This window comes from Mastigoproctus giganteus, chromosome 8, assembly GCF_048544385.1.
Source record: "Mastigoproctus giganteus isolate SK-2022 chromosome 8, ASM4854438v1, whole genome shotgun sequence".
In the NCBI taxonomy this organism is placed as follows: domain Eukaryota; kingdom Metazoa; phylum Arthropoda; class Arachnida; order Uropygi; family Thelyphonidae; genus Mastigoproctus; species Mastigoproctus giganteus.
The window spans coordinates 23,402,356-23,649,644 of NC_143582.1; the positions used below are offsets into that span (position 1 = coordinate 23,402,356).

The 247,289-nt window shown below is 36.1% G+C and overlaps 1 protein-coding gene across 1 annotated transcript; it reads left to right on the plus strand.

The window, feature by feature from the left end:
* Positions 1–2,715: 2,715 nt before the first annotated feature.
* On the plus strand, positions 2,716–238,383 carry LOC150081364 (brefeldin A-inhibited guanine nucleotide-exchange protein 3). The gene is made up of 35 exons (XM_090380184.1): positions 2,716–2,835; positions 23,294–23,422; positions 33,300–33,351; positions 33,672–33,753; positions 37,972–38,106; positions 49,110–49,298; positions 55,303–55,333; positions 58,154–58,238; positions 65,664–65,771; positions 67,328–67,498; positions 75,667–75,799; positions 78,247–78,356; positions 89,175–89,359; positions 92,686–93,338; positions 102,754–103,039; positions 108,773–108,960; positions 121,668–121,830; positions 124,486–124,593; positions 141,407–141,625; positions 148,288–148,534; positions 165,608–165,772; positions 168,260–168,424; positions 174,419–174,665; positions 181,054–181,233; positions 181,672–181,939; positions 183,955–184,123; positions 184,341–184,485; positions 185,408–185,600; positions 190,131–190,301; positions 204,843–204,966; positions 211,746–211,974; positions 216,120–216,256; positions 222,704–222,867; positions 231,218–232,113; positions 238,150–238,383. Exons 2-35 carry the CDS (start codon positions 23,338–23,340, stop codon positions 238,381–238,383), a joined length of 6,717 nt encoding a protein of 2,238 aa, XP_090236310.1. The 5' UTR covers positions 2,716–2,835; positions 23,294–23,337.
* Positions 238,384–247,289: the final 8,906 nt, after the last annotated feature.

The following is a 247,289-nucleotide window of genomic DNA, read 5'->3' on the forward strand; positions in this document are numbered from 1 at the left end:
ATTTTTAAACAAATTAATATTTGATTGGTTTAAAGGGGCTTTTATATTAATTTTAAGAACATCACTGATATCTCTATAATTCGAAGTAAACTGAAACATGGTCAACTGGGTCTATACAAAATGACAAATGATTTGTTCAGTAATTATATTTTTGAAAATTAATAAATACAAATTTCACTAGTATTTTGGTTCAATGGCAACTTATGCAATAAACAATGTATTTCAAAATATTTCATTTTATATATTTATTATTTTATTTCATATTGTATATTTGAACAGTTTTTAGTTATTATATATATTTTTGTCGGTCTTTAATCGAAGTTAAAAAATAGCATCACCAGAATGTTAATCTGTCATTCAAAACATGCTACTATTGTCAGTACCGTTTCCAAAAATATATGTAAAGAAATGCCGAAAGCACTCTAAACTCCAAAAAATAAATGAATGAATAAATAAATAAAGTCGTACAAACATGTCTCTGAAAACATTTCGTTTGGGTACGCTCGCAAGGGATTAGTAATTATAGGGTTTTTGTCAGATCAGCAACTTAGACCACATTCCACCATATATAATACATGTATATTTTGTCCAGCTGTTTACTGGACAAAGTACTCGAGTTTCCAGAAGAAAAAACCATGCTGCCCTCGCCTGAGACCGACTAACTCAGCGATGCTGTGAAAAAGGCCCATAAAAATTCCATGCTTCATTGACGGGATTCGAACTGTGGATTTTTCCACCTGGAGTGGGATGACAGTGATACTACCTGTGCTACCCACGAGGTATCCTGGCAAGAACCATAGCCATTTCAATCACCGTCTTCTCACACCGGGTGGAAAAGGCCTGAGTTTGAATTCCGTCAATGACAAGAAGAATTTTTATGGGCTTTGCACAGTGTGGCTGAGTTAGTTGCTTCCAAGCACGAGAGTTTCATGGTTTTTCTCTGGAGAAACCATGTAACCCCCCCCCCCGGTGCAAAACAACACAGCTACTGCAGAACACATACAGTTATAGATACAATATACTGATTCTTGGTAGCCTTAGTTATTGCTTAACAAACACCTAACTTCAATTCGAAGTTATAGCAATAAACTTTCAAAAAGGCGTACAAACATATTTCGGATAATTCTGTTCTGTTCTCCGTGACAGTATAGTGATTTGGCAAATTGTCATCAGTGAGAGAGGTCTGGGTCCGATTCCCGTGGCGAATGGAAGAATTTCAAAAATCCTCTACAATGATGGTTATAGTTAGGAGAAGGAGTAGGGTTTTACTCTTGAGTTATTCCATTCTAAAACGGCACAACATTCAAATCGGCCTGGTAGCATACATTTCTACAGACATAAACCTTTTATATTGTTACGCTTGGAAGCCGTTAACATAATTTAATTTTTATACTTCTGTTCTGTGGAAATGGGTATTACTGCTAACATCAGTACCAGATTACGAATTTAGGCTTGTGGGCTGTTTTGGTTTTATAAAGGCATTTTTGGAATGACTGAAGTTTTGATTTGAATCTGCTACTGATCTTTTGCTCAGTTCCTTCATAGTAATCGACAGTTCTAGTATCAAAGGGAGATCATCCTTTGGATGCTCTGAATTTGCAAGATCGGGGAATGGCTAAAGTTAATAATTGCTTTAAAGGAATAATAAAATAACATCAGGATGCCTACTACTACTATAAATTTATCGAATTAAAATTAAGTTAAAGTTAAGAAATGCGCACTACATCAGGGCTGGACCAAGATATTTTGCACGACAGGCAGAAAGAGTTTTCGGAGCCCCTTTACTAAGGGTATGTATTTTTTGCCTCATTGTTCTTCTGTTTTTGAAGCCCCTTAAAGGATGGCGTCCCGGGCAAGAGCCCTGCTAGCCCTTACCTTAATCCGGCACTGACTACACTCTACTGATTCCCTCCCCGAAATTTGAATACGAATGGTATGGAAATATTTGAGATAAATTATATCTTCAAATTATAATACAGACACCCTACATACAAGAATTCTAAAACTCGCATTTCAGAGCTCAGGTATTCCAGTGATTTCTAATGACAGAAAGTTCTTCAAGGTAGTGTAACAAAAATTAAACTAACATAGTATTTTTTCCTTCCGCTAACAAAAGAATTGCCCAAAGTAAAGGCGCTATAACACCACTTGTCCACTTTGCCACCGCTACAGCTGGTTGCAGCAATTTTCCTCCACCATTGATCACCATCATCCAGTCAAATCATCGGTGGTACAATAAATATAATCACCGTCCTTCTCACACGGGTTCGAAAAAGTCCGGTTCAACTCCCGTCAACGATGCGAGGAATTTTTATGTGCTTTTTTTTTTTTTTTTTTTTTTTTTCCACAGTGTGGCTGATTTCGTAGATCACAGGAACTACGAACTCAGCTATTCACAGACTAGCAATTTACAGACTCAATATACTGACCCCTCATAGCCTTAGTCACTTTGACCCTTAACGCACGCTTGGTCGTCTCCCATTCAAACTATCAAAACTAATTAGAATAAATTTTATTAATTACTTGGTAGACAAACGCAGACGATTCCATACTCATTACAAATAATTAGTTCACCATATTGTCGGTAGAGGGAATGACATCGTTTATGTTATGCTTTCGATAGTGGTGTATGTTTTCCCACCTGTTAATAACTTGTAGTTGTTGGTATGTGTATAGATTAGTTTCCTGAAAATGCTTTCGTTGGAAATATCAGCTCTTGTATATTTTTTAAATTTGGAATTGCAGTTAGAAAGAATAATTCAAAGAAATCGAATATGAAAGCTATTTTGTACTGTCAGTTTGGACAGCTTTAATATCCGCAAGAGTAAACATATGGTAAGTAATTTTAAATAGCAATAAAAATGGATAAAATAAGTGAAGACATTGATTTTGATAATGTTTTTCAATTGTTTTCTTTTGTGTATTTTTGGAGCAGTGAGATTTTTAAATATGAAGATGTCATCCCGCAGCCGACAGTGTATATATATTGTATACACAGTATATTGTGTGGAATTAAATTTTTTTTCATGTGCATAAGAAAGTTGCTGCCAATGGAAAAGATAACCATATACAGTGTGCGCCATGTGATGATTTCCTTGAGTGATTTTGAGCAAAACCTTTATTTCAACATGCATCTGATTCTGAATGGTTGCAGAGGTATGGAAGAGTTATTGTGAAAGTTTGAATGTTAAAAAGTAATAAAAAAAAAAATAATAATCAGACACATATTTAAGAATAAGCATGCCTGCTTGCATCCCCCCCCCTCCAGATACACAAGTGCAAGCAATTCGTGCTCATGGGCAAGCACTAGATTGCTTTCTTAACATTTATGGAGAGATTTTAAAATCAATCCAGGTAGAATTATTATTTTAAAAAAAAAAGCCACATTTTGAAGAATTCTGGATTCTAAATTACAAGATTTTATAGAATTCCTGTTTATTATAAATTTGTATCATGTATATAAAATACCAAAAGCAAATATTTGTTTTTAATTATAAATAAAAGTAAATATTATTTTTATTCTGCAGTTCATAAATTAGTTATTCAGATTTCTTCTGTAGTCTTCTTATTCTTATGAATGACATGTTATTTATGCTCATATTTCCTTTAAATTGGTGATGCACTTCATCTTCCTCCCGTTATTCACTTCTTTAGGGTGCTGTCATTTACAATGTTTTAAAAAAAAAACCATTGTAAATAGTAGTGGGAGAACTGAGGGGGATGGTTGCCCTCTGAATTGCAGCCCCACAAAATTTACTGCTTATTTGATGTTTGTGGACTGTCTGGAACAAGACATGATACAGCCATATACAAAGACATATGATGTCTTTGTATATGTGTTTGATCTAAAGATTATGAGGATATTAGGTGTCAGCTCAACGTTTGATAGACATTTATGAGAGCTTGAAGAACAGAGTGGGTGCCCTCATAGGAATTAAGTTGGGGGAGCCCATTAAGCTTTCAGTTGCCCACCTCAATGCCAGAGCTTGCACTTGCACATCAGGCAATCCCCAAGGCAGAATGCACTGAGCCCACAGGAGGTAACTATTGTCAGGGAAATGAGAAATATATTGTACAAAATAGATAGGTGGAATAGGACCAGGGTATGTTTGCCAGGGGCAAATGTTGGTGACATAGAACAGATGTTATCATTTAAGTGCACAAAAGGTGACATTGTTGGACACATTGGCACTAATGACATTGAGTAGATCTGAGGACTTACTTAACAAGTACAGAGCAGGGTAATGTTGAGAAAAAATCATGAGTTATGGTTAAATTTATTTTGAGGGATACAAAGACCAATAGATTAACAATAGCTGCAGGCAGAAGTGAAAGTGATTCTTGCACTGCTGCTATTAGAACATGCTGCCACCTGGAAGGCAAGGTACCAGCGATTTCAAGGTCTGTTGTAGGTCATCATGGAAGAAGAAATACATGGGATCTGTTAGTGTAACTAAGAGCAAGAACAGGTGCATATGTACTACTTGCTTGTACACCAGTACTAGAAGCACAGTAAATAAAATTTAATGAATTGCTGGTCAAGTCATCAAATGCAGACATTTTTGGGATATTAGAGATGTGGCGGCACCCAGATATAAGGGATGCAGAATTTAAATATGGGAAGTACAATGTACACAGAAAGGACATTGTTTTTGTTAAGTGGCAGTGGGGGGGGGGCTTCCCTAAAACCACAAGATACAGAAAGGATGGGGGCGATATGGTTTTTGTTAAGAAGCACATAAAATCTAAGGCAGTGCATCCAGTTAACGTTGGTAGCCAGTGCAATTTTGGTCGGTTTGGTGTGAAATAAGCACTAGGGAATTAAAAATGAGAATAGGAGTGCCTTATTGGCCGAATAAACGTGATCGGTACAACAAACAACTGTACAAAGAAATAGAGTGGTCCAGTAAATCAGAATGTCTAATAATGGGGGATTTTAACTTTCCAATATTAACTGAACTTATGGGTTGGTTACTCACACACTAGCAAGATTTTTGTGGATTTATTGGATGACTGTTTTCTATACCAGGATTTTAGAGAGGCAACAGGAGAGAGCAATACTCTTTACCTGATTATCAGCAGTGATTCTTCATGCATTAAGAATCTGCAGATAAAAAAGCCACTAGGTGATAGTGATCACAGTGTATTGATATGGGATTTACCTAAAGGTGTAACTACCATCAAGGTTAAGTGGAAGGGTTTTTGCTTTTGTAAAAGTGACTACAGTGGTTGCAGACTGTTAGTAAATTCTATACATTGGTATTAATTAACGTTGTTCCCGACAACAAATTCTCAATTGGAAACATTCAGGGAAATAATCATAGACGTTACTAGGCTTTTCATTCCAACTAAAAAGTACAGTTCAAGTACTAGACCTAAATGTGGCGTCTCCGTAGCCAGGTGGGCAGGAGCAGCAGTGCGTAGCACACGCTTCTTGATTAGACCGTGGTTCAAGCCCGTGACCACCAAATACGGAGGATACAGAAAGGTCAGGGAATGACCACCGCATATCCCCGGAGCAATATGGCCTTAGTTGCTAATGCTCCTAAAAAAAACCAAATAACAATAACAACAGATCTAAATGTATGTGAGACGAAATATTGAAACATGTGGCATAGAAGAAAAATGCACAGGATGTACTTAAATTATCAGGTGATATGTATGGTAGATATAAATTAGTCTGTAATCAAGTCATTAGCATTAGTAGAGGCACATGATGCAAGAAAGCAAGCTTATATAGCATCAGCCAAAAAAAAAAAACCTTCCCATTTCATTGATCTCTTCATTCCAAATGTTTGTCTAGTTCTACCTTGAATTTATTTAAGCTATCAACTTCCACAACAACAGATGGAAGTTTGTTCTGGCAATCAACTACCCGTTGGCTAAAGGCAAACTTCCGCACATCTATTCTACAACTGTCTTTTCTCAGTTTGAATCTATGCCCCCTCAGATTTGTAATCTGATTAAGAGGAAGAATCCCATCAGCATTGAGCCTGCTCAATCCATTCAAGGCCTTATACACCTCAATCAGATCGCCTCACAGATGCTTAGTCTCCAGAAGTTGCAATTTGTAGAACATAAGCCTTTCTTCATTAGAGCGTCCCTTTGTTCCCTTCACCAGTCTTGTTGCCCTTCTCTCTGCACATTCTAGCAACTCTACACCCTTCCTAAAATGAGGCTTCTAGACCTGTATGCAGTACTCAAGTTGTGACCTCGCCACTGCCTTATACAAGGGGATAATCACCTCCTTATCCTTGCTCACAAAATTCCTATATATCATTGACAAGACCCCATGCCTACTCTGGCAGCCTGTCTGCACTGCTCAGAAAACTTCATATCTTACTGCACAATTACCTCTAGATCTCTTTCATTCTCCACTACCTTGAGTGTAACAGTACATAGTTGGTACATTTCTCTGTGGTTACTGCTACCCATATGCAGTAATTTGCATTTGTCGATGTTAAACTTCAGTTGCCACTTCTCAGCCGATCTACCCAACTTTTCCAGATCCTGTTGCAGCAGCATACTGTCATTACTGTTATTAACAACCCTGCCAACCTTTGTATCATCTGCAAACTTTGACATTAAACTTGATATACCTTCATGAATATCATTGATAACTATATAAAACAACAATGGGCCGAACACCGAGCCCTGAAGGACACCACTAATAACATTAGTCCATGTAGAGCAGTGCTCATTGATCACCACGCTCTGTCTTCTCCCACTCAACCAACCTTTTCTTCATTGTAGCAACTTGCCCTTAATGCCATACTGCTCCGATTGTATAGTAGTCTTCCCTGTGCAACAGTATCAAAGCTTTTCTGAAATCCAAGTATATGATATCAAAATTATTTTTTGCATCCAGTTCCTTTGTGGCCATATCATAGTATCCAATCAGATTGGTCAGACAAGATTTCCCCTTTTTCAAACCCATGCTGGCTGAATTATTACTGTTGGCTTGTCTAGGTGATCCTGCAATGCTTCTTTAACCAGTGACTGCATTATTTTCCTTGAACAGAAGTCAAATTGATAGGTCTGTAATTACTTGTGTCACCCTTTGTTCCCCCTTTGTGAATTGGAGATACATTTGCACATCTCCAGTCCATGAGTACTTCCCCCGAGTAGAAGGATGTTCTCATAACTATGGCTAAGGGTTTGGTTACTTCCTTTGCTGCCTCCTTTAATATGACTGGACAGATCCAATCCACACCAGGTGCCTTTCTTATGTTTAACTTCAACAATTTCTCGTCCTCTTTGTTCTCACTTATTACAAAATCATTTAGCTCACTGCCAGAGTTAAATAAACCTCTGGTATTCCCCTCCCTGAATAACCCTCATGTGTGAATATAGATGCAAAATACTCATTGTTTGTCAGCTACTTGAGCAGGATCATCAACAGTTGAACCATCGATATCAAGTAAATCAATATCTTATGTAAATCGAACCATCGATTTACATAAGTAAAGAACTCTTTGCTGTTTTTCTTTGCATCCTTTGACAAAGATTTCTCGTAATCTGCCTTTGCCTGCCTAACCTCCTTTGTGACTTGATTACAGATCAGCTTATATTTACCATTAGGTTTCTGTGTCACCTGATAATTTATATGTATCCCATGCATTTTTACCCCTTCCCTTTACCCCTGATGGTAGTTACATCTTTAAGTGGCGCCTGCGTAGCCAGGTGGGAAGGAGCAGCAGTGCGTAGCACACGCTTCTTGATTAGACTGGGGGTCGAGCCCGTCACCACCAAATACGGAGGATGCGGAAAGGTCAGGGAATGACCACCGCATATCCTGGAGCAATATGGCCTTAGTTGCTAATGCTCTTAAAAAAAAACCAAATAACATCTTTAAGTAAATCCCACATCAGTACACTGTGATCACTGCCACCCAGGGTTCCTTTATCTGCAAATTCTTAATGCATGAATAATCAGTGCTGATAATCAAATCAAGAGTATTACTCCCTCTAGTTGCCTCCCGAACATGCTGCTGCTGTAGAAAACATTTTGCTAGTGTGTAAGTGACCAACCCACAAGTTCCAGTCTATATCTGGGAAGTTAAAATCCCCCATTATAAGACACTCTGATTTATTGGCCCACTCTATTTCTCTGTATAATTGTTCATTGTTCTCATCAGAGTCATTAGGCCTATAACAAACTCCTAACATCATTTTTGCTTTCCCGGTGCTTATGTCACACCAAACTGACTGAACATTGCACTGTCCATCTATGTCAACTGATGCACCTTCTTAGATTTTTTTCTTAACTAACAGCATTACTCCTCTTCCCTTCCTATCCTGTCTATCCTTTCCATACACATTGTACTCCCCAAATTCCAATTCTGCATCCCTTATATCTGAGTGGCACCACGTCTCTGATATCCCAACAATATCTGCCTTGGATGTCTTAACTTGCACTTAAAATTCATCAAATTTATTTACTATACTATTAGCATTGTTGTACATGCAAGTATACATGCACCTGTTCTTACTCCTAGTTACTGTAACCCAGCCCATGTATTTACTTGTTTCATGACCCCCAGCAGTTCCTGAAACCCGCAGCAACTGGCTTTCCGGGCTGCTGCTCATTCCAATAGAAGCAGTGCAAGAATCATTTCCACCTCTGCCTGCGGCTACTGTTAATCTATTAGTCTGCGAATCCCCTCGAGCTAGCAGTTTTCCAACCCACCTAGCATTGCCTTGATAGCATCAGCAAATATTCTTGCACACCCTTATATTTAAGTGTATCCCATCTCTGTAGAAGCGATCTCTCCTGTTAACAAGCACAGACCACACTGAGAAAAATTCTACCCCACGAGCCCTGCACAATCTCTCTAGAGCCGAATTGATTGACAAGGCTCTCATTATATACTCCCTCCTATCATGTTTGGGCAAGATTACAGACACTTTCAAATTTAACCCTAACTTGCGACTTTTTTTCAGCATTCACCTGTACTTAGTAAATCCGCAGATCTCCTACACTTAATGTCATTAGTGCCAACATGTACAATGATATCACTTTTTGTGCCCTTAAAAGATATGAGTATTGCCTTCGATGTCTTTACAACTTCTTCTGATGACTGAAACATTTTTCTCACAGTTCCTTTAATTTTAGAAATAAAAAAAAGTGCAAGGTTAGGGCTGTAGGACAGATGAGGAACACATTTGATATCAATGCTGGCTAAGTACTTGATGACAGTGTGAACAATGTGAGGTCTTGCATTGTCATGATACAGCATCCACCCACCTGCATGGAGTTGTGGTTGTTTGCGATGAATACGATCCTGCAAAATTTGCAGTACAATTCTATAGTAAGGTCCTGTAACAGCCATATGATGTGGCACATCATGCTGGTAAACCATTCCTTGAATACAAAAAAAAGAGATGACCATTACCTTTCCTTCAGAAGTCACTGCTTTTTTCAGTGTTGACGATGATGTAGAATTCCAAATAGAGCTTTATTGCTTACTCTCGGGGTCAGAATGATGAAGGCACGTCTCATCTACTGTTATCACCTTGTGCAGAACCTCGCCACCTTCTGTAACCATCTGTTTCAGTTCCTGACAAATCTCCATACGAACTTGCTGTTGCTCAGGTGTGAGAGTACCCTTGGAACCTACTGTGCTCAAACACGTGTCATATGCAGATGGTCACGGAGAACACCATGCATGCTTCCTACTGATATTCTCAACATCTGTGCCAGTTGCCTTACTGTTATACTATGATCTTCACTCACGGTTACAGAAGCAGTGTTTATGGTTTCTGTGGTTGACAGCAGTGGTTGGAGCTCCAGGACCGCTGATTTTTGTGATTGAATCATGTCCATCTTTGAACATTCTAAACCACCTGCAAGCTGTGCTATATGGAAGTGTAGATTCACCATAAGCTTCTTTTAACATTTCATATGCTTCAGCTGATGTTTTCGTAAGACAGAAACAATATTTGAAAGCAGCATATTGTTTCTCACAAGTCACATCCATTGTTGCATAGACAAAACTGAACAGGCATAAACTTGGCTGACTGTCAAGGTCATACTGTTTGTATGAGTCAATTGCACAGTTGCTATGTGATGCAGCTTGGTTTGGTCTTAAATTCTGCAGATCGGCTAGAAATAGCGAGCAGTGTGATTGTTTGTGAAAAATTATGGTCATTCTTTATTGAATAACCCTCATAGTTTAGAGTTGCTACTCTTACATTTGCATTTAGGTCTAGGTTTTAGATACCCAAGCTTATTTTGATGTTTAAAACTTGGAATTGAGAAATTGTTTAAAATTTAAGTTAAAAGTTTTAGATTTCAAGCATTATAAAATATTTTCTGTAATATTTCTATAGAAATTCTCATGTACTCAGAGCTGACAGAACAACATGGCAAATGGGGCCATTCTATCACCTTATGTGATCTCATGCTAAAGTGATAGCACATACATTGTTAAATAATAGTGAATGAATAAGTACTTAGATTGTTGTTATTATTTGTCACTTTGCAAATGTTTGTGCCCTTGGCCTTTCCAAAGTTCATACTGATCTTTCGCACACCCACAGGAGTCAGTTGACCCAAAATTAAGGAACACTGCCCCAGTACTCTTGTTAAGGTTTAAGTAATTTTTAAAAATTTGTTTTTACCTATACATACATATCAGTAACTGATTTAATCCCCAACCTGTCATATTGGATCAGTGAGACCCCCAGACAATATTTCAGCAATTTGTGCCTGAAACTCCTAATAGCTATGTTTGAAAATGCCTTTTTTTTTTTTTTTTCTCCACCAAAAATTCCAGAAATCTCTATTAATTTTCTCAATTAGATAAAATTCAGGAATAAATTAAACCCAATTACGTGCACATGAGTGGCATCCGTTACATACAATTATTGATAGTGAGTTGGCTTTTTTGAAGTTCACTTTCATCCAATCAGTAACACACTCTGGCTTCATGATATTGAAATATCATATGGAATCAATGTTGACACATGCTTCATCTTTCATGCAACAAGTGCTCCTATTGATGATAGACTGGTGTCCAATTGCAAGTTATTCATTTTTCTCGCTGAAAATTCTAAAGGAAGTTTTAATATCAAAAATTAATTTAAAAAATAGATTTTTTCATAGTTGTGCGCAGAAAAGATTGGAAATAAAGGCAGCAGCAGAAAAATGAACAATTTTGAATTATTTTTTCTGATTTTTTTTCAAATGCACTTGGGCAGGGTCAAAGTGACCTTGCACACATAGAGGAAGAACAATCCTTTGTGCTATCAGTGATGGGCTAAAGTTATTATGTAGCATCCATTTAACTTGGTACTGTTCGTGTTCTTTTTATTTTCTTTAATTAAACTGTTTAATTATGGCATCAATCGGTAAATGGTTTTACCGACTTTTATGAAATTTTATATTTAATTCTTATGTCATATAATTTTTGTTTTGTTGTCACAATAAAATTAAATTTAAAATGTTCTTTATTAGTTTTTTCTTTAGATGGGGCCCCAAAATTTTATTTTGCCCTGGCCCCATGAAGGTATAATGTGCCACTGTTGTGATTATGGGAGGTTGCATAAGATTTATGAAAAAAGAAACACTAAACCACATTACAAATACAGAGGACCCCTACTGATTTTTTAAGACTAACTTGTTAAGATTCATTGTTGTTCCTATGTACCAAGCGACTTAAGATAAAATGAAATAAAATTAAATGAAATAAAGACAAAAAAGCACACCTGTCTCTAGCATCAGAAATAAATGATCCCTGTCCAAAGGAGATGCACATCCACCAATGAATGAGCACCACTTTTTTGTAAGTGAATCATAAGTAGAAAGAATGGGGAACTCGTAAGTATTACCTCTTGAACAGAACATCAGCACTTGTGAACTCCAAAAAGGATCTTATTTCAGTCATTGATTGCTATCCAGCAAAATATCAATAGATGTCCCTATTCACTCTGACCAAATAGTAAATAATGAATAAACTCAAACTTAAGAATTAAAAATCATGTCATAGCTGTTGTCCTTCTATTGGTTAAATGAGCAAACATAACAAAACTAAAATGCAAATTTAAATATGTTTGTTATTTGGCTTTTAGGAACATTAGCAACTAAGGCCATATTGCTCCGCGGATATGCAGTTGTCATTCCCTGACCTTTCCGTATTTGGTGGTCACGGGCTCGAACCCCGCTCTAATCAAGAAGCTTGTGCTATGCACTGCCTCTCCTGCCCACCCGGCTATGCAGGCGCCAACAAATTTAAACATTGACACAGTCAATCGACAGGTCTAAATCAAAGGAAAATTAACATTGAAGTATATCATAATAAACAGATTTAATGTGCTTTTTATTTAAGTTTGAGTTCTGTTTATATAAGTTAAAGACAGCAGGGATTTGTTGTATTTGTAACAGGATTTAGTGTTTACTTTTTTTTTTTTTTTTTTTCCTTTTCATAAATTTTAATGTTGCCAAATTGGTCCCTGCAGTAAAGTGCACTGATTTTAGATATGGGTGTAACACAGTCCATTATATTTGTTCTCCCCTTTGATTTAAGTTTTATTTGGTTTAACCTTACTTATCTTCTATTTTATTTGAGTATTCAAGACCACCACTGGATTTCTTCATTATTTAATGTATAAATGTAGTCTATCATTTGGTTTGTTACTTAATTAACATAAACCAAATGATGATTAATTATTACTTGGTTTTTAATTTTGTTAAATTGTTTTATTATGATTTAGTTCAATATTAATTTATATATTTGCATTTGGTTTAGACCTGTTGATTGGCCAGTTGACATTTAAATTTGCATTTTGGTTTTATGTTTGTTTATTTAACCTGTGATGGGGGCTAGTTATGACATGCTTTTTACTTAAGTTTGAGTTATATTTGTTATTTGGCCAGATTGCATAGGGACATTATTTTGCTGGATAGCAAGTCAGCGACTGAAATACTATCCTTTTTGGAGTTCATAAGCATTGATGTCTCTTTGAAGAGGTAGTGCTTGTGAGTTCCTAGTTTTCTACTTATTTCTTATTCATTTACAAAAAAGTAGTGCCCTTTTGTTGGTGGGTTTGGTGGTCATGCATTCATGCTGTTGGAAGTGTTGTTTTTTGTTTCAACTTCCTTATTTTATTTTATTTTGAGGTGGCTTGGTATATTAGTGGCAGAATTGAATCTTACCAAGTTTGCCTTAAAAAGATGGCAGGGATTTGCTGTATTTGTAATGCTTTTTTATGTTTCTTTTTTTTTTTTCTTTTTCATAATGCGTAGTAATATTACCACACTGGTTCTTATAGTAAAGTATATACAGTATTTGGCATATCCTTTCTCCTGTACACATTTTATTGATGTATGTGACATAAAAGTGGAAAATAATTTTCTGAAAACGATTGTGGCTGATAATGAAATGAGTTGAATTACCTTGAGCTACAGTGGAAAAAAACAATTCAAGGCCAGCCATTTGCTGTCTTGAATTATCAAGGACCTTCTTTTTGATTTTAGGATATATCTAGTTTCTGCCAGTGCCCGATGCTATGAAAAACACTGCAGTGCCTGAATTTATCCATTAAGAACAGGCATTCATGTAAGCTTACACAGAATAACACTTGCCTTTGTGACGGTGCTTATCCACATGCCTCTAAGCCACTCAAGTCTATTTTGGTGGAATCTTGTTAATACAAACTTGATTTTTTTCAAAATTTTCATTTATTTAAAATATATTAGTCCCCTGTGAAACAATGGGATTTTGTACATAAACAATGATTATTTATTACAATATTTTGCAATTTGATTACTATGTATTACAAGTTCAATGAGAGGTGGCAACTGAAGTTTTAATATTGATAAAAGCAAAGTACTGCATATGGATAGCAGTAACCCAGAGTAACATACCAACTGCGTAAAATTACACCCATTGTGGTGGACAATGAAAAGACCTGGGGTAATTGTGCAGTCAGATATGAAGTTTTCTGAGCAGTGCAGACAGGTGTAAAAGTCACTCATGGGGTCTTACCAATGATGTATAGGAATTTTGTTAGCAGGGCTAAGGAGGTGATTATCTCCTTGTATAAGGCAGTGGTCAGACCACACCTTGAGTACTGCATACAGGTCTAGAGGCCTCATTTTAGGAAAGATGTAGAGCTGCTAGAATGAGTACAGAGAAGGGCAACAAGATTGGTATGTGGAACAAAGGGTTGTTCTTACCAAGAAAGGCTTAAGTTCTGTAAATGGCAGTGCCTGGAGACTAGGCACCTGTGGGGGATCTGATTAAGGTGTATAAGACCTTGAATGGTTTGAGCAAGCTCAGTGCTGATGAGATTCTTCCTCTTGTTCAGATACTGCATCTGAGGGGCATAAATTCAAATTGAGGAAAGACAGTTGTAGTATAGATGTGCAGAAATTTGCCTTTAGTCAGTGGATGGTTGATTGCTGGAACAAACTTCCAGTGCTGTTGTGGAAGTTGACAGCTTAAATAAATTCAAAGCTGAACTAGACAATTTATTGGAGTGAATGGATGGTTGAAACGGGAAAGGTTTTTTTTTTTTTTTGACTGATGTTGTATAAACTTGCTTTCTCGCATTGTTTACCTCTGCTAATGCTAATTATGGCAACTAAACAGAGAAAATTAAGCCTAGAAATTAAACTAAAAATTATACAAGAGGCTGACAAGATGGAACAAAGTAAAATGGACAATGTGAAGGAATATAATGTCCCTTTACCTGTGAGTTTTGTAGTGGTGGAAGAGTATCTACAATATCGAAAAATTGAAAAAAACTTGTCTGTGATACTGGTGCAGTAATTTAAAAAAAAAAAAATTATTTCATCATGCAAAACGTAAGGAGCTTCTTGAAACAAAGCTTTGAGTGGTACAACATATTTGTGGATTTGACTTGCCAATATCAGGATCAATTTTCCAAGAAAAGGCTAATTATGTAGCTCTGCATGGAATTAGTAATTTCAAATGCAGCAGGGCAGACCGCAAAGATTTAAGGACAGGAATAATTTAGTTTTATGAAATATTTGTGGCCAGTCTGTATCAATTGACAAGAAAAAGTTAGACTGGTTTTGTTCTATATTGTGGGTTGGTCACTCACACATTAGCAAGACTTTTGTGGATTTATTGGATGACTGTTTTCTTCTTCAGCACCATGTCCGAGAGGGAGTAATACTGTTGATCTGATTATCAGCAGTGATTCTTCATGCATTAAGAATCTGCAGGTAAAGGAACCATTAGGTGGCAGTGATCACAGTGTACTAATGTGGGATTTACTTAAAGATGTAACTATCATCAGGGGTAAGGGTTTTTGTTTTTGTCAAGATGACTACAGTGGTCTCAGAGTTTTTAAATTCTATAGAGTGGGATCAACTGATGATGTTACCAACTGTGAATTCTAAATGGAGGGCTTTCAGATAATTAATCTTGGAGGGTACTAGTCTTTTTATACCAACTGAGAAATACTGGTCAAGGTTTAGGCCTAAATGGATATCAGATGAATTAATGTGGCTCCTGGCAGAAAAGAAAAAGCATGTGATGCATATAAATTATCAGGTGACGCTGAAGCCTATGGCAGATATAAGCTAGTCTTGTAATCAAGTCATAAAGGAGATTAGGCAAGTGAAGGCACATTACGAGAAATATTTGCCAAAAGATGCAAAGAGAAACAGCAGTTCTTTACTTATGTAAACTCTAGAAGAAAAGGAATGAATGAGATTGGTCCACTTAACATAAGCGGTTTGACTATTGATGATCATGCTTAGGTAGCTGATAAACTGAATGAGTATTTTGCATTTACATTCACATGTGAGGAGTTATTCAAGGAGGGGAATGCCAGAGGTTTTCAAACTCTAACAGGGAGCTACACGATTTTGTAATAACTGAGAGCAAAGTGGAGGAGAAATTGTTGAAGTTGAACATAAGGAATGCACCTGGGGTGGATGGGATCTATCCAGTTATATTAAAGGAGGCAGCAAAGGAAGTAAGCAAACCTTTAGCCATAATTATGAAGGCATCCTTGGACTCAGGGGAGCTCCCCATGGACTGACTGGAGATGTGCAAAGGTATCCCCTTCTCACAAAGGGGATCAAAAGGTGACACGAGTAATTACAGACCTGTCAGTTTAACTTCTGTTTTGGGGAAAATAATGAAGTCACTAGTTAAAGCAGCACTGCAGGATCATATAGACAAGACTGCAGTTATAGTTCTGACAACGCATGAGTTTGTTAAGGGGAAATCTTGTCTGACCAATTTAATTGGATACTATGATGTAGTCACAAAGGAACTGGATGCAAAACATAATTTTTTTATCATATACTTGGATTTTAGGAAAGCTTTTGATACTGTTTCACATGGAAGACTACTGTACAAGTTGGAGCAGTAATACATTAAGGGCAAGTTGCTGCTATGGATAAAAGGATGGTTGAGTGGGAGAAGACAGAGTGGTAATCAATGGACACTGCTCTTTGTGGATTAATGTTATTAGTGGAGTCCCCCACGGTTTGGTGTTGGGCCCATTGTTGTTTTCAGTATTTATCAGTGATATTGATGAAGGTATATCAGGGTTAATGCCGAAGTATGTAGATGATACAGAGTTTGGCTGGGTTGTTAATGACAGTAATGATAGTACGCTATTGCAAAAGGATCTGGAAAAGTTGAACAGATGGGCTGAGAGGTGGCAATTGAAGTTTTAATGTTGACAAGTGTAAAGTACTGCATATGGGCAGCAGTAACCGCAGAGTACCGTATCAACTGGGTGGTACTACACTCAGAGTAGTGAAGGATGAAAATGATCTGGGGGCAATTGTGCAGTCAAATATGCAGTTTTTGGAACAGTGTATAAAGGCTCCAAGAGCAGCTCATGTGTCTTGTCAATGATATACAGGAATTTTGTTAGCAGGGATAAGGAGGTGATTGTGCCCTTGTATAAGGCAATGGTCTGGCCTTTTGTACTGTATACAGGTCTGGAGGCCTCATTTTTGGAAGGATGTAGAGCTGTTGGAATGAGTACAGAGGACAACGAAATTGGTGAGTGGAACAAAAGGTTGGTGTTATGAAGAAAGGCTTAAGTTCTGCAAATTGCAGCTTCTGGAGACTAGGCACCTGCGAGGTGATGTAATTGAGATCTATAAGGCCTTGAATTGAATTGAGCAAGCTCAATGCTAATGGGATTCTTCCTCTTGCTCGGACTGCTCATCTGAGGAGGCATAAATTCAAATTGAGGAAAGACAATTGTAGAATAGATGGCGGAAATTTGCCTTACCCAGCAGACAGTTGATAGTTAGAACAAATTTCTATCTGTCATAGTGGAGGTCAGCAACTTGAATAAGTTCGAGGCAGAATTAGACAAACATTTGGAGTGAATGGATGTGTGAAATGAGAAGGGTGTTTTTTTTTTTTTCTAGCTGATGCTTTATAAGCTTGCTTTCTTACATCATATGCTATACTAATGCTATATGTCCCATTCTTGAAAAATATGTGGAAAGAGATATTTTTAATCTTTATGAGATGGGTATATTTTATAATTTGCTCCCATTCAAAACATTTGATGTTCAAGGTGAGTTTTTAGTGGTGGAAGAGTAAGTAAATGGAGAATCAGTATTCTGTTATGCTGCAATGTAGGTGGGAGTACCAAACTGTGTCTATCAATATCATAAAAAAAGTACAATAGTTAATTTCTGTGCAATTATGAGGCCAATAGAAGTGGTTGGCTTATGTTCAAAAATTTCCAGTCTTGGTGATTAAGAATAGACAGAAGGTTGGTTTCATAATAAATATGTATATTATTATTTGTAATGGCAAATGATGATGCAAGAAAGTAAGTTCATATAGCATCAGCCAAAAAAAAAAAAAAAAAAACACCTGTTCAACAACAGTTATTCAAACTGCCCACCACTATAACACCAGGTGGCAGTTTGTTCCAATAATCAACTGCCTTCCCATTTAGAATTCACCATTGGTAACATCATCAGTTGAACCCACTGTATAGAATTTAAAAACTGTCTGAGACCACTGTAGTCACCTTTATGAAAACAGAAACCCTTCCCTTTACCCTTAATAGTAGTTACATCAGTACATTGTGATCACTGCCACCTAGTGGTTCCTTTATCTGCAAATTCTTAATGCATGAATAATCACTGCTGATAATCAGATCAAGGTTATTACTCCCTCTGGTTGCCCCTCGAACATGTTGCTGTAGAAAACATTCCTCCAATAAATTCACAAAAGTCTTGCTAGCGTGCGAGTGACCAAACCACAAGTTCCAGTTAATATCTGGAAAGTTAAAATCCCCCATTACAAGACATTCTGATTTATGGCCCATTCTATTTCTCTGCACAACTGTTCATTGTACTTATCAGAGTCAATAGGCCTATAACATAATCCTACTCTCATTTTCCCCTTCCCAGTGTTTGTCACACCAAACAGACTCAACATTGCACTGTCTACCCATTTCAACTGGATGCACTTCCTTAGATTTTGTTTCTTAACTAACAGCATAACCCCTCTTCCCTTCCTACACTGTCTGTCCTTTCTGTACACATTACTCCCCAAATTCCAATTCTGCACTGCTTATATCTGTGTGACACCATGTCTCTGATATCCCAACAATATCTGCCTTTGATGTCTTGATCAGCACTTCAAATTCATCAATTTTGGTAGGAAGTATAGAGGCCTGTGCACTCTGGATTCATTCTGTATAATCTATTATATAGCATAGAGTGAAATGGAAAGTAAAATAAAATAAATGACAAGTTTAATGTTAAATAGTAAAACAGAATATGTTAAATACATACATTACAAAAAGATTTTGGTTATTATGATAACCTTCATCAGTTGAACTGAAAGTTTAGTAACGTAGAACTTAAGAGCATGTAGTGCCAGTCATGCACAGTGAACTGTGATGTAAGAACTAACTGTTTGAAGTTGAAGCCTGTGGTTATGACATATGTGAACGTTGCCATTTGTCAGTCATAAATTTTATTTACTAATGTTAACAACTTATGATGATAATGACAAAGTGGGGTTTATAAATTTTATTAAAAACCCAGGTGTTGTGATCCTGTTACTATTAATTTATAATGTTATTGGAAAAGATGCCGCTAAGGCGGAGATGGATAGATGAAATTCATGAGTTTGTGAGTAGTAAATGGATGGCCAGTGCTGAAAACAGAAGGAACTGGAAAGTTGCTGGAGAGGCCTTCATCCTGCAGTGGATTGAAAATGGCTGATGATGATGGCCCTGGCTCTTCCAAGCATAGAAGTTGTGATCACTGTTCTTTCACAACATGCCAAAAAGGCCTAGATTTGAGTCTCATAGAGAGAGGAGAAAGTTTTATTGGCTTTTTCACACAGGGGTGAGGGTTGTATTTTTTCACAAAGGTATCTATATATGTAGCAAACCAAATTATCAAAATTTCTGTGACTTTCCAGATGGTTGTTTTGATGCTAAGTGGCATCCCATCAGTGGAAGGTGAGGCATTGGGATTAAAAAATGACGAAAATCAATGAACATCTGAAAGCACCCACATTGATCTGCCCATATGATCTGGGCAAAACCATTTCAAAACTCAGATTGAACCGCCAACTTTAGTGAAGGCACCATATTCTTGACATGGATATGCAACTCCTGTAGGTTGCCAGTGTCATTGTTGTCAAAGTTGTAGTATGCAGTTGTTATCATGACATTATAGCATAGTGATTTCACTACTTGTCACTCATTTGGTGGGTCTAAGTTTGAGTTGCACGCACGCACGCACACACACACACACACACACACACACACACACACACACACACACACACACACACACACACACACACACACACACACACGTATGTATGTAATACACACGATGCAATATAGTCTAAGTTGCTGATGTGGTATGCAGCTGTGCATTGTCATGTAGTAGAATGATCTGCTTTAATAACTTGCGAATACAGTGGGTACCACTTATTCACTTTGAGACTCAGCTAAAGTAATAACAGTAACCGATGGAACAAGAATGCAGATGTTCAGCATTATTTACTGATCCAGAATAGAGATGTGTAATAAAAAGGTGGAAGTGGACAGAAAGAAAACATGAAAGTCAAGCAACATAAAATACCTTAATTTGACTGTCCACTGTTTATTCGAGAAAGCCCTCAATAAAATGAAACTGTCATAATGTTTCTGGAAATCTATATAAACTATTAAAAATGAATTAAAAAATACTTAAGTCAAGAATTAGAAAAGGATTAATGCTCTACTATAAAACAGTCAGATTGATAGTAGAGATACAGTACTTTCATTCATGGAATAATGACTCTGACAACCATATGAACTGTACAAAGCAAAATCAATAGCTGCATGTATTGGAGTTCAAGAATAAATTGGGATGTTATGTAATCACTTCCACTGCACATGCGTAAACTGCAATAAGACAAAAACACAGTAACATAAACAAAAGACTGATTACAATAAACTGTTTTTCTTTTCTTCTATGTATTTATATATGTTCAATCGGGACTTCATAAAAGTGATACATTATCTGTGATTAAAATAGTGGCATTCACTGTATCTTAAAGTTTTGGTGGCATGGAGTATGTTTGTGGTGGCATTCCATACTGAACTGCTTTGACTTAGGAGAAAGTTGGTTTGCCCATATGTCATCATAAGTCAGTATTTGCTACAAGAAATGTGCCTGCCTCTCAAGGACAGATTTACATATAAGGTAAACAAGCTACAGCTTAGGGCCTTGCATTACAAGGGGCCTCGCTCTATCTTAAAAAATCTTTTTTTAATATTGTTACAGGTAAATGGTAAGAGAGAGAGGGGCCTCATACATGTTATAGCTTAGGGCCACAACAAGTTTAAATCCGGCCCTGTTGCCTCTGATTCAGATGTTTTGTAGATGGATATTATATAGGATTCCTCTAGTCTAATGATAACATCCTTGCACCCATTGTACACACACACACACACACACACACACACACACACACACACACACACACACACACACACACACACACACACACACACACACACACACACACACACTTTTTTGAATAACAAGTTGCAGTGAATAGTTAACGTACTTGTATGTGTGGCCAGAAGTGGGAGTGCAGTAGCACACACTCTTTGAGTAGACCGGAGTTCAAGCCCTTGCTGCTAAATATGGTCGACCTTCCGACCCACGCGGGACCAGCATGGCAGATTATGGTCCGTTCTCCTCAACATGAACTGTTGAGGAGGCTTCCATCCTGCAATGGATTGATAATGGCTGCTGCTTACTTGTATGTGATACCTTTCACTAAACTGTTTGTAATAATCTGTATAGAAATCCAGTGATTTTTGCATTCTCTTTCACCAGAAAATTGATAACATAGTAGTGCTTTTCCAAACTTAGAGTGACAAGATCCTGCACACACGATGATGATGTTGCTGCAGGCTGTCACAAAAATGGTTTGTGGCATATTAAATGGTTTGTTATCATACACGTGTTGTACAAAAAAAAAAAAAATTCTACATCAACTTAAGACATCTTCGTAATCACTCTCTAACACATCTTATAAATAAAGATGCCATGTACAGCAAGAATTTAAAATAGTGCCAAAATAAATGTTTTATAATATACTGAAGTAGTTTTTTGCATGATAATGTTTAAATAAAAATAAACCTCATACCTTTCATACTTCTGTCAGTTTCATATACATTTGTAATATGATTTAAAAAAGCTTGATAAGTGATGTAATTGTAAGGTATGAAATTCATTTTATTATGCTTTCAACATAATTATATAATGAGGTGTTATAATTTTTGTTGTTTATTTTTTTTATGCATGTTTCAAACAGTTTTTTAAGCCTCTCAGTTATGATAATTTATAGATTTTTAATAATGTATGTTTATATTTATGGTCATTAAAGAATGGCCTTAATAAATTTATACACTGCTTGACAAAATGAACAGAACAAAATGTTTTTCACGAATATTTTATTGTGAACAGTGTCGCTGAAGGCAAATATTTGATATAATAAGTATCCTGGCATGCAAATTCTTAGTATCCAATAGAAATCAATCTACCACCTTGCAGAGCCACGCATTATGGGAATTATTTATGCCTATAAAAACACTGGTTGCAATCACATCACTTCATTCCTGTTTTTTGGCTTGCTCAGTGGGATAGCCACATCTCCAGTACTCAAGATGGCAAGTTATTATTGTTAAATGATTCTTTGAGATGGCAGGATACTGGATGACTTAAAGCCAAGTAGTTGCAGGTGGAGGTGGCATGTTGGCTTAATGTGTCACACAGTTGTCTCGGCATTATGGAAGCAATTTCAGGAGCCAGGAACCATTACAAGAAGAGCTGGCCAAAGTTGCCTGAATGCTGTGTCAACCAGAACAGACTACTATCTGGCTCTAACAGCAAGACAGAATCTTACGATGTCCTTGAGGTTGCTGCTACCATATTTGAAAACATTTCCAACCGAACTGCATTAAGAAGGCCCAGTTCAAATAGACTGACTCCATGCAAGGAAACCAGTGGTTTGTATCCCATTAACACTAAACCACTGCAGAGCTCGTTGAAAGTGATGTCATGAACATGTGACTTGAAGCCCTGACAAATAGGGTACAGATTTGTTCTCTTATGAGTCCTGTTTTAGCCTACAGACAGATTCTAAATGTTATTTCATATCGAGACATCGAGGAATGCGTTACCATCCTTCCAACATCAGAGAAAGGAACGATTATTGTGGTGGCAGTGTTCTCACGTGGGGCAGAATAATGATCAATGGCCGCATCCCCTCCATGTTTTTGCTAGGGGTATCATAACTGTGCAGCGGTACCAAGAACAGATCCTCGAGCCATATGTGCGACTTTATAGGGGTGTGGTTGGACCAGATTTTCTTTTTATGCATGGCAATGCCACTGCAAGTGGTGGAGAAATATCTTGAAACTGAAGATATCTAACGACTGCTGTGGTCAGCACAATCACCAGTACTCTAGTACTGACACTGTACTAATGTCATGTGACTATATTTTGAGCGTTTTTTATCAACTTCTGTAATGTGATAATTTCGGTAATTCTTATACAACCCCTATAAATGTTTTTACCTGTCCGAAGTTTCTTACTTGTCTTCTCATTTCATTGTTATTCTATGGTACACCACCATACCATATTTTATTCCGCTTCATTGCAAGCTGCACAAGTTACACCATGTTTTCTATGTGTTCTGTTAATTTTGTTGAGCAATGTAGTTTAGGATTGTACTATCACTATAAATTTTTTTTAAAAAAAGCATTTTTCATAGTTGTCATCTAAATCTTTTTAACTACTGCAGGATGAAGATTTGTAGGGGTAAAGATTTATGCACCCAAACAAACAATGGAGGACATACTAGCAAAAATAATGAAAGATGCATCATCAAATAAATATCCAGCTCTTTGGCAGTCTTGTTGGGAAACACAAGGTAAGAGATATAAAAATAAACTTTTAATCATAATAGCTTAATATAATGTAGTAAGCCACACATGCGGTAGAATTTTTTTCAGCATGGTCTGTGCTTGTTAACAGGAGAGACTGCTTCTATAGAGATGGGATACACTTAAATAGAAAGGGTGCAAGAGTGTTTCCTTATGCTATCAAGGCAGCATTAGGTGGGTCGGAAAACTACTAGTTTGGGGGGGGGGAATTCACAGACTAAAAGGTTAAAAGTAGCCACAGGCAGAGGTGAAAGTGATACTTGCACTGCTTCTGTTAGAATGTGCAGCGGCCTGGAGGGCAGGATGCTGGGGATTTCAGGGACTGGTGGGAGTCATTGTGAAACAAATAAATACATGGGTTGTGTTAGGGTAACTAAGGATAAGAATATGTGCATGTATACTTGCATGTTACTATACTCTATCATTGGTGCACATGCAAGTATATATGCACATATTCTTATCCTTAGGTACCCTACCACAACCCATGTATTTATTTGTTTCACGATGACTCCCACCATTCTCTGAAATCCCCAGCACCCTGCCCTCCAGGCCGCTGCTCATTCTAACTTATGCCTTGTGCATTTCGTTTTCTAATACATTATTACCAACACCATTTGGCATCTCTCATATTGTGGAAATAACTTCGAAACTGTGATGGTATGTTGCATTACCAGGGTACTTGCTTGCCCACTGATGATGAAGCACACTAGCTTCAAAATGATCGTCTGGGTGGTGGTATCCTCTGAAAATAAATAACAGTAGCCTTCTCTACTAGAGAAGCGTTATTTATTTGAAGTAGTGCAATACCAACTATCTCATTGTGAAGGCACCCACAATATGAGATACAATTAAAACGATGCCTTTTACACTACATACGTAGTTCAAATTTATGGGTAAACTATGGTGTATCTACACCGATATTATATAGTTAATTACCTAAACCCATAAGGAATTATGCCTTGTGCATTTCATCTTCTAATAAATTTGATGAATTTGAAGTGCTGGTCAAGACATCAAAGGCAGATATTGTTGGGATATCAGAGACATGACGTCACACAGATATTACGATTGCAGAATTGAAATTTGGAGAGTACAGTGTGTACAGAAAGGATAGACAGGATAGGAAGGGAGGAGGGGTTATGCTGTTAATTAAGAAAAACAAAAACTAAGGAAGTGCATCCAGTTAACATAGATGGACAGTGCAATGTTGAGTCAGTTTTGTGGGACATACACGGGGAAAGCAAAAATGAGAGTAGGAGTGTTACAGGCTGAATAACTCTAATGAGTGCAACAAACAATTGTACAGAGAAATAGAATGGGCGGCGAAGGTAAAGAAAGCCTTCACGAGATTGGCGAGAAACGTCGGATAACTTACGCGGAAAATTAGTTTCCCGATACGGCACTCCAGCGCTGCTCACTCGGTAAACAGACAGTAGGTGTTATCGGCCTGGAGCAAAGTCGAGAACGATATATTGATTGACAGGTAGGTGTGGCAAACGATGTGCTGATTGGTGCGCGAACACAACACACGATAACATCGGTTTAGTATCACTTTAGCAGCATTAACGGTAACTTGTCCTAATCGCACATGCCCTAACCTTTTTCACCATTACAGTATTTCGTAATGGTGAAAAAAGGTCAGGTTACCTCGACTTGAATCCCATGATAGCTTGAACCCCTCCTGAAGTGGAGGGGGTAACCTAACCTTTTTTCTTTAGAATCAGTCATATTTAGAAATACATTCATAAAAAAATAAATTTTTTTATGACTGTATTTTTATTTTCTTGTTCAATAATATTCCCTAATGGTGGAAAAGGTCAGGTTACCTCCACTTGAATCCCATGAGAGCTTGAAACCCTCCCGAAATGGAGGGAGTAACCTAACCTTTTTTCTTTAGAATCATGGGTGGACTAGCACATAAATTGTTTATTAACAAAATACTAATTTTTTATTACTGTACTTTTATTTTTAAAGACACTCATGCGGATACACATGTATCATAACATCAATCAGCACCTTAATAGCTATTCAGTATATATATGTAAAGAATCTTTCTTTCTTTTTCTATTATTTCCCAACCTAACGTTTAAGTTTAGGTCGTAAAATACAAGGAAACCTTTTATTTTATTTCCTAACCTACCATTTAAGCTCAGGTTATGAAATACAACGAAAAACGAAAAAACCTTTTCCTTTTTTCATAAGCTAGACTCGTCAGCGCTAGACTCATCAACTCCAAAAATCTGCTTTTAATAATGAGAAAAAAAAAACACAATGAAGAACATAAAAAATGAACGGAACGAAACTTTCTCAGAAAAAAAAATTCATGAGTACAAATCATACAGTTGGATCTGAATAGCTATTCGCAATTTGAGTAACAATATTGTGAAAAGTATCTTCATGATTTTTCCCATAAATTTGACGCGACATATATTCATTGATGTGACCCATCAACATATGTTTACAGCTGCCATTTACTCTTTTAGTTACACTTTTTATTTTCTTCCACTGGGCTTCGATATTATTCGCATGTGCTCCTGTATGTGGATCTACAAAATGTTCCTTGTGTTTCACTGTTAAATGCTTGTAATTTTTTTTTTTCTAAGACCATAATACAGCTATATGCATGCCATTCATCTGTTATTGATGGTAGTATTTTTCGTCACTACTTTTCTAATAATGTGCAAAAGAGTTTTTGCTTTCTGATTTTTTTATCAATTTCATGAAGACGAATTTAGATTCTCTTTCGAACACACCAAACACCCATTTCTTCTTAGCAGTTAAATTTCGTCCTCTGCGATGTTTTGGTTTTACCAATACAGTTTCGTCTGCTTCTACAGGACCAGGGTATATCTGCCAGGGACAAAAGTTGATGACGTTGTAAAGCATATGTCATCTTTTAAGGGCACAAAAGGTGATATTGTTGTTCACGTTGGCACCAATGACATTAAGAGTAGGAGATCTGCAGATTTACTTAAGAAGTACAGGTCAATGTTGCAAAAAGTCGTGAATTAGGGTTAAATTTGAAAGTGTCTGCAATTCTGCCCAGACACGATAGGAGGGAGTACGCGATGAGAGCCTTGTCAATCAATTCGGCCCTGGAGGAAATGTGCAAGGCTCAAGAGGTAAATTTTTTTTCAGCCTGGTCTGTGCATGTTAACAGGAGAGACTGCTTCTACAGGGATGGGATACACTTAAATAGAAAGGGTGCAAGAATATTTGCTGATGCTATCGAGGCAGTGTTAGGTGGGTCGGAAAACTGCTAGCTTGGGAGGATTCACAGACTAAAAGGTTAAAAGTAGCCGCAGGCAGAGGTGAAGGTGATTCTTGCACAACTTCTATTAGAATAAGTAACGACCTGGAGCAAGGGGTGCTGGGGGTTTCAGGGACTGATGGCAATCATCGTGAAACAGGTGGGTATATGAGATGCTCCCATAGCCGAGTGGTCAGGAGCGGGAGTGCAGTAGCACACGCTCTTTGAGTAGACCAGGGTTCAAGCCCCTGACTGCCGAATACGGTTGATCTGCCAACCCGCACTGGACAAGCGTGGCAGATTATGGTCCATTTCCCTCAGCATGAATTGTTGAGGAGGCTTCCATCCTGCAGTGGGTTGATAATGGCTACACTTTTTATATATGCGTTAGGGTAACTAATAATAAGAATAGGAACATGTATACTTGCATGTATACCAATGCTAGAAGTATAGTAAATAAATTTTATGAATTTGAAGTGTTGGTCAAGACATCAAAGGCGGATATTGTTGGGATAGCAGAGACGTGGTGTCACACAGATATAAGCAATGCAGAAATGGAATTTGGGGAATACAATGTGTACAGAAAGGATAGACAGGATAGGAAGGTTAAGAAAAACATAAAATCAAAAGGAGTGCATCCAGTTGATATAGATGAACAGTGCACTGTTGAGTCAGTTTGGTGTGACATAAGCACTGCGAAAGCAAAAATAAGGGTAGGAGTGTGTTATAGGCCTAATGACTCGAATGAGTACAATGAACAATTGTACAGAGAAATAGAGTGGGCTAGTAAATCAGAATGTCTTATAATGGCGGATTTTCACTTCCCAGATATTGACTGGAACTTGTCGGTTGGTCACTCACACACTAGTAAGACTTTTGTGGATTTATTGGATGATTGTTTTCTGCAGCAGCATGTTCGAGAGGCAACCTGAGAGAGAGTAATACTCTTGATCTGGTTATCAGCAGTGATCATTCTTGTATTAAGAATTTGCAGATAAAGGAACCACTAGGTGGCAGTGATCACAATGTACTGATGTGGGATTTACTTAAAGATATAATTACCATCAGTGGTAAAGGAAAGGGTTTTTGCTTTCGTAAAGGTGAGTACAGTGGTCTCAGACAGTTTTTAAATTCTGTACAGTGGGATCAACTGACGATGTTACCAACAGTAAATTCTAAGTGGGAAGCATTCAAGGAATTAATAGTGGATGCTACTAAAGGTTTCATACCTATTAAGAAATATTGTTCAAGGTTTAGGCCTAAATGGTTATCAAATGAACTAATCAGACTCGTGACAGAGAAGAAAAATGCATGGGATGCATATAAATTATCAAGAACTCAGACGCCTATGGCAGATATAAGCTAGTCTGTAATCAGGTCACGAAGAAGATTAGGCAGGCGAAGCCAGATTACAAGAAATCTTTGGCAAAAGATGCTAAGAAAAACAGCAAGGATTTCTTTACTTATATAAACTCTAAAAGGAAGGCAATGAATCTGATTGGTCCACTGGATATCGATGGTTCGGCCGTTGATGATCCCACTCAGATAGCAAAAAAACTGAATGAGTATTTTGCATCTACATACACACATGAGGAGTTATCAAGGTTTGAAAATGGCAGAAGGTTATCAAATTGTAGCAGAGTACTTAATGATTTTGTAATAATTGAGAGTAAAGTGAAGGAGAAATTGTTGAAGTTAAACATAAGAAAGGCATCCGAGGTGGATGGGATCTATCCAGTTATATTAAAGGAGGCGGCAAAGCAACTAAGCAAACCCTTAGCCATAATTATGAGAGCATCCTTGGACTCAGGGGAGGTCCCCACGGACTGGAGACATGCAAATGTATCCCCGATTCACAAAGGGGGATATGAGTAATTACAGACCAGTTAGTATAACTTCTGTTCTGGGTAAAATAATGGAGTCACTGGTTAAAAATGCATTGCAGGATCATCTAGACAAGACTGCAGCAATAATTCAGACACAGCATGGGAAAGTCTTTATTAAGGGAGAGTCTTGTATGACAAATTTGATAGGATATTATGATGTGGTTACAAAGGAACTGGATGCAAAAAATAATTTTGATATCATATATTTGGATTTCAGGAAAGCTTTTGACACTGTTGTGCATGAAAGACTGTTGTGCAGATTGGTATTAAAGGTAAGTTGCTACAATGGATAAAAGGATGGTTGAGTGGAAGAAGACAGAGAGTGGTAATCAATGGACGACTAATGCCGACTAATGTGTTGGGCCCACTGTTTATAAATATACAAAACATTGTATATAAATATACAATGTTTTGTATATTTATCAATGATATTGATGAAGGTATATCATGCTTAATGTCGAAATTTGCAGATGATACAAAGGTTGGCAGGGTTGTTAATGATAGTAATGGCAGTGTGCTACTGCAACAGGATCTAGAAAATTTTTTTCTGAGAAGTGGCGACTGAAGTTTAACATTGACAAATGCAAAGTACTGCATATGGGTAGAAATAACCCCAGAGAAACGGACCAGCTGTGTGGTACTACACTTAGGTTGTAGAAAATGAAAAAGACCTGGGAGTAATTGTACATTCAAATAGGAGGTTTTCTGAGCAATGCAGACAGGCTGCCAGAGCAGGTCATGGGGTGGTGTCAGTGATATACAGGAATTTTGCTGGTAGGGCAAAGGTGATTATCCCTTTGTATAAGGCAGTGGTGTGGCTACACCTTGAGTACTGCATATAGGGCTGGAGGCCTCATTTTAGGAAGGATGTTGAGTTACTTGAGTGTGTATAGAGAAGGGCAACAAGATTGGTGAGGGGAACAAAGGGGTCCTCTTACCAAGAAAGTCTTAAGTTCTGCCAATTGCAGCGGCTGGAGACTCGGCACCTGCGAGGTGATCTGATTGAGGTGTATAAGGCCTTGAATGGATTAAGTACACTGAATTCTGATGGAATTCTTCTGCTTGGTCAGACTACAAACCTTGAGGGGTCATAGATTGAAATTGTGGAAAGTCAGTTGTAGAATAGATGTGCCGAAATTTGTCTTTAGCCAGTGGGTGGTTAATTGCCGGATCAAACTTCCATCTGTTGTTGTGGAAGTTGATAGTTTAAATAAATTCAAGGAGGAACTGGATAAATATTTAGAGGGAATCGATGTGTGAAAAAAAAAATTTTTTTTCTTCTTTTTGGCTGATACTACATAAGCTCATAAGCTTCTTTGCATCACATGTCTTCATTACTATCTGTTTGGGCTTTTTTTTTTTTTTTTTTTTAACTAATAACATGAAGTAAAAACAATGACAATTTCAAAAATTTTTCCTCTGATCATTTATTATCATTATGATACAAGAAAGCAAGCTTATGCAGCATCAGCCAAAAAAAAAAAAAAAAACTTCCACTTCACCCCTCTGTTCATTCAAAATACCTGTCCAGCTGAGCCTTAAATTTATTTAGGCTCTCAACTTCTACAACAAGGGATGGAAGTCTGTTCCACCAACCAACTACCCGCTGACTAAAGGCAAATTTCCGCACATCTAGCCTACATCTGTCTTTCCTCAATTTGAATTTATGCCCTCTCAGGTGATTATTCTGAGCAAGAGGTAGAATCCCATCGGCATTGAGCATGCTCAAACCATTCAAGGCTTTATACACCTCTATCAGATCACCTTGCCGGTGTCTGGTCTCCAGACACTGTAATTTCAAAACTTAAGCCTTTCTTCGTAAGAGCAACCCTTTGTTCCATTCACTAATCTTGTTGCCCTTCTCTGTACTCGTTCCAGCAGCTCTACATCCTTCTTGAAATGAGGCCTCCAGACCTGTATACAGTACTCAAGGTGTGGCCTGACCATTGCCTTATACAAGGGAATAATCACCTCCTTATCCCTGCTAGAAAAATTTCTGTATATCATTGATAAGACACAATGAGCTACTTTTGCAGCCCATCTGCACTGCTCAGAGAACTTCATATCTGCCTGCACAATTACTCCCAGGTCCTTTTCATTCTCTACCACTGTCAGTGTAGTACCACAGAGTTGATATGTTGCTCTGGGGTTGCTGTTTCCCATATGTAGTACTTTACATTTGTCAATGTTAAACTTCATTTGCCACCTCTCAGCCCATCTGCTCAACCTTTCCAGATCCTGTTGCAGCAGCATAGCGTCAGTACTGTCCTTAACAACCCTGCCAACCTTTGTATCGTCTGCAAACTTGGACATTAAGCTTGATATTCCATCATCAATATTATTTATAAATACAGAAAACAATAATGGACCCAACACTGAACCCTGAGGGACACCACTAATAACATTAGTCCACGATGAGCAGTGTCCATTGATTATCACTCTCTGTCTTCTCCCCCTCAACTACCCCTTTATCCATAGCAGCAATTTGCCTCCAATGGCACACTGCTCCAATTTGTGCAGCAGTCTTCCATGTGCAACAGTATCAAAAGCCTTTCTAAGATCCAAGTATATAATATCAAAGTTATTCCCTGCATACAGTTCTTTTGTGACTGTATCCAATCAAATTGGTCAGGCAAGACTTCCCCTTAACAAAACCATGCTGTGTCGAGCTATAACTGAAGTCTTGTCTAGATGATCCTGCAGTACTACTTTAACCAGTGCCTCCATTAATTTTCCTGGAACAGAAATTAAACTCACAGGTCTATAATTACTTGTGTCAGCCTTTGATCCTCCTTTGTGAATGGGGTCACATTTGCACATCTCCAGTCTATGGGTACCTCCCCTGAGTCCAAGGAAGCTCTCATAATTATGGCTAAGGGTTTGCTTACTTCCTTTGCTGCCTCCTTTAATATAACTGGATAGATCCCATCCACCCCAGGTGCCTTTCTTGTGTTTATCTTCAACAGTTTCTCCTCCACTTTACTCTCAGTTATTACAAAATCATCTAGCTCACTGCCAGAGTTGAATACACCTCTGGCATTCCCCTCGCTGAATAACTCCTCGTGTGTGAATGTCGATGCAAAATATTCATTTAGTTTGTTAGCTACCTGACAGGATCATCAACAGTTGAACCACAAATATCAAGTGGACCAATCTGATTCATCCCCTTCCTTCTAGAGTTTACATAAGTAAAGAACTCTTTTCTGTTTTTCTTTGCATCCCTTGCCAAAGATTTCTCGTAATCTGCTTTCGCCTGCCTAACCGCCTTTTTAACTTGGCTACAGACCAGCTTATATCTGTCATAGGCTTCTGTGTCACGTATTAATTTATATGTATCCCAAGCATTTTTCTTCTCTGCCATATGTCTCATTAGTTCATTTGACATCCATTTAGGCCTAAACCTTGATCAATATTTCTTAGTTGGTATGTAAAGCCTAGTAGCTTCCAAGATAAATTCTTTGAATGCTTCCCGTTTTGAATTTGCTGTTGGTAACATCATCAGTTGGTCCCACTGTATAGAATTTAAATACTGTCTCAGACCATCATAGTCACCTTTACGAAAGCAATAACACTTCCCTTTACCCCTGATGGTAGTTACCTCTTTGAGTAAATCCCACTTCAGCACACTGTGATCACTGCCACCTAGTGGTTCCTCTATCTGCAGATTCTTAATGCATGAAGAATTCCTATTGATAATCAAATCAAGAGTATTACTCCCTCTAGTTGCCTCCCGAACATGCTGATATAGAAAACAATCATCGAATAAATCCACAAAAGCCTTGCTGGTGTGTGAGGGACCAACCAACAAATTCCAGTCTATATCTGGAAAATTAAAATCCCCCATTATAAGACTGTGATTTACTGGCCCACTCTATTTCCCTGTACAGTTCCTTATTATACTCATCAGAGTCATTAGGCCTATAGCACACTCCTACTCTCAATTTTGATCTCCCAGTGCTTATGTCACACCAAACTGACTCGACACTGCACTGTCCAGCGATGTCAACTGGCTTCACTTCCTTGGATTTTGTGTTTCTTAACTAATAGCATAACCCCTCCTTCCTTCCTATCCTGTCTATCCTTTCTGTAGACGTTGTACTCCCCAAATTCCAGTTCTGCATTCCTTATATCTGTGACACCACGTCTCTGATATCCCAACAATATCCGCCTTTGATGCTTTGAGCAATACCTCAAATTCATCAAATTTATTACCAAACTCCTAGCATTGGTGTACATGCAAGTATACATGCACCTGTTCTTTTTCTTAGCTACCCTAACACAACCCATGTGTTTACTTGTACCGCAATGACTCCCAGCAGTCTCTGAAATATTCTGCATCTTGTTTTCCAGGCTTCTGCTCACTCCAATAGAAGCAGTGCAAGAATCACTTTCACCTCTGCCAGTGGCTACTGTTAATCTATTAGTCCTTGTATCCCCCCAAGCTAGCAGTTCTCCGACCCACCTAGCACTGCCTCGATAGCATCAGTAAATATTCTTGCACCCTTTCTATTTAAGTGTATCCCATCCCTGTAGAAGCAGTCCTTTCTGTTAACAAGTTTTTTTTTTACTTGTACATTGATTAATTTTGTTTTGTTCCTTTTTTTTTTTTCAAAATTGAAATATTTGCCTTAAATATTTTTTGCGAAAACTTTTTATGTAAATGAATTTGCTAATATTTGCATTGTTATAGCATAATATTCATTGTTTACATTGTTTTGTCTGTCCTAGATTTTTTAGTAAATCAGCATGGACTAATGAGGGCACCGCCTTATGAACTCAGGTATGAATTAAGTAACATTAATATATTAGTGTTGATTAATTGCTCACTTTAATGTTACATGAATAAAATTTTTGCTATGATATCTAATCTATTTTTTAGGATTAGATTCATTCATAGCTAGACATCACTCATGGCTAATTTCTGAAATCTAATGTGTAGAACAAATGCCATTTAGTCAGATGTTTTGAAACAGATTATATTATTTAAAATTGTGGTCTTTCATAATAATACATTTTTAGTAAAATTTTTTTTTTTTTTTTGTACACTAGTGTGATAAAAATTAAGTTTCTAATACATGCATACATGGTTTAATACTGTAGGCAGAAGTGCTTAGAAACTCTTCAGTTGGCTATTGAATCAAAAAATAATAAACTTATAAGTCATGCTGTTAATGGATTACAGGTGAGTTATATTTAATAGCATTTAGTTTACAAAAATGTGAATTATGACTATCTTTATAAATTTTAAAATATTGTTAGATGGCATCTTATTTTCTTGTTTTTCTTTACTATTAGTACAGGTAGCCCTCAATTTACATCGGCTTAGGTTCCTGGGGGGGGACAGGCACAAATGGAACCCTTTATATAAAGGAGTCAATCTGAAATCACAGGGTTAGGTTCTGGGCACCAAAAATTTTACCTACCACTTTGCATCAATTGTTTTATTTTATTAGCATTCTTCATAGTTGTAGTAATAGTCGATGGAAGTATATTCATAGCCCTACACACATTAGGGCAGCTTTCACCAGATTCTATCCTCCGAATTTTGCACTAGGATTCAATTAACTACTTTTACCAGACATGGCGTGTCTTTATTCTATTAAATTAAAAACTTTATAACACGAATGGCAAAACTGCACATGACTATCACTATTATTAATAGCACAATTAATAAAAAAATGTTAGCATAATAAATTTCCAACACGTGTAAATAGCGTAAATAACAACCAACTGAATGCTTCACCGCATGGACCTTTACTACCCACATCCATGAATGGTTACTTTGAGGGCAGGAATCTTTCTCATCTCTGATACGAATGCACTAATTACTGATTGGCTCAGATTGTCCTAAATCATGTGAACAGTGCACAGTATGATGCCGATAAATTTTGTCTGACGATTCGAAACTTTCAATTTATAAAAAAATTGCAAAAATAAATAAATAAAAATAAAAATGGCGTTGTGGTTAGTGATCGGTGCGATTGCGAATCAACGCAAATCGTACCAGTGCAAAATGAGGGCTACCTGTATATGTATTCATGCAGTTTGGAGACATGTTCTGGATAGTCATAATAAATCACGAAAAGTCTACCCATTGTAGGTACATTTTAATATAAAATAAACACACATACACTTTTATATACAGGTTGGTTATAATTAAAGTGCATCACTTTGATAAAATTTGGAATAGACAGTGTCTAAACCATGAAGAAATGAAAAGTGCAAAAAAAAAAAAAAAAAAAAAAATTGTTCCAAAAGTGACCCAAATACACTAAGCTATATTCATTCAGTATGCAAAGTATTGACGAATTTCGTGGCATTATCCGGGTGACATGTCTTTGTTATGATAAAAGCAGAAGCAACCGTAGTAGCAAGCAATGGTCAACATGATAATGCAAATGAAAAATTATGCTTTTTTGGGAAATCTCTTTTACCAAAATAACAGCGTTGCTTGGCTGTACGTTTGGGGATATCACCATTTAAAATAACTTAACAAGCAGATCCCTTTTCCAAAATGGATTTTGCTTGTGCAAAATGATGAAGAAATTCAAAGGAGCAGGTATTTTTGTCTTTAGCTTCCAGTAGAGGACTCCACATCTTTGTGACAACTGTTGCTGTGGCTGATGGTGTCACAGGAATTGTCACACTCAACTGCAGAGCAGTGTTTCAATAACTAGAAATTTTATGGGAAACTATCTACAAAAGTGCTCTAAACCCTTCTGGAGTGATTTCCCTACATGATCAATGTGCTGCACCAGTTAATTCCACAATGCATCAACTTTGCTGTGCTGTTTTTGTTTAGGATAGAGGTGGACGGTATGTTGGAATATCTTATGGTCAGATGAGGCTCATTTCCAATTAAACAGTTGTTTATGGAATCTTCACCCTTGATTTTGAACTCAGGCTTGGACAAAATGCAATTCCTATGGTAGCAGAAACCAAATTTTTGGGACCTATCTTTGATCAAAAGCTGACTTTCCTCCACCATATTTGTCAGTTCAGGGCAAAAAACTCAGTTTTTCACTGAGCATATTTAGAGAGGTCTAAACATGCTCAGTGCTGTCTCCTCCAGTTACTGGGGAGCAGATAGAAGCACATTATTATGCCTTGATCAAGCACATGTCTGGTTAAAACTTGACAATGGTTCCAAAGTCTGTTCTTCTGCTAGAAATTCTGTTCTCAGATGGCTTGATCCAATCCACCACAGAGCCATCCAGACTGCCACAGGAACATTTTTTACGTTGCCTGTCCAAAGTCTTTACGTGGAAGCCGTGAACCATCATTGATGTTTCAATGTCAGCAGTTGCCATATTCAAGCAGCAGATATACAGTAGAGTGTTGATAATCCAAACTAATTGGGACCAGGGGTAGGTTCAGACTTACGATTTGTTCAGATTTTTGAACTTATCAAAAATACTGTTCTGTGGAGACTATATAATATATTTATTATATTATATAGTCACAACTACATAACTATATTATATAATAAATAATAACTATATTATTTATTATATAATATAGTTACAACTATATTATATATTTTATAATATATTAAAAAAAAAAAAAGCAGCTTAGTAAGTTTATAAATAAAATCACTAAGTTGTATTTACGTATTTTTATTCATAGGTAACAAAACAAAAAGAATTTTCAACCATAATAACACATGTACAAGCTTTAATGAAAATAATTACTTAATTTTTGCTGCACCATTTTTGAACTTCATTTCTTTGCTCTCTCACTCTTTTCAGTTGAGTTGGACAGCATTCAGTTTGTTGCTCGTACCAAGCCATTGCAACCTCCAGCATGGTGAATGCCTCAGTATGCATAGGCCCAGTGTTGATGTAATTTTCTTCGTCTTTAACTTTATCATTTTCAAGAGCTCCCATTTCTTTTACATTCACAATTTTGTTTTCATTTAAAACAGGAAACCCTGTAGCATCAGTATCATTTTCCATCCATGCCCTTGCATCGCCTTCATTGCAGTCTTCAAACCCAAGAATTGACTGAAACAAGTTGACCATCTCATTCAGTATTTGTCCCTCGCCTCCTTCACTTTGATTCTGCTCATCTTCTATGGTTTCTTCTGCAATAGGCCACAGTTTTTTCCAACCATATTTTAAATTCTATGCAGTTAAATTCCCGCACATCAGCTAACATGTAACTGGGCTTTTTCGAAAAAGCTATGATGCTTTGTTCTAAAAGTAAATGATGCAAGACTTGTTTTTTATAGATTCTCTTCAACTTTTCTATGGCTCCCTGGTTCATCGGTTGGAGGAGTGTGGTAATATTTGATGGAAGAAACATGACCTCGAATCTGTCGTCTATTTTGTTTAACATTTTCAATGAAGGATGTGATATGGCATGTTGCTTAGGATAAGCAAGACCTTGCCCATTTTGCCTTCTTGTTCATGATACTGCTTGACATTCGGAATAAAATCATTGATAAACCATATCAGATTACAAAGTGTTGAATAACAGATTACAACGTGTTATGTTTATTAGTTAGTACTTATGTATATTAATTAAACTATGTACGTAAGCATAAATTTATTTTTATTTTGCTAATCTGTGGATAATATTCTTCCGATTTTCGCGTATCATTTAATTTTGTTAATTGGTAAGGTAATAAAAGTGTAAGTTTGTTTTTTGTCTTTATTTTTATGGCCTGTGGATAATATTCCTCTGATTTTTGCTTATTAGAATTGCCATTTAATTGAATCAAAATTCAATTTGCAAATATGATCACAGTAACCGGCGCTTACTGTAATTATTTTATGGCACCAGCATAATAAAATAAAATAATAAATAATTGCTGGCTTGTTCGGATTATTGACATCACAAATTATTGACATTCAGATTTTCAATGCTCTACTGTATTCAAGTTTTTACAACTTATTAATTTATATAATTTTATTTAGAGTTCATTATTGTTTAATATGTTACAACTATATTATATATTTTATAATATATTAATTAATTATACTGTTTTATGTTATGCATTTTATACCTTTTGATTTGGTGCACTGTAGCCTCAGATGCTGATACACCATAAAACCTCTAAACAACCAACCAATCATCAGTCATCGTGCTTATGGACTACTTTAGATGTGACCAGGCAATATTTGGTTTGACTAAATGCAAATGGAAAATTCTAGATATGACTATGAATTTTGTGATAAGCCATTTTGAATATAAATATTTATTTTTGTGATTTGTCTGGGTTATTGTGATTTCTCTAATTTGTGATGACCCCATGTTGTTATACTTAGAAGATCTACAACTGTCAAGCATAATTTCTAAAACTTCACTACTTAACTATTTCAATGAGTACATAACAATTTAAATTACTTAGGTGAATCTAAAAAGATGGAGTGTCAGTTAAAATACTTTGTTTTTGTAGAGGATTATTTGGGACAAAAATTTCCAATCGGTATTTGAGATGGATGAAGAGGAAAAATGGCTTCCATGTCAACTTTTGCAGGCCACTTCTTCTATATCTATCCAACCAGAAGATGTACAAGTTGAAATTCTTAAGGTAACTATTTTGTTGATTTATTATAATTTTAGTAAATTTATTGTACTATTATTTCTGAGGCTGAGATGCATTTTGTTGGAATACTTTTAAATTGCTTGTAATGGATCTGTTTGAGAACTTTTTTTTGGTAGTTGTTGCCGCATCAGCTTCTGTGGCCATAGTGCACCTCCCAAGGTTTTGCAGTACTTTGATCCAAGCCCGAGCAGGATTCAAACCCGCGACCTTTGGGTTGCTAGGCAGGCACTTTACCCACCCGGCTAGCCCGGTCAGCGTTTGAGAACTGGTTAAATGATTGTTTCATTTTTGCCTTGTAATGTAGGAAGTATTTTCAAGTGGATTTGATCACTAATGTAAAATTTTTGAATATTAATTCAAATTGGAATACAATTCATTAATTTTTCATTTCTGTGGATACTGAATTAAATTTTATTGATTTAAATGATATAGGATCAGTTTCCCCTCAGACTTATGACCAAAATTAATTTTAATCTTGTACATCATACTCAGTTGTATCAAAACTAATTTGACATCGTGGTTTGATAACAAACATTTATTAACAAACATATGATAATAAATATTTCATAACAAACATTTAAAATATTATTAACAGGCCTTTTCACTCTTGATATTACATCTTCATTACTTCCTCTTTCTTTCTTTCTGTACAGTTCATTTAGACAGTTTGTGTTAATGAGATATAGCTTTTCTGTGTTATTATCAATACAGTACATTGTGGCATAGCATGTTTTCTTGTTGAAATATGAAGTACAGCTATAGCAGACGAGACAAAATTTATGGTTTTTTGGCCTTGCAAAATGAAATAGTTATGGATACTCTTAATTCCTGTAATGCTATTTTCTTTTTATATCACTTTTGGTTGTCATTAGATGAGTGAATAGAATTTTTCAAAATGACCTGACGGTTTGACATCAAATTTCATCAAATTCCTTAAGAAATTTATTTATTTAATAACAGCTCCTGTTACAAAAGTACTTGTACAGAGCAAGAAAGAAAAACCATCTTTCTTTATTTTTCGTATTTCTATTACTAACACTTACTACTTTACACTTGGTCACACCAGCACTGCTCCTGCCTCCCTGTGGCAGGGCCGGAAACCTTGGCAGAACAGTTAATCTGCCAAGGGCCAAAAGGAGCAAATATGGATCCTAATGTGTTTCTGCCTTTAGAGCCGACAAGCTCTCGGCCAGACACGGAAACTGTACATGACATGTTGCAACCCAAGAGGTTTAAAACCAATTCCTTAGCAAAGCGACAGAGTTTCCTGCATTTCTCATAATGCACTCTCTTGCAGACCAGCCTCTCACTAAGCTATCTTCGTTCCTCATCCAGAAACACCTGGAAAGTCTGGCAGGATCTCCTAAGACAGTCAAGAGACTGCAATCAGGGAACCTACTAGTGGAAACAATGAACCGCAGACATTCGGAGAAACTGCTAAATCTTACAAACTTTGCTGGAATTCCAGTAAAAGTTTCTCCCCATACAACCCTAAATACATCTAAGGGTGTTATATCCAGCTGGGATCTATTGAATGTCACGGAGGAGGAGATAACTCAAGAGCTTCAAGATCAAAATGTCATTGCTCTGAAAAGAATTGTGGTTAGGAGAGAAAATACACTCCCACCTACAAGGAATAATCTAACCTTTAAATTCTAAAGGTTAGAATATTCTAACCGATAAAAGCAGGCTATCTACTTTGCCGCATTAGACCCTACATTCCTAATCCATTGAGATGTTTTAACTGCCAAAAGTGTGACCACTCTCAAATGGCAGGCAGAGGAAACCAATTGTGGGTCCTCTGACCACACTCAAAGTGATTGATCGGCAAAAAAAATGACCTGCCCCCAACTGTAAAGGAAACCATCCTGCTTATTCAAGGACATGCAACAGATGGAAAACTGAAAAGAAAATTGTGAAATATAAGATTGAAAATAAAGTAAGTTTTCAAGAAACAAGGAAAGTAATTGCTCCCAGTATGACTAAACATACCATATGCCAGTATTGCGCAAAACTATCAATCAGTGGCCACCCAAACTGAAGTTACAGTCCCTTCGAACACTTCAATCTCTGACTGGGCTTGGACTGTTCTCTCTCAGCAACAATCCAATATCCCTAAGCAGTTGAACCAGGCAAGCAATACTGAACTCACAGTACCAGCTACATCATCTTCTCCTCCCCCAGTGATTGCTTCTACATCGAATAGTCGAAGCTCAAATTTAAAAAAGAATATCCAAGAAACATCTGTGGATACAATTGACTCATTCAGACATGAAGAACTGATCTTAGAAATATATGCAGAAGAAGAAGAAGAAGATATGGATACCGGTTGGCCATTCTTATCAAAAAAAGACAGACAAAGCCTGAATGCCACAAGCCAGTCACATTAAAAAAACAGCAGGTACAACTTCTACTACTAAACACCAGTAATGCCTTATATTCTACAATGGAATTGTAGAGGATTTCATAGCAACCTTAATGATATTCAAGTCTTAATTAACTACTATTCTCCAGTTGGTTTCTGTCTATAGGAAACCTATCTAACTCCTCAATTTCCCACCAACATAACTATGCCATCTATTGACAAGATTGTAATACTTCAAATGCTGCCCATGGGGGTGTGGCCATCTTGGTCAGCTCAAAGATCCCAACCAAGCAAATTGTTTTTCAAACTGAAATTGAAGTAGTTGCCTTATGTTTAATAATCCAGATTGCGTTAACACTAGTATCAGTCTATCTCCCAACAAGTCATACCTTCGCTTACCAAGATCTTTAGCGGGCGCCTCCGTAGCCAGGTGGGAAGGAGCAGCAGTGCGTAGCACACGCTTCTTGATTAGACCGGGGTTCAAGCCTGTCGCCACCAAATACGGAGGGTGCGGAAAGGTCAGGGAATGACCACCGCATATCCCAGAACAATATGGCCTTAGTTGCTAATGCTCCTAAAAAAAAACCAAAAAACCAAACCAAGATCTTTAAAACCTGCTAATTCAGTTACCTTCCCCTGTCTGTCTCTTGGGGGATTTCAATGGCCACCACCCCTTATGGGGATCGACTAAATTAGATAGACATGATCGATTAATTGAAACCTTTCTGGACCAACTGGACAAACTTCTGCAATCGATCTATCAGTATGCTCCCCGATTCTGTTTCCAATCATAAAATGGTCTATTATGGACAATCCCATAGGCAGTGACCATTTTCCGATTATTTGTGATCTGCTCACTGCACAACTACCATTAGGAAATGCCCAACCATGCAAGAAATGGAAGTTCTCTCAAGCCAATTGGGTCAAATTTCAGTCAGCTATCACCCTGGATGAGCAATTGATACAAACACATTCAATAGATGAAGCCACAGATTATATCACTTCACACCTACTATCTGCAGCTAAATGTTCAATTCCATTGTCGAATCCCGAGCCCTAACGGCACCTTAACTATTGGTGGAATGAAGCAAAAGCAAAGAAGTTAAAAAAAATAAAGCATGGAATTTATTTCGTAGATCCTCAACCACAGCTAATCTTATCAATTACAAGAAGCTAAGGGCAAAAGCACGTATCATTCAAAGGCAAGCCAAGAAGAACTCTTGGATTCGGTGTGCATCTTCCATAAACAGAAACACTAAACTCCAGGTTAATATGAAAGAAAATTAGACAGATTTCCGGCAAGTTTCCAACCACCCCTTCACCAGTTCTTTCGTGGAATGGGCAAGAACTCTCTGCTCCTAAGGACATAGCAAATGCCTTGGGCAAAACCTTTGCCCAAGTTTCAGTGGCATCAACTTATTCTCTGGATTTCCAGAAAATAAAGACCAAGACTGAACAGCGAACCATCAACTTTTGAAACTCAGTTTTCCTCTTCAATATTCTGAACTTTTACACGCTATTAAAACAACACGCAACAGTGCTACTGGGCCAGATGGAATGTGTTATGTCATGTTACGAAACCTTGCCGACAAAAATTTACAAATACTGCTGGTCTACTATAACTGAATATTTCTAGAAAACATTTATCCCAGCTCTTGGCATCATACCACAGTTCTTGCCTTTTTGAAGCCTGGAAAAGATCCTACTAGTCATAACAGTTACAGACCTGTTTCCCTATCCATTTGCCTGAGTAAATTACTTGAAAAAATGGTCCACAATCATCTTGTTTGGATCATCGAAATGCAACAACTAATTAGTAATAATCAGCATGGCTTTTGCCAGAATGGGTCCTCCTTAGATCTTATGATCAAAGCTGAGTCTGCAATTCGTAATGCCTTTGTAAAAAATGAACATCTTGTTATGGTTTCCATAGACATAGAGAAAACATATGACACTACCTGGCATCACAGCATTCTCATTGACCTCCATGCTCTTGGTCTACAAGGCAACTTTCCTATATTCATCAGGAACTTTCTCCAGAATCGTTCTTTCCAAGTTCGATACCACAACTCGCTTTCTATGACATTTTTACAGGAAGGAGTGCCACAAGGGTCTGTACTGAGTGCAACCCTTTTTGCCCTTAGAATCGATTTCAGCACAAAAGAACTTACAAATACTGTTCAGACGTACCTTTATGCCGATCTCTCTATTTCTTGCCATTCTCAGAACATGAGATCCATTGAATGCCAACTGCAGATATCCCTGAATAATAAAGTCCAAAGGTGGGCAGGGTTTAATGGCTGTCGTCTATCACAGCAGAAAACTGTTGCAATCCACTTTTGTAATCAATGGAAATGCATACAGATTCTGAACTTCAGATGTCAAACTTTACCATTCCAGTGACTAACAATGTCAGATTCTTGGGATTAATCCTTGACAAGGAAATTAAATTTCCTTGAGCACATTAAATTTGTGCGTACTTCCTGCCTCAAAAAGCTGAACTTACTAAGAGCTTTATCTGCCTTGTCTTGGGGAGCAGAAAGTACATCTTTGTTGCTCTTATATAGATCATTGATCAGATCCCGTTTGGATTATGGTGCTCCACTCTGATTCTGCCCATAAGAGTACACTACGATGGCTGGATCCTATACAACATATATGGATTGCACTTGGCGCTTTCAGGACATCTCCTACACAGTTTATATATTGAAGCTAATGAGCCCCCTCTTTACCTCTGCAGAAAAATGCTGCTTCTTAAGTATGCAGCCCAAATACAAAGTTGTTGGCAGCATCCTATTGAGCCATACCTCTTCAATCCACCACTGCAAAATCTCTATAGAAACAAACCCACTAAAATAAGACCAGCAGGCTTATGCCTTATTGAATTAACACAGAGTTGGAATGTTCCTATTGTCAACAGGCAACAAGTAATGAATTACTCTCAACCACTGTGGACTGCCCCTCCACAACTAACCTGTGATACTTATCTTCACAGGTGGGGAAAGGATCACTTACTGATAATCAATGTGAAACAATTCCATGCAAGCCATATTCAAATATATGCGGATTTTTTGCCAATATATACTGATGACTCCATATCACATTCAACAGTTGGAGCAGCAGCAGTATTTCCCCTCTACAATCATTTCTTCTGCTCTTCCACCTGAGTATAGCAGCTTCTCTGCAGAACTCCATGCAATAAAATTAGCCTTAGAAAACCTGAATCACTACCCTTCTGTAAAATATGTAGCATACATGGACTCACTCAGATCAATTACAGCAATAGTAGTTGTTGGTGACTATTGTCAGGGAAATGGGGAACAAGGTATGTAAAAAGGATAGGTGGAACAGGACCAGGGTATGTCTGCCAGGGGCACAGGTTGATGACGTTGTAGAGCGGATATCATCTTTTAAGGACACAAAAGGTGATATTGTTGTATACTTTGGCACTAATGATATTAAGAGTAGGAGACTGGCGGAATTACTTAACAAGTACAGGTCACTGTTGAAAAAAAGCCATGAATTAGGGTTGAATTTGAAAGTGTCTGCAATTCTGCCCAGACACGATAGGAGGGAGTATATGAAGAGAGCCTTGTCGATCAATTCGGCCCTGAAAAGATTGTGCAAGGCTCAAGGGGTAGAATTTTTTTCAGCCTGGTCTGTACTTGTTAACAGGAGAGACTGCTTTTACAGGGATGGAATAAACTTAAATAGAGAGGGCGCAAGAATATTTGCTGATGCTATCGAGGCAGTGTTAGGTGGGTCGGAAAACTGCTAGCTTGGGGGGATACAAGGACTAATGGATTAACAGTAGCCACTGGTAGAGGTGAAAGTGATTCTTACACTGCTTCTATTGAAATGAGCAGAAGTCTGGAAAACAAGGTGCAGGAGATTCCAAAAATTGCTGGGAGTCATTGCAGAACAAGTAAATCCATGGACTGTGTTAGGGTAGCTAAGAATAGGAACAGGTGCATGTATACTTGCATATACACCAATGCTAGGAGTTTGGTAAATAAATTTGATGAATTTGAGGTATTGCTCAAAACATCAAAGGCAGATATTGTTGGGATATCAGAGATGTGGTGTCACACAGATATAAGGAATGCAAATCTGGAATTTGGGGGAGTACAATGTGTATAGGAAGGATAGGAAGGGAGGAGGGGTTATGCTATTAGTTAAGAAACACATAAAATCCAAGGAGGTGAGGCCTGTCGAAATCGCTGGACAGTGCAGTGTCGAGTCAGTTTGGTGTGACATAAGCGTTGGGAGATCAAAATTGAGAGTAGGAGTGTGCTATAAGCCTAATGACTCTGATGAGTATAATGAGGAACTGTACAGGGAAATAGAGTGGGCCAGTAAATCACAGAGTCTTATAATGGGGGATTTTAATTTTCCAGATATAAACTGGAATTTGTGGGTTGGTCCCTCACACACTAGCAAGGCTTTTGTGGATTTATTCGATGATTGTTTTCTATATCAGCATGTTCGGGAGGCAACTAGAGGGAGTAATACTCTTGATTTGATTATCAATAGGAATTCTTCATGCATTAAGAATCTGCAGATAAAGGAACTACTAGGTGACAGTCATCACAGTGTGCTGAAGTGGGATTTACTCAAAGAGGTAACTACCATCATGGGTAAAGGTAAGGGTTTTGCTTTCGTAAAGGTGACTACAGTGGTCTGAGACAGTATTTAAATTCTATACAGTGGGACCAACTGATGATGTTACCAACAGCAAATTCAAAATGGGAAGCATTCAAAGAATTTATCTTGGAAGCTACTAGGCTTTACATACCAACTAAGAAATATTGATCAAGGTTTAGGCCTAAATGGATGTCAAATGAACTAATGAGACATATGGCAGAGAAGAAAAATGCTTGGGATACATATAAATTAATACGTGACACAGAAGCCTATGACAGATATAAGCTGGTCTGTAGCCAAGTTAAAAAGGCGGTTAGGCAGGCGGAGGCAGATTACGAGAAATCTTTGGCAAGGGATGCAAAGAAAAACAGAAAAGAGTTCTTTACTTATGTAAACTCTAGAAGGAAGGGGATGAATCAGATTGGTCCACTTGATATTTGTGGTTCAACTGTTGATGATCCTGTCAGGTAGCTAACAAACTAAATGAATATTTTGCATCGACATTCACACACGAGGAGTTATTCAGCGAGGGATATGCCAGAGGTGTATTCAACTCTGGCAGTGAGCTAGATGATTTTGTAATAAATGAGAGGAAAGTAGAGTAGAAATTGTTGAAGATAAACATGAAAAAGGCACCTGGGGTGGATGAGATGTATCCAGTTATATTAAAGGAGGCAGCAAAGGAAGTAAGCAAACCCTTAGCCATAATTATGAGAGCTTCCTTGGACTCATGGGAGGTACCCATGGACTGGAGATGTGCAAATGTGACCCCAATTCACAAAGGGGGATCAAAGGGCAACACAAGTAATTATAGACCTGTTAGTTTAACTTCTGTTCCAGGAAAATTAAAGAAGTCACTGGTTAAAGAAGCACTGCAGGATCATCTAGACAAGACTTCAGTTATAGCTCAGACACAGCATGGTTTTGTTAAGGGAAAGTCTTGTCTGACCAATTTGATTGGATACTATGATGTGGTCACAAAGAAACTGGATGCAGGGAATAACTTTTATATCATATATTTGGATCTTAGAAAGGCTTTCGATACTGTTGCACATGGAAGACTGCTGCACAAGTTGGAGCAGTGTGGCATTAGAGGCAAATTGCTGCTATTTCTGAGTGGGAGAAGACAGAGAGTGGTAATCAACGGACACTGCTCATCGTATCGTGGACTAATGTTATTAGTGGAGTCCCTCAGGGTTCAGTGTTGGGTCCATTTTTGTTTTCTGTATTTATAAATGATATTGATGATGGTATATCAAGCTTAATGTCCAGGTTTGCAGACGATACGAAGGTTGGCGGGGTTGTCAAGGACACTACTGACACTATGCTGCTGCAACAGGATCTGGAAAAGTTGAACAGATTGGCTGAGAGGTGGCAAATGAAGTTTAACATTGACAAATATAAAGTACAACTAAAAATGGAAGCAGTAACCCCAGAGTAATGTATCAACTCTGTGATACTACACTGACAGTGGTAGAGAATGAAAAGGATCTGGGGGTAAATGTGCAGGCAGATATGAAGTTCTCTGAGCAGTGCAGACGGGCTGCAAGAGTAGCTCATGGTGTCTTGTCAATGATATACAGGAATTTATTCTAGCAGGGATAAGCAGGTGATTATCCTGTTGTATAAGGCGATGGTCAGGCCACACCTTGAGTATTGTATACAGGTCTGGAGGCCTCATTTTAAGAAGTATGTAGAGCTGTTGGAACGAGCACAGAGAAGGGCAACAACATTAGTGAATGGAACAAAGGGTTGCTGTTATGAAGAAAGGCTTACGTTTTGCAAATTACAGTGTGTGGAGACTAGGCACCGGCGAGGTGATCTGATAGAGGTGTATAAAGCCTTGAATGGTTTGAGCATGCTCAATGCTGATGGGATTCTTCCTCTTGCTCAGAATAATCACTTGAGAGGGCATAAATTCAAATTGAGGAAAGACAGTTGTAAGATAGATGTGCGGAAGTTTGCCTTTAGCCAGCAGGTAGTTAGTTGGTGGAACAGACTTCCATCCTTTGTTGTAGAAGTTGATAGCTTAAATAAATTTAAGGCTGAGCTGGACAGGTATTTGGAACGAATGGAGGGGTGAAATGGGAGCGGGGTGTTTTTTTTTTTTTTTTTTGGCTGATGCTGCATAAGCTTGCTTTCTTGAATCATATGCCTCTACTAATGCTAATGCAAAATTCCTCCTACAAGGTTCACCTTGTGTTAAATAAAATCAGAAGTCTCCTATTGCAAATTGAAGAACATCATCAATCAGTGACCTTTTGGTGGATCCCAGCACATTCGGAGATAAAGGGGAACGAACTTGCTGACAAAACTGCTAAAAATCCATCAACTTTTGATTTAACCTTCATCCATGTTCCAGCCTCTGAGTACAATCACATCATACAAATGGCATGTGTCGTGCAGTGGAAAGGTCTATGGCACACCCAAACCAATAATAAACTATCAGTTAAAACCAGACCCAAAGCATTGCCACTCTATCACCAAAACAGTGAGAAGAGAAGTTGTACTGGCATGGGCATGAATAGGACATATGTATCTGACTCACCTCCATCTATTCATAGGAGAGGATCCTCCTCAGTGTCCACACTGTTCAGCACATTTTTCATGATATCAACAGGACAGGACAGAACATCCGTTCTGTCTTCCCAGACAGTTGTTGGATAGATGTGCGGAAGTTTGCCTTTAGCTAGCGGGTAGTTGATTGGTGGAACAGACTTCCATCTTTTGTTCTGGAAGTTGATAACCTAAATAAATTTAAGGCTGAGTTGGACAGGTATTTGGAACGAATGGAGGGGTAAAATGGGAGTGGTTATTTTTTTTTTTTTTGGTTGATGCTGTGTAAGCTTGCGTTCTTGCATCGTATACCTCTACTAATGCTAATGCTAAATCTGCAAGAACCGATGACATCAAAGCATATTATTGGTAATGAAGCAAATATCAATGAAGTTTTCTCTTTTCTGAAAAAAATTGGAACGTATCAGGAATTTTGAAAGATCTCCATAATAAAAATGAAGTCATTACAACTGAATTTTGTTTTTTAACATTTCACTATGAATAGGTGCACTTAGCCCCAGAAGCTTATGCGCCATTAAACCTCCATAACACACCCACCCACCCACACACACACACACACACAACCACCAACCCACCCACCCACCAAATTTCATTTTTTTGTTGTGTGCAAACAATGTCACAAACCAGCCAAAAATTGTGGTGCAGACCGCAATTTTTGGCTAGTTTGTGAGAATACTTGTTTGGAGGCAAACTCTTGTGGTTATGCACAGCACTCAGATTGCATCTGTACCTTAATGCATGACTGCAAGGGTACTGCCATGTTGAAAATTGACTGTTTCCAAATAATGCTAGCAGATAGTTCTATGTTGGGACCCAGCATTGCCAACAGACTTCAATGAATAATCTAACACAAGATTATCATCGATTTTTTTTTTTTTTGCATAATATTCATTTTGTGTTTGTTTTTCAGTTTTCATTTTGAATGGCCTTTGTATAATTTTTAAGAAATTGAGAAAACTACTTGTTTATTGTAATATTGTTCTGCTATTGAAAACTATGGAGTTCCACCGAAATTATAAAATTTTTTAAATTTATTCTCAATATGGCTGAATCCAGAAGAGTTTACATATTTGTTGTGACTTCATACCTTTACAATTTGAATGAAATATTAAGGGCAGCCAGATTTTTGCCGCCACAGTTCACAAAGGACTGTGTACTTTTCATGGAAGGGTACTGGCTTGAGTGCATCAGGGGTAATTAATTTTCTTATAATAGCAATGTATGTTAATATTTAATGATATTTATGTTTCTGCAGTGGTGAGTCACAAAGTTTGCATTATTTATTTGTCATTGTAATTTTACTCTAAACAGTTTCCATTTTCTGAGGCATTATGTAATGCTGCTTTGTGGAGGAATAATATAAAAATAAATAAAATAACTTATGTCAACTTCTTTTTGTTAGGTACTATTACAGATGGCTTGTACCAGTGGCTGGAATTTGAGTACTGAGGCTGTAATCAGATTAATTTCTCTTTGTGTTGATGTTTATACTACAGGATCTACTGCTATTCGGACAGCTGCTCAAGCTACAGCTAGTCAAACTATACAGTCATTTTGCACTTCTGTGCAGGAGGGAGAAACTGGAGATGAGGTTAGTTTTGTTACTAATTGGCTTTACATTACACTGGGATATAATTAATTTAAAATGGCAAAGAACATTGCTTTTAATTCATTCTGAATGAACAGAACGCCCGACTACCAAATGGTAGTCGGGCATTCTGGTCTCTTGTCAAAGCTGTTGTCATAATTTTGCCCATCTCTGTTCCCACCTCTGTCAAAATCAGATGGTTCTATTGCCACTTCAGCTAAAGATAAAGCTGACCTGCTAGCATCGTACTTTTGTTTTAACTCGTGTATTGATGATTTTGGTAAACCTACCATTATGAGTACACTCCATTCAATGCCTCCTGTGGTCTTCTGTCAAAATGGATGTCCGAAGAATTTTAAGCATTCTGATGCCAACAAAGCACCAGGTTCTGATGGTATTTCTCCACTTGTTCTCAAAACCTGTGCTCCTGAGTTTACTCCTGTTCCGTGTCACCTTTTTCGACTTTCTTATTCTACAGGTGTTTCCTTTCTGCTTGGAAATATGCTCGTATCCAGCCAGTTCCTAAAAGAGGTAACAAACTCCTCCCATCCAATTATCGTCCCACTGCACTTACTTTTTCTCTTTCTAAAGTAATGGAGAAATCTATTAACTACCAACTCCTATACTATCTAAAAGCCTTCCATCTGATCAATGATCGCCAGTATGGATTTCATCAGTGTTGATCCACTGGTGGTATATTGGCTTATCCATCTATGGACAAATTCAATGGAAAAGTTAGTTGAAACTTAAGCAGTTGATATTAACATTTCAAAGGCTTTTGATTATGTTTGGCCTTCTAAATAAGCTTCCATCTTATGGTTTGCCAATTGTTTTTTGTAATTGGTATCCAGTTTTCTCTCTGGGATTGCTCGCTGTGGGTGATGATGAATGGCCCTCTGTCTTCTAACTTCGCCACTAATGCAGGTGTTACCTAAGGTTCAGTTCTTTCTTCCACTCTTTTCCTCTTGTACATTAATGACCTTCTTCCATTGACTGGAAATCCTATCCACAGTTTTGCTGATGATAGCACTTTGCATTCCACGTTCCAGTTTGAGAAACCTTGCCCTGCACAAAAAGCTTCAACTTCTTGAATATTCACTACCAATTCCCTAAATGCTGATCTCCAGGTAATTCTCTAGTGGGGTGAAGATAACTTAGTTGATTTCATTCCTTCTAAAACTCAGTCCTATCACTCCTAAAACTCAGTGTTTTATATCTTGCAAAGAGGATTCTTGTGCTTCTGTGCTTGTCTTCGATGATACTCTGATTTCTAGACAAGAACATGTTTCTCTATTGGAGATTATCCTGACTTCTAATCTTGCTTGGCATAAGTACATCACAAATATTGCTTCCTCTGCATCTAAAAAACTGAGTTTTCTCTTTTGCTCTTGGCATTACTTTTCTTCCAAACAGCTACTCACTCTGTACAAATCTCAAATCCCTATAATGGAATATTGTTCCCATATATGGAGTGGTGCTCCCAAAACTTCTCACAGGCTTCTAGATTCCATTCATAAGAGGGCAGTTAGGTTAATTAATGACTCATCTCTAACAAAGTCTCTCCACTCTGTTTCAGACTTTTTGTGTCTGCTGTATGCCTTTCTATAGATACTTCCATGGGTACTGTTCTTCTAAATTGACTTCTATAATTCTCTCTCTCTCTGTTCCAAACTAGTCCGAATTCATGCCACAACCAGTCAGCATACTTCAAACTCACAGAACCAACTTTTCTTCTTCCTCATTTATTCCTTCAGCTTACTTTTTTTGGAACAACCTCCCTTCATATGTATTTCCTGAAAATTACAATCTACAGAAATTCAGTCTAATGTCAACTGGTATCTTCTTTCACCTTCTGAACCTTCAACCCATGCACAGCAACTAAGTACTATAGGTTCTAATACCTCTCGTCCTTGGGGTTTTCATTAAAAAAAAAAAAAAAAGCCCAGAGAAAACTATCTGCCAGACCATTTTGTCCCAACATTGAAGTTTTGCAGAAGCAGCATGATGGTCCAGGGCTGATTTTCACAGCTTCTTGGCCTGGAACGATCGGTTGTTTTGGGCAAAACCACGAATGCTCAGGTTTATCCTGGCTGGTGCAGCAAAAGCCTCATTCTTCTTTGCACCGTATGGTTAATAATAATAATAATAATGCGTTACTTTGAGGGAGCATGTTGAGGCAGACTTGTGTCAGCAGTACAGCACCCCATATCATACTGCTTGCATTGTGACAGACTGGTTTGAGGACACGAGCATTGAAAAGTAGGACTTAACAGCTTGGAGCCCTGAACTCAATTCTGTAGAGAAATTCTATGATGAATTGGATCATTGGATGCATGTGAGGAGAGACTACCCAAAAAACAGCTGATCTGGTTGCTGCTTTGAAGGCCAAATGGCAGAAAATATCAGAGGACATTTATAAAAAAATTGGTGGAGAGTGTTTCGTGGAGACTATGAACTGTTATAAAGACTATAGGTTTCAGCACACTTTATTAATTTTCTTGCAAATAAAGGTTATTTGTAGATATATAGGATATTAATGTAGGGTAATGTATACAACTTTTCATAATTTTTAAAATATCAGTAGTGTATAATTTATCTTATGTATTATATTGACAGTTATAATATATACACACACACACAAAATATTATGGTATTTCTGAACTGTAAGATGGATTCTTTTTTTTTAATTATCAGTAAAGTAAAAAAAAAAAAAAAGTCATAGTTTAGAGATGTCCTCAATAAAAAAAAGTACAGAAGTTTTTCAGGAGGCTTTCTTGGCAGTGGAATAATCCCTTTCAATTTTGCCTAGATGGGCACTGAAAAGCATTTGCAGTCGTATTTCCAGAAGGAAAAGTTTTCATTGGTGGGTTTGACACTAGTTTCTTGTGCTTTTCTAGTACAAGTATTATAGCCAACAGTGATGTTGACAGAAGATGATAATTTCTGCAACTAGTGGTGCTTCCAGTTTTGTTAAATGTTCTTTGAAACTTTTTTAATTTTGTTTAATACTCTAGGCAGATCATGATGAAAAACTATGGCCATAAAAAATAAGTCATGCAAAGGTTTTCTTGACCTCTTGTGATGAAAGGTTCAAATTGAAGAAAGACAGTTGTAGAATAGATGTGCGGAAGTTTGCCTTTAGCCAACAGGTAGTTGAATCCTGGAACAGACTTCCATCTGTTGTTTTGGAAGTTGATAGCTTAAATAAATTTAAGGCTGAATTAGACAAACATTTGGAGTGACCGGATGGGTGAAATGGGAAAGTTTTTTTTTTTTTTTTTTTTTTTTTGGCTGATGCTGTATAAGCTTGCTTTCTTGCATCATATGCCTCAACTAACTCCAATGCTAAATACACAAAGGAGCACAGAAATAGAGCAGCCATTTTAAATTTCTATTTAAATGGCTCTACAGTTTACAGTTGTGTTCTGTAAACTACAAATAATACCTTAGGTGTACTTAAATTTTTTTTCTCTCTAAGTACTGGACTAAAAAAGTATTTTTTTCTACATTATACAATAGGCTCTTAATTTTCCGGGATAGATGGTAAAAAAAAATTCCCAGATAATCAATTTTATTATTATTATTATTATTATTAGCTATATGGTGTAAGAAAGCCTGAGGCTTATGCTGCACCAGCCAAAAAAAAATTCCCGAGTTACCCTGAGAGAGAGAGAGAGAGAGAGAGAGAGAGAGAGAGAGAGAGAGAGAGAGAGAGAGAGAGAGAGAGAGAGAGAGAGAGAGAGTCAAAAGGGAATCACCAAGAAAGAGAAGAATGATGATATCCAGCTCAGGACCCTGGGTGTGCCAAGCCCATACTCACCAGATGTGAGCCCCTGGATTTTCCGGTTAATCCATAAATACATTGTCCCCGACATATGTAAGAGCTACGTTCCAGGATTTCTTACGTAAATCGAGTTTTACGTAACTCAGGAATGACTAATAAAATATTGCTACTATATCCCTGATATGCCAAAATTACAAAAACCACATAATATCCTCAGAAGAATGAAGAAAAATTATATGAAGAAAAGTTATATATTTTTAATTAGTTCAATTAAAAACTATATATTTTTAATTAGTTCAATTAAAAACTATCTGGGGACAGTGGTTGAAGTAGCCAGAGTGGCACATAAGAAAAGAAAACATAAAAGGAAGAAAAAATGCATGTTATTGTACTGTAAAAACTGATATGTATTTTGTAGACTTGGTTATTATAGTTGACCTTCATTGGTGCCAATCGCTTCACCGCTTCTCGTATTTTGTCTTTCTCCTTCATCGTGTTCACCGTTGCTACTGGCGCCTCCGTAGCCAGGTGGGAAGGAGCAGCAGTGCGTAGCACACGCTTCTTGATTAGACCGGGGTTCGAGCCCGTCACCACCAAATTCGGAGGATGCGGAAAGGTCAGGGAATGACCACCGCATATTACCGGAGCAATATGGCCTTAGTTGCTAATGCTCCTAAAAACCAAACAACAACAACCGTTGCTACTGACAAATCTGAATTTTGTGCGATACTTGTTAATTAATGTTTGGCCATTTTCATACATCCTTATTATTTTAATTTTCTGATTCAACTCAAATTGCTTTCCTTTTCTTGATGGATTTACTAGTACCGCTGTCACTTATTCTCTTAGTCGGCACCATGATAACAGTCAAAATTAAATTTTCTGAAAAGAACTTCACAGGGTTAAGGCAAACCCTGTGAACTCACTATTATCACTCCACACAAGCTCATATTTTATTAAAGCACATTTCTGGAGGTCACTGCCATAAAACAATAAAAACAATTTACACTTTCCGGGTTATTGGGAGCTTTTCTGTTAGTGCATCTAATTATAAACTCTCTTTTATTGCATTTGCGATAATACCAATAGCTGGAATTCTATGGGTTTTTATGTTATTATAGTGAAATGTGTGTCCTCTTCACTGAAATCTTCAATCATATAAATAAAAAAATATAAATAACGTAAGTCAGGGACTTACTGTATCGAAAAATGTTCAGCAACCTACATAAAAAGTATGGCGATAGATAAAAAATGAAAAAACTTACAACGCACTACTTACATGTCCCATACAATGCTTCCCTTTATTTTTTATGATGTTGCGTATAGTTTGGTCACCAACATTATAATGGTTCATTAGAGATTTAACGGATGCACCGTTTTCAAACTTTCAAATAATTTCAAATTTTTGTTTAATTGAAAGTGCAACTCTTGCTTTTGCCCATCATTTCGCGATTTCTAAACAAAAAAAAAAAAAAAAAAAAGTTACTATAAAAACATTCCAACATTTCTAACATAAATAACGAAACAAAATTTGTCCTTTTGCGGTGCGACAGAAAACAACATTCGACACAACGCACTAAAACAAACTAAACATTTGGTCTCTTTTTTTTTTTTTATATATATTTTTAGCCGCAGGTGTGAAGGCAGTGGGGGTTGCAAGATAATAATAGGTACACTAATCTCCCAGTGGCGACTTATAACATCACTTCTTATTGCTTATTTACGACTTGCAAAACATCTGTTTATACCTATTCCAGTTATTACTTGAATTTTATGATTTCTGGTTGTTGTTTTTTTTTTTTTTTAATTTGGAGTCTTGAGGTATCCTGGTTAATCCAGTGCCAGTAAATCGAGAGTCTGCTGTATTTGTAATTAATATGCACAGTTTTTTTTCACATTTTATGGTATCATGGTATATTATAGCCAAAACATTTTTCTCCCAGTTAACTCAGACTGCTGTTCAGAATTTTGATATTTTTGGAGCATGGACTGTAAGATCTAATGATAAAACATGTTTTCCTCTCCTTTTTTTTTAGACAATTTTTATATTTGTTAATTGCATGAAGTTGATTTTGAAACTGTAGAATACATATTTGGTACACGGGTAACAACAGAGCCAAAACTAATTTTTTCTTTTATTATATCTGTTTAAGTCAGATATAGTTTTTTGAAATCTCTGTTGGGCATATTGTAATTTGCTTACTTTCTGTTTTTTATGCACAGAATTGTGGGCAAGGTGAAGTTAATGAACCAGGTAAGTATTTTATAATTTAACAGTTTATTGTTCTAGTTGGTAATTTTCCATACAAGAATAAGGAAATGGAAATTTTTCATATTTTATGTAATTATAATTTTTAATTAATAATAATTACTAATAATAATAATTTTTAATAATTTTTACATTTGAAAGATCTTGGATTGCAAGTTCTTTATTTTTTGAAGAGCATGTTATTACACACTCTTTATTTTGTTTATATTTCACTAGATAACAAAATTTAAAGAAAAATTAAATTATTATTACTTGAACAAAATGCTTCTATAACAAATTCTGCTGATTTCCAAAAGCACTTAGAAGTGCTTTCTGAAGTGTTAGATCATTTGAGGGTGAGAAATGTGTTCTTACTATCCTTTTTCTTTCTTTTAACCGAAGTCTTTATTCAGTATTACTATTTAGTTCCCTTGCTTATTGACCCACCCTTGTATATATGGGACTAACAAGCAAAGATTATTGAGTGTCATTGCTGATTTGGATCAGGAGAAATGATTTCACTGTGATATCAGCCAGATAATTTCTCCTGATCCCATTGTGGCTGGGGATCCAGCAGAAGCAAATATGGAAATCTGATTCCAGAAGATTGATGTAGCCTCTGTTGTATCCAGGACAGGACTGGATGAGAATTACACCTCATTGATGATAAGGTCAGTAACAAACTGATAGAATCATTATATATAATTCATTTTTGGTGGTAGTATGTTTACATGCAATTCAATCCAAAGATAAGATGTTTTTATTTTTTATTTTTTTTTGTCTTAATTCATTTTAAGAAGCCTGTGTGAATTTCTGCCTTTACTAAGTTATATTCAAATGTTAAAACTCTTATTCTGTCATCCAGAACTATTGTCTGAGTAAATAGTCAGTCTCATTTTGTCACAGAAACTTGGGATATAGCTGATCAGGTTGATATACTTGTTTCTACAAACGTGGAAGCACACTGTCTTCCACGTTTTCTTCCACTGTCTTCAAACAATAGGCAATGATGAAATAGCATTTTCCTGTTTAATATTAAGATATTAAATTTAGTGATTCCATATGAATTTGTCAACTCATTGCCATAATGAAAATAAGAGGAACACATCACTGTTTTTTACGTATTGTATACCACTTGTTTTTATTAATAGCTAATGGCTGCTGCTTTCATTATGTGAAGATTTATCATTAAAAAAAGTTTGCATTTTAAATGTAAATTTATTTGCATATGACAAGAATGCAAAAAACATTCTTTATGTATTAAATTTCTGATTTTTGAGGTAAAACATGGCTGACTAACACATTAATATGCTTCCACCATTCTTTTGACATATGTAAGATCATCAAACTTAAATTTAATTTTTTAAGTAAGAAATACTCTTTTAAATAAGGTATTTCTTACCCTATCTTAAATTAAATTTAAGATAGGGTGAGAGATGAGGAGATAGCAGCTAAGTATTAAATTTTGATATGGTTTCAATCACATATGCTTATTTTATACCAAAGTAGGTTTGTGTACTGATTTGTTTCTTTAGTATTACTTGCCAGTAATCTATACAGGGTGTTTCAGTTAAACGTTTCAGAACTTCTAAGAGGGGTAGGGTACATCCTGACAACTCGAAATCATATAGCAATGTGGGGTCGGAAATGCTTTCCTGAAGCGGTGTTGTACATAGAAGCACCATAAAAAGAAAAGAGACCGTAAGTGAGAAATCGTTTTAATAATACATGAAAAGAAGCAAAAGGTACATGGATTAAAGTAAGTGTTCGAAGTTTCTTCAACCTCGTATTGCTTTCGCACAGTGGTACCTTGGAAAATGTGCTACAAATCCCCTTTTTCCTACTGAAGTGTTGTTTTCCGATGAGGCATCCTTCACAAGGGAAGGAATTTTCAACACGCATAACGACCATATCTGGACGGTCGAGAACCCGCATGCAATACGACGTTGTGCAGCACAGATTCGATTTTCGGTCAATGTATGGGCCGGTATTATGGGAGATCACCTCATCGGACCTTACCTGTTACCGTGTCGTCTAACCGGACCTATCTACTTGATCTTTCTGCAGCAAGTATTGCCACAACTTTTGAGAGATGAACAGATTTCTGCATCGACGCAACAGACAATGTGGTTCCAACACGATGGAGCCCCTGCCCATTATAGCGGAGATGTTCGTAACTACCTGGATGTCACATTTGGTCAACAGTGAATCGGACGTGGTGGTCCCGTGCGTTGGCCTGCTCGGTCACCCGACCTATCATGTCTTGATTTTTATTTCTGGGGTCATATGAAATCGCTAGTTTATGACACCCCTGTTGACAATGCTGAGGAGCTGGTTGCAAGAATCGCAGTAGCTGCCGAAGAAATTCGAAATTCGCCTGGAGTATTCCAGAATGTTCGGATGTCCATGCGTCGGAGATGTGAGGCGTGCATTGTAGCCCGTGGAAGAAACTTCGAACACTTACTTTAATCCATGTACCTTTTGCTTCTTTTCATGTATTATTAAAACGATTTCTCACTTACGGTCTCTTTTCTTTTTATGGTGCTTCTGTGTACAACACCGCTTCAGGAAAGCATTTCCGACCCCACATTGCTATATGATTTCGAGTTGTCAGGATGTACCCTACCCCTCTTAGAAGTTCTGAAACGTTTAACTGAAACACCCTGTATTGATGGTCATTGCTGATTTGGACCAGAGGAAATGATTCCAATCAGCATTGAAGGGTTTTACAACTGATTGCATAGATTTAAGTAGGAATTACTCTCCCAAATTAATCTACTTAAGCAAAGTACAAGACTTTCTAGTTATTTTTCAACTGTTTTGTAGATTTCAATATCCTTGATGGAATTGTTGAAGAAATTATGCCAGTATTGTTATGCATATGGGAAAAGCTAAAGAATTGTGATGACAAGTGAGTCTTTTCTGTATATTAGAGAGATATTTATTAGACTGATTGATAAATGTTTAAAATACAAATAAAATAAATTATATTTTTCTAGTTCATACTTAAGTCCTTAGCTACATTACATTTGAGATTTTTATCTTTGTTTTGAATAAAGAGGTCTGCAGTTTCTGTTTTTTGCTTATATTTGAATAATAAGAAAGCTTTTCTGAAATAAATAGTGCTGCCTGTAGTCCTTTGTTAATGCATGTGATCACCGTGATATACTTTCTGCAGTCAAATTCATGTGTTACCACAAAAAATGCACACCTGTTATTAACTGACAGTGGCTTTGTTAACAGCCCACTGTCCAACTAAATCAAATGGTGATATATGCATTTTTTATGGCAGCATATGGATTTGTGATAACAGTGAAGTTATAAGCTGTGACCAGAGGATATCAGAATATAAAAATATAAAAAAAGTAGATTATAAAATTTATTTTGGATTAAGTAAGACTGAATTTCATATGATGAGTCTTCCATGACAGTATAGTGGGTTTGTTACTTGCCATTTGAAGAATTTGTTTCCAAATCCTGTAGCTAGCCAGTCTCAGGTAGAGAGAAAGTGGGGGGTTTATCTCTAAGTAATTCTGAGTCTTTCAGCCTGCATCACAACAATTTAAAAAAAACAAAAGAGAGTAGACTGGCTGGTCTTCATTTGCTGTCAGTCACAAACTTTTACATTTCTGTATCTAAAAGGCCAGTTTAATGTAGTGTGTATTATTAAGAATAAAGCATAGTTTTTGTTTCAAGGGTGAAGATAGTGAATATGAAAATTAGCTTTGTGTGTGTGTGTAGAAATATATGTATGTATGCATGCATATGTGTGCGTGCGCACGCACGCACGCACGCGCACACACACACACACACACACACACACACACACACACACACACAGTATAGTCTGTCCTCGTATAGCACGATAGTTGTGTTTCTAGAAACACTCATGCAATATAAACAACAGGCCCTATGGGAAAAATAGGGTTAGGTGCCGACCACCCAAGATTGAACACACATTTGTAACCAAAACATTACCAAACACAATAAATAATCGTAATAAAATATGTAAGTATTTTAGTATACAATAAAAACAATTTCCAGTTACGTTTCTGCTAGTGGAATCTGTTATATACTGGTAGCAAACTCGATCTAATTGCGTTTGCGATAATACCGATAGCTGGAATTTTGTGGGTTTTTACGTTATTATGGTGAAATGTGTTTCCCCCTTCACTGATATAAAAAACATAAATACATTTTCAGAATCTTCTCTTCATTCCTATCGTGTTGCGTTCAGTTGGAGTGATTTCGCATTCGACTGCCATTTCTTGTAAACACCAAGGCAAATCGTGCATGAGCGAATTCGGTTCGTGTTATATATGATATCTTTCCCCTATTTATAAATCATGTATGATCGAATTCGTGTAGTGTAAACACGTGTTATATGAGGACTGACTGTATTGCCAAAAAGTATATGGACACCTTTGGGATCTGTGAAAAGTGAACCATACTTGCTATCTATGTGACTGGAATAAGTATAAAAGCAACTTTTGTTTATACTAGAGATTAACTAATCAACAAAATACAGTAGATGGGTTCAGTCTTAATGACTTCCAGTGGGGATGCATCAGAGGATGTCATGTTAGCAGTCCATCTGTTCTTGTTGATGCAGTAAACCTGCAACATCCTAGATCAATGTTAGCTGACTTAATCACCAAATGGAAATGGCATGATACTTTTACAGCCAGGAACCATTTGAGTAGACTGCAAAACCTGATGGAAAGAGACCAGAGGGCACTCAGAAGAGTGATACATAGGGCTCTTTAGTCTCATTGAATAATAACCAGGAGTTAAGGTGTTGCTATAGTAACTGATATTAGTACAAGGACAATACATAGGGAGTTACAGCACATGAACCAGGCAAGCAGTATGCAGTGCACAGTATCTACTTGCCTGGATCATAATTACCATAATTGATCTGTGGAATGTTGGAAAGTTGTGTTATGGAGTGATGAATCATTGTACAAAGGGTACTAGGAAAGTTCTGCAATATGACGCAACAATGAATCACAGGAAGCTGCTTGTTGCTGCATGTTGGGACATGTTCATATGTGCATAGTAGCCGCCGCGCCAAGTCGATGGGCTCAGTTATTCATTAGTAGTGAGAGTGTAAAGTGCTTGCGATGGCATCGTGGTCACGAAATGAGATAAGGACAGTTTTGCGGTATAATTTCGTGCGTGGTTTAACCATAGACCAGTGCTTAGAAGAAATGACTCTTGCACTAGATGATGATTGTCCACATCGTACAACGATATTCAGGTGGTATAGAGAATTCCAAAGGGGAAATTTCACTCTGGAGGATTCTGAGAGGCCGGGAAGGCCACGAATGTCAGTTACGGAGGAAAACATTACTGCCGTGAGGAAAATGCTTGACGAAAATAGGCGAGTGACCTACCAACAGATAGAGGATACTTTGGGCCTAAATGCACCAGCAATTCGTTCGATTCTGCAAGATCATTTGCACGTGAAGAAACTTTGTTCTCTCTGGGTGCCGCATCAACTGACTGAAGAGCAGATGACACGACGTGTGACTTGGTGCCGGGAGATGTTAAAAAAGTTTGATAAGGGACAATCTCGGTATGTGAACAACATCGTGACAGGTGACGAGACTTGGCTGTACTATTACGATCTGCCGACCAAGGCTCAAAACAAAGTTTGGGTCTTTGATGATGACGACACACCCGTAATTGTCAGAAAATCCCGATCTGTAAAGAAGAAAATGATAGCTGTATTTTTCAAATCGAGTGGAATTGTGGAACGTGTCGTTTTGGACATGCAGAAGACAGTCACAGCTAAGTGGTATACTGAACAATGCCTGCCTAAAGTCATTGGATCTATGAAGAACCTGCGGCCAAAGTCAGGAATGGACACCTGGTACTTCCATCACGATAATGCTGCAGCTCACCGCGCCAAAGCCTGCACCGAATATTTGACCACGACAGGACTGAAACTTCTCGAGCACCCTCCCTACAGTCCAGACCTTGCTCCCTGCGACTTTGCACTGTTCCCGCATGTGAAAATGAAGCTAAAAGGGAGGCGGTTTTCCAGTGATGAGGACTTTCTACGGGCTTGGGACAACGAGTGTGCTTTACTCCCTAGTGAAACTTGGCAGAACTGGTTTAAAGATTGGTTTCGGAGGATGGAAAGGTGTATTGAATGTAGAGGAAATTACTTTGAAAAAATTAAATAAACAAAGCTGTATTGCAAAACTTTCCTAGTACCCTTTGTATGGCTGTGTTTGGGTCTGGAAGATGCCCAGAGAATATTATTTACCAGAGTGTGTTGTCCAAAATGTGATATTTGGCAGAGGTGCTATTACTGTCTAGAGTTGTTTCTTATAGTTTGGGCTTGAACCATTGGTTTTCATTCCTTGAACAATGCATGCCATGCATTCTGGACAATTCTTCTCTTCCTAGACAGCAACAGCCACATTGGGGAAATTCCTCTTCTGTTCAGCATGCCGGGTATACCTTACTATTACAGCCAATTTTAGACTTTATTTGAAGGCATGGGTGTAAAGCTTCATTAGCATGCCCATTAGGAACTAAGCAAACCCTTAGCCATAATTATGAGAGCATTTGACTCAGGGGAAGTCTCCACAGACTGGAGATTTGCAAATGTATCCCCAATTCACAAAGGGAGATCTAAGGGTGACATGAGCAATTACAGACCAGTTTGTTTAATTTCTGTTCCGGGTAAAATAATGGAGTCATTGGTTAAAGATGCATTGTAGGATCATCTAGACAAGACTGTAGTAATAATTCAGACACAGCATGGGTTTGTTAAGGGAAAGTTTTGTCTGACCAATTTGATTGGATACTATGATGTGGTTACAAAGGAACTGGGTGTAAAAAATAATTTTGATATATACTTGGATTTCAGAAAAACTTTTGACACTGTTATCGATGGAAGGCTACTGCATAAATTGGAGCAGTGTGGTATTAAGGGTAAGTTGCTACAATGGATAAAAGGGTGGTTGAGTGGGAGAAGACAAAGTGGTAATCAATGGACACTGCTCTTTGTGGACTAATGTTATTAGTGGTGTCTTCCAGGGTTTGGTGTTGGGCCCACTGTTTTGTATATTTATAATTGATATTGATGAAAGTATATCAGGCTTAATATTGAAGTTTGCAGGTGATACAAAGGTTGACAGGGTTGGTAATGACAGTAATGGCAGTGTGCTACTGCAACAGGATCTAGATAATTTGGGCAGATGGGCAGAGAAGTGGCAACTGATGTTTAACATTGACAAATGCAAAGTACTGCATATGGGTAGAAGTAACCCCAAAGAAATGTATCAACTGTGTGGTACTACACTTATGGTGGTAGAAAATGAAAAAGATCTGGGAGTAATTGTGCAGTTAGATATGAAGTTTTCTGAGAAATGCAGACAGGCTGCCAGAGCAGGTCATGGGGTATTGTCAATGATATACAGTAATTTTGCTAGTAGGGAAAAGGAGATGATTATCCCTTTGTATAAGGCAATGGTCAGGTCACATCTTGAGTACTGCATACAGGTCTGCAGGCTTCATTTTAGCAGTTATGTAGAGTTGCTTGAGTGTGTACAGAGAAGGGCAACAAGATTAGTAGTCGCATGTGATGCAAGAAAACAAGTGTATGAGCTTATGCAGCATCAGCCAAAAAAAAAATCACACCATTCGTTCCAAATGCCTGTCCAGTTCCTCCTTAAATTTATTCAACCTATCAACTTCCACAACGGTAGATGGAAGTTTGTTCCAGCAATTAACCACCCGCTGGCTAAAGGCAAATTTCTGCACATCTATTCTACATCTGTCCTTTCTTAATTTGAATTTATGCCCCCTTAGGTTCGTAATCTGAACAAGTGGAAGGATCCCATCAGAATTCAGCGTGCTCAACCCATTCAAGGCCCTATACACCTCAATCAGATCACCGCGCAGGTGCCTAGTCTCCAGCCACTGAAATTTGCAGAACTTAAGCCTCTCTTGGTAAGAGGATCCTTTCATTCCCCTCACCAATCTTGTTGCCCTTCTCTGTACACACTCAAGTAAATCTACATCCTTCCTAAAATGAGGCCTCCAGACCTGTACGCAGTACTCAAGGCATGGCCTGACCATTGCCTTATACAGAGGGACAATCACCTCCTTTTCCCTGCTAGCAAAATTCCTATATATCATTGACAAAACCCCATGACCTGCCCTGGCAGCCTGTCTGCATTGCTCAGAAAACTTCATATCTGACTGCACAATTACTTCCAGGTCTTTTTCATTTTCTACCACCTTAAGTGTAGTACCACACAGTTGGTACGTTTCTCTGGGGTTACTTCTACCCATATGCAGTACTTTGCATTTGTCAAGGTTAAACTTCAGTTGCCAGTTCTTAGCCCATCTGCCCAAATTATCTAAATCCTGTTGCAGTAGCACACTGCCATTACTGTCATTAACAACCCTGCCAACCTTTGTATCATCTGCAAACTTCGACATTAAGCTTGATATACCTTCATCAATATCATTGATAAATATACAAAACAACAGTGGACCCAAAACCGAACCCTGTGGGACTCCACTAATAACATTAGTCCACGAAGAGCAGCACCCATTGATTACCACCCTCTGTCTTCTCTCACTTAACCATCCTTTTATCCATTGTAGCAACTTACCCTTAATACCATTGTGCTCCAATTTGTACAATAGTCTTTCATGCACAACAGTGTCAAAAGCTTTCCTGAAATCCAAATATATGATATCAAAATTATTTTTTGCATCCAGTTCCTTTGTAACCACATCATAATATCCTATCAAATTTGTCAGACAAGACTTTTCCTTAACAAAGACTTTCCCATGCTGTGTCTGAATTATTGCTGCAGTCTTGTCTAGATGATCCTGCAATGCATCTTTAACCAGTGAGTCCATTATTTTACCCGGAACAGAAGTTAAACTAACTGGTCTGTAATTACTCGTGTCACCCTTCGATCCCATTTTGTGAATTGGGGATACATTTGCACATCTCCAGTCCATGAGAACCTCCCCTGAGTCCAAGGATGCTCTCATAATTATGGCTAAGGGTTTGCTTAGTTGCTTTGCCGCCTCCTTTAATATAACTGGATAGATCCCATCCAACCCAGGTGCTTTTCTTATGTTTAACTTCAACAATTTCTCCTCCACTTTGCTCTCAGTTATTACAAAATCATTAAGTATCCTGCTACAATTTGTTAACCTTCTGCCATTTTCAAACCTTAATAATTCCTCATGTGTGAATGTAGATGCAAAATACTCATTCAGTTTGTTTGTTATCTGAGCAGGATCATCAACAGTCGAACCATTGATGTCAAGTGGACCAATCAGATTCATCCCCTTCCTTTTAGAGTTTATATAAGTAAAGAAATCCTTGCTGTTTTTCTTAGCATCTTTTGCCAAGGATTTCTTGTAATCTGCCTTCGCCTGCCTAACCTTCTTTGTGACCTGATTACAGACTAGCTTATAACTGCCATAGGCTTCTGAGTCACTTGATAATTTATATGCATCCCATGCATTTTTCTTCCCTGTTACGAGTCTCATTAGTTCATTCCACATGGTGAGGAATGAAGGGTTCCTCTTACCAAGAAAGGCTTAAGTTCTGTAAATTGCAGCGGCTGGAGACTAGGCACTTGTGAAGTGATCTGATTTAGGTGTATAAGCCCTTGAATGGGTTGAGCATGCTGAATTCTGATGAGATTCTTCTGCTTTCTTAGATTATCAACATGAGAAGATATAAATTCAAATTGAAGAAAGACAGTTGTAGAATAGATATGAGGAAATATGCCTTTAGCCAGCGGGTGGTTAATTGCTGCAACAAACTTCCATGTGTTGTTGTGGAAGTTGATAGCTTAAATAAATTCAAGGAGTCACTGGACAAACTTTTAGAGGGAATGAATGTATGAAATTGTTTTTTTTTTGGCTGATGTTACATAAGCTCATGCACTTGCTTTCTTGGATCACATGCCTCCATTACTACTACTATTACAAAGCACACCACATTAGCACCTTTGGGATGAGCTGAAATTTCAGCTTCATATCAGGCCAATTTACTAGATTTGACCACTGTGTTGAAGAAGGAATGAACCAGTACATCTTCCTGGCATCAAAGTGTGTGTGTGTGTGTGTGTGGTTAAGGCCAAAGGCAAGCCTACATTAGTAGGTATTTATCAATAAAAGGTTGTTTGAAAAATGCAGGCATATGGTTACTTTTGGCAATATAGTACATGTTATTTTTTTATTTCAGTATTTTAGAGTAATAACGTCTTATATTAACAGTGTATCATTTACTATTTATTTAAACATACAATTTTGAGATGTTTATACATATTTTTCTGTGTAGTTCTCAAGGAAAGGTTGCTATTCCCCTTCTCCTTCAGTGCCTACTTTCTCTACTGAGAAATGTAAAAGCTGTAGTTCATCAGCTACCAGCCTTTCTTGATTTTACATGGTGGGTATTCTTGAAATTAATCCCTTCAGTAAAGTATTCCTGATGTATGTGCTTATTAATGAGAACAGTAATTTTTTATAAGTAAAGTAATTTTTATTTTAAAGGTTTTAGAAAAGGAAGCCTTAAGTAAAAATACTCTGATTTTTTGTTATTTTTTGTGTTATATTCTGGACCATGAAATAAATGTATCCATTTATTTAATACTATATAGGGAATCTGTTAAGTAATTTTCCATTTGTACTTTTATTTTGATATAGCTCCTGAAATGAGAGAGAGAGAGAGAGAGAGCACACCCTCAAATAAATTATGGCTAACTGCCTGAATGCTTAGCAGCTGCATTAATTACAGCAAGCGCTTTGTTACTGAAGGTCAAAGATGATAGTGAGCCCCACAGATCTGCAGTATTGGGTCCCAAAGCAGTTCAGAATTGTCATGGATACTGATTGACATAGTCAAAGATGGAAAGAAATGTGGGAAGCCTTTAGCATCTCAGACAGCTGTTCAAATCGTTTCTCCATAGCTCAAAAAAAAAAAAAAAAAAAAAAAAATTCATATAACAGGCAAGAGAAAGGGGAATGAAACTTTACACTATCCTTACTGTCTTGAAAACGAACTTCAATACCAAGCTTGAAAACCTCATTGTTGCCCAGAATTCTTGATGAAGACTGTGAGAGATTCTTGGAATTTGCCGAATACATTATTGTGGAAACAGGATTACCCTGATCTGTCCAACCCAACTGCATTCTCTAATCAGATGAAACACCGTTCTGTGATTGAGGATTCATCATTTGCCAAAACTTCTCATTATTGGACAGATTATGGACCAGGTGAAATATATCTGGGCCAAAAGTCACTGTTTTGTTATTGCTGCAACACTTTCAGGGAAGACTTCTCTCTCATTGTTATTTTCAATACATGCAGCTGAAAAATCCATATGATTATTTCAAAAGCTCCTGTAACAGGGTAAAGTGATTGTATGATGTCATAACAGAACAGTCAAAGGATAAATCTCTCTTCATCAAAAGATTTATCCGGCCCTTTGAAAGATACAAAACGAGGCACTGTCTCATGTCATGAAAAGGGTCGATGGATATGATATGATTCTTTAATGGTATAATGTAGTCAGGTATCAGTAGTTCAGAAAACTTCACAATGCACATGTGTAAGGGAAAGTTTCTCTAACATAGTGTGCATCAGCAGAAGTTATTTTTAGCTTTTGAGGGTGACGTTCTGCAAAATATGCCCAGGACACAGTCTTGCTCTGGAAACTTCCTGATGGAGTGATTTCTAAGTGTAAATTATCTTACGTTTATAATAATATTAGAATTATAATAATCTTAAAATAATGTTGGTACTGCAATATTCTCTGTGGGGGGGGGGGGGGAGTGTTAAGATGTATGGTCTGCACCCAAAGCTAGACACAACTAAGCAAAAAAAAAAGTAATTACATTTATTGAATATAAAATTTCTTTTTTTTTTTTAGGCTATGTGATCTTGTTCCCTAAAGATTTAAAAATGATTGATGTAACTGATTAATTTCTGCCTCTTTGTTACAGGCAAAAGTTATGTCCTCTGCTCATAGCACTCTTAGGTTCCCCACGAACAGACAAAAACATTATTTCTTCTCAAAAATCTGGAACACTTGATGGAAGTGAAATGGGAAGAGGGTCAGGTTGTTTGGCTACAGCACCTTCGTGCCACAGTTCAGAAGCAAAGACAGTTTATAAGTAATTGTACTATAACTAATTATAAGCAATTGTACTATAACTAATTATAAGCAATTGTACTATACTATAACTGTAATAATCTTATTATAGTGGTTAAATTTCTTTAAAATTGTTAATATTCTGTATGATTATATCATTCAGATACATAATATTGACTGTGTATTAATAAAGTTCTTACTGTTTATATAAAGTAATTTTGTATTTGCTATAATTGTATTCATGTCAATAAAAATATCTTTGTGGAAGAAATTTTTACTCTGTATTGGAAAGGAAAATTTTATTCTTGATTGATTGCATATAGAATAAAGCACGTGTATCAGACTAATTACTGCAGAATACAGATACAACCATAAGTCAGTGTTAGCTTAATCAAAGTTAATACTAACAATGACTAATGGTTGTATCTGTATTCTGTAGTACTTTGCATCCAGGTAGAATGAGACATCTTAATTTGGCTTTATAAATTAACACTGGCTGTTAGTGTCTGCTGTTTCAACACTGGGTTTCCAGATGTCTTGCTAGGGTGCTGCAACCTTATTGTATTGTGCACGCAGCTTCATGGCAGAAAGTTACAATCAGTTATTTGTAAGATAAAATTGATTATTAACTTGTTACATGATGGAGGTGGATCTGTTTATTGGATAGCATGCCCTGATTGTGGGGCACACTATACAGAATCAAAACTCTCCAAAGATTATGTGATTAATCCATGTTCTTATATTGAGATCTTGGACTACACTCATAACTGTCATCTTCCTTCCAGGTCAGAGCATTCTATTTGTATGTATGTGTGGGAGAGCGGTCCAAATGTCAATCACAACAGTGATCTCACATACACTGTTATTTGCATGTGTTTTTTTTTTTTTTTTATAGTCTCATGCATGGTTGTCAAAGCTTGTATCTGTTGTGTTTTCCGATCATGTGTTGTCAGGGGCGGCACTAGATTAGCCGCCAGCAACTGGCACCCTAGGCAAATCATGAAGTCAGCGCCCCCAAAACTCCAAAGGAAATATAGGCTGAGGTCAGTACTGTGCCCTAGGAGACTGCCTAGTTGGCCTAATGATAGCACCGGCCCTGTGTGTTGTCCTGTTATATAGCTATTATTTGCTTCATTATTCTACAAGTGAATAACTGAAGATAAAGTTTTCTTTCCAAAGTGAAATAAATTTGATTCTCCCCTCCCCAAAGTTGATATAAGTCCATATCATGCTCACTGTGGGTCTCACTGGCTGGCTGTATTCTGGAAGTAGCATGTATGATCACTGGTATGTGTTAGATCAGTGCTTCTCAAATTATCTGTGGTGAAGGACCAGTTTCTTTTATTTCAAATCTGCTGCGGACCGATACTTTTGTAAAATACAGATCGTTGCGGACTGGTAAACTTCTGTGACGAAATTCCAATTCTTTGCAGATCCACGACACTGGTCCGTGGACCACACTTTGAGTAGCACTGTGTTAGATGTTTGAAACTGTATTATGCTTCCAAAGAAACAATTTCATGGCCCATTGTTAACTGCTTAGTAGGCATCATGAACAGCACATAATTTTCAGCAGAAAATATTAAAAATTAAAATATCTGTTACAGCAACACAATGTGAGTTTTACAAGGTTTGATCAAAATGGTCAGTGGATGATCTTATAATTCTTAAATGCACAGCAGTAACTAAATTAATGCATGTCTTTTGCAATTGAATGGCACACAAAGTGCACATTCCTGTATAAATATTTTAGCATAGCTGCATTTTTTGGTCAATATATACCAAAAAAAATTATGGGAACAAATGTCTACCAGAGAAATGACGATATAAGCTCTAGCATTCCTTTAGTTTTGGTATCACTTTCTCTTTGTCTCATTGGTTATGTTTGGAGTAGGGTAAGAATGTTGTCACTGTTGGGATATTGTTGCAATTAAAAAATATCAAAATAGGAATGGTTGTGGAGTGGGATTATATTTCAACATAGGCATTGAAATAAGTTAAGAATTATATAAGAATTGTGTATATCCTCACAGCTTTTACTATGTTACTGTTTAGTGGAAATGCAGCCCTGTGTTTAGAGATTAAAGATACTTATAACCTTTAAGTGCTTAATTGGAATTTTTTTATTCATCTTCCACATAAGTTTGCCAGTGGAAGCCATCCTTTGTCTGGCCAAGAGACCAATAAGTAAGTTTAGAACATTTGTCATCCTGGTGGCCTAAGTTTTAGACAAATAGTGGATTTGCCGTTTTTGGTGGTGCTTTTGCAAAAAAGAATATTAGAAATTTAGGTCAACTCATGTATTAAAGTTGCCATCTCTAATGTGAATAGAAACCGAAGTCTTCACTAGGAGAGAGAGAGAGAGAGAAAGGGGTAGCTTCTCATTGGAAAGACTAAACCAGAAATTGAATGCAGAAATATGATGTAATTAATAGCATTATGATACTATTAATTATAGTGAATTGTTACTGTTAAATATTTGACTTTTTCAATGATACAGGTTAGAAATTAGTAATTACAGTGAAATTATTACCATCTTCTTATTACCAGCTTGAATTATTAGGTTAACCATCTTAGATTTCTTGATACTTTCAAACTGCTTTCTAATAGTAAGCAAATTGACATCTGCTTCCTAGAAATTACCACATAAAAGTTGTGCCATGACACATTTTTGGCCAGATTTAGTTATTATAAAATTGAATCTGAGAAATCTAAACTATTACTTAGACAATCCATCTTCAAGAATGAATAGTTGTGCATGCCTGGTTTAGACCCTCAAGCAGTAACAAAAAAAGAAAGGAAATCATATGAAAGTAGATTTATTGAAAATAAGTTCCTGGCAGTATATATTCAGGATTGATGAAAATGGTTGCCCATGAACCTTGTTCTTGTAAAAATTTGCCTTTTGTTCTTTCTTAATTCTCTCCTGCCTTTGCAAATTTAACTGCTGTTATAATTGAGACAAATTAGGTGTTTAAGACTTTGATGGATTGAGCAAGCTCAGTGCTGATGGGATCCTTCCTCTTGCTCAGATGACACACAAGGGGACACAAATTCAAATCCAGGAAGGTCGGTTGCAGAATAGATCTGGAGAGGTTTGCCTTTAACTAGTGGGTGGTTGATTGCTGGAACAAACTTCCATCTGTTGTGGAAGTTGATAGCTTAAATAAATTCAAAGAACAACTAGGCAAACTATCAGTGGGAATGAATAGGTGAAATGGGAGGCAGTTTTTTTTTTTTTTTTTGGCTGATGTTGTTATAAGCTTGCTTTCTTGCATCATTTGCCACTGCTAATGCTAAGTTGTAGTAATAGTGGAAAATGATGAGAGAAAGCAAGCTTATATAGCATCAACAAAAAAAAAAAAAAAAAACCCCCGTTTACAAGTTCACCCATCCGTACCCTCCAAGATTTTGTCTAGTTCATCCTTGAATTTATTCAACCCATCCTCTTCCACAACAACAGGTGGAAGCCTGTTCCAACAATAAACCACCCACTGGGTGAAGGCAAACTTCCACACATCTGTCCTGCAACCATCCTTCCTCAACTTGAGTTTATGCCCCCTCACGTGTATAGTCTCAGCAAGTGGAAGAATGCCATTACCATTCAGATTACTCCATCCATCCACAGCTTTAAACACCTTAATCAGATCTCCCCACAGTTATTGCAGTCTCAAGACACTGCAATAACTGAAGCCTTTCTAGGTAAGAGCACCCTTTTGTTCTCTTCACTGGTCTAATTGCCTTACTCTGCACCCATTCCAGCAGATCTATATCCTTCCTAAAGTGAGGCCTCCAGACCTGTATACAGTACCCAAGATGCAGCTCCATACAAAGGGATAATTTCCTCCTTATCCCTGCTTGCAAAGTTTTGTATATGATTGACAAAACTCCATGAGTTGTCCTGGCAATGTATCTGCACTACTCAGAGAATTTCATGTCTGCCTGCACAATTACCCCAGGTCTTTTTCATTCGCCACCAGAGCTGGCCACAGTCATTTTCAACTGGTTTTGCAAAGGTTTGCAATGGTATTATTTATACCATTTGAGCCCCTCGCTCAAATGGTATAAATAATAATATCATCCACATTTCTGTCAAAAGCCTGCCTATTGGTTACTGGTCTATTATATTATTTATTCATATTCCTATTTTTATGAGATGACTGCAATTGTTAAACAGTATTGTTGATTAATGTACTAAATATTATTTGTAATTAAAATTTGTGTTAAGTATAATATAAAATTAATTATTTCTTAGTTACTGTAAAATTTGAAAAAATAAATTAAAAAATCACTATTACAAAAACACCGCATATAAGTTTTGGACAGGACTCCAGGGACCGCAAGTAATTTTTGAACAAGGTCCTGCAAAATTTGGGGCCACCCCTATTCTTCACTACTCTGAGTGTAGTACCACACAGTTGATAAGTTATTCTGGGGTTACTGCTACCCATATGCAGCACCTTACATTTTTCAATGTTAAACCTCAACTGCCATTTCTCAGCCCATTGACCAAATTTTCCTAGATCGTGTTGCCACAGCTCACCCTGATGACTGTTATTCACCACCCTGCCAACCTTTGTATCATCTGCAACTTAGACATTAAACCCGATATACCTTCATCAGTATCATTGATAAATATTGAAAACAACAATGGTCCCAGCACTGAACCCTGGGGAACTCCACCAATAACATTAGTCTACAAAGAGCAGTACCCATTGATAACTACACTTGTCTTCTTCCAATTAACCATCCCTTCATGGCGCCTCCGTAGCCAGGTGGGAAGGAGCAGCAGTGCGTAGCACACGCTTCTTGATTAGGCCGGGGTTCGAGCCCGTCACCACCAAATACGGAGGATGCGGAAAGGTCAGGGAATGACCACCGCATATCCCGGAGCAATATGGCCTTAGTTGCTAATGCTCCTAAAAATCAAATAACTAACTAACTAACCATCCCTTCATCCATAGCAGTAACTTGCCCTTAATGCCACATTTCTTCAGTTTGTACAGCGCTCTTTTTTTGCATCCGGTTTCTTGGTCACCACATCATAGTAACCTATCAGATTGATTAGACAAGACTACCCCTTAACAAATCCATGATATGATTGCAGTATAATTGCATGCATATCCAGATGGTCCTGCAGTACTTCTTTAACCAGTGATTCCATTATTTTCCCTGGAACATACATTAAGCTAACAGGTCTATAATGCGTTTAGGGCTGAAGCCTCAAGCTATGGAAAAAGTCTAGACTATGTATAAGTATAGTGCTATACTTATACATACGTCTAGACTATGTATAAGTAAGTTTATAGTCTAAACACATCATACACCGTCAGGCATCTCTCATATTGTGGAGTTATACTTCATAACTGTTTTGCATCATTGCATCGCTCGGGTACCTACCTACCCACCCACCGAAGAAGGGCCAAATAGCCCTGAAACGGTGCTGTCTGGGTGGTGGTATCCATCTGGGAATAAGTAACATTAGTCTTCTCCTCAGGTGAAGCATTACTTATTCGAAGTAGGGCAATATCATGGCAACTTGTTGTGAAGGTATTCACAATATGAGATATAACTTAAAACGATGCCGTTTTGCTAACATTCTGTTAATTCAGATTTGGCTATGTATTATTGATGCTTTTGCACTGTACATAGGCTAACAGGTCTGTAATTACCATTGTTGCCTTTTGATCCCCCTTTATGAATTGGGGATACATTTGTACATCTCCAGTCTATAGGGACCTCCCCTGAATCCAAGGATGCTCTCATAATTATGGCTAAGGATTTGCTTATTTCCTTTGCTGCCTCCCATAATATAATTGGATAGATTCCATCCACCCTAGGTGCCTTTTTTATGTCTATATTCAACAATTTCTCTTCCATTTTCCTTTCAGTTATCACAAAGTGGTTTAGTTCCTCATTAGAATTTGATAAACTTCTGGCATTCCCTTCTCTAAAGAATTCCTCGTGTGTGAATGTAGATGCAAAATACCTATTCAGTTTGTCCGCAATCTAAGCAGGATCATCAACAGTTAACCCATTGACATCAAGTGGTCCAATGTGATTCAACCCCTTCCTTCTACTGTTAATATAAGTAAAGAAGTCTTTGCTGTTTTTCTTTACATTTTTCGCCAGAGACTTCTCATAATCTGCCTTCGCTTACCTAACCTTTTTGACTGGATTAAAGACTAATTTATATCTGCCATAGGCTTCTTTCTATATCACCTGATAATTTATATGCATCCCATGCACTTTGCTTCTCTTCCAGTCTCAGTAGTTCATCTGATCTCCATTTAGGTCTAAGCCTTAAGCAGTATTTCTTTGTTTGTATGAAAAGCTTAGTAGCTTCTTTGATTACTTCCCTGAATAGTTTCCATTTAGAATTTGCTGTTGGTAACAGTGTTAGTTGGGCCCACTGCATAGAATCTAAAAATTCTCTGAGACCACTGTAGTCACCTTTATGAAAGCAAAAACTCTTCCCTTTACATCTTTAAGTAAATTCCACATTGCACATCAGTACATTGTGATCACTGCCACCTAGTGGTTCCTTTATCTTTAAATTCTTAATGCATGAATAATCACTGCTGATAGCCAGATCAAGAGTATTACTCCTTCTGGTTGCCTCTTGAACATGCTGCTATAGAAAACAGTCATCCAGTAAATCTATAAAAGTCTTGCTAGTGTGTGAGTGACCAATCCACAAATTCTAGTCAACATCAGTGGAAAGTTAAAATTCTCCATTATGAATCATTCTGATTTGCTGGCCCACTCTGTTTCTCTGTATGGCTGTTTGGTATACTCATCACAGTTATTAGGCCTATAAAACACTCCTCTCATGCCAGACTGACTCAGCATTGCACTGCCTTAGATTTAATATGCTTCTTAATTAAGATCATAACCCCTCTACCATTCCTGCTCTGTCTGTCCTCCCTATATGCATTGTACTTCCCATATTCAAATTCAGCATCGCTGATGTCTGAGTGACACCATGTTTCCGCTCTGCCTACAATTTCTGCATTTGAAGACTTAATCAGTACTTCAGATTCATAAAATTTATTTACAGTGCTCCTAACATTAGTGTACATGCACATGGTCTTACTCTTAGTTACCCTAACACAGCCCATGTATTCATTTGCTCCATGATGACCCACAGCAGGGCCTGAATCCTAGATACTTTTCTTTTCAGGCTGCTGTAGGTACCCCAATAGTAGCAGTGCAAGAATTACTTTGGTCTCCTCCCGTGGCTCTAATTAAGCTGTTAGTCTGTGTATCCACAAACTAAGTTTTCCAACCTACCCATCATTGCCTCAATAGCATCAGCAAATATTCTTGCACCCCTTCTATTCAAGTGTATTCCATTCCTGTAAATAGTCTCTCCTGTTAACAAGCACAGACCATGTTGTGAAAAATTCTACCCCACGAGCCTTGCACAATCTCTCCAGCACTGAATTGATTGACAAGGCTCTCAACATATACTGCTTCCTATCGTGTCTGAGCAGAATTGTTGACACTGTCAAATTCAATCATAATAATAATAATAGCAATAAGAGCTTAATTCACTCATAATGCAACTTTTTCCCCAACATTTCCCTGTACTTGTTAAGTCCTCAGATCTCCTACTCTTAGCATCATTAGTGCCAACATGTACAACAATATCACTTCTTAAAAAGATGATATTTGCTCTAAAACATCATCTACTTTTCCCCCTGGCAGACATATCATGGTCCTATTCCACCTGTCCTTCTTGAACATCATATTTCTCATTTCTCTGACAGTACAGTCACCGAATTAGAGGAATGTGGCAGTCATTTGCCCCATTGTAATAGTCTTTACATGTCATGTTCTTTATTTGGGTCTGCAAATTTGTGCATTGTTCATATGCTTTTGGAAAATAATCATAATGTGAACAGTGTTTCCCCATTGTTTGTGAAACACTGTTCACATTACTTTTTGATTACTCTGTGATTATTTTCCAATTCATGCAGGAACCTAAAAATGCATTCATAGATCCTTAGTACCCACGTGAATATGGTTGGGGAACCTTTGGATAATTAAAAGTTAAAAGATTACATGATGTGAAGACTTTTAGTAAATTTAAATTTCAATCAATTTGTATATAGCAAATATCTGAATAGAAATTTGGATATTATAAAATATATATATTTTTTAATAAAAGTTTATTTTCTTTTCTAGTATTGCCAATGAATTGGTGCGCCTCATTACTGGAGTAAGCTCTCTTCGTCCAGTTTTAGCCTCATTATTCCATCGAATGCTGTTGTATCCTGCACCACAACATCGATTAGAAGCTTTAAAGTCTGTTAAGGAGGTTTGTATGCCTATGTGAAAAGAGATAATTTAGACTTTACCTTGCAGCCAGTTTCTAATTTGAATAAAAGCTCAAAGTTTGAATAAAATTTAACAACCTGAGTAACTTAGGATTTCATTGTTGGCACTTTTCTGTTGGTTTTCATTTAACTTAAAAAAAAAAAAAATAATCACTCATCACTCTAGAATGGTAATGATAACCATATCAGCATTAATGGTATTGATAAATAAGTTTTACTCGTATTAATATTAATTTACTGAACTACGTAGTATGCGCATTCAAATTCAAAATAATTTGTGTTTACATGTATGTAAACACAATTATTGTGTTTACATACATGCACAACTTGCTTTTTTCTTTGCCTTCTAATCAGATTTCTCATATTCGGCCTTTGCCAACCTATTAACTATTACAGACTAGTTTATAGCTATTTTATATGATTTGTTTTGGTTCTTTTAATCTCTATAATGACTTTTTTTTTTTTTTTTTTGCTTTATCAAAATTATCCAGTTTCTTAATACATCTTGTACCACCATCCCATGTTGAAAGTCTAAGTCAAATCTACAATTCAGTTTAATATATTGCTGCTACATAGGCAAACAAAAGAACTATTTTCTTTCCTAAATCGTATAGGAATATATCATAAAATATAGTTATTACAATAAAGGTAATATTTCATATTCACCATTAGAAAGACACAATATGGCCCTAGCATTCTATGTGTTGTTAAACTCAACAACAACATAGGCAAACAAATGATGTTTATGCTATTGCTGGGCCAATATACATTTGCGGGTGACTTCTGCACAATACACAATATTCCTGGCAGGGCATTCAAATACTGGCCTTACAATGTACAGTAAGGTTCACTGTATGATCAAATCACTTTATATCTTCAAACAGGCCTATGGGGCTGGGAAATTCCATACTGCAATAATTAAAGACAAACACCAGCCAAGAAATTAAAAATTTTTACTATAAAAATAAAATATACAGAGATAAAATATAATGAAATACTGTGATACACTATCCGATAGTGTATCACAGTATTTCATTATATTTAATCTCTGTATATTTTATTTTTATAGTAAAAATTTTTTATTTCTTGGCTGGTTTAAGACCAAGAAATTTTTTATTTCTTGGTCTTTAATTATTGCAGAAAATCACTTTATGATGAACTCTCCATAATAAAAACCATTCGTTTTGAATTATTTTTTTTCGTTAAATTCTTTTAATTAATTTTCTTATTTTTAATTGTGTTAATTTGAGTTTTATTGTGTTAAATTGATGTTTATTTTTTAAAATTATTTGTTACTCTAATGTAAGTTTTTCGATTTTTTCATTTTAATTTCTGGAGAGTATTATATGGAAGTGTTCTACATACTATATTGAGGTAAACTTCTCTTATTATTTTACAAATACTAACTAATTAATATTTCTGTTCACTGACCTTTTTTTTTTTTTTTTTGGGGTTGTAAGATTTAAAACAGTAAAAAAGATTAGCAATCAAAAGCAAAGAACACGACATACGCAAATTGCAACTAACACAATACACGCAAGTGAGATATGGAGTAACAAGTTTACAAAGCTTAAAAAATAGAAATGAAGAGAAGATTCTGAAGTTTTATTTATGTTTTTTATATGATTGAAGCTTTTATGGAAGGGGAAACACATTTCACCATAATAACGTAAAAACCTACAGAATTCCAACTATCCGTATTATTGCAAATGCAATAAGATTGAGTTTACTACCTGTTTATAATAGTTGCACTAACAGAAAAGCCCAATAAACTGGAAACTGCAATTTTTATTGTTTTATGGTAGTGACCTCCAGAAATGTGCTTTAGAAAAATATCATAAAGCATTCAAAAATGATACTTATAATCAAACATACGATAATGATTCAGCGCTTACTTATTTCACTTTATGATGAGCTTATGATTGTCTCCGACCAGGCCACATGGTCCTTCCTCAGCCAATAGCAGCATTTGTAAATGTGTTGGCCGTGTATTTTGTTTTTGAATCCTTTAGTAGAAGTGATTTTTTGTGTTGTGCTTATTTGAAAATATAGTATTCAGTATTCTATATAAAACTAATACAATTTCCATCATAAAAATCACCTTTTAGAGAGATAAATAACTTAATTATATAGCTAATTTTTCTACTTCCAAGATCTTGGAATGAATTACTAAAAAACAATGTACCATTCAGTTCAAATTGCGATATTTTCACAATACGATGGTCTCTCTGGATTGGATTAATATTGTAAGTGGGGGTCCACTGTATATATCTATAGTGGTTCTTAACTTTTTATTACAGTATGTTACTGGTAAACATTTTATTGTATAGCTAGTTAATCATCATTATTTTAATATCATCAGAGTCCTTATCTAGTTTTAAAACACGTTGAATATACAATTTGAACAATAAAATAAATTTTTCTGTAGCTACTTAAGAAGCCCGAGTTGTTGCTGCAGTTTGCTGGCCCACCTCTACATATCAGTGATGGTAACAGCAACAAGAATCCACGATCAAGTGATCTTGATTTAATGAAAATGTAAGTCTCTAATAGATTATTAATATTCATTAATATTTAAATGAAATAGTAATAGTATTGGCCAAATAGTGCAAGGAAGCCATAGGCTTTTGCTGCCCTAGCAAAAAAAAAACAAACAAGCCAAGTAGATAAGAAAATACAAATTATATGCTTCCCTTCCAACACAGGTAACTATCCAGTTGACCTTTGAATTTATTCAAACTGTCATCCTGTGAAGGCAATCTGTTTTAGCGATCAGTGACTCACTGGCTAAAAGAAAACTTTCTACAGTCTAGTCTAAACCTCTTCCCCTGTAATTCGAATTTATGCTCACGAGTTCTGGAATTTTCTATAGTGAAAATTCTGTCTTCATTCATTTTACTAACCCCTCTCAGAGCCTTGGAAACCTCAATCAGGTCACCTCTGAGGTGCCTGGTTGCCAAGCTCCATAGCCCACATATTCAGTCTTTTCTCATATGGTTGCCCATTTGCCAATCTCACGATGCACATTGCCCATCTTTGGACCCTTTAAAAGAAGTTCAATGTCTTTTTTCAGATGTCTCTCTACTTGAACACAGTATTCCAAATGTGGTCTTACAATTGCCTTATACAGTGGGATTATGACCTCCCTATCTCTGCAGGATAATGTTCGATAAATCATCGATAGGACATCATGGTATTTCCTGGCTGCCTGTTTACACTATTAAATTCTATAGGGGGGGGAGGAAGGGGACTTTTATTCCTTTGCCCACCCTTTACCAAATTGAAAGTATAGTTTATTCACGTATGATGTAATTTTATTTTCTGTAAAAATTTGATCTACAAACTACAAATGTTCAATCTCATTATTGATATCTTTTTTATCTACCAAACTTTCAACTCATTAGCAGTGTACCTGTTCAGTAAATTTATACATCTGTCATAAAAAAATGTGGTATAGTACATGCAACACAAAAAGAAGGATCACTCTGAAACATTATAGAAAAATAAACAGAAAATAGTTTAATAGAATTGTAGTAGAAAACTGTCATTCAGTTATTCAAATTTGCATTGAAAATATGAGAGAATAGCAGCACTGCTCTAAATGATTACAATAGGCCATTATTGAAAACATTATGAAGATCTGTATTTAAGACCACTGTGATCATTGTTTCTATCAAGAATAACATTTGAAATGAGAGGAAATGTTTAGACTTGTAATAGTGGTAGATGACAGCCAGATATTGCACATTTCAGTTTATCTTCTGGTAGTAGCAGAAATACTAGGAACACCTTTGAATGACAAAGGTTGCAGACAAAGAACCCCATAGGCAAGCTAACTCCATTGCTTTGAATGCGCATTGTCAACCTACTTCTGTATCATGACATTGCATATACATCTGCAGGGAGCTCATAGTGTAGTACACTGAAAGGACAGAATTTGTGGGATACCTGGTTCCTGGGTAACGCGATGCTGTCACCACTCTCGCTAGTGGATGAACAGGTATATGGGTACACTGCATTCACATAGACAGTAATTCGATGTCAGTACGATAAACGTCGTGAGTTAACCAACTTTGAAAGAGGGTTGATAGTGGGTGCCCGACACATGGGTCACTCTATTGCGGGGTTGTACAGAAATTGTCCTATCTCCATTCGACAGTATCAAGAGTGTATCGGGAATATGCAATTTCTGGAATAACATCTCGTCGTGGTCAGAGCTGTGGGAGGAGAAAGGTGGTGGATGAATGTGGCTGTCGATGTCTGTTTCACATTGTTTCAGCCAACTGGAGAGTGACAGTGGCACAAATCACCATCGAATTCAACGAGGGAGGTACCAGAAACGTCTCCACCAAGACCATCAGGCGATCATTGGCCGCAATAGGTTATGGGAACCGCTGACCCACGAGTCCCATTGCTAACACCATGACACAGGACTATGCCTCAACTGAGCAAAAGAACATCGGCACTGGACCTTGGATGATTGGAGACAGGTCTCCTAGTCCAATGAATCCTGTTTCCAGTTATTTTGAGCAGGTGGGAGGGTGCGTATCTGGCGGAAACCACATGAAGCTATGCACCCATCATGTCAATAAGGAACTGTTCAGGCAGGTGGACAGTCGGTAATGGTTCGGGACGTGTTCAACTGGCACACGTTGGGACCTCTGGTACGTCTAGATGCATCTCCGAATGGACCAGGTTATGTGTCCATCCTTGCAGACCATCTGCATCCCTTCATGGTCATTGTGCACCCATAGAGCTGTGGTGACCAGAACATGGTTCGAAGAGCATTCCACAGATTTTACCACTATGGAATGGCCTTCCCGTTCATCAGACATGAACCCTGTGGAGCATCTTTTGTGATTCTGTAGAAAGGTCTGTTCGAGCTGTGGATCATCCACCCAGGAACACAGTGGAATTTTGGACAGCAGTGCATCAATCATGGATGGAAATACCTGTGGAACGCTTTTGTGAACTAGTGGACTCAGTGCCTCGCCATGTGACTGCCCTTATCCAGGCAAAAGGTGGGCCTACCCGTTACTAGGTAGGTATCCCATGATTTCTGTCCACTCAGTGTAATCAGCACCCAAACCATCTGAAACATTTCCATAAATAAAGCTTTATGTGCATTGATCACTGAGTTTAATTTAGCACACTAATCTAAACTGGTTGTGGAAATCACACCATCTATAATTTTCTGTTGAGAATTTCCAGTAAGCTGTTGCTAGTCTGAAGACTCATTCTGTCCTCACATGAGAGTGGTGCTGTGCTCTCTCTCCTGTCAGTCCCCTATACAGACAATAGGCAAATAATACACCCAAAGATACACTCCCAGTGGTAGGATTCATGGAATAGACAGACTACAAATAAATTACATCATATAAAGCCTGAAATTGAGCCATGGCAGTCTAGTCTGTACAGGAATCATAAAGAAGTTGTTCTTGCTAGGACTCACGTAGGACTCAATCATCTGACACATTCGTATTTGCTGAGAGCTGATGACCCTCCTATATGTGAGTCCTGTGAGACAGTTTTATCTCTGAGACGTATTTTAATTGAGTGTCCAGATTTTAAGGATACACATTTTACCACTTTTAACCATCTGACTGAGCTTATACACTCAGTCAGATTTTATCTGACAATGACAAGGTATGAACTGTTTTTACTCTTTTACAAATTATTAATTTACATACATAAAAATAAAATAAAGCATACATTTTTAGAATATATAATATCTGTGTAGATGCACCATAAACCCATAAAATTAAACTATGTATGTAGCATAAAGACATCATTTTAATTATATCTCGTATTGTGGCTACCTTCACAATGAGATACCAGGTATTGCACTACTTTGGGCGCCTCCGTAGCCAGGTGGGCAGGAGCAGCAGTGCGTAGCACATGCTTCTTGATTAGACTGGGGTTTGAGCCCATGACCACCAAATACGGAGGATGTGGAAAGGTCAGGGAATGACCATCGCATGTCCCTGGAGCAATATGGCCTTAGTTGCTAATGCTCCTAAAAACTAAATAACATAACAGCACTACTTCGAATAAGTAACACTTCTCTAGTAGACTACTGTTACTTATTCTCATTGGGCACCACTACCACCCAGACAGCACCGTTTCAAAGCTTGTTGGCCTTTCATCAGTGAGTGGGCAGGTACCCTAGTAATGCAGACAGGCCATCACAGTTGCAAAGTTAATTCTACAATATGAGAGATGCCAAATGGTGAACAGAATGGTACTGTATTTAAAGACTAAATGTACATGACATAATTCCATATGAGTTTAAATTAACTATATAATATCAGTGTAGATACACTGATATTATATAGTTATTATATACACTGATATTATATGATATTACATAGTTAACCCATATGGTATATCTACACCATTATTATATAGCTAATTTAAATGCATATGGAATTATGCCTGGTGAATTTAGTCTTTAAATTTTTAGAATATATACCACCTTTTAAACATATACTTAACCTCCTTTAAAGTTACCAGAATCTATTTTTTAGCTTGTCTTGGCGGATAATAGACATAGCTTCTAATATGCCAATAAATCGTATACAAAACTTCTTCTCCCACCAATTGAAAATGAAATATTTCTCACTGTGATGGGATGAATCAAAGGCTAACTGTAGTCCAATGGAAATTCCACTAGAGAACAGTCAAGCCCATATGCTGCTATGAAAAATGCATATCCATCTGTGAACTGTGGTGCCAGAAAATAAAGAAAAATGCAATTTGACTGCCCTTAATTTAATATATGTTTACAGTCACAATGAATATGTAAACTTCCTCTAGCTTTGGCCATCTCAAGAATGAACTGAATTTATTTTATTTTTAGTTGGTTGTAGGTGAAAGCTGTATGTTTTTTCCTCCTGGTAACTCAGGTTTTTCATCTTGACATACAGCCAGACTAACCAATAAATATATGCAATTTACAGACATGGCATCAATATTTTGTGTCCATAAGGAACAAGTTGCCAGGAACAAGCAAGGAACCAGTTCAATGGGTTGGTGCAGGGGAGATGTTCCTTCCCTGTTTCTGGCAGCAGTTTCTCAATTCTTTAAGCAGGACAGCATGCCTCTGTGCTTGCCTGGGTAAATATAGGTTTCTGCTTATCTATCCTGTACTTTAATCTTGTTTTACATTAATTTTTTGTAATTTGATTTTTAATTTTTTCTGGCATGAAGGCGCCAGTTCGTACTTCTTCAGTATTACTGTTGAAGTTTGCAACAATTCTTTTAATATGATATAATAATTTTCAAATTTGTAAAACTGTACTATTTTTTTTTTAAGCAGCAGTACCTTCTACATTATTTTTGTATCACATCATTTGATTTCATCAACTTAGATCTGAATTACAGAAAATTTCAGGTTTTTAAACCAAAATTGGACAAGAATGACTGACAAGTGCAATGTTCTCATCCAATTTTCAAAGCCATTTTTGTGCTGCCATCTGTTAAAACTGTGTCTACTATTAGAAACACAGATAAGAGATGGCAGTGTGTACTGCCATCTCTTACTTCTCTTACTTACATCTCTTACTTATAATAAACTTCAAGACAGTTTATTATAAATTAATGCTTTATTTAAAATGTACTTGAAATAACCTTCAGAATTGTAGATCTGTGTATATAGATCCAGATCCACTTGTGTAAAATGTGGATCAACATTTTCGCTCCTGAAAGTCCTATTGAAAATCCATTGGCTGTAGTCTGAGATATGTTTATATAAATAAATGCCCCAGTGTATGCATTAAAAAAATTATAAGCTTTCTGTTTGTTCAATTTTAAGAAAATCTGAAATTGCTTGGCAAATGTTTCTTAAAGAGTCATAAAATTTCATAAAAAAAATCCATTCACTGGATTCAGATTATTACACATAAGAATGGATGGACAGATATGCATAAAACTAATTTATCATTTACAAGCATATATAGAAAGTTAATTTACTTAAAATATACTTCTTCAGATTATGGTTCCCTGATAGAAATTCTGAAAATACATTCCATCTAAAAGAAATTAGAATTAACCATCATAGATATTAAAAAAAAGTGCATATGAATTTAAAAAAATCATATTTGAAATGATTTTTTATCCTGCAGTTTAAAAATGAAATTTAATCCTGCAGTTGGCATTCTGGTGTGAAGTATACTAAAAAATTTAAACTAAAAAATTAAAATATTCATTTAAGTGAAGTCAATATGAATTTTAATGTTCCTTCATTGTTTTGGCTTTCAATCTGCATCATTATTTATGTTCAAATTTGGACACAGTATGGCTATAATTAAAAAAAAAAAAAAAAATTGATTTTTTTTTCTGCTAGCCCATTCATGTGAATTTTATGGAAATTATATGATTATAGTTATATGAATTATGTGTTTTATTCATGTGAAATATGCTAGCCCATTCTGTTTTTTTTTTTTTGGAATAGCCCAGTGGCGCGCAAACTTATTTCGCTCACGACCCCCTTTATTATATATAAAATTGATGTAAATCCCGAGGGAGGATGACAAGATTTTTAGAGAAGAAAAATGGCATTTTATAAATTATGTACTAGAAAATTTTATTTGAGTACTGAGAAAGGAATAAAGAAAATTGTTTCCTTTTTAATTTACACATTAAAATAATTGTTTAATTTTTGGACACTTAGAAGTTATAGCCCTTGCTATTTTTTGAATTTTGTTTAATTTTTTTATTGAATACAGCAAAAACAACAAATCAAATTCTTATTCTTCAATTAAGATTACAAAACAATAAAAAATGAACAATTACAAAACAATTAATGAGAAGGATGAGCCTGGATAACCGATAATATTTGGATGCAATATTTGAAAATGCTAATCTCATGTCATCGTCTGTATCAGGTCTGGAATGCTGTTTTGTTTTTATGGCTGTTAATTTTGAGAAACGAACGTCACATAAATATGTAGACTCAAAAGTTATCTTTGTATCGCCATTTCTGATAATTTTGGATACTCATCTCGAAGAGAAAGCCAAAATTTTTCACAAGTAGGCTTGAAACAAGCACGTCAGATGACAAGTCGATGAGATCTTCCTTTTTGCTCAATGGTAATTTTGGGACATGAAATTTCAAAAGTAAAGGGATCATGAATCCAATACAACTTTTTTTGTGGAAATATATTAAATCGTTTGGAAAAATTCTTAATTAGCATTGTTAGGTGGGTGGCAATGACATCCCTAAATTGTAAAATGTCAATATTATTGCTATTAACAAAATCAGAAAAAATGGGAACATTTCAGTATTATTTCGCTCAAATTCAGTTTTCGAAAGGTTAAGTTTATTTTTGAAAGCTTCTGAGTATTAATATATTTGTTAAGAAAGAAATACAGTATAACCCAGTGAATGTATTTAATAACACAAATATACAGCAGATACCATCTAAACCTACAGTCATACAGCTCGCTATGGGTATAGAAGCCAGTATTACCAACCTTCCCGAAGAAACTGCCAACGAGATCCATTTCAGGACTGCCGCAATCCTCCGCAGCACTCGGAAAGCTTACTCAAACCTTAACCATCGTCAACATGCCGCCCTATCATCTATAGGAAAAGACAACACCATTGTCGTACTTCCTGCTGATAAAGGGTGCCGGACCATTGTATTAGACTGGTCAGCCTACCGAGAGAAAGCCCTGGCCCTACTACTAGACCTTAATGGGTGGATCAGACAGAGGTTCATATATATTTGGGTCTGAAACGTCTAGAGACACATGTCAATAAACTCGTCAACACATGGTTTAAAGAGAAGAAAATCTCGACTACAACTCAGCATCTTCTACATGCCACCGGCTGCCAATTTCCACAATTCTATGGATTGCCAAAGATCCACAAACCGGGTATTCCCCTCAGACCTATAGTATCGTGCTGCAATGCCCCAACATATGAACTATGCAAGCATATTGCACGCCTCCTCTCACCTCTTGTAGGAAATACCACACACACACACACACACACTGTTAAAAATAACAGCGGATTCATCCACGTTTAATTCATCCACATTAAAGACCTTTCAATTCCTGACAGCTCCGTCATGGCATCATTTGATGTGGTCTCATTATTCACTTCAATTCCTGTCCAACGGGCTGTACTCTGTGCCAGGAGGCTCCTCGAGAACGACTTAAGCCTTCCAACCAGAACATCACTATCCACTGATGACATCTGTACCGCTCTCAACCTATGCTTATCAAGCAGCATCTTCACCTTTGAGGATTCAGTCTACCAACAAGTACATGGCACTGCCATGGGTGCCCCTGTCAGCTCCGTAGTAGCCAACATCGCCATGGAAGATTTAGAGGAGCAGATACACCTGAACTCGCCTGTACCTATTACAACATGGTGCAGATACGTTGATGATATTTTCACTGTAATACCACATGGCTCTGAAACAGCATTACTAGAATACCTTAATTCCCTGTCTAATTTCATACAGTTTACTCTAGAGTTAGAAATCAACGAGGCGCTTCCGTTCCTAGATGTCTTAGTGCAGCGTGTAGGCCCACGTCTAGAGACTTCGGTATACCGTAAACCTATGTGGTGCGGACAGTTTACAAACTACAGATCTGGCCATACACCCAGTCATCTCAACAGCACTGCCCGCACCCTATTCTCCAGAGCTTGGAGCCATTCCAGCACTGATGTAATCAGACGCAACGAGATTTCCCGTGTGAGGACAGACTTGACCAAATGTGGATATCCATCTCATGTGCTAGACAGATGCCTATTACAAGCACAAGAACTCGCATCCCACCCAAGACCCCCGAATCAAGACAGTATACAATCCGCCTACATTCCCTACTATCCAGGCGTGTCAGGTCGGATCTCAAAAATCCTTAGAAATTACAACATCAAATGCATACAGTTACCCTGCAGAAACCTACGTTCGCTTGTCTCCAGTGTGAAGACCCCTGTCACACCTCTCTTACGCAGCAATGTAACATACCGCATCACCTGCAGAGACTGTGACAGCTGCTACATAGGTGAGACATCAAGACGTTTTCAAGATCACCTTACAGAGCATGACAGAGCAATCCGGCTTGCCGAAACTGACTAGTCTGCAGTGGCGGAACATTTTTGGGCCACCAACCACGATCTTGATCCCAAACGTGACTTCGAAATAGTGGACCACTCGTGACACTTTTGCCACCGCGCATGGCTAGAGTCACTTAATACATTAAACAATCCGAAGACCATAAACCGCTGCAAAGGTATGAGAATGCACCCCATCCTGGAGACAACCATTCTACACCTCAACAAACACTGGAGTAAAACAGCGCATGTCCGTGCGACAACAATAGGAAACCAGCTTGAATAACATGACTTCACTCTCAGCTCACTGCACGCATAACTGTATTAGTTGTATTCAAATATATTTGTTCCCTGTCCTTGTTCAGGCTTAAATTAAACCCATTAAGTTTTTCAAATATATCAACAAGATTTCCAAGCCATTTTTTTAATTGTAAACAATTGAGCAAGGTTCTGATCTGTATTTGATAAAAACAATAAAACTTCATGTTGGAGGCCAAAAAGACGTCGCAACACTTTACCACTGGACAACCACCTCACTTTTGTATATAAAAGCGTTTCATAAGCGGATCCCATTTCATTACAAAGTATAGTGAAAAGTCTGCTATTTAAGCTTCTACTTTCAATAAAGTTGGTCACATGTACTGCATCATTCAAAACTTCGTGCAAATCAGTTTACATTTCCTTGGCTACTAATACTTCCCTATGTATAATGCAATGATTTAAAACAATATTTGGAGCAATTTCCTTTACTTTGCCTTTTAAACCTTTATTTTCTCCTGTTAATGCAGCCATCAGTACAAATTGCAACACCCTTGTTCCACGTTAGATTATTTGTTTGAAAGAAAATATTTATAACATCAAAAATCTTCTGGCCCATCGTTCTTCCTTCCAAACTTTGGAAAATAGAAAATTCACCAAAATATCTTCCTCGTAGCAGTATCCAACATATACAATAAGTTGAGCAAGGTTTGAAATATCTGTGGATTCATCTATTGTATTGCAAAAATTGGGCTTTCTCTCAGTCGATTAAATAAATTGAATTTTATGTTGTCCGATGACTGTAAGACACCTCGAAACTGTCTCTGGACAGAGGAATGGTTTTTAAATCATTGCTGTATTTTTCTCCATGCATTATTGAAATAATTTTTATTGCAGCAAGGAGAATGTACTGAATTACGAAGCAGAATAAAGCTTGCATGCAACCAGAGCCGACGGAACACGGTAAGCCGGGCATAGGGGCACCAACATCTGGGGGCGCCGAAATTCAAAATTTTTATTATAATAATATTTAATAAAAGTATCTCAAGGGCACCAAATACATTTCTGTCTAGGGGCGCCAAAAACCCTAGCACCGCGCTTGCATGCGACACACTTGCTATGTATATTTACTGCTCCCGCACATTCGCACCTCTGACTTTTAGGCAATACAGTACAGGCAATTTGAAAATTTGTCCTGTAGGAAGCACAAATTAACAGCTAAAGGGATTACCATGAGGGATTAATTGAGCAGAAGTAGCAATACATACTGAGAAGTCGCACTAGTCAGCTGCTTTTTGTTTCCATAGCCAGTGAACAAATTAAGGCATGGTGGTTCAGTAGGGTTCATTCGTATCTCAGACTTAGTTCAAATAGCAAGGTCTCTACACCTACAGTATTAAAAAAGTAATTTTAACAACAGGTTTTTAGCTTTTATGTACACAAAAATAAATTTATTTAAAAATTTCCACGGCCCCTTTAATTTATCCCGCGACCCCTCTGGGGGTCGCGCCCCACAGTTTGCGCACCACTGGAATAGCCGACTAATTTTTTAAAATTAGAAATGAAAATGAATAATAAATAATTACCTTATTTCAAATTGCTTTAAACTTATTTTCTTTCCAAATAAATGCATTGTGATAGAAATCATCACGTTATTTGAGTATTGTTGGCACACTTTATGCTACAACGGTAATAGTCAAAAAAATCTTCGCTTGTAAGTACAATGTTGCAATTTAAGAGATATATGTTATTTGTAATTGTATCCCTTATTTGCATTAAAATAATGGGTGGCACTTCAAAATGCACAATTTTAAGTTATTTCTAGCCTTTATTCCAAAAATATTAAATAGTTTACAAAATATACTGCATGCCTGCTTGAATGATTTTTTTTTTTTTTATTTAATAACACCCAGCCAAGGGTTGCCAAATTCATATTTTAAATTTGAATCTTAAAGAGCAAATTAATGCATTTTATTGCCTCGGTTTTTTCTATTAAAATCTATATATTCTCTGAAATGTTTTTTTTACAGTGTAATGGATTCGTTGGTAGAATGCTGTCACAGCAATGAAAGTAATGTTTGTTACATCGGTGTGTCATGTGTTGCAACATTGCTGGTAAGTCTAGAACAGATCTGTGAAGGCAAGAATATACCAGAAGAATTGGTAAATCACATTAATATGCAACAGAAAATGTTGGATGAAGTTAATTATAAAAGTAAGCAATATATTTATTAGAATAACTGATAATTTCAGTTGATAGTAATTCTTTTTGCTGTAGGTTTACATATTCCATTTAGATATTTTATTATTTTAAACATTTATCTTAATTGTTCAGCCTTTTTTGGATTAGTATTAATATAATAGGGAGATTGAGTCTTTTTGTTTTCTAAACATAAATTAATAACATTAAAACAGAGAGGCAGTTTTAAGTTTTGAATTTCATTTAAAAATTTGACCTCTTATTTGTGTATTAATTTCTAGTATGTGATATTAAATGATTTTCTGCAAACGAAAAAACAGATATTTTTTGTTCTTTCATTTTATTTTGTTTGACTATACCCATATGTCCTTCAAGTCTCACATTAGTTTTGATATTTCGTTTTATCACAGTTTAGGTTACTAAAGAGTCTACTATCATTGACAGCAGATTACTGTTATTTGTTCAGCCAAGATTTTAGCCATGTGTAACTTAGAGAATGGGCATATGTTAACATGCCCCTCCTCCAGGTGACATAATTTCCTTTGTGTTTTGGCTGCCTTATCAAATATTAGCTAATCTATCATGATGCAAGCTGTTCGGAAAATGTGGAAAATTTAGTTATTAATGTAATAATATAGTTAATAAGAAAAAGTTTATACTGCCTCATATAACATCAGTATTATGGGTTGAGGCATTAACTGACATGTGTGTTACAAATTAATTTTACATTTAATGTCAGATATCTTAATAATAATATATACTTTATTACCAACCCCTTCCTCCAGAAACAGTTATAGTTAAATGGCACATCTTGGCACAGAAAACTAGAGGAATTTACAATGAACTAATAAATAAGAACTTTATAATGAGATGAAGAAAAAGAAAAGAGGAAAAAAAGCATCTACTTAAAATAAATATAAGTTCTGTGTTCAACAACAAAAATGCATGGATGGATGCAGCATGCAATTGAAAGCTAAGGTGGGCAATAAGCAAAACTCCAAGATACTTTCCAGGGCTGAAGACAATGGAATATCATTATCCTCAAATCTGAACGTAAAGGTTGGTGAACCAAAGGAAAAATATGATACTTCATTTTGGGTGGCTTAATCTTGAGGAGCAAAGCCAAATGCATAGTCCAGGTGTTGGTAGACTTTGTGATACTTTGATTCTCTAAAATGATAAATGAATTTATGCAACCTTCTCCCAATAAATAAAGGTTTCATTTGGGATAAAGTTTTGCAAAAAATAAATATACCACTCACTCGGAAAAATTAAATTTTTAATCTTTATATATAAAATAAAACAATGATAGAATTTTAACTAAATTAAAGGTTTAATTTAGTTAAAATTAAAGGTTTTCAACCCAACCTGACCCACAGTTTGAGAACCCTTGACATTGTTTACAAAGGCTTGAATTAAAGCCTATACAGAAAGAGAAACATCCTTATCAATTAGCACTAATGAAACAATGTCATCAGCATAAGGAATGAAATTAGTGTAAATTCTTGAAGAAGAAGAATGAAAAATAAAAATGGCCACAAAGGCCTGAAACTGAAATTGTCCCAACAAACTCAACCTTCATTTATTTGATTAAAGTTCAGCCTATATTGAAGTTGTAAAAATCTATAACTCAAAATAGTTCCTGAAAAACCAAGAATGATATTATCTATTGCAAAAAAAAAAAAAAAAAAAAAAATTAATAACCAAAAAATAGTGGAATTTGAAGGAATTAAAACACTAGCATAAGATCAAAAACCTAATTTGTGGGAAGTTAGGTACTCATTAGTGCAAAACCTGACACCCAGTTAAAAGTTAAATTAATTTAACTTGTATAAATTGCTTCCCACCTATGAGGATGCCCAAAAGCACTTGAATGGTCATCTGGAACATGCCATTGCTAAAAGTACCAATACACTTCTTGGGAAAAGTGTTACTGATGGTAGAGTATTGAGGCAGTTCATGCTGTATCTCTATTTTATGTACAGTTTATTCTGAGATAGACATGAGGCTTTTCGCCGAATTATTGTTTTCAGGTATATCGTTACTTATTAACTGAATCGTTAGATATAATAATTCACAAAAAAATGACTACCAAAATTAATATATATTATACTATAATATGTGATATTATCAGAATATGTATTTTCTTTTTGATTCACCCTTCCCTTAAAAATTGCAAAAAAAAAAAAAAAAAAAAAAAAAAAACCAACCAGTGTTCAGCAATTAAATAACCCTAATAGTTATATTATTGAAAACAGCAATTTCTAAATAATAACTATTACTGTTTAAGAGTTTTTCAAATTCTGGAGTGTAGCATGCTAAAACAAATGATAAGACAAATTGAGAAATTGTGGTGTCTAGGCACGGACAGGCTTGCACGTGGTATCTACTCTCATATGGCCCACCAATGAAACTTGTAGGGGAAATCTTGCATTTTAGGGAGGACACTTTTTCTCTTGGTGGAGATATGTAGTTATTGGAAATGTTTGTAGTTAAATTACTTTAAATTAAGCATAGTCACATTATAAATGAAAATGTTTGATTAGCTAACATAATCATGTCACCACTGATAATAAAAGAAAAATTCTTCCCCTTTGCCTTTTCCAAATAAAATTTAATTCTAAAATAATGAACCAGATATTCATCCAGCAAAATTAAGAAGCCAAATTAGAGTCTATGACATTTAGAAATTGAATGCAGGACTCCTGCCACAGAACTGACTCCAGTCAATTTTATGACATGATTAAAATGAATGTTTAATCAGTTGGTTCAGATATAAATGATCAAGTGGTGGGAATGTACTTAATGTTATGCTGTTCTGTTGATGTGTAATAACTTTTTTAATTTGAATAAAATTTTGTGATGCAAGTGCGAGTACACCAAACTTAAATCACATAGAATTTTGCACAAGATGTCAGAATCTTTAATACAAAATTATATCTAGTGGTGATAATGCATTTACAAAGTTTAATTTATTTCACTCTTTTGAAATTGTAGTATTCTTTAGGGACTCACTGAAAATAAGAATTTATTATGACCGTTAGGAAAAAAAATTAATTTTACTTATGGTGCAATATTATGAATGAGTTTGAATGATAAAGACTTAATTAGTGTTAAGCAATATAAACTAATTTTTGCATTGCTGGATACTGTCTAATTGCTAGATGGTACAAATTGTTTTATGGTAAAACAATTAAAGTATTATTTTAATTTTTCTTATTTCAAAATATCTTGCTCTTTAAACACAAATGTTTTATTGATTTCTCTTAAAGTTCTTTTTGTTATATATACCTTATGTAAAACAAATACTTTACAAATACAAATATGTTTAATTTTTTCAGATACCCAGTGTAAACAAAATAATTCACATTTTCATCATGCGAATAGAAACTGCACTTCGCCGTACATACAAGAACCTTGTAGTAAATGTGATAATGAACCAAATAATATAATCTCAGCAGATCAGAATCCTGATCGGTGTATTGATAATTTGGAAAGTGAACATTCCAAATACTCCAGTGAGGAAAGTAATGAAAATGTTGAAAGAGAAATTGTAAAAAATAATGAAGAAACAAATAATTATATTTCAGAATTCAGTAATTCACTGAGTGTTATACATAAAAATGAATCTATAAGGGATTCTGATGATGTAATTTGTGAAAATATTGAGTTGGAATATATAATTGAAGATGAACAAGTTAATGAAACTGTTTCTGAAACAAAGGAGCACGTAGAGGAACAGAGCAAAGTACAAACCATTACAGATGAATTGAGATTTAAAGATGAAGAGACTGACATATCAAAAGAGGCTGAGATACAGATATGTGAACCATTAAATATTGCTGATGATAAATCTGAAGAATATTGTGAGGCTAACAGTGTAGACTTTGTGGAAACAAATTCCGACGTTGAAAATATTTATATTGAAAAAGAAGGAAATACTGATTCTTCATCCACTACCACAGAAGGTCCCGAGGATAGTCTTGATGAAGAGGTAGATTTTATTAAATTATTTTCTTATTACTTTTGCAGGGATACTGTTACTATGCTAAACTCCAAAATATGTGTATCTTTAACTCCTACAACTGGGTTGTGTTTTGTCCTCCACCAGTACATTGTTGCAGGGTAGCAGGGGGTTATTTCATCACAGTTGTTGAAAATCACATAATTTGGTCACAATATTTATACACTTCTTCAGTGGGTATAGAATGATCCTGTGAAAAATTTAATGCAATAAAGTATATGAATTCTATATTTTAACTACAGCAGGATTAGCTTTATTATGCTTTATTCTTATTCTTGATTTTTTTTTATTTCTCTTAAAATTCTTTTTGTTATATATTCTTCATGTAAAACAAATACATGTTAATATTTGTTTAATTTTTGCAGATGTTCAGTGTAAACAAATTAATAATTCACAAAATAATTCATCTACTGCATTGAAATATCCCCCTGTCATCCTAAAGTATAGAAAAATCAGAAAATTTTAAGTCCTACAGTTAGAAATATGGTATATAAAATCAGAAAATTAAGTTATTTCTAGCTTTTATTCCAAAAATATTGAATGGTGTACAAAATATACTGCTTGCAATAAAAATGATTTGCCCTTAACACTCCATCCACATGCTGTATTATTGGCCAAGTATTTATTTTGCAATTGCAAACAAGTATCAGCACCTTCTGCTATGTTTTGAGTTTTTTTTGTACACTGCTTTCCTTTTCTTTTTTTATGCTTGTTATTTCTCCTGTTTTCTCTATTAAATTTGTCAAAAAGATAGATTTAATACAGAAAACAGGAGAAACACATTAAAACAAAAGTAATTAATATGATTATAGAACATTACCAGGAGTTTCTTTACTGGTCATAACCAGTTTTAACACAAAGTTACCAAATAAATACATGTTTCATTCCATATAAATATATAATTCTTGACATGGAATACAGTTGTCAGAATTTCTAACGGTATTGGGTAAATACACTGGTGTGCAAAATTTAAGGACCAGTCAGGTTTTCACCTGTAGCTTCTCATAGGAGTGGCCTGGATATGGGAAAAGCATGCCAAAGGAACCTAGTGAGGTACAGAAATGATGAAGGAAACAACACCGTCACAACAATGGAAACAAAATGGTACAGAGGGACTTTATTCAAAAATGGCAACATAGCACTGGCTGCCATGATACAGATGCATCATGCCAAAGATGGAACAAAGGGAAGAGGTGGTCCTCAGTAGGAGATATGGCCACTCCTAATGTCGATGCAGACTTTGCACCGCCTGTCCATACTTAGAACAATGTTGTTGATAAGTTCTTGCGATAACATCATCCATTCCTCTGTCAGTGCCATCTTCAGCTGGTGGGTATAGATGTGCCGCTAGGCATCTCCCCAGAGCATCCCATACGTGTTCAATGGGATTTAGATCGGTGGAACGGGCGGGCCAATCCATACGAACAATGTCCTCACTTTCCAAAAGCATATCAACAGCTGCAGTGCGATGAGGTGTGGCATTATCATCCATAAACATGAACTCTGAGCCAATGGCACCTCGGAACAGATGCACATGGAGAAGGATTATCTCAGTACTATAGCATGCACCAGTTGCAGTACCACCTTCCAGTATCTGGAGTTGTGTATGTCCATCCAGGATAATGCCTCCCCAGACGAGAACACCTCAACCGCCATATCGATCCCTTTCAATGATGTTTGCGGGGTGATACCGTGGGCCAACGCCAGATTAGCTGACGTCCAGAATAGCTGCTGAGACTGAATCTACTCTCATCAATAAACAGTACCTTAAGTAAAGATTTTGTAGTTGTAACTTTTAGAAATAGTGTTGGTCCTTAAGTTTTGCACACCAGTGTACTATTACCTGAAAATTTTAGCAGAACCAGGCAGAAACAAACATCTTGCTTCTTTAAAGCATAAAAATTATGTGAAGATATTTTAATGCTGGTTTTTCAGATAATACACGAGCCAGTTCTGACTGAGATGCATGTAAAGAAAAAGGGGAGAAAAATTGCAAATACAAGATTTTGTTGTGTTGCTATGCAGGGGAAAGTAGCAAAGTAGTTAGACTGCCAGCCATGAATATTTTGGCATATTTCAGTGCATAAGTATTGCCTTAAGTTTAGAGAAAGTAATGGGAAAATTTATGAAAAAATTATCAGATATTTTTTGCATAGTAAGAGTTAGTGCTAAATACATGAATGCAATGGTTTCAAAAATTCATATACAGAAATATCACCATGCCTTCTGCATGTTATTGATGTCCCATGTAATTAGTTGGCAGTCATGGAGAGCAGATCTAGCAGCCCTGTCAGATTATATATCACAAAATGGTTACAGATCAATCAAAAGTACTGAAGCTTGTAACAGCTACAAGTTGATCTGTAATGGTACCACAAAAAGGTTAGGTGGCAAAGGCTGAGTGTGAGAAATCTGTGGCTAAGACAGCAAAGAATGGCAACAAGAAGTATTTTCATACATGTGTATACAAAAAGGAAAACAAATCAGGTGAGACCCTTGTATATTGGCTATGTAAAAGTCTTAGATAATCTAGCTAATATTGTTGATGAATCGAAGAGAAGAGGTACTTCACCTCAACCTTTACAGACAAAAGGTCCTTTATATAGGTGAGAACAGGCTATGTAAGTGAGGTTGAGTAGTATGATATTAGTGACATTGAAATTACCGAAGACTATATATTTGAAAAAGTTTCAAGTCTAAAAGCAAGTAAGGCATCCTAGAGTTGATGACATATACCTAATAATGTTGAGGTAGGCAGCAAGATAGCACATTGAACATTTAAAGTTAATTATGAGAACATTGTTGGACTCAAGAGATTTCTTTGAATTGGAGAACTGCTAGTATATCTCCAACATACTAGCAGTTCTCCAACATACAGAGGTGGCTCTGAGAGCAAAGTGACTACAGACTAATCAGTCTGGCTTCAATAATAGTGTAAATCATTGAGGCAATAGTGAGCATAATATAGGAAACAGAAATGGAATTCTGAAGGATACAACAATATTTTGTTAAGGATAAAACAGTCACTCGTGCGCTAGATGTACGAAATAATTTTGACCTTTTTTTATTTGGATTTTAGTAAAGCATTTTTTACTCGGTTCCTTATGAGAGGTTATTGTATAAGTCAGAATGTGTTAAAACCATGGGAAAGATTTTAAGCTGGGATCACTGCAAGATTGTGAATACCGTTGAGGCTAACATTAGAAGTGGAGTCTTTTCCAAGGATTGGATCTGGCACTACTGTTTATTTCCAATTTTCTTAATGACATCAACAACAGAATAGAGCACACAACATCAAAATTTGCAGATGGTGTAAATATTAGTGGTTAGTCATCAGTGCCAATTAGTGTTCCTTCAGGACACTAGGATAAACTTCAAGGATCGTGGCAGCTATTTTTTAATGTAGCAAAATGCATTATGTTACGCCTGGGGAATAGCAATCCCAAAATAATTTTTACATTTGGTGGGATTGAATTAAATACAGTGCAGGGAGGCAGGTATTTGGAAATTTTAATACGAGCAAACATGAATTTCTCCGAGTATCGTAGACAGGCAAGTGTTTGTGGTGTCCTATTGATGATTTATCGAACTTTTACTTGTAGTGATCGGGAGGTCATAATCCCACTATATAAGGCAATTAGCAATAGTAGAGGCATATGATGCAAGAAAGCAAGCTTATACAGCATCAGCCAAAAAAAAAAAAAAAAAAACCCTTCCCATTTCACCCATCCATTCATTCCAAATGTTTGTCTAGTTCTGCCTGATTTTATTTAAGCTGTCCACGTCTACAACAACAGATGGAAGTTTGTTCCAGCAATCAACCACACTCTGGCTAAAGGCATATTTCTACACATCTGTTCCACAAATGCCTTTCCTCAATTTGAATTTGTCCCCTCAGGTGATTAAGAATCCCATCAGCATTGAGCTTGCTCAAACCATTCAAGAACACCTCAATCAGATCACCTCACAGGTGCCTAGTCTCCAGACACTATAATTTGCAGAACTTAAGCCTTTCTTTGTAAGAGCAACCGTTTATTCCATTCACTAATCTTGTTGCCCTTCTCTGCACTCGTTTCAGCAGCTCTACATCCTTCCTAAAATGAGGCCTCCATACCTGTATGCAGTACTCAAGGTGTGGCCTGACCATTGCCTTATACAAGGGGATAATCACCTCCTTATCCCTGCTAGAAATTTTTCTGCATATCATTGACAAGACACCATGAGCTATTCTTGCTGACTGTCTGCACTGCTCAGAAAACTTCATATCTGACTACACAATTACCCCCACATCCTTTTCATTCTCTACCACCCTGAGTGTAGTACCACACAGTTGATACATTACTCTGGGGTTACTACTACCCATATGCAGTACTTTACATTTGTCTGTGTTAAACTTCAGTTGCCACCTCTCAGCCCATCTGCTCAACTTTTCTAGATCCTGTTGCAGTAGTGTATTGTCATTAGTGTCATTAACAACCCTGCCAACCTTTGTATTATCTGCAACCTATACCTTCATCAATATCACTAATAAATACAGAAAACAACAGTGGACCCAACACTGAACCCTGGGGGACTCCACTAATAACATTAGTCCATGAAGAGCAGTGTCCATTGATCACCACTCTGTCTTCTCCCACTCAACCATCCCTCTTTCCCTAGCAGCAATTTGTCCTTAATGCCATATTGCTGCAATTTGTATAGCAGTCTTCTATGTGCAAAAGTATCAAAAGCTTTCCTAAAATTCAAGTATATGATATCAAAATTATTTTTTGCATCCAGTTCCATTGTGACCACATCATAGTATCCAATCAAATTGCTCAGACAAGACTTCCCCATAACAAACTCATGCTATGTCTGAATTATAACTGATGTCTTGTCTAGGTGATCCTGCTATGCTTCTTTCACCAGTGCCTCCATTAATTTCACCGGAACAGAAGCTAAACTAACTGGTCTGTAATTATTTGTCAGTCTTTGATCCTCCTTTGGATTGGGGTCACATTTGCACATCTCCAGTCCATGGGGACCTCCCCTGAGTCCAAGGAAGCTCTCATAATTATGGCAAATGGGTTTGCTTACTTCCTTTGCTGCCTCCTTTAATATAACTGGATAGATCCCATCCACTCCATCTGCCTTTCTTATGCTTAACTTCAACAGTTTCTCCTCCACTTCGCTCTGAGTTATTACAAAATCATTTAGCTCACTGCCAGTATTTAATAAACCTTTAGCATTCCTCTCCCTGAATAACCCTCATGTGTGAATGTAGATGCAAAATACTCATTCAGATCATCAACAGTCAAACCATCGATATCCGGTGGACCAATCTGATTCGTCCCCTTCCTTCTAGAGTTTACATAAGTAAAGAACTCTTTGCTGAATTTATATGTATCCCGTGTATTTTTCTTCTCCGCCACATGTCTATTTAGTTCATCTGACATCCATTTAGGCCTAAACCTTGAACAAAAATACTTAGTTGGTATGAAAGGCCTAGTAGCTTCTAAGATTAATTTTTTGAATGCTTCCCATTTAAGATTTGCTGTTGGTAATATCATCAGTTGGTCCCACTGTTTAGAATTTAAAAACTGTCTCAGACCACCGTAGTCACCTTTACAATAGCAAAAACCCTTCTCTTTATCCCTAATTGTTGTTACATCTGAGTAAATTCCACACGAGCACACTGTGATCACTGTCACCTAGTGGTTCCTTTATCTGCAGATTCTTAATGCATGAAGAATCACTACTGTTAATCAGATCAAGAGTATTACTCCCTCTTATTGCCTCTCCAACATGCTGCTTATTAGCATTAGCATTAGTAGAGGCATTTGATGCAAGAAAGCAAGCTTATGCAGCATCAGCCAAAAAAAAAAAAAAACCCACTTCCACTTCACCCCTCTGTTCGTTCAAAATACCTGTCCAGCTGAGCCTTAAACTTATTTAGGCTATCAACCTCCACCACAAGGGATGGAAGTCTGTTCCACCAACCAACCACCCGCTGGCTAAAGGCAAATTTCCGCACGTCTATCCTACATCTGTCTTTCCTCAGTTTGAATTTATGCTGTCTCAGGTGATTTTTCTGAGCTAGAGGAAGAATCCCATCAGCATTGAGCATGCTTAAACCATTCAAGGCTTTATACACCTCTATCAGATCAAGAGTATTACTCCCTCTTATTGCCTCTCCAACATGCTGCTTATTAGCATTAGCATTAGTAGAGGCATTTGATGCAAGAAAGATTCTTAATGCATGAAGAATCACTACTGTTAATCAGATCAAGAGTATTACTCCCTCTTATTGCCTCTCCAACATGCTGCTTATAGAAAGCAATCATCCAATAAATCCACAAAAGTCTTGCTAGTGTGCAATTGACCCATCCACAAGTTCCATTCAATATCTGGGAAGTTAAAATCCCCCATTATAAGACAGTATGATTCACTGGCCCACTATTTCTCTGTACAGTTGTTCATTGTACTCATCAAAGTCATTGGGCATATAACACTTCTATTCTCAATTTTTCTTTCCCGGTGTTTATGTCACACCAAACTGACTCAACATTGCACTGTCCACCCATGTGAACTGGAGGCACTTCCTTAGATTTTGTGTTTCTTAATTAATAGCGTAACCCCTTCTCCCTTCCTATACTGTCTATCTTTTCTGTACACATTGTACTCTCCAAATTCCAATTCTGCATTCCTTATACCTGTGTGATACCACATTTCTGATATCCCAACAGTATCTGCCTTTGATGTTTCGACAAGCACCTGAAATTCATCAAATTTATTTACTAAGGTTGTAGCATTGGTGTACATGCAAGTATACATGCACCTGTTCTTATTCTTAGCTACCCTAACACAGCCCATGTATTTACTTGTTCCACGATGACTACCAGCAGTCTCTGAAATCCCTAGTACCTTTTTTTTCCATGCTGCTGCTCATTTTATTGTTTTCCAGGCTGCTGCTCATCAATTGTAAGACTGCGCTTGAAATACTGTTCAAGAATGAAGACCATGCCTGAAAAAATTACATTGAACTTCTTGAAAGGGTCCAAAGATGGACAGCCTGCTCAGTGAGATCTGAAAAAGAATGTCTGTCTGAGGAAAGACTAACAAATATGTGGACTACCTTGGCAACCAGCCACCATTGTGTGCTTTAAGAGAGGGGATAGTAAAATGAATGCAAGCAAAATTTTCACTGGTATAAATGATTACAGGACTAAGGGGCTGCCATAAATTAAAATTATTGGGAAAGAGTTTTAGACCAGATTGTAGGAAGTTTTCTTTGAGCCAGTGAGTTGCTAATCACTGAAATAAGTTACTCCATTAATAGTTGAGGCTTGGAGAAATTCAGAAGTTAATTGGATAGTTAGTTACCTATATCAGTAGGAAAGCACAAGCCAGTTAATTTTCTTTTTTTTTTTTATTATGTTTTATTTTATTATTTTTTTGGCTGGCATAGCAAAAGCCTTTATTGCACCAGCAAAAAAAATAAAAATTAAAAAATAGGCCTCATTACACTGTATAATACTAATACATGTTGCTGTTGACAATGCCATATCTATAGGCAAATCTTTGATTGTGCTGGTTCACTAGGTTACTTTTTATGAAAATTTCAAAATAAAACTATCAAAATGTGCGATGTAAATTTGTTTACATCAGGCACTGATATAAAAAAAAAAAAAAAAAATACACTATGAGAAATTGTTCAGTCATTTGGCCAGCTTTAACTTGGCATCCTACTGTTATACTGTAGAACTTATTTACTGTATGATGTGATTGGAGAACATACATTGCGTGGTCAGTTTTTTAGGCACATCTACGTAATAGCAAGTGCCCCCCCCCTTTAGACCTCAAAGCAGCTTGGATTTGTTGCGGCATGGACTCTAAGGTTTCAAAAGCATGCCATACAGATGTAGTTCCATACCTACTCAGCTGCTTCCCACGTTTGTTTGATGGCGCATTACGGCCTTAGCTGCCACTGTGCCATTAAAAACCAAATCAAAATCAAACGTTTGTTTGAAATTGAATTGTTGCAGATCTTTACTCTGAAGATTTTGTTTCACCTCATTCCAAAGGTCCTAAGTCAGATTTAGATCTGAAGACTGGGGAAGACCACTGTAATAGGCTGAATTCACTCATGTTCCTTGAACCAGTTCTTTACAGTTCTGGCCTTGTGGCTTGGCACATAATTGATACACTGCAGCCATGAAGGGATGAGCCTGGTTGGAAACAATTTCCAGGTAAGCTGTGGCATCCAAATGTTACTCCACTGTTATCAAGGGGTTTTCAGTGTGTGCCACAAAGACTCCCCACACCATTATACCTCTACCACCAGCTTGAATTGTTTATACTTGGATGGGTCTGTGTTCTTGTGCTATTTTTGCCATATTCCGGTCCTGTCATCAGTATGAAACAGCAGGAACTGGAATTTGGAGACCAGAAAATATATTTCTAATCCTCCAGTGTTAATGTTGCTGGGCCGACTGTAACTTTTTTTTTTTTTTTTTTTTAGCTGACAGGAGTAGCACTCAGTTCAGTCATTAGCCATTATACCCTATCCATGACAAGGGAAGATGAGTTATGCATTCTGAAATGCATCTTTGGTTACTACTGTTGTTTTGGGTTGTTATTTAACTGACTAACCTAACTTTTCTGTTACTCAGCACAAGTCTTGTTAGCCTCTGTTGGCCTTTCACAGAACAAGCTGTTTCCAACCACGGGATCATCATTGGCTGGATGTTATTTGGTTATTGGACCAATCTCAATACATCTAAGACAGTTGTGCATGAAAAAACCCCAGCAGGGTTGCAGTTTCTGAGATACTCATACTGGCTTGTCTGATGCTGACTACCATGCCACATTCACCACATTCACAGTCACTTAAATCTTTCTTCTTGCCAATTCTCACACTGAATTGCACACACAGCATTCCTATGTATCTGCCCACCTGCTTTATATCACGTGGTATGAACATGTGGTGCTATTACTGAAAGAGCTCTCCATTTCATATAAAAAGTAGGCATATCTAATAAAGTGGCACACTCATTGTGCACAATTGTTAAAAGTTTTATATTTAATTAATCTTGTTTTAATCTGAAATTTTAAATGCAGTTTTTAAATGCTATTTTGACATAATTTGTTTAAAACATTTAAAAGCCCAATAAAGCCCTATGTGAATTTTATTTTATTTTTAACTTGAAAAATCAGTGCTATATTTGTCTTATCCATCGATGAATAGTGAAACAAACAATTAAAAAAATAATAAAAAGTAATGGTAATATATCTATATGCAATAAATCTCAAATTTCTTTATTGTTTATATGTGTATAATTATAAGGATATTGCTGTTTAGAAAGGAAAGGATAGTAATATATTGTATATATATTTTATTTGGTAGTTATATAAAGAATTTGAGGAAAGTGAGCAGTTACGTGCTGAAGAAGAAGCTGCAAGAAGACAGAAAGTTCCACGCACCCTTTTAGGTCAAGAAGATGATGGAAAAGCAGAAAGAGAAAGGGTGGAAAGGTTATGTGAAGCTCGCTTAGAATTTGCACAACAGGAACGTAAAAATGCACGAAATTTCGTTAAACTACTACAACTGTTATTACCCAAGTTGTTAGCAATCCGAAGTTCAATTGAAGCTGATCAAGCTCTTCAAGAATTTGCATCAAACTGTTGTGAAAGTGAGTTATACTTTCGGTTTTGTTGGTGGTACTTATTAACTTGAAATATATGTGAGTTGTGGGGTGGTTTATAAGTTTATTGTCTAAGTGTGAAATAGCATTAGCAGTGGCAAATGATGCAAGAAAGCAAGCTTATACAGCATCAGCAAAAAAAAAAAAAAAAAAAAAACACCTCCCATTTCACCTATTCATTCCCTCCAGTAGTTTGTCTAGTTTTTCCTTGAATTTATTTAAGCTATCAACTTCCACAACAGATGGAAGTTTGTTTCAGCAACCATCCACTCATTGGCTAAAGGCAAACTTACACACATCTATTCTGCAGCCATCCTTCTTCAATTTGAATTTGTGCCCTCTCATGTGTGGTCTGAGCAAGAGGAAGAATCCCATCAGCAATAAGCTTTCACAATCTATTCAAAGCCTTAAACACCTCAATCAGATCACCTCATAGGTGTCTGGTCACCAGATGCTGCAATTTGCAGAACTGAAGCCTTTCTTGATAAGAGCACCCCTTTGTATTGCTCACCAATAGGGTTCTTCTGTATATTATATGGTTATTATAATTAAGTGAGACATAAGACATACTTTGTTTTGTCGTTACAAAGTACCACACTCCTGATAGACTAAAACTTAATATGCAACTAAAATAATCAGGAAAAATAAAATATATGTCACTGAATTCTACATTAGCATTAGTAGAGGCATATGACGCAAGAAAGCAAGCTTATGCAGCATGAGCCAAAAAAAATAAAAATGCTCCCATTTCACCCCTCTGTTCATTCCAAATACCTGTCCAGCTCAGCCTTAAATTTATTTACGCTATCAACTTCCACAACAAAGGATGGAAGTTTGTTCCAACTACCGCTGGCTAAAGGCAAACTTCCGCACATCTATCCTACAACTGCTCAGCCTTAAATTTATTTAAGCTATCAACTTCCACAACAAAGGATGGAAGTTTGTTCCAACTACCGCTGGCTAAAGGCAAACTTCCGCACATCTATCCTACAACTGCTCAGCCTTAAATTTATTTAAGCTATCAACTTCCATAACAAAGGATGGAAGTTTGTTCCAACTACCGCTGGCTAAAGGCAAACTTCCGCACATCTATCCTACAACTGCTCAGCCTTAAATTTATTTAAGCTATCAACTTCCATAACAAAGGATGGAAGTTTGTTCCACCGACCAACTACCTGCTGGCTAAAGGCAAACTTCCGCACATCTATCCTACAACTGTCTTTCCTCAATTTGAATTTATGCTCTCTCAGGTGATTATTCTTAGCAAGAGGAAGAATCTCATCAGCATTGAGCATGCTCAAACCATTCAAGGCTTTATACATCTCAATCAGATCACCTCATAGGTGCCTATTCTCCAGACACTGTAATCTGCAAAACTTAAGCCTTTCTTCGTAAGAGCAACCCTTTGTTCCAATCACTACACTTGTTGCCCTTCTCTGTGTAGGCGCCTCCGTAGCCAGGTGGGAAGGAGCAGCAGTGCGTAGCACACGCTTCTTGATTAAACCGGGGTTCGAGCCCGTCACCACCAAATACGGAGGATGCAGAAAGGTCAGGGAATGACCACCGCATATCCTGGAGCAATATGGCCGTAGTTGCTAATGCTCCTAAAAACCAAATAACAAACAAACAAACCCTTCTCTGTACTCGTTCCAACAGCTCTACATCCTTCTTAAAATGAGGCCTCCAGACCTGTGGTGCCTCCGTAGCCAGGTGGGCAGGAGCAGCAGTGTGTAGCATATGCTTCTTGATTAGACCGGGATTCGAGCCCGTGACCACCGAATACGGAGGATGCGGAAAGGTCAGAGAACGACCACCTCATATCCCCGGAGCAATGTGGCTTTAGTTGCTAATGCTCCTAAAAACCAAAAAACAAACAAACAAACAATCCAGACCTGTATACAGTACTCAAGGTGTGGCCTGACCATTGCCTTGTACAAGGGGATAATCACCTCCTTATCCCTGCTAGAAAAATTCCTGTATATCATTGACAAGACACCATGAGCTATTCTTGCAGACCGTCTGCACTGCTCAGAAAACTTCATATCTGCCTGCACAATTACCCCCAGGTCCTTTTCATTCTCTACCACTGTCAGTGTAGTACCACAGAGTTGATACGTTACTCAGGAGTTACTGCTTCCCATATGTAGTACTTTACATTTGTCAATGTTAAACTTCATTTGCCACCTCTCAGCCCATTTGCTCAACTTTTCTAGATCCTGTTGCAGCAGCGTACTTTCATTAGTGTCCTTAACAACCCTGCCAACCTTCGTATCATCTGCAAACTTGGACATTAAGCTTGATATACCATCATCAATATCATTTATAAATACAGAAAACAAAAATGGACCCAACACTGAACCCTGAGGGACTCCACTAATAACATTAGCCCACGATGAGCAGTGTCCGTTGATTATCACTCTCTGTCTTCTCTCACTCAACCATCCCTTTATCCATAGCAGCAATTTGCCTCCAATGCCACCCTTCTCCAACTTGTGCAGCAGTCTTCCATGTGCAATAGTATCAAAAGCCTTTCTAAGATCCAAATATATGATATAAAAGTTATTCCCTGCATCCAGTTCCTTTGTGACCACATCATAGTATCCAATCAAATTGGTCAGGCAAGATTTTCCCTTAACAAAACCCTGTGTCTGAGCTATAATTGAAGTCTTGTCTAGATGATCCTGCAGTGCTTCTTTAACCAATGCCTCCTTTAATTTTCCTGGAATAGAAGTTAAACTAACAAGTCTATAATTACTTGTGTCACCCTTTGATCCTCCTTTGTGAATTGGGGTCACAGTTGCACATTTCCAGGCCATGGGTACCTCCCCTGAGTCCAAGGACAAAGGTAGACAAGTGTTGTGAAAATCCTACCACCAATAACAATAATCATTATTGCTACGGAACAAAGAAAAGTAAATTTATTTTTATTTTTAATTCCTCTGTTTTATTAAGAGTAATTCTTATTTTTTAAATTTTGTTTTAAGATGTTTAATTTTTTAAAACATTAAAAAATTACTTTAAGTCTAAAGACAGGATATTATTTGAATAGCAGTTTAATTTGCACCTCACATGTCCATTATTTATATAATTTCAGTTTCCCATCTGAAAAGGGTTCTTTATAACAATAAAAATGTGTCTCCTTTATGTTTTGCCTGTCAGTATTAGTATTAGAAAATGATGCAAGGAAGCAAGCTTATACAGCATCAGCCCAGCCAAAAAAAAAAAAAAAAAAAACTGCAGCATTTGTTCATCTCTGATAATTTCCTTAATCATTTCTTAAATTTATTCAAACTACCCACTTCATTAGTACCGCCGTAGCCTAGTGGTCAGGCACGCGGGTGCATAAGTACACGTGCCTTGAGTGACCGGGGTTCAAGCCCTTGACTGCTGAATATGGTGCTGTTTCTTGTATTCTGGCTATCTTGTGAACTCCTCTGACCGTTTGGTTGTCCCGGAGTATAAACAGATAATTTAATTTATTTATTATGATAATTCTACTTCCATGAGCCTGTTGGATTTCATTTTGGTTGCTTCCTCGATGGATGACCTGTGATGTTATTGTGGTTTCAGGGACTGTGCTGATTGAGATATTCCCCTTTACTGTTAACTGCTGTACTGTTAACCGTTCAGGTTTGAGGAAAAATTGACTTCTTCATTGTGATCACAATTCCTGATTTAGACTTCTACTTCCTGAAATGGACTTCTACTCATTTTGATTCTTCGTGGAGGACCTACAAGTATCAGTTGGATCCTTGGAGAGCATCATAACTTTACGTTGGAACTTTATAATGTCAGATACCTTCATGGTTATTGCATTGTGATATGGACATTACATTGAGAATGAATTTGACCCTCTATGAGGGAATCTGAGATAACTGTGCGTCAACATTGTTCGGTGGTACAGCATTGTAAATAGGTTGTGGAGTTGCCGGGAAAACTGACTGGGACCGTATAGTACAAATAAATAAAAAATAAAATAAAATGATATCTACTTCCACAACACTAGATGGAAGTGTGTTCCAATAATCAATTATACTCTTGTTGAAATCTATCCTATGGCCATCCATTTTTCAGTTTGAATTTAGTGCTCCCTTATGTGCATCATCTGAGAAAGATTATTTAATGCATTTAGTTTACGCAGTCCATTTAAAGCCTTAAACATTTCAATCAAGTCTCCTTGCTGCAAATTGCAGAACTGAAGTCTTTCTTGGTAAGAGTACCCTTTTGTGCCCTTGACTAAGAGTACCCTTTTGTGCCCTTGACTAAGAGTACCCTTTTGTGCCCTTGACTAATCTTGTTGCTCTTCTTTGCACTCATTCCAACAAATCTATCTCCTTTCTAAATGTGGCTTTCAGACTTATGCAGTACTCAAGATGCACCCTAACCATTACCTTATACAACAGGTTAATCATCTCGTCTCTGTTAATAGGCAAAATTCCTGTATGCCAGTTGCAGAACCCCCATGAACTGTCTTAGCAACTTGTCTACACTGCTCAGATAACTTCTTGTTGGATTGTATAATTACTTCTAGATCTTTTTTGTTCTCCACCACCTTGAGTGTAGTACAACCCATTTGGTATGTTATTGTGGGATTACAGCTACCCAAGTGCGTGCAGTACCTTGCATTTAAACTTCATATGCCTTCATCAATATGGTGCCTCCGTAGCCAGGTCGTAAGGAGCAGCAGTGCGTAGCACACGCTTCTTGATTAGACTGGGGTTTGAACCCGTCACCACCAAATACGGAGGATGCGGAAAGGTCAGGGAATGACCACCGCATATTCCCAGAGCAATATGGCCTTAGTTGCTAATGCTCCTAAAAACCAAATAACAATAACCTTCATCAATATTGTTAATAAATATTGAGAACTATAATGGGCCTGGCACTGAACTCTGAGGAGGGCTACACTAATAACATTAATGCATGAAGAGCAGTGACCATTAATAATCACACTGTTTTCTTGTCTTTATTCATAACAGTAACCTGCCCTTAAGCTACACTGTTCCAATTTGTAGAGCAGCCTTTAATGTGGAACAGTAGCAACATTCCCATATAATAGCAAATATTAATTTTTATTTTATTTACTTCCATGTTTTTCGTGGTAGGCCTGAAAACTTAATCAGTTATCTCGTGTGTGTGTGTGTGTTGAGAGAAAGATTGAAAATTTTATGGAAATTCTTGATAAAAGGTCTTTGTATCTTATATATTCGAATGATCTGTTAAAAAATAGGCATGCCTCATAATTGGTTTTCACCTTTTTATACATTTTTTATATATTTTATACATTTTTCACATTTTTATACATTTGTTAAGAAATGTATAGTGTTCTGATTTGTAGAAATTAATTTTTTAAAGGACTTACATTGATATAACAAAAGAGAACTTTGGTTAGTTGTGTGTGTGGGGGGGGGGGATTGAAGCACTGAAGTGGACAAAGTTATGAAAAACCATGAAAACTTAAAAAAGTAAATGAAACAAACTGTGTAAACATAGTGATATATGCTGAATTAAAAGAAATAAAAAATTCACAGAATTAAATTTGATTCTGAAGATGATGTTATTGAAATATAAGATGTAAATGATATTGTGGATTCCCCATAACTTATTGTATTACATGTAGTTTATTTAAAAGTTATCTGACCTGATTACCTAACATAAGTTAGGTAGTCATACCTGTCCTTTCTGCTCTAAACGTTACTGTTATTTTACTCTTTATTACAGAACTCTGGCATGAACAGCAAAATCTGAGTGCTGAAACTAAAAACTTAGATACAGATGCAGTTCCTCATATTACTATTCTGAATGCAGATGGTATATATCTGGCTACCTATTCTGCTCTTCTATTAAATCTAAAACTGATCCGTAACAGCTATTATAAGAGCCCATCCCAAATAATTCCTCTAACAGAAGTAAGTTTACTAACTCCTACAGTATATGAATGGGATTTCTTTAAAATAAACTAATATGCTGTTATCAGGCGTCCAGCTGAAAATGATGTTAGTTTAATCCATGAGCAGACTCTTTTTTTTTTTTTTTTTTTCACTCTAGAACCACCAGTTGGCCTTAGCCAAATCTCAAGTATTTTTCAAGGATACTACAAGAAATGATTTATATTATTAAAAATATAATCGATTTATTAGTAGATATCATTGAATCTATAATTCAGGTGTTTGGGGTTAACCCCCTGTGAACCCTGGCAACAATAGCTTTTGATCCAGCTCACGAGAGCCGTTGGTTACATACTTTACTAATATACTTAATTTAACAGTCTTCCCATATCCTCTGTCAACAATGAGTTATCAATATTTTTTTCAGTAATTTAAGGCTTTATTGTTGACCTCTGTATCAATCCTGCTGGTATTAACCATAGTAGTGTTTCATTATTCTTCTAGTTTTCAATTAATTTATTTTATATATTTATATTTTTCATCCTGAAATTGTATCTTTCAGAAAAATAACAATAAATAGTGAGTATATTGTTTCAGTATAGTAAACACTGTGCCTCAAAATAAAGCACATTAGTGACTTTTGGTGTTGTATTTTGTTGGGTATACTTTAGTAATAAAACCTTAATTTTCAATTTTTATTATTCAATTATTAATATTATTTAACTTTTAATATATATATATATTATTTGATAGGGATAGCTCAGAGCTCCAGTTTGTACTGTAGGTACCTTCCAAAAATTCAGTGTGACCCTAAGTTATAGAATGGTATGGACATTTCACAATATGTATAAAAAATTGTCTCTGACTGTATTCATATAATGGCATGACTTTTTCTGAGTAAAATGTTTTGTATCTTTAATTCATGAATGTGACTTATAAGTGTTGTCTGTGTATTCATGAAAATGAATATTGGACATCATTTGAAGTCGCTTATATTCTGTAATATTTGCACACATTGTTTCTTATAAAGCTATGAATCAAGAAGCAATTGAAAATCAACAATGAAATGAAAATCAATGGGAGGGGATTCTCTGCAAGACTGAGCCAGACTTTAAAATGTTTATTAATTATTTAATAAATATTTTAAAATATTTATTAAATAATTTTGGACTCCTAAAGGTAAGAACATGCATTTTACTCAGCTCAGTTTTACAAGGGCCACTCCTCCTGATCAGCTCTGCAGGGGATGCACCCTTTATTTTCAGTTGCTCCTTGATTCATAGTATACTTAAGAAACAATGTGTGTAAATTTGACAGAATGTAAATGGCTTTAAATGATTCTGGTATCCATTTTCATGAACACCAGGACAACACATGCAGTCACAATTCATTTAACTGAATATACAAAATATTCAGACAGAGTATATGCCATAATATGCATAGTCAGAGAGAATTTTTTATAAATATGAAACATGTTCATATATCCTAATTCAAGAGCAACCTTTCTATAACTGAGAGTCACTGAATGGTGAGATTTCTACAGGCTGGTTCCTTGAGCCATCGCTATTAATACATATTATAAAAGTTAAAAATTTAAGATTTTATTACCAAAGTATACCCAACAAAATACAGCAACAAAAATCACTAGTCTACTGTTTGAAACATTATATTCACTATCTGTTTTTCTTTTTCTGAAATACATGTATGCAATTTCAGGATTATAATATACAAAATAAATTAATTGAAAACTAGTAGAATAATGAAACGCTACCATGGTTAGTACTAGCAAGGTTTGATGCAGGCCTGAAAAATATAGACCTAATTTCTAAAATTGCCCCCCCCCCACACACACACAGTGTGGAGTCTACTGAGCCTTCTGCAATAGCACTAATTATGTACTATACTGTGTATATAAAATTTCCTAACTTTTAAGTTTGCTGTTTGTTTATATTGAATTTATTTCCTATATAGCCATTTATAAACTTTAAGTTGTTGGAATGCATGGTTTTGGCCACTTTATAAAGTACGAACTGCTGCTCATGGGTTAAAAAAACACATTAGTATTGAATAGTGTGATGTTTAAACTTTGCATCATTCTGATGTTAGTTTTTCTTTCTTCTTACTACTTTTACTAATTATACTTAATTTAACCCATTATCTTTCCATATCCTTCTTTTTTTTTTCTGTAATTTCTTAAATTAATCATTTCGCTTAACTTTTTTGTACAGATTACACAGTCAGCCCATAATCTGTAATTTCTTATGGTACTCTGGACATTTTTGATGGTAATAGTAGTAACTTATCATGCAGGTACTTTGCCTAAATTCAGAATTTTTTTTATAAAAATTGCTAAGTAATTTAGAAAATTACTTAGTTTTTCAAACATTTAAATATATTCAAATTTTAGTATGTGATTTTAAATTTAAATAATAAAAAAAATAAATACAGCAAGTCATTGATTGATTGATTATCCACTATTTTTGGGTGAAAATGTTAACAGATAAGCACTTTTGGGATATTCAGTCTTCCTATAATAGATAAAGATTATCAGGCATTGGTCAATAAGGAGAGGGAGTTTCAGGAAAGTTTGTATAGTGTGGATAGGCATTGTTAGTGAACTCCTGTGAAATATGGGTTTGTACACACATAATAAACAATAAATCAAATGAACTGGCTCACTGTAATAACTGATGTGTGATAACTAAAGTAATCAGCATATCAAAAAATCCATAATACAGCTGCATAACTGTAATGCTCATCAGATTTGTCGTGCTTGCAGCCAGAGTTGCGAGGTCCAGTGTTCACCTTTAGTTTGGTGCTTTAGTCATATCACATTACATAAATGTCATCGGAAAATGTAGATACAGTAATTAAAAGTATATGTATATACATACAGTATTTTTTTTTTTTTTTTTTTTTTTTTTACATTAAAATACAGCGACATCTGTTTAAGAGGACCATGCTTAAGTGTTTTCTTCCTTAGAAGTTGAAAGTGTGTAGTTTCAAAAAGAAATGCCCCATAAGCTTATACATTTTAGCCATTCAAGATTTCCCCTATTTAAAGCAATTATCCAACAAAGAATTCCATTTTAGTCATTTTAAACCAACATTTTATCCTCAGTGTCTTTATGGGTTCATATATCAAAAACATTGCCATGTGTTCTTGCATTTTTATGCATGATAACTGAATCTGTCTTTTCTGTTCTACACTTAAATTCAAAGTGTTATATGGGGGGTGTCTGCTGTAATGGTAGAGATAAATTATACAAAACCCTAGTTTTCTTCATAGTGAGTTTCTTCTGTATTGTGCTCTTTCAGTAGAACACTGAGAGTTACCATACTGTTTATTTGAGTATTGAGAAGTACCTTATTAAGAAGTATTGTTAACTTCTTAATAAGGTGCATAAACAGCATTTTCCTACTGAGACAGGGAAATGTTGTTTGAAGTAGTGCAATACCAAAGCAAATCTGGTAAGTAGTAGCTCCAATTGAGATGTGAGGAAATAAATAAAAATAAAGTTTTAATTCATATTTCAAGAAAACCACATAGGATATGAGAGGTTTACAAAACAGAGTACAAGATTATTACTGTATTTTCTGTTAATGCACAGATCTGAACTGCACTTTTACACTCAACTACAGTTACATTAAAGAAAAAAACTATTGTTTTCAACTTGTGCCTTGATGTTGTCATTTGCAGAAAACAGGTTTTCTTTTTCCTAATTAAAACTTTGGTCTGTATTAGAATATCCTATGCCTGAACTAGGAAAAGAACATGCGCACTTCATTTATAAAATTATACTATATAATATCGGAGTAGATACACCATTGGCTTCATCATCAGTGAGTGGGTAGGTACCCTGGTAATATAACATACCATCACAGTTGTGAAGTTATTTCCACAATATGAGAGATGTAAAACGACTTGAAAAAAACACTTCAGACACTAGACACAACAAACATCACTTGAAAATCAAGTGAAAGTCAAGTAATATCAGTGTAGATACACCATAGTTTACCCATAAATTTAAACTACGTATGTAGTGTAAAGGCATTGTATCTCATATTGTGGGTGCCTTCACAACGAGATAGCTGGTATTGCACTAATTCAAATAAATAACGCTTCTCTAGTAATAATTCAGTAGAGAAGACTACTGAAAACAGTAGTCTTCTCTACTGGATTATTTATATTATTTATTAGATTATTTATACTATATTATTTATTTTCAGTGGATACCACCACCCAGATGATTGTTTTGAAGCTAGTTGGCTTCATCATCAGTGAGTGGGTAGGTACCCTGGTAATGTAGCATGCCATCACAGTTGCGAAATTATTTCCACAATATGAGAGATGCCAAATGGTGTATAAATAATAATGTATTAGAAGATGAAATGCACAAGGCATAATTTCTTATGGGTTTAGGTAATTAACTATATAATATCGGTGTAAATGCACCATAGTTTACCCATAAATTTGAACTACGTAGTAGCATAAAGGCATTGTTTTAATTGTGTCTCATATTGTGTATAACTTTGCAACTGTGGTGGCATGTTACATTACCAGGGTACCTATCCGCTCACTGATGATGAAGCCAACTAGCTTCGAAACGATCGTCTGGGTGGTGGTATACACTGAAAATAAATAATATAGTATAAATAATCTAATAAATAATATAAATAATCTAGTAGAGAAGACTACTGAAAACAGTAGTCTTCTCTACTAGAGAAGCGTTATTTATTTGAAGTAGTGCAATACCAGCTATCTCGTTATGAAGGCACCCATGATATGAGATACAATTAAAGTGATGCCTTTACACTACATATGTAGTTCAAATTTATGGGTAAAGTATGGTGTATCTACACTGATATTATATAGTTAATTACCTAAACCCATAAGAAATTATGCCTTTTGAATTTTGTCTTCTAATATAAGATTATACTTTATCAAGGATTGAGCTTTTTAAGCACTCTCATTTTCACATTTATCCCACCTACTTTTCTTGTGTTCACAGTCAGCTGTTTAGAATTTTTAATTTGTGAACTGTGGTCATACAGAACTTAAAGACACATACAAGAACTTTTTGACTAATTTTATTACAGATTTTAGAGTATTAATGTCTGTAATAAAATGTCTCAAACAGCCCAGGTGACTCAAAGAAATGTAGAGAGGAAAAAATTCATTGTGTTGTAGGTTTTTGTGGGAAATAATTTTATAAACTGTAATGGCACTAAAAGAAAAGTTTAGATCAGTACTTACTATTCACTGTTGTATTATAACTTTCTAAAAATGGAATGCAGTTAATTTTTAAAGATTAAAAAATTTTAAATTAAAACTAATAGTTTTTAAATCTGTATAAGTTTAAAGCTATTAATTTAAATTTTAAATATTAATTAGCTATTAATATTGAAAGCCATTAATTTAAATTATGGAGGTACAGTGTATAACTGTCATACTGCAAATGCCATCATTCTGTGCACAACAATAAACAGCCACAACCAAAGTTTGCACATAACTAATTGTTTTTGTAATAAGAGATTTTATTTTTATGGAACTTAGATTATCTGACTGGAAAATTTTGATAAAACTGTTTGCTGTCATGTTATAATTTTCTAAATGGAATGCAGTGATCACTAAAAATTAACTTGCTGGTTTAAAAAATTTAAACAACAACAAAAAAAACCAATTATTTTTATAATAAATTCTCTTTTTATAGTGCTTAGAGTGGATTAGATTAGAAAAAATCAAAATTGATAAAAATTCTCTAGTCACTACTGCACTATCAGTTTCTAAAAATGCAGTACAGCAATTACCACTAACATCAGTTAGAATGCAAAATAACAATATGCAAATCCATTATCAGTATGAAATATCGTAGATATAGCTTAGCTTAATTTTCAGCACTCACCTCATAGTAATCCGCTTAGTTGGTTGAAATTTTTCCACGTACATAGTGGTTATGAGATTCTAATAACTTAAAGGAATTATAAATTTAAAAATTACTAAGTTAAGAGCTTTAAAAATTTTTCTAAGAAAGGAAAGTGCACCTTCCATTCTATGGTTGTCTAATTAAAATAAATTAAAGTGAGATAAAAGCTAACAGCTGCGCACGAGTGACTTTTGAAATTGTCTTCAGTTAGCTATAGTGGGAAGGGAAGAGCGAGCGAGTGTGTTATGTACAGGTTGAGTTCCTGAAATGCATTTCAGTGCATGTGGAAACTTTATACGTGCTAAATTCCAAATAGGGGAGAAGTTGGTGGGAATCTTTTTGTTTAATATGTTGAACGATGTGTGCTGTTTAAACCACTTAATGACGAGGGCTTCATTTTGAAGGATTTTATAACTGGAGTTTAGTTTAACTACTGTAATCACTGAATCGATGAGTGGGTTGTGATTATAAGATTGAACATGTTATGTTAGTTCTGTACTTGATAAATCAGATTTGAAGTTATTAAAGTGGTAGTATGCATGCGTGTTAGAAATTTTTGATGTCCCAAATTTTCCTGTTGTACTGCCTATCTAACATGCTTGACAATCTGATTGACATCTAATCAAATATATAATGTTATTATAATCCTGTGTCCCATATTCATATGTTGTCTTGTATGAATTGAATTTAGAACTTAATTTATTATAATATTTAAATATTAATTTGATATCTGTATTCTTAAAAACCTGTTGAAGTCATCTAGCATATTGTTGATGGTATGGGAGGGCGATTTGTGTATCTTATTCGGGTGGTTATTAATTTTGCTTTTAGGGTTATTAGTACTATTATGCACTTTAGTGATGGTTTCTTTTATTAGTTGTGATGGGTATTTCCTGTCGAAATTTATGGTGAGGTATTGCAATTCTATGGATAGGTCTGTTTGTGTGTGACTATATTTGATAGTCACACACAAACTTTTTTGATGTATAGAGGATGGTGTGAGTGGTAATGTAAGACCTTAGCTGTATGTGTGTTCTTTCTGTATATTTTGGTGCCTAAAGATGTACCTATTTTGTATACAGGGTGATTCACTACCAGTGCGACAAACTTGCAGGAGGTGTAGGGGCACAAAGACGAATCGGAATCGCATAGCATTGCAGCAGGGTCCAAAATGCCTTCGTCATGCAGTAGAGTACGTTGAACAGGTCACGTGAACAGCGATCCCGCTGGGTCAGAATTTGTGAACCGGTTCCCAAGGCAGTAGGATGGACGAGTATTCAAACGTTGAACTGGCCAACATGCACCTCGCGTATGGCGCTGCGGACTGTAACTGGCGTGCCGCTCTGCGCTTGTACCAGGAATGTTTCCCGCAGAGGCGTGCTCCTCATCATACGATTTTCGCATGTGTGCACAGAAGGTTACGTGAGACTGGTTGTTTCACGAGAGATACCATGAATCGAGAGCAAACGACGAGGATGCCAGACAATGAGGAGAATGTCCTACGTCTTGCAGAAGGCAATCCGAGTACGAGTACTCGAGCGATAGGCCAACGATTGGGTATTTCCCAATCTACTGTATGGAGGAGGATACTGTCAACAAACCAAATGAGTTCATACCATCTGCAACGCGTCCAATCATTGGAGCCTGCAGATTATCCACTCTGGAGGACTTTTGCTACTTGGTTTCTTCAACAGAAACGGTTCGCAAATGCTGACTTCCAGCAGGATCGCTGTTCACGCGACCTCCCGTTCAACGTCCTCTACCGAATGACGAAGGCATTTTGGACCCTGCAATGCTATGTGATTCCGATTTGTCTTTGTGCCCCCTACACCTCCTGCAAGTTTGTTGCACTGGTAGTGAATCACCCTGTATAGTAAGGTTTAGAAAATTAATTTTATTATCGGTTTCTACTTTGAGGGTAAATTTGAGTCTCTCATCGTGTTGTTAAATGTGTTAAATAAAGTATCGATAGTGGTTTTGTTGCCCATTAAAAGGACGTCGTCCGCATATCTCATACAATTTAATCCCTGGGGGAAAGGTTTGAAGTATTTTTTCTTCAATAGAAGTGAGGGAGATTTCGGATAAAGGGACAGAGATACTGAGGCCCATGGGAAGGCCGAAAATTTGTTCATAGATGTTATTTTGAAATTTAAATTGTTTGACATTAAATAACAGTGACATGAGCTCTAAAATGTCATTAATGTTTAAGTCACCATGTTTTGTCAAAGTGTCGTCTTTAATTAATAGTTCTTTAAGAGCTAGTAGCATGGTTTCGATGTGCACGTTTGTATATAGGGAGACGACGTCGAAGGACGCGAGAATATCGTTTTCAGATATGGTCATGGAAGTTATCCGTTCATGTGCCTGTTTAGTATTGTAGACTCTGAACCGAGAAAATCTTATTAAAGGTGAAATAATTTTGACGAGGAATATGGATAGATTAGGATAGGCGGACTGTTTATAGGAAACAATAGGTCTTAAAGGATAATCCTGTTTATGGAGTTTGACTATTCCAAAAATGTGTGGAAGAATATTACTGCGTATGCCTATTTGCTGGAGGGTGTGTAGATTAATTTGTTTGTTGGCTCTGAGTCTTCTTAGGATCCCGTCAAGTTTATTTTTAAGTTTGTTAATGTTAAACGTGTTGTAAACTCTGTATGTCGTTCAATCTGACAGGATGTGTAACATTTTCTCTATATATGTATTTTTGTCCATGATTGTGATGGTGTCGCCTTTGTCTGCCTTTTGTATTATAATGTTCGGAATTTTCACAAAGTCTCGTATGTGGGTTAATTGTTGATGAATATTAGGTTTACTAGTTAATTGGGAGTTAAAAACAGCATTGGTTTCATGTATGGTACGATATTTATCCGAGTGGTTATCAAGTTTAGTTTGTATTTCAATCATGGCTTCTTTAACTGGGTAGTGATTGCTGTTAATGGCGAAATTGAATCCATATTCTAGACTAGAAAGTTCATTAGGGGAAAATGTTTGTGTAGAGATGTTAACAACCGAGTTGGGGATTTTTTTTTGTTGTTGTTATTTGGTTTTTAGGAGCATTAGCAACTAAGGCCATATTGCTCCAGGGATATGCGGTGGTCAGTTCCTGACCTTTCCACATCCTCCATATTTGGTGGTCACAGGCTCGAACCCTAGTCTAATCAAGAAGCGTGTGCTATGCACTGCTGCTCCTGTCCACCTGGCTATGAAGGCACCTCGGGATTTTTTTTTTTTGTGTCTTCTGGTAAGTGTATCCCATTTCTTGGTGTGCTTTTGTGTAATGTGACTTAAAGTTGCCTGAATTCGTGTGTTGTTCTGTTGCACATAATTGTACCAAGTCGTGGGGATTAGTTCTCTTTTAAGCTTGAATTTGAGGGTATGTATTTGATCTAAAAGGAGATATTTTTCTCTGTATCTTTTTCGTAATTCGGCTTTAATTATGGCAATATAGGCTTGGTGTATAATAAAAGGGTATTTCTTAACAGTATTTTTGGTACAGATACAAGCGAAATTGGGTGTTATGTGATACGTGAGACATTTCTTTAAGAATGTAATATGGTGTTTGTTGGAAAAGTATTTAACTAATAGTTTTGTGAAATGAAGTTTTCTATTGTGCAGATCTGAATGCATTGGGGAAAAAGTGGAAATGATAGACATGCGGAAGAGGTGTAATAAATAGTTAAAGGATTTTTGTTAAATTGACTGATGATATTTTAAGGAGTCCTTATGTGCTGTGATGTAATGACTAGATCGTAGATATAGCTTAGCTTAATTTTCAGCACTTACCTCATAGTAATCCACTTAGTTGATTGAAAGTTTTTCCACATACATAGTGGTTATGAGATTCTAATAACTTAAAGGAATTATAAATTTAAAAATTACTAAGTTATGAGCTTTAAAAATTTTTCTAAGAAAGGAAAGTGCACCTACCATTCGACGGTTGTCTAATTAAAATAAATTAAAGTGAGATAAAAGCTAATAGCCGTGCACAAGCGACTTTTGAAATTGTCTTCAATTAGCTATAGTGGGAAGGGAAGAGCGTGAGAGTGTGTTATATACAGGTTTTAATGGGCAACAAAACCACTATGATACTTTATTTAACACATTTAATACAACACATGAGAGACTTAAATTTACCCTCGAAGTAGAAACCGATAATAAAATTAATTTTCTAAACTTTACTATATACAAAATAGGTACATCTTTAGGCACCAAAATATACAGAAAGAACACACATACAGCTAAGTTCTTACATTACCACTCACACCATCCTCTATACATCAAAAAAGCAGTTCTATACAATCAGATATACAATACTATCAAATATAGTCACACACAAACAGACCTATCCATAGAATTGCAATACCTCACCAAAATATTTATCGACAGGAAATACCCATTACAACTAATAAAATAAACCATCACTAAAGTCCATAATGGTACTAATAACCCTAGCAAAATTAATAACCACCTGAATAAGATACACAAATCCCTTATCGCCCTCCCATACCATCAACAATATGCTAAACGACTTCAACAGGTTTTTAAGAATACAGATATCAAATTAATATTTACATCTTATAATAAATTAAGTTCTAAATTCAATTCATACACGACAACATATGAATATGGGACACAGGATTATAATAACATTATATATTTGATTAGATGTCAATCAGATTGTCAAGCATGTTAGATAGGCAGTACAACAGGAAAATTTGGGACATCAAAAATTTCTAACACGCATGCATACTACCACTTTAATAACTTCAAATCTGATTTATCAAGTACAGAACTAACACAACATGTTCAATCTTATAATCACAACCCACTCATCGATTCAGCGATTACAGTAGTTAAACTAAACTCCAGTTATAAAATCCTTCAAAATGAAGCCCTCGTCATTGAGTGGTTTAAGTGCCACACATTGTTCAACAAATTAAACAAAACGATTCCCACCAACTTCTCCCCTATTTGGAATTTAGCACGTTTAAATTTCCACGTGCACTGAAATGCATTTCGGGAAATCAACCTGTATATAACACACTCGCGTGCCCTTCCCTTCCCTTCCCACTATAGCTAACTGAAGACAATTTCAAAAGTCCCTCGTATGCGGCTATAAGCTTTTATCTCACTTTAATTTATTTTAATTAGACAACCATAGAATGGAAGGTGCACTTTTCTTTCTTAAAAAAATTTTTAAAGCTCATAACTTAGTAATTTTTAAATTTATAATTCCTTTAAGTTATTAGAATCTCATAGCCACTATGTACGTGGAAAAACTTTCAACCAACTAAGTGGATTACTATGAGGTGAGTGCTGAAAATTAAGCTAAGCTATATCTACGATCTAGTCATTACATCACAGCACATAAGGACTCCTTAAAATATCATCAGTATGAAATATATATTTTATTTTAGAGTGCACATTGTGCTGTTACCATTAGTAGAGACATATGATGCAAGAAAGCAAGCTTATACAGCATCAGCCAAAAAAACCCTTCCCATTTCACTCAGCCATTCTGTTAACCTCGGAAAAAAATATAGGAATGAAAAATTTTCATGTGTGTCTAGATTTATAAGCTTTTAAAATGAAATGCATAGAGAAATGAATACTAATAATGCTTTTTGTTTTTCCTTTGAAATTTAACTACTAAATTGTTCATATTTGACTACAGTGTGTCTGTACTGATGAGAATAAAAAAAAATTCATTGATCAATATTCATATATGACTACATCATAAATGTCAGGGTTCAAAAATGAACCTGTGTGACCAACTTAGCAACAAAAAAATAAAGGTTTGACTGTGAAGGTGATATTTCAGAAAAGCATAAAAAATTAATAAAAAAATATTCACATGTGGTATGTTATAAACTTAAAACTGGGTTGTATTACAGTATCCGACATACTCATGTAAAATTAAACACATGCACTTTGAAGGAGGGTTATGTAGGTCTCGCTGTTTAAAGAAATGTCAACATGCCCGAAGTTTGGTACATCTCGTGGTCAATTAGCAGAAAATCGAGTTAGATCTTCAGTCACCAGATAATCAATGATTTGCTGTATTACCCCCCCCCCCAATTTAGTGTATTTCATCTTTCATCTCAAATATACCATTTATTCAGTTTTTTTTTTTTTTTTACCGATTATTCAGCATATCATTTAGAAATGAAATTGGTACAATGAAAAAAAAAAAAAAAAAAAGAAATTTTCAGTTAAAATCAGTTTGATTTTATTTTAAAAACTTGATCTTAACAAGTCCAGTTATAATAATGTGGGTAGGGGGAGAAATCAGAGCTGTGTTACAAAACTGTAATATGTGAACATGGGGGAGAGAACATTCACATATTTGTCACTTTTATATGTAGATTTGTGTATTTATATATCTTTCCATCATCTGTTGATTTCTCCTACCATGGTTTGATGGATTTTGTTTTTTTTTTTTTTTTTTGTTATTCACCTGAATTTCATCTACATTTTACTATATTTTTTCATTCTATTCTAACCACTGATATTTTACTTTACCATCCTTTAAAAGTAGGCTCCAATTATTTCAAGGAAACAATTCAACATAAAGCTTTCATATATTTTTTTAATATGTTCTGTTTAATTTATTGAAATTATATTATTCGTTTTACTTTTAATATGAAGCTCTGTGTGTTAGGTTATTTTTTATTTAATAAAAATGCATAAGTAGATTTTTTGCATTAGAACAATTGTGTTAATAACAAAATTTGCCTTATGTTAAAGTTTACCTGTCTTCAAGTGATTAAAAAGCTTTCTGATCTTATATTTTTGCAGCAACAATTTGTTGAGGAGGTACATGGCAGCGGTGTGTTGGTATACTTATCTGCCACATGGTTAGCAGAACTTTATCAGCAAGTTTTATGCATCAATTTATTAGAAGTAGGAGGGTATGATCCCACATCTATAGACAATTCAGCTTTAATTAATTTGCTGACTGGTAAGACACTTCCTATGATATATTTCATTATAAATTTATAACACATGATTTTTTAAGTTTAAAATGATAAATGTCATTTAAAGTTCTGGTACCAACGATTTAATTCAGTTTTTTTTTTTTTTTTTTTATTGGGATAATGAAGAGTGATTGAGTGACAGGGTTGGACTTAGAGATATCTGTCAAATTCAGTTCCAATTATTTAGGCACACCCAGTATTATTCACAGTAGTGCTGCTGGCAAAAAAGCTCCCAAATTCAAAAAGACCTTTAGAATTTGTGAGTGCCATAGTGATTTGGTTTTACAGTGCATCAGTATCTTAGGCCATATGGTGCCAAACTAGTGACATGTGGTAAAATGGCTGTACTCTCACAGAGGATAATTGTTTTGGTGCTCTGGTAGTAAGGAGACATGTACACTGAGTGGACAGAAATCGTGGGATACTTATCTAGTAATGGTTAGCCCCACCTTTCACCTGGATAAGGGCAGTCACATGGTGAGGCATTGAGTCCACTAGTTCATAAAAGTGTTCCACAGGTATTTCCATCCATATTTACTGTACCGCTGTTCACAATTCTGTCGCATTCCTGGGTGGAAGATCCAAAGCTCGAATGAACCTTTCCACAGCATCCCAAAGATACTCCACAGGGTTCATGTCTGGTGAATGGGGAGGCCATTCCATGGTGGTAAAATCTGTGGAATGTTCTTCGAACTAGGCACCATGGCTCTGTAGGGAGGTGCATTGTCCTGCTGGAAAAATCTATTGCCCTGTGGGTGCACGATGACCATGAAGGGATGCAGATGGTCTGCAAGGATGGACACGTAACCTGGACAGTTCAGATATGTGTCTTGACGTACCAGAGGTCCCAACGTGTGCCACTTGAACACTCCCCAGATGATTACCGACCATCCACCTGCCTGAACAGTTCCTTCTTGACATGACAGGTGCATAGCTTTATGTGGTTTCTGCCAAATACGCACCCTCCCATCCACTCGAAATACTGGAAACGGAACTCATCAGACCAAGAGACCCTTCCCCAATGATCCAAGGTCCAGTGCCGATGTTCTTTCGCTCAGTTTGTAGAGTCTTGTGTCATGGTGTTAGCAATGGACTCTGGTGGGTTGGCGGCTCCAATAACCTATTGCAGCTAATGATTGGCTGATGGTCTTGTTGGAGACATTTCTGGCACTGTTGGCGATGATTTTGTGTCACTGTCACTCTCCGGTTGGCTGAAACAATACAATACAATACAAGACAGACGTCGACGGCCACGTTCATCCACCACCTTTCTCCTTCCACGATGAGATGTTACTCCGGAAATGACGTTTTCCTGATATACTGTTGCTACTGTCGAACAGGGATAGTGAAATTTCTGTACCACCACCGCGATAGAGTGACCCATGCGTCAGGAACCCAGTATCATTCCTCTTTCGAAGTCGGTTAACTCACAACGTTTATCCATACTCACAACGGATTACCGTCTACGTGAATGCAGTGTACCTATATACCTGCCAAGCAGTGGGTTTGTCCACTAGTGAGAGGGGTGACAGCGTCACGTTGCCCAGGAACCAAGTATCCCATGAATTCTGTCCTTTCAGTGTACTGAGGTATGTTGAGCACTGGAAAAGATCTTCATACTTATTAGCAGAAATAAGAAATGTTTTCATTTCATGGTTTCTGGAAAACAATCCTATTTTTTTTTATTATATTTTTTGCATACTATTCTCTTCAGTTGCATCAAATTAACCTTAATTCTTTTAATGTGAAGTTCAATGTAATAAGAATTTTGCCACATTCACTACAAAATGTGACTAGTCCACGGCTGCAAAAAATTATAACTTCACTGTAGTGTTTGATATTGTTCTTACCCAATCAACTGCAATAAGTGATTGGTATACCCTCCAGTCAATGTGTAGTGTAAAAATTAATATGCCAAAAAAAAATTTAAATCAATTTTAGTGATGACTTGCATTTTGCCAGTATTATTCATTCAACCTTCATTCTGCATTGTTAATTGTTTTAGAATTGGAGAACTGTGGATCTAAGAACAAACAGATAAGAAACATTCCTTCATTGTGGCATTACTCTAAACACTTGCACACCTTCTATTGAAAAATTTTTCCTATTGAATTCACTCAATAAGTGGACCTTCTGGTACATTTTGAGTCATACTACAAATTAATGATGACGACCTGAAAAGAAGAATAATTTTTAACAAAGAGAAACTGTAAACTTGATGAATTTTTCTCCATTATTGTATCTTTTGTTTTTCTTTAATGTGAAAATAATTTGTGTGTATATTTGATTGTGTGATAGTGTTAACTGTTTTTGACAGCTTTAATTTCTGAAGGCATTGCATACTATGGTGTTTTAAAATAATGACATTTGAAGTGTATCAGTCTATTATGTTTTATCGATAGACTACAAGAAAAATCTGAATTTTTAAAGAAAACCTGCATAATTTTTTATAAATTTCTTTATTTTTTCATACTTTTTTTGTTCTTTTTATTTTATTTTCCTTTACTTTCTTTCTTCCTCTTTTTTTTTTTTTGTCTTTCTTTATTTTTATTTTTCTTTCTGTTTGTTTCCATTCCTTTCATTTTTTTGTTCAGGCTTGGCACTTGGTGTTGACAGTAGACAGATTATAACTATTTCAGATGTAGATGGACTTGGAAGTTCTATTCCTGGTTCTCAACAACTTGCTGACTACCGGCGACTTGAAAAGGCAGTGACCAATGTATATTTCACCCCTTCTATGGAGGCAGGTAAGTTGAATGGTTAAACATGCAGTATATGTATACTTGAGTGGCCACTTTATTGGGTAGGTGTATCCTTTTCATGAAATAAAGCCCTCCTTCAGCGACAGCATCGTGTTTGTACCATGCAATATAAAGTAGTTGGGAAGATAATGTATGTGCACAATTCAGCATGAGAATGGCAAGATTAAAGATTTAGTGACTTTGACCGATGTATAGTAGCCAGCCCCAGACATGCTGGTGTAAGTATCTCAAACACTGCAACCCTGCTGGGGTTTTCACATACAACTATTTCTGAAGTATATTGAGATTGGTTGTATAACCAAATAGCATCCAGCCATTGGTGATCCCTGGTCAGAAACAACTCGTTGGTGTGACAGGCTGGTAGAAGCTGACAAGACTTGTTCAGGGTAACTGAAAGGTTACAGCCAGTCAAAAGCAACTGTACAACAGTGATAACCGAAGTGGCATTTGAGAATGCACAAGTCACTGTACCTTGTTACAAATGGGGTATCACAGCTGATGAAAGAACTGGTTTCTGCTCCTATCAGCAGAAAACAAAAAGCTATGGTTACATTTGGCTCAGGAACACTAACACTGGACAATGGAGGATCAGAAAATCATTGCTTGTCGATGGACCCATCTTATCAAGTGTCAGTAATGCAGGCTGGTGGCTGTGGTGTAATGGTATATACCATGTTTTTGCACTACACATTGGCTCCTTGATATCAGTGCAGCAATATATGTATGTCAAAGGTTATTTGTAAATTGTTTCATCCCTTCATGGCTACAGTGTATTCATCTGTGAATGAGTTCTTTTAATGGAATAATACACTGTGACAAAGCCAGAATTGTAAAGAACTGGTTTCAGTAACAGGTGAGCAAATTTAGCCTATTGTGGTGGCCTTCCCCAGTCACCGATCTCAGTCCATTTGAGTTCTTTTGGGATGAGGTGGAATGAGTTCTTCAGAGTAGGTTTCCACAACCATCCCACTTACAACAACTGTCAGAAGCAATTGAGTCAACATGAGCATCATACCTGTGGCACACTTTCAACATCTCATTGAATCCATATCCCACAGTGAATCCAGTCTCTGTGGATTTCTTAAGGGGGATCCATTTGCTGTTAGGTAATTGTACCTAATAAATTGGCTCACTGTATATAATTTAGAGACTAAGCTGCTTTTGCATCAGTTGCATTTACGTATATAGTCTGTTACACTTACAAGTGATAATCTATAACCTCTACATAAGTACCTGTCGACTTTTTCAATTTAATTTGAAGTTTTCCAGTAATTAGATGTCTTTTCATTTTCCAATAAGTTTAGTTTACTTCTGGCTTTCAGTCAGGTTTTATTTTTTAAATTAATACAGGTCAACCATCATTAATCCGGTTCCACTGCTAATTCGGACATAATTTCTGCAAACATAATTTCAAATTTGCCGGGTCGGCGCACCGACCTGCCACTACTGTTTTGGTGGCATTGGTTGCAGCATCAGCTGTCGGTATAGGTATAGGTATGTTGAGGGTCTGACGGCTCCGGGGATTTCTCCCATCTCCACGTATGTTCTATGTATCGAGTGACAGTACCCTGTCTATGCCAGAGGTTTAAAAATAATGTATGGGTCATGTGGTATGCAGTTTGTTGTGCCCATTGTTCATCCGACCTGTTGGCCGCCGGGCCCCCAGTGGGACCCGGCGTTACCATACCTAGCAACGGGGATGCCGGCCGGGTGTACCAAGAGACTAATTATACTCTGGCAGGTCCTGCCACTTACTTTCCTGGGATTTCGGTGACTAGGACCTAAAATAAAGGTTGTAGTTATAGCTGTTGATTTAAGTAAAATTGCATTTAGAAAGCGCTGCGTGGGGTTTTACGCTGAAAGAACTATTTCTAGAGAGCCTAAAAGGTTGGGCAAAATTTGATGTGATTTAAATTTGGACATGTGGGGCAGTCGCTGTACAAGAGAAATTAATGGGAGGGAGGGTGTAGATGGGGGATGAAATAGGAAGAAGAAGAGGGGGTCGGATAGGAAGGTGGCCCCCCATTTTCAGTGGGGCATGCCCATGCCCCACGACATGGGGAGGCGAGGAGAAGAGCAAATACTCCCTCCCCGAAAAATAAATAAATAAAAAGAAAACCGCACAAGGGAGTGCAGTTTTGGGTCGACAGTAGGCCATCCAAATCATCCTAGAGTCTTGTCTCTCTGTGGTATGCTGAGTTTTTACTTGTTTGACCTCCTGCATTCTTTCTAGTCGGGTTGCCTTTGGTATATTTCTATCATTGTTTTCCTTCTAGAAAATAGATCCTGGGCATATTGACTGAGTGCCTTGTAGTCCTCTTGAGTGTCTAATAGTCTGGGTTCTTGGTTGTCTGGGATATATTGGATTGCTGTTATTAGCGTAGTAGTAGGTCATCATACAAATCGCACTCAAACATTGTCTCCAGGACTCCGGGTTGCCACAGGGACAGTCCGTGTTATTTATGATGCCAAGTTGATGAAGTTTAACTTTAAATGGGCCGTGTCCTGTAAGGAGGAAGGTGGTATTTCGACCAGGGTGAAACCACGCTGGCACCTTAGGATACAGCTTAGTGACAGTGGGGAGGAATCTTCTGGTCACTGCACCTTTTTCTGTGTTGCTCCATCTCCTCTGCCAAATCTGGACGAGGTGGTCGGTGATTCTTCTCTTCTCATAGTTGCGGTCATTAGTGATGTCAGTGGTGAGGTCATACATTGTAGCCGATATGTTTCTGGCAAGATGGTAGAGCAGACCACAGTGGATAGCTTCAAGATCCAGGGGCAGAACTCCTACCAGGACTTGGAGGGCAGCCGTGCTAGTCGTTCTAGTTGCTCTCGACATAGTAAGGAGGATGGTCCTCTGAATGGTTTCGAGGATCCGTTTATTCACTTCTAGTGCCGCTCTCGCGTACCAGACAGGGGAGCCATATGTGATGGCAGGGATGAAGAGAGCTTTGTAGTACAGAGACAGGGTAGTACGTCTGAGTCCCCAGTCCCTGCGAGTGACTCTAGCGACGAGGGCCGCGTATCTTCTTATCTTTTGTTTAATATATTCTAGGCGTGGCTTGAAATTTAATTTTCTGTCCAGGATTATTCCTAGGTATTTAATCTGTTCGCACAGTTTAACTGTTTTGTTCTCAATCTTAATTTGTGGTGGTCTCCTTAAGTCTAGCGTACCTTTTAGCAGCACCGATTTTGTCTTGACAGGTACTAGTTTGAGCAAGTGTAGCTTTGTCCAATCTAGCAGCTTTTGCAGGGCATCATTTGCTTGCATTTCTAAGGCGGATCTGCTGTCAGCCTCGATGGTCAAGACCAAGTCATCTGCATAGGCCTGGGCCTCCACACCATCCAGATCCATGGCGAAGAATTCATCTAAGACAAAGTTCCATAGGAGCGGCCCCAGGACAGAACCCTGGGGGCAGCCCCTGCGGATTGGGCGACTTAAGCATTTATATGGTGTGGTAAATTGCACTGCTCTATCAGCCAGGTAATCCTTCATGCAATAATAAAGATTCAATGGAAGGTTGGCAGCTCTGAGTCTCGCCAAGACGCTCGGCCACCAGAGGGTGTCGAACGCCCCAGCAAAATCCACTGCGAATCAGCTGTCGGTGCGAACTCGTAAACACTGGCAAGCCATTCCCACTTGTTTTTCTGCATTTATTATTATTATTATAACCTGCTTACATTTAGCCCCAGCCATGGTTCCAATGCATAAAGGAAGTGCCTCTCGTGGTGTAAAGCGCAAACACCGTACATTGTCCATAACAGATAAAGTCGAACTTCTGAAAAACTTGACAATGGTGTGTCTTGTGAGAAGTTTAACTCTGCTTAATTGTAGATTCCAGCAATTTCTCTCATTTCCTCTTATTTTAGTAATTTTCTTTTAGCCATTCCTTTTTAGATTTTTTTTTTTTTTATATATACAACACACTTTCCACAGGTTTGTACAAGTACAAACCTGTGGAAAAACACAACACAATAATATTATTATTATTATTATTATCATTATCATTAGTCATATGGTGCAAGGAAGCCTGAGGCTTATGCTGCCAAAAAAAAAAAATTTTTCTGAATTACCCTGAGAGAGAGAGAAGTAGAAGGGAATCACCAAGAAAAAGAAGAATGATATATGTTGGATAATACAATGCACTAACGAACCTGTTTTCACAAAATCTCTAACAATACTGACAAACTTATTGCAACGTTTGAGAGTTTATTTTATCGCAATTAGTTTTATTGCAGTGCTCACTGTGCGTGCAATAAACTAATCATGAACGACCTTCATGCGTATGCCGTAATAGCATCACATATATGTGGCCAACACGGCTTCTCAAGAAATAAAGTAACCTAATGGGCCATGTTGCCACATATATACGACATAAAAAACGTCTTTTTTTTTTATATATATATATTTGAAGTGAAAAAATGACAACACTGACATTACAATATTTATTTTAGAATTACTAATCAAATAATTTGCTAAATATTTTTTGGCCCCTGGGGAATTTTTTCTTAAACTAGCTTAGCAGTCAATATGTTAAAGGTAGGAGGTGGTTAGCTGTTGGGTAAACTGTATGTGCTAAAATAACCACCAGTGATCTGGCCACCCACAGGTCCCAGTGCTGCTGGATTAGTGATGGTCGACCTGTACATCCTGAATTTAATGATATGCACTTAAAAGCTAATGTTAGGTGGCTTCCTCATGTGTAGTTTAAGTGTGGGAACCACATACTGGTATATGTTTATGTTAGGTGAAAAAGTATTTTATAGCAAAGATTTAACTTTTATTATCTTATTTCATATTTAAAAAAAAAAAAAAAAAAAAAATTAAGCAGTGTTAACAACCCAGATGGAGTTTAGTGCCCCAGTTTGTTGTTACTGGTTGAGTGGTTTATTCTGTGTTTTATTTGGCAATTTTATTTGTTGTTAAAAAAGTTAAATAGCAGGGTAGGAATTGAGAATTATATTGATAGAGATTAGGAAAATTTGGATTAAAAGATAAACCTTACAATAATTACAAAAACTTACTTAATTTTGTACATGCTATGAAATATTAATTACAAACACAGTATTTAGCTTAAAGTGGTTTATGGTCAACAGGTTTATGTTGAGTGTATAATAAAAACAAGGAAAGCATAACTGACTATATAATTACAGTAAGCTCCGGTTATAGTGATCACATTTGCAAATTGAATTTTGATTCTAATAAGCGAAAATCGACAAATATTATCCAGAGGCTATAAAAATAAAGATAAAGCACAAATGTATACTTTATTACCAAATGTTTATTACCAATTAAATGATACGTAAAAATCGGAAGAATATTCCGATTTTTATGTTCCGAACAACATAAAAATAAATTTATGTACAGGTTAGCAAAATAACAATAAATTTATACTTACATATATAGCTTAATTAATATACATATTAATTAAACATAACAATTTGTAATACGATTATAATTTAAAATAGTCACTTATTTTAGATTGCTTTAAATTATCACTACAAAGTCTATTTATAGATTTTTCAATATTGTATAAAAGTCTATATTCATGATCACTTGCATCAGTTTCTTCCAACGCTCTCCTCAGGATGGCTATAGCTTCACGAGTTTGCCATTTTGTAACTGGAATTCATTTGGGTTCATCTTCATTTTCCTCCTCCTCGTTGAAATTATCAGTAACAGACTGGGCTATTTCTTCATCTGTTAAAGCTGTAGTAACTTGCAGATTACCATCTACGGCCACCCAATCATTAAACTCTTGTTCACCCATGTCTTTGGGCTTTTCAACGTGATCAGTATTGTGACTTAGTTGTCCATCATGAATAATTAATCCACATTTTTTGAAACAGTTGCTAATGCAGGTTTCGGAAACTTCATTCCAGGCACTCATTGTCATCGAAGTGCATCTAGAACAGTTATTTGCTTTGTGATATGAGATGATGTTCCCAAACCTCCATCTATAGACTGGATGATTCTTCGCCTTATATCCGATCTATAAAAGGTCTTAAAGGTTTTTATTATTCCCTGGTCAAGAGGTTGAATCAATGATGTGGTATTTGGTAGAAAAACTAATTCAATGTTTTTAATGTTTTTGAAAGTCAACTTTGGATGAGCTGGGCAGTTGTCCAAAACCAATGCAATTTTTTTGTTTTTCTTATCCAATTTAATATCCCATTTATGAAGATAATCTTCAAATAAAGAAGCTGTCATCCAAGCATTGGTATTATTGGCATATTCAACAGGCAGCTGTTTTACTCTTTTAAAACATCTAGGCGATTTACTCTTGCCGATAACTAATGGCTTCATCTTGATTGTTCCTGTCATGTTGCATGTTAAAAGAACTGTAATCCTGTCCCTGATCTTCTTTCCTTCAGATGCAGAGGAATTTTTAAACATCATACAGTGGTCTGGGTTATCCCTGTAGTACAACCCTGTTTCATCTGTATTAAAAATGTCTTCAGGATTATAAGTGCTTAACACAATTTTCCAAGAGGTTTTCAACCAGGTGTCAGCTGCAGAACCATCAGAATCCTGTTTTCTCCGTGAAGTCTTTTGTAAACAATATCATGCCTCTCCTTCTATTTTGTCAGCCATCCGTCTGTCGCTTTAAACTCTTCGTGTAGTTTTTCAGCAAAGTCATTAGCTATTTGAAGAAGAATGCTACGATTGATTGGCGCATTAAATGAGCTGGCCTGTTTGAACCAGACGAACAGAGCTGCATCTGCTTTTGGCATTTCCCTTCATGCTTCCTTTTTGTGGTTTCACTAATCACATTAGTTTAATGTGTGACATGATTTTAACAATTTTGATAAAGATGACTGAGGCACTCCTAATTTTACTGCCGCTTCCCTTTGAGACATATTGCCTAAGTTTACTTTATTGTACGTTTCTATAATTTGTAACTTATCTTTTACACTCAAATTCACTCTTTTTCTGTTCGCTGACTTTTTTTTTTTTGATAATAAAATTTAAAACACAGTAAAAAAAAGATAAGCCTCAATCAATAACAAAGCGCGCGCGCGCGCGCACACACACACACACACACACACACACACACACACACACACACACACACACACAAATTGGAACTAACACGACACACGCAAGTGAGACTAAGTTTAGATATAGAAATGAAGAATAGATTTCAGCGATGGGGAAACACATTTTACCATAATAACGTGAAAACAGAATTCCAGCTGTCAGTATTATCGCAAATGAATAAGATCAAGTGTACTACCCATTTATTGCACTAACAGAAAAGCCCAATAAACCGGAAACTGTTTTTATTTTTTAAAATAAAATTGTTTTTATTGTTTTATGGTTGTGACCTCCAGAAATGTGCTTTAGAAAAATATCACAAAGGCATTCAAAATTGATTCTTATAACCGAAAATGTGATTCTAGTAAACGATGAAAGTGTAGTGCATTTTATTGATTTGGATCGGTTCTTCAAAATTTGATTTTGTTGAGTGGCTGATTCTAATAACCAGTGATCACTATAACCGACACTTACTGTATATGAAAAGGATCTAATACTATGTTTATTTTAGCAAGGACTTATAGTACCATTGTTTTCATCACTAAATTTTAGCTAACGCTTACGTCCTTTATGATATTCACCTCTTAATCTGTGTAGTTGAAGATTTTGAATACAAGTGAAGCGAAATGAATTAAAACTAAAAAAATGCCCCAAGGAAAAAAGAGTGTGCCACTCTTTTCTCAGGTTGTCATACATAATTAAAGTGTGATATGGACCAAGTACCAAGAGTCTTAACGTAAGACTTTTGTGAAATGTCGTCAGTTGGTTACGTTATTGGACAGAAGTTGTGAACTTTTTATAAATGAACTTAACTTCCAGGATGCACTGTTAAAGCATGTGTTGGGAATTTTATTCATATTAGACAACATATTGGCAGAAGATTTGCCAGTAATTTCATATTAAGAATCTCATTTTGTGAGTTTTGGCAGAACTATTCAATAGCCAAGGCTTCATATAGTAATAACTTGTGACTAGAATTTAATCTCATTAAGGTTATTTCTGAATCTATTTGATGATTATATATATTGAGTACTGCGTGCAGGTCTGGAAGCCTCATTTTAGGAAGGATGTACTATTGCTAGAACGAGTAAAGAGAAGGGCAACAAGACTGGTGGGGGGAACAAAGGGGTGATCTTATGAAGAAAGGCTCAAGTTCTGCAAATTGCCACATCAGGAGACTAGGCACCTGCGAGGTGATCTGATTGAGGTGTATAATGCCTTGAATGGGTTGAACACACTGAATTCTGATGGGATTCTTCTGCTTGCTCAGATTACGAACCTGAGGCAGCATAAATTCAAATTGAGGAAAAAGAGTTGTAGAATAGGTATGCAGAAATTTGCCATTAACCAGTGGGTGGTTAATTGCTGGAACAAACTTCCATCTGTCATTGTGGAAGTTGATAGCTTAAATAAATTCAAGGGGGAACTGGACAAAGTTTTAGAGGGAATGGATGTGTGAAATTGTTTTTTTTTTTTTTTTTTTTTTTTTCTGGCTGATGCTACACAAGCTCATACGCTTGCTTTCTTGCATCACATGCCTCCATTACTACTACTACTACTGCTATTATGGTTATGTGACTATGCGTGTTGGCTGAGCTCTGTTGCGGTGTAATTAGATTGAAGACTATTACTATGATAATAAGCTGTAGTATTTGTTGTTCTGGTTGATCTGAATTTTAACCAACTCGACACTAAAAGAATGCACATCTCTTACTATAGACATATTGTAGAGTTAGCCACTACCCTTATAAAAGCAAGGCATTTTAGATTCAATAATGACATCTACAAACAAACATATGGTCTTCCTATGGGATTAGGCTTATCAGCCCCACTTGGGGGCTGATGAGAAGACAAAAAAATGCAGACTCTGGAGCTTGTAACTAAGTACCTTAGAGGGTGATGTGATTGAGGTTTATAAGGTTCTGAGGGGGCACAGTAAAATGAATGAAGTTGAAATTTTCATGGTATTAAAGTGATACCAGAACCAGGAATTAAGAGATAAGAATTGTAGACTATATTGTAGAAAGTTTTCCTTTGGCCTTCAGTTGTTAATCATTGGTATAGATTGTTTCCACGGGCAGTTAAGGCTTATAGTTTATGGAACTTCAAAGGCCTGCTGAATGAGTACCTGCAGGAAGAGCAGAAAACAGAGGTAGGCTGTTTTTTTGCTGGTGTTCCAAAAACTTCTGGCTCCCTTGTACTGTTTGGCCAGTACTAATGCATTTATCCAGAAACTGTTTTCTGTAGGATAATTTCTAGACATTTGGAGCAAAGTATTAATTGTACCAATATATAAAAATGGAAGTAAAGTTGAGTGTGACAATTACAGAGGAATTTTGTGCACCTTTTGTTTAAGGTAAAATCTATACAAGTATCTTAGAGAAGAGTTGTTAGAAGTATTTTTTAATGTAACCTTGGGGAAGAATTGTCGGGTTTCAGGCCAGGTTGTTGTTGTTGTTATTTGGTTTTTAGGAGCATTAGCAACTAAGGCCATATTGTTCCAGGGATATGCGGTGGTCATTCCCTGACCTTTCCGCATCCTCCGTATTTGGTGGTCACGGGCTCGAAATGGCGCCTCCGTAGCCAGGTGGGAAGGAGCAGCAGTGCGTAGCACACGCTTTTTGTTTGGACCGGGGTTCGAGCCCGTCACCACCAAATACGGAGCATGCGGAAAGGTCAGGGAATGACCACCGCACCGGAGCAATATGGCCTTAGTTGCTAATGCTCTTAAAAACCAAATAACAACAACAACGGGCTCGAACCATGGTCTAATCAAAAAGCATGTGCTATGCACTGCTGCTCCTGCCCACCTGGCTATGGAGGTGCCTCAGGCCAGGTGGGGGATGCCATAATTAAATATTTTGCATGAGAACAAATCATAGAAAAGTCACAAGAAGAATAAAAATCTTTATTTACAAATTGTTGATCTTGAATAAAGCATGTGGTGAAGTAACTAGAAATCTTCTTTTTCAAATTTTAGCAAAATATGCTGTCAAGCATAATTAATCTTTTAAGGCTGAAAAAATTGAAGGAAAAAACCTCAGTATAGGAGCCAGTTTCATACTGTGGAGACCCTTTACCAAAAATTGCTTTGGTATTGCACTACACACTTAAATTCAAAAGCACTGCTTCAATGGAGAAGTATATTGCTAATTATGTTAAATATATGACATTTCCCTTCCAGTTCCTTCTGTTTTGTGCAATGGCCAAACAGAAGGTTCTTCTTTTTAGGGGTCTCATCAGTGGGGGAAGTAGGCACTGTAAGTGAATGACTGAATAACCCAGTGATGAGAAATAACCATGATGTATGAGATACTTGATGATGTAGGAAGTTTTAAAAGTGAATGTACATACTCATTGAATTTACATGTTCTATATATTGCTGCCAGAATGCATTACCTACGTTGATGAATTGTCCATTTCTCCTGCTTTGTCCTGGATGAATTTTTTTTATCAATTTTTTTTTTTTGATGACTTGATTAATTTCTGTACAAGTTTTGTGGAAATGTGAATGGAAAACAAATTCAGATTGTTTTAGACTTGTTTATTAAAATAATAAAAATAGGAAAAATTATGAAAATATGAAATATATTAGTGATTTCATTGAAATTGGTATGGGGAAACACTGTGATGGTGCCTAGCCCTAATTATAATGTAACTTGAAATACACAACAGTAATCAAAATTTAGTAATATTTTAAGTCAATGTGTGTGTGTGTGTGTGTGTGTGTGTGTGTGTGTGTGTGTGTGTGTGTGTGTGTGTGTGTGTGTGTGTGTGTGTGTGTGTGGCGCCTCCGTAGCCAGGTGGGAAGGAGCAGCAGTGCATAGCACACGTTTCTTGATTAAACCGGGGTTCGAGCCCGTCACCACCAAATAAGGAGGATGCGGAAAGGTCAGGGAATGACCACCGCATATCCCCGGAGCAATATGGCCTTAGTTACTAATGCTCCTAAAAACCAAATAACAAACAAGTCAATATGTAGTATATCTCAGTTTCTAGTTAGCAGCAGGTCTTGACAGTGAAGTTTCACTCTGGATATCATCAGATCTCTTGCTGTTCTTTGATGTCAAATGGATATTTCCCTGATAATTATATTTGTAATAGAAATGCACTCTATAAACTTGTCAACCCTATAAGAGGCCATTTTATATAATACAGTAAACCCCCGCTATTCGCGGTATCTGTATTCGCGGTTTCGCGTATTCGCGATCGCCGATTTAATATAAAATGAAACCTAAAAAATGTGAATTTTAAAGCGCCGTGAATATTTTCCGCCATAAAAAAACATGGGCGTGGCTAAAATTATCTTTCCCGGTCAAAACAGCGCTCGGTGGGTGGGGGGAGAGGGGTGACAAAATCGCGAGCGTGAAAGTTTCTCGCTAATCTTTGTTCAGTATGTGTTATGCGCTTGTTATGGAAGGTTTCGTCGTTTGCTTTTAATTTATATGCTTATAAATTGAATAAATTTATCAATTTATAAATTGATATGCTTACCAAAGTTAATAATCTACCGTTTTGCGGTGAAAAACAGACTTTTTCCGAGTGTGTTAACGGAAGAAGTAACTTTGTTGTGGACAAGTTCTTTCTAACCCCTACAAAAATATCACTACGAATAACAAGAGAAATGTGAAAATATCAAAGAAGGTGATGACATTAGCGAATAAAATTGAGTTATTAGATAAAATTTCTAATTCCTCAGTGGCAAAACATTATAAAATCAACGAGTCAACGGTACGATCAATCAAGAAATCGGAAGAAAAAATCCGCCGTAGTGTCCGTGAAAACGCGCTAATTGCTTCAAAAATTTTCTCTGTAACTCATGATGTTAAATTAGAAAAATGGAAAAAGCTTTAAATCTGTGGATAGAAGAACGAACTCAAAATAAAATTCCGTTAAATTCACTCATCATTCGTGAAAACGCAAAACTCCTTATCAACGCTTTAGCGAAACTGGTGATAGCACTCGCGGTATAGGTTTTTTAGCTAGCAAAGACGCTGGTTTGAAAGATTTGTTTGAAATTTCTAATAAATATTACATTTAATATTAAATTGTTTCTTATTTTCATTTCGATGCCATATGCTTGCATTTCACTATGTACTGTCTATGTACATAGTCATATTATGAAGGTACATATAATACATACATAGACAAAATTTTAGACTAGTTTTTCTTATATATTTCATACTTTGGAACGGAACCCCTTTATTACTATGGGAGCCATAACTCAGTATTCGCGTTTTCGGTATTCGCGGCATTTCTCATGAACGTAACCCTCGCGAATAGCGAGGGTTACCTGTACTATGATTAATTTTATTTGTGTAGCATAGACCTTGTTCCTTTCTAAACCTATAAGTTACCAAATTCAAAATAAGTTTATGCAGTGTTTCTGAATCCTTTCTTAATTACTGTCGTCTCTGTTTATTGACTTTACATTTACACATTTTTGCTTTAATGTGACCTACTGCTCAATTTAGGCTATTTTAGTTCTTGTTTTAGCACAGTTAACAACAGCATGTGGCAGATAAGCACACGATAGATATAGGTTAGCACTGGATAAATAAATAAATTCTGTTTATACTCCAGGATGATCGCATTGTCAGAGGAGTTCGCAAGATACAGAGAATACAAGAAACAGCACCATTATTTAGCAGTCATGGGCTTGAACCCTGGCCACTCAAAGTACGTGTACTTATTCACCCTTGTGCTCAGAACCATAGCTAGGTTTTTGGTGCCTTGGCAAATTCGTGGCTACGCGCCTTTTTTCGATAATTGGTAAAATCATAATAAAAAATAATAAGTATAGTTGGACCAAATAAAACCAAACTATTATTTTCAGGCCACCTGAATATTTAATTCATCTGCCATGCTATGTGTCAATTGTGTGTGTGTTCTATGGTCGATTTGTCTGTTTTGCTGGATGAAAAACCTTGCTATCTACGCCTGAGACCAATTAACTCAGCCACAGAGTGAAAAAAGCGCATTAATATTCCTCGTGTCAGTGACGGGATTCGAACCTGGCCTTTTTCACCCAGTGTGATACCACTGTGCTACTCATGTAGACAGTACAGTAGGACCTCTGTTTAACAAACTTGTCCATGAAATGTCAAATTATTTTCAGCACAGAACAATATACATTTTAATATTATCTTCAGTATATGGCACCATTTCGAAATGCCACTTCTTAGTGCTGCTTGTGCAATGTCATCAATTAGTCCACATTTTTGAAGACCCTTTTCTACCAGTTTCCATTTTGTGAAATTGGTTGAGTTGTAATGAATTCTCATGAAATAGAATGTTTGGATTTACATTTCCAATCCTTAAATCTATCTGAACTGCAAAATGGAACATTATTTGTGCCAGATAAGAGGCACGGAAACAATATATTGCATCTTTATTTTTGCAATAAAATAACCATTTCCATTCTTTTTTTCAATACATTCATTTTTTTATTTCCACAATTTTTTGAAACATCGGCCGTTAGTGACAGGATACAAACTTAACACTATCTGTTCAAGAGCACTGTAGGACAAAACACCCTATGGGACAATAAACAATAATACAAAATTTTGAAATCATAGTCTTTCTATACATTAAAATAATTTTCCTCCTAATGATATTTATTCAGCCAATGGGAGAAGAGAGATGCCAGTTACATGGTAATATGTAACAAATACAAAAATACATAACAGAAGCTTGTTTTACTGTGGTAAAACAAACTTCTGTCTAAGCATGGTCACGCACTATGTTTATCTAACATGACTATGCGGTACCCTTCTTGAGTTCCATATGTAACGTATTTATTTAAGTAAACTAAATGGAACAAGGCATAATATTTTAAGATTCTGTATCTATATAATATCGGTCAGTTTAAGATTCTATATCTGTATAAAATCATTCAATTTGAGATTCTATAGCTATATAATATTGGTCAGTTTAAGATTCTATATCTATATAATATCGGTGTAGATACATCATAGACAACTCTTAAAGAAAAACTACGATCGTAGTGTGAAAGGCACCCACTGATGAAAAGCCAACTAGCTTTGAAACGGTGCCGTCTGGGTGGTGGCACCCACTGAGAATAAGTGACAATAGTCTTCTCTATTAGTGATACGTTACTTATTCGAGGTAGTGCAATGCGTGGTAACTCGTTGTGAAAGATGAGCTCAATGTGAGATACAGTTGAAATGATGCCTTTCACACTACGATCGTAGTTTTTCTTTAAGAGTTGTCTATGGTGTATCTACACCGATATTATATAGATATAGTAGCACATTTATGTATTCATAGCTGAGGAAGAGATTCTGTATTTTATTTTATTTTATCAAAAGAAGCGAGCGCAGCCCCGTAGTTTTTATTCTTATTGTTTGTAGTTTATGAACACTTCTCTGACATGTAAAATATTACATTCGTTATGTCATAAGCCTGCAATAAGGAAGTATTGCACTGCAGCATACTTTAACACTTGCATTATAAATTTATAGCTCACTGCTTTACAGAAGAATGAACTTATTTATACAATTATAAAAATGAGCAATAAAAGGAACATCATACTGCATCTATGAAAAATCAAACAAATAAAACACAATATTGAAAAACTAATTAGGTGTTAAGGTTCCTTTAAAGTTCATTTTTCTTCCACCTGATGCTGTGATCTATGCCATTCAGAAATTCTTCCAAGGTCTTCCTCTCATTCACATAGTCTAGACAAAGGTTCTTCAAACACTGCTGATACTCCTTTGTGACACGTTTGACTTGTTTCTGGAGGTTCACCACGAGAATCCTTAGTTGATACAGCCTGATACTTTCTAATACTCTCAATGGCCTTCTAGATGGTTGGGTGGACATGCCCCAGCCCATGGAAAGATAAATTCCAACACTCGCATAGGTTGTTGGTGCGATCCTCCTCATTAATGGTTGCCTGATGGACATTCCATAACTGTGGTGGAAACGGGAGGAATCGTTCTCATGCATACTGTAAATATTCCATCAGGAAGAGCTGGTGGCTGGATGCGACGACAAGTGTTAGGTCCTTTGGCAATGCTCCTTCCTGTAAATTTCGAACGTTACGTTTCAGAGAGTCAAGCTGACCAATGGCACAACGAACTTCAAGTGGTTGTTGACATATGGTGTCTGCAACAATATATGCAGGTGTTCCTTACTTCGGCTGCTTTAACCTTGTTAGGATCTGGGTTGTGGGGCTGTGTTCAGTCACAGAAAGTAGTTGCTTCACCTCCAAATCTGTATGAGCAAAACCTTTGCAAGAAAGTGCATTCCTCTGCAAATGTTCCCAGCGTATTCGTCTACTGTTTGAGCTCTTCTTGATGTTTAAGTAGCTTTCTGCACATAGTTTTGAACCTCCTTTATTATTCTTGATGAACTCCATGATGATTGAAGAAAGACTGATTTTTCAGGTCACTCAAAGAGTATAACCAATTTTTAAAAACACTACAAAGCTCATAACAGTATATTCCCATAGACGTTAACATTATGGTAGCTGAAGTGGAACTGACACCTCAGGTTAAATCTAGCAGCTTTTTATACACACTTAACTTGCCCTCCCCAGCAATGACTTGAGGTTAATTCTGATTTAACCCCTGGCAGGCTGCTAAGATACAAGGTGAGGTCACATGATCACTAAATGGTGACCTGAATGCATCAGGTAACTTTTGGAGGATTATTCAGGTAGACAAACAATGATCAAGTAGAGTGAACCAAAGCAGACAAAGATATAATATTTTTCAGAATTGTGTCATTATTAAAATTACTAAAATTTTAATTTCTTTTTCTATTTCTAAAGATTCCCCTCTTTAAAATTTTTTTAATGGTGTTAAAGTCTGAAAACAGAAAAAATGGGGACTTTTGTCATGTTTTACTTTAACTAAAGGGGTTTTGTCCTTGGAAGGTTTTATTTAAATTATAAATCACAATATTCACGATTACCTGTTTATATAGCAAGCACAAAAACACTATACACACATTATTTATAACTTCTAACTTATTCAGTATCATAGAACGTACACAATGCTTGAATTGAGAACTGCTATGCATTTGTGCATGCACTGATGAAGCAGTTGCCTGATTGGTCCCTTCAGAATTACGTTCTGGTGGCAAATAGATCTATGCTAATATGCAGTGTATACTCAGATTTAAGGAGGCATATAGGCTTGAATTGCCCTCTGAAAATGTGCCATTTGGCGAAAATTAATTTTACCCCGACCTCTGCTCTCATTCTGATGGGACATCATCCATTTCATCAGCTAGCCTTAGGCGTCGAAACAGCTTGGCTTGGAACTGATGTGGCTGTCAGTGGCACCCTTAGCACCTGCCCCAATGCCAAGGTGTTCCTACACTACTGCTTGTGCTTGACCACTCGGCTATGATGGCCCTCAAGGATGCCATCTTTGGTGGAATGTCCACGATCTTTCATAAGACTAATGCTTTTGTAAAAATTATTATGTTAACTAAATTTTCCTTCTTTAGCCCCCCCTAAAAAAAGGGAATGGGGTAATTGCATGAATAAAAAATTACGATGGCATCAGACTATATGTGAAGTTGTTTCCATGACTGTAAACAGTCTTGGTTTCTTACACTCTTCATCCCCCCCCACAACATTATTCCGAAAACATGAAACTTTTAAAACACGTTAAAATTTAATAATTCTTGGCTTCTAAAGGTTATGCTTTACTATACTATTCTGTTCTGTTACATTTTTCCCTTGTATTAATATGTATGTATTTATTATTTAACATCAACTAGGTATGAAATTTTCCCAACGAGTATTAACTGAATGCTGGGAAATGGTACTCGAAGTGCTTTCAGTTTTACTGAATGGAACCAACTCTTGTGGAATTTCTAGTACTTTAGGGTTGTTGCTGGGAAGTGAAGGTGCAAAGGAAGAACACAGGCGGGCAAAAGACGCAATTGCTGAAAGTCTGGATGGTCTGCAAAGAGCAGCCAAACTTTGTAACATTCTTGGTAAGCATCGGAATTTTTTGAAATAATTGTATAGAAAATATGTAAATTAATTATATTGGGTATAATTGAATAAATAAAATATAATAAATACTGCATAGTTAATGTAGTCAGATTCTTGTATAATGAAATTCTTGCTTTTGCAAAATTTTCTGGTGAACCGTGTAATTTTCAAAAAAATTACTTGAAATTTTCCTCCATAAAACGCAATGATACCTATAACAGAGTTTGGCCAGGAGCCTTTTCAATGTTTTCTTATTACAACAGTTAGGTGTGCCAGAATCCAGGTAATGTTGTTCCTTTGTTTGATAAATCTGCACAATTTTGAAACTTCCAGTCAGTTTAGAAACATTAAGAAAAAATATTCTGAAAATATCAGAAACTTATTTTCCCGCTATACACTCATTGTTCTGAATCGTCCTGTAAGTCATTCAGTTTCATCTGTGATTTTGTAGTTTGTTATACCCACTGCTCAATCAGATGGCCACATAATCTTGTTGGCTCATGATATATGATGTTAGAATTTGTTCTGCAGACCTAAAAGTATTTTAACCAATGAAGAGACCACTAACAATAATATGTTTGCTGTCCTTGTGTTAAACAGTGCTGTAGGACAGTTTTACATTATTTCACTATATTGTAGACCAGGTGAAGATATAAATCCAGCTATTGAATACCTACAAGCAGTCATAGACTTGCTACTTACTGCAGATATCATAGTGTGTGCTGATGTCAACTGTTGGTCAGCCTTATGGCATAGCTGTACGGAAGACAGAACAGGCACACAAAATGGCCAGATACTTTCAGACTATATAGTCATCTCACCCTTTCAAGTGCTAAACCAAATGACCTCCTAACTTTTAGCAGTACCATGTGGGAGAGTGACAGTGATGTTACTCTTGCCACCAATTCAATAGCTTATAAAATTACAGACTGGTGTGTCCAGTCTCTAAATGGTCAGAGAAACAACAGAACATAACACTTCAAAGGTGGTAGATGACTTTCATCAACTGATGAAATACCACCACTTTGCTTAGTGGAGGCTTGAAGTGGTGAAACCCATGTTTAGTCTCTAGAGCAAAGTTTCCGGCATCCCCCTCCCCCCATACTTCTCCTTCAACCCATGCACGGTACTAAGTACTATAGTTTTTGATACCTTTCGTGTTTGGGGGTTTCATAAAAAAAAAAAAAAAAAAAAAAACACAACAAACCACTCCCCACAAACTTTTAAATCTCTGGCCTCCACAGAGTTCTATGTCACTTACAAAGAATGCAACATGGAAATGGGGGAACCCCCAGTGTCGTCAGACAACTAACACACTTTACACACACTTGTGTAACACACTTTACACACACTTGTTTAACACACTTGTGTAAATTACCAAAAAATAAAGGATGGATTGAAGTTGGGGAAGCTCACCACTATTTTTGTGGTGAGCAAACCTAAACTGTTTATTTAGTTGATAATCAGTATAGTTTAGGGCTAAAGCCTCAGGTTATGTAAAGAGTTTAGCTAATGTACAAGTTAGTGCAATTGCAGCATTTCAGTACATAGCCAACTACTGATGGTATCCGCTGAGAATAAGTAACAACTGTGATATGCAGTGGGATATGCAGTGGTCATTCCCTATCCCAGTAACTCTGGGATATGCAGTGGTCATTCCCTGACCTTTCCGCATCTTCCGTATTTGGTGGTGACGGGCTCGAACCCCTGTCTAATCAAGAAGCGTGTGCTACGCACTGCTGCTCCTTCCCACCTGGCTACGGAGGTGCCAATGACATGGCACAGAATCATCTTTAAAAATGTAGTTATTAACTTAATGGGAATTGCCGCTAAAATGAAAAGTCCCTCCAGTTCAAATACAGTAGAACGTTAGTTATCTGGAATAATTTGAAAGGCTGTATCTTTTTTTTTTTTTATTAATGGAGTATGATAAGCACTGGTTATAGCGATCACATTTGCAAATTGAATTTTGATTCTGATAAGCGAATGATCAAGTGTACTACCCATTTATAACAAATTGTACAAACAAAAATTCCAATAAACCAAAAACTGCAAATTGTTTTTATTGTTTTGTGGTTGTGACCTCTAGAATTCTATGTGACCTTCATGTGCTTTGTGCTTTGGAAAAATATCACAGAGACTACTGGGTTTTCTCAGAAACCGTGAGTAAATTTCAGATTAGTTTAGCTCCAGATTCGGTAAGAATAATATCGGCCCGAAACTGTGTGATTTATTATTTTTCTCAATTTTTTACGGTAAAATGTGAACGAAAAGAAAATGCGTAGTTCTAACATTGCAACAAAAAACAGAAATTATTAATAGAATTAGAAAAGGCGAAAATTTAGGAAACCTCTCCAAAGAGTTTAATGTGGGAACTTCAACAATTTACGACATCAAGAAAAATTCTAATGCTATAACAGAATTTGTGTTGATTATGGGTAGTGAAGGAGGATCTGGCAGGGAAAAGGCTATGTCGAAACCTGAAAATGCCACTTTAGAGAGTGCACTTTATTTGTGGTTTCTTCAAAAGCGAAGTTTAGGTGAACTTGGCTTCTAAATGTTATGTGAAAAAGCATTGGATTTTAATCGAAAATGAAGAGGTAATGAAGATTTTAAGGCAAGCACAGGTTGGCTGAAAAACTTTAAACTGAAATACGGTACATGTGAACTAGATATTCAAGGCGAGAAACTTTCTGCAGACAGCGGTGCCCTTTAAAAGTAAGTTTGCTTCAGTTATAGCAAATCCGGAAAATTTGGCTATCTGGAAGAGGTCTGACATCAATTATTCCAGATAACTGACACTCTACTGTATAAGCATTGCATTTATGGTGTCTGTCACAAAGTAAAATTTTTCTCAATACAATCTAGTTGCGTAACTTCACTTGAAGATAATCTGAATGAAACATTTACCAGTTCACACCTAATATACCATATTGCATTCAAGCCACCAACTTTGACTGAGTTGAGAAAATAACAAACTTCCATCTGTCGTTGTGGAAGTTGACAGCTTAAATAAATTCAAGTCTGAACTAGACAAACTTTTGGAGTGAACGGATGGGGGAAACTGGAAGGGTTTTTTTTTTTTTTTTTGGCTGATGCTAATTAAGCTTGCCTTCTTGCATCATGTGCCTCTACTAATGCTATGCTGATTGCTAGACCAGCTCTTCTGTCCATTTCAAATAAGTTTCTGAGTTTCATTTGCTTTGTTTTTGTGATAAAGAAGTTCTAAATTTATTTTTTTTTTAGTATGTGTGTGTTATTCTTGAAAATGCATAGCAACAGCAAACTTTTAGGCATGTCAGTGACTCAAATTCTGGAGGTCACAAATGAACAACAAATTGCTCGAAATCAAAGAGGAACCAGCAAATCTAGCTTCGGATAAAACAGACAGGAAGATTATGCATAGGGCATACACATCCAACTCATATATATCTTCTCAAGGAGGATGATCCACCTCGATGCACACATTCTACATTACCACTTACTGTCAAGCATATACTCTTAGATTGTAAGCACTATTCCCATTTCAGAAAAAATACTTTCCTTTCACTGTGACGACTGAAAGAACATCTATCACTTGCCCATGTTATTGGAAACAATGCGAATTTAAATTAACTATTTACCTTTCTTAAGCAAATACGAATATATGATTTACTCTGATGACAAATTGTACCAAATGTTTATATAAGAACATAACATTGGAATAGGCACGTTTTTGCCCCAGTTACCCTTGTGCCCAATACCAATACATCAGTGATTTACACCATATTGCACTATTGTATGTTATGTCTTTACAAGTGTGCATCTGTGGGCCAGTTTGCATATTGAGCAGGCTGAAAAGGCTGAAATAACTTGGGGGGGGAACCTGCTCCCCTCCCTTCACCTGAGATCAGCCAACTACAGCCTCAACTTGAAGATGCTTTTTTAGAATTTTTTTTTTTTTTTTTTTTATGTGAACCCCAAACACGAGAGGTATTAGAACCTATAGTACTTAGTACCGTGCTTGGGTTGGAGGTTGAGAAGACGAAAGAAGATATTTGTTGACATTGGACTTGAACTTCTGTAGATTGTAATTTTCGGGAAATACGTATGAAGGAAGGTTGTTCCAGAAAATGGCAGTTGAATGAATAAATGAGGAAGATGAAAAGTTGGTTCTGTGGGTTTGAAGTTGGACAGTAAATGGATGTTGGCTGGTGGTGGCACGTGTTCGGACTGTTTTGAAAGAGAGAGTGGGAATTATAGAAGCCAATTCAGAAGAACAGTGCCCATGGAAGTATCTGTAGAAGAGGCATGCAGCAGAAACAGTACATCTATGAGAAAGCGAGTGGAGAGACTCTTAGAGATGAGTCATTAATTAACCTAACTGCCCTCTTCTGAATGGAATCAAGAAGCCTGAGAGAGGTTTTGGGGGCACCACCCCAGATGTGGGAACAATATTCCATGGCAGGGCGGATTTGCGATTTATACAGAGGGAGCAGCTGTTTGGAAGAAAAGTAACACCGAGAGCGAAAGAGAAAACCAAGTTTTTTAGATGCAGAAGAAGCAATATTTGTAATATGCTTGTGCCAAGAGAGATTAGAAGTCAGGGTAATCCCCAAAAGAGATATATCAGTTTGTCTAGAAATCGGAGTGTCACTAAAGATAAACATAGGAGCAGAAGAATCCTTTTTGCGAGATATAAGACAAGACCGAGTTTTAGAAGGGTTGAAATCAACTAAGTTGTCTTTGCCCCACTGGTGAATTACCTGAAGATCAGCATTTAAGGAATTGGTAGCAGATTTTCGAGAAGTTGAAGCTGATTGAGCAGGACAAGGTTTCTCAAAATGGAAAGTGGAATGTAATGTGCTATCATCGGCAAAACTACGGATAGGATTTCCAGTCGATGGAAGAAGGTCATTAATATACAAGAGGAAAAGAGTGGGGGAAAGAACTGAACCTTGGGGGACACCGGTATTAGTGGAGAAGTTAGAAGACAGAGAGCCATCTACCATCACCCTCAGTGAGCGATCAGAGAGAAAACTGGATAACCAATTACTAAAAACAGTTGGTAAACCATAAGATGGAAGCTTGTTTAGAAGACCTTTATGCCAAACACAATCGAAAGCCTTTGAGATGTCAAGAGCAACTACTTGTGTTTCATTGAATTAGTCTATAAATGGGTAACATAAGCTAGAATATCACCAGTGAATCAACACTGACGGAATCCATACTGGCAATCGTTGATTAGATGGAAAGTTTCTAGGTAGTTTAAAATTTGCGGTTAATCGATTTCTCCATTACTTAAGAAAGAGTAGAAGTAATTGCAATGGGACGATAATTGGATGGGAGGGATTTGACACCCTTTTTAGGAACTGGCTGGATATGAGCAAATTTCCAAGCAGAAGGAAAAACACCTTTGGAATAAGAAAGTGAAAAAAGGCAGCAAAGAATAGGAGTAAGTTCAGGAGCACAGGTTTTGAGAACAAGTGGTGAAATACCATCAGGACCTGGAGCTTTCTTAGCATCAAGATTCGTCAAAATGCTTGTGACATCCTTTTGACAGAAGACCACAGGAGGCATTGAATGGAGCGTGTTGGGAATGGTGGGAGGTGTTTTACCAAGATCATTAATGCATGAGTTGAAAGAAAAATGGGATGCTGGCAGGTCAGCTTTATCATTGGCTGAAGTGACAACAGAACCATCTGGTTTGGACAGAGGTGGGAGCAGAGATGGGCAAAAGTTGCGGCCAATAGCTTTGGCAAGAGACCAGAATGCTTGGCTACCATTAGGGCAAGAAGCAAGTTTTCTACTCTTAGCCTGTTCAAACTCTAGTTTGGACTGGTTAATAACTGCTTTACAATTGTTGCGAGCTTTGGTGTAGGCAGAAAAAGAAACTGAAGAATTAGAAAAAGCCAATTACGACATGCAACATTCTTCTCTTGAACAGCTTTAGCGCATTTATTGGAAAACCAAGGTTTAGATAAAGGACGAGATTTTAAAGTGCAGTGTGGGATAAAGGATTCCATTCCTGCAAGAATAATTTCACTGACACGATCTGAGCAAAAGTTGACATCAGAAGTTTTGAAACAGTAATCCGACCAAGGAAAAGAAGAAAAGACGTCTCGCAGGTCATCCCATTTTGCATTCTTGTAATGCCAAACAACATGAGGTTGGGAATAGCCATGAGATAAAGGTTCCATTGGAGAAGAGACAATCACCAAGTTGTGATCTGAAGTGCCTAAAGGACCTCACTTCGACCGTATACTTAGAAGGGTTGTTTGTGAGAAAAAGAGCAAGCGTGTTGGCTGTATGATTAGGATTGTCCGGTATTCTTGTAGGTAAATGAACAAATTCCTCTAGTTGCAGGACTTGAAACCAGACCTGCAAACAAGTGGCAAAACCACTATACTGTCATGGAGGGTTTGCTATGTCTTGATTTAAGTCTTACTACAAAACTGGTGACTGAAAATCGAAGATTTTTTTTTTTTTTTTTTAAACATTTGAATTTATTTGAAACAGTCAGCTTTATAATAATATTTATTTTCCATCTAGTATATAAAATATCAGAAATGTGCATTTTACTTAAAGTTTGCTTGCATATTGTAAGCTAAATGACATTTTGCAGTATTGAATATTTTTCTTGAAAGGACATTTTCCTGTACTCAAATTATATCTTCTTTAGGGCTTCAGTCTCGCTGCTGTTCAGTATTTTCCCAGCTTGCAGAAGCTTCTTGTCCACTTTCTGAAGATGCACCATCACGCACTAACTCATTTCCTGATAATCACAGATTAAAAAAAGCAATACTCTCAGGAAGGAATAAATCTTCTTTAAGGCTACATACTTCTCATATTCTCAGCATGGATGTCATATTGAATAGAGGTCTTGAATTAGGAAGCCATAGTCCTGAATGTTGGAAACATGTGTTTAGGTAGATAAACTACTTTTTTCTTCAGGTATTCAACTAAATTAAAATAAAGCATAAGCAGTTAATTATTTTCTATAATTGTAAACATAATGATAAAAAAGATAATAAAATATATATTGCTTAAATAAAAAATTGTACTTTATTTAAGATCTCCTTGAAATTTAAGTTTATTTTATTTAGTTATTTTCTTGCATGAATAAATACAACTGTATAAACAATCATCTATTGTATGAAAGAGGATTATTTGCAAACAACGAAAGAAATGGAATGTATTAGTTATGGTTATAGTCTTAGAAAAGATCATAGCAGCAATAGCTGCTTTTGCTCTTATGTTTGGTAAATTCCACCAGTTTAACTCACATGAATGTGTAAATAATTTCAGTTTTTACTATTTAGAATGTTCATAATTAAGTCCATTCCATATTAAAATAATTAGCTTACATTCGCAAAGAATAAATAAAAAGACGAGTTAAAATATTCTTATCTTAAATTTTAGATATATGCAGTTTAAATAATTTATATATTAATTAAAAGAACTGATAATGAATTGAGATGACTGTGTACATGCATACACACACTTGTGCATGATGAAACAAACTTTGATGTGTGGGAATATTGCATGGAATGATATTTTATGATGTTGAATGGCAACTGGTTGTATATGATTGTGCTAAACATGCTGTTTAGAGTTCACAGAGAATGTTGAAATATGATTGGGCATGAGGTCTCACATCTATCTCAGAATACTATATGCATATTATAGCTGTATTTATTTGCGTTATTTTAAAGAATAGACTGCATCAGGCAAAAGCTTGTCCGAATAAAGTGAAAATCTTGATATGTGGAACTAATCTCCCTTATTATGAAACTAAAATGAGTTTCCTAATGATACACTACAAGTAAGTAACATTTCTCCAAAGAGGAGTTAAATCTAGATTCTCAGAACATCCTTATGGAATTTTTTCCTTGTACAAATACAGATTGTAGAGAGAAGCTATAACAGTACTGGTCTCAAAAACTTGTTTAGGTATAAGTAAAAAGCAGTTGAGAGTTTCTACCTGTAGCAGTGAATGTCTATTATGTGGTGTTTTGCTGCAATGGACACAGGCAATGCTAATCATTTGATATGTCATTTTTAGGCATGTGTAGGCTGATTGAATCCTTTTGCATGTAATTATTAGCAATAATTATTCTTTGTCGATCAAAAATGATTTCAAGCACAGTAAATAACAGAGAGCTTTTAAACAGCTCCCCATATCATAAATTAATTTCTATCTATTTCTGAAGAGTTAGACCTAGTAAAACATTTCAATTTTGGACCGCACGTCAGCTCTCTAGTCATTAATTATTGGATTAAGTGTTGAATTTTTAATAGAGAAATCAAAAACTCCACTTTATCCTTGGATGTTTTTGAGTTATAGCCTGGTGGACATTTACTTTGAAGAGCAGCAAAGGGTTGCAGAATGTCAGATTTGAAATCATTTACTGATGGGTAACATCCAAGGTGTTAGTAGCACTATTTGGGGGGGGGGGAGAGCTCTGCATCAGCTATTGAATGCAGTTGTTCCCCCTGCATTATGGAGAATTACTATATTCGAGTTTTCTAAATGGATCAATCTGCATTGATCCAAACACACCCCATCCCCCTTTTCTAATGAGTGTGTTTGTGTGTGTGTTATGAAATATTCATATAGGAATATGAATATGATATGAAATATTCATATCATGAAATATTCATTCAAAAATGTTCTCACCGAATATACAATGGAGTGATTGCTGTGATTTGAATGTTTTTTTTAAAAAAAAAAGTGGAATAGAAGAAATATTTCTGCACAGAAGACAGTTTTCTTGTCAGAAATAAAGATATTTAGAGTAGGTTGAAACAAGTGGAAATGAGGTGTTTGGGGCAGAACTGTTTGAAAACCATGCATTAGACAAATTACTAGAAGGCGTGGACAGATGATGTGGGGTGGTTTTTTTTTTTTTTTTTTGGCTGATGATGTATTAACTTGCTTCCTTGCATCATTTGCCATCACTAATACTAATATTACTAATTACTTTACAGAAGCTTATTTTTGAGCTTGGAGGTGATTGACTTAAGTTGTCAGTCATCTCCCTACAAGAGCTATGAACTTCTCTTAGAAAAGGAGTGCTTTAATTTCACCAGGAGTTATGAACATTCTCATTAACAGCATAAAAGCTTGTTGCCTGACTGGCAAGGGTAATCATATCCACCCCCCCACCCCCATTATGGTATGTAACTTCCTCTCCTGAATACTCATTTCCAAGTGTGCATGAGCTAATTTTAACTTTATTGAAATGAAATGCTGTATCCACAAGTTCATATGTGGCACTATTACATCATAACTGAGGGATTTTAACTTCCCAGATATTGACTGGAACTTGTGGTTTGGTCACTCACACACTAGTAAGACTTTTGTGGATTTATTGGATGATTGATTTCTTCAGCAGCATGTTCGAGAGGTAACCAGAGAGGGTAATACTCTTGATCTGGTTATCAACAGTGATCATTCGTGTATTAAGAATTTGCAGATAAAGGAACCACTAGGTGACAGTGATCACAGTGTACTGATGTGGGATTTACTTAAAGATATAATTACCATCGGGGTAAAGGAAAGAGTTTTTGCTTCCTTAAAGGTGAGCACAGTGGTTCGACAGTTTTTCAATTCTGTACAGTGGGAAGCATTCAAGGAATTAATCATGGATGCTACTAAAAGTTTCATACCTATTAAGAAATATTGTTCAAGGTTTAGGCCTAAATGGTTATCAAATGAACTAATGACTCGTGGCAGAGAAGAAAAATGCATGGGATGCATATAAATTATCAAGCGACTCAGAAGCCTATGGCAGATATAAGCTAGTCTGTAATCAGGTCACAAAGGAGGTTAGGCAGGTGAAGGCAGATTACGAGAGATCTTTGGCAAAAGACGCTAAAAAAAACAGCAAGGATTTCTTTACTTATATAAACTCTAAAAGGAAGGGGATGAATCTGATTGGTCCACTTCGTATCGATGGTTCGACTGTTGATGATTCTGCTCAGATAGCAAACAAACTGAATGAGTATTTTACATCTACATTCACACATGAGGAGTTATTAAGGTTTGAAAATATCAGAAGGTTATCAAATTGTAGCAGGGTGCTTAATGATTTTGTAATAACTGAAAGCAAAGTGAAGGAGAAATTGTTGAAGTTAAACATAAGAAAGGCACCTGGGGTGGATGGGATCTATCCAGTTATATTAAAGGAGGTGGCAAAGCAACTAAGCAAACCCTTAGCCATAATTATGAGAGCAACCTTGGATTCAGGGGAGGTCCCACGGACTGGAGACGTGCAAATGTATCCCCAATTCACAAAGGGGGGGATCGAAGGGTGACACGAGTAATTACAGACCAGTTAGTTTAACTTCTGTTCCGGGTAAAATAATGGAGTCACTGGTTAAAGATGCATTGCAGGATCATCTAGACAAGACTGCAGCAATAATTCAGACACAGCATGGGTTTGTTAAGGGAAAGTCTTGTCTGACAAATTTGATAGGATATTATGATGTGGTTACAAAGGAACTGGATGCAAAAAAAAATTTTGATATCATATATTTGGATTTCAGGAAAGCTTTTGACACTGTTGCGCATGGAAGCAGAATGGTATTAAGGGTAAGTTGCTACAATGGATAAAAGGATGGTTGAATGTTGAATGGGAGAAGACAAAGGGTGGTAATTAATGGGTGCTGCTCTTCATGGACTAATGTTATTAGCGGAGTCCCACAGGGTTCGGTGTTGGGTTCTCTATTGTTTTGTATATTGATGAAGGTATATCAGGCTTAGTGTCGAAGTTTGTAGATGATACAAAAGTTGGCAGGGTTGTTAATGACAGTAATGACAGTGTGCTACTGCAACAGGATCTAGATAATTTGGGCAGATGGGCTAGGAAGTGGCAACTGAAGTTTAACCTTGACAAATGCAAAATACTGCATATGGGCAGAAGTAACCCCAGAGAAACGTACCAACTGTGTGGTACTACATTTAAGGTGGTAGAAAATGAAAAAGACCTGGGAGTAATTGTGCAGTCAGATATGAAGTTTTCTGAGCAATGCAGACAGGCTGCCAGGCAGGTCATGGGATTTTGTCAATGATATATAGAAATTTTGCTAGCAGGGAAAAGGAGGTGATTGTCCTTCTGTATAAGGCAACGGTAAGGCCACGCCTTGAGTACTGCGTACAGGTCTGGAGGCCTCATTTTAGGAAGGATGTAGATTTACTTGAGCGTGTGCAGAGAAGGGCAACAAGATTGGTGAGGGGAATGAAGGGATCCTCTTACCAAGAGAGGCTTAAGTTCTTCAAATTGCAGCGGCTGGAGACTAGGCACCTGCACGGTGATCTGATTGAGGTGTATAAGGCCTTGAATGGGTGGAGCACGCTGAATTCTGTTGGGATCCTTCCACTTGTTCAGATTACGAACCTAAGGGGGCATAAATTAAAATTAAGAAAAGACAGATGTAGAATAGATGTGCGGAAATTTGCCTTTAGCCAGCTGGTGGTTAATTGCTGGAACAAACTTCCATCTGTCATTGTAGAAGTTGATAGGTTAAATAAATTTAAGGAGGAACTGGACAGGCATTTGGAGGGAATGGTGCGTTTTTTTTTTTTTTTTTTGGCAAATGCTGCATAAACTCATACACTTGCTTTCTTGCATCACATGCCACTACTACTATAATGTTATGTACTTCTGTGCTAAATTTCATTGACTTTGTCAATTATTTTGAAAACTGTTTTACACTTCTGTTTATACCTTAACTTTTAATAATCTTAAATTAAATTGAAAATGGCTGCAGGATAGGTGTGTGGAAATTTGCTTTCAGCTGGAGAGTAATTGATTATTGGAGCAAAATAATGTCTGGCATTGTGGAAGTGGGCAGTTTGAGGAAAGACTTGGAAAAATATTAGAGGGGATGGATAGATGATGTGTTTTTTTTTTTTTTTTGGCCTATGCTGATTGCATCATTGGCAATTTCTTCTACTACTACTAATAATATGGACCCTGTATGCCTTATGTTTTGAGAGATATGTTTACATGTAGTAAGGGCACAAAAGGTGATATCGTTGTACATGTTGGCTCTATTAACATTAAGTGTAGGAGATCTGCGGATTTACTTAACAAGTAAAGGTCAATGTTGAAAAAAAGTCATGAATTAGGATTAAATTTGAAAGTGTCTGCAATCCTGCTCAGACACGTTAGGAGGGAATATATGACGAGAGCCTTGTCAGTCATTTCAGCCCTGGAGAGATTGTGCAAGGCTCATGGGGTAGAATTTTTTCAGCCTGGTCTGTGCTTGTTAATCGGAGAGATTGCTTCTACACGGATGGGATACACTTAAATAGAAAGGGTGCAAGAATATTTGCTGATGCTATTGAGGCAATGTTAGGTGGGTCGGAAAACTGCTAGCTTGGGGGGAATTCACAGACTAATAGATTAACAGTAGCCACGGGCAGAGGTGGAAATGATTCTTGCACTGCTTCTGTTGTATTGAGCAGCAGCCTGGAAAGCAAGTTGCTGGAGTTCCGGAAATGCTGGAGGTCATGAAAAAAGTAAATACATGGGCTGTGTTAGAGTAAGTAAGAGTAAGAACAGGTGCATGTATAATTGCATTTACACCAGTGCTAGGAGTATAGTAAATACATTTGATGAATTTGAAGTGCTGGTCAAATCATTAAAGGTAAATATTGTTAGGATATCAGAGATGTGGTGTCACAGATATTAAAAAAAAAAATCTTGTTTATACTCAAGCACGACCACCAGATCAGGGGAGTTTACAATAAATCAATCAATACAAATGTTAATCGTATTTAGCAGTCACAGGCTTGAACCTCAGTCCATTCAAAGAGCGTGTGCTACTGCACTTGTGCTTTGACCGCTTGGCTATGTCAAGCCTAGGAATGCAGAATTGGAATTTGGGGACTACAATGTGTATGGAAAGGATAGGAAAGGAGGAGGGGTTACGCTGTAAGATAAGAAACACACACAGTCTAAGGAAGTGCATCCAGTTGACATAGATGGACAGTGCAACGTTGAGTCAATTTGGTGTGACATAGGGCGCCTCCGTAGCCAGGTGGGAAGGAGCAGCAGTGCGTAGCACATGCTTCTTGATTAGACCGGGGTTCGAGCCCGTCACCACCAAATACGGAGTATGCGGAAAGGTCAAGGAATGACCACCGCATATCCCGGAGCAATATGGCCTTAGTTGCTAATGCTCCTAAAAACCAAATAACGAACGAACAATAACGGTGTGACATAAGCACTGGGAAAGCAAAAATGAGAATAGGACTTTGTTATAGGCCTAATGACTCTCTTGAGTACAATGAACAATTATACAGAGAAATAGAGTGGGCCAGTAAATCAGAGTGTCTTATAAGGGGGGATTTTAACTTCCCAAGTATTGATTGAAATTTGTGTGTTGGTCACTCGCACACTAGCAAGACTTTTGTGGATTTATTGGATGATTGTTTTCTACAGTAGCATGTTAGAGAGACAACCAGAGGTTGTAATACTTTTGATCTGATTATCTGCAGTGATTATTCATGCAGTAAGAATTTGCAGATAAAGGAACCACTGGGTGGCAGTGATCACAGTATACTGATGTGGAATTTACTTAAAGATGTAACTACCCTCACGGATAAAGGGAAGAGTTTTTACTTTCTTAAAGGTGACTACCGTGGTCTTAGAGATTTTTTAAATTCTATACAATGGGACCAACTGATGATGTTACCAACAGCAAATTCTGAATGGGAAGCGTTTCAAGGAAGTAATCTTGGAAGCTACTAGGCTTTTTGTTCCAACTAAAATACTGTTCTAGGTTTAGGCCCAAATGGATGTCAGATGAACTAGTGAGACTCGTGGCAGAGAAGAAAAATGCATGGGATGTATATAAATTATCGAGTGACACAGAAGCCTATGGTAGATATAAGCTAGTCTGTAATCAAGTTACAAAGGAGTTTAGGCAAGCAGAGGTAGATTATGAGAAATATTTGGCAAAGGATGCAAAGAAAAACAGCAAAGATTTCTTTACTTGTATAAACTAAAAGGAAGGGGCTGAATCAGATTAGTCCACTTGATATCAGTGGTTTGACTGTAGATGATCATCTTCAGATAGCTGCCAAACTAAATGAGTATTTTTCATCTACATTCACACACGAGGAGTTATTCAAAGGGGAGAGGGCCAGATGTTTTTCAAACTCTAACAGTGAGTTAAATGATTTTGTAATAACTGAGAGCAAAGTGAAGAAGTTGTTGAAGTTAAACATTTTATGATGGTGAATGGTAGCTGGGGTTGATGGGATCTGTCCAGTTATATTAAGAGGTGGCAAAGGAAGTAAGTAAACCCTTAGCCATAATTATGAGAGCATCCTTGGACTCAGGGGAAGTCCCCACAGACTGGAGTATGTGCAAATGTATCTCCAATTCACAAAGGGGGGAGGGGGGATAAAAGGGTGACACGAGTAATTACAGACCTGTTAGTTTGACATTTATGTTCTGTTGAGAATAATGTAGTCACTGGTTAAAGAAGCATTTCAAGATTATTTAGACAAGACTGCAGTAATAATTCAGACACTGCATGGGTTTGTTACGGGGCAGTCTTGTCTGACAAATTTGATTGCATACTATGACGTGATCACAGAGCTGGATGCAAAAAATAATTTCAATATCATATACTTGGATTTCAGGAAAACTTTTGATACTATTGCACATGGAAGACTACTGTACAAATTGGAGCACTATGGCATTAAGAGCAAAATGCTACAATAGATAAAAGGATGGTTGAGTGGGAAAAGACAGAGTGGTAATCAATGTGTCCATTGATTACCATCGTCTGGAGACTAGGCACCTGCGAGGCAACCTGATTGAGGTGTATAAGGCCTTGAATGGATTGAGCAGGCTCATTCCCTTGTATAAGGCAATGGTCAGGTCTGGAAGCCTCATTTTAGGAAGGATGTAGAGTTGCTAGAACGAGTGCAAGGAAGGGCAACAAGACTGCTGAGGGAGAACAAAGGGGTGCTCTTATGAAGAAAGACTTAAGTTTTGCAAATTGCATCGTTTGGAGACTAGGTACCTGAGAAGCAACCTGACTGAGGTGTATAAGGCTTTGAATGGATTGAGCAGGCTCATTTGTGATAGGATTCTTCCTCTTGTGCAGATTACAAACCCGAGGGGGCATAAATTGAAATTAAGGAAAGACAGTTGTTGAATAGATGTCTGGAAATTTGCCTTTAGCCAGAAGTAATCCCAGGTCTGTCAGCACCCTGTGCAAGATTTTCTGGTGCGCCTCTCCGACTTGAAATTTACAGCAAATCAGTGAATTTTCGGGGCATTCTACGCCCCCTAAATTTTGGCGTCCTGTTCGGGGAAACCGCTTGAACGTGCCTTAAGCTAGCCGTACCTTTAGCCAGCAGGTAGTTGGTTGCTGGAACAAACTTCCATCTGTCGTTGTGGAAGTTGATATCTTAAATAAATTCAAGAAGTTGATATCTTAAATAAATTCAAGGCAGAACTAGACAAACATTTGAAATGAATGAATGGATGGGTGAAATGGGAAGATTTTTTTTTTTTTTTTTTTTGCCTGATTCCATATAAGCTTGCTTGATTTCTTGCATCATATGCCTCTGCTAATATAAAGATTTAATTTTTAATACTTTTATTGTAAGTAGCATTAACAAACTGAGCAGAGTTTAGTGCAATATCATTGTTCTGTTTATTCATTAGTTTGTGCTGTGTTGTGTGTTTTAGTTTTAAGCAAGATTAGTTTTGTTCTTATATGCAATTTTTTTTTTATTTGTTTTTGAAAGATTAGGGTACTTAATTTGTTGAACAATGTGACTGCACTATGGTATTCCACTTGTGTAAGTTGGCATGGGTTGTTATAGTCAACTTAAACTAGGTCATAGAATGTATAGGTTTTGGAATAACCAATACCGTGCAATTGAATGAAACATAAAGAATAAAATAAATAAAACAAACTTTAAAGTAAATTTATTGCATTTCATGACAGTATGTGTAATTCACTTGCTGCAGCATGTGATATACCTTAATTGGCTATCATTAATTTGGATCAAGATCTGGGAATACTACTCAGACTGTGCTGGAATGCAATTATGGAGCATTCTGGCTAAATCTGGATCTCTATTATGTCTTATGTTTTTTTTTTAATTTCTAAAAGTTGGGATGACCGTTGGTACCAATAGTCACAGGTAAATTATAATCAAAACTTGTAGAGGTCTTGTTATTAGTTAAGACAAATTGAGGTTGTCACAGACATTTTCAGATATGCCAGACAAGCTCTGCTTGCTACCTGGAAGTCTAAAATGCTGATAGAACTGATGTGACACTCAAGTCAAGTGGGCCCATGCTGATAGAACTGAGGTGACACTCAAATCAAGTGGGCCCAATTTCGGTGAAGTCTGGACAGTCTGTGAGATCCAAATCCTCTGCTTGCACCTTCACAATGGTGGGACTGTTAGTAATCCTGGGTATAACCTCCATGCACAAGCACACTGTGGGTGACCACCCAGGTGTGAACCAATGTAAGCAGCATTCCTCCGTGTGGCACCCACACCACACGGAGGAATGCTGCCCCTCTGTGTTACCAGGCAATATTAGATGGTAGATGACTCTCATCAACCTGTGCAATACCACCACTTTGCTTATTGGAGGCTTGAAGTGGTGGAACCCATGGTTAGTCTCTAGAGCTAAGTTCCAGTCAACTTTTCTAATGAGGTAATTTTCCTTGGTGATTCTAATTTTCACAACTCCAGCTGGATTCAGTTTTCTAGTGACACAGATCCAGCTGGTCAAGATACTGAGACTTTTGCAATTACTAATGACGAGCAATTACTAATGACGCTAATGGGAGTGCTGTGGTTCAGGGGAGAACTGAGGGGGGCAGTTGCCCTCTGAATCACAGTCTATTAAAATGCACTGTTTGCTTGATGTTTGCGGAGCAGTCGGGTACGGGACATGATACTGCCAAGGGGGATGTCTTTGTGTGTGCACGATGTAAGGAGTGCAAGGAAATCAGGCGACAACTCAGCGTTGTTATGGGCCTTTATGAGAGCTTGAAGGACAGGGTGGATGCCCTCGAAGGAAATAAATTGAGGGGCCCATCAAGCTCTCAGCTGCCCACATCAACGCCAGAGCTTGCACTTGGTCATCAGGCAACACAGAAGCAGCCCCCTAGGCAGAATGCGCTGGTCCCACAGGAACTAGTAGTTGTTGGTGACTCTATTGTCAGGGAAACGGGGAACGTACTTTGTAAAAAGAATAGGTGGAATAGGACCAGGGTATGTCTGCCAGGGGCAAAGGTTGATGACGTTGTAGAGCGGATATCATCTTTTAAGGGCACAAAAGGTGATATAGTTGTACACGTTGGCACTAATGATATTAAGAGTAGGAGACCGGCGGAATTACTTAGCAAGTACAGGTCACTGTTGAAAAAAAGCCGTGAATTAGGGTTGAACTTGAAAGTGTCTGCAATTCTGCCCAGACACGATAGGAGGGAGTATATGATGAGAGCCTTGTCGATCAATTCGGCCCTGGAGGGATTGTGCAAGGCTCAAGGGGTAGAATTTTTTTCAGCCTGGACTGTACTTGTTAACAGGAGAGATTGCTTCTACAGGGATGGGATACACTTAAATAGAAAGGGTGCAAGAATTTTTGCTGATGCTGTCGAGGCAGTGTTAGGTGGGTCGGAAAACTGCTAGTTGGGGGGGATACAAGGACTAATAGATTAACAGTAGCCAGTGGCAGAGGTGGAAGTGATTCTTGCACTGCTTCTATTGAAATGAGCAGAAGTCTGAAAAACAAGATGCAGGATATTTCAGAGACTGCTGGTAGTCATTGCGGTACAAGTAAACACATGGGTTATGTTAGGGTAGCTAAGAATAGAAACAGGTGCATGTATACCTGCGTGTACACCAATGCTAGGAGTTTGGTAAATAAATTTGATAATTTGAGGTATTGCTCAAAACATCAAAGGCAGATATTGTTGGGATATCAGAGACGTGGTGTCACACAGATATAAGTAATGCGGAACTGGAATTTGGGGAATACAATGTGTATAGAAAGGATAGACAGGACAGGAGGGGAGGAGGGGTTATGCTATTAATTAAGAAACACATAAAGTCCAAGGAAGTGAAGCCAGTCGACATCGATGGACAGGGCAGTGTCGAGTCAGTTTGGTGTGACATAAGCATAGGGAAATCAAAATTGAGAGTAGGAGTGTGCTATAGGCCTAATGACTCTGATGAGTATAATAAGATATTGTACAGGGAAATAGAGTGGGCCAGTAAATCAGAGAGTCTTATAATGGGGGACTTTAATTTCCCAGATATTGACTGGAATTTGTGGGTTGGTCACTCGCACACTAGCAAGGCTTTTGTGGATTTATTGGATGATTGTTTTCTACATTAGCATGTTCGTGAGGCAACAAGAGGGAGCAATACTCTTGATCTGATTATCAGTAGTGATTCTTCATGCATTAAGAACCTGCAGATAAATGAACCACTAGGTGGCAGTGATCACAGTGTGTTGAAGTGGGATTTACTCAAGGAGGTAACTACCATCAGAGGTAAAGGGAAGGGTTTTTGTTTTCGTAAAGGCGACTATGATGGTCTGAGACAGTATTTAAATTCTATACAGTGGGACCAACTGATGATGTTACCAACAGCAAACTCAAAATGGGAAGCATTCAAGGAACTAATCTTGGAGGCTACCAGGCTTTACATACCAACTAAGAAATATTGTTCAAGGTTTAGGCCTAAATGGTTGTCAGATGAACTAATGAGACATGTGGCAGAGAAGAAAAATGCATGGGATACATACAAATTAATGGCTGACATGGAAGCCTATGATAGATATAAGTTGGTCTGTAACCAAGTCACAAAGGAGATTAGGCAGGCAAAGGCAGACTATGAAAAATCCTTGGCAAAGGATGCAAAGAAAAACAGAAAAGAGTTCTTTACATACTTGAACTCGAAAAGGAAAGGGATGAATCAGATTGGTCCACTGGATATTGATGGTTCAACAGTTGAGGATCCTGCTCAGGTGGCTAACAATCTAAACGAGTATTTTGCATCTACATTCACGCATGAGGAGTTATTCAGGAAGGAGAATGATGCAGGTAAAGTAAACATTGGCAGTGAGCTGGATGATTTTGTAATAACTGAGAGGAAAGTGGAGGAGAGATTGTTGAGGATAAACATAAAAAAGGCACCTGGGGTGGATGGGATCTATCCAGTTATATTAAAGGAGGCAGCAAAGGAAGTATGCAAACCCCTAGCCATAATTATGAGAGCTTCTTTGGACTCAGGGGAGGTACTCATAGACTGGAGATGTGCAAATGTAACCCCAATTCACAAAGGAGGATCAAAGGCTGACACAAGTAATTATAGACCTGTTAGTTTAACTTCTGTTCCAGGTAAATTAATGGAGGCACTGGTTAAAGAAGCACTGCAGGATCATCTAGACAAGAATTCAGTTATAGCTCAGACGCAGCATGGTTTTGTTAAGGGCAGGTCTTGCCTGACCAATTTGATTGGATACTATGATGTAGTCACAAAAGAACTGGATGCAGGGAATAACTTTGATATTATATATTTGGATCTTAGAAAGGCTTTTGATACTGTTGCACATGGAAGACTGCTGCACAAATTGGAGCAGTGTGGCATTGGAGGCAAATTGCTGCTATGGATAAGGGGATGGTTGAGTGGCAGAAGACAGAGTGGTAATCAATGGACACTGCTCAACGTGGACTAATGTTATTAGTGGAGTTCCTCAAGGTTCAGTGTTGGGTCCGTTGTTGTTTTCGGTGTTTATGAATGATATTGATGATGGGATATCAAGTTTAATGTCCAAGTTTGCAGATGATACAAAGGTTGGCAGGGTCGTTAAGGACAATACTGACGCTATGCTGCTGCAACAGGATCTGGAAAGGTTGAACAGATGGGCTGAGAGGTGGCAAATGAGGTTTAACATCGACAAATGTAAAGTGCTGCATATGGGAAACAGTAACCCCAGAGCAACGTATCAACTCTGCGGTACTACACTGACAGTGGTGGAGAATGAAAAGGACCCTGGGGGTAATTGTGCAGGCAGATATAAAGTTCTCTGAGCAGTGCAGACGAGCTGCAAGAGTAGCTCATGGTGTCTTGTCAATGATATACAGGAATTTTTCTAGGATAAGGAGGTGATTATTCCCTTGTATAAGGCAATGGTAAGGCCACATCTTGAGTACTGTATACAGGTCTGGAGGCCTCATTTCAAGAAGGATGTAGAGCTGCTGGAACGGGTACAGAGAAGGGCAACAAGATTAGTAAATGGAACAAAGGGTTGCTCTTACGAAGAAAGGCTTAAGTTTTGCAAATTACAGAGTTTGGAGACTAGGCACCGGCGAGGTGATCTGATAGAGGTGTATAATTCTTTGAATGGTTTGAGCATGCTCAATGCCAATGGGATTCTTCATCTTTCTCAGAATAATCACCTCAGAGGGCATAAATTCAAATTGAGGAAGGACGGATGTCGGATAGATGTGCGGAAATTTGCCTTTGGCCAGCGGGTGGTTGGTTGGTGGAACCGACTTCCATCACTTGTTGTTGAAGTTGATAGCCTAAACAAATTTAAAGCTCAACTGGACAGGTATTTCGAACGAACGGAGGGTTGAAATGGGAGTGGGTTTTTTTTTTTTTTTTTTTTTTGGCTGATGCTGAATAAGCTTGCTTTCTTGCATCATATGCCTCTGCTAATGCTAATGGATTCAGTTTTCTAGTGACACAGATCCAGCTGGTCAAGATACTGAGACTTTTGCAATTACTAATGACCGCGTACAGATTGTTCATTTCCCTACCAGAATACCAGACAATTCTAACCATACAGTCAACACACTTGATCTTTTTCTCACAAACAATCCTTCTAAGTACACGGTCAAAGTGAGTGGTCCTTTAGGCACCTCAGATCACAACTTGGTGATTGTCTCTTCTCCAGTGGAGCCTTTATCTCATGGCTATTTCCAACCTTGTGTTGTTTGGCATTACAAGAATGCAAAATGGGATGACCTGTGAGATTTCTTTTCCTTGGTCAGATTACTGTTTCAAAACTTCTGATGTCAACGTTTGCTCAGATCGTATCAGTGAAATTATTCTTGTAGGAATGGAATCCTTTATTCCATCTTAAAATCTCGTCCTTTATCTAAACCTTGGTTTTCCAATAAATGTGCTAAGGCTGTTCAAGAAAAGAATGTTGCATATCATAATTGGCTTGTTTCCACTTCTGTTTCATTTTTTGCCTAACCAGAGTTCGCAACAATTGTAAAGCAGTTATTAATCAGTCCAAACTAGATTTGGAGCAAGCTTAGTGTAGAAAACTTGCTTCTTGCCCTAATTTTAGCTGAGCATTCTGGTTTCTTGCCAAAGCTATTGGCCGCAACTTTTGCCTATCTCTGCTCCCGCCTCTGTAAAAACCAGATGGTTCTATTTTCACTTCAACCAAGTATAAAGCTGACCTGCTAGCATCCAATATTTCTTCCAACTCATGTATTAATGATCTTGGTAAAACCTCCCATCTTTCACATCATGCTCCATTCAATGCCTCCTGTGGTCTTCTGTCAAAAGGGTGTCAGAAGGGTTTTGACGAATCTTGATGCTAAGAAAGTTCCGGGTCCTGATGGTATTTCTTTCTGTTCTTTGCTGCCTTTTTTCACTTTCTTATTTCAAAGGTGTTTTTCCTTCTGCTTGGAAATTTGCTCATATCCACCCAGTTCATAAAAAGGGTGACAAATCCCTCCCATCCAATTATCATCCCATTGCAATTACTTCTACTCTTTCTAAAGTAATGAAGAAATCAATTAACCCCAAACTTTTAAACTATCTAGAAACCTTCCATCTGATCAACAATCGCCAGTATCGATTCCGTCAGTGTCGAGCCACTGGTGATATTCTGGCTTATGTTACCCTTTTATGGACAAATTCAATGGAAAAGTTTGGTGAAACACAAACAGTTGCTCTTGACATCTCAAAGGCTTTCGATTGTGTTTGGCATAAAGGTCTTCTAAACAAGCTTCCATCTTATGGTTTACCAACTGTTTTTTATAATTGATTATCCGGTTTCTCTTTGACCTCTGAGGCGCAGTTTGGCCAAAATAGCCCTTGCACCAGAAACTCCCATAACAACAACTCTGACCACTCACTGAGAGTGATGGTAGATGGCTCTCTGTCTTCTAACTTCTCCACTAATGCTGGTGCCTCCCATGGTTTAGTTCTTTCCCCCACTCTTTTCCGCTTGTATATTAATGACCATCTTCCATTGACCAGAAATGGTTTGTTTGTTTGTTCGGATTTTTTTGGCGCATTAGCTACTAAGGCTATAATGTGCCAGCCAGAAATGGAAGAAGAATTTTCTAATGATAGCACATTGCATTCCACCTTCCAGTTTGAGAAACTTGCCCTGCTCAATCAGCTTCAAATTCTTGAATATCAACTACCAATTCTTTAAATGCTGATCTCCAGGTAATTCTCCAGTGGGGTAAAGACAACTTGGTTGATTTCAATCCTTCTAAAACTCAGTCCTGTCTTGTATCATGCAAAAAGGATTTTTCTGCTCCTATGCTTATCTTTGGTGACACTCCGATTTCTAGGCAAGATGATATATCTCTTTTAGAGATTACCTTGACTTCTAATCTCTCTTGGCACAATCACATTACAAATACTGCTTCCTCTGCATCTAAAAAACTTGGTTTTCTCTTTTGCTCTCGGCGTTAATTTTCTTCCAAACAGCTGCTCACTCTGTACAAATTGCAAATCCGCCCTACCATGGAATATTGTTCCCACATCTGGGGCAGTGCCCCCAAAACCTCTCTCAGGCTTCTAGATTCCATTCAGAACAGGGCAGTTAGGTTAATTAATGACTCATCTCTAACAGTCTCTCCACTCTGTTTCATAGATGTACTGTTTCTGCTGCATACTTTTTCTACAGATACTTCCATGGGTACTGTTCTTCTGAATTGGCTTCTATAATTCCCGCTCTGTCTTTCAAAACAGTCCGAACACGTGCCGCCAACATCCATTTACTGTCCATCTTCAAACTCACAGAACCAACTTTAAATCTTCCTCGTTTATTCATTCAGCTGCCGTTTTCTGGAACAACCTTCCTTCATATGTATTTCCTGATAATTACAGTCTACAGAAGTTCGTCCAGTGTCAACATATATCTTCTTTCATCTTATCAACCTCCAACCTATACACAGTACTAAGTACTCTATAGGTTCTATCTTCCTCGTTTATTCATTCAGCTGCCGTTTTCTGGAACAACCTTCCTTCATATGTATTTCCTGATAATTACAGTCTACAGAAGTTCGTCCAGTGTCAACATATATCTTCTTTCATCTTCTCAACCTCCAACCTATACACAGTACTAAGTACTCTATAGGTTCTAATACCTCTCGTGTTTGGGGTTTTCATAAAAAAAAAAAAAGAGTAACAACATTTACAAGAATAATGTGGGGAAAATTTTTCTAATGCTTAGAATTTGGTAAATTTATATGGGTACTAAAACTAATGGGGGAGTGCGTTGTGTGAATGGACACAAGAATCTAAACATGTGAATATTAAGAGTAAACTATTTTGTATTGACCACATTTGTTTTTCCTTCTGTGATATAAAAGAAGTATATTGGAAGTTGAAAGACAAAAGCTACATTATGGAAAATTATGTATTATGCCTAGTTTTAAATAGAGGATGACAGAGATCAGTTTTTACATTCTTTAATTGTGATTAAGTGATTTATGGTGTAAAATAAATTTCTGTTGCTGTACATTGCCATACAGAAGTGTAAAGAAAACACCCTTGTCAGATGTATCTGAATTGTTTTTAAGCAGTTCAGAGATGTTCTGGTTGTCAAAATGTACCACAGAATTAGCTTATTCAGTAGTTTTATTTGATGACTTTATTATTGTTTGACTATATATATATATATTCAGTTCCTAACTAAACACATTTTTTATTATTATTTTTTTTTTATTAGGTGTTGTGTATATGTTCTGGAATTAGAACATACGTATTTCAGTGGACATAGCCATCTGCCATCATTTCTTTCACGACCACCTGTATACCCATTGGCACAACTGGAGCAACAGAATCCAACTCTTGATGGAGGGCTTTTTCTTCCTCCTATTACAGAATCTGCAGAGTATGTGAATTGTAAATATTATTATATATTGTTAAATAAAATTTGTTCAATATACTTGAATATTCACTAATTTTCAGCTATTATTCATTTAGTCACAGATTTCACATAAGATTAGAGCAGATGATATTAAAATTGTAGTTTTTTTTTTTTATATAAAACAAAGATGTATATACATTGTTTTCAATTTGTTTTTTTAATTAATTAGGTGACACATTCAACATTCTTCATGAATGCATTTTCTTTGAAAAGTAAATAAAAAAATAAAAGGGTTTATTAAATCTGTTTATTCCAAGATTTATATGTAATATAACTTAGGTTAGCCATAAAACTCTGTTAAAAATTACTTTAAAATGGAATGTATTTTTCTTATTTCAGCAATATTTGTTATATTCCCAAGGTGGTTCTGAATGGTTATTATATATTTCCGTGTAGTCAAAATCAAAATTCAGTGAATGTTACTTTTTATTATAATTACAGTACAGTAGAAAAAAGATCATATTTGCTAAAAAAATTAAGAAAATAGGCAAAAATACACTGAAAAGGTTCTCTCTAAATGTAAAATATCCATTATTCATTTCCTTCAGTTCTAATCTGCTTGAATTGCTTTTGCATTTTTCCTAATTCAGGGGAGATTATGACAAATGTCTATATTCTACTCAACATATATCCATATTTTGCATATAACTTCTAGTCATTTTTGAGAATTCTTAGATTTAACTAATTCAGGAGAAATGTTGTCTATATACCAATCAACATATGTACATATTTTGCACATGATTTCTAGTCATTTTTGAGAATATTAATAATTTCCTTTTTTGAACATGGCATGGCAATGTTTTCTGTTTTATTAGTTGTTGCTCTTTAAGGTCCAGGAATGACAATTTAAAATTGAATTTACCAGTGTAATTTTTCTCCCTTTAAAGTAGTCCCTTTTTGGGCAGCTCTACATAAAGCATTCTCTTCTGCCATGAATGGAAACATTTCGGGAACTTGTTTACTGATATTGATTTTAGTGCCCTCCACGTATACTGTTGGATGTTCTACAAAGACCCAAATTACTTCCATTTCTGTGAAGCATTAATACACGAAAAAATAAAGAAGTCAGACAGAGCAAACTCAGATCAAGGAGGGGAGTGCAAATCTAAAGGATATTTTTACATCATAAATTGCGTTATTTATATCGCAGTGTGAGCCAGTTTGTTGTAATGCATAATTCACTTGTCCAAGCACAATTCATGACTTTTCTACAACACCTTTTCCTTTAAACACTTCAGAGCTTGAAAGTTAAATGTCTGATGCCAGTTTTTTTCTGCCTTTTCATCTCAGGTTCATACTGAAATATCTTGTTGATGACATTTTCTAGTAAGTTTGGTCTGCTTTAATTTTTTACAAAAGTTTGATGAAAACCTGTTCTTGTCTCAGTCGATCAGGAGTCCAGTTATATAGCAAAATCTTTGCTCAGACCTTCATTTCAAGATTGATGGTGAAACTATGAACATTCTCTTAATCCAGCTGGGGCTGGATTAAGAAAGTGATCACCAAACTCTGCTGTCTTTATTGATAGTCATTCTTTGATTGTTATGAACAAATTTCCTTACTTTTTCAATATTTTCATCAGTCCATACTGTTGTCAAATGGCCAGATTGAGAGTTAGCATGGATGTTTTCTCTTCCTTCAGAATGCATCAGAAATTAATTTATGCCACTTGAAGTAATATAAAATCCATTTTACATTGCAGCCTCCCAATAAATTTATTTTAAAAATTTTTCTTTCAGTGGGAGGCTTCCTCAATATAACCATAAATTTCAGGTTCACACACGGTTCCATAAATTTTTCAGACTGTTTTTGAAGTGAAAACCACTTTTAATTTAATATTGTGAGACATAATAAACACTCAACATAATATTGCTGCAACAATAGATGAAGAAATGCAATTACAACTTGCACCAACAGATTTGTTGTTAGTCACAGTGCCTTAACACGGCCATTCTTGGAACTTTCTAGCCACACCTTGTGGCTACCTTAATTTTGTTATTGCCATTCCACTGACAAACTGAATTTCAGATGTGCACACTACATTATCTGAACTTATCACTTGGCAAGTTCACTATATTATGGCATTCTTAATGTGATGTCTCAGTCTAGGCCTGCTAGTTTCTAAAATTTAATTGCCTAAAAAAATATATATATGCTTTATGCTGTATGTATTTCTTGAACATTATTTTTAGAATTTCTTTCTATGTATTTCTATAAATACATAGATAGACATAGAAATACATAGAGAAATACAACCTGCAAGTATTTCTAGAAATACATACATTCCTTAATGTTCTCTTCAGAGTAAAATATCCAAGAAGAAAATTTTAATTCTCATATAACAGACTTCTCTCATCTGTCTCCAGTATTTTTTAAATTGTAACTATGATGTTTATTTTCACATTTTATGGTAATTTTAAATGGCTGTTATTTTCTTTCATCCTCTCACAGAAATGGCTTTTCTGAGCCTCCACCAATGCCAGGTTCACCTGTGTTACCCACAGTAAATATTAGTGAAATAGTCCACCAATGCAATCAGGTGGGAAATGCTAGTGGTGTTTTAAAAGATCGTCAGTTACAAGAAGTCATTGAAGGCCTCTCACAACTTGTTGATAGGTAAGTGCGTGTGCTGTGCTCACAACAATTAATGACAGTTTAGCCTATTGTTTGTCAATCAGAAAGTTAAATTTAATGGTTTTCCATGCATTCATGAACAGAATTGAGCATAAAATAATTTTGGTTAACCTGTTCTGAAGTTTTCATAAATATTTCTTTGGTATCATGTAAATTTCAAAAATATTAAGACTAGTGTAAATAGTAGGCCAAGTTTGATACTGGAAATATGTAAAATAGCCAAGAACATTTCCAATGTTGCAGGTAGCAGAGTGGTTATGATTGTTTTCCTTCCACACTATGTTGAAAAAGGCCTCAGTTCAACTTCCATTGGGATGGGAGGAATTTTTGAGCTTTTTTTTTTCACACCCTGGATGAGTGGGTCATTCTCAGAAACTCTGTTTTTCCATCCATCAAAACAGGCAAACCAACCATAGAATTCATGAAATAGATGTTTTTTCTGAAAAAAACAAAAAAAAAACAAAAATGCAATGACCAAGAACATTCCCACCATTCCAATACTGATTTTATGGTAATACCAATAGTATTTGCCTTCATAGTGCAAGGAAGCCAAAGGCTTTTGATGCAATTACAGAAAAAAAAAACACTAAGTAGATAAGAAAGTGCAAATTATATGCTTCCCTCCTCATATAGGTAACTATCCAGGTGACCTTTGAATTTATTCAAGCTGTCAGCCTTGACTGCCTGCGAGGGCAACCTGTCCCAGCAATCAATGACTCGCTGACTGAAATAAAACTTCTTACAATCTAATCTAAACCTCAACCCCTGTAATTTGAATTTATGAGCCCTAGTTCTGTAATTCTTTATAACAATAAATTCTGTCTTCATTCATTTTACTAATCCCTCTCAGAGCCTTATTAACCTCAATCAGGTTGCCTCTGAGGTGTCTGGTTGCCAAGCTCTGTAGCCCACATAATTGGAGTCTTTACTCATATGATCGCCCTTTTGCTGATCTCACCATTTGAGATGCCCATCTTTGGACTCTTTCAAGAAGCTCAATACTTTTTTTTTTTCAGATGAGGTCTCCATACTTGAACACAGTATTCTAATTGTGGTCTTACAATTGCCTTATACAGTGTAATGTATCTTTAGAAATATTGCAAAATTTAAATTTACAGTATATTACAGAATTTATGTTAACAAAATATTATAACAATTAAACTGTTGACAAAACTTTAATCACCAAAGAAGTTAAATTTAAGCTACCAAACAAAAATGTATGGCGTTCCCACCAAAATATTGATAACAAAGAAGGTTATCTGATTATTAAGCTATAGCGTGTCTTTGAAGTGGAAATAAATAGATAGGAATGATTATTCTATTTTAATAGCGCCATAATTTTCAGTTCTTTAGCAACTTATCAGTATAATTTTTGCAGCATTTTTAATTAATGCTGTGAAAATTAAAAATCTTATCAACTGTTTAACCAGCTTGTACTGTCTACTGCTTGTGAGATAGCAGTGCTACCAGTGCAGTTATCAAAATGGTATATCTTTTTAAATGAATAGTAAAATACTCTTCGGTTTAGAGTGCTGTTTATTTTAAGGTAGGCTAACACAGGACAACTTGTTGAAAAGGCAAAATTGGCTTTTAATAGTGAGGGAACAAAAACAAGGAATGTTCCTTCTATTTTCCGTACCAACACTGGTCAAAAAATTAGTCACTTGCGGTATTTAGGACATATAACAGATTGAACATGTGTGTCTTCTGTGACTGAAGAAAGGATTTTCATGATGGATGGGGTGCAGAAAAGATGTTAGTGAGCAACTGCATTTGGTAGATCTAAAGGACATCCTGATAAAGAAGTAACTGAATCTGCTGGTGTTTCAGAAAGAACAGTAATAAGTTTTTAAGAAAAAAGTTATTACTGTTCTTGACTCACGAAAACTTGAAGTTTTTGCAAGTCAAAATCAACCAGAAATCAGTGTTAAAATTGTCAAAAGTCTGTACTTAAGTGATTGTTAGCAAATATCACATCTACTAAATGAAAAAAAGATTTGAAACAAGAGAAGAACTGCTGCAAACACAACTCCCACCAACCTCATCAGCCAATTTCGAGAGAATTATGTAATGTAGATATCTAAAGTACGATTGCATGAGAAGCAATGAGGCATTTTGTCCAGACTGTGTGCAAGGTGGTGGGTCAGTGATGCTTTAGGGATTTTTTTTTTTTAAATTATTATGAAGCAGGTCTCTTACTTGAAATACCAAACATGATGAATCAAATCTGTTATACAAATATTCAGGATGATCAGTTATGCCTTTTGCTCAACATCTGAGGGACATATACTCCTATATTCCAGGATGACAACTGTCCAGTTCACAGAACCTTTACTGTTTTAAATCGGCCAGATTTAAATCCTATAGAAAATGTATAGGACTATATTGAACAGAAAGTGAAAAAAACAGCATTCATGAAACCCAAGTGAATTACTTACTCATTTTCAGAAATGCCTCATATTAATGTACATTATTTAAAGGGTATAGGTGAATCCCTACCAATGAGAATTCATGAAGTGATTCTTGCTAAAGGAGAGGTTATATATTATTAATTTAAAAATTATACAGGTGACTAATTTTTTGTCTAGTTTCTGTATTTATGGTACATTCATGGTATTTACAGGGTAATCAAGAAAAGATGTGACAGTTTTGAATACCAATTTTTTTTTTATTCATTGGGCTGACATTGGTGAGTTTGATATCATTAAACATGTAAGGCAGGAGTTCATTACTCAAGCAAAGCTGCAGCCACTGTTTCTTTAGAGATGCCCTTCACAGCAACTGTGATTTCACCTTTCAGCTCTTCAGTGGAACAGTATCTACAGTAATAATCCACATATAGTGGTATGTGATTTATTACTGTAGATACTGTTCTTCAGGCAGGGTTGTTAATGATAGTATTGACAATATGCTACTGCAACAGAATCTAGAAAAGTTGGGCAGATGGGCTGAGAGGTGGTAACTGAAATTTAACATTGACAAATGCAAAGTGTTGCATATGGGTAGAAGTAACCCCAGAGAAATGTACCAGCTGTGTGGTACTACACTCAGGGTGGTAGAGAATGAAAAAGACCTGGGGGTAATTGTCAGTCAGGTATGAAGTTTTCTGAGCAGTATAGACAGGCTGCCAGAGCAGGTCATGGGGTCTTGTCAATGATATACAGGAATTTTGCTAATATGGATAAGGAATGGTCAGGCTACACCTTGAGTACTGCTTATAGGTCTGGAGGCCTCATTTTAGGAAGGATCTAGAGTTGTTAGAACGAGTACAGAGAAGGGCAACAAGATTGGTGAGGGAACAAAGGAGTCCTCTTACCAAGAAAGGCTTAAGTTCTGCAAATTGCAGCATATGGTGACTAGGCACCTGAGAGGTGATCTGATTGAGGTGTATAATGCCTTGAATTGGGATGAGTAGACTTAATGCTGATGGGATTCTTCCTCTTGCTCAGATTACAAACCTGAGGGGGCATAAATTCAAATTGAGGAAAGACAATTGTAGAATAGATGTGTGGAAATTTTCCTTTAGCCAGCAGGTTGTTGATTGCTGGAACAAACTTCCATCTGTCATGGAAGTTGATAGCTTATTGTGACTTATTAATGATTATTGAAATTCAAACACAAAGAAGTGTTTAACTTCTTAGTGTTTCAATGGATGAAAATCTAAAAAATTATTTAATATAATTAGATCTTTATTAAAGAATACAAAAAAAAATAGAAATTGTTGAAGAAGCCAAAAAAAATCAATTTTGGAACGATTAGTGGTGAAAAATTGACAGTCTCACTGTATTTGTAGCTTTAATATTAAATGTTCTTTTTGTTGCCCTCTTTTAAACTGATATGATCTTTATTTACTCTCCCCCCCTCAGCCATTCAGTATATTTTCATTAAAATGGAGAAGGGGAAGGGAATGGGGGGAGAGCACACGTGCACTCAACTGTATATACATTTTCAAATATAGCAAATAGGACCAATAAAATAGCACAAATAAACTATAACAAATGTTCTTTTGAACAGAAATTGCTGTATGAATTAATATTTGCAATTCTGGCATACTTCCTTTCAGGTGTGGAACAGTCACTAAAGTCTTCAGTTGACATGATAACATGTAAATTAATTTATAATGTGAAAATTTTAAAAGTTACAGGACTAGATGATTAAGATGTCTGTAACATTCTGAATGAACACTCCTTTCATCACTTGATAATCTTCACTTCACTAAATGGTATTGCACTCCATGATAATGTAGTGATTTTTTTTTTTTTCCCCAAATTTGTTGTGCATTATGTTTGTCAAATATATTTTGTACTTACATTTACTGAATGATCAATTCAGATCAATACATGTTTCATGTTTAGAAATATGGACCTCAAAGTTACTGTTAATCTTTTACCTTGATCACATTCCACTAGCATAAGAATTTTGACACTTACATATTTGTATTAGTGAATACTGAGGTTATAGTTGTTATTGCATCATTTCAGATGTGTGGATGAATATACTATTGTATATTTTCCCTCATTTTCAAATCAAATAAAAGGAGGTTTGCATTTTTATAATTTGTCAATATAATTTTAATATGGCCACATGACAGGAATAATGTTATTTCGTATAGTATGAAATCATACAATGATAATTCCAAATGTGAAGTGCCAACTGGCCAGGCAAAAGAAGGTTATTGTTATTATTATTACTAATAAGAAAAATCTTAGTATTATTACTGGCAAATGATCCAACCAAGGAAGAAAGGTTATACAGCATCAACCAAAAAAAAAAATCCCACATCACCTGTCCATACACTCTAATAATTCATTCTAATTCTTCCTTAAATTTATTCAAACTACTTACTTCCACAATGAAAGTTAGTTCCAACAATCAAGTAGCCTCTGACTGAAAGCAAAATTTCCACTGTCCTGCAACCATCCTCAATTTAAATTTATGCCCTCTTATGTGTGTTGTGTGAGGAAGAGTAATGCTACCAACAAACTTTAGTTTACTCAGTCAATTCAAAGCTTTAAACACCTCAGTCAGTTTCCAGATGTCACAATTTACAGAACTGAAGTCTTTCTTGGTAAGTGTACCCTTTTGTTCCCCTCACTTATCTTGTTTATACTTCAGCACAACCACCAGGTCAGAGGAGTTTACAGTAAATCCTAAATACAATTGTTAATTGTATTTAGCAATCACAGGTTTGAACCACAGTCTGCTCAAAGAGTGTCTGCTACTGCACTCTTTCTCATGACCACTCGGCTGCGTTTTCTTTTCTTTGCTCCCATCCCAGCAGATCCACATCCTTCCTAAAATGAGGCTTCCAGACCTGTATGCAGAACTCAAGATGTGGCCTAACCATTGCCTTTTACAATGGGATAATTACCTTCTTCATTTTTGACTGCACATTTTGTTGTCTTTTGTTGACTACTACTACTACACCTGCTTTGTAAATAGAAAAGTTAGTCATTAATTTAAATTGATTGTGTAAAGGTTTGTTACCTTTTAATGTGAACATCTTGGTGATGCTGCTGCTGCTTTTGGAATGTTTAAACCTATTTTTTAATTGTTTTTTTATTTAACATAATTACAAACCATTGAAATCAGTGTAAAACTACTAGATAAGCATAAAACTCAGTCAGTCAACAACCAAACTTGAATTAACTATAAATTTTCAGAGACAGTTCAACAATTTGTCTATAATCAGAAAACACTATAAGGAAATTAAACTAAAACTGTTTAGCAAGCCACACAAATTAAACTCATTATTTAATTATTTATTTACACATGCCACCGCAAAACTTAGCAGCCATTTATTCAAGAAGTAGCAGTGCTACAGGGAGAGCTTTTAATTTTATGCTCTTGGAACCCAACAAATTGCAATTGCCATTTTCTTTGCATATGTTTTCAGATTTTTCTTTTATATTGCTTTTATAAAGGAAACTCTGTTAATGATTTGAATTATCTGAAATAATTTTGTGTACTTTATAGGTTGTTTGAAAAAGCATCAAGCAGATTGAATCTCTCAGCCCTTATTGGCTTTCTTGTGGAATTATGTGCCTCTAGCCAAACTCAACTTTTTTCTCAGAATAGTTACAGATTGCCTCTTTCCAGTTGCCATGGCAATACATTATTACTTTATCATCTAGGAGATCTTATGTTAAGATGTGCAAGAGGTGGAAGACCACTTATTCATATTATGAAAGCATGGAGTGTGGCAGCACCTCATTTTGTGGAGGTAGTTTCTTGCTTTTGCTGTTCAGATAATTTTATAAAATGAGTAAAGCTTTAATTGTTTAAGTTGATAAAAGTGTATTTTTAAAAATGTGATTTATTGACTCCTGTTTGAAGCTCACTTAGTGACACTGAAATAAGCCTATGTTGACTATAGTGAACAGAGACAGAACTAAATCAACTTTAAACAGTTTAGATTGATAAATTAGCTTAAATAAAAGTATGTAGATTAGAAAAGCCATGTAAATACTCTCCAAAGTCCTTATATTAGATAGCATCATAATAACTAAACTCACTGACCAAGGGATCCCTTTCATTCGTTTGTTTAGTAGTTGGGGTACTGTCTCATGTATGGACTTTGGCAAGTGTATTTGCAGAAGGGCACTATGTGGTTGGAAATCATGATGAATATTATTGACAACTTGGATGAAGCAACAACCGAATCTAGTTTCTACTTAAAAATACAGATAAGTTATGCATACTCTACTCGCTCCTACTTCCTTACTGCTTCATGCCTGTATTCAACTTACAGTCCAGCATGTCATTATTGATTGCCTTCCTTACGATAAAGTTTGGCTCACTACATTTTTATTTCTATGAATAGTTAATGTTCTGTGATTATTTTGTTTTGCATAGTTATAGTATGGCGCTACACCTAACTTGTCATATTCAAGTATGTTTTTGCATGTATTTTTCTCTAATTTGCATGTTCTGTAAGCTGTGATGAAAAATATAGGGTGATATTCAGCAACATCAGTTACCTTATTAATACAAATGTTCAAAATTTGCATGCTTCACAGTTTCATTGACTGTTTCTGTAGTTTATGAAGTAAAATCAGCTATATGAAATAAATTATTCATCTAATTTCTGTTGGGCATTTTGGGAGTCTTCCAGCAGTGCCACCAGTAAAAACAAAAACTGCAAAATAACAAAGCAAAAGTAATTTGTGTGTTTAAAAATAATTGGTGGCTTGTATCAGTAAACCATTGCGATACAAGCCTCCATTCCAGAGGTAAAAATTGATCTATGATTACAAAACTTTACTATTACGAAGTGAGAAACGAAACTGTATTTTAACTTTGTACTACAATAAAAATATGTCAGGTATAAATATGTTTAATCCATGAAATAATATTACAGTTAACATTTCTGTACCATCGTCCACATCGCTCACTTGCATTTATTGTTAATATGTGAATAGTCCCTTTCAACAAGGTACCTAATGCATTCTAGATGTAACTAGAAATGAAAATCATATTATGTGCTTTATAAGTAAACTTTAAAAGCTATATTTAGTTTTTATTTATTTAATTCTATTTAGGCCATGAGTCTTTCAAGAAAAAGTCCTATTTGGAAATTCTTCATATCTTGTGAAGATGAATTAAAAGCAGAGTGTCAACTATGCCACCTCAAAATTTCACAAGGAGGAAAACAGCAAAGTCATTTAAACGACATCTATAATAAATCATATTTTATCCCAACATTATAAAGAGTATGAAGAACGGAAGAAAGAATTAGAAAAAAATGAGGTACCTAAAATGCAATGTGTTTTCACTGATCAAACTTCAAAACAACAGACTTTACAAGAATGCTTTAAGAAGACAATTCCTTATAGTTCTAAGTCTATGGAGGCTAAAAATTTAAACAAAAAGCTTGTCAAAATGATTTCTATAGATTGTCAACCATTTTCAATAGTTGAAGATGAAGGATTTTTGAGATTTGCCCAAGCTATGAATCCTAGATACAAAGTTCCTTCTAGAAAACATGTTACAGAAAAAAATTTTTCCTGATGTACATTCTGCTGTGTTCAAAAAAGGTTAATGATCTTATAAAATGTGCCACTTCTGTATCTTGTACAACAGACATTTGAACATGCACAAACAACCAGAAGTCTTTCTTAAGTTTGATAGCACAATGGATTAATGATGAATTCAACTATGCTTCCGCTTTACTTGCTTGCTGAGAGATTTCTGGGTCTCATACAGCTAGCAATATAGTGAAGCTGATTGAGGAAATATTTATGGAATGGAAAATTAGTAAAGAAAAGTGTCATGCAAAATCACTGACAATGGAACAAACATGGTGAAGGCCATAAGTGATTTAGGAATCACAAATATACATGTTCTGTTCACACCCTTCACTTGTGTGTTCAGAAAGCTGTTATAGCACAGTGTAATGTAACAGAATTGCTGGTCATAAGCAGAAAGATAGTAGGTCAATTTCATCATTCTTCTTCAGCTAAAGACAAGCTACATAACACGAGACTTTGGAACTGCCTTTTCATGTACTTATACAAGATGGAATAGCAACTATTACATGTTAAAAAGGCTGCTTGAATGAAAGAAGGCCATAATACTGTACTTTGCAGATAACGATACCAACATACTAACAATCAATGGTTGCTTGCACAGAAAGTAGTTCATTTGCTGGCACCAGCTGAAGAAATAACAAAATTGATGTGTCTTGAAAGTGCAAGTATTTCTTACATGATACTGCTGTAAAAATCCTCTTATTATTCTACTCCAGGGAAGATGTTGAAATTGGTGTGCATGCAATGAAATCTGAGATGAAGATGGAAATTCAGAGACATTTTTATCTTGAATGTCAATTACATCAAACTCCATAGCCTTTTCTAGATCCTAGGTTTAAGGACAAATTTTTCTCAAGTGATGATGTGAAACAGCAAGTGCAAGCAAAAATATTAGAAATAAAAAATATAAATGAGGGCACCGATTTTAAAATTGCTTCTGAAAATATTCAGAAAGCATCTCCTTCAAGCAGTGCACAAGGCTTCAGTTTGTGAGATTACTTCAATGAAATTGCACCATCACCATCAACCAAATCTTCTAGTCCAGGAGTTGAAGAGGATATAAGGGTTTACATTAGTCAGGCACTATTAGAGAGGAAGGAAAGCCCAACAACTTTGTGGCAATGCCACCATCAGCAGTACTAGCAGAAATTGAAAAAAAAAAAAAAAAAAAATCTTGCCCCTCCACCAACCTCAGTGAGCATCTGTTTAGTATCGCAAATGTGCATTACAGTGACCGTAGGAGCAGTCTAGCAGCTGATAATGCTAAGAAGTTGTTGTTCCTGCATATTATAATGTCAAACTTTTAAAATTTGACTACTGATATTTTTAATGACAAAATTGTAATAATAATTAAATATTTTTTTGATGGAATTTCAGATTTATTTATCTATCCCAGAAGTTAATTCTATGTCGGTAATATTTGGCTTCAATCTCAGCCGAATATTGATTTTAACACTTGGCCGTTCAGCATTAGCCAAAAATATGTATTTGGTGCACCTCTACTAGTTATGTAAATCATCTACTATTTGACTAACTTTCTTAGTGGAAGTTGATCTTATCTGAATTCATGTTTAATCCATATTAAATTATTTGATATCTTAAGGCTAAATTTGGAATTGTATAATTAAATTACCCTTCTTTATTTAATAAAAGTAAAAAGAAAATTGTCTTATTTGAATTGGTATCTGTTCTAATCTCAGTGTGCACATTGGGCTATTATCAGCCATTTGGCCAAACACAGAGCTAGTCTGATCATTGTGTTACTGAAATTTGAAGTCATTCTTTTAGTGGTAGGTTTGCTGATAACCGACAGCAATCAAACCTATCATCATAATAATTTACTTATTTATAACATTATATAATAATGTATCTAAATAACAATATTTTATTATTCGAACATTAAATCTCACAATAGTGCATATTTTGGTATACTGGTACCTGACATCTGTTTAAACAAGGTTTTAGAATGCTGTTCTGGTATATTTACCCACAAAAATAGCCCTGATGGTGAAAACTTAATAATTCATGTTGACAAATCAAGCTGTTTTACCCTGCTAGTTCTGATTAAGCTAATATAGCGATTACAACTAGAATTTAGGATGATCAATTAATTTTTAACGAAGAGCTAATTAGTTTGTTTAATCAGTGTAACCCTATTCAGGACATTGTGTGAAATTGATAATAACATGGCTACTGAAAATTAAAGGGGTCACCTCTGTAGCTAGGTAGGCAGGAGCAGTAGTGCGCAGCACACGCTTCTTGATTAGACCGGGGTTCGAGCCCGTGACCACCAAATACGGAGGATGCGGAAAGGTCAGGGAATGACCACTGCATATCCCCGGAGCAATATGGCCTTAGTTGCTAATGCTCCTAAAAAAAAAAAAAAAAAACTGAAAATTAAAAATGTTTGTTTTGATGTGTAATCAGTGCACAAGTATTCAAAAAAAAAAATTACTGAAGAGGGAATGAAAGTGCATTTTAAAATGTCTGGGACAAAACTGTATACAGTAGAGCGTTAAAAATCCGTACATCAGTAATTCGAAACGTCAATAAACTGAACGAGCCAGCATTTGTTTATTTTTTTGCTGGTGCCATAAAATAATTACAGTAAGCACCAGTTATTGTTATCACATTTGTGAATTGAATTTTGATTCTATTAAATGGCAATTGTAATAAGCAAAAACTGGAGAAATATTATCCACAGGCTATAAAAATTAAGAATAAAGCACAAATTTATACTTTTATTTTACCTTACCAATTAACAAAATTAAATAATACTTGAAAATTGAAAGAATATTATCCACAGGTTAGCAAAATAAAAATAAATTTATGCTTACGTACATAGCTTAATTAATATACATACAGTACTGACTAAACATAATGCTTTGTAATCTGATATTTCTGTTCAATGACTTTTAGATTTTACAACAAAAAAAAAAAAAAAAAAAAAAAACAGTAAAAAAAGATAAGCATCAAAGAAATTGAAACTAACACAATACGTGCAAGTGAGATACAGAGTAAAATGTTTATGGATTTATATATAGGAATGAAGAGATTCTAAACATTTACAGAGTTTTATTTTACCGTACTGAAGTTATGGTCTTCTTCTTCATCTATTAAAAGGAACCAGTAATTTTTAACAATTAAATCGAAGATTGAGATTTTAAACAGACTTTCAAAAGGGAGAAAGCAGGTCTTTGTTAGCAAGATTTTATGGGGTTGGAAAGTCAACCATAACAGAAATTAAAAACAACAAGGATAAAAATTTTATTAAAGTTCACATCAAAACTTGATTCAGATGATGGTGCAAAAAAAAAAAAAGAGAGAAAAACTATGAGAACAGCTAATGACCCATCCCTCGAAGATGCTGTTGGTTGTTGTAGTTGGATTCTGGGAGCATCAGCAACTAAGGTCATATTGCTCTATATATACTGTCTGTAAATTGCATGTTCTGTGGTCGATTTTCTGTTTGCTGAACAGAAAACCCAGGTTTTGGGGTGAAAAACCATGCTACCCTTGCCCGAGACTGACTAACCCAGCTACATTGTGAAAAAGGCCCATAAAAATCCCTCCCATCATTGACGGCACTCAAACTCAGGTCTTTTACACCCAGGGTGGGGAGTACAGTGATTCTACCAACTGTACTACCCACGAGGGCAACAAACTGAATACTGTCTAACTCAACTACTCTTGCCGAAAAGAATGAGAATCTAGCAGCAAAGAAACGAAGTTCGAAAATGGTGCAGCAAAAATTAAGTAATTATTTTCATTAAAGGCCAATACATTTGTCATTGTGATTGAAAGTTCCATTTGTTTTGTTACCTAAGAATAAAAATAAGTAAATACAACTTAGTGTTTTTATTTCTAAACTTACTAAACCTTTTTTTCAGTCTCCAGAAGGGTATTTTTAATAAGTTTGAAAATCTGAACAAATTAGAAGTCCAAACTACCCTGGTCCCAATTAGTTTGGATTATCGACACTCTGCTGTATATGTAAATTAATCTTTTGCATTAAAAAATTATGATCATTTAATTTTTAATGAAAAGCTAATTAAAGTTTGTTTGATCAGTGTAACTCTCTATTCAGGACATTGTGTGAGAGTGATAATAACATGGCTACTGAAAATTAAAAATGTTTGTTTTAATGTATAATCAGTGCACAAATGTTCAAAAAAAAATTACTGAAGAGGGAATGAAAGTACATTTTGAAATGTCTGGCACAAAACTGTATATATGTAAATTAATCTTTTGCATTAAAAAAATTGTATAAATTCGAATGCAGAAAAGTGTATTTCATTTCGCGATTTGCTAAAACCTGAATTTCTGATGACCTTTACTAGCTATTCAATTTTATTTGCTTGTGTGTGTATTGCTTGTGTGAAATTTTACAGAAGCAAATAAAATTTCACACAAGCAATTTTATTTGCTTGTGTGAAAGACTTTGAATGTATTATGGTTTCTTAAGGTGATTATGAGAACATATCATGGGTGTTGTGATTGTAATTTGACTCTCTGCAGATATTTCTTTAATATATGCTTTAATATTTTTTACTTTTCATTGTGTAATGTCTGTTTTAATAGGCAGCTTGTCACAAGGATAGAATAATCTCAAAGCGAGCAGTAACAGCAATCCATGATATAGTTAATGCATTATTGTCTGCCAGTTCTGAACTTCCCCATTTTCACTTCAACGAAGCTCTTTTTAAACCCTTCGAAAATCTATTATGTTTGGAATTGTGTGATGCTGATGTTCAAGAACAGGTAATATCTTTTATTGATGAAAAACTCATTATTATAGGGGAAAAAAATTTAAAGGAAGGAATCTTAAATTGTATAGATTTAATACTTCTTGAATACTTTATTCCTTTTTTTTTTTTTTATGTGCTATGTATTTAAGTGACAATGCATCATTAAAAGTCAAATTAAGATTATATTGCAGTATAGCATCTATAATTATATATAAATAATTATATTAAAATTTTTATAGCTTACTTACAGCTTGCACAGTGTGCTAGCAAAATATCTTAAGAGGATGAAAAAGTATTAAAATTAAACCAATTGTTCTGTGTTATGATGCTATGCATGTCTAAGGTTGTAACCAAAGGGGCATACTTTTTAAAACTTAAAGGAAATCTTTAGTGGAATTAAAATGTTAGACTAAATTTTAAAAGTTAAAAGTTAATTTTCTTCCTCTTTCAGATCATAAGCTCTATTTGTGAATTTGTGGAAGGATGCACAACTGAGATTCGATCTGGATGGCGTCCTTTATTTGGTGCCTTAAGAGCTGTTAGGATTCCTTGTGACTTTACCTCAGAACCATCAGCAGAAGTGGGCAGAGAACAAGTACATCACTTGCGTGTAGTTCTTGATGTTTTTGAAGCTTTTTTAGGAACAAACAATGTTTTTGTATTTGCTTATGCCGCAGTTGATTGTCTCCTCTGCTTATTAAAACATGTAAGAGGACCAGGTAATTCCATTATGAAAATTATAATTTTCATTAAATGTGTTGTCTCTGTACATTGTCTTAGCATCACATAGTAGCTTAAATAATTGAAATAAAAATCAACTCTATATAAACAAAGCAGTTAATTCATCTTCACAAGATCATACCTCTAAAGTTTTCTGTATTTAGTGTTCATTGATTTAATATGATTTGTGTAAAGCTACCTGCATTTTAACACTAATGGAATTTATATACTAATTTAATCTGGCCTTTTGGCTGCGAAGGGACATTGCAACACTATCCAATCTTGTAACTGTTACAATTGAAGGTGGTGCAATAAAAGTCTCTCTCTCTCTAGTATTTGTGATAATGTAGAAAAATTACCACCTTTTAAGGACATAAGGATACAAAATGTGATATTGTTAAACATATTTATGTAAGTACTAATGAAGTTAGTGGCTTACCAATATTTTTTCATAGTTATGAGGGAATGTTGTAAAAAAAAAGTCAGTTTGTGCCAAATCTGAAAGTGTCTGGAATATTGCCCTTTAGTGGTAATAGGGAATTCATGAAAAGAGCATTGTTAGTCAGTTCAGGCCTGTAGAAATTGTTCAAAGTTTTTCAGTTAGAATTTTCTCAGTGTGGTCTGCACTTGATGACAGAATACATTGTTTTTGTGGAAACAAGATACTCTGCAATAGAAAGAATACAAAAATACAGTAAACCTGTAATTTTATGAACCCTGATTTAATGGACTTTGAAAATAGCAGACAGCATCCATTGAATCAGATTTTTTGTCCCTACAGGACACAAAATCTGTCCATCTGGTGATGTAACTGCCTTAAAATTCCTTGCATAAGAATTCACTCCACTTCCTATCACACAAAGATTCCATTTCTGCTGCATGTATCTTCTACAGATATTTTCATTGGCAATGGTCTCTTTAATTGCTTGTAGCAGCTATAATTCCATCTGTTTTTCCAAACTGGCAAATGTATGTATCAACTAGCCAACTTCCATTTACAGTGTAATTCCAAATTCATCGAACTAACTTTTTCTTATTTATCCCTCATCTTTTATGTTTTGAAGCTATCTTACTTTCCTTTACACGTATTTCCTGAAAATCTACAGAAATCCAAATTCAATATCAACAAGTATATTCTGTGTTGTCAGCTTTCATACTGTTCTTGAATACTAGAATAATTACCAGCAGCTGTATGGCTGCTAGTAAATCGCTGTTATTGTTTCTATTACAGTAAACACCATTGAAAGCTACTTGCCAATTAGTTTTTATCTTTCCTACAATTGTAGCAGTGGGAGCAAAAAAATACTCAAACATACATGTCTAGGGATTTTATTCAAAAAAACTTTTATAATGGTTGCAAAACCAGTATGAGTTGACCTTCATTGTGTCATCTGATTTACTTCCTACTGATGAACTTAGGGGCAAAGCTGTGGGAACATTTGGAAAATATAGGAACATGTGTGAAAACATTTAGTAAATGTTGTTTGAACTGATAATTTCATTTCTGTTCCAAAAACAGCACCGTTTTAAATTTGAAAGTAAACAAGCAATAAGTGCAACTTTAATATTCAAATAGTAGTTTTCGGTCAATGCTCTTCAGATGTTTTATTCTTATTATTGAGATTATTTCATTTTAAATTAAAATTTCAAAACACCTGCTAAAACAAACAAATTACTAAAGCACAAGTAATTACATCTCTTTATAAAGAAAATACTGAAGCCTTATAAAGAGATGCAATTACTTGTGTTTTAGTAATTTTTATTGTATATATGAAAATATTAATAGAAATGATAAAATAAGATAACTTAGTATTAAGTGGGATGGATGATTTTTTTATAATATTGTTCACTGAATTCCCTTCCCCTTAATACTAAATTATTAAAATTTAAATATTTTAAAATGGCATGTGATTTCTAAGCAATTACAAGCCGACATTTCAGGTAAAAAATTAAATTGCTATATTTTCTTAGATAATTTGAAGTAGTTTATTTCATTTAGTTATTTTTTTAATAGCTGAAATACAAGATAATAATAATGAAGAGCTCCCTTGTGATATCACTGAAAGCAGTACACTTCCACTCGACCTTTGTTTAGCAGCTCTGAAATATCTTGACCGATGTGCCTCTATTCTTGCTTCTATGTATAAAATGCGTGTTTGTCCAGTTTTTCACTCTGCTAATAGGTATGTATTTTTGCTCTTATTACATTTAGTTATACAGTTTATCAAAGAAAATTTATTCTGTTATAACTTTTAAAAATTTTAATTGACTACACACCTATTCTGACCTCCTCAGTCATTTCTTTCACTATTAATAAAATTGTAGAATAAAAGTAATAACTTAAGTGCAATTAAAAATAAATGCTTAAAGAATATTGTTGTATAACTTTAATTTCCATAGGATCCAACTTCATTCCCAGCCTAATCTTGTAGAGCCTGTTATTCCAAACATGGAAATTGTTTATTTCAAAGAACAAGGACCTCAATCTTCATTATCTTTAGTAGAACATAATATTGATACTGGCAGTATAAATCCAAGTCTTCAGGTGAGGCTTTATTAAATATTTAAGGAGCTATATAATAGTATGTGATACATCATAGAAATATATCTTTATGTATATTATTTTGTGTCTTGTTTCATGTCCTTGAAAGCTGATATGTAGGTGTAAAGGCTTACTTTATCTTCTATATCTTTTTAACTAAAGTTGCATGCATATTTGTTTGCATGGGCTAAAACAGAAAGGAATATGTGCCTGAAAATATTTTACAATTTTATCAGTTATATAGGAATCAGAATTCTCCATTTTTTTCTTTTCTTTTCTTTCTTAAATTGAAATAGTTATATAAAATAGCACTACTTTGTGTTAGGTTTTACCATGTTTCTTTTTTAACTAAGCACAAAAAAGTTATTGTAACTTTAAAGTACTCTAGTATCATATATGAGTTGAAGTTTGTGATGCCAGATGATACCTGTTGAACTTTGATCTTAATTTTTGCTGATTATAATTTTCAGTAAATACATCTTTTAAAGATCAGCAAATAGTTTTCCATCAATAGGTAATGAGAACTACTCATGGGATGTCACCATTTCATGATATCTGTCTGGATTAAGTCTATTGGCTGGCTCATTCCAATCTTGAAATCACTGCCTCTTTCAATGTATCTAATATTATTGTACATAAAATTGATATAAGCAGGTAGGGGAAAAAAAAAAAGAAAGTTCCCATATGTACACCAAGCTTAGTTTGGTGGCACATCATCCATACCATGACAGTCCACTTTGAAATGTATGTGCAGAGATTTTGCAAAATGTCTTTTCTGTGCTTAATTTTTCTCTTTTTTTTTCTTAATATTTTCTGTAATTCTTTTCATAAAATTTCTGTATTTATTGGATTATCTTTATTTTACCATGTAAAGACTTATGATTATGGCTTAGTATTTATGTTTTTTTTTTTTTTTTTTTTTTAGGATAATGCCAGCACCATTCTTCCAGAGGATTTAGTTACACTAAAAAGTCTAGATCAACCCACTGGAGTGTTGCACGTTTGGTTTCTTCTGCTTGAAGGTTTAGCTGGTGCTGTTGCTACTTGTCCTCGTCGATATCAGCCACACACAATGGAGACTTTATTTACAATGCTTCTTAATCTGAAGGAAGTTCCAGGTATATAATTTAACTCTGCAATTCGCATACACAGAAATAAATGTCTCTCTCTCTGTCTCTGCATCTGTACAGTAATCTTTTAAATGTAACACAAAATATTTTATGAATATTAAAGATCATTACATATTTATTTTTTCTAATATATAACTATATACAGAAATGCCTTGATATAAAGAAGGTCCATCTAGTCATCTTTTTTCTATGAGGCTTTGGTCTTAATATTCACAGTGATTTCCAGGAATGTTTCTTCCACAAATATCAAAGGTTTACTATTTATGTATTCATGGTCTTGTGGTTCTGCTTAAAACACATTTCATAGTTCACCTGTATTCATCCTCCCTGTATAGCATCTTAGTCTATCAGTCACCTTTCCTGAAATTAAATCCCATGCCTGTTCCTTTAATAACTGTGATTTTTCTGTCGCTTTGTTGTCCCACTTAGAAAATATATTGATGAATATATTTAAGGATGGATAATTCTGATTCTGATAATTCTGAAAATATATAAAGGACGGATAATTCTGATCCATCCTTTGTAATGGTTTCTGTACTATATGGTTTGTGGGTGATGATCTAGTCTAGAATATTCTTGCCCATAGTACTTTCCCTAACATACTGATATAAATAACAATTATCTAGTTAATTTAAAAATTGTCTCCCATGGTGAGTTCTCTTCCTCCTGCTCTGTTCAGTAAGGGGAAAATTGAAATCACTCATAAGAAGGCAATCATACTTTCTCACCCATTCTATTTGCACATAATCTCTCATCATAGTCTTAACATGCATACTATAGTAGGGTGTGTAAATTTCAAATCAGGTAATGTTTTTGTCACATTTGTGGGGAGGGGGCCTTTTGATCAGAAGGGTATGAAATAGGGTAGCATGACTAGATCCAGTTTTATAATATTTAATGCTTAGTACTAGGTGTATGCATGGGGATCTGAGTGTTTATAAGACTTTAAAAGGATTGAGCAAACTTAATGATGAGAACATATTTTCTCTTTATATGATAATGCAAACAGGTGGACATAGATTCAAATTAAGGAAAGACAATTCTAGACTGGATGTAAAATTGCCTTTAATCAAAAAGTAATAAAATATTGGAACAAGTTACCACTTAGTCTTGTAGAGCTAGAGAGATTAGGTAAATATTTGGAAGAAGTAAATAATGCTAATAAATCAGAAATGTGGGAAGAAGAATATACTCTTTATCTGGAAGCTATTTCACCAGTATTTTTCCAATTCAGTTATTGGGAAAGCATTTATATAGCTATTGCCAAAATTGTCTGTCCGAAGTTCATTAGTGCAATATTTTTAAGTATTATATTTGCATCACTTTTGCTACAGGGATGTTGTCTGAAACATTGAAGAGAATTGTTTCCAATATGAGAGTTACTCATGAGTATTTAGAAATCACAATATCGTTGATGGTCCAATCAATGCATTTTTATATAAATGGCAAAATAATGATTATTTTCTCTTAATTAGATAACCTCTTCATTTAGATAAAACATTACCTCATCTACAAAAGAAAAAAAAAGTCATGAAATAAGATGAGCTAATCTTGTAGAGTTTGTAGGAATCACTTGGAATACTCTTCATCTGTCTGTCTGTCTGCATCATTGGAATCAAGTTCTCAGAAAAATCAAGTCCCCAGCCTTTAGAGGTGATATTTTTTGACTTTGGAATTAATGCACTGAACTTTTAACCAGTACTTTCTGTTCCGATTTTATGTACAGATTGTTGTGGGTGGGTACAACTTTTTCAATAAATACAACTGATATTAAAATACACACTTCAATAATATTATATTATATATATATATATATATATATATATATATATATATATATATATATTTGAATAATGTTTAAAATAGTTGGAAACGCAATCTTTCATAAAAATAAAATAAAAAGGTACAGCATACATCAGAGGCAGCAAAAAGCATATTCCTCTACATGATGCTTGAAATATAACCATACAAATAAATTAGAATGAGAGTTAAAATAAAAAATAAAATAATGCCAGCAGTATGGCAAGACAAGAGCGAAAATAGTCGAAATCAAACCAAACAGGGAGGAAGAGAGGGGTAACAAGAGTAAAAATATTGCAGCAGAAACTCTCTAAAATAATTTAGAAAATCTAAATGTAAGAATAATAATTCATTGAATTTTGAAAGCCAATTAAATAGAAATTTAACAGCACCAGGTCCAAATTTATGTGAAATATCACCAACAATGATGTAAACCACTACAATACAACAAAACAAAAATAAACCAAATATAGACTGATCATTACGCCCCATCTCGACAGAGGACCACAAGGCCAATAATTGTTAGGGAATTGCTGCATTTCGATCACTAGACAAATCGCCGCAACGGAGAATCAGTCGAAAGATCAGTCCACCACCCGAGCCCTAGATCGAACCACCAATGCAGGGGACTTGAACAGCGGTAGTCCTGATGCAATGAAAATTAAAAAATAGAACAGATACGAGCACTCCAGTGCAAAGCTACACTACTGACAAAGTAATCTTAACCAGATTATATAGATGAATAATGAACTATGGATGGCAGCACACACGCAGCGTTAGCAATTCACCCACTACTGTCATGTGATATAATTATACATATATTTGAATAATGTTTAAAATAGTTGGAAATGGAATCTTTCATAATAAAAATAAAATAAAAAGGTACGGCATACATCAGAGGCAGCAAAAAGCATATTCCTCTACATGATGCTTGAAATATAACCATACAAATAAATTAGAATGAGAGTTAAAATAAAAAATAAAATAATGTTAGCAGTATGACAAGACAAGAGTGAAAATAGTCGAAATTAAACCTTCAAGTCCCCTACATTGATGGTTCGATCTGGGGATCGGGTGGCGGACTGATCTTTTGATCGATTCTCCTTTGCGGCGATTTGTCTAGCGATCGAAATGCAGCAATTCCCTGACCATTATTGGCCTTGTGGTCCTCTGTTGAGATGGGGTGTAATGGTCAGTTTATTTTTGTTTTGTTGTAGTGGTTTACATCTCTGTCGGTGATATTTCACATAAATTTGGACCTGGTGCCCGTCAGAGGGGGCGCCGTTAAATTTCTATTTAATTGGCTTTCAAAATTCAATGAAGCGTTATTCTTACATTTAGATTTTCTAAATTATTTTAGAGTTTCTGCTGCAATATTTTTACTCTTGTTACCCCTCTCTTCCCTCCCTGTTTGGTTTGATTTAATTTAGGTTTAATTTCGACTATTTTCGCTCTTGTCTTGGCATACTGCAGGCATTATTTTATTTTTTATTTTAACTCTCATTCTAATTTATTTGTATGGTTATATTTCAAGCATCATGTAGAGGAATATGCTTTTTGCTGCCTCTGATGTATGCTGTACCTTTTTATTTTATTTTTATTATGAAAGATTCCGTTTCCAACTATTTTAAACGTTATTCAAATATATGTATAATTATATCACATGACAGTAGTGGGCAAAATGCTAACGCTGCATCTGTGCTGCCATCCATAGTTCATTATTTGTCTATATAATCTGGTTAAGATTACTTTGTCAGTAGTGTGGCTTTGCACTGGAGTGCTCGTAGCTGTTCTATTTTTTAATCTTCGCTGCATCAGGACCACCGCTGTTCAAGTCCCCTGCATTGGTGGTTCGATCTGGGAATCGGGTGGCGGACTGATCTTTCAATTGATTCTCCTTTGCGGCGATTTGTCTAGCGATCGAAATTTAGCGATTTCCTGACCATTGTTGGCCTTGTGGTCCTCTGTCGAGATGGGGTGTGATCGTCAGTCTATTTTTGGTTTATTTTTGTTTTGTTTTATTGTAGTGGTTTACATCTCTGTTGGTGATATTTCACATAAATTTGGACCTGGTGCCCATCAGAGGGGGTGCCGTTAAATTTCTATTTAATTGGAGTGCCGTTAAATTTCTATTTAATTGGCTTTCAAAATTAAATGAATTATTATTCTTACATTTAGATTTTCTAAATTATTTTAGAGAGTTTCTGCTGCAATATTTTTACTCTTGTTACCCCTCTCTTCCCTCCCTGTTTGGTTTGATTTAATTTAGGTTTAATTTCAACTATTTTCGCTCTTGTCTTGCCATACTGTTGGCATTATTCTATTTTTTATTTTAACTCTCCTTCTAATTTATTTGTGTGTGTGTGTGTGTGTGTGTGTGTGTGTGTGTGTGTGTGTGTGTGTGTGTGTGTGTGTGTGTGTGTGTGTGTGTGTGTGTGTGAGAGAGAGAGAGAGAGAGAGAGAGAGAGAGAGAGAGAGAGAGAGAGGTGTACACACACCTCACACCTGTATTCCTACAAATTTTTGTCATCACATTCTTCAGCCACATAAATGATTTTTAAACATAAAACTAAGGCAGTAGCTTTACTTCTGATGGTTTTAGTTTACTGAAAAATATTTTTAGTAAAATACAGGTATGATTCATTTTTCAGATGAAGTTAAAATTATATTTAAAAGAAAATGCTCAAGTTCTCACCTCATTTATTTATATAATTACAGGGCCTGAGTTTGGAATATATTGTGTGAACCATCTTTTGCTTCCCATGTTGCAAGGTTGGCTCAGGCGTACAACTCGTATTTATAGAGGGTGGGATAACTTTGCTTCAAACTTTAAACAGTGTTGTGGATTGGCTGCAGATTTGGTCGTTGACTATATTCAGACTTTAGCAGGTTAGTTGATTTTCAGGTTATGGTTTTTTCATTATAATGATCATAACAATTTACATTTTGAAACTGCTTAAAATTGGAAATAATAATTTATTTGTTTGATAATGTATTGCATTTTTAAATGAGTTAATATTGTTTAAAATTTGTAGTAGAATGCTTTACTACTTAGCTGAATATATATTGGAAAATCAAAATAGATATGATTTTAACAAAAAAAAAAAAAAAAAAATGTATATGTGATTATAGCATCAGTTCTTAATCAAAACCCAACAGCATGGTTGGTAGTCAAGTTGTAGTTAAGGCTCATTTTATATCAGGAGTCCATGCAGACTAGAAATTGGTTGCAGTGGTTACATGATAAATATATTTTTTTTTTTGCTAAAGATGCTGCAATATTGTATCAGCTAAAATAAAAAAATTTAAGTATTTCTAATCTTAAATTAAATTTAAACGAAAAAAATATTATTTATTTATTATTAGTACTGCATACAAAATATGCAGTACTAATAATACTATGCACTACTAATAGTACTAATAATAATAATGATGATGTCGGCTCCTGCTGGGACCAACATCACCATCAGCATTCTGTTGTGCTACAATGATTTTGTAGCTGCTAGATCTAGGTATCTCTAGCTCATTCACCATAGGATGGAGATGGGGGAAACCCCTGGTGCTGTTTGACCCTAAACACAATCTACAACTCACCATAGGATTACTTTGGATATGCTTTCTTTACAGGGTAGTTTTCTGTTGCTTTCCCTGTCTCTTTTATACATATATATATAAACAGAATATACACTGAGTGATCACTGAATTATGACCACCTACCTAATACTTTGTAGGTCCTCCTTTTGCCCTCAGTACAGCAGCTATCCAACGTGGCATTGATTCAACAAGAGGTCAGGAGCATTCAGGAGGTATGGCCAACCAAGCTGTGTGTGATGTGGTCAGCAGTTCAGGTATGGAGGTAATTGGTGTATCCAGACAGCTGATATGCCTTTCCATAGTGTCCCACAAGTGCTCTATGGGATTGATATCGGGGAAATTCGGAGGCCAATCGATATACTGGAAGTCAGAACTGTTTCCTAAAACCATTCCTGCACGAGTGCCCAATTGGCTTGGCGCATTGTCATCTTGGAAGACACCATTGCCATTTGGGAAAAGGTGTAACATAGCGGGATGCACACAGTCAGCAAGCAGTTGACAATAGCAGAAACCACTGATACATTGTTCCACATGCACCAGGTTATTAGTTCAAAGTTCCTGCCAGTGAAACATGCCCCACACAACTGCCTGCACTTTTGATACCATGCACGATGGATCAAGAGCCTCATGTTGTTGACACTAAATCCGTACATGACCATCCATGGTGTGGAATAAATAACGTGACTCATCCACCTGGCACACCTGTTTCCAATGTTCTAATGTCCAACTTGCATGCTTTCACCAAGCAAAGCCTTTTATGCCGATGAACCTTGGTTAGGAGAGGATGCCGTAGGGGTCATCTGCTGGTATAGCCCATACGTGCGAGCATGTGACGCATGGTCATGCCAGATATTGTTCCGGGTTGGCTCATGTTGTATTGGGTAATCAACTCTTCAACAGCGCTGTGCCTGTACGAGTCATCGGATCCGGTGCTCACCTCTGACATCAACCTTTCGCTGGCCTTTGCAGTTTTGCCATTGGGTCATCGTTTGATCATTTTGACACAAGTCCTGGTACACTTAAATTACAGCAGCTCTCGAACACTCCACTAGTTCAGCCATTTGGGAAATCGAGGCACCAGCTCGTTGAGCACCCACAATCTGTCCTTTATCAAAGTCCAGTAAACCTTTCCTTTTATCCATCATGTTCGAAATTTTACTACCTACTGAACCATTGACACCTTATCTATGCTACGTAGGTCTACTAACTCCACACTCTCGTACCTCACATGGTCAACGGGTCGCATTCAGTTTTCATAGGGGTGGTCATAATTCAGTGATCACTTAGTGTATATACGTATATATTATTCAATTAGTTTTTGCACTATTTAATTATTTTTTTATCTTCAGTGGGGAATTTTGGTCTGAGTGTGAGAAACACAAGAGGTCAACGCTTACTGGAGTTTTGTATAGAAGAGAGTCTAATGGTAACAAATATGTGGTTTAAGGCATCACTCCACAGAAGATACACATGGAAGAATCCTGGTGACTCATGAAGGTACCAAATTGATTACATCTTAGTTAAACACAGATACTGTAACCAAGTGAAGAAAGCAATGTCCTATCCAGGAGTGGATGGAGATTCAGGCTACTCACTCTTGAAAATGAATGTGGAACTACAATTTAAGTGCCTGAATAAAAGGAAATTCATGAGATGGAACATTAAGAAATTTAGACAGGAGAGTGCAAAAAATGTGTTTCAAGATCTGACCAATGTTATCACTGCTGAGGAGACTGTGAATGATCTAGAGCAAAATTGATGTTTAATCAAGGAGATGACTTGTAAAGCAGCATCAGTGGCTCTGGGTAAAAGTAAAATAATTAGGAGAAAGCCTTGGTTCATGGATATTTTACTGCAGAAAATGGATGAGAGGAGGAGACTGAAAGGCCAAAAAAATGATGATCAAGGGAACTATCATAGACTGAAGAATGAAATTGACAGGGAATATAGGAAGGCTAAAGAACAGTGGTGGGCAGAGAACTGTCAAGAGATTGAAACGCTTGAACAACAAGGTTGGGTGGACTCGGCGCATAAAAAAATCAGAGAATTAACAAGAAAGAGTAGTGGAATCCAAATGAGAGCAATGCAGGATGAAAAGGGAATGACAGTACTGAACTTCCAAGAACAAAAGGAAAGATGGAGGAGATATTTTGAAAAACTTTATGACGATTCAAGCACTTGCACATGGAGGAATATGGCACTAGAAGAACAAGAAAACATGGAGGAGGAGGAGGAAATATCTAAAGATGAATTTAACACAGCCTTAAAATCCCTTAGCAATAAGAAATTACTAGAAATTGACAACATACCTGCAGAGCTTTTAAAATACAGAGGAGAAAATCTGAAGTAAGCCTTATTTGAACTGATAAAGATGATATACAGGGATGAGCATTAGCCAGAGGATTTCTGCATGTCAATCATAATCCCCATACCCAAGAAGATGACACCAACAGTATGTCAAGACTACAGAACTATGTCTTCTTACCCATGCATCCAAAATTCTGCTGAAAGTTATCAAAGTATGTATGGACATAATGAACAATTTCTGGATGACTCACAGTGTGGCTTTTGCAGAGGCAGATCAATGAGAGATGCTATTGGAACATTGAGAGTGTTGGGAGAGAAAATGTATAAGAAGAAACCTCTGTGTGTTTTGTGGATTACAAGAAGGTGTTTGATAGAGTAATCTAGAGAGAACTGTACCCATTATTTGAGAAAATGGGATGCAAGGAGAAGATTATTGGACTGATCTGTGACTTATATAGAAGACAAAATGCTGTGATAAGAGTGAGGGGAGAACAGACAGAAAAAGCTAAAGTTAAAAAGGGAGTAAGACAGAGATGCTTACTTTCACTTGGTTTGTTTAATGCTTTTGCCGAAGTGATAATAAAGGAGGTGCTCGGGAATAAGAAGTGGGGGTTTAAAATAGGTGAAAAGTATGTACAGGGTATTAAGTTTGCAGACGATCAGGCCATGCTAGAAGGTTACCCTGCTACGCTGCAAAAAATGATCAAAAGACTAAATAAGAAAGTGCTGAAGTATGGAATGAAGATAAACATTATGAAAACTAAGGCAATGATGATTGGTAAAAGGTTAATTACCTTCCGAATTGATCGATAGAGTAAGAATAGAACAAGCAGACAACTTTAGGTCATCATCATCAGCCATTTTCATTCCACTGCAGGATGATGGCCTCTCCAGCAACTTTCCAGTTCCTTCTGTTTTGTGCAATGGCCATCCATTTACTACCCATAAACTCGTGAATTTCATCTATCCATCTCTGTCATTGTCTTCCAGGTTTTCTTCTAGCTCCTCTTGGGTACCATTCTGTTATTTTCTTAGTCCATCTGTCATCGTGTATTTGAGCTATGTGTCCTGCCCAAGATCATTTTAGTTCTTTAGTTTTGATAAGAATGTCCTTTACTTGAGTTTGCTGCCTAATCCATATGTTTCTCTTCTTATCTAACAGTCTGATTCCTAATATAATTCACTCCATCCTTTGCTGTGTAGTTCTCAGCTTCTCTTCCATTCTTTTGGGGAGTATACATTGGTTCATTATTTTACGTTTCAGACAAATTGGGGTATTGCTCCTCAATCTATCCAAAATTTATTCTTCTCTTGACTTCCAGCCATTTATCATTATTACAGCTAATGACTTGTCCCAGATAAGTACATGAATCTACCTTTTCAATTACTGCTTCAATCATTATAACCCTTTCTGTGGCATACTTGTTCATCATTACATTTGTTTTAGCCATATTCATCTTTAGCCCGAAATCCGTACTAACTCTGCATAACTGATTAAGATTTTCCTCTAATTCTTTGGGATCTTGGCTTATGATCACAATGTCATCTGCAAATCATAAATGGTTTAGGTACTCTCCATTCACATTGACTCCTTTCTGCGACTAGTCTAATCTTTTGAAAGCTTCCTCAAGGACAGCAGTAAACAACTTTGGATTGTGTCTCCTTGTCGAACTCCTCTTTGAATTTTAAATTTGCTGCTGTTTGTGTAGTCTAATAAAGGAGGTAGCATTCTCATATATTTTCTTAAAATTCATAATATGGGTATCTATGTCTTGTCTTTCCAGTGCCAGGCATAATGTGTTTTATATTCATTTGCTTTCTCCATTAGCTGTGATATTACATGAAGGTGATCCATAGTTGAGAATTCTGCCCTAAAGCCAGCTTGTTCTTTCGGTTGATTCTCATAAAGTATTCTTTCTAATCTGTTAGTAATGACCCTTGTGAACAACTTGTAGATGTGGGATAACAAGTTAATTGGTCTGTAATTTCCACTTTCTGATTTATCTCCTTTCTTATGCAGCAAAACTATGATTGCATTATTCCACTCCTTAGGCATCACACCTTTTCAATGCATTTTGTGAAGAGTCTGGGCAGTTTTTGTGCTGTGTCTCTTCCTCCCAATTTTAACAACTCTACAGTAATTTCATCTTCCCCTGGGGCTTTCCGATTCATTTTCTTCAACGCATGTTCCACCTCATCAGGAAGGATATTGGGTATGTCATATGTGTTATTAATTTGTGATCCATCTTTCCCACTGCTGACATCATTCCCTCGCTCCTTGTATAATTCTTCATAGTAGTCTTCTGCTGTTTGAATTATGCCTTCTCTGCTATTTATAAGAACACCATCACTATTCTTCAGTTTCAGTATCATTTATCTTTCTATATTCCTGCTCGTGGCTGCTGATTTAAGTCCTTTGTTTTCCCTTAATGCTTATTCTATTTTTCATGTGTTAAATCTCCTTATGTCCTCTCTGAGTCTCTTTCTAATGGCTTTGCATAACTCAGTATACTCAATTTTATCCTTGTCATTGTTTATCTTGCTCTTAATTTATCATCTTTGGTTCATCATGACAGTTTTTCTTGCCTAATTTTTTCTTCTTTGGATTTATTTTTACCTATAAGTTTCTTGGGCTCTATCACTTTCGGAAAGTTGTGATATTCCTCGATGATATCTTGGTCCTGAACAGTCTGCAGAAGCTCAAACTTGTTCTTAAGTTCCAGTACATACTGCTTTTTCTCCTCTTCTGTTATCTCAAAGACCTTCGTATTATTTACCTGAGTCATTTTTTCCTTTATTTTTTTACATCTATATCAAGTGTGCATCTTACCATTCTGTGATCACTTCCAACATTTACCTTGTTCTGGATGGTAACATCATTCACGATAAATCTTCTGTTAGTGAGGATGAAGTTGATTTCATTAGTTGTTAATCCATTTGGGCTCTTCCATGTGCACTTTTTGTTCACCCTTTTCTTGAAAAAAGTGTTCATTACTGACATTCCTCAAAATTCTGCCACAAGTCTTTCACCTCTTTCATTTCTTTCACCAATTCCAGAATTTCCTATAGTTCCTCTTTTTGCACTGTTTTGTCTCTTCCAACCTTAGCATTGAAGTCCCCCATAATGATAGTGTAGTGGGTTTTCTGCACATCTTCGACTCTCAATTTTGGTGTACATTTCTTCAACCTCTTCATCATTATGGCTCGATGTTGGTGCATAAATCATTATAACCTTTAGCTTGTACTGCTTAGAAATCCTGAGTAGTAGTCTTGACACCCTTGGTGATGTACTTTTGAATTCCAAAATGTTGTTTTTTATATCTTTATGAACCAGAAAGCCAACTCCACCTTTGCTCCTTTCACTGTTTCCATTGGTGTACAGCAAATTTCCACTTGATAAACTTATAAGTGATTAATTTCTTCTTGTTTCAGCCAAACCGATGATATTCCAATTCACATTTTCTAATTCCTTTTCCAGCTCTAATATCCTATCTTCACTGATGAGTGATCTTACATTGTTACAGGCACTTTAGGTATCTGGGGCAATTATTTGCACAGGACATTTCATGTCAAACTGAGATTGAATCCAGAATTGCAATGGCAAAACAATCTTTCAAGAATAAACTGTCATTGATTACACAGAAGATGTCACAGGAAATTAGAAAGAAAATAATAGACATATATCTGGTCAGTGGCACTATATGCAGCAGTGACATGGATTCTAACAAAAAGAGACAAAAAGAGACTTGAGGCCTTCAAGATGTGATGCTGGTGCAGGATGGAAAAAATTAAATGGACTGAAAAAGTGTGAAATGTGGAAGTATTAAGATGTGTCCAAGAACAAAGGAAAATTCTAGGTAGAATAAGATCAACTGGACTCAAATGGGTGGGCCATGTGATTCAACATGGTGGTTTGCTTCTGGATGCAATGGAGGGGACTGTAGCAGGGCTTCAAAATTTTGAGGAACTAAAACAAACAGCACAGGAAAGACGAAGATGATGACAGCTCATCAGAGTAACTGACCAGTTACAACACTGAATTACTGATGATGATGATATAAAATATAAAAGTACAGGAAAAGTATCTAGGAAAAAAGTAAATATACCAAAATAGAATTTCACTTATCCAAAATATCTGAAATTTCAATTAACAAAAGTTTTTTTGCTTTTATTTATTTATTATTTTATTTTTTTTTTTTATAATTTCACTCAAAGAAATTGATACATTTAATATTTATCTCTGAAAAACAGAACTATCACATGAATATAATAAAATTATTTAAATTTTCTTCTAAACGTTGAATAATATCTCCAAATTGGTATGAAAAGCCTAGTAGCTTCTATGATTACTTCCCTGAATGCTTCCCATTTAGAATTTGCACTTGGTAACTTCATCAGTTGGACCCACTGCATAGAATTTAAAAACTATCCATGACCATTGTAATCATCTTTACTAAAGCAAAATCTCTTCCCCCTTTATCCTTGATAATAATTATATCTTTAAGTAGATATTGCATTAATATGTTATGATTGCTGCCACCTAATGGTTTCTTTATCTGGTTATTCTTAATGCATAAAAAGTTACTGCTGATAATCAGATCAGAGTATTGCTTTTCCTTGTTGCCTTTCTAATGTGCTGCTGCGGCGAACAGTCATCGTTTGGATCAATAAGCAGAAGGAACAGAACCTGGTACTGGGAATGTTCTGGAAGATAAATAAATTTCCTTTTGTTCTCAAGACAGCTGAGAATTGGTATTCTAACATTTTTCTCTGGTATGGTAAGAGAATGTGGAAACCACGATCTCACTTTCACTGGGGATTTATTGATTGGGTTGTGTCCAGCATGCATTGAGATCTCTGCACTTGCAACAACGTAGAACATTTTGGGCAGTAGTGAATCAGTGTGCTTCTATTGGGCAGACAGCTTCATTTCTGGGTTCAAGAGTGGAACCCGTGTTTCATCAGTTGTGGTGGTTGGGGAACAGAAAGATCCATTTACTGCAGCATCTCAAATGAGCATTACTTCACACAAGTTGATATGATTCTCTTTTCCTTGGAAAGCTGCCTGGAACATACCAAGCTGACACCTTTCTCATTGTGAGACCTTAATGGAGTATGGTATGCATGGATCCAACAGAAATGGCTGTAGCTGTTGCAATTTAAATCCACAGTTGATCTTCTGTCATAGAAAACCATTTCTCAACCTGCCTTGGTTCGTGTGCTTCATCGTCGCAGTACTCTTGTCCTTCACAAAACTTATGTACCCAGGTTCAAACATTTTTCACATCCATAAGTTCCACAGGACACACTTCTCACATTTACTGATGGATTTCGTTTGGACTTTTCCCAGTGAGATGTAAAAATTAGATTAGCATTAGCAAAGGCACATGATGCATGAAAGCAAGCTTATATAGCATCAGCAAAACACACACACACACACACACACACACACACACACACTCACTCACTCACTCACTCACTCACTCACTCACTCACTCACTCACTCACTCACTCACTCACTCACTCACTCACTCACTCACTCACTCACTCACTCACTCACTCACTCACTCACTCACTCACTCACTCACTCACTCACTCACTCACTCACTCACTCACTCACTCACTCACTCACTCACTCACTCACTCACTCACTCACTCACTCACTCACTCACTCACTCACTCACTCACTCACTCACTCACTCACTCACTCACTCACTCACTCACTCACTCACTCACTCACTCACTCACTCACTCACTCACTCACTCACTCACTCACTCACTCACTCACTCACTCACTCACTCACTCACTCACTCACTCACTCACTCACTCACTCACTCACTCACTCACTCACTCACTCACTCACTCACTCACTCACTCACTCACTCACTCACTCACTCACTCACTCACTCACTCACTCACTCACTCACTCACTCACTCACTCACTCACTCACTCCAAATGTTTGTCTAGTTCTGCCTTGAATCTATTTAAGCTATTAACTTCTACAACAGATGGAAGTTTGTTCCAGCAATCAACCACCCACTGGCAAAAGGCAAACTTGCACATTTATGCCCTCTCTGGCGATTATTGTGAGCAAGAGGAAGAATCTCACCAGCATTGAGCATGCTCAAACCATTCAAGGCTTTATACACCTCTATCAGATCACCTTGCAGGTGCCTAGTCTCCAGACACTATAATTTTCAAAATTTAAGCCCTTCTTCATAAGAGCAACCCTTTGTTCTATCCACTAATCTTGTTTCCCTTCTCTGTACTCGTTCCAACAGCTCTACATTCTTCTTAAAATGAGGCCTCCAGACCTGTATACAGTACTCAGGGTGTGGCCTGACTATTGCCTTCTACAAGGGAATAATCACCTCCTTATCCCTGCTAGAAAAATTCATGTATATCATTGACAAGCCACCATGACGTACTCTTGCAGACCATCTGCACTGCTCAAAAAACTTCATATCCCTGCACAATTACCCCCAGGTCTTTTTCACTCTCTACCACTGTCAGTGTAGTACCACAGAGTTAATACGTGACTCTGGGGTTACTGCTTCCCATATGCAGTATTTTACATTTGTCAATGTTAAACTTCAGTTGCCACCTCTCAGCACACCTGCTCAACTTTTCTAGATACTGTTGCAGCAGCGTACTGTCATTAGTGTCATTAACAAACCTGTTGACCTTTGTATCATCTGAAAACTTGGACATTAAGCCTAATGTACCATCATCAATATCATTAATAAATACAGAAAACAACAGTGGACCCAACACTGAACCCTGGGAGACTCCACTAATAGCATTAGTCCACAAAGAGCAGTGTCCATAACTCTGCCTTCTCCCACTCAACCATCCCTTTATCCATAGCAGCAATTTGCCTCCAATGCCACACTGCTCGAATTTGTGCAGCAGTCTTCCATGTGCAACACTATCAAAAGCCTTTCCAAGGTTCAAATATATGATATCAAAATTATTCTTTGCATCCAGTTCCTTCGTGACCACATCGTAGTATCCGATCGAATTGGTCAGACAAGGCTTCCCCTTAACAAACCATGCTGTGTCCGAGCTATAACTGAATTCTTGTCTAGATTGTCCTGCAATGCTTCTTTAACCTGTGTCTCCCTTTGATCCTCCTTTGTGGATTGGGGTCACATTTGCACATCTGCAGTCCATGGGTACCTCCCCTGAGTACGCGGAAGCTCTCATAATTATGCCTAAGGGTTTGCTTACTTCCTTTGCTGTCTCCTTTAATATAACTGGATAGAATCCATCCACCCCAGGTGCCTTTCTTATGTTTAACTTCAACAATTTCTCCTTCACTTTACTCTCAGTTATTACAAGATTATCTAACTTACTGCCAGAGTTTAATACACCTCTGGCATTCCCCTCCTTGAATAACTCCTCATGTGTGAATGTAGATGCAAAATATTCATTTAGTTTGTTAGCTTCCTGAGCAGGATCATCAACAGTTGAACCATCGATATCAAGTGGACCAATCTGATTCATCCCCTTCCTTCTAGCGTTTACATAAGTAAAGAACTCTTTGCTGTTTTTCTTTGCATTCTTTGCCAACGATTTCTCATAATCTGCCTAACCTTCTTTGTGACTTGGTTACAGACCAGCTTATATCTATCATAGGCTTCTGTGTCACGTCTTAATTTATATGTATCCCATTCATTTTTCTTCTCTGCCATATGTCTCATTAGTTCATCTGACATCCATTTAGGCCTAAACCTTGAACAATATTTCTTAGTTGGTATGTAAAACCTAGTAGCTTCCTAGATAAGTTCTTTGAATGCTTCCCATTTTGAATTTGCTGTTGGTAACATCATCAGTTGGTCCCACCGTATAGAATTTAAATACCGTCTCAGACCATCGTAGTCACCGTTACGAAAACAAAAACCCTTCCCTTTACTCTCGATTGTAGTTACCTCTTTGAGTAAATCCCATTTCAGCACACTGTGATCACTGCCACCTAGTGGTTCCTTTATCTTCAGATTCTTAATGCATGAAGAATCACTACTGATAATCAGATCAAGAGTAGTACTCCCTCTAGTTGCCTCACGAACATGCTGCTGTAGAAAACAATCATCCCATAAATCCACAAAAGTCTTGCTAGTGTGTGAGTGACCAACCCACAAATTCCAGTCAATATCTGGGAAATTAAAATCCCCCATTATAAGACACTCTGATTTACTGGCGCACTCTATTTCTCTGCACAATTGCTCATTATACTCATCAGAGTCTTTAGGCCTATAATAAATCCTACTCTCAATTTTGCTTTCCCAGTGCTTATGTCACACCAAACTGACTCGACACTGCACTGTCCAGCCATGTCGAGCCTGTACTTCCTTGGATTTTGTGTTTCTTAACCAATAGTATAACCCCTCCTCCCTTCCTATCCTGTCTATCCTTCCCTTACAAATTGTACTCCCTAAATTCCAGTTCTGCATTCCTTATATCTGTGTGATGCCATGTCTCTGTTATCCCAACAATATCTGCCTTTGAGGTTTTGACCACACCTCAAATTCATCAAATTTATTTACCAAACTCCTAGCATTGGTGTACACACAAGTATACATGCACCTGTTTCTGTTCTTAGCTACCCTAACAGTCCATGGATTTACTTGTTCTGCAATGACTCCCAGCAATTTTTGGAATCCCCTGCACCTTGTTTTCCAGACTTCTGCTCATTTCAATAGAAGCAATGCAAGAATCACTTTCACCTCTGCCAGTGGCTACTGTTAATCTATTAGTCCTTGTATCTCCCCAAGCTAGCAGTTTTCCGACCCACCTAACACTGCCTCGATAGCATCAGCAAATATTCTTGCACCCTTTCTATTTAAGTGTATCCCACCCCTGTAGAAGCAGTCTCTCCTGTTAACAAGTTCAGACCAGGCTGAAAAAAATTCTACCCCTTGAGCCTTGCACAATCTTTCCAGGGCCGAATTGATCGACAAGGCTCTCATCATATACTCCCTCCTATCATGTCTGGGCAGAATTGCAGACACTTTCAAATTCAGCCCTAATTCATGGCGTTTTTTCAGCATTGACCTGTACTTGTTAGGTAATTCCATCGGTCTCCTACTCTTAATATCATTACTGCCAACACGTACAATAATATCACCTTTTGTGCCCTTTAGTAGATGATATTTGCTCTATAACATCATCAACCTTTGCCCCTGGCAGACATACCCTGGTCCTGTTCCACCTATCCTTTTTGCACAATATGTTCCCATTTCCCTGACAATAGAGTCACCAACAACTACTAGTTCCTGTGGGACTAGTGCATTCTACTTTGGGGGGTCGCCGCTGTGTTGCATGATGTTCAAGTGCAAGCTCTGGCATTGATGTGGGCAGCTGAGAGCTTGATGGGCCCCTTAATTTAAATCCTTCGAGGGCATCCACCTTGCCCTTCAAGCTCTCATATAGGCCCATGACAACACTGAGTTGTTGCCTGATTTCCTCACACTCCTTACATCATGCTCACGCAAAGACATTCCCCTTGGCAATATCATGTCCTGTTCCTGATTGCTCCACAAACATTAAACAAGCAGTGCATTTCAAAAGTCTGTGATTCAGAGGACAATTCCCCCCCCCTTTAGTTCTCCCCTGAGCCACAGCACTCCCATTAGTTTGAGCCTTTTGCTTGGCTGCTCTGGTTTGCGTCATGATTTCTATTCAATTTCAAATAAAATTCCAGTACAAAATATAACCCTAAACTTATATCCCAGTGCAGTTATAACACTATATATATGTATTTCAGTATCGAATATTATCTCTGAGTTGCATTATATGACTTTCTTATCTCCTGTCAAGTTATATGTATTAATTTATAATGTTACGTTTGTAAAAACTAGGTTGTTATATGTATTTAGTTTAAAAAGTACAATTTAATTTACAATGAAATTTAATAAGATTAGTAAATTTTACTGATTAATTTATACTACTACACTCACTATCTAGTTTTACGTTAAACCGTATGCTATCTAGTTCGGGGTATACGTTGTATTGTATAACAATGGTGGCAAGTTACGAATTGTAAATCTATGGACACTAGGTATTAATTACTTTCAAAATTGCGCTATCTAAATTCAAAATAAACCACGGAGCTTGACTAGGTCTATAAGCTACTTATAGAAAATAATTTAATATAGCAGTTAAGTCAATAAAATGCCGAAATATAATTAAAAACTTAGCGTTTGCGGGAGCTGCAAAACTTGTCCAACACGTGGATTAGATACTCTTACCGATACTAAGTAATAACCTACAAAATCTCTAAGTTCGAATTAAACTAAGTATCGTTACTAGGAATATAAAGCACCTCTAGAAAATAAATTAATATGCCAATTTAAGTCAATAAAAAAGCAAAAATTTTAGAAAAACTTCTATTAGCTGGAGCCATAAAAACTTTGCCTGTTCACATGTACTCTCTTACCCAAACTCTGGGGAAAGAGTTTGGGTACTGATAATGACAAGATAATGACACATGTTCTTGATGAGTGAAAGATGCCATTTTAAGTATTATAAAAACAGTATACTGTTTAGGGTGCTGGATGCTGCAATCAGTGTGACATGCTGCATTGTGCTGCCATCTTCTGAAAACATTCAGAACTAATTGGCAGTTAGAATGAAAGTAGTCTCACGTGTATACTTTGATTATTTTGTGAGAAATAAGTTTGGAAACCTGATAACTTGAATGCATCTCTTATAAACCTTTGTAATTATTTTTGTGAATCACATAAATCATAATATATAAACAAGTTAGCTAATGTATGAAGTGCATTACATTGTAGGTGTATTATCAAATAGTTCGTGATTTATTATTAAAAAATGAGCAAAAAAGTAACTTTTCTGTGCAAATTAAGAAAATTTAATTTCTGTGCATCCACTGCATTGCCCATTCTTTCCCCCAACCAGTGCATGTCAACAAATAATATCCAGTGCTTTGGTTACAATATACGTTATGTAGATATCCTATGTGATATGTAAGAAAAAAGTAAATTAAATGATAATGGTCTGATTTTAATGAAATTTGGGAAGAATCAATGGATCGTTCTAAAAGCCCAAATTTAAAATTTCATGAAAATCCATTGTAAATCAATCATAAATATGCTGTCATACTGGGGAGTATAGTTATTACATGAGGATGGAAAAAAAAAAATAATAAATAAAAATAATTGTTAGATTTCTGTTGCTCCAGTTTTAATGAAATTTGAAATTTGACAAATCTTTTTAAAAGGCCCAAATATAACATTTGATGAAAATCTGCCCATTGGGAGTTAAGTTGTTACATGCAGATAAACAGACATGAAGATAATAGGCACATTATGCATGTATACCAATGTGCCTGAAAAAAAAAACAAGATTTCTAAATTCAGTTCATAATTTTAGAATTTTTTTTTTAATTTCATTAAGATAAAAATTTTAGAATTGAAATTATGAATTACTTAATATTGTTTAATAAGTAGTGTGAATTGATTTTATTAGGATGGATTTTAATTGTATTTCATTTTACCTTTACTAGATAAAAATATTTTATCAGAGACAGCAGGTATGAAATTGATGCTCAGGCAATTGCTTTTAGTTCTGACAGAGTGTATTGCACAATCAACTGAAACCATTTCACGTCTTGGTTGTGCTTGTATAAGGTAAATTATGTTTATAACATCTTCCACTAGAATAACAAGATTTCAGTTTGAATAACAAGATTGTACTTTGGCTAAATATTTTTTAAAAAATATTTAGCCAAAGAATTAAATAAATGTTATAAGAGTAGTCGTTAAATGAATCACAAATCTTTATTTATTGTACACTTATTGTGATGGATTTTTAAATAGAGGCTTTTGTGAAATGTACATTTATAAAATATGAAAGATTTGAAGTGTGAAAAATATAAATAAATTGAAAATTGTAAGCTTGCTGTATATTAAAGCAAGTGCTATGTTTATTATTCATGATTGTACATAACACCCAAAGAGTATCCATATTTAGATAGTATTTGCTATCTAATACTTGTAATCCATGCAAAAAAGGGTAGCATTTCTCTCTTTTAGCACCTCCCTTCATTCAATAAGCAGTAATCCTATAATACAGCATCCCAAATTTCCAACATTCTAAGAACATCAGCTCAACCTGTAACCGAACCTATGATTGCTCCTGCCAACTTAATGTGGCAAGAATCTGTTATTCAGAGCTGGTATAACATCCAATAATAGCAGCTGACATCCAGCCATCAAAAGTTAGGCTAATGCTCACCTCAGATACTTGCCTATCAATAATAATAATCAATGCTAACATCTTTTTTAAATTTATGCTCACCTTAGAGACTTGCCTTATCAATAACAATTACCAATGTCTTTTTTGAACAGAATGGCCTCATTAAAGGATGATTTTACCAGCTGTTTAAAAACAGATGGCAAAAAAAAAAGGTTACACATAGATAATTTTATTTATGTTTGACTGCTACAGCCAAAAATAAATAAAGACAGAAAATGTCATATAGTGCAAGGAAGCTTCAGACAAAGCATGGAGTTTCCTTGCACTATATGGTTAATACTAAAACAAGCACCACCATGACAGCTGTTGCAAGACTACTAATCGCTCATCAGAAGATGGGCAACTACAATTTGCAAATCTGTATAAATGTATAAATAATATATTGTGCCTAAGTGAGAAGTCTAGTGAAATACAGAAGAAAATTTCCAATTAAACAGATAAGAAAGATTGTGTTTCTAACCCCTATGCAGACCATATTACTCTACATAGTGTATACTAATAAATTTTGTTGGGTTATGTTTCAATGCAGGCATTGAACTAATTTGAATATTGTATGCATTTTTACAATCAATTTCCATCTTTAGGAACATTTGGCCTTCAAAATTTGGACTTATACTCACCTCAGAGATGACACATATCCACAGTTCAACCTATGTTGCTAATAAAATTTTTAAACATCACTTCATCATAAAACTACTCTGCTTTTTAAAAAATGCAAGCACATTGTGGTAGATGTTTCAAGGTTGCTGGGTTTTCATGAGATGGTGAGTGACCTTCTTTAGCAAACATATGCTGATCTCTGAATGATGTATCAGATCTAAGTGAGCCACCAAGCAGTGCATTTTCATTCCATTGTTGTGCTGTAAAGCAAATGTGACACAATACATGTTAAAGGTTCATACAGCCTTACTGTAATTATTTGAAATTTTTCCACCCATACATTGGCATGTGTGTACTAATGCGGTAACCTGTTTTCTGATGAGGTACTGTTAGGCTTAAAATCATTCCTGATGGGTGTCTGTTTTTAAAAAAAATGCCAAAATTCTTTTGGTGAAACCAACATTTAAAAAAAGATACATACTTACATAAAGCCAAAGTTTTGATGGCTGAAAATTGGCCACCATCACTGGAGGGGTGAATGCATCCCTAAAGATGAATAGCAAATTCAGACTTGTATGCATTGAGCTACATGACTACTGTGGTGGCAAAAATTTAACTTGGCTATCTTTGTTATTACATACAAGAAATTGAAAAAGATTTCACATATCTTTTTGCGAATTCCTTAAAAAGAATAGTTAAATTTTTTAAATACTTAAGTGCATTTTTTTTTTTTTTTCCTGAAGCACATTCACTGTCATTCTCTCTCTCTCTCTCTCTCTCTCTCTCTCTCTCTCTCTCTCTCTCTCTCTCTCTCTCTCTCTCTCTCTCTCTCTCTCTCTCTCTCTCTCTCAAACCGAGTATATACATACAGTAACTTGAAGATGCACTGCACCTGCAATAAGAAATGGTATGCTTTGTATTATTCGAGATCAGTGTTCATAGCACTTAAGACAAAACAGTGCACGTGTATAATAAGAGTTACAGTTATGTGAATTCTTCATGATTCTGCAAGCAATTCTTGGAAAAGTGAATAGAAATTTAAAATTTAAAATTGCCATATACTGTATAATGATACCAAATGCCATACACTAACAAATTTATTACAGCCCATTCAGTTTCATTATAATGAAGTTTACTTTTACTTGGTGTTGTCAGTCTTTTCTAGACAAACTATTCACAACTTTAGTCCCTTGGGGCTGTCACAGACATTCTCTCAGGTACACCAAGCTGGGCTTGCTACCTGGGATGGAACTAATATATGGGTGACACTCAAGTCAAGTGGACCTAATTTTGGCGAAGTCTAGTCAGTTTGTGAAAACGAAATCCTCTTCTTGCACCTTCACAATGGTGGGACTGTTATTAACCCTGAGTATAACCCCTGTGTGCAAGTCCTGAAATATGACACCTAGCATACTGGAGGTGATCACCTGGATGTGAACCAATGTAAGCAGGGGTCAAGGTGTGGCGTCCACACCATGCTGAGGAATGCTGCCCCTCTGTATTACCAGGAAATACTAGGTAGTAGGTGATTCTCATCAGCCAATGCAATACCAGCACTTTGCTTTTGCTTATTGGAGACTTGAAGTGGTGAAACCCATGTTTAGTCTCCAGAGCAGCAAAGCTCCAGCTCCCATCTCTTCCATGCAGTATGATTAATGTCTTTTGAGATTATGTTGGACATCATGGCGAGATCTAATCTTCCTTACATTTTGAGGGTACAGCTCTAAAACAGGTTCACAGGCCGACTGTTAGATAGTCCATCAGACTGTACCTATTGTAAACTCTATAAGAGGCTTCTGGATCAAACTATTTGGTGTATGATTCCTTTCACTTCAAAGGTGGTACTCGTGCTTATGTCTGTTCTGATTTCCCTGTCAGAGACTTAGTAATTTGGAATCTCCTCTTTTTGATCTTCTCTGGCTTAAAATCGCTCAAATTTATCTGTTGCCTCTGTTGTTCTCCCAACTCAACTAATCACTTGGAACTCGTTTACTTCCTCTCTTTGAAACTTGACCTTCCCCAGTCCAACTTTCTTAACAGTGAGATAATTTTCCTTGGTGATTTTAATGTTCATGACTCCAGCTGGCTTCTGTTTTCTAGTCACATGGACCCAGCTGGTCAAGGTGCTGAGGCTTTTGCAATTACTAATTCCCTTACATAGATTGTTTATTTACCTACCAGAATACCTGACAATCCTAACCACGCAGCCAACATGTTTGGTCTTTTTCAAACAAACAACCCTTCTAAGTATACAGTCAAGGTGAGTGGTCCTCTAGGCACCTCAGATTACAACTTGGTGATGTCTCTTCTCCAGTGGAATCTTTTTCTCATGGCCATTCTCAACCTTTTGTCATTTGGCATTACTAGAATGCAAAATGGGATAATCTGCGAGTTTTTTTTTCCTTGGTCGGATTGCTGTTTTAAATTTTCTGATGTCAGTGTTTCCTCGGATTGTGTCAGTGAAATTATTTTTGAAGGGATGAATCTTTTATTCTGAACTCCACCTTAAAATCTTGTCCTTTATCTAAACCTTGGTTTTCCAATAAATGTGCTAAGGCTGTTCAAGATAAGAATGTTGCATATCGTAATTGGCTTGTATCCAAATCTCCACCTTCATTTTCTGCCTATACCAAAGCTCACAACAATTGTAAAGCAGTTATTAATCAGTTTGAACAAGATTTCAAACAGGCTAAGAATAGAAAACTTGCTTCTTGTCCAGATGGTAGTCGAGCCTTCTGGTCTCTTGCCAAAACTATTGGCTATAACTTTTGCCCATCTCTATTCCCACCTCTGTCAAAACCAAATGGTTCTATTGCCACTTCAGCCAAAGATAAAGCTGATCTGCTAGCATCCTACTTCTCTTCCAACTCGTGTATTGATATTCTTGGTAAACCACCACATACCATTCTCAGTATGCACCATTCAAATCCTCCTTTGGTCTTCCTTCAAAAGGATTTAAGAAGGATTTTGAACAATCAATGCTAGAAAGCTCTGGTCCCTAATATTATTTCTTCACTCGTTCTCAAAACCTTTGCTCCTAAACTTACTCTTGTTCCATGTCACCTTTTTTCGCTTTCTTATTCCAAAGGTGGTTTCCCTTCTACTTGGAAATTTGCTTGTATCCAATCGGTTCATATCCAACCAAAGGGTGAAAAATACCTCCCATCCAATTATCATCCCATTGTACTTCTACTCTTTCTAAAGTAAGGGAGAAACCAATTAACTACCATCTATATCTAGAAATCCTCTATCTGATCAACAATTGCCAGTATGGATTCTGTCAGTGTCGATCCAGTGGTGATATTACCATGTCTTATGTTACCCATCTATGGACAAATTCAGTGGAAAAGTTTGTTGCAACTCAAACATTTCAAAGGCTTTTGATCGTAAAGGTCTTCTAAATAAGATTCCTTCTTATGGTTTTCCAACTATTTTTTGTAATAATGTATCCAGTTTTCTCTCCTACCACTCACTGTGTCTTAGTAGATGGCTGTCTGCAAACTTCCCCACTAATGCTGGTGTTTCCCAAGGTTCAGTTCTTTCTCCCACTCTTTTCCTCTTATATATTAATGACCTTCCATTGACCGGAAATCCTATCCATAGTTTTGCTAGTGATAGTACATTGCATTCCGCCTTCCAGTTTGAGAAACCCCTGCACAAACAGCTTCAAATTTTCAAATGTCTACTACCAATTCCTTAAATGCTGATCTCCAGATAATTTTCCAATGGGGCAAAGATAACTTAGTTGATTTCAATCCTTCTAAAATTCAGTCCTATCTTATCTCACTAAAAGGATTCTTCTGCTCCTATGCTTATCTTTGATGACACTCTGATTTCTTGGCAAGATCATATATCTCTATTGGGGTATTATCCTGACTTCTAATCTCCCTTGGCATAAGCACATTTCAAATATTGCTTTCTCTGCATCTTTTTTTTTTTTTTTTTTTTCCTCTTCCGACCTCGGCATTACTTTTCTTCCAAACAGCTGTTCCTGCTGTACAAATTGCAAATCCGCCCTACCATGGAATATTTTTCCCACATTTGGGGCATTGCCCCCAAAACCTCTCTCAGGCTTTTAGATTTCATTCAAAAGAGGACAGTTAGGTTAATTAGTGGCTCATCTCTAACAGTCTCTCCACTCTCTGGCTCATAGACATTGTTTCCCCTGCATGCCTTTTCTATAGATATATTCATGGCACTTTTTTTGAATTGGCTTCTATAATTCCCACTTTCTCTTTGAAAACAGTGCAAACACATGCCACAACCAGTCAACATCCTTTTACTGTCCAACTTCAAACTCACAGAACCAACTTTTCTTCATTTATTCTTTTAACTTCCATTTTCTGGAACCTGTATTTCCTGAAAATTACAATCTACAGAAATTCAAGTGTAATGTTAATAAGTATCTTCTTTCACCTTTTCAACCTTCAGCCCATGCATTGTACTAAGTACTGTAGGTTCTAATACCTCTTGTGTTTGGGGTTTTCATAAAAAAAACAAAAAAAATTGCAGAACTCAATTCAGACTTTGAATTTCACTGTAGTTGTATTTCAAATAATCTGTACTAAAAGGCATACAGAATCCTATATTTTTGGTTGGGAAAGAATAGCAACTTCAAAATACATCACATATTGAATAATCTAACATGGATTTAACAAGGATGTACCGTCCTTTGTTATGTTAGTCTCACAGGTTGAAACTACAGAAATATAACAAATGATTAGTGCAAAGCCGTTTGTAAATAACCATAAAACAAAGCAAACTAAGGCTACGTAAAGGCTTCATTGTACAACATCTTGTTGTGAATCCCTTCACAATGAGTTGCCTTAATGTGCTTTGAAGAAGAAGAAAGGCAATGATGAAGGCACATGTTGCCTTGTCTAATGGTTTATTGAACCTTTACTTGTAGAGATAGGGAGGTCATAATCCCACCATATAAGGCAATTGTAAGACCACATTTGGAAAACTGTGTTCAGGTATGGAGACTGCACCTAAAAAAAAAACATTGATTCTTGAAAGGGTCTGAAGATGGGTAATGCATCTAGTGAGATTGGCAAAAGGGCATCCATGTTAGAAATATGGGACTCTGAGAGTAGATAGTAAAATGAATGTTTATAAAGTTTTCACTGTTATAAATGATTCCTGAACTAGGGGCTATAAATTCAAATTATGGAAGAATAGGTTTAGACTGTACTGCAGGAACTTACTCTTAGCTAATGAATTAATTACTAGCTTCCGTGGGTGACTGAGGCTGAGGGGAAATTCAAACCTGGATAGGTACCCACAAGAGGGGAATTAAATAGGTATTATTTATTGATTAATTTTTAAATTAATCATTATTTTTTATTTTTTTGCTGGTGCAGTAAAAGCTTTGGGCTTTTTGGCACCATATGGCTAATACTAAAAACATCATTACCCTTAGCTCATCTTGCCAGTATTGTATTATGCTTTGGATATTTAAATTGTTATGAACTGGTAGCTTTGAATTAATTTGTATGTTTTGCTATATTTTTAACTTAAAGGATAATGAGTTTTGCAAATGTTCTTTTAGGCATGTTATTAATAGTGGCGGTCCCTATTTTACTGCTGAACTGTGGAAAATTGCATGTTCCAGTATACTGAGAGCATTTCGAGTTAGTCTTCACAGTCTGCGGCAACTTATGATTTGTTTCCATACAGACTCTGATAACTTTTATGGAGATATAGGTCAAGTGAAAGTAGCAGCACGAAGGGATTGTACACCATTAGAATCTGAACGTCTACGACAGCTTGCTCATCAGGTAGTAATAGTAGAACATTAATCATGTAATTATTATTAAATATTTCAATTTCAGGAATTAAACTTAAAACTTACTTATAAAAAAAATTACTTATAAACTTACTTACAAGCTTTTTTTATAAATATTACGTTTCCTTTTGTGTTTCTTAAGATCATCCATTGACTTTGAGTATTTATTTGTTGGTTATAAATGTTGTGCACTTAAATTTATAGCCTGTGTCTCTTTAAAGCATGCTCTCTCTCTCTCTCTCTCTCTCTCTCTCTCTCTCTCTCTCTCTCTCTCTCTCTCTCTCTCTCTCTCTCTCTCTCTCTCTCACCCCCAAGAGCATTAATAGATCTAAGTTTCACCACTCGTCACTTTTTTAGAGAGGTCTGGGTTTGTGTATCATTGGAAAATGGAGTAGTTCTTTCTTCAGTGCCTCTTAAAGGGCATGTTGTTAGCAACTCAGATGGAGAGATTAGGCTATCCACATGAGTTTTTCTGAGTCATCATCTCATGAACACACTTGTACAGATATACTGGTGCAGTTGGCCATAAATGCTAATGGACCATAAAATCGATGATCATAATGTTGGTTCCCCACATCTCTTTGCAGAATGGTGAGAACTTACACTCAAACTAGTGCATGAATTAGTAACTAGTTTGCAGATGAATTTGAAGCATATTTTCTAGGATAGTTGTTTCCACAGCATCTCTTATTTCATCTGCAAGAGTGTCCACTGTGCTCTTCATGTACTTCTAAGAAATTTTTAGGCATAGGTAGTGAATATGATGGCTTTGAAATGGATCCACCAGTTTTGATCCATATGCCAAGAAAAACTTCATCCACAAACTGATGGATGATTGGATGTGAATATGATATAGTCCTGTCTTTCCAGACAAATCTTTGTTCATAATTCATCTAGTTGGAATTCATGTCATGTCTAGGTAATTGTAACAATGTAGACATAATGTTATGACTATGTAATTGCAACATGTCTAATTAATTGGAGCTAGAGAAGAGACTTATTGGCAAGTTATAGTATCACTTATTAATTTTGAGACTGTTCATAAAGGGAATAGTTTCTAAGTAAAGACAAAGTCGGTATAGTAAAATAATAGTCATGCCACTCAAGAATCTTATTAAAATAATGTTTTCATTAGTTATATTTGATCGTATGTATAGCTTAGCTTAATTTTCAGCACTCACCTCATAGTAATCCGCTTAGCTGGTGGAGGGTTTTACCACATACATAGTGGTTATAGGATTCTAATACTTTACAGGGATTATGGGTTTAAAATTAAGTTATGGGCTGTAGAAAAATTTTTAAGAAAGGAAAGTGCACCTTCCATGGTTGCCTAATTAAATTAAATTAAATTAAATGAAGAGAAAAAAAAAGAAAGGAAAATATAAGCTAATAATCGCGCACGAGCGACTTTCGAGTTTCCTCGTCTTCAGTTAGCTATAGTGGAGGGCGGGAAGAGAGCGCGCTTGTGTTATATACGGGTTGGGTTCCCGAAATGCATTTCAGTGCACGTGGAAACTTGATACGTGCTAAATTCCAAATGGGGGAGAAATTGGCGGGAATCTTTTTGTTTAACACGTTGAGTGATGTATAGCGCTTAAACCATTCAATAACGAGGGCTTCGTTTTCAAGGATTTTGTAGCTAGAATTTAATTTAATTACTGTGATGGCTGAATCGATGAGTGGGTTGTGATTTTGAGATTGGACGTGTTGTGTTAGTTCTGTACTTGATGAATTAGTTTTGAAGCTATTAAAGTGGTAGTATGCATGCGTGTTGGAAATTTTTGATGTTCCGAATTTTGCTGTTGTACTGCCTATGTAACATGCTTGGCAATCTGATTGGCATCTAATCAAATATATAATGTTGTTGTAATCTTGTGTCTCGTACTCGTGTGTTGTCTTGTATGAATTGAATTTGGAACTTAATTTGTTATACGATGTGAATATTAATTTGATATCTGTATTTTTAAAAATCTGTTGAAGTCTTCTAGCGTATTGTTGATGATATGGGAGCGCGATAAGGGGTTTGTGTGTCTTATTCTTGCTCACGTGGTTAATAATTTTGTTTGGGTTATTAGTGTTATTATGAACTTTGGTGATGGTTTCTTTTATTAGTTGTGGTGGGTATTTTCTGTCGATGAATTTTTTGGTGAGGTATTGTAATTCTATAGATAGGTCTGTTTGTGTGTGGCTATATTTTACAGCGTTGTATATCTGGTTGTATAGAACTGCTTTTTTGATGTATAGAGGGTAGTGTGAGTGGTAATGTAAGAATTTACCTGCATGTGTGTTTTTTGTAAACCTCACTGTATACAAAATAAACACATCTTTAGGCACCAAAATATACAGAAAAAACACACATACAGGTAAATTCTTACATTACCACTCACACCACCCTCTATACATCAAAAAAGCAGTTCTATACAACCAGATATACAACGCTGTAAAATATAGCCACACACAAACAGACCTATCTATAGAATTACAATACCTCACCAAAAAATTCATCGACAGAAAATACCCACCACAACTAATAAAAGAAACCATCACCAAAGTTCATAATAACACTAATAACCCAAACAAAATTATTAACCACGTGAGCAAAATAAGACACACAAACCCCTTATCGCGCTCCCATATCATCAACAATACGCTAGAAGACTTCAACAGATTTTTAAAAATACAGATATCAAATTAATATTCACATCGTATAACAAATTAAGTTCCAAATTCAATTCATACAAGACAACACACGAGTACGAGACACAAGATTACAACAACATTATATATTTGATCAGATGCCAATCAGATTGCCAAGCATGTTACATAGGCAGTACAACAGCAAAATTCGGAACATCAAAAATTTCCAACACGCGTGCATACTACCACTTTAATAGCTTCAAAACTAATTCATCAAGTACAGAACTAACACAACACGTCCAATCTCAAAATCACAACCCACTCATCGATTCAGCCATCACAGTAATTAAATTAAATTCTAGCTACAAAATCCTTGAAAACGAAGCCCTCGTTATTGAATGGTTTAAGCGCCATACATCACTCAACGTGTTAAACAAAAAGATTCCCGCCAATTTCTCCCCCATTTGGAATTTAGCACGTATCAAGTTTCCACGTGCACTGAAATGCATTTCGGGAACCCAACCCGTATATAACACAAGCGCGCTCTCTTCCCGCCCTCCACTATAGCTAACTGAAGACGAGGAAACTCGAAAGTCGCTCGTGCGCGATTATTAGCTTATATTTTCCTTTCTTTTTTTTTCTCTTCATTTAATTTAATTTAATTTAATTAGGCAACCATGGAAGGTGCACTTTCCTTTCTTAAAAATTTTTCTACAGCCCATAACTTAATTTTAAACCCATAATCCCTGTAAAGTATTAGAATCCTATAACCACTATGTATGTGGTAAAACCCTCCACCAGCTAAGCGGATTACTATGAGGTGAGTGCTGAAAATTAAGCTAAGCTATACATACGATCTAGTTATCACATTACAGCACATAAGGACTCCTTAAAATATCAAGAGTTAGTTATATTTGTTAACATAACCACTGAATTACTGTACAGTTTAACAATAGAATAGAGAAATCTTGTTATGCTTTGTATATAATTGGCCATATCAGTTTCTTCATGATTGGCAGAGAGAGAGAGAGAGAGAGAGAGAGAGAGAGAGAGAGAGAGAGAGAGAGATTAAGTAAAATAATATTTAATTGGAGCCTGTGTATGACTTTATTACAACCTGTGTATGACTTACAAAATTGTATGAGTATATTTTCCTTTTTAAGGGGATGTGACTCTTATCTTCAGTTATTTTATTAGATAATTTTTATAATTATTTGTCTTTTGCCCAGTACTTTGTTCTATCATTATTTATTTATACATATTGATTTAGATGTGTTGCAATGCATGCTATCACTTTACGCTGTATTAGAAAAATGTCCCAAAGAGTATATGCTAATGTATCATATTTTGAGTGCTAATAACTTTACTTTTAGTTTTAGAAAATTAATATGGGTTTCTTTTTAACTTTTGCATTTATATCCTAAAGTAACATCATTAAAAATTTATAAAATTTTTCTCCAAAAATGCCGAAATATTTACATATTATTTTTTTCATATTAGGTTTTTCTATTAGATTGTCAACGAGTAGGCACCACTTATAAGAAAACAGATTCAACAGATGATGAGAGATCCTATATTTTTTTACTCCATCCTCCTAATGTGGAAAACACTCTGAATGCAGAAATGTACATTATCAGGTTAGGAATTAAACACAATTGTTGATTCAGTAGTTAAAATAAGCTAAACTTATCTGCTAATGAACATAGTCAAATTTAATTAAAAGTAACATTAATTTTGCTTACTGGAAGACATGACATGAGCAGCATAATGGCAGTATTATATTGATAGGGGATTCAACTTTCACCTGAACTTTAGAAAAAATCTTATAGTCGACCAGTTCATTAAAACTGAATGTTTATTGTTTGAGAAAATAACACACTGTGTTAAGTTTTTCTATCTTTACTGTCTGGGGACACTGTTGTCCCTCCAGTAACAGAGCTTGGACTTTTTAGGACCTGTTTCAAAACTATCTGGTTCCATCAATAGACAACAGATAGCCTCAGATGGCAACCTTGTGTCGATCAGTGAATAAATGTATTAAATCTAAATGAACAGGCAATAGGTGTGCAGAAGAAAACTTCTGATTGAAAATGTAACTTTTGTTAAGTGTATAATAATTCCTATTACTGGGCTGCATTGGCTCAATGCAGCAGTTTAGTAAAGAAGTGAAGTTCTATTTCAACACAAGTATTGAATAGTTTGAGAAAATAACACTGCTTTGTATTATGTTTATGTGTTTACTTTGAGGGATGCTAAATTTTCTACAGTGACAATGACTCTGTCATTGTCACTGTAGAAAATTTAGCATCAGTTTCCTAAATTTCCTACAGTGACAATGACAGAGTCATTGTCACTGTAGGAAATTTAGGAAACTGGTGACAATGACTCTGTCATTGTCACCAGTCTTGCACTCTTCAGAACAGCTACATTTGAGTCCTCTGCAGGGTTCACTGTATTGTACCTGCATCCATAGTAATTGGAACCGCATCCAAACCCAACCTGCTACCTGCAAAAATAAAAAATAATAATAATTAAATAATGGCATATTAAGAAAACTTGTAATGGTTAGCTATAAATTAAAATAAATCAGAATATTCATATTTTATTGTATATAATATATAAAAATAAATAAATTGGAAAAAAATGAAACATTCATAATATAATTTACAAATGTTTAGTAAGTTGCTTTGTTGAAACAGGACGTTAACGGTTTCTGGATTCAGCTGTACTCTTCTTTCATGGATTAGAAATCTAGATGTGGAAAACTCTTTCGCTTGCTGTACTGTTGGCAAGACAGAATAAATGAAAAGGATTAAATCTCTCTCTCTCTCTGCAACAGAGGGTTGAAATGTACTTATCAAACGCTGTTATAAAACTGTACACCCCAAATGTTATTAGTATTAGTAACGGCCGCATGGTGCAAGAAAGCCTATGGCTTATGCTGCAACAGCCAAAAAAAAAAAAAAAAAAAAACAACCCGAATAAAACAATGATAAAAAAATAATAATAAAAATAAATAATAATAATTAATAAAAGAAAAGGAAATTAAACCAATCATCCTATGTGCTTCCCTGACCCGATGCTACTATCCAGATGACCTTTGAATTTCCCCAAGTTTAGGGTTATAATTTTGTACTGAAATTGAAATTTTATTGAAATTAAATCGAAATCATGACTCAGACCAGAGCAGCAAAGCAAAAGGCTCAAGTTAATGGGAGTGCTGTGGCTCAGGGAAGAACTGAGGGGGGCAGTTGCCCTCTGAATCACAGCCTTTTAAAATGCACTGCTTGCTTGATGTTTGTGGAGCAATTGGGTACGGGACATGATATTGCCATAGGGGATGTCTTTGTGTGTGCGCGATGTAAGGAGTGTAAGTAAATCAGGTGACAACTAAGCGTTGTTATGGGCCTATATGAGAGCTTGAAGGGCATGGTGGATGCCCTCGAAGGATCTAAATTGAGGGGCCCATCAAGCTCTCAGCTGCCCACATCAACGCCAGAGCTTGCACTTGGTCATCACACAACACAGCGGCAACCCCCAAGGCAGAATGCACTGGTCCCACAGGAACTAGTACTTGTTGGTGACTCTATTGTCAGGGAAATGGGGAACATGGTATGTAAAAGGATAGGTGGAACAGGACCAGGGTATGTCTGCCAGGGGCAAAGGTTGATGACAGTGTAGAGCAGATATCATCTTTTAAGGGCACAAAAGGTGATATAGTTGTACATGTTGGCACTAATGATATTAAGATTAGGAGATCGGCGGAATTACTTAACAAGTACAGGTCACTGTTGAAAAAAAGCCATGAATTAGGGCTGAATTTGAAAGTGTCTGCAATTCTGCCCAGACATGATAGGAGGGAGTATATGATGAGAGCCTTGTCGATCAATTCGGCCCTGGAAAGATTGTGCAAGGCTCAAGGGGTAGAATTTTTTTCAGCCTGGTCTGAACTTGTTAACAGGAGAGACTGCTTCTACAGGGGTGGGATACACTTAAATAGAAAGGCTGCAAGAATATTTGCTGATGCTATCGAGGCAGTGTTAGGTGGGTCGGAAAAAACTGCTAGCTTGGGAAGATACAAGGACTAATAGATTAACAGTAGCCACTGGCAGAGGTGAAAGTGATTCTTGCATTCCTTCTATTGAAATGAGCAGAAGTCTGGAAAACAAGGTGCAGGGGATTCCAAAAATTGCTGGGAGTCATTGCAGAACAAGTAAATCCATGGAATGTGTTAGGGTAGCTAAGAACAGGTGCATGTATACTTGTGTGTACACCAATGCTAGGAGTTTGGTAAATAAATTTGATGAATTTGATGTGTGGTCAAAACCTCAAAGGCAGATATTGTTGGGATAACAGAGATGTTGCATCACACAGATATAAGGAATGCAGAACTGGAATTTGGGGAGTACAATTTGTACAGAAAGGATATGAAGGGAGGAGGGGTTATGCTATTAGTAAAGAAACACAAAATCCAAGGGAGTGAAGCCAGTCGACATCTCTAGACAGTGCAGTGTCGAGTCAGTTTGGTGTGACATAAGCATCGGAGATCAAAATTGAGAGTAGGAGTGTGCTATAGACCTAATGACTCTGATGAGTATAATAAGAAACTGTACAGGGAAATAGAGTGGGCCAGTAAATCAGAGAGTTTTATAATGGGGGATTTTAATTTCTCAGATACTGACTGGAATTTGTGGATTGGTCACTCACTCACACACTAACAAGGCTTTTGTGGATTTATTGGATGATTGTTTTCTACATTAGCATGTTCGGGAGGCAACTAGAGGGAGTAATACTCTTGATCTGATTATCAATAGTGATTCTTCATGCATTAAGAATCTGCAGATAAAGGAACCACTAGGTGGCAGTGATCACAGTGTGCTGAAGTGGGATTTACTCAAAGAGGTAACTACCATCAGGGGTAAAGGGAAGGGTTTTTGCTTTCGTAAAGGCGACTACGATGGTCTGAGACAGTATTTAAGTTCTATTCAGTGGGACCAACTGATGATGTTACCAACAGCAAATTCAAAATGGGAAGCATTCAAAGAAGTAATCTTGGAAGCTACTAGGCTTTGCATACCAACTAAGAAATATTGTTCAGGTTTGGGCCTAAATGGATGTCAGATGAACTAATGAGACATATGGCAGAGAAGAAAAATGCATGGGATACATATAAATTAATAGGTGACATGGAAGCCTATGATAGATATAAGCTGGTCTGTAACCAAGTCACAAAGGAGATTAGGTAGGCAAAGGCGGATGAGAAATCCTTGGCAAAGGATGCAAAGAAAAACAGAAAAGAGTTCTTTACCTATGTAAACTGTAGAAGGAATCAGATTGGTCCACTGGATATTTATGGTTCAACAGTTGAGGATCCTGCTCAGGTGGCTAACAAACTAAACAGTATTTTGCATCTACATTCACACATGAGGAGTTATTCAGAAAGGGGAATGCCAGAGGTGAAGTAAACTCTGGCAGTGAGCTAGATGATTTTGTAATAACTGAGAGGAAAGTGGAGAAGAAATTGTTGAGGATAGACATAAAAAAGGCACCCGGGGTGGATGGGATCTATCCAGTTATATTAAAGGAGGCACCAAAGGAAGTAAGCAAACCTTTAGCCATAATTATGAGAGCTTCTTTGGACTCAAGGGAGGTACCCATAGACTGGAGATGTGCAAATGTGACCCCAATTCACAAAGGAGGATCAAAGGCTGACACAAGTAATTATAGACCTGTGAGTTTAACTTCTGTTCAAGGAAAATTAATGGAGGCACTGGTTAATAACTTTGATATTATATATTTGGATCTTAGAAAGGCTTTTGATACTGTTGTACATGGAAGACTGCTGCACAAATTGGAGCAATGTGGCATTGGAGTCAAATTGCTGCTATGGATAAAGGGATGGTTGATTGGGAGAAGACAGAGAGTGGTAATCAATGGACACTGCTCTTCGTGGACTAATGTTATTAGTGGAGTCCCTCAGGTTCAGTGTTGGGTCCAACTGATGATGTTACCAACAGCAAATTCAAAATGGGAAGCATTCAAAGAACTTTTGATCGTTGTTTTCTGTATTTATAAATGATATTGATGATGGTATATCAAGCTTAATGTCCAAGTTTGCAGATGATACAAAGGTTGGCAGGGTTGTTAAGGACACTACTGACACTATGCTGCTGCAACAGGATCTGGAAAGGTTGAGTAGATGGGCTGAGAGGGGGCAAATGAAGTTTAACATTGACAAATGTAAAGTACTACATATGGGAAACAGTAACCCCAGAGCAACGTATCAACTCTGTGGTACTACACTGACAGTGGTAGAGAATGAAAAGGACCTGGGGGTAATTGTGCAGGCAGATATGAAGTTTTCTGAGCAGTGCAGATGGTCTGCAAGAGTAGCTAATGGTGTCTTGTCAATGATATACAGGAATTTTTCTAGCAGGGATAAGGAGGTGATTATCCCCTTGTATAAGGCAATGGTGAGGTCACACCTTGAGTACTGTGTACAGGTCTGGAGGCCTCATTTCAAGTAGGATGTAAAGCTGTTGGAACGAGTACAGAGAAGGGCAACAAGATTAGTGAATGGAACGGAGGGTTGCTCTTACGAAGAAAGGCTTAAGTTTTGCAGATTACAGTGTCTGGAGACTAGGCACCTGCAAGGTGATCTGATTGAGGTGTATAAATTCCTCTTGTTCAGAATAATCGCCTAAGAGGACATAAATTCAAATTGAGGAGACGGTTGTAGGATAGATGTGCGGAAGGTTGCCTTTAGCCAGTGGGTGGTTGATTGCTGGTCTCCATCTTTAGTTGTAGAAGTTGATAGCCTAAATAAATTTAAGGCTGAGCTGTACAGGTATTTGGAACGAATGGAGGGGTGAAATGGGAGTGGTTTTTTTTTCCTTTTTGGCTGATGCTGCATAAACTTGCTTTCTTGCATCATTTGCCTCTGCTAATGCTAGTCTTCTCATCAGCCAGCAGATGCCTCTATTAGCTAATGAATGCTGAACTGTGAATAACATATTTTGTCTAAATGGATAACCAACAGCCAAGCAGTGTACGGAAGTAAAAATTTCATATGAACACAACAACCATTATGCTTTTTCTTATTAAGAAAATGGGGGGAGGGGATGGCAAATGCAAAAGGTATTAGAACATGAATTACTTTGTACTGTGCATGGCTGGCATGCTGAGAAGCAGACAGTTAAGTGTTGACATTAGACTCAAATTTTTTATTGTATTTTTGGGAAATACATGTAAAGAGAAGGTTGCTCTAGACAGGAAGAAGGAATTGATTCAGTAAAGTGTATGCATTTTATATTAAAGGCACACCTAATGGTTTTTATGTTTTTAAATGGAAGTTTTACTTTCATACATGACTTGTTTGTTCACTTGGATTAAATACATTATTCAAAAATCAGCATATATTTGCTAATGGAGACTACTTGCTGGCTGATGGGAAGCCAGTAGCATTCAGACAACTGTCCTGGAAGTGTCACATTTTTAAATGTAAAGGGGGTTCACCTGTTTTAGGTGATGCTATACAATTAAGATATTCACAACTTATGCATAACTGTGAATAATAGCATTTATATCTAAGTTGAACATAGGCCTCATCCTTAGTTCTGAGTACTTGCCCTTAGCCTCAGTCTTCAGTAGGAATGGAATGATTCTCAGTGATTGAAAATTAAATGCAGTAAAGTGTGAATTTTATCTGAAAATTTAAGATGTGTTTTTCATGTTAGTAATTTGGACAGAATTTATTAAGTTTTGTTAAAGTACCAAATGCTGCCAACTTGTTACTTGTCTCTCTGTGTTTTTGCATTTCTGGTTTTTCAAAATTGGCATACAGGCAGCATTTTAGTTTATTGGTAAAACACTCTGTGGGCTGTGCATAAAAGGATACATGGATAACATGTGGCTTTCTGGTTGCAAACCCCTGTTTTATAAAATGGTTTTAATAAAAAATCAGTACAGTGTGGAATATATATTCAGTGACAGCGGCATAAAATTAAGCTACTTTTATTTCTTAAATTTATTTTTTTCTTGTTTTTGATTGTTATAATGTGTTTTTTTAATATGATTTTTATTAGAGTACCATTTCGAAGTTTAGTTGTTGGTTTATTGTCTCACCAAATCCTGCTGCAGACCTTAGGAACCATCCTCCTTCATGGTACCCACTTTCTACTTCCCAGTTTAGTTGCTTTGTTACCACAATCTCAAGATAGTCGTGCTCAAGGAGATCATACTTTGCCTGGTGAGATCCAGTTATTTAAGCTATGAGTATATTTATTGTAGTGTTTTTTTGTAATATGTATATTTTATTTTTACCTATAGTGATTATGCTAATTCTTTGTTTAAAATTTGTTATGTTATTTGGTTTTTAGGAGCATTAGCAACTAAGGCCATATTGCTCCAGGATATGCGGTGGTCATTCCCTGACCTTTCCGCATCCTCCGTATTTGGTGGTGATGGGCTCGAACCCCGGTCTAATCAAGAAGCGTGTGCTACGCACTGCTGCTCCTTCCCACCTGGCTATGGAGGCAACTGTTTAAAATTTAACCATAAACAGTTTCTTTATGTTTGGTTATTATTAGTTTGGGCACTCCCCCCCCCCATCCAGTCATCCATCTATGTATTTAACAGCCAGCAGCTTTTGTAATTGCCATAATTCTGCTGTGATTTTGATACTCAAGGCAGACCAAATTTATGAATTGTCTTGAAATAGCACTGCATTTTAAACAAATGAAATGGTTTGTTTAAAAGTAGTTTATCTTTGAGTTTGTTCTACCTAATAGTCTGAATATTAAGGCTATAATGTTATTTGTGGTTTTCAAAGTTCTTCTGACCACTAAATGCATTAAAGGATGAAATGGTCCTCAATTTACTACATGACAGGAGTATATTTTTCTGAAATTTTTTTACTTTGCTGAGTTGTCTGTAGGAAACTCCAGTTCTTTAACCCCACAGACTGTTACTGAGAAGCTAGTGCCTTTAATAATTTAATATGTATGCAGCCACAATGAATTTGTAAGCTCTTCTGGCCTTGGCTGTTTAGAGAATAAATGGAAACTTATTATTAACAATAAATAAATAGTGATGAAATATGCATACTACAAAAATAAATATTTTGTTCAGAGAGTATTTTTTGAAAATCATCTTTTATTTAAAAGGAATACCACCACAAATTAAGAAATATGGTACAGGAGATATAAATTATTATTAATTTTTACATATTAATGTTTAATGCTAAATTTGTTTAAATTCTCGCCCCTCCTATCTCTCACACACACAATAAAAAAAACTGTTACTTATACAGTTGAAGATATATGAATTTTCTTGTTCTGCTTTTCATTCATTTCCTTAATTTTGCATTTTTTTTAAAAATTTCTCTTTAAAAAAAAAATAAAAGAAAATAAAGTAACTTCCAGTATCCAAATTTCATCACCACATATCATCCTTTTTTTATTATTATTATTTTCTAGTGAAATGGTGTTGTTATGTTATACCATTTCATTGCATGAAATGGTATAACATAACATGCAGAAGTAAAAAAGAAAAAAAGCATAATCATTCAGATTTGTGGATGGAGGGTGTGCTGCTGAATCATTCTGCTGCTTCTTTTAAAACTTCTTTCCTCCCTACCCCTCAAGAAAGTGCTCTCATAGACATATTTACAATATGAGCTAAGTAGTGCCATTGTAATTTTCCGGTGTGGACTTTGAAAATATAGTCATTCATTGTACTAATTTTTTGTTAAAACTTTAATTCAAATGAGACTTAAAGTCAGGACTTGTAAATAATTTCATTATAGTGAAATTTTCATTAAAATGTTATTCACTGTAATGGGATTTTACATATTAAAATGTGAATACACACACACACACACACACACACACACACACACACACACACACACACACACACACACACACACACACACACACACACACACACACACACACACGAGCCAAAACATTATGACCACCTACCTAATATGATGTTGGTCCTCCACATGCAGCCAAAACAATTTGTACCCAGCAAGGCATGGATGCTACAAGATTTCTAAATGTGTCATGTGGTATCTGGTACCAACACGTAACCAGCAGATCCTTTAACTCCTGTAAGGTCCATGGTTGAGACGTCATAGATCGGAGTTGCTGTTCCAACACAAACCACAGATGCTCGATGGGATTGATGTCTGGGGAATTTGGAGGTCAGGGCAATACCTGGAAGTCTTCCTCGTGTTCCACGGACAAGTCTCGAACAATCCAGACTGTGTGGCATGGCACATTATCCTGCTGAAAGACAGCACCGCCAGTGGGGAAGACCTTTGCCATGAAAGGGTGTACCTGGTCAGTAATGATGTTTAGGTAGGTGGTAGATGTCAGAGTGCCCAGCACATGGATGACTGGACCAAGGCAGAACATCACCCAAAGCATGACACTGCTGCCACTGGCTTGTTTTTGTCCCATGGTGCATCCAGGCACCATAACTTCCCCAGGTAAATGACACGTACATACCCGGCCATCCACATGGTGCAACAGGAAGCGTGATTCATCGGGCCAGACGACCTTCTTCCAATCACTCAGGGTCCAGTTTCGATGCTCGCATGCCCATTTTAGGTGCTGTCACTGGTGAATTGTGGTTAGCATGGGCACTTAGAGGCCTGCGGCTACATAGCCCCATTTTCAGCAGAGTCGATGTACTGTGCGTTATGACTCATTACTCCTGTCACCAGAATTCCAGTTACCGGCTAGTTGCGCCACAGTCACCCTTCTGTTGCAACGTAAGGAGAGCCTTCACTCACTTCGAGCATTGATGAGTCATGGTCGTCCAACACCTTGCCGGCATTTCATGGGTTTTCCTTCCTCGGACCACTTTCAGTAGGCACTAACCACGGCTGACTGTGAGCACTCCACCAGCCATGCCATTTTGGATATGCTGTGATCCAGTTGTCAGGCCATTACAGTTTGGCCTTTGTTAAACTCACTTAAGTCTGCTGCATTTCCCATCTGAAGAACAAGAGTAACACTGATTAATGGAGCTCAGTATCAGGTGTTTTTTATACTGTGTCCCAAAACCCGCGCTATAGTTGTCTCGATTTGCATAACGACTCGCTGGTCATAATGTTTTGGCTCATCAGTGTATATATATACAGCCACTCCCCAGCTTACGTAATACTCAGCTTTACAAAAGTTTTTGCCATCCAGTGCAAACTTAAAAAAATCGTGGAAACATATTTTTCATCCTGTAGGAATAAATGGAGGTATTGTGAAAATATAGTAATGTGGACCCAATAACACTTTTTTTTTTTTTTTTTTTTTTTTCTCTGCAAGTCACTACCATAAAACAATAAAAACAATTTGCACTTTCGTTGGGCTTTTCTGTTAGCACGATCTATTATAATGGGTAGTAAACTCGATCTTATTGCATTTGCGATAATACTGATAACTGGAATTCTGTGGGTTTTTACGTTACAGTATTATGGTGAAATGAGTTCCCCTTCACTGAAATCTTCAATCATATAAAAAACATTAATAAATTTTCAGAATCTTCTCTTCATTCCTATTTATTTATTACAATGGTGAAGGGAAAGAGACCAACAGAAAGTGCTAGTGCTGGCAGTGCTAGGAAACGAAACAAAATTGATTTAGAAATGAAGATGTTTAATTGATTTAGAAATGAATTAAGAAGTACGAAGCATGACAAAGTTTGTCATCTATTGCACGGAATTTGGTTTCGCTGCTTCAACAGTGAATACTATTTTAAGGGACAGTGCACGCATAAAAGAATGTGTTAAAGGATCAACGCATGTAAGATCAGTGGTGATCAAAAATGGCATTCGGGTGCTATATCGAAAATGGAAAAGCTATTAATAATACTGATGGAAAATCGGATTCAGAAGCAAGTGCCCCTGAGTCCAATGACCATTCAAGCAAAAGCAAGAAGTATTTATGAAGATATTAAGGATAAGTATGGCGAACCCCAAGCTAAGTTCATGGCAAGCAACGGGTGGTTTAATAGGTTCAGCATCATGCTGGTTTGTAAATTTTGTGATGTGTCGTGAAAAACCTAAATCTTCACAGCCAACTTCCACAGCAGCGTGCTTATCAGCTGGAGAGTTAATTCTGGCAATGATGCTTGAAAGGTAAAACTTGCTGACATTATGCCTGTCTCCTCTCTCTTTTTGTAATTTTATAATTTCGAAATTGTTGTAATTTTATACACTTTTGTAATTTTTTCTGTGCATGAGATGAGATAAAAAAAAATCGAATAAATAATTCTATTTACATGTTCATTGAACATTTCTTTTTTGCTTCAATCAAATTTGCGAGTGCTGCATAAGCATTTAGGGAAATTCCGATTTACGTAGAGTTCCGCAGAATGCAACCCTTACGTAAGTCGGGGAGTGGCGCTATATTAAATGTAATATAAAATCAAAGTTTCAGTTAATGGATAAAAATAAATAAGCAAGGTATGATACGACCGTTCGAGGGATACGAGGGTGATACAAACGTTCTAACTGTCCTCATTCTATTACTATTTTTTGTCTTTATTTAACCACTCCTTTATCCCTTTCCTCATCCTCAATTTAATACCTCACCCTATACCATATGCTTGTTCCAAATAATTTTAATTTTAATTCCTCTAATTTCCACAAAATTCCAACACCAATATATTTTTCCAAATTTACTTAAAAATCTACATATAATTCAAAAACCTTTTTTCCCACTCTAAAAACACTTAATTATATTTTATTTTTATTTTTACCTTAATAATTTTCATATCATTGACACTGCGCTGGGACTACTTTGTCCATACTGTAAGAGAATGTGCTAATTTTATTCTTTTTGCTTTTTTTGCTTTATTTCACCTCTCTTCCACTGTTATGGACAAGTATAGAAACGCAGTTCCTGATAAATGGTCAGGTTTCCCCTGATAAAACACCTGACGGTGTATCAATATTTACTTCAGCTGACATCAGATTTTGCATTTTTGCTATCCCTTTTTTCGACTTATAACTAAATTTGCCCACCCATACCTGATGACAGCTCTGCCACCTTTTAAATTTTTTTTTATTTTGTTTAATCATTTTGTATTAATCATTTTACTTTACAGCTCCCTGACCTCTAATTGGCTTTGTGATTGCCCATAATTTTCTTAATTCATCATAACTTTTAGGATATTAACATTCTTTTGCCTTTTACAAACCTGCTATACTTCTCTTTTCTACTATCCTTACCCTTCTAGTCCTTGGCACTTTGTGTATTTTTCACCTCCATCTGTGCAAATTTTATCAGACTTATCTATTCTTACATACTTATATATATATATATACACATACACACACACACACACAGTAGAACCTGGATAAGAAATTCCCACATAAGAAGTTTTCTCCTGTATTAAGTTTGGTTTCTTAAGTCCCAATTTCAACTCCATATGTTGTAATGTATTATTTTCCCACTTAAGAAGTTTCCCAGTTAAAAACAATTTCCCGCACAAAAAGTTTGTGATCAAGAATATATGGTGTATTATTATAATGACATTTTCCACTTAATGCATTTTTTTTAAATATAGAAATTATTTATTTTTAACAAAAAATATTAAACAATATAAACATTTGGTAATTGAACAAGTTAGTGCCAAGCATCATTTTAGTTCATTGTAAACCACCAAAGTAGATGAAATAGTATCATTTTTGATATACATGTATCTCATATTGTGAATGCCTTCACAACGAGTTGCCCTGATATTGAACTACCTCGAATAAGCAACGCTTTGCCAATGGAGAAGCATTGGCAAAGCATTGCTTATTCGAGGTAGTTCAATATCAGGGCAACTGGTGAAGGCATTCACAATATGAGATATAACAGAAACGATGCTATTTCACCTACTTTAGTGGTTTACTACCAGCTAAAATGATGCTTGGCACTAACTTGTTTAGTTAGTGAATTTTCTGTAGTCTGAGACTTTCCGTACTAAAACCTTTTTAGTATAAACATTTTGATATAATGGAAGTGACATATTGCAATTGTTTTCATCGATATCCATAATTGGGTACGTAGACCACGTTGAGTGTTAAGTTCTGATGGTTGTGAATAGTTCTGAATTATGCGCCTCCGTAGCCAGGTGGGAAGGAGCAGCAGTGTGTAACGCACGCTTCTTGATTAGACCGGAGTTCGAGCCCGTCACCACCAAATACGGAGAATGCGGAAAGGTCAGGGAATGACCACCGCATATTCTCGGAGCAATATGGCCTTAGTTGCTAATGCTCCTAAAAAAAAACCAAACAAGTTCTGAATTACATAGTGGATTGTTGCTCTGTCTTATTGTAATCGGGACCTTTTAAGGTATGCCGAAACTCCAAAGGAGCTCATTCTTCCAACTTGGTAATGAGTTTAATGAACAGAATGTTAAGCAATTAGAAATCCTCAGTTTAAAAATGTTTCTCATAGGCAGAGTAAAATATTTATGAATTCTGAAATAGTACTTAAAAATCATGTTTAACTTATGTATGTGTATCTTTTCATTTTTATTTGTGTAGTTAATACTTCATACCCTTAGGTCATTTTCCCTTCTAAGAAGTTTTCCCGCGTAGGAAGTTCTAAACCTCCAGTCCTTGAAAAACTTCTTATCCGGGTTCTACTGTATAAATATATATACACACTATGCTGCCACTTTATTAGGTACACCCCTGCTGTGCACACAAAATGGTTTGTCCCACAACGTTACAAGACACATGACCACAGTTGTGGATATAAATACAACAGAACAACCTTTCTAGTATCAGTTAAGCATACAAACCATAGCAAGAATGGGCAAAAAGAGTGATCTAATGGACTTCAAATGTGGCATGGAAGTAGGTGCAAGACGTGCTGGACAAAGCATCTCTGAAACGGCAGTTCTCCTGAACTTTTCACGCACCACAGTTTCAAGGGTGTATCAAAAATAGTGCAGCGAACAGAAAACATCCTCTCAACGTCACTCCTGTGGAAGAAAATCTCTTGTTAATGAGAGAGGTCAGAGCAGAATGGCTAGAATTGTGCAAGCAAACAGACAGGCCACAATGTTGCACATCATGTTAGAATGAAACCTTGGTGTGCAGAACAAAATATCGCAACGGACCACTAGTCGCACTTTGTCGTGAATGGGCTACAACAGCCGACGGCCACATCGCATACCTGTGTTATCAATGAAGAACAAGAGAGTGCGCCTCCTGTGGGCACAGCAACACCAGCACTGGACTATTGAGGATTGGAAAACAGTTGCTTGGTCTGACGAGTCGAAGTGTCTGGTGCATCATGTTGATGGAAGACTGAATTTGGCAAAAACAACATGACTCCATGGACCCGTCATGACTGTCGACTACTGTGCAAGGTGGTGGGGGCAGTGTTATGGTGTGGGGAATGTTTTCTTGGCACATATTGGGTCCATTGATACCCATAGATTCACATCTGAATGCCACATCGTTCCTAAACATAGTTGCTGACCAAGTGCATCTGTTCATGTTGACAGTTTATTCTCAGTCAGATGGTTACTTCCAGCAAAATAATGCGCCAGTGCACAAAGCCTGAATCACTATGGAATAGTTCCAGGAACATGACAATGACTTCTTTGCTGCAGTGGCCCGCTCAGTCTGTGGATCTCAATCTTATTGAACATCTTTGGGATGAGCTGGAAAGGGATGTTTACTGCAGGCCTACACCTCTGTTGAATCTCAAGGAACTGCATGACACACTCAAGTCTGCATTCAAGTTTACTGCATGACACACTCAGGTACTCCATTCCTGCATGTTTTCAGCATCTTGTTCAATCCATGCCTAGACGAATTTAGGCTGTTTTGAAGGCTAAAGGAGGCTCAACACGCTACTAGGTAGGTGTACCTAATAAAGTAGTAGCACAGTGTGTATATATATAATGTTGGTGTGTCTGTATCCACACATGCAAACAGGAAAATATAATTTAAAATTTAATTTAAATAGATGTAACACTTAACATTGTACAGTATTTTCCTGTGTAAGTGTATTCGCTTATTTTATTCCAACAGATATTTTTATGAAATCTTTCTTCTGAGAAACATCAGTCTTGTATTCTGTAAAAGCAAAGGTTTTTGAAGGAAATGTAAAAAATGTGACCATAATGTACAACGTATTTGGTGATTGGGAAATTCATGCCACTAAATGATGTGCAAGAAAACATTGCATTATTATGCAATGTTTTTTTGTATAATAATAACTGAATGCTCTTCAGTCTTGTGAGTGCTGAAGAGCATTCAGCGTTCACATCTTAAATAATGTTTAAGTGTGTTCCTTCTATTTTTGACTCTGATGTGAAAAGATGAATGTTTCAGATAGCACATGCATACAGAAACTACTCATGATGTTAGATAGTCCTCTTGGTTTGTTGCTGAATGGTCAGCAATTACTTAAACTTCACTGAAGCATCTCCCTTTAATTAAATAGCTAAAAAATGGCATTAAATATCAGATAGTTAGGTGTGCCTCGGTATTTTATGATTTGAACTCATTAACCATAGCATAATATTTTTCTAGTTCCTTTAGTTAAATTATCAATTAATTCACTACTGTATAATTATTGCAGGATTCCTACAACATTTGCCAATACCTCAGCTTCAAGAGTTGCTCATGTGTTTGAAGGAGTCATATGAAACGGCATGTGAGTTCGATGCCAGACCTGGATTAAAGTTCCTTGTACAGAAAGTAGCTGAAACAGATGTAGCTGCAAACCTTTACAAACAAGCAGGAATTAGTTGGACAATACAGGCCTTAGTAATGTTTAACTTATGTCTTCATAATAAAGATTTATCTATGGAATTAGTGAATAAAAAACTCTCTCCTGATACCACAAATGAAACACCTAGTCATTCTATTGATATTTGTGAAAATCATGATGATGTGAACGCACAAAGCGAGAAAGAAGACATTAGGTGCAAAGTGAAGCAAACTGTTTCAGAGGCAGACAGATTATCATTAAATCCTTTTCAGAATCTTAAGGATTCTTTTAAATTACTCTGTGATACATATGTAGAAATGGTGCTTGATAAGGATGGACAGATCACTGCAGTTGACAGAATGTGTAATGAACCCATTTTTTTTCTTACTGCTCAGCTGGATGACTTCTCAGAATTGCTCCTTCAAAAGAAAAGAACTAGTGAAAGTGAGATGTTTGGAAATTCAAAAGATTTACAGAAACCCGAGTTACAGAAACAGTTGAGTACTGACAGTATGGATTCAGATGATGGAAATGTAGTAACTGAAGAAGATGATGAGAATAAAGATAAAGTGTATACAGTAGCTACAGAGAAGGTTATTCATTCCATGATGCATGAATACAAGCGGCGAAAAACAAAACATACTATGCCATGTGCGCTGAAAGAAAGGGTGAAGAAGAAAAGCAGTTCCGATAGACAAAGTGTATCTAGTGAGAATTCTCTTCCACAAGAAATAGATAAACAGAGACGGATGTCAATTATGAAGGTAAGTTGACCTGGAAGCATAACATTTTTATTCATTTTCTTCTATCTGATAATGAGTTTTGCACTCTTCTGAACTTCATACTAAAGTCTTCATAATTTTCTGATATGTCTGTTAAAGGCGCCAAAAGAACATAGGTTAACTTGTAATTAAATATGATACTGTTCTATATAAATGGAAATGACAGAATTTATCATATAAAGATTTTTGCTTGCTGCAGAAAAGTGTCATATTTAAATTTTAATTGCATAATTTTGTTTGTTTAAATATCAAAACTTTTTTTATAAATATTAGAAAAACATCTTAAGTGAAATTAAGATTATTTATATCATACTTCTAAAATTTTATTTAAATTCTGTATACAGTAAGACCCCTGTATCTGCAGGGGATACGTTCCAAGACCTACCGTGGATGGCTGAAACCACGGATATAAACGAACACCTGCTGACCCCAATATAATGTGATTTTCTTGTACATATAATAAAGTTTAATTGATAAATTAAACACACAGTAAGACATTACCAACGTTAAATATGGTAATAATGAAGTACAGCAAACTCTCGATTTACCGGGATTGGATTAACTGGGACACTTCAAGACTCCAAATTTAAAAAAAAAATTCAACTGGAAATCATAAAATTCAAATAACAACTAGAATAGGTATAAAGAAATATTTTCCAAGTTGTAAATAAGCGACAAGAACCGGCGTTATAAGTCATCATTGGGAGATTAGTGTACCTATTATCTTGCAACCCCGCTGTCTTCACACTTACTGCTCAAAACAAAAAAAAGAGACCAAATGTTTAGTTTGATTTAGTGCCTCGTGTCGATTATTGTGTTCTGTTTCACCGCAAAAGGACAAATTTTGTTTCATTATTTATGTCAGGGATGTCGGAATTTTTTTTTTTTTATAGTAACTTTTTTTTTTTTTTGTTTAGAAATCATGAAAATGATGGGTTGCTTTCAAATTAAACAAAAACCACCTTGCTTTCAAATTAAACAAAAACTTGAAATTATTCAAAAGTTTGAAAACAGTGCATTCGTTAAATCTCTAAAGAACTATTATAATGTTGGTGACCAAACCATACGTGACATTGTCAAAAATATAGAGAAGCTATTCGATTTAAAATCGACTTTGTAAAAAATAAAGGGAAGCATCGTATTGGACACGCGAGTAGTACATGTTAAGTTTTTCTTTTTTTTTCCCCTGTGGTTAACCGCAGGTAACCAAATCAGTAGATACAGTGGCACAGCTGTATATGATATGAATAGAAATACCAAGTTATCAGCAGAAGTTCTAAAATGTGATGCTAAAATAAGATCTAAAATAAAGGTAGTAATTGCAATGCAACTGTGTATTAATTGGTAATTATCTCTTAATGAAAATAACCCACAAAGGAAGTGACTGTTTTAAAGTCATTATTTGAAAAATAATAAAAACCATTAATGAATAAAAGTATGATAATAGCTCAGAAAGAAAGGAAACATAAATTAAAAATAAAATATGTAATGTTAGAACAAGTCATTAGAAATAGATTTTTACTTCCTTATTGTGTGTTGTCTGGAAACAAGAGTAAGAATTTCATCAGCATTTAGCTTACTCGATCCATTCAAGGCCTTAATCACCTCAATCAGATCTCCTTATAGGTGTCTAGTTTTCAGATGCTGCAATTTGTAGAACTGAAGTTTTTTTTTTGGTAAGAGTGCTCTTCTGTTCCATTCATTAATCTCATTCTCTGCACTTTGATGCAAACAGATCTACATTCATCCTAAAATGTATGCAGTACAGTAATACCCCGAAGTTACGCGATAGGTGGGTCCGACGAAAATCGCGTAAGTCGAATTCGCGTAAGTCGGGGTTCAACTTTGCATATAAATACATATAAATTTTGCTTAATTGGGACCAAGGACTAACAAAAACACTAGTTTAGAAGAAAAATATTAATAAAATTGCAGTTCTTTATACATATTAATACAAAATATGTATTAAAAAAACAAATGACTTACGTAAAAAAGTTATTTCGATGTCGATGGCTTCATAAAATCTAACAAATTCGTCTGACGACACAGCGCGTTCTTTTCTTCACGCAGAATTTCTTCGTAGCAAGCTAATAATTTTTTTATTCCTTGCTTTGTAGCTATAACGCGTTCTTCGTTGGAGTCTGTTTTCTAAAATTTTTAAGCCCTTTACAATTGAGCCCTTTTCAATTTTCAACCTGTCAAGTTTGCAATTGTCATGTGCTTTTCGCCGTTGCTTCATTTAGGCCTGTAGCACGTGCAATATCACATGGTCTTTCATTTCGCTCAAAGCGTTTCACAATTTCATATTTTTTCTCTATCGACAGAGGTGGACTGGCCATAAGCCTTACCGGGGAAACCCCGGTGGGCCAGTGTGATTTTGGCCATAAACCATAGTATGACGCCACTATAAATTTTCCCGGGTAAGAATTTTTGACCCAGTCCGCCTCTGTTTATTGATAATTGCTTTTCTTTTTCTCTCTGAATCTGCAGTGTCTTCACCAGGACGCTTCCTTTTCACACCTTTTAATTAAGTATTTTACTCATTTTTAGGGAATAAAGCACAATTACAAAACGAGGAGGCACGCTTGATACGCATAAACAAAGCTTCGCGCATGTAGCAACTGAATAAACAACACCATAAAGGCAGAGATACACTATTAACACCTCACATTTCTAGGGGTTACTACCATAAAACAATAAAAATCCAGTTGCGTTTCTGCTAGTGAAATCTGTTATAAACTGGTAGTAAACTCGATCTAATTGCATTTGCGATTATACCGATAGCTGGAATTGTGTTGCTTTTTACGTTATTATGGTGAAATGTGTTTCCCCTTCACTGATATAAAAAACATAAAAGCAGCAAAGTTGAATTTTGTTCATCTTTCGCTCTCATTCTCCGCCGTCGCACCGTATATCGATAACATATGAAAAACGACCTTGAAGATAGTGGGCGGCAGCGTTGCCAAACGAAAAAAATCAAGAACCGCGTAACTCCGAGTTCGCGTAAGTCGGGGTAGCGTAAGTCGGGGTATTACTGTACTCAAGATGTGCCCTTACCATTGCCTTATTACAGCAGTATAATTACCTCATTATCCCTGCCTGCAAAATTCCTTTATATCATGACAAACCCCTTGAGCTGTCCTAGCAGTCCATCTGCACTGCTCAGAGAACTTCATCTGACTCCAGTCTCTAGGTCTTTTTTGTTCTCCACTATCCTGAGTGTGGTACCACACAGTTGGTATGTTATTCTGGGATTACTGCTACCCATATACAGGATCTTGCATTTGTCGCTGTTAAACTTCAATTGCCACTTCTCAGCTCACCTGCCAAATTTTTTTAGATATTGTTTAGTACCATATCTTGACTATCATCATAACCACCTTGCTCTGTCTAAAACGGTTCTATCATCTGCAAACTTAGACATTAAGTCTGATTCACTTTTGTTAATTCTTTTCTTCAAATAGGCCTCTGGAGTTGGGAAAGTTCTGATTCATAATAACTGCAATATAACACACGGACCGTATAACTGAAATTTTATTAAAATAATAATAATATAAGACCGGATTTTTTTTTTTTTTTTGTAAAAATAAAATAATAAAATAAAATACACTGATCGTAGAATAAAAGCAGTGAAACAATTGATAAAATTAAAAATATAGAAATTACACTATATGGAATTAAAAGTGATAAAAACAACCATAGCTTTCAGAGGCGACCACCTCCTTTATCAACAGTAAGGCTTAACTTGTCGTGGTACATCCTTAAATAACTGGGCGCCTCCGTAGCCAGGTGGGAAGGAGCAACAGTGCGTAGCACACGCTTCTTGATTAGACCAGGGTTCGAGCCCGTCACCACCAAATACGGAGGATGCGGAAAAGTCAGGGAATGACCACCGCATATTCCCGGAGCAATATGGCCTTAGTTGCTAATGCTCCTAAAAAAAAAAAAAAAAAACAAACCTTAAATAACTGCAGGATTATGGCTCACAGCACGTATTATTGCAGGAGCATGGGCAGTATTCTATACACATGCATGGAAACCGGAAATGGCTTGATAGCATGCCAGGCGGAACCATTCATCCCATCCAAGAATTATGGTTTCAGATTCTCCTGCCTCTGTTAATGGTGTTTTGCTCAGAAGAACAAATTCTCAAGCCATCTGCAGTTCCACTATCCATGCGAACTCTGGTAGCATCGGCAGGTGAAATTTGATGGTTCTCCTCCCAAAAATGTTCGGTCACAGCAGATTTCCCATAATTCGCGGCTAATATGTTCTCCCATATAATTTTTGAACCTGCGTTTTGTCTCGCAAAAATAGCACTCCCTACAATCCGGGCATTTGATCTCATATATGACCCCAGTTGTACCCTCCATGGGTATGGGATCTTTGACATGACTGTGTGCAATCTTCACCCTGGCAGCTGCACACAGCATGTCTGACCTGTATGTAATACTCAGGAGATTTGCTCTGTTAAGCCTGGATAGTAGGGAATGTATGCAGTGACAATGGGTACGAATGGCTCTCTTCATTTGTATTCTGCTTCCTGAATGTATTTATCCAAGACCTGGGGTACCTGCATTTTCTGAGATCTGCTGTGACACATTTAATCTCCTCCTTTCTATCCTCGGAGGAGCTACAGTGGGACCTAGCCCTATTCAACAAGGTCCTAATAACACTGTTTCTTATGATTGTTGACTTGTGCCCTGTTATAATGCGTATATTGCCCCTGGCACATAGGTTTTTATGTACTCTCGTTTTTACTCTGGGGTCATCTTTATAAACCAGCACATCAAGGAAAGGGAGAGTACCATCTATTTCTACCTCCCAGGTAAACTGAATAATTAACAGAAATAATTTAGATTTAGACATTGTTGCTGGCTGATATGGTAGATATGAAGTTCTGAACAGTGTAAACAGGCAGCCAGAAAGCCCATGGTGTCCTATCAGTGATTTATCAAATGTTATCCTGTACAGATAGGGAGATCATAATCCCATTGTATAAAGCAATTGTAAGACCACATTTGGAATACTGTATGGTGGCCTCATCTGAAAAAAAAAAAAGACGACTTTCTTGAAAGGGTTCAAAGACGGGCAACTCAAATTGTGAGATTGGCAAAAGGGCAATCTAATGAGGAAAGACTCTGATTATGTGGGCTACAGAGCTTGACAGCCAGGCTCCCCCAGAGGTGACCTGATTGAGGTTAATAAGGCTCTGAGAGGATTAGTAAAACGAATGAAGGCAAAATTTTTACTGTTATAAGAATTCTAGAACTAGGAGCCATAAATTCAAATTACAAGGGGTTGAGGATTGTAGGAAGTTTTCTTTTAGTCAGCAAGTCATTGATTGCTGGAACAAGTTGCCTTTGCAGGTAGTTGAGGCTGACAGTTTGAATAAATTCAAAGGTCAACTGTATAGTTACCTGTGTGAGGAGGGAAGCATATAATTTATTTTCTTATCGCACGTGCGTGTGCATGTGTGTTGCGGAGCAAAAACCTGTGGCTTCCTTGCACTATATGGCAAATACTATTACTATTTTTATACTGCCACTATTCTGGTATGTTATTCTGGGCACATACTCCCAGAGCCCACACAAGAGAAGTCAATTTGTGTAGGTACTCTAGAAAGGGTATATCCTTTCCTTCAAGTGTTGAAAATTTTGCTAATGCAATTGATATGAGTATATAAGTTTCTGCAATTTAATTCTTAGCTAAAAAATTTACTATGGGTTATTTAAGCAAAGAGTAAGATAGAATAAGAAATCAAAAGAGTAAATACTATAATTCCTCTCTCACAGGAGACAAATATGTACTGGTGTGTTAGTAACTACCAGATAAACCTTCTTGTAATATAAACTTTTAAGTACCATTATAAAATGTTTTTAATTAAATAATTGAGGTAGGTGTGTGTGTGTGTGTGTGTGTGTGTGTGTGTGTGTGTACACGTGCACTTATGCATGTGTCTGAAATATTCAAAAATATAATGGGTCTTTTTTGTTTTTTTATCTTTTAATCTTTCAGGATGGTGAAGCTCACCTACAAGTGTGGTGCCAACTTGTTCAATCTGTTCTGGAGTTGCACATGTCTTTATCTGATAGTGAGTTCTGCATATTACTGCCTATAGTCTTCCCTGGAGTTCATTCGTTGACTGCATATGCCACTGATCCAGAGCTTAAGTTAACACTGGCAGCATGGATGCAGAAAGTTGCTTCTTGTATTGGATTTTCTGGGGGTTTATTTGATTTACCAGGGTAGAAATGTATAAAATATATATTTATCTTTTAAAGAAAGTGCAAAGATTGATCCCTTTCTCTGAAAAGCATTACTGTTGCTTATTGTGTTCATAAATAGGAACAAGAAGTTAATTCATTCCAGATATTAACAAAATAAGAAATTCTACCTTATCTTGCAGATCAAAATAACTGGGAAAAAAACTTATATACCATATAGAAAAAATGTAATTCATTCAACATAAGAGATAGTTTCTTCAGAAGAAACTGTGATTTAATATTTTTATAAAATAATAGAATGCAGTGAATGGATGACTGTTATTGAAAAAAAATTATCATGAAGACTTTTTCCTCCTTAATTTTTTTGTTTTTTAATAGGGAAAATGTAGCTTTGGATAGAGAAAGATTTTATCATCTCCATTAAATGTTTGTGTAGATGTCACAGAGCCATTTGAGTATTTCTGGTCTAAATTACCATAATTCATTATCATTTTCATGCATCTTGTCCTGGAGTGAAATTTCTTATGTCCTGTGATTTATGAAGTGATTGTTAACATATTAATACCAAGAATTGCCTCTTTCTTCAACCATTTAGAATATAATGTCATTACTCTGTAGTTATGAACATCAAATTCCTCATAAGGTATTGTAAGTAAAGTGCTCAAGACAAATCAGTAAACCAGTCATAACAATGAAATGTTTTACTTATATTTATTTAGAATTATCGCAATTGCAAAAAAATGAGTTCATAAAAGTGAGTTACTTTCTAGAATTTTTTGAAATTAATCTTATGCCACACAAGGAATTTTAGTGCAAAAGCTCATGCTGTGTGAGCTATTAAACATAACTGTACGTTGTACATAATTTGTTTAAATGTCACACATTTTAAATAAATAGCAATAGTTTTGTGAAAAATATTCTTCATATGTTGCCACTAATAATTCAATTTCAGGATAAAAATAAATAATGGGGAATATTCAATATAAAATATTAATTGAAAACTAAAAGTCAACTGAACCTATTTCAAAAACTTTCATCTCTGATTACTACTGCTGAAAATTCTAGGGAATTAATATTGCCACACTTAAAATATTACAATCCAGAAAATCTGAGCCAGTCCTCTGATAATGACTCTTAAAATAAATTTCTTGTTTAGATTTATTTTTCTTAAAGATAAAAATAATTTTTAAAAAATAACTTAAGGATTAGTTCTGATTTAACTAAATATGAATCCAGATTTTTCAACCTATTACATTTTTTGAAAAAAAAAAAAAAAGAATTAAAAGTTATCAAAAATAATAACTTATTCCTTAACTGTCAACTCTGTAAGTCATTACTTCTCACATCTGATTAAAATACAATAGATTGTATAGATATCAGTACCTTACTTGGCCAAAATGTAAGTAGAAAAAAAATTATGCAAAAGATATTTTTGCAATTCTAAAATTTATTCTTTAAAAACACTGAGTAACATAAATACAGTTGTGTTACATTTTTATGCCTCATATTGACGTCATAGTGACATCACGTAATTGTGTTATTTGAGAGTGAAAACTGCCAATAATACAATTACGTAATTGGCAGGTTTATTGAAAAATTATTTACCTTAAATTACTGTATTTTACAGGAAAAATGCTGTAGTTTATACATACATACAAACAAAAAACAATACAGAATAAATTTAAAATATACTGATAATTAAATTATAAATCAAAAGCAACAAATAAGAAAGATTGAAAACATATAAATAGCTTGAAAATACTGGGCTGGATTTGAATTGTAATTTTATTTAACTGAATCAAATTCATCACTGGAGCCTTGAAAGTTTCAATTGCTTTAAGAAGTTCTTTTGGTCAATCTTTGGATACCCTCTTTTTCAGTTTCTGTTTTCTTTATTTTCTTCTTCTGCAGTTGCTATCTGTATTTTAGTGACTGGTGTGTCACTTAGAGATTTGTGAAATCCAATTGTCACATGAAACTGGAACAAATAACCATTAGCTATCTGCTGACATATTTTGCTATATGAAACACATTTAATTCATTCAGTTCTCATGTATGTCCATGACATCCATTAATCACCTACTGTTCACACTTTTCTCACAAAGGGATTTAAATTAATTAATATTAATTATTTATTAATATTAATTTATCATTATCCAAAGGCTGCAACTTCTTAGTAAGACCATCAGGTATGATTTGTAAATTTTGAAAAAACAAACTTAGAGTGAAAATTATTTTTTGCTTCTCAAAACTTTTCTATTCATGTTTCATGACTTTTTCATTAGTCTTGGCTATTATCCCTTTTGGAATAATAATAATAATAATAATGCATATTTGCAGCTAAGTCAATGCGACCTTTTTTAATGGAAGGGATATTCATTTTTAAAGGAACTGGTGTTTGTTTTTTTTTTTTTTTTTTTATGTTGGAGATAAAGATCAAATTGATCTTCCACAGAAGTATATAGCAACTTTGGATTTTTTTAACCGGAATTGTGCTAAGAAGAAAAAATATAATGTTATTAAAACACAACTGTGTTGTGTATACAAAAGTTCTTGCAGCCGAAGACATTAATTTTTGTTACTTAAAAATATTATAATAATAGATGGGATTTATTATTGGGTACTAAGGTTAGATAAATTCATTTATTCTTTCATTGTGTCGCTGGTAATAGGGCCAAGTTTAAAATTTATATTCACTACAGTAGAGAGTTTGATAATAATGTACAGAGTTATTTTTAGATTATTTTCAAAGGCTTTCGGTTATGATGGTGTAATGAATTTTGCAACTGTTTTGGGGATGGATAAATTAAGGATAATTTTTCCTTATCTCATGCATTTTATAACATCTTAGCCTTTTATGACTTGTTAGTTAATATTTTGTTCTTATAAAATTTATTTATTCTTGTTCTGTTTTTCTTACATATTTTGTTTTATATAATGTTAGTAGAAATTTTTCTAGTCATGGTATTTTCTTCTAGTCATTTTTTAGAAGTTGTGCATTGATTTAAACTTGTATTTTCAGTTATTTTGTACTAGTTCTTTAAACTACCAAGTTGTAATGTCTTTCTTAGTTATGTTATTCAATCATAATTATAAGTATTTGTTAACTCATATATATGAAGCAAAGAAAAATTTTAATTAAATGATATAATATATTTATTTATAATATTCATTTTCAGTCTGAGTTTTTTTTTTTTTTTTCTATTTGAGTTGTAGCTCATTGTCTGTTAAGCAAATTCTGGAAACTGAATTTATTTCATAAGGACTATTTGGGAAAGAAAGTTCTAAAGTATGAAATGTATCATATTTAGTTATAATTTTTCTAAATATTTTATTTTAATATGATAATTTATATGACAAAGGAAGATTAAGATTCAACAATGTGAACAGAGAAGTTTTAATATATCTTAACAGGATCTGGATAGTTTGATATGAATTTGAAAGTATATACAATAATATATTGATGCTCTTTTGTGTGATTGTTAATCAGTGACGAGAAATATTTAGACAATGGGGAACCCCTCAAGAATAAATCATTATTAACTAATGTAGTACTTAATGATGGCAAAAAAATCCTAGCATTTAGTACTTACTTGGCATCAGTCTTTTGTGGAATAGAAAGTTCCCTGTGATTGAATACTTAATGCAGTAGTGCATCCCAAATTTACTTCAACTTCTAAATTCTCCTGTAATCCTCTAATGTTATATTTTATAGGGTTGACACAGCCGATTTATAAGAGAAGTACACACAATGATTTTTATATGTTTAAATGAAAGTTTTCTTCCATATGCTGCTGCTTGATTGTTCATTTAGACCAAATATCTTATTTGCACATTTCAGCATATGCTCGCTGACAGAGGCTACCCATGAGACAAGAAGTCAGTAAGCTTCTAAACTCCTGTCCTTAGTGCCTGAGATTTTTAAATATAGCAGATTTGCCTGTTTGGGTAATGCTATACGATTTAAAAAGATATTAACAACTTAAGTAGAACTATAGATAACAGTATTTATCTCTGAGCTGGATATAAGACCAAGACTTAGCATCTAGTACTTGGCATTGATCTTTCAAGGGAGCAGAAGGTTTCTCGTGTTTGAATACCTAACACAATAATGCATCTCACATTTACTTGAAAAAAATTGCTACTTTACTCAAAATGGAATCGAATAATAGTCGCTTAATTTAGCTTGAAAGGGCTCTGTGCACAATATTCCTGGCTCCCACTTTACATAAAGCATATTTTGCCAATTTTATTCTTAAAAGAAGGTTTGTTTTTCTCCTTTGGCTAGATCTATCTAGTATGCTATTAAATTGCACAATTCACTAATATTAATAATGACTTTATTCTGTGAAGAATAATATACAACAAAATATAAGGATAAGCATTAACTTAAGGAATTTATCCCATGTGCATGATCAAAAGATTGGCTGGAATATTTATGTTGCAACGTTATAATTCATAATAGAATAAATTAGTTATTTTAATATTGCAGTGTGTTAATAATAACCAATTTAACTGGTTTATACCAGATATTTTGATAAACTAGTTGAGAAGATCAAGGTAAGTGTTATCACAGTTGATCTAGAAAGTAACATTTTCACTAGCCTGCTAACAATGTAAACTTTAATTTTCTGCTCAATTCATATTTAGAGTTTTTCCTTCAGGATTCCTTAAACAGAAGTATGCCAATTGTTTTTATATACACAAATGCACTTTTCAGTCATTTGCCTGAAATATTATTATGCAGTGTTTCCTCAGCAGATCCACTGTCATAAAATTTCTTTATTTGTATGTAAACTTTTAATTTCAGTGTCCTTTCAAATTTTTGTCCTTTCAAACTTTGATGAGCTATACTAGACAATACAATAACCATGGGATGGTTTGCCCATTCATCTTGATCACTTGACTGAGTTCATGAAGCATTGATGTTAATAATCTCATTTGGAACCTTACTAAGCCTTTGTCTCATGTTCTGTGGCTCTTTCAGCATTTCTGAAATATTTTATAACTATTCTTTGATTTTTGTGATTTTTTTTTATTAACAAGTAATAAAAAAAAGTTTTTTCATTTTTTGCTTTATTAATATTTAATAAAATATATCCCAAATTTCTCCTTAAGTACTAGTCAGGGCAGACTGACCCAAGTGACTGGCAGCAATCACTGCTAGAGCTAGATTAGGCAAGAATTGCTGCGAGTTGCCAGTGCCAAAAACCTGCCAATCCAGTGTTGGTAATAATCATTAATTTTCTTTATTTTTGGTGTTTCATAACTTATTTCAGAGACATATTTGTATGGGTCTTATTATTATTTTATGTATTTTTTCTCTTGTTTCTACCTTCAAATTTCTATTGTTTTCCAGATACTTTAATTTGGGAATCCTGATCTTAATTTCTGTACTATTTCTTTATTGTTAATTTGTTCTCTTAATTATTCTTCAGCAATCATTACACTTTTTTTTTCTAGAAACATTTTCATGAATATTCAAGTTTTTTTGAATTCCTGGCAAAACTTTCTTATTGTGCTTTATAGACCATATTTGTTTTACTGCAATTAATATGGAAGTTATTACTATGTCAGAGAAAAATATAGGTGATGCAATCCAGATTTCATTATTTGTACAGCAATTTTTGAGAATTTTATCCTGCAATTAACTATATGAACTTGCACTGTTAATGTTTTAATTCATATGCTGCTCCCTTTCCAGCTTTGCACCTAAAGCAGATGTACCAATTTCCACACTCTCATCCTGGCTTTGCTATGATAAAGAATTTTGCAAGTAAAAGGAGCAAAAGTTGCTAACTCACTTGGTAAATTATCTTTACTAATCCAAGAATGCCCAGTTTGGGAGGGGTTACATTCTGAAAAATGACTATTAAAAAGCTCACAGCATTAAATAGAAGGGCTCAAGACATATTTATGAACACAGATGAAACTGGAAATAGCCAAATGGGTATACCAGAGTTTATAGATCATATTTTGAGATGACAGGTTTAATTCCAGTATTACTGTACAATGAAAAAAGGGTGAAAACAAAATTTGAAGCAGTTTTGGGGTGGGGGGGAGATGGCAGAATTTCTTTACTTTGGAATAGAAAAATTACTGTGAACATGTGACTTTTCTGCTCTCCTGTTTTGTGGAGAAATAAATTACAGTTCACTTGTATGCTAAAATTTATTATTCTGAGGATAGACAATATCAAGAAATCTAAGTATGTATATCTGATACTTCAGTAATTGAAGATTGAACACAGTAAAGTGTACCAATTTTATTTATTTTATTTTTTTTGTTATTGGAATATCATTTTGGTAGACAAACCACTATGACTGCAAACTATCTAGATTTCTTTTAAGATGTATTTAAAATATGACATTAGTAAAGTAGTAATTACAACATAAGGAATACTGTTCTTTGTATGTCATTTAATCTTAAATTCCAGTAGCTCGTTTAGTTGAGTTAATAATTAAAACTTTGATGTGATCGTGTTTTATTATTTTAATAATAGTTTTTGATAATTGCACGGAATAGCTCTCTATAAAGTTTATTAAAGAGGATGTGAATTCATAATACCAAATAATGATACCATTTTTTTTTTTTTTTTTTTTTGTTTAACAATTAATGCTTCTAATGTATAGGCTAAACAAAATTATATAAATATTTTTTATAAAGAAACTATAGTTGTGTAACACAGTTGGGCATAATGTCATTGAAATCATGAAAAAAAATTCACTAAAATATCTCATAATGATGTATCCTACTTTTTTAATTATGTAAATATTAACTATTTTTATCATAATGTAGAATCTTCTATAGAAAGTTTCTTTCATCCTATATCCTAATGGTTCTATACATTCCCTTATCATAAATGTAATATTTCTTTTCATGTGGGAGTGTTGAGTGCTGTGGCATCTTACCACGTGTTGCACAATAGTTGACACTCATTAGGTACCTTTTCTGTCAGCAGTTAGTACTTTTATTAAGTCATTACACTGAAATTATTCATATATATATATATCTCAGATGGTGACAGACCATAAAATGTAGTTAATGAACAACGTATGTAAAACTACCACAACAACAACAAAAATGCCCATGTGCATAATTTTCATGTCTGGTTACTTTTTTTTTTTTTTTGTAGTATTATTGTACATTTGAGTGTTTCCTCATGATATTTATGGCAGCAGTATAAATTTACTGCAGTTTTGTCAATAGTCAAAAGGTTAACCTTGAGTAAGTGGCATACTCTAAATTGTATGCCTAGATTTGATTAAGATGAAAAACTGTAAGTTCTTATGTGCTTATTTCAATAAAATGCATTTTACTGAATGATGCAGAACTCTATTTATATACACACCTGCATTAATAATTAAAAATTGTCTGTGTATTGTACAGCAACTTGCAATTGTATGTCTTACCCTTGATTACATATCATTAGACCTGTAAATTGAAATGAAACAGTAGTTCTACCACAAGGTCCATATGGGATGAATACATGTGTTTATGATCTGTATCAAATAGCTGGATAAAAAGATAACAGCATTCTGTGTGATATGCAAATTATACAAAATTTAGATTATTAGATTAAAATAAGTGAAGTAATAAAAATACAGGTTGGTTGGTTTGGTTTTAATTGGGGTTTTCTGGCACAAGGGCAACTGAGGTCAAATTATGCCTGTCAGAGTAATTATATAAATAGAATAATTGTTCCTGTTGTGTTAAAAATGATCACATAAATGAATCTGATTTAGAATAAATAAATCAGAACAGATTTGCTTCATTGCTGAGAATATGACTCAGCTCTAATGAATTATGCTGGATTAGAAGAGATCTAAAATTTGTGAGTTTGAGCAGCTTGATTGTGGGGACAGCCAGGGAGGATCCTCACCTGTCAGCAAATGAAGGTGGGTGAGATTGAGTATGCCCAATGCTAAAAATACAGTAAATTTATACATATGTACAGATAAAGCACTAATGCAAAATAAAATAAATTAAGTATTTTTATTAATTTCATGCTAATATTTTTTCTGCACATAAAATGTAGGGAAATCTATAGAGTTAAATTGCTTTGGTTAAGTTCAGAAGCAGCTAATGCTATTGGGGCGTTTGTATACAGGATCAGATCTAGGGTTTGGAGAACTATTAGTTAGGATAAACACAGGCAAATAAGTATATGAATCATCAAGCAAGAAAAATCATACTGCTCCACTTAAAACCAACTAACTTGACCACTGTGAAGTCACCTAGAAGTCCTTATCACTGATGGGAATCAAACTCAAATCTTTCCAAACATGAGGAAAGTCAGATTAGAAATATTTAGACATTACCAAGCATAATACTAATAGCAAAATAATAAGTGAGTGAATTTACAGAACTATTCATATCTCACAAAATAATTAAAACTTTGTGGATGTTGAGAAAAAAAAAGTAAAGTTTTCCATTAAAAGGCAGATCAACATGGTTTTTTGAGGCAGCCATTTTGTATACTAAATCTAAGCAGTAACACTGGACAACAAATTTACTTTTTTTTTTTTTTTTCATGGATGGATGCAAAAGAATGGCAATGAGATTGGTGAAGGGAATGAAAGGATGGTCTTACCAAGAAAGACTTCAATTCTGCAAATTGCAGCATCTGGACAGTAGGCACCTGTGAGATAATCTGATTGAGGTGTTTAAGACTTTGAATGGATTGAGCAAGCTCAATGCTGATGGGATTCTTTCTCTTGCTCAGACCACACATGAGAGGACACAAATTCAAATTGAGGAAGGATGGTTGCAGAGTGGATGTGCAGAATTTTCCCTTTAGCCAGTGGGTGGTTGATTGTTTTAAGAAGCTTCCATATGTTGTGGGAGGCTGATAGCTAGAATAAATTCAAGGAAGAACTAGATAAACTACTGGAGGGAATGAATAGGTGAAATGTGAGGTGTCATTTTTTT

What these genes read in the sequence shown, in the direction of transcription:
- LOC150081364 (XM_090380184.1), top strand. Translation starts at nt 23,338, where the DNA reads ATGGAGGACATACTAGCAAAAATAATGAAAGATGCATCATCAAATAAA. An exon ending in CCTATTACAGAATCTGCAGA is followed by an intron (nt 165,773 to 168,259) that starts GTATGTGAATTG and finishes ATCCTCTCACAG; the next exon opens with AAATGGCTTTTCTGAGCCTC. An exon ending in GTTTTTCACTCTGCTAATAG is followed by an intron (nt 184,124 to 184,340) that starts GTATGTATTTTT and finishes TAATTTCCATAG; the next exon opens with GATCCAACTTCATTCCCAGC.